The 288,358-nt window shown below is 36.3% G+C and overlaps 3 protein-coding genes and 2 non-coding genes across 6 annotated transcripts; 3 read left to right on the top strand and 2 right to left on the bottom strand.

The window, feature by feature from the left end:
• Positions 1 to 7,637: 7,637 nt before the first annotated feature.
• LOC112047113 (transmembrane 7 superfamily member 3) lies at positions 7,638 to 15,811 on the bottom strand. Of its 2 annotated transcripts, none has more exons than XM_024084038.2 (10): positions 15,698 to 15,811; positions 15,379 to 15,529; positions 13,881 to 14,213; positions 12,987 to 13,246; positions 11,957 to 12,128; positions 11,313 to 11,480; positions 10,546 to 10,698; positions 9,437 to 9,697; positions 8,773 to 8,929; positions 7,638 to 7,893 (listed from the first exon to the last, which is right to left on the bottom strand). In XM_024084038.2, exons 2-10 carry the CDS (start codon positions 15,455 to 15,457, stop codon positions 7,830 to 7,832), a joined length of 1,647 nt encoding a protein of 548 aa, XP_023939806.2. In that variant the 5' UTR covers positions 15,458 to 15,529; positions 15,698 to 15,811; the 3' UTR covers positions 7,638 to 7,829. The 2 variants fall into 2 exon arrangements, with proteins under 2 accessions (XP_023939806.2, XP_023939805.2); XM_024084037.2 differs by having other exon boundaries at positions 15,704 to 15,803.
• Positions 15,812 to 15,922: 111 nt separating this feature from the next.
• On the top strand, positions 15,923 to 181,308 carry LOC112049876 (uncharacterized). Its single transcript, XM_052888572.1, has 19 exons — positions 15,923 to 16,419; positions 38,073 to 38,144; positions 38,577 to 38,730; positions 39,985 to 40,130; positions 49,644 to 49,772; positions 52,114 to 52,340; positions 53,050 to 53,152; positions 54,690 to 55,823; positions 55,983 to 58,638; positions 74,975 to 75,106; positions 77,442 to 77,936; positions 89,171 to 89,330; positions 160,388 to 160,659; positions 164,957 to 165,193; positions 165,467 to 165,850; positions 175,048 to 175,332; positions 176,131 to 176,289; positions 177,845 to 177,982; positions 178,410 to 181,308. The coding sequence occupies exons 1-19, from the start codon at positions 16,310 to 16,312 to the stop codon at positions 178,746 to 178,748; spliced, it is 7,332 nt and encodes a 2,443-aa protein (XP_052744532.1). The 5' UTR covers positions 15,923 to 16,309; the 3' UTR covers positions 178,749 to 181,308.
• Trnas-aga (transfer RNA serine (anticodon AGA)) lies at positions 37,937 to 38,018 on the top strand. The gene has a single exon. It is a non-coding gene; the product is annotated as a tRNA-Ser (tRNA).
• Positions 181,309 to 199,373: 18,065 nt separating the features above from the next.
• Positions 199,374 to 202,312, top strand: LOC112051139 (uncharacterized). The gene is made up of 2 exons (XR_008252020.1): positions 199,374 to 199,828; positions 201,215 to 202,312. It is a non-coding gene; the product is annotated as an uncharacterized LOC112051139 (transcript).
• A 61,096-nt stretch (positions 202,313 to 263,408) lies between these two features.
• On the bottom strand, positions 263,409 to 281,076 carry LOC112049872 (zinc finger protein 394-like). The gene is made up of 14 exons (XM_052888573.1): positions 280,857 to 281,076; positions 279,135 to 279,213; positions 278,407 to 278,586; positions 276,522 to 276,636; positions 272,865 to 272,996; positions 270,752 to 270,915; positions 268,617 to 268,728; positions 268,083 to 268,192; positions 267,546 to 267,649; positions 266,575 to 266,851; positions 265,926 to 266,009; positions 265,105 to 265,258; positions 264,390 to 264,527; positions 263,409 to 263,745 (listed from the first exon to the last, which is right to left on the bottom strand). Exons 1-14 carry the CDS (start codon positions 280,919 to 280,921, stop codon positions 263,627 to 263,629), a joined length of 1,833 nt encoding a protein of 610 aa, XP_052744533.1. The 5' UTR covers positions 280,922 to 281,076; the 3' UTR covers positions 263,409 to 263,626.
• Between the last annotated feature and the right edge of the window lie 7,282 nt (positions 281,077 to 288,358).

The raw sequence follows: 288,358 nt of genomic DNA on the forward strand, positions 1-288,358 counted from the left end.
TCCATCGGCTGAAAATGATGATGATGATGAACTTACATTCAAGAGATTCGGTTTTATAAGCAGTCTTGTGTAATGTTTGCCCGAAGCTTAAAATTTCCCGACAATTGTGTATAGATTATTTGTAAATTGGACAAATAAAATAGTACCGACACTTCGAAACGAATTAATTTATGTTATTTATTGGGATACATTAAGATGTTGCTGTGATTAAAATGTAGGTAGGTAGTTATTTATTTTATATAACAATTCGGAAATAATTGGGAACACGATTCGAAATTTGAATATTGAATTGTATACAAAAATAAGGATACGATTGTTTTTAGTGGTACAGCACAATTTCTGATATATTTAAATACATTGTAAAAATGCTAATAATATTTATATATTTTCATTGAAATGCAATATGGGATGGTGTAGGAGTGTAATGTATTTAGTTTGAACATACATAGGTAAGTGTAAAATAAATTATTATTAGATTATAAGTGCATATAGATTGAGGAGGTTACAGTGAAATTTATTAATAAATATCGCATTAACCATTACAATGTCTTTTAGTACACCTTTATCTACCATTTAATAATAAGAATTTGATATAAACTACCATTTAATAATATGGCCTTGTGGTGACTGGTTTACTCGTAGTTCAAAGTTAGTCTAAAGTTTAGCTAAGTGTTTAGTAAAATGTTTTGCCAAATTCTGTTTACATAAAAGTACCTGTATCAAAATTATTTTTCCGTTACACCAAAAAACTCGTTCTCTTTAATATAATTTTTGTTTTTATATTAAAACAATGTTTAATGACGATTGTTAGCTAAAAATATAAGAGTTGACTCTACCGACGAGTGGCCTGAAATTCCTGAAAATTTCGTTTAATAACCCACCAAAAGATGGCGTTGGTTTTTGTAGACATAACGTATGGGAGCGGAAGAATTTTATAGAAAACGAAAACCATTGGACCTTGGATGTTTTTCTTACTATGAAAGAGGAGTCGATATTACAGTACCTATAATTTCGTTACTCAGCTACAGTTTAATAATTAGGTAGAGTTTTTCGTCTTCCAAGAAACAATCAGCAGGCCAAGGTCGGTCAAAATCTAAGTAGGTAAGTATAATAATATAGATAATACTTAGATATCTTTAATATCTGATAGTGATCCGTTATAAAATCAAATTTGTAAGTCTAGACCCGCCTACCCGCTAGGAGCAATGTGGTGTGTGCAATGATTATTGTAAACTATAGATATATTACATGCCTACAAAACCACCGCAAAAAGTGATCCGAATTTAGCGACTCCTCTGAGAGCACATACATACATACATTATATATTTATGTTTATATAGTTTGTATACTTCCTAAAAACAACTCGACATTGTAGACAATATTTAGGTAGGTACTTGTTATGTGTTTAAATAACTTTTGTTGTTTAATAAGCGACTAAATGAAATTAAGATAATTATGCACATTTTTTCGCCTGAGTTTTGACGCGCTAGTGCCCTCTACTATAAAATATCATTGTCTGTGTGCTCTAAATCTTATTTCATATATTACCTATTAGGTAAGTAGAGATGCATAGCCTTGTAGTAGGTCATTTAAATATGCTGACAATGGTGAACCAGTGAGAGCTACTGCCCAGTTTCTTACCGGTTCTTCTTACAGTTAAACAGTTAAGCCTCAATAGCTCAACGGTAAGAGCGGTCGGACTCATCACCGAGGGGTGGTGGTTCGATCCCCCGCCCCGTTGATCTATTGTCGTACTCACTCCTAGCACAGTCTTTCCCGACTAGTTGGAGAGGAATGTTCATATTATAAAAAAAAAAAGTTAGGTAGGTAAATCAACTAGGTACATGAATAAGGTACAAAATATATCTATACATCATTGAGTGATCATAAAAGATTTTTAATTAATCATTCATCATCATTTGTTATCATTCATCATATTGATCGATATGAATATTTAACATTCAGGGAGATAATTGTGTCAGAAAGAAAAACTCGACACTTCATAACCAGGACAGGAACCCAAGGGCCTCACAATCCAAAGTCACATGCTAACGACTGGACTTACTAAACCAAGCTCAATAATGCGAGTGAAAGAACCATGTGCATGTTAAGCGATGCAAAGAAAATTATGTCGTTAACTATATTTGGGCGGTGCGTATTAATTTTGCGTGTTGGCACTTTCATGGGGTACAAAGCGATGCATTCTCCCCCATAGTGAGGCGAACAATGGGATCGGATTAATGTTGGCGGCTTTATACTGATCTCAGCCTGCGTTATGGGGTAACTTGGTGAGTATTAGTTAGTTGTTGTTTTGTATTCATAGTAGTGATTGTAAACTCATTTGTGATTGTAGATAGTTGTAGAACAATATTTACTAGGTACTAGCTAGGTGCCCACTTAGTACTTATATCTTAAAACGTTCGCCGCGGTACGAGGTCGATTGACCTTGTACGTCTAGCGTGTTCAAGAGTTACGAGGTCGATGGACCTCGTACCACACCAGAGGAAAGTATAGAAAAATCAGTGCCGCAGCGAAAGTGTTAAAACATTTTAAAATATCAACTGCCGAGTACTATATAGGTATAGACTCCGCACTATGCACGGTTGGTCGAACCCCTTCAGGTGGACTGACGACATCAAGCGAGTCACAATGATTTGCTGGATGCAGGCAACTCAAGATGGTGATGTTTGGATGTCCCTACAAAAGGCCTATATCCTGCAGTGGACGTCCATCTGCTGATATGATGATGATGATGAACTGCCGAGCCTTTTCGTCGTCTCTTCTCAGTAAAACCTGCCTTCCAAAACGATGGAACGATGGATCTACAAATTAACTGACATTTATTGTAAACTTAACCTAACTCTTGTTGGAGCAGCGTGACGGGTCTCTAAAACTCATCTTCTAATAGTAAGATGAATAACTTACTCACGAGATTACCGCCATGTGTAATGGTGAGTCAACTGTTGTTGTACCGATAGTTGTTTCAGTCAATGGTCTTATAGCAAAAAGCTTCGACCAACACCTTAAGAAGCTTTCGCTTAACTGTTGGATCAAAAGTCGGATACAAAAGGTAGTGATTCTTGAAACAGCGCGTACTGTGAAGAGGTTCCTGACTCTGGAACCCTAACCACCAACAATTGTTTGGGCACTCAAATGTCCCACAGCGGGAGGGAGTATTTTTTACATAATTTTTTAATAGTGTTTTGTATAAGTATATATTTTGTATGAATAACTAAAACAAAGAAAAAGGGGAAATAAATCAATGAGAGAAAAATAGTATAGAAGTTATTGTTAATGTCTGGGTACCTATGCCTTAACGCATTTTACGCCACGAAGGGCACGAGTATTTTACACCACCTTTGTTAGCCTCAGTTTCGACGCGTTAGTGACATATCTAACGGTATAAAATCTTTGGTTTTCAGTAATTTATGTAAATAAAAGAGCTGTGTCAGCCCAGTGGATATGACCTCTGCCTTCGATTCCGGAGAGTGTGTGCACCTCCAACTTATCAGTTGTGTGCATTTTAATAAATTAAATATCACGTGTCTCAAACGGTGAAGGAAAACAAAAATCTTCATGCCAGAGATTTTTTGGAATATTCTGCGTATGTGAGGTCTGCCAATCCGCATTGGGCTAGCGTGGTGGACTATTCGACGGTAAGTCTCCTCTTATTCTGAGAAGAGGCTCGAGCTCAACAGTGTGCTGAATTGGGGTTGATAACGATGTAAATACGTACTCGTACCTACATTTGTAGTATTCTTTTAACATCTAAACAGACGTACAAAATGACAAGTCCCTTCAAAGTAAACAACAATTGGGGATTATCATCGCTTATAATTGGTTTAGATCGGTCCATGTGACCCCTCCGATGCCATTGATTGTGCGGGATGGCACGGCTGCGACTGATTTGAATGCTCTAATCTCATGTGTTTCAGACATGTGGAATAAACTGGCATTTGGTGAACTTTTTATACCTACTTAATCTAAATTTTATGTTTGTGCTTCATTATCAAGTCATATTCGGCTCGAGTCTTCTCTCAGACTGAGAGGGGTTAGACCAAAACGCTGTCCCAATGCAGACTTCACACACGCAGAGAATTAAGAAAATTCTCTGGTATGCAGGTTTCCTCATGATGTTTTTCCTTCACCGTATGAGACACGTGATATTTAATTTCTTAAAATGCACACAACTGAAAAGTTGGAGGTGCATGCCACGGACCGGATTCGAACACTTTCCGGAATCGGAGGCAGAGGTCATATCCAACTGCACTTGCTATCACGGCTTTTTTTACATCGAATTAGAGAGGACCACAAATCTAAGCTAAGTAGAGGTAGGTATCTAGTTTTAGTGGTTTTTTCCATCGCCTCAAATATCACTGGACGCAGACCTCTGAAACGGCTCGACTTATTTATTATTTTTTCTTTATAGGTATCTATAGTAGGTATCAGAAAAGGTTTTAATATAGTTTTCAAAATCTTTATTAGGTACTTATAGGTCTTTTCTTTATTATAAGACGTAGGTAATTGTTATTATTTGATATTTTAAATGATATTTTGTGTAAAATTATTAGTATTTCGGCGTCCATCATAGAATTTCAAATTAGTAGCCCAGTATCCTAGGGTGGGCGCTTTACACATGGCAGCAACCACGACCACTTTGCCAAGAGTGAACAATTTTATAGAAGAATTTGCCGTTGAATTGAATGGGACTACAGCACCGTATACCGTAGTCGAAAGTCCAGCGGGCAGGATCTCTCTGCATGAGTCCATACCGAGGAGCCTATTTTGATAACTATAAAACATATAATAGGTAGGTAGGTTTCTTGTTTAGGTAGGTTAATATGTAATAACTAAACGGATAGTAACAAAACACATAAATACCTATAGGACAGGTAGGTCTAGGTACCTACACAGCCTGGTGAGTTTTCATAGCAATCTCTCCAATGAGAGAAATTTGTTAGCGACGCAAATTATTATTATATTTATAAAGAAAATCCCGACCTTATTGTATGTATTTAATAAAATAAACGGGCCGAGCAAACAACGGAACGTAAAACGTTCAAGAGCAACTATCAGTTTTGACAGATTTTTGAATAAACCCAGTTCGTTAAGAATTACCCAACTGTCTACATCCCTTGCAACGATATACGTCCCGAAGAGCTCATTTTCGCCGATTATTTCTGTGTTTTGTTTCGTCCGTTACAATATTGATAGAAATAAATAAATCTTTTTTTTTTTTTTTTTTATTGTTTACAAGTTAGCCCTTGACTACAATCTCACCTGATGGTAAGTGATGGTGTAGTCTTAGATGGAAGCGGGCTAACTTGTAACGAGGAGGATGAAAATCCACACCCCTTTCGGTTTCTACACGGCATCGTACCGGAACGCTAAATCGCTAAACGTCTTCTTCAATATCTTTTATTTCAAGCGTTACCATATGTTTTCTGTGGCATTACCTAATAGCCAATATAATAATATAATAACGAATGCCTCGCACCTCCAAATTTTCAGTTGCATTTTAAGAAATTAAATTTCACGTGTCTCAAGCGGTGAAGGAAAAACATCGTGAGAAAACCTGCATATGAGAGAATTTTCTTATTTTACTACGTGTGTGAAGTCTGCCAATCCGCAATGGGCCAGCGTGGTGGACTATTGGCCCAATCCCTCTCATTCTGAGAGGAGACTCGTGCTCAGCAGTGACCCGAATATGGGTTGATAATGATGATGTTAATCATCATTTATTCTATCTTCTACTATATAAAAATAAGTCGGGTTTTCCTTCCTGACGCTATAACTCCAGAACGCACGAACCGATTTCCACGGTTTTGCATTCGTTGGAAAGGTCTCGGGTTCCTTGAGATTTATAGCAAAAAAAATTCAGGAAAAATTTCAACGTAGGGTAGGGGTAGGTTAGGAGTAGGGTAGTGGTAGGGTAGGGGTAAGGTAGAGGTAGTTGAAAGTTTACATCGACTTTCACGCGGACGAAGTCGCGGGCGTCCGCTAGTTCTATCTAATAGAAGAGCGTAAAAATTCTGAATCTATTCTTCTTGAAATAATTTTCATTAAGTACCTAGGTACGTTATTTGTCTAGTATTTCAGAAATAAACTATGTGGTGACTTGTATTGATGGATATTAAGCTAGGTAGGACGCATATAAAAATAAAACAAAAGTAGGTATTACATTAGAACGAACCTTTATTAAATATTAAAAAGCTAAACAGGCTAAAGCTAACACTGGAATTCGTATAATGATCACATAGCAGTCTTTAATGATTAGCGCACTTAAAGGTAGCTTGATATTTTTTTCAATATTAAAAATAAATAAACAGTCATGTTTTACAACGATGATGAGTATTATTCTTTAATTTTTTAGAAGTAAATAAAATATGCTATGATATGTACGAAAATCGCGCAATTTGGATGAAACCTAGAACTTTGGGTTTTAGTCCACTTCGATCCGTTTACCTTAACAAGATATATCTATCATACATTTGAAGTCATACTGTTAAAACTTAATAATATCACAATACAATATAAATAACATGATGTAACTATAATAGATATCTGAGAACATAATCTTGGCTTAAAAATAGAGGTTTTTTAGTAAAAGTAAACTTATTACTTATCTAAGCGTTGACTTTCTATTGATCTAAATTAGAGATGTATGATGCGATTGGGAGAAGCATATTTTTATATTATTATTATTTATTTTCACCTGATGGTAAGTGATGATGCAGTCTAAGATGGAAGCGGGCTAATTTGTTAGGAGAAGGATGAAAATCCACACCTCTTTTTGGTTTCTACAAGACATCGTACCGGAACGGTAAATCGCTAACCGCGGCCGAAGCCTCCCACAAGCCAGACCTGGACCAATTAAGAAAATCTCAATCGGACCAGCCGGGGATCGAACCCAGGACCTCCGTTTTGAAAATCCACCGCGCATACCACTGCGCCACGGAGGCCGTCAAGCATCATAGAGATATGTAAGTATAGAATAACAAGTGGAAGGATTTGGGCATTGCCTACCTCTACGAGAGCATGGCGATGATAAGTACCTACATATGCAGTACTATCATTATATTTGGATGTTAAAAAAAACTGATCTAAATAAACATTAATGGGGACAGAACAGGGATGATGACAGTTTTTTAAATTGTATATAAATTAAGAGTATACTAATAGCAAATCAATTTTGTAAAAGGAACAGGGTATCTGCGATCATTACTTTCGGAGCTACAGGGATTTAAAGGGTCAGATTTGCGACGCTGCCGCGGATCCCTGAAAAACGCTCCATACAAAATAGCACGATTTAGTGACGTCGATAGCTCGCTGATCGTTAGGTTTGTATGGGCGTTCAAACAAAATTACTAATATCTTTGTTATTTGTGCGTTTATGTTTATAGTCCATTTATTGAAAAATGTCACATTTAATGTATGGAAGCTAAAACTGTATGAATTTTCATCTAATTACGATAAAAGATTTTTAATAGATTTTGAAGTTTTATTATCTCATTTATTTTTCAAATATCCAGACAATCGTTGCTTTTTATATATAAATTAGTTAACATTGACCTTATTTACCCGAATGTATCATAAAAATCAATATATTCAAACCTAGTCATCATCCCCATTTACAAATATGTTGTAAAATTAATTGTATGTGTGTTTAAGTATTATCTATATCTTATAGAGCAGTGCAGGCCTTACGATAATATTTATATGAGTATGTATATAATTTAGCTTGCTATTGAGTATAAAATGGCGTTTTTTTATTGAGTATAATATAATTGTAAAGTCTAATGATATTTTAGTTGCTTTTTTGTTTTATCTCATGCCAAAAGTGGCGTCCTTTCGGTTTGTTCCGGTATCCTCGGTCGAATGACGACACCGGTTCTGAAAATAAACAAGTGAACATAAGGTAAGTAGAACTAATAAGTACCTATTTTATTTTGCAAAAGGCATTCAAAGAAGGATAGAAAGATAATTTTAGGGTTTATATGAATGTTTAGCTACATAATCATAATTATCAAAAATTCATTTAAAGAGTTTGAAAAAATCTCTAGGGTGACCAAGCTATATTTTTTTTTCTTCGGATTTTTCAAATTTTCTTAATTGAATCGGTTTTTTCAATGCTGTAGCTGCTGTAATTAAGAATTTAAAGATCTAAATTTTGTAAAACATTACGGAGTAAGTTACCAATAATAATAAATATATCTAATAATTCTTCTACATGGCCTTACAACATACATGTGTACATGTACTTGTACATGTGTGTAAAGGCCCATTAAATTAAATTAAATTATGGTATAAATTGACATTTCAAAAGTACCTGTAAACAAAGCCTACTTGAAATAATGAATTTTAAATTTGAATATTGAAAATACAAAACAAATAAAACATTATTAATAGAAATAGTATCATAGTATATTGGTAATTTAATCCGTAATATTTAAGAAAAAACAGATCCTTAAAATCTTAAGTAGGTACAGCATTGTAAAATCTGATTCAATATAAAAAAAAATTTAAATCCGAATAAAAAGACATAGTTTGGTCACCCTAGGGATTTTTACAAACTCTTTAAATGTGTTTTAGATAATTAGATGGTGTAGCTATAACATTATTATGAAACCTAAAATTATCTTTAATTAAGAATAATTTAATTAAAAATAATCAAGTAAAGTACTTTTAGATTACTTAGGTGGCGTATCTACCATTTGCGTTTTATCCATTAAGTACAGGACACTCTGTATAATAAAAAAATTGAATACATACCGCCTCCTAGGATGTGAAACTCCGTAGTATGAGCCGGGTACCCCGGGTCGCACACTGCGGGGCGGCGGGGGGAAAGGCGGGCGACCACGATTGTGGAAGTGTTGGAACAGGAACCCACTCATGGCCAGCGCGAGCCATAGCAAGGTCATGAGTGCGTCTGGAAGAACGTTATACTCTCACTGTCACGGACAGGTACCTACTTTGGACATTCTATGTGGACACATGAAGGCTGAACCTTTGCAAGCCTATGCTCTTATACGTACGGTAGCCAATAGGGATGATGACAGTTTTTTTTAAATTGTATATAAATTAAGAGTATGCTAATAGTAAAGCAATTTTGTAAAAGGAACAGGGTATCTGCGATCATTACTTTCGGAGCTACAATGATCGTTAGATTTGTATGTGCGTTAAAACAAAATTAGTATATAGACACGTACGCGCCGAGTATCGCGCAGCATAGAATATTGGACAGAAACGTCATGCGCGATTACCTATGTTGTTCATTCATCTCATTCATCCCATGAAGAAAGCTATATTTTCGTCGCTATTGGTCACGAGATACGTCGTTGGCACATCCAAAGCCTACGAACATTATTATCAATTGAAAAATTGAGTACGATTTTGAAAAGGTCAAAAGACCCCTTTTAACTTTAACTTAACTTACCTCTCCACTCAAACGGCGGGGACAACACCGCCTTATTGAAATGCGGCACCGTGGCTCTCCTCACAGTGTTGATCACTATGTACTTCAAATTGGACCCAAAGTAGTAGTCCATAGGGTATATAGTCGCGTACGCGCCGAGTATCGCGCAGCACAGAATATTGGACAGAAACGTCATGGACGCAAACATTAGTGACGTAAGCAGCATCACTGATACGAACAAGGTCCAGAAGTTTAGGTCTGATTGAAGGGCTACTAGACCACCTAGAAGTGTAAACGTATTTTAATTGATAGTGCATGCAACAATGTAAACAAAATAACATAAACGATTAAAAAAAGCTATTTTATTTGTAATTAAAAAATATATTGTAATTAAAAAATTACATACTTGAATAAAAGAAAAACCAAAAATAGACATTAATACTTTTAATAAGTCTGTATAAAGGTCAATTCTGTACATTAAATATATTTTATTTTTAAATTTTTTTCGTTCGAAGCCAAAAAAGCAATCAGCAAATTTTTTCGTATGTCTGTCTTTCCGTCTGTCTGTCTGTCTGTATGTTCGTTATAGAAACAAAAACTACTCGACGGATTTTAACGAAACTTGGTACAATTATTGTTCATACCCCTGGGCAGGTTATAGTATACACACTCAACTCATCTATCATCACTTCACTCTTCTATCAATAGAAGCAGAGCAGTGAAGGGAAATGTGGGAAAATGGAAGAAGTTACTCCATCTTAAGCTTCCGTCGCGTGGTAGGGTGAGGGTAGGATAGGAATAGGGTAGGGTACGGTAGGGTAGGGGTTTAGTAGGGGTAGGGGTTTAGTAGGGGTTTTGTAGGGGTAGGGGTAGGGTAGGGGTAGGTTTGAGTCCCTACTCATCCCCTATAAGGTAGGGTAGCTATAGAGTGGGAGTAGGGTAGAGTAGTAGTAGGGTTTCGCGCGGACGAAGTCGCGGACGTCTGCTAGTTAATAATAAAAAAGTCGATGGGTATAATGTATGTATTGCACGCTATTGCATTAGATAAGTGAAACAAATAATAGTTAAAAAACAGACGGTTTAATTTTTATTTTTTTACGGATTTATAACACAAAAAAAATGACACTTACCTGGTAATCCGAAATAAATAATGGCCGCGAACAAAAACCCGACATTCAACGTGGACAACATGACAGCGAACAGTGGCATCCCGTAAAACCACCAAAACGCCAGCCAAATAGCTCCGAAACACATTCCTGATAACACTGATACACCTAGTAACGCTAAAAATAATAAATAATAAAATAAAAAAGGTAGATAATAAAAACAAAATGTCCGAGACTAGAGCTCCTCGTCAGCTATGTCAGAATAATTAAGTAATTTTGTTTTGTAAAAATCTCGATTTTTTTTTAAATCTCTTTTTATTATTTCTTTTTATGTGTGTCAGTAACATCCTAACATCCTTAAAACAGAAAGAAAGAAGGAAAATACACTTTATTGTACACCACAAAGAAACATAGAATACAATAAATATAAAAAAATACTAAAAATGCACGATGGGCGATCTTATCGCTAACAAGCAACAGATCTGACGTTTCAGAGATTTTTCCTTATTTTTACACTTTTGAGTTACACAAAAAAATTATTTTTTTTATAAAAATAACAGGGATTTGCATCTACGAGTACATACAAAATCATAAAATATCTTTGGCTTTGCCGTAGTCGAGTAAAAAGGGCACTTGCACTTGTCTAAAAATATTTTTAACCGATTTTGATATATTTTATTTAAAGGGGAAGTTTAAAATAAAAATAAAATTCAAAAAGTTTTTATAAGTAATACTAATAACATAATAATTGAATTAAAAGTTTTGGAGAAATACTATAAAAAAAATCTTACCAGGTCGATCGAGATCAGCAATAAGGGCAATTAAAATGTAAGTGACAATCACACCACTTATCAACCCTATGAGGTACATTTCAGTCTTGAAGAACCGGTGCCCAAAATAGCACAAGAAAACACCGAAGAATATCAGCGACGCACAAAGCAGTTGAGAAAGAAAATCATCTGAAACGAAATGCTGTTACTGGATTAAATTACTAATACATAGTTTTAATTAGTTACTGGAATTAATGATTTTTTGTACAATATAAAAAAAAGGGTTTTAATACCACCAAGGGGAAGGGGTATCCATTAATTACGACAGTCGTTTTTAGGAAAAAAATTGTTATTTGAAACTGGGTTGTTGCGAGGTTTGGCTCAACTTTCTCCGTTTAACCCTAAGCACACGTGAATTTCTTCAAAATTAGTATTTCTTATGTAAATCCGATTGATTTTTTTATATGTACTTTACACAATTTTTACAAAAAAATTAAAAAAATAAAATGTAAAAAATCTGAAAAAATTACATTTTTTTCGATATTTTTAATGTTTTTGCAGTAAAATATTACATTTAAATTACCGAAAAAGTGAGATTGGATAAGATTCTAAATACCTATCTATTAAATAAAGTCATGCATATTAATATTCTTATTTCTTCTTACCAAGTAGTTCACAGCCATCATCATCGAGTGGTGCACAGGCGTACGTAGTCGTAGGTGCGTACACAGAATACGCGCTAGTGTTGGACGCACTGTACGCTACGGCTACGTACACGGCGCCAGTACCGGGGTACGCGCTGAGTGTGCGACGTAAGCGATCACCGCTTGGTGGTATCTATGGGCCATAAAACATATAAACATAGCCATCATCATCGAACAGTGCACAAGCGTACGTAGCCGTTGATGCGTACACAGAGTATGCGTTAGTGTTAGAATAGAAGCACTGTATGCGACGGCTACGTACGCAGCGCCCTTGCGGGGTACGCATTTAGCGTGTGATGTAAGCGATCACCGCTTGGTGGAGTCTATGGGCCAGTTGCCGAGGATAAATAATGTAATAATAATAATAATAATAATACTGTATAAATTTCATATTCAGATAGTACCTACCTACACAAAAAAATGTGCACAGATTTGGGGCACATTATAATTATTTTATTTTATTTATTTTTTATTTTATTTAAATTAGGTGTACCTACCTTATTTTAATGTTACATAAAGCATGTAAAGTAGGTATATGCGTATGTAGTCGCCGGTGCGTACACAAAATATGCGTTAGTGGTTGACGCATTCTTAAAGGCTACGGACAGTGACAGGACAGGGTTACGCGCTCATCGCGCGACTAATCCGCTCCCCCCACACATTTTAGGGTTCAGAATGACAAGGTACAAAAACGGAACCCATACAGGATCATATACGTCTGGCGAGTGTGTCACAGTAGGTATATTCGAACTATTTGGTATACATATTATATCAATTCCTGTGACCAAAAATCAAAGGTGAAATGAAATCTGAATAATGACACTTTTGGGGATTGATGGAAATATTTTTTTTTGCAAACAAAAATTTCTTACGGCTTTTGTTTTGAAAATCTGACACAATCTGTTTATATTGAAATCATATTAGCAGCTACATTGCCATTATACTCGCAAAATAAAATTATTTTAGTACAATTGAAATAACCCTAACTTACATATTCCCCAAATTCTGTTATACCATCCATAGTCATCATTTTTCTTAAGCCATCAAAATAATTATCAGCATCATAGTGCCTCTCCGGCAAATACATTTTGTAGAAAAACAAATAAACTGAGTCTACAGTATTACAGTCAACATCTGACATGTCTTTAGCGGCAGGGGCATCAACTAGTACATAGTCTTTGGTGTATTTTGTTCTCATGTATGGGGATGTTGGTATTGGGAATTCCATATTACAACCACCTGGTACTGGATCTACAAATAAAATATAAATTAAAAAAGAAAAAGGTAGTACATATAAATGCTCTATACATTTCTTTTTATATTTTAGACTGTGTTAGGAGTGGGTATGACAATAGACCAACAGGGCGGGGATCGAACCACCACCCCTTTGTGATGAGTTTAGTTTAGGAATTCCATGGTCACCTTCACACTCCATCATTATTTTGGTATCAAAGAACAACCAAGAACAACCTCGTGCACAGCTGCATCTTAGAAAGCAGTTTTAAGTAATTTAGTTTATTTATTTTTTAAATTAATTTTTAAATTATTTTACTGCTGCACCAACCCAAGTTCTTTGAAGGTTAGTTTCACTTCATTAAACAAAGGGATGAATGAAATGAAATTTCTGAAATCAACTAACTAACTAATAGGTCCAATTGCGAATCAAAACTAGAACTATTTATATAGTAGTTTGTAAGATACAAAAAAATGTTCAGAAATATTGGTGCAGCCATTCAAAAGTATCAGCAAATATCTGAGACCTTCAATTTGAACCTTGGTCACAAATCTCGTGCTCTTACCCAGCACCCGCAGTGAATCAATGGCATATTTATTTATTTATAATTTCTTTATTGAAATAATATAATATTATACTTATCTAACATACCTGCAGCTAAATATCCATGTACAGTAATAAACAGTCTCAAATTAACATCCACATTTGGATTATAAACATAGAATGTATCTAACTTTGGTTTAACACTACTGTACATGCCCAAATTACTTCCGGACACAGAAGAGCTTCTGCTAATTGTGTTGTTATATAAAGTAATGTTATACAAGTGACTGTGTACTTGGAATATAATAAATGAAACATTTTTATTAACATTCGAGAAGTCAACTTGTAGGGTTGACGTTGAGTTGAGTTTAAAAAAACCACTGTACAGTTCTTTACTAGCCCATGATGTGGTTTTGTTTAGTGGTAGTATTGCACTGACATCTGAAAAGAAGAGTTATTTAAAATAGACATATCTGGTAATATTGTAATTAACTACAATCATGATGGAAAGTTAGAAAGCAATGATTTTTTTTTTGTTTTTTTTTTCAAGAATATTTGCCATACCTTTTTTTATAAATATGACCAATATTTCCATACCCCACCAATTAGTTGGGAAAGATTGTGTTAGGAGTGGGTACGACAATAGACCAAAGGGGCAGGGATCGAACTATCACCCCTCGGTTCGAGTTCGACCATTCTTACCATTTAGCTATCTAGGCTATGTATTATAGTGTCTAACTTGGAGAGAGCTTGCCTAGAAATTGCCTGTTCGCTCTTCTTTTAAAGTTCTAAATAATAAGTAGGCAGACAACACACTACTAAAAGGTATACAGTTTTATTTGAGCACTGAAATTTTTATCCTAAGGGTCCTACGGGTTCCATTAGTAATGTAAAATTGTAATTGGTACTTGAAAAACATTAACATGCACATAAAGTATGTAAGTTAAAAAATGGGCCTTTTATTTTTTTATCCTTTATATGTTAGCCCTTGACTATTATCTCATCTGATGGTAAGTGATGATGCAATTTAAGATGGAAGCATGCTAACTTCTTAGAAGGAGGATGAAAAATCCACACCACTTAACGGTTTCTACCCATCATTGTATGGGAACACTAAATCTCTTGGTGGTACATCTTTGCAGGTAGGGTGGTAACTAGCTACGGCTGAAGCCTCACACCAGGAAGACCTGGATCAAGAAAAAATCCCAGGAGCTCCATCTTCTAGATACACAGTGCATGCACCACAGACTGAGGCTCTTATAATTAAAACTTAAGGTGAAAGTGTTTGACTCTAACATTTTTGTTAAACGACAATGATCGGGACCGACAGTCCAACACTATTTGAGGTTCACAGAATGATACTGTTTTCAACTCTGGGCTACTACTGAGAATTTGTATAAAAAAAAAACAAATGTAGTAATTTTTAAAGCTTGACTCAGGTCACTATCAATAACTGATAATCTATAAAACTACAAATATTTATTGGCTAAGTTGGTTGATTATATGTAAATTTAGATATCAATGTTTTAAATAGGGTGGTAGGTTAAAATGAATAATATGCAGTGTTCCATATTTGAAATCTAAAATTAAAGCAACTATTACTTACTCTGAGAATTAGCTGTTTCAGCTAATATAAATAGGAGAATAAAATGCAAAATGTTCATTTTCAACATATTAGAGAGCATTGATTGGAGTTTAATCTTATCAATTAGTATGATTGACTTATTAATTCACATTACTGAGTCACGCCTTCATTTCTACGTAAACAAATACAGCAATTATTATCATAAAACACGGTTAAAAACAAATTTTGTTCCATTTGTCAAGAATCAGCTGCTTTGAATCTGACAAGTGTAATAGAAAAACATTAGACGAAAATTAATTAAGAATGATCAAAATAAACAATGAAAACAGAGATCACATACACATACACACAAAGCACAGTGAACCGTATTCTATCATTTTATTAAAACAACAACAAAACAAAGTTTTTTTCTAGCAAAACTTAACCATTCCATTTCTGTTTGACAGTGACATTTTGAACAAAAACATAAGATTACAGAATGAATGACAGAATGATAACGTGACTAACTGAGAGCGAATGGTACGTAAGGGAGACAAATGATGTTAAACTTATCGGCTTACGACACTTTAAATATGAGTAAATGAAACAACTTATATCCATCACTTGCTACTTGAAACTTCAATGCAACCTAAAAAATCGATAAATTAGGCTTTGTTAGCTGTTTCATCATCAAAACAGGACCATTAATGCTAAATTACACATTGTATATAATGAGTTAAAATTAATAACTAAAACAAAACAATATAATTACCGAGAAGTTTGAAATTCGAATGTCATGAACTCGATATCGATTCCTTCACCGGCCGCTAGAGCGCACTCACGTCTATGGTCTACTAAATATGGCGGTGCGATCAATGAAGTTGTAGTTAGTGTGTAGTGAAATCTAGTGTAAAAATTGCAATGATTGAAGTTTGTGTTATATTTGTGAGTGGTAAATACGATTAAATGGGCCATGGGAAAGGGCCAGGATTTGTTGAACGCGGCGCGAGCTGGCGACAAATGGACTGTCGAGAAAATAATAGGAATCTTGACCAAAAGGAGTGGTCCATTTACGAACTTTAGGTAAGTGTAAAATTATTGTTCATGCTACAATAAAATGATTGTTATAACTATTTCCTTCGAACATAAATGAATCTCCCATTAGTCTGGACGTTATCTATAAACGATATTTACAAAGACAGACAAGTTTTGTATGTTTACGTGCATATCGGATCTTATCTCAAGAGTTTGGATATATTTTAAGTACTTGACCATAATGTATGATTATAGGCCTTCTTGCAATTCCTTTAACGAGCTCAACGAATAAAGAGAACTGTGACAATTACCAATTATAGTATTCCTACAGAGCGTCGACTTTGAATAACAAATCCTTCAGATCATCACTATAGGTAGGTAGACATTGTTTAGCTTTAACCTTTTTACCTAAAGAACCCTTTATGACTAATATTGTTTTCCGAGAAGGGTACCTGTTCTTCTCTAAAATTAACGTGATCAAGACACTAGGCATAAAAGCATACTTGAACAAGTTACGAGTACTTGTTAGGCCCGGCCTGATGACCGATGTCATTACGCGGGATGTCTTCCTCTACTATATTATATACCAGTGGCGTGCAAAAGGTTGTCGATCAGGGTATGGACTAGTAATAAAATTAAGCAAACGGGGAAAATCTGTATTTAATAAGCACTATGAAGACAACTCTTAGGATATGCATGTATGAAGTGCACGCCACTGCTATAAAGGTACTATAATATACTCCTGAGGTTTTATTTGGGATCTAATGTATGCTGTTTTATGGTACCTTGTGTTATTTTTTTTAAAGTCCTTGTCTGCAATCTCACCTGATGGTAAGTGATGCAATCTAAGATGGAAGCCGGCTATTTTGTTATGCGTAGAATGAAAATCCACACCCATATCGGTTTCTACACGACATCGTACTGGAACGCTAAATCGCTTGGCGGTACGTTTTTGCCCGTAAGGTGCTGGCCATGGACGAAGCCTCCCAGACCTGGACTAATTAAAAAGAATTAAATCGGCCCAGCCGGGGATCGAACCCAGGACCTCCGTCTTGTAAATCCACCGCGTATACCACGGCGTCACGGAGGCCCTCAAAAGTCGTATTAAGCGACGATGGTGGTTAAAATTATTTGGGAGGGGTTATTTCATCCTGTTACTTGACTCGCTTAGTACCTGTTTCTCAAGGTAGCAATTTCTTGCAGGCTGCAGCTGAAGTCAATATAGTCTATTGAATTTATAAATTGGGAATCCATACCAAAACTTTCCGGTTACACAAATTAATACCTACCTAAATATAGCGTCAAAGAGCTGGTCAAATGATGAGGATAATGGTTCAAATCAATCTGACATTACCTTATTTCAACGTCATCATCGATTTTGTATGTTTATTAACGGCCTACTAGAGGGTAGAAGCCTCTTATGCTAGCCACTCACCATCCGGTAAGCCCACATGCCTGAAGCGCTAACGGCTTGACGCAATATAAAACTGATCGTGTGTTGACCTCGATGTCAAGCATATCGCGACCAACACACGATCAATTTTGTCGGCTGTCAAACCGTTAGCGCTGCAGGCACGTGAGCTTACTTGATCGTCAGTGGCTGACTTTATAGAACCCAGCCGCCACACTTTGCCCCTCGTGCCGTTCCTCGCGATGCCGCGATGTTGCCTTGCCAGGTCACACACTGGTCTACTCGCGCGAATGTTTTCGAGATATTTCCTTTTTTTTTATTCTTTACAAGTTAGCCCTTGACTACAATCTCACCTGATGGTAAGTGATGATGCAGTCTAAGATGGAAGCGGGCTAACTTGTTAGGAGGAGGATGAAAATCCACACCCCTTTCGGTTTCTACACGGCATCGTACCGGAACGCTAAATCGCTAGGCGGTACGTCTTTGCCAGTAGGGTGGTGACTAGCCACGGCCGAAGCCTCCCACCAGCCAGACCTGGACAAATTAAGAAAATTTCAATCTGCCCAGCCGGGGATCGAACCCAGGACCTCCGTTTTGTAAAACCACCGCGCATACCACTGCGCATACACCTTAGAATAGTCGCGGCAGGACGAGTAACGGAGACACGGCTCCGACTTCGACGTCGGCTTAGTTTCTTCGTTACTTCCCGCTTGAATTAGCAGTAGCTTCTACCACGTTGTTACAGTGCGTCTTGTAGCTGAGCTATACCTAACTACGTAGGTACCTTATTCAGTGAGATTTACTAAATACCTAAAATGTGTAACGAAACCTCTTCAGGTACCTAAAGATAGAGCTGGCCTGGTGTCCTGAGAAAGATTTTTTGCATGACTTCATGCTGATTAGATTTTGATGCTACTTAAGCATTTGATGCATTTTGATGCAGCAGCTGTAACTATTCAATTTGGAAAATTAAATAAAATATTAGTAGAATCGATTTTAATAACGACTAGCGGACGCCCGCGACTTCGATCGCCCTTAGACCTCTTTAATCCAGCCCTTACAGTAGTATCGCTGTAAAAATGGAATAACTTCTCCCGTTTTTTCAACAGTTCCCTTCATTGCTCTGGTCCCATTAATCGTAGCGCGATGAAAAGTATACTTTAACCTGCCCAGTAGTATGAAGAATAATTGTACAAAGTTTCGGTAAAATCCGTCGAGTAGTTTTTGTTACTATAACAAACTTACAGACAGACAACCAGAAGATTAATTTTAACTTTACTGATTTTTAATTTTACTGATTGCATTTTTGGCATTAATATCGATAACTAATCACAGTAGTATGAAGAATAATTGTACAAAGTTTCGGTAAAATCCGTCGAGTAGTTTTTGTTACTATAACAAACTTACAGACAGACAACCAGAAGATTAATTTTAACTTTACTGATTTTTAATTTTACTGATTGCATTTTTGGCATTAATATCGATAACTAATCACCCCCTAATAGTTATTTTGGAATTATATGTCATGTACAGAATTGACATTGCAGGTTGACCATAATAATACCTACCTAATACCTACTAACAAGTTGTTATCGTAAATGTTTATAAAATAGAATGAATCACATCAGTTGGTACTATAATGCCTAGGCCACATACATCGCGATAACGCGAATTCAGGTTATCGAAATGTGTAGCCAACGTTCGCGAATAATTCAGGCTATAAAAGTGACCAGACAGGTCTGGCCATATTATGTCTGTCTGCTTGGAATAAAACGTTTTGGACGAAGAACAAACGCCTAGTAGCTTGAGGCACATCGATTCTCTTTTTACAAACGCTAACGCTTCGAAAACTTTGAACGACGGCCTCCGTGGCGCAGTGGTATGCGCGGTGGATTTACAAGACGGAGGTTCTGGGTTCGATCCCCAGCTGGGCCGACTAAGGTTTTCTTAATTGATCCAGGTCTGGCTGGTGGGAGGCTTTGGCCGTGGCTAGTTACCACCCTACCGACAAAGACGTACCGCCAAGCGATTTAGCGTTCCGGTGCGATGTCGTGTAGAAACCGAAAGAGGTGTGGACTTTCGTCCTCCTCCTATCAAGTTGGCCCGCTTCCATCTTAGATTGCATCGTCACTTACCATCAGGTGAGATTGTAATCAAGGGCTAACTTAGTAAAGAATTAAAAAAAAAAAACTAAAAAATACGTATTAGGAATGGCAGATCCGATCGATAACGTGTTAACGGCTGTCATTCTTATACCTTTCTAATATTCGAAGCGTTTGCGATTATAGAAAAAGAATCGACGTATACAGTCCATACTTCGTTTCGCTGTCGCAAACATGAGGTGTGCAACAAATTCGTAACTGAAATGATTGATTAAGTAACTTGAATGACATATACGATTGTTAATATAAACGTGACCTATCTAACGACCTCCTAACGAATATCATTCCCAAATATTTTAGTTTTCCTAGCGTTAGCCTTTGTAGAAAGTAACATGGCTAGAGGCGCTTTGACTTCTATCATCATCATTATCAAACCATATATTCGGCTCACTGTTGAGCTCGAGTCTCCTCTCAGAATGAGAGGGATTGGGCCAATAGTCCACCACGCTGGCCCAATGCGGATTGGCAGACTTCACATACGCAGAGAATTAAGAAAATTCTTTGGTATGCAGGTTTCCTCACGATGTTTTCCTTCACCGTTTGAGACACGTGATATTTAATTTCTTAAAATGCACACAACTGAAAAGTTGGAGGTGCATTCCCCGGATCGGATTCGAACACACACCCTCCGGAATCGGAGGCAGATGTCATATCCACTAGGCTATCACGGCTACGACTTGACTTCTATACTTGAAGTGTCTTTCTTATAGCATGGGTACGGTGACAGTTGCCTTATGACGTTCATAATACGTACTACTATCGTGTATCGCGGCAAACTTTCTAGAGTGAAACCACTTAACATCAGGTGATCCGCATTTATACAAACTTTGATAAAAACATATACGAATATATTATAATATTTTTTTGTAGACGTTTCCCAACAAAAAATACGACAATGGTTGGTAGAGCACAATTTTATAAATAAAGTATTATTTATACATAAATTGTATAAATAAAGTATTAAAACAAAAATAACGTTAATTAGGTACTTTGAAGCAGACATTACTTTGCGGAAGTCCAATAACCTTGTATAATAAATTTATTATGCCATTTTGGGCATAAACAATTTTTTTGGCCTGCCAAAAATATAATATTTATATTATAATGAAATCGTTGTCTATTTCTCTTCACAAGATATGTCGTTGGTCGTATGCGTACTGGGGACTTAACGGTAAACTTGATCGTGTGTGCTGGCATAACTGAACATATTGCAGGGAGAACACGTCCACAGAATGAGCGGCCTTGACCCGGTTAACTTAAGGTATACTTATGTGTGCCTCTCAACTTGAGGACATGTTGTCTTGCCAAAACACTCATACCAATTTTAACCAACCATACTCTTCAGACAGAAGGATGTGATCATCATCATCATCATCGTATCAGCTGATGGACGTCCACTGCAGGACATAGGCCATTTGTAGGAACTTCCAAACATCACGATCCTTAGCCGCCTGCATCCAGCAAATCCATACGACTCGCTTGATGTCGTCAGTCTACCTGGTGGGGGGTCGACAGCCTAGTATACTGCCACGAGCAATGAGCAGCTCAAAGTTATTAACTAGGGTAGGCACTATACATACAAGTTATACAAAAATGGAAAATTCCATTTTCACTATAGGTTTGTAACTATAGGTTTAGGAAAACTCGGAAATCTCCGCGACATCTTTGCGTCTAAAACTCCTCAGTGCCTGAAGACGAATGTCTTCGAGCAGTGCATGTTGCCAGTGATAACCTACGGATCCGAGACCTGGTCGCTATTTATGAACCTTATTAGAAAGCTCATATCACTCAGTGGGCGATGGAGCGAGCTCTGCTTGGAGTTTCCCTGCGTGATCGAATCAAAAATGAGGAGACCGAAGGCATCAAGCGGGTTGCCGGGAGCCGCTGGTTGGTGGCGACTCGAGACCGTTGTGCTTGGAGGTTCATGCAATATGACTATGTCCAGCAGTGGACGTCTAATGATGATAATGATGATGACTACCTATAGGTTTGTACTGAGTCCTCTTGGACCTAGTCCCTTATATTATACATATAGGTGTCATGCCTGAGGTCATGAGGTGCCTATTGACAGATAGGCAGCGCATTTTTGAACATGGAGTGCACGTCACTTGTCACGTTGATTTCCGCGAGTAAATTGCCAAATTTTATTGCTCGCTGCATCTGTTTTACTTGTTCTTAATCACATAATCGTAAATAGTATCGCATCGTTTATATTTTTTAAAATTTTAACCGACTTCTAAAAAAGGAGGAGGTTTTTAATTCGAGTTTTTTTTTTGTATGTATGTTTATTTACTGATTACTCGAAGACGCCTGTACCGATTTGAATAATTCTTTTGGATTAAAACATAATTGTTATTGTTACTATACTTAAAATAAATATGTAATTAGTAGGTTTGACATATTACGTTGATAGATAGATGTGTAGGAAACTGATTTGTCATGCATAAACTATATTAGCAGGATTTTTCCTTATTATGTGCGGTGTACTTGTCCACGTCAGGATAAAGCTTCAGTCACACTGGTGCGGCCCGCATTTACGTTTATGTCCTTCTAACGACATCATCAAACGAGGGCATATGGAGCTTAAACCCAACACGCTCAGTGTGATAATGCTTTTCCTTTTTTTTTAAATGGAATATTTGCCGTATATTTTTTTCCATCCTTTACTTTAACAAGTTTATGTCTGCACCTTTTAATTTTTAATTTTTATCATGTCATTATCATATATAATTAAATAAAAATAAAATAAAATCCAATTAGTCGGGAAAGACTGTATTAAGAGTGGGTACAATAGTCCAGCAGGGCGGGGATCTATTCACCACCCCTCGGTGATGAGTCCAACCGCTTCATCGTTGAGCTATTGAGGGTTAAATATACTGAACTTACGAATAAATATCAGAAAAATTGTAGAATATCATAATAAAAAAACGTCAATATCTTCGGATTGTATTATCGGATTTTCATCACTAAGAACCATCTCCATCAGGTATTTAAAATAAAAATCAAAGAAAATTGACATTTTCTTACTCGAAGGAACTTTCATCTTGTAAATAAAGGATAAAGGAGTAGCTATGATAGCCCAGTGGATATGACCTCTGCTTCCGATTCCGGAGGGTGTGGGTTCGAATTCGGTTCGGGGCATGCACCTCCAACTTTTCAGTTCTGTGCATTTTAAGATATTAAAATATCACGTGCCTTAAACGGTGAAGGAAAAACATCGTGAGGAAACCTGCATTCCAGAAAATTTTCTTAATTCTCTGCGTGTGTGAAGTTTGCTAATTCGCATTGGCCCAGCGTGATGGACTATTGGCCTAGCCTAACTCATATTCGGCATACAACGAGTCTCATCCTTAGAGGAGACTCGAGCTCAGCAGTGAGCCGAATATGAGTTGATAGCGAAATAGTATATTAATAATATGTGTGCAAATAAGCAGTTACAATATTACACTAATTGATGAGTAAATATATCTATTGGCTACGTGATTTGCGTCATTAAACTATGGTCTGGATGAGTTTTTGAAAACAGGAAAACGGAAACACCATTCTTTCGGTACTAAGTGACCTCTATGACGAAAGTATTCGATAAAACACACATCGGTTTCGATATTTTTTAACGGGGATAATATATATATAGCCTTCCTCGATAAATGGGCTATCTAACACTGAAAGAATTTTTCAAATCGGACCAGTAGTTCCTGAGATTAGCGCGTTCAATCAAACAAACTCTTCAGCTTTATAATATTAGTATAGATTATTCGGATCACTTTTTGCGGTGATTTAGTAGGGACGTAACCAATCTATAGTACTTATAAAATTATCATTGTGTTAATGTATACTAGGACATTTGCAAAATGCACATTTACTTACCACAAAATTATTACCAATCGGTCGGCTCGCGACCGGTTCCCATTAAACCGCTGAAGTTGCGTGATTAGAATTTAGAATCGATCGTTATACAAAACAATGGCTATAATAATTATGCGAACCAAACAAAAACAATACATACAAAACTGTAAGGGCTCGTTCATACGACGATGAACCACGACAATAGTCAACGAGAAATGCCTTTAAAGAGTCGCTTCTAAGTTTTTGTTTTCGAGCGTACATATACAAATATGTTATCTCATTCTTTGATATGTTTTACATCCCAAGGGAACACATATCGTCATCATAATAATCATAATCATCATCATCATCATCAACAGCCGATGGACGTCCACTGCTGGACATAGGCATCTTGCATAGACTTCCAAAAACCACGGTTGCAACCCGCTTGATGTTTCGCAGTGGGGTGGTCGAAGGACACTGTGCTTTCCGATACGGGGTCGCCATTCCAGCACCTTGGAAACCCAAAGTCCATCGGCTGATCGAACTATATGCCCTGCCCATTGCCACTTCAGCTTCTCGACTCGCTGACCTATGTCAGTGACTTTGGTTCGTTTACGGATAGGGAAACGCAAGCATAGCTCGCTCCATCGGCCGCTGATTGACTTTGTAGCCTTCTCAAGTTGTAGTTAGCGACCAAGTCTTGAATCGACACATAATTATATAAACTCTAAAAGGGATAGGTCACCGTATTAACTTGATCCGTATATTTTGTATGAAATTCCTTGCACGCACACTAAACAAAATCGTGAAGTAATCGCTTCGCCTCGGGACAATTACTTTACGATTTTGATTAGCGTGTTATGAACCGAGAAGGGATTGCCACTTCAGTTTCGCGACTTGCTGAGCTATACCGGTGACTTTGTTCTTCTGCGGATTTCCTAATTTCTGATGCGATAACGCAGAGATACTTTATTTTCTGACACAGAACATAGCGCAGTGCTATAAAGATCTTATTGCTAACCAGCCGATGCACCGCGATTTCACCTGCGTAGTTCCCGTGCCCGTGAGAATACGGGGATAAAACATAGCCTGTGACACTCATAAATTACGTGGCTTTCTAGTGGTAAAGAATTTTCAAAATATGCTCAGTGGATCCAGAGATTACCCCTATAACACTACAAATATACCTCTTTAAAATACTATAGTATAGATGGAGTAAAGCGTTTTTGTTTTTGGTTTAATATTGCTATTTATTAAATGCGATGTTATATTTACAGCATTAGTAGTGCTATACTCCCTGTTGCTGACAGGAAAATCAGCGAAATAATTATGGCAATTTATGGTCTTTCAACACACGCTACGTATTAAAAAAACGCATATTGAAACTGGTTTAAAACCTGTTTTGTTATCCTTTCAGTCAGCTACAAATTAAAAAAAAAATGTTACCCTTATTTATGAAATTTTAACTTTCTTTAAGTCTTGATAGTTGATTTTGATAGATAATACTTACTTAGTAGCGTGCACAAGGTTTTTAACTAGGGTTTAAGCACCAGCGGCGGAGAGTCCATACAAGCCAATTCCCGCCGGGCTACCATTTTAAAAATCCGTACATATTCATTATTACAATGTATAGTGACAGTATTGCCACGTTGTATAATTTATTTGGTTAGGTTTTTTAATTTAGATAGAGATTCGTAGCTAATATTCTTGACCTCCACGTTGCAGGCAGAAGGTCAGGGAAATGTCGTAATCTTGTTTTTAAACATACGTTTGTATTAAACATCACGTGGAAGCAGGTTTGAAACCTGATTTGTAGATATAGTGATAAAATGTCTGACTTGCGTGAGAGATGATAGAACGGACATACATATTATGCATACAAGTCCGACCAAAATGATTTTTAACGTTTTTTGGCGCTTTTTTTTTCCTAACTTTAGCCTCTGAGTTTGAGTAAATAAAACAAAAAGAAACTAATTAATTGCAGTTTTTAGAGATTAAGGAAAAACAATTACTATAAATTAATTTGAATGTTGATGGAGTTAAATAGGTATTAAAATATCTACCTACATGCATAAAAATTACTAACACTTTTTTAACAATTTGTAAATATACCAATTTCGTTTCATTCAGTAAAAATAAATAGGTTGTAGATTAATCAGTAAACTTCATTTAGAATAACACTTTAAATAATCAATGCACATTGCACACAAGTAGGTACTTACATAATGATACATTTTTATAAAATTTTGTGAGAACAATCTACTTATACATATATTGTATTTTTTTGTCCTAATGAAATAAATAAAATGCAACAAAAATACAAAAAATCGTATCGGATGCATCGCATCGAATGGATATCAGTGTTCTTTGTATATGTAGAAAGTCATACAAGTGCGTCCACTAAACCGCATCGTACAGATCGCATCGAACGGATTCTATCTACTATAAAATTAAATATCCGTTTGAAGCGATGCGTCCGATACGTACGATGCAAATCAGTGGACTCCTACTATAAACCCAAGCGCCCATTCGCACGAGAGTTTTTTTAACGGATGTTAAAAAAGCGTTCAAATACAACAAATGCATTCCCAAGCAGGTATATGCTCTCACGACAGCGCTTGTAATACTCGACGCTTTTTTCAAGCAGTGTTCCATTTTTAATTTTGGGTGTTGGAATTTTAACTTTATACTATACTAGCGGACGCCCGCGACTTCTTCCACGTGGAATTTAGTTTTTCACAAATCCCTCGGGAACCATGGATTTTTCCGGGATAAAAAATAGCCTATGTGTTAATACAGGCTATAATATATCTTAATACCAAATTTCAGCTAATTCCGTACAGTAGTCGAGGCGTGAAAGAGTAATAAACATTCATATCATCAAAATCATCAGTTTTCGCAAATCTCGGGAAACCATGGATTTTTTCGGGATAAATGCCTATGTGTCAATCCAGAGTAAAATCTATTTCCATTCCAAATTTCAGCCAAATCGCTTCAATAGTAGCGGCGTTATAGAGTAACAAACATCCAAACATCCATACAAACTTTCGCGTTTAAAATATTAGTGGGATAGTAGAATTTGAACGCTTTTGTAACGTCCTTTAAAAAAGCTCTCGTGCGAATGAGGGCTAACGAAACAAGAATCGAAAGGAAGAAATGTCTAGATGGCAAGGCGGCGAATAATCGTTATCTATTTAAGGAAGTATACCTTAGGCCATTAAAGTCGAGTGTTTGGCTCGCGGCCAGCCGAGAATCGATGGTAAGAAAGTGCATTGAACCCGATATACTTATTGTATTGATATAATAAAAACAGCTCGGTATGCAAGCGTGCACTTGACTTTAAGCTTTGGAATTAATGAGGCAGCATGCTTCTATGGAAAGGGTGTCCTACTTCGTCATCAACCCATATTCGGCTCACTGCTGAGCTCGAGTCTCCTCTCAGAATGAGAGGGGTTAGGCCAATAGTCCACCACGCTGGCCCATTGCGGATTGGCAGACTTCACACACGCAGAGAATTAAGATAATTCTCTGGTATGCAGGTTTCCTCACGATGTTTTCCTTCACCGATTGAGACACGTGATATTTCATTTCTTAAAATGCACACAACTGAAAAGTTGGAGGTGCATGCCCCGGACCGGATTCGAACCCACACCCTCCGGAATCGGAGGCAGAGGTCATATCCACTGGGCTATCACAGCTCTTTCTTTGAGTCCTACTTAGTAAACAAGTTTTATTTTGACTAAAATGAAATCTTTATGTTGAAAATGAAGAAATTCCTTTCGTAATTATAGGACACACTTTGGTTAATCCAATCTTTAACCAGCGGCGTGCATAAGGTTTTTAACTAGGGTATGCATTATTAGTAAAACTTAGAAAATTTCTAGTCTAACTATGTATCTAAAATAGGTTTGTATTGAGTCCTTAGGGTAGGCAGTGCATTTTAGTATCTAAATAGTGCATGCCACTGCCTTTAACGTACATATCTTCGAAACTTCAATATAATCGTTTTTTTTTATAAACAGTCCGCCATAATGGTTTTTTAGCATTGCCCACGGAAAGTACCTATTTGCAAAATAGCCTTCAATAGGAAAAATCCCCCGTTTTGGTCTTAGTGTGATAATAAATGGGCTATCTAACACTGAAAGAATTTGTCAAATCGGACCAGTAGTTCCTGAGATTAGCGCGTTCAAGCAAACTAACGAACAAACTCTTTAGCGTTATATTATTAGCTAGTAATGCCCAGTGAAGTACACATACTAAAAATCATGAATGAAAGATACATTTATAACAAAATATCATAATTTAAAATAACTATTAACACACTACATTACACATGTAGGTAACCCTGTTTAGTTTTAATGACCTTAACGTTAAATAACTGAACGCATTGTTAACCGCTTTTGAGAAACATGCTTTTTATCTCACTAACTCATAATGAGTTGTGTGACTGTTTCTTGGTCAAATAATTAGCTATCAGCGACGAAGAATTCATGCATGCCGTACTGTATCTATTGTGTGTTTTTTCACTACAGAGACAAAAATGACAAAATCGATATTCAGGAATTAAATAATTGCTTTGTATCGATTTGTCAGTTAAGGACCAAAAAATTTATTATTATTGATGAAAATATTTAACTAATTCACGATTTTATCAATGTATTCAATAAATTGTATTTATAATTCGATTACGATGAAAAGTATTTCTTGCAAACTATTAATTATTGAATAGTTTAAAGTAATTTATAAGCTGTAAAAAACGTATAAGAATTATTATAGGCATGTTTATCATCATCGTCATATCAGCCGATGGACGTCCACTGCAGGACATAGACCTTATGTAGGGACAATTACGATCCTGAGCCGCTTGCATATAATAGCTAATACCTGCGACTCGCTAGATATCGTCAGTCTACCTAGTGGTGGGTCGACCAACACTGCATTTTCTAGATCAGGGTCGCCTATCCAGCACCTTGGGACCGTAACAACCATCGGCTTTTCGAACTATGACCCCACCCTTAGCCACTTCAGCTTTGCGACACGTTAAGCTATGTTGGTGACTTTGGTTATTGATATCATAATTACACATTCTGTACATTTATTTTATTTCTTATGTATCATTGTATTATTTTCATCGATTTCAATCGAATCAGAATCGTTAGGACAACCTTATTCTTTATATGCTGGTCACATTATTTTTATGTTTGACGTTTCTAATTGTCATTTCAGTCTCTGCTTTAAAAAAATAGACTTTAGACTTTTTTTTTCTTTACAAGTTGGCCCTTGACTACAATCTCACCTGATGGTAATTGATGATGCAATCTAAGATGAAATTGTTAGGAGGAGGATGAAAATCCACACCCATTTCGGTTTCTACACAACATCGTACCGTAACGCTAAATGCATTAACTCAAGCCGTTTTTATCATAAAGACTTAGTATTTTCAGACAGTTCTTTCCCGTGGTTCTTTTAAAACGGCTTTAATTAAAACGTAAGTTAACGTTAAGGCTTGGCACCGCCTTCATGTTGATCAAAAGGTAGCTCATACGATGTTATTTTTTGCTTTTTAGTTTAGTGGTAGGTAACATTCATGTGATTTTGAAGTCGGTTGTTTTTTTTATTAAAATTTTCTATTAGCTAATAGGTGTGTGCTGTGGCGTGCACAGGGTTCTCAACTAGGGTAGGCACAAAACGTACAAATAGTACGAAATAGAAAATTTGTCCTCCAATACAGGTTCGTAATAAATTCTCAGGCTATGCAGTGCGTTTATGCATCTATGAAGTGCACGCCACTGTGTGTGTGTGTGACAGCTGTGACTTGCAAATGATAAAGTTCATCATTATTCAATAAAATAATGATGAACTTTATCATTAAAAGACTGAGCACATTGTTAACCGCGTGTGGAGATAAAAAGAGATAATGAAACGCGTAATGCTATCCGTTGTTTGTTTGTTATGAAACAGATGTAAAATGATAATGAAAGCATATGGGTGCTTATGATATAAGAAAACGTTGATTGATTGATGTGATTGGGCTTTGTCATTCATCATTCGTCTCAGGTTGATCTTCATATCACTAGCTGATGCCGCGCGATTTTACCCGCATGGTTCCCGTTTCCGTAAGAATACGGGGATAATATATAGCCCTTCCTTGATAAATGGGCTATCTAACACTGAAAGAATTTTTCAAATCGGACCAGTAGTTCCTGAGATTAGCGCGTTCAATCAAACAAACTCTTCAGCTTTATAATATTAGTATAGGAGTATAGATTAGCAAATTGCTTTAGTAGAGCCAACTAAATTTTTCGCTTTATGGTGGAATCGGAATAGTAGCGATTTCTGATCGCGATGCGATGCGAGCGATGAATTTCGATAATAACCTCCGAGTAATACCTAGGTCGCGAAATTTTTGTAAAAAACTGATTTTTGTGTCCTTTTGATATTTGTAACTTTTTTAGCAGGCACTATTTGGATTTTCACATCTTTATAATAACACCGTAATAAAGGTGTATTAAGAGCCGTGATAGCCCAGTGCATATGACCTCAACCTCCGATTCCGGAGGGTGTGGGTTCGAACCTGGTCCGGGGCATGCACCTTCGCACCACCACCAACTTCGCAGCTGTGTGCATTTTAAGAAATTAAATATCACGTGTCTTAAACGGTGAAGAAAAACATCGTGAGGAAACCTGCATACCAGAGAATTTCCTTAATTCTCTGCGTGTGTGAAGTCTGCCAATCCGCATTGGGCCAGCGTGGTGGACTATTGGCCTAACCCCTCTCATTCTCAGAGGAGACTCGAGCTCAGCAGTGAGCCGAATTATAATGAAAGGTGTATACAATCAGCTCACTAGGAATTTTTCCCCAGATAAAACCTATAACTGAACTACATCTCATTCATTCGACTAAAGTAGTTATGGTATTTGCTTAGTAAGGAAGTAGGTTATAAAAGTTATAAAAGGCCATCACTTTACAAAGCTAAGACATAACAACGCAAGCATCTAATTCACAGTGTAATTAGACCACAAACCCAAACGTCCTAAAACAACAGTTACGAGTGAAAATACCGCAATAAAATTTACCAACTTCCAACCTGTTGCCGTATGAATCACCACATCGTTCGGTCTCCTATCTTAGTCATTTGTAGTTCGCTCTCTGCGACCATTGCCACGACCGGTGCCCAGTTCTGTTCTTGCAAATATACCAAACAAATATTTGTCCAAGAAAACGTGTGTTATCGTGAAGTGACTTTAACGGTTTAGCTAGCGGCTCGATTAGTCACAGCCTAATACTTGCAGTATAGTAAGTGTTAGAATTGTGGTTAAGTACAAGTTTGTTGACATGAAGTTTCGATTCCAGTACGACAGTGAGTTGATTGCCCTTTGGAAACTTAGGCTGTGTTATGGGTTTGTAAATTGTTTATGAAATATTTTCACATGTTATTGACGATTTTTACGAAAATTGTTTTTCTTTTTCATAGAAATTTGTAGGTCTCTCTGCGGCTATTGACACAACCAGTGCCCAGTTACGTTCTAGCAAATGTACCAAACAAATATTTGTCCCTTCGTGTGTTGTTGTCAAGTGATTTTTAACGGTTTAGCTAGCCGCTCGATTAGTCACAGCCTAATACTTGCAGTATAGTAAGTGTTATTATTGTGGTCAAGTAATGGTTTGTTGACATGAAGTTTAGATTACAGTACTACAGTGAGTTAATTGCCCTCTGGAAACTTAGGCTGTGTTATGGTATGTTAAATTTTTTCGTGATTTGATTTCTTTTGAAATACTTGTCAACGTATATTTATGCTGATAAATGTGACTGTTCTATGTTGTTAACGATTTTGTGCAATGATTACTTTTGACGAATAATTATCTATTTTTCGGTAATTTTATCAGCAATTCGTAACTGTGGTGATATTGTTGGAAAGTAGACTTAAAATATCTTTAAATTGTTTAAAAAACTAAAAAACACGCCTTTAGCACGCACTAAAAATTACAAATATTGGATTTAAGTCACGTGACTATTTTTTTCGTATTCCTGACAGCAAACCCTTTTACAATCGGCGTTACAACAGTGTGGTGAGTCTAAGCTCCATATAAAGACGGAGGCCTTGCCCTCAGCGTTTTTAAAGTAACTAAGATCTGACCATTACAGCCTCTAAGTCTATAAATGTAAAAGAGAAAATTATAACATTAAGTAATAGTGAGTTTTTTATAAACCGGCATTGGAGCAGCGTGGTGGGTCTAAGCTCCATATAATGAAGGAGGTCTTGCTATAAGCGTTTATAAAGTGACCAAGATCTGACCATTATATCCTTTTAGTTTATAAATTGTATGGAGAACAAGTAAAAGAATGTATGTAGCCTCAATAGCTCAACGGTAAGTGCGGTTGGAATCGTCACCGAGGGGTGGTGGTTCGATCCCCGCCCCGTTGGTCTATTGTCGTACCCACTCCTAGCACAGTATTTCCCGACTAGTTGGAGGGGAATGGAAATATTGGTCAAATTATAAAAAAAAATGTAACAGTTCGTTTTTTTTACCAATCTGCATTAAAGCCGCGTGCGTGGTGGGTATAAACTCCACATAAAGAGAGAGCTTCTAAAATAGGTTGATGTTAATGATTTTATTATAACGACACAATGAAGGAATGTAGTTCTTGGAGGGTCATTATGGCTATTGTTTCGTTATGTTTGTTTATTCCAATTAGGTTTGTGCGGATTATGTCGGATGTTTAGTGTCGGTTTGTTCTACTTGTTTACTTTGTTTGTGTTTACTGTTTAGTTTACCTGTTGGTGTTTAAATATTTACTTTGTAATGAGTATTTTGTCGGCCTCCGTGTCGCAGTGGTATGCGCGGTGGATTTACAAAACGGAGGTCCTGGGTTCGAGGCTGGGCCGCTTGAGGTTTTCTTAATTGGTCTAGGTCTGGCTGGTGGGAGGCTTCGGCCGTGGCTGGTTACCACCCTACCGACAAAGACTTAGCGCCAAGCGATTTAGCGTTTCGGTACGATGTCGTGTAGAAACCGAAAAGGGGTGTCGATCTTCATCCTCCTCCTAACAAGTTAGCCCGCTTCCACCTTAGATTGCATCATCACTTACCATCAGGTGAGACTGTAGTCAAGGGCTTACTTGTAAAGAATAAAAAAAAACAGAGTACAGTATTCCCGTTGTACGACGGATGTTCAAGATACTGATTTTAAGTTCTATTGTTACTAGCTGAAGCCGCGTGGTTCCCGTTCACGTAACAATAATGGGATAAAGGATAGGATAAACGTATAACCTTCCTCGATAAATGGGCTATCTAACACTGAAAGAATTTTTCAAATCGAACCAGTAGTTTCTGAGATTAGCGCCTTCAAACAAACAATCTCTTAAGCTTTATAATATTATTATAGATAAATATAACGTTACGTGGTAGAGAGAAGAACACCGAGCTGAGTCCTGAACATGTGACTACAGGATGTAGGGTTAAGGAATACCTTGACGATCGATCAACACTCCCCGTTATCTGCTCGCGTTGTTCTCCCTCCTAGCCAAATTTGATAATAATAATATTTAGTTGAAACTTTTACAGTTACGAGGCGCAATAGACAAAGCAATCTATAACCTAGATGGTTAAGATATCTAGGTATTATTATGTGTTTGTTTATTAAAATCACGCAGGTAGGTACATAATAACATTCGCAATAGATATATTTCCTTGAACCACTTGTATTATCTTATCATAAATTATCATTTAGCGTTATGGCCGGACTTCATTAAATGTTCTTTCAGTCTACAATCTACATGTCTTACTACCTGTTTCGTATATTGTATAGGCGTTTTGTTAAACCAGTTCCGATGTTAAAGAGATGGGAATCTCCTGTGACTCATGCTACAGCGCAGTGACTAAAGGACTGTAGTCGTGTGTGTGTGTGTGTTTCAAATATTTTGTGTGGTTTTGTGTTCTCAGTGTACAAATTGTGTTTTTAAATGATAGAACGAATGCAAAGTGTTAAAGTGTGTGTGTTTGTACTGTCCTTTTATTATTCGTTACTTTTCATGCAAGCGCACAATTTATACTAAAGCCATACTCAAAGTGCACTGTTTACCAATAAACAAATTAAAAATGAGGATATAAATAAATGAATAATATGCTTAGAACAATTCCATAATATAAATTTTGAATAACATTTTATAAAAAAAAAAAAAGAATAAGTACATATTTCAAACTAGCAAACGCCTTTTTTAACGTCCGTTAAAAAAAAGTATATTATAAAATTAATGACTTTTTGACCGAAAAACAATAAATCCGCCTCTCTACTTATCTTATCTTATGTTAAGTTAAGTTTTACTTTGTAGTTACAACACTCTTACAGGGTTCCATTTGTAATAATTATGACATTTTATCTATGACATATGTTAAATATTATAATGGAAATGTAACTTAAATGAATAAATAAATAAATAAATACTCGTGCGAATGAGGGCTAAATTCTTCCGAATTGGGAATAGAATCGATGTTTTCCTAAAAAATGCCCGAGGCTTAAAGCCTCGGGCATTTTTTAGGAAAACATCGTCAAAATTTGGTCTTAAAATTTGTATTATTTTCTAGTTTGTGTACTCTAAATAAATAAACATGAGTGAACTAAATAAAAATGTGAACTGTTTTGGCGGTTTTCATGTGTGTAATAGCATGGGCGATGCAAAGTACCACATATATAGGAAGTGTTTGAAAGCGAAAAAGAAAATTAGGGAGAAAATATTTGATTTCGATAGGTAAGTCTTTTTTAAACATTAACTAAGGAGGCAGTCAAAAAAGTACAGTCTAACCATAGACCTAATAAAAAGTCCAGACGCCGTCTTCTGAACTAAAAAGTGACCACAATTCTGCCAGTACGTATACGCTGATACGCACACAGATGTGCATATAGGTTCTGCCATTAATTTCCTATATCTAGGAATACACTCCACACACACACATACCGGTGTCGGATTAAGGAAAATCGATGCCCTAAGCAGTCTTCGCCTATGTATGTGAACTACAAATAATGAATAAAAAAACGCGCGGATTTTGATTTTGTTTTGTTGACTTTCGTGTGCTCGTTTTTTTTTTCTCAGTCGTCGCTGGTGCCCCCCTAAACGGGATACCCTAAGCAATTGCTTAAATAGCTTAAAGGCTAATCCGGGACTGGTAGATACTTGGTGCTATTGTGGTGCTTCAGTCGTTTGACAGCGAGATACCGTCTGCCTATTTTATAAGTCTATGAATCTTAACTTTTTTGATTGGCTCGTTGGTCCAGTCGTTAGCCTGTATGGCTACGGATCATGGGGTTTGATTCCTACTAATTCTGGATTTACCTTAATTCGAAGATATTTGTAGTACCTACTTAGCAGCCCGGAGTTAAGAAGTTGGTGGTATATCGATCCCGGTCTTAAATATTATAAAGTAGTCATTGATAACCCATTTTCGGCCGTTGAGCACGAGTCTCCTCTCAGAATGAGAGGGGTTAGTATAATAGACTATTAGTCAGGCCTTGGGCCAGCGTGGTGGACTATTAGTAATAGTCCACCACGCTGGCCCAATGCGGATCGGCAGACTTCACACACGTAGAGAATTAAGAATATTCTCTGGTATGCAGGTTTCCTTACGATGTTTTTCCTTCACCGTTTGAGACACGTGATATCCTATAACGTAAAGTTAGCCCGTTTCCATCTCATTTTGCATCGTCACTTACCATCAGGTGAAACTGTAGTCAAGGGTTGACTTGCAAAGAATAAAAAAATCTCAGGTTCATCAGTGTAACATTTATTTATTATTTATTTATTTCTTACAAGTTAGCCCTTGACTACAATCTCACCTGATGGTAAGTGATGATGCAATCTAAGATGGAATCGGGCTAACTTGTTAGGAGGAGGATGAAATCCACACCCCTTTCGGTTTCTACACGACGTCGTACCGGAACGCTAAATCGCTTGGCGGTACGTCTTTGTTGGTAGGGTGGTAACTAGCCACGGCCAAAGCCTCCCACCAGCCAAAAAGTGAATTGCAAACTTCGTTGAAGTTAGACAAAATAACATGATTGGCATTAATTAACTTAACGTCGTTAACGTTAACGTAATGCATCGCTTGTCCATATATTATCATTAGATATTTTTTAAATGCTTAGTAAATGTGACCTTTATCCCAAAGCTATAAGTGTTGATTTAGCAAAGCAAGCGGTCAACTGTTGTCGACCTTGAAGATTACTTGGAAAATCATAAGGTATAGCCAATGACACATTCTCAATATCCACTTGGTTCTAAATATAGCATTACCCAGGTAAACCTTTTCTATGATAATATTGGTTTTTATGTCCTTTTAAAAATTCAAAATTCATTTATTTCAAGTAGGCTCAGTTTATAAGCACTTTTGATACGTCAGTTGACTTTTTGTAAAGATTCTACCACCGGTTCTGAAGGCAGATTCTGCTAAGAAAAAACCGACAGGAAACTCAACAATATACAATTGATGACAACATTACAATTTCTTATAGTTTTACTTCCTGTGTAAAGATGGAAGCTGATCCAACGGCCTCCAAACATCTTTATCATTAAGGAACTCATCAATTGTGTAGTTACCTCGACTAAGCAAATGTTTTTTAACACATTGCTTAAAGCTTTGCATTGGCAGGTCCATCACAGTCTTATAGATCTTGTTATGGAAGAGTACACCCAAACCTACAAAAATTTTTTTTACTCTTTGGAGACGTTTACATAGGTCATCATCATTATCAACCTATTTTAACGGCCCACTACAGAAGCAGGCTAATTCACTATCTTTGACGTATTCTAAAGTGTTTTTCAGCATTCAAGATAGCATGGGTACGGTAACAGTCACCTGTATGACGTCCATAATACGTACTATTATCGTGAAGCCAACTTGAAACGAACTGTAGTTGACATGTAGGAAATTGAGATTCTATGTAACAAATGTCATCCGGTGCTTACTGGTGGATATCATATAGTATGTACATGACAGTTTGTCAATTGATTTGATGTTTATTTTAATATTTTGATAATAAAGGCCGAGATGTTAATAGGCCAGCAGGTTGATTCACTAACTTTGACTTATGTTAGTTGACATAAACGAAATTAAGATATACTTAGTGATAAATAATAAGAGACGTCATATTCGTTTCGGCTTATATCTAGGACAGAAGCATAGTATGGTGAGGTGACAGGCAAAAATACGTTACAATAACGTAAAAATAGGTGACATTAAAAAACTATTGTCAAATGAGCAATTGAAAGTGACATTTTATGAATTTACCATGTACATATTTGGTTGTATACTCTCTCTACTGAACTTCCTGTTAAGTAGGTACCAAATAGAAATAATCATAGAGGGGAATTCCCCATACTTTTTGAACAGTGAATAATTTCGCTTGAGGAAAGAAATATTTGTATAGTAACTGCCTAAAATAATTGCTTCCTTAGTAAAGTATCTGTTAGGAAAACCACAAATATGTGATAGCTTATTACGCTCCAAACATGTTATATAGTAAAAACTAGGCCGCTCGCGCCTTAGTTTTGTTCACGTAGTCATTGTATTACAACAAATTTATGACTATATTGAAAATTGGTTTGAAAATAGTCGGGTTTACCGCAATAATAATCCCGTGTGATTTAAGTGTTTTGTATTTCGTTATTATGAATAACACGATAGTATAAAATTCTAAAATAGTAAAAACTGTAGCGTAGGTTTTACTTGTAAGTCGTATTATTTTTGATATTGCAGGAGTATTTGAAGGATTTTAAGATCATTACCACACCTAAACATTGTCATAATTAGTACGCCTTAATACCGTAAGTAAAGCTGGTTAGTCTTACGTGTGCTGTCAAAATGGAAAAAACGGAACTTACGGAATTACAAACCTCATTAGCTGTCGCCAGACATTCTTAAATTCTTTCGTAAAATTACAAGATTTTTTAAAGTTAATTTTAATCTAGCGAAGTGTAGCCAAGGAACTGAGTAAGGGATTGGCTACACGATAAATGATTCCTCATAATATCCTGTAGAAAAAAATCTAAAAATTTAGTTTTATACTTGGTCAAATGTTCTGTGAACGGTAAACTCGTGTATCGGTAGCATTAATGTCTGTTTATTTTTTTTTTTGTAATCCATTCGATGTTTTCATCACTTTCACCGCAAGCAGTCGTGGCCGAGCGGTTAAGGCGTCTGACTAGAAATCAGATTCCCTCTGGGAGCGTAGGTTCGAATCCTACCGACTGCGAAACTTTTTTTTTTACAATTTTTTCATCGTTTTTTTTTATTGTTGCAGTTTAAGAAAAGGCGGTCTCAATGTGCAAGATGACAATGGCTACACTCCCCTCCACCACGCCTGTTTGAACGGTCATACGTAAGTGTTTTCTGAATATATTTCAAATGTTAAATAAATTAAAATTTTCAAAAAAAATTGAACTGACTTCAAACTCCGAAAATAAACTAAAAAGCTCAAAATAACACCGTACGTGCTACCTTCTGATCACTTTGATGGCGGTGCCAAGCCTGTGGCGTATTAATTAAAGCCGTTTGTAAAAGAACTACGGAAAAGAACTGTCTGAAAATCGAAAAACTTAATGATTTAAACGGCTTGAGTTAATGCATCACTGTGTTGGCACCGCCTTCAAAGTGATCAGAAGGTAGCAAGTACGATGTTATTTTTCGCTTTTTAGTTTATTTCCAGAGTTTGAAGTGGGTTTAATTTTTTGTTGATATTTTTTTATATTTATAGGGAACCGCTGGATGCAGATGCATAAAAACCGTAATTTTTTTTATTTCTTTTTAATAGAGAAGTAGTCCGCCTCCTCCTATCGGCGGGTGCTTCGCCGGCCGTCCTCGACAAGACTGGAGCTTCGCCCCTTCACCTGGCCGCGTGGAAGGGAGATTCGGCCATTGTCACCATGTTGTTAGCTCACAACCCACCTGTAAATATAGATTTATTGGTGAGTTATAATATTTGCCATATCTTTTGGCCTCCGTGACGCAGTGGTATGCGCGGTGAATTTATGAGACAGAGGTCCTGGGTTCGATCCCCGGCTGGGCCGATTGAGGTTTTCTTAATTGGTCCAGGTCTGGCTCGTGAGAGAAGCCTCCTAGTTAACACCCTACCGGCAAAGATGTACCGCCAAGCGATTTAGCGTTCTAGTACGATGTCGTGTAGAAAGCGAAAGGGGTGTGGATTTTCATCCTTCTAACAAGTTATCCTGCTTCTATCTTAGATTGCATCATCACTTATGATCAGGTGATTTTGTATTCAAGGGCTAACTTGTAAAAAAAAAACATCTTCTCTACTGAACCGATTTTAAAATTCTTTTTCCAATAGAAAGCTACGTTATTTGTGAGTATCATAATATATATCTTATCCCTATACTCTCACGGGAACGGGAACTACGCAGGTGAAACCGCGGGGCGTCTGCTTTCTTTTTTATATGTGTATTTTTAGAAAGAAAGCCGTGTTAGTTACACTATTTATAATTCAAGAACGGCTGAACCGTATTGGCTTAATAGGTTAGGACCAGAAGACGGACATAGGATACTTAAGGTAGGGTAGGGGTGTGTTGGGGAAAGAAGTCCATATAAGTCAAAGCTTGACAGGGTCTGCCAGTACTGTAGTTTAAATTACTGTAAAATACAAAATTCAAAGTTCATTTATTTCAATTAGGCTTACTTTACAAGCACTTTTGAAATGTCCGGATTATGTCATAATGTAATTTCATCTAATGGTGGTAATAATAGTCGAAAACTTAAAATTAAAGTTACGAGGTTACTGTAATAAAAAATAAACCTTAGTCGAGTTGGCTGTAGGCTCTTCTCTGATCAAGAACCCTCATAACCTCATAACCTTTGGAACCCTCTTATGTTTATTTTTATGTTTTTGACTATATAATTACCACCATTAAATTAAATTCATCATCATCATATCAGCCGATGGACGTCCACTGCAGGACATAGGCCTTTTGTAGGCCAAACATCACGATACAGAGCCACCTGCATTCAGCGAATCCCTGCGGCTCGCGTGATGTCGTCAGTCCACCTGGTGGGGGGTCGGCCAACACTGCGCTTACTAGTGCGGGGTTGCCATTCCAGCACTTTGGGACCTCAACGTCCATCGGCTCTTCGTACTATGTGCCCTGCCCATTGCCAGCTTCGAAATTTTAAATTAAATTAAATTTGATTAATAAAGATTTTTATTACAGACCGCGAACCTCGAAACGCCGCTAATAATGGCGGCGCAGTACGGCTCCGTCAACGTCGTGGCCCAGCTGGTGGACCGAGGGGCTGACGTCAATCTGCGGAACGGGAACAAAGAGTCGGCCCTGGACCTGGCCGCGCAGTTTGGCAGGTAAGATTTCTCGATGTAATAACTTATGGGAGGGTAAACTGCTTCGTAACGTAACGCGTTACGGCGCCTCTCGGTTTGGCTTCTCTTTCTCACGCATACGGCAGTAGTTATGACGGCCTCCGTATGCGTGGTGGATTTACAAATCGGAGGTCCTGGGTTCGATCCCCGGGTCGATTGAGATTTTCTTAATTGGTCCAGGTCTGGCTGGTGGGAGGCGTCGGCCGTGGCTAGTTACCACCCTACCGACAAAGACGTACCGCCAAGCGATTTAGCGTTCCGGTACCTACGATGTCGTGTAGAAACCGAAAGGGGTGTGGATTTTCATCCTCCTCCTAACAAGTCAGTCCGCTTCCATCTTAGATTGCATCATCACTTACCATCAGTTGAGATTGTGGTCAAGGGCTAACTAACTTGTGAAGAATAAAAAAAAAAGTTTTAAGTTACTACTTCTGTAGTGTCCCGAGACGCAAGCGATTTTTACAAGCTCATTTTAATGGCCCACTGCAGGGCAATAGTTACCATATAGGGTAAGGAATTGGAGCTTAAACCCACCATGGTGCTCCAAAGCGAGTTGGCAGGCTTAGGGTGATAATGTTAAATTCATTAACGACCAATAACAGATATTAAAGATGGACTAACGGCCTAACGTGCTCTTCGAGGCACGGGGGTGTGTTACACACTCCACTAATTTCTCTACCCTGGGCTGAGAATTTAAACAAGATATCTTCATGCATTCCCTGAGATAAAGGGTATTGATGGAGACATACAGACAGACAACATTTTAACCGTACGTCGTAAATCTTTCCATTTATTCCTTTTGAGGTACAGAACCCTTAAAAACAAGGCATGATTTAATAACTTAAGCGTAAATTCGATACTAAATATTATAAATGGGGTATTCTGTGGTTTTGCGTATTAAGTTATTAAAACATGTCAAATTAACACAAGTTATGCTACAGACTTGTGTACCAAACTATCTCTTTGAGAGCGAAGTCTTTAGAAATTAGATTTTAGCAACTTTGCGGATACGAGTAATGTTTACGTCGTTGTTGGTAAATAAAGATGATGTTTATTTGGTCACTTTGTGGGAAAGTTATATTCGTTAATAGTATGGTTTGCATAAGTTGCGAAATACTTAAATAAGTGGTACGTTAGTTATGAACAAAAAGGGATTTTGTTCATAACTAACCTACCACTTATTTACTAAAAAGTTTCAGTGTTCCGTACTGGAACACAATAAAAATAAAGTGTCATCTATAACCAACCTTGAGGAAGTTTCAAATGTCATTATTTCTTTTAATTTTTATATGACTAATTGCTGTGGGCACGACCTATAGTAAAGGAATCGTTCCATTTGAACAATATATTCAGTTACCCGCAACCAGTCGAGCGGCTAACAACGCATCCCCGTTAAAATAACCATATCGCGATAAAAGGACATACTATTCCTAATCTTCGTTGTGCTATCAACTTATCTATTGTGAGGTGACATATTGTGAAGAAAACCAACATATCAGCGACCTACTTCTGCCGAGAAGACGACGGACCAGGCCTGGCTCCACGGGACACTCCACTCGATTCAGGTTAGTGTCCGCAGCAAAGTCTTTTACGGAACATAATTTGGTCCAATCGAGTCGAATTTTAATCCTCCAGGTTGTGTTGCCTCCTATGCTTACTCGTACAGTAAAAAATTGAAATTTCTTATACTCGTAAACATTGAAATTTCCACGCGTTCTTTGTTGGTTTAACATTTGTACCGAACACAATATGGCCGACACCGCTGCGTTTGATGTTTACGAAAGAGAAATTATTATGTCAGAATTGCGAAGAACTTTAGATTTGATATCCGATGAAGAACAGTTTCGTGCGCGATTACCAGATTTAACCATTCAACATCGCAAATTTAATAAAATTCAAACAAAAATTGAAAAATCATTCATAAAAGCAAAGTGTTTTGTCAAAGATGAACAATTAAGTATTCGTAATGAATTTAACGATTTATATTTTGAAATATTAAAACATTCAAACAAGTTAAAGAAACAGGATGACGAGCATAGACGTTCGAGTACATACCAACGTCACTCAGTTTGTTTTCAAAACACATCACACATGAATAAATTACCCAGTCTCCCTTTGCCAACGTTCTCAGGTGAAGTTACTGACTGGCAATCATACTATGATCTGTTTTGTTCTTTGATTCATGACAATCTTGCCTACACGGATGTGGAGAAATTTCGTTATTTATTGCTTACTTTAAAAGACGAACCCTATAACTTAATTAAATCGATACCCATTACCGAGGATAACTATAATATCGCCATTGACACTTTAGTATCTCGTTACGATAATAAAAGAATCATTGCTTCGAAACATTTAGATAAAATATTAGATTTAAAACCATGTTCAGAAAAAATATCGGGTCTTCGGGAACTACTCAATATTTATCAAGAGAATATAAAAGCATTAGAGACAATGCAATTTCCCGTACATCATTGGAGTTTCATTCTTCTTAACGTTTTACTACGAAAAATTCCGCTTATCATACGAAAACGTTTTGAACTATCCTTGGAAAATAAGTCGGATATACCGAGCGTTTCCATTCTCATTAGTTTTCTTGAGCGAGAACTCGCTGCTTGCGAAATAACTGGCCAGTCAAAATTCATTGATATTGGAGCGAGTTCGTCAAATAATGAATATCGCACAAAACATTCCCCAGTTGTATCTACCGTCCGCGGCGCGCGATTATACACTAGCAACTGTACGAACGAAAACCAACCTTATGTTAATACAATTAAGGCTTGTGTTTGTTGTGGTGAATCACATCACTTAATTAAATGTACAAAATTTTTAAATCTTTCGCCGAGAGATCGTCACAACTTTGTATTAAGTAAAAAAATTTGTATCAACTGTTTAGGTTTTCACGACTTAAAAAATTGTAAAAGTAATTTTGTGTGTAAACATTGCTTTTCTCGTCATAGCAGCACGTTATGTTTATCTCCCAGACCCATTTCTACCGCCGTAGGTATTGCAAAAAACGATTGCCACGTTCCTGTAGACGATTCTGAAAATAACTCATCCCTTTCGCAGACAACTTACGAAGACTGTACCAGTGAACCGACCACATGTTCCATTGCCTCCGCCAGTCGAGCTAAGACCGTTCTATTATCAACTGCACTCGTCAATGTACGCGTCAATGAAATAGATAGGGGAACCGCTCGTTGTATGATCGACACTGGCAGTCAAGGGACATTCATTAGTGAAGCTTGCGCCCAACGATTATGTTTAGAGCGACGAAAGATAAACGTACCAGTGTTTGGGATCGGTGATGACAAACCTGTCTATCCTAGAGGCATGGTTTCATTTAACATCACCCCCTGTAACCAAAATAATCCGGTAGTAAAAATCGAAGCGATGATATTACCAAAACTCATAGCACATATGCCTAGTATATCTTTACCTTATACAGAATGGACTCACATTCAAAATTTAACTTTAGCAGATCCTAATTTTCATACACCTGGTCAAATAGAAATAATATTCGGGGCTGATGTACTTTCGGAAATTCTATTAAATAATACTATTACGGGTCCTCCCGGCACTCCGATGGCTTTAAATAGCATATTCGGCTATTTATTGTTAGGAAAAATTTCATTTGATACGATTTCCGCACGCGAGTGTATTACTGCAACGGCCAATAATAAGGATATTCATGCATGCTTTAATTCATTTGCTAATGATAGTTTTTTACAGCGTTTTTGGGAACTGGAATCTTTTCCCGAACAACAATCCATGACTCGAGATGAGATGATATGTGAAAATTTCTTTAAGAATACATTCGTGCGTGAACCGACGGGTCAGTACGTCGTCGCCCTACCGTTCAAACCTGATGCACAGCGTCTCGGCGAATCTCGCAGCACTGCTCTAACCCAGTTTCGTAGATTGGAACATCGTTTAGAACGCAATCCTCAATTAAAACTTGCTTATCACGAATGTTTACAGGAATATTTAGATTCCAATCATATGGAACTCGTGACAGATACCAGTTCTACTGCTCCCGGAAGTAGCTATTACCTTCCGCATCATGCTGTAGTGAAAGATTCGACCACCACTCGAACACGAATTGTATTTAATGCAGGACAGAAATCTAGTAATAACCTTTCATTAAACGATGTCCTATTAACAGGACCCAAGCTCCATCCTGATATAATTAACGTTCTCTTAAAATTTCGACTACATAAGGTAGCCTTTACGGCTGACATCAAACAAATGTATCGATATATACTAGTCCGGGAATCAGATCGTAATTTTCAGAGAATCTTGTGGAGATTTAACCTCGAACAACCTATTCAAGATTATCGCTTACGTACAGTTACATTTGGAGTTAGCTCGTCGCCCTATCTCGCATTACGTACTATTAAACAGCTTGCAAACGATGAAGCAATTAATTTTCCTATTGGATCAAAAGTATTAGATAAAGACGTCTTCGTCGACGACATAATCTCGGGAGAAAACACCATCGAGAGCGCTCTTACATTACAGACTGAGCTTATCCAGCTCTGTAAATCGGCTGGTTTTGAATTACGCAAATGGCACAGTAACACACCTGCTATACTTGCCGCCGTTGCGCCCTCCGCTTCTCACGGCGAGCGGCGTGTAAACGTTTCTATTGCCGGAATGGAGAACGACACTACTACCAAGGTGTTAGGACTCGAGTGGGATCCTAACGCGGATATTTTTACGTTTAGTACTAAAGTTTCATCTCAGCTTTGTACTAAAAGAATCATCCTTTCCCAAATAGCGAAAATTTATGATCCCATGGGTTGGCTATCTCCTGTAACTTTATACGCAAAACATTTAATGCAATTACTATGGTTATCAGGTGTAGGATGGGACGATGCTGTACCCGTCGATATTGCTAATTCATGGCAAAATTTTCTTACTCAGTTGTCTTCCTTATCCAAAGTGTCGGTTCCACGACTTGTTCTTACTGTCAAAAACGTTATCCAATTACATGGATTTTCTGATGCCTCGGAGAAGGCGTATTCAGCGTGTGTTTATTTACGTTCCACCGATAATATAGGTAAGGTCCATATTTACCTATTACTTGGCAAAACTCGGGTAGCTTCCCTCAAACCAAAGCTCACTATCCCCCGTCTCGAATTAATGGCAGCCCTGCTTTTATCAAAACTTATCGACAAAATATTTAATTTGTTTAGCGACCGTCTCAACTTCGAAAATATTTATGCATGGTCAGATTCATCCATCGTGTTGGCATGGCTACGTTCTTCGCCCCACGAATGGAAAACTTTTGTTTCAAACCGAACTAGTGAAATATTAACTCGCGTACCGGCGAGTTGTTGGCGTCATGTTCCATCGGCGGACAACCCAGCCGATTGCGCGTCCCGAGGTATGCTCCCCGATGTATTTATACGACATGAGCTATGGTTTCAGGGACCCTCATGGCTATCAGCGGAAGAATCCGTTTGGCCCGTAACTCCAAACATAAAACATACACAAGAAGAAAAGCGCATCGCTTGCGTAATGTTAAATAAAATTTCTATGGATAATACAAAAAACGATTTTGATCTATTTACTCGATTTTCTTCATTAGGAAAATTGGTACGTGTAGTTGCCTTTATATTTAGATTCTACCAAAAATGTAAAAAAACTAAAATTTCGTATCCAAATCTTAATATCACCGTTCCAGAATACAATTTTGCATTGAATCGTTTGATTAAAATGGTACAAATCTCTGCCTTTAGTGATGATATTGTGCAGGTCACTCAAGGTCAGTGTCCTTCTAATGCATTAAAACGGCTAAATCCATTCTTAGATGAAAATAATTGCTTACGTGTAGGTGGAAGATTACATAAATCTCTATTGTCTCCTAACTCCAAGCATCAACTAATTTTGCCTAAAAAACATGCACTAGTTAATTTATTAATCGACAATGCTCACAATCTTCTTTTACATGCAGGTTCACAGTCCGTCCAATATTTTTTATATCAGAATTATTGGATATTATCCAGCCGAGACGCCATTCGAAAACGAATACATCATTGTGTTAAATGTTTTCATGTACGACCCCCTAGAATTCAGCCAGGTATGGGTATATTACCCGATGTACGCGTAAAACCAGAAAGACCATTTCTTAAAACCTCTTTAGACCATGCCGGACCGTTCTATGTTCGTGCCAATAAGGTTCGTAATGCAAAAATCGTCAAGTGTTACGTCGCGGTATTTCTATGTATGTCTGTCAAAGCCATACACCTCGAACTCGTCTCAGAGCTAACCACAGCCGCCGTACTGGCGGCGCTATTTCGAATGACGTCACGCCGTGGAATTTGTACGGACGTGTATACAGATTGCGCCAAAAACTTTTCTGGATGTAGTAATTTACTAAAGGATTTATATACTTTTTTACGCTCGGACCCCGTTCAAAGGGAATTAAACTCAAAAACCCTTGAACAGGGCATAACATGGCACTTCCAACCTCCCTATGCGTCCCACTTTGGAGGTCTTTTCGAAGCAGGAGTTAAAAGTTTTAAACATCACTTACATCGTGTAGTAGGTACGCGAACTCAAACATATGATGAAATGCACACACTTTTATGTCAAATTGAAGCGGTTCTCAATTCACGTCCCCTGTGTTTGTTAAGTGCTGACGCAGCGGATCCGTTACCATTAACACCTGGACATTTCCTCATCGGTGAACCTCTCACGGCGATACCTGATGTCGACCTTACGAATACTCAACCTGATAAACTGACTCGATGGCGGTGGGTCCAACAAACCGTTCAACATTTTTGGAAACGTTGGTCCCGTGAATACTTACACGAAATTCAACAACGTCATAAATGGTTTTGTAATCGTGGCCCTCCCATCAGTGAAGGTGATATTGTAGTGTTATGTGAGGATAATTTACCCCCCTTACAATGGCGTTTAGCTCGCATACATGCTCTTCATCCCGGGTCTGATGGCATCACACGAGTTGTAACATTAAAACGCGACAATAAACTCTTTAAACGTCCAGTAGTCAAAATTTCACCTTTACCTATTCAGTAAAAATTGTAATTATAAGATTTAGGTTACATATATTTTTTAGTTTTTATATTATATATTTATTTTATAATATATTTATTTTCTTTCCTTTCAAATACATATTTTAATTTTGTTAAAAGATCTACGCTCTTTTAAGGCGAGCGGCATGTTCCGTACTGGAACACAATAAAAATAAAGTGTCATCTATAACCAACCTTGAGGAAGTTTCAAATGTCATTATTTCTTTTAATTTTTATATGACTAATTGCTGTGGGCACGACCTATAGTAAAGGAATCGTTCCATTTGAACAATATATTCAGTTACCCGCAACCAGTCGAGCGGCTAACAACGCATCCCCGTTAAAATAACCATATCGCGATAAAAGGACATACTATTCCTAATCTTCGTTGTGCTATCAACTTATCTATTGTGAGGTGACATATTGTGAAGAAAACCAACATATCAGCGACCTACTTCTGCCGAGAAGACGACGGACCAGGCCTGGCTCCACGGGACACTCCACTCGATTCAGGTTAGTGTCCGCAGCAAAGTCTTTTACGGAACATTCAGAAAATCAAATTTACCTGTTTTATATTTCTATAAGTTAAATGCAATTTAAAAAGTGCTGTTCTATCATGTTTTGATATTTCTCTCCTTAACTTTTTTACCGTGTGATTTCCAACACATTTGCAAATAAGTCCTACGTATCACTACATACAATCTGCGTAAATGATTTTCGCGATAACGACCGGACTTCGCATCTAAAGATACCCAACACTGTCATAAAAAAAGTTATTCTGAATTAACCCCACAAACCTTCAAAGATAAACACTGTCTGTTTTCCGAACTTAAAAAGGAATTATGCCATACATGATTTTTGCGTAACTGCCGAATACACTGCGCACGCAACGGAAGTTCTGAATATACATAAATAAATAAATAAATATGTCATATGTATTATACATACATATAATATGTCATATGTATAATAGTTTATATAGATAGCTTTTCCCGTGGTTGTCACATTTATCAGTGACTAGCGGACGCCCGCGACTTCGTCCGCGTAAATTTCGATGTCAACTTTACTACTACCCCTACCCTACCCTACCCCTACCCTATCCTACCCCTACCCTACCACTACCCCAACCCTACCCTACCCAACCCCTACATCTAACCTACCCCTACCCTACCCCTACCCCCACCCTACCCCTACCCTACCCCAAACCTACCCCTACCTTACCTACACCCTACCCCCATCCTACCCCTACACTCCCCGTACCCTATCCCTTTCCTACCCCTATCCCACCCGTACCCCTATCTCACGCATATCCTACCCCTACCCTACCACTTCCCTATCCTACCCGTACCTCTACCCTACCACTACCCTACCACTACCCTAAACCCGGCCCTAGACCTACCCTACCCCTACGCTTCCCTACCCGTACCCTACCCTACCCTGTAACTTCTCTATCTTACTCCTACCCTTAGCAAAATCGGTCCAGTCCTTCGAGAGTGGTGGTATGACCAAGAGAAATAGAGACTTCTATGCTAATAATATAAAGAGGTAAAGTTCGTGTGGTTGTAGGAGGTAATCTCTGGATCTACTGGACCGATTTGGAAAATTGTTTTACCAATAGAAAGCTACGTTATTTGCGAGTGTCATAGGCTATGTTTGATTCCCATATTCACACGGGAACGGGAACTACGTAAATGAAAGCGCCGGGCGTCATATAGCGGAATTTCTGCGTCTTTTAGAAATTTTGTATTATCTCCGAAACTATTTAAGTAATTAACATGCAGTAAAGGGCAAATCTTATCTCCATAATATCCTTGTGATTATTAAATAATTTATTTTGATAAGGATTTAAGTTAAGTAGCATAAATAATGACGCAAACCTAAGTATATAAAATTAATAATTTTTAAAACACAAAAGGTACTATATCTGCTAATATATAGAAGATAGATATATGGTGTCGCGGACTTTTTTGTAGAACTTTTAAAGATACATAAAGTCTCTATACATTAATTTCAATTTTACACAATAGTTAAGGCAGCGCATGCGAATAAGTCTGTTTAAGAGGATTTTCGGTCCGACCTGTATGACAAAAACTGTGATAACTCGGCTAATATATATGATACCAATATAAAATATAGCCTATAGCACTCCCCGATAATGTAGCATTCTACTGGTGAAAGAATTTTTAAAATCGGACCAGTAGTTCCGAAGATTACCCCATTTAAAAAATGTGACAAACTTACAAACTTACAAACTTTACCTCTTTATAATATTAGTATAGATGAGCGAGGCAGTGTTATATGTATAACCTATAGCTTTCAACTATCAAACATAAAAATATTTTGCACTTCAAACCTACTTCCTGAGATTAGCGCGTTCAACCAAACAAACAAACTCTACAGCTTTGTAATATGAATATAGATAAAAAGCTAACCAATACCTTATTGTTGGCAGGTTGCCGACAGTGAAACATTTGTTGGCTACCCATCGAACGCTGGTGCACCAGTACAAATACCCCAACTGGAGGGTGCACAAGTTTGACTACCCCACACCCCTCCACAGAGCCGCCAAAAATGGACACGTGTAAGTTTTCTACTATATGTTCTTTTCATTTTTGTATGTCACCTACATATTTTTACCTTGCATTGTAACACTTAAAATGTCACCTGTACGTATTATCTACACTATTTTTAACTGTCACTTAAAAATAATAATTAATACAACACTTGTATGTACTTTAGTTGAACCTGTTGTCACATACATAACATATTCTTTACATTATTTTTACCTGTCACTTAAATGCTTGAATGTCACCTAGATCATATATATCTAACTTATATATTTTCGATTCCGCTGCTATTGGTTGCCATTTATTTTTCTATCATCTCAAGTCGTGGAGCGAATCTTAGGGCCTTATATTAGTACTCGTTGTGGTACAAATAGACTTAATTTAGCTCTTAGATGCAATATAGTGTATGTAATTACTAATTAATATACTAAAATTGCCCACAATAGCAGTACATAATCCTATTCCAAAGCTTTTCGTACTGTATCCAAGCTGCGCAACTATTTATTGTTGAATATTAATATATGGTAATGTAAAGGCGTGTACACACGCATTGCGTATTCATATTCGTTCGTTCGTTATAACGCTTCAACGTACCTCGTTTGCGAATTTGCCTTAAATTATTGTGTGCGGGGTGTCAGAGATTGTCTGTCATCCACATTTATGATGGTAGTAATTTCGTAAAATTTGTGCTGGAATTCTGTTTAGGTATTCGATGTTTAGTGCATCCTATATATCGATATATTTATAGGTAAGTATAGTGATATCCGAGCCGGATGCATTCGGTGATGTTTAGTGCATCAGATATATCGATATATTTATTGGTATATCCGAGCTGGAGCATGCACCTCCAACTTTTCAGTTGTGTGCATTTTAAGAAATTAAATATCACGTGTCTCAAACGGTAAAGGAAAAACATCGTGAGGAAACCTGGGCGCCAGAGAATTTCTTAATTCTCTGCGTGTGTGAACTCTGCCAATCCGCATTTGGCCAGCGTGGTGGCCTAACCCCTCTCATTCTGAGAGGAGACTCGAGCTCAGCAGTGAGCCGTATATGGGTTGATAACGACGACAGTGATATCCGAGCCGGATGCACCTCCAACTTTTCAGTTATGTGCATTTTAAGAAATTAAATATCACGTGTCTTAAGCGTTGAAGAAAAACCATCTTGAGAAAACCTGCATAGGTACCTATAATGCATAGGCATAGGTCTATTAGCCTAACTCCTCTCATTATGAGAGGAGACTCGTGCTCAACAGTGAGCCGAATATGGGTTGTTAATGATGATGACAGTGACATTACTTTGCGTATGCATTGTACTCTATGAAATATTGAACTTTTCTTCGGAGAAATTTTTAATAAAAAATCTCTAAACCTCTCGTGTTATAAGGAAAAATATTCTCAATTATGCTGAAAAAATATTAATTTCAAATCTTTTTAACGAATAACAAATCACCTTTTAAGTTTACAGTAAAACCTATTCAGAAAAATATAGAATTCAACGCAAAAGTTTATACTTTTTTAGAAATCTGCATTTATACATAGTTTGAATACATAAACGTCTTTTTCGAAGTCGGTTATAAAATAGAAAATTTTACTAGTTTTGTGTTTTCGAAAATCCTTCATATTCAGTGAATACTCCATTAAAAAAATATGAAAACGTATGTAAAATCCATAAACATGACTCGGCTGCCAGATTCGTTACACTCGCGCATGAATATTCAGGGAATTGATTTGTGACATGGAGATATTTGTTGAAACTGATTGATTGGTGCTGAAATAAAAAATATGTGGTTATCTATTGGTACGTAATATTGATGCCCCGTTTGGAACAATATACTCGTAGCTTGGCAAATGCGTTCGTATTAGTAGGCGAGCCCGGGATGCTAAATTTGCAGTTACTACAGCGTCATTAGAATCGATTAGATTTGGTAGATTAGATGATAGAAAGAATAAATGGTTATATAATTTTTTCGCCTTCAGCGATGGGGGACAAAAATACAGACTTTAAAGACAGTTTTGAGCGTAACGAGCGAATGGGAGGGTTCCAAACTTACAAAATAAAATCCTTATATTTCTGTTATCGAGCCACGAGCGCGGTTAATTTTTTATTTATTTTGAATGAAATAATCTCCTGAATAATCGCTCATGTTTTCGGATGATTTCAGTAAGCCAAAGTAATGAAAATTGTCTTTAAAGTCTAAATTTTCGCCACCGCTGAAAGCGAAAAAGTTATTTAACCTTTTGTTCTTTCTATCATCTAATCTACCAAATCTAATCGATTCCAATGACGTTTTAGTAACTGCAAATTTAGTATTATACTATCAGTATAAACTGAAGATATGACGTTCTACGACAGGGAGGTAGTCCAGCTCCTGCTAGCGGAAGGCATAGATCCCAACATTCGTTCGAACTCCGGCACACCCCTGCACGAAGCAGCTTGCTTCGGTAAAGACGCAGTAGTGAGAGTACTGCTAGAAGCAGGCGCTGATCTCAACGCGGCAGACAACAGAGGCAAGACTGTAGAGGAATTGTTAGCAGATTACTCGGAGGAAGCGACGAGAAAAGTCAGACGTGCAATCAGAGGTATGTATAGGTTTTGTAACAATATTAGCGGAAGCCCGCGACTTCGTTCGTGTGAAGTTTAGTTTTTCATAAATCCCTCGGGAACCATTTTTCCGGGATGAAAAATGCCAAATTTCAGCCAAATCGGTTCAATAGTTATGGCGTTAAAGAGTAACAATCATCCATACAATCATTCATACAAACTTTCGCGTTTATAATATTAGTAGGATATTCATCAAACATCTATCAGAAGAAAAGTGGACGCCCGCGACCTTATCTGCGTGAAATTTTTCCCCCTACCCTATCTCTAATCGACCCTACCCCTGCTGTACACTACCCCTGCCTTAAGAATCCTATGTCTGTATCCTGGTTCTAAGCTACCTCTTCACCAATTTTCAGACAAATCAGTTCATCCCTTCTTGATTTATAAATAGTATAGTTAACACGAACATATGTATAGATATACAGGCATGGCAGGGCAGTTTTTCATTTTTTTATTTTTTTATTCTCTATAAGTTAACCCTCCTACAATCTCACCTAGATAACTTGCTAACTAAACTAACATACCTGGAAGCGAGTTAACTTGTGGAGGAGGAGAATGAAAATCCACACCCTTTTCGGTTTCTACACGACATAGTACCAGAACGCTAAATCGCTGGGCGGTACGTCTTTGACGGTAGGGTGGTAACTAGCCACGGCCGAAGCCGATTGACGATGATTAAATTTGCAGACTATAGGAACTCTACAAGGCACAACTACGAAAGTGAAGAGGATCAGCGACCATATTCAATGCAAGACTGCAGTCCCACCAGCTACAAGAACCTACCTGTAATGTGAGTTATATGTGAATTGTTATATAGGTACAAATTGGTTACGTGATAGTCCCTTATATGACCTCTACCTCCGATTCGGAGGGTGTAGGTTCGAATCGGGTCCGGGGTATGCACCTCCAACTTTTCAGTTATGCTAGCTACTCACCATCCAATAATTTCACCTGCCTGAGTCGCTAACGGCAGGACATACGATAGAACTGATCATGCAAATCGCGATCCATACACGATTAGTTTTATCGGATGTCCTGCCGATAGCGTTATGTGAGTGGTGAGTGGCTAGCATTATGTCCATTTAAAAAAAATATAACGTATCTCAAACGGTGAAGGTTAACATTGTGAGGAAACCTGCATACCTGAGAATTTTCTAAATCGAACAAAACATTTGGTATTAAGAGATTTCTACTAGTGAACTTAACTAGAATTCTAATAACAAATATTACAACAAATGTTTCGAGTTTAATTTGAAAAAACCCATAAAAGAAAGTCCAAAAAAATACTTCTGCAACGTCTGCAAATTGGTTCTCGTAACAAAGCAAAATTTTTTAAACTTTATAATTAAAAATTAAATTTTGTGATTCTAAAATATGTGTTCAATTTACTCAATGAAAGCCTTAGATATTGAATTCCATATTATAGTTTTCTTGCATCTATTTGTTTGCTTCTAACCCACTAACACTGCATGCTCTACCCTCAACTTAAACTGTGTATGCCCTTTAATGTTAAACGTATTCAAATAACTAGACGGCTTGCGGTTTCTCTAAAAGTCCGCGTCACGGAGGGGATCGTAAAGGAATGTCTCTCTGTAATTACTCTAAAGATGCTCTTCACGGGAGGATCTAAACATTCACTTTTAATTGGAGAGCGGGCGTCTCAATTATGACACACGAGGCACCAGCTTTGAACTTTTGATTGCTATCTTATAAACGCCCTATTTGGGATTTAAAAAAACATGCCTAACGGTGATCATTGTAAGATTTATGTTATAGACTTCTTTAATCTGGTCCTCTCGTAAAATCACAAAACATCCCAAAAAAGTTTTCGTGTATTAATTTGTTAAATATTGACCTAATTTTCCCGAATGTCTCATAAAATTCAATTCATTTAAAGGTAGTCAAATACCCAATTCATAAAACCAGGTACTAAATATAGAATCATCAAGATCACATAATTAATAAAAGATTTAACACTTCGATATTCGAAAAACAAAGGTCTAAAAGACCGTTAAAAAAGGAACACGAATATTTCTTTTCTATAGATATGCGAAACAAAAACTGTCGATGCGAGCCTCATTAAAATCTTCCGTTCCTTTGATTTTGTCTAGAGACGGTCAGGTACAAGTTTGTATGACACGAGAAAGACTGCCGTCCTTTGAGGACTGTTGTGGGCACAATCAAATGAAAATAAACTTACACAGACTTAAAACGTGTTTTTGCCCTTTCTGTATTATTTTTACACGATTTCAATTATTGTCCTCACGAAAACGTAAACAAATTTTAGTTTTTTAATGTTCCAAAATATTTTTATGTTCCAATTACAGGTGTACTGATAATGAAATGGCGTTTGAGATGCGACTTAGTAATGCTGCAGATGCTTTAACTAACATAAACATAAGTGACAAAATAAGTGTGTCTAATGCTGATATTAAAGCCACCGAAAATTGGAATTTAATACGACAATCCCTACAAACCAATAATCCAAAACATATAACTTATACGAATACACAACAATACGTTGATAATAACGAGTATAACACTAATTATACGAAGTACAGTGACTCGCATAGTTACATTAGTTCATTTCTAAATTTATGGCGATCTAAAGGTTCTCACGTACATACAATTGAACAGAACGATATTTATGAAAATATGCCTTCACTTATAGCAGAGCCTTCATATTCAGTTCATAATACATCAGACTTGTTAGCTTGGCGTAAAAAGAAGCCTAAACCTGCACCAAAGCCCAATTTAAAGAAAAATAAACTAAAATCAGATGATGAAATATACGAAAATATTCCAGACGATGTAAAACTAATGCGTGAAAATATATACGAAGGTGTAGGGGAAAAACCACGATTAACAAATAATAAATACGCTAGGAAATCGTTTTCTGATATATACACATCTATGGATTCAAGAATAAAAATAATAGAACCTAGTAGAATATTGAAATCAGCAAAAACTCGTAAAAGTATGTCATTGTCTAGTGGGTCTCTATACGTTGACATGAAATCAACGTTAAAAAATCCTGAATCTCAAGGTGTTATATCTGGTTGTCATTTTAGAGGGTCTATTGGGTGCGTTCACGAGAATTCTGGTGTTTATTACTCGATTTATGAATTGAAACCTGAGGCGATGCGTAACAATGAATATCCATTCGAGAGAACAAAACAAAAATTTGACCGACTTCCTTGTTTCTGTCATCGTAAACGCAAAGAAATAAATTCGTGTGAGATATTTTATAGTTGTGAAAACTTTATTCAAGCAGGTGTAGGAAATCGTTCAGATGAATCGAGTCTTAAAGAACTTAACGAAAAATCTGATTTGGATGGGATGACGTTTGAGCCATTTGAGCCAGAAACCTCCATGAAATCTAGAAAGTCACAGAGAGTAAAAAATATATTCGTAAAGAAAATTAATCAGTTAGCACAACTTTTAATTGATTGGGACGATTCGAAATAGTAACTTTAAAACATTTAATCTCGATATAAATATTTCTTAGTTAGTTAATTAAATTAATAACATATTTCGGTGGCGGGTAGTGTAACATAAATAATAACATACTCGTTAAAATAAAAAAAATATATATATTTGTTGCTTTATGTGTTTTACAGGAAAACCCCAGAGACCCAGAAAAGCAATAACTTAAATCACAGCCTATTAACACCGTCTTCATCTATTGTAACAAAAAATTCATCCCAAAGTTTCGTCAAAAAGCTTGCTTCCAAATGCTTGGGCCTCAAAGCAAAATTTAACTCTGCTCCTAACATATCTAATCAAGGGTTAGAGTCGAATGTCGATGGCAAGTTGAAACATTTAGATACTAAACAAAGTGCAAACGCATTGCATATAGGTAACAGTAAGTTTTTTAAAATACTGTCGAAAAAAGAGGAATCTGGGGACATACAGTGTAATGACGAATTTGATACCATTTCGTTAGACAGATTAGGCACATTAAACAGAGATTCGACCGTCAATAGAAGCAACAGAAGTTGTCCAGGGTTTAAAACTTCTTTACCAAATATTTCGGAAAATAATGAGCTCACCGAAGAAGCCGTTGCTGAAAGTTTAGCAAATAAAGAGTCCACTTGTGAAGGTAAGAATACAGCGAAGCCAATGTCAGAAGCTATAAATTATGAAATAAAGAATAGCATATTTGAACCAAGAAAGAGTGATAATAGGATTTCTATAACTTCCAATGCTTCTTTAGATTCAGCTAATTTAGTGAATGAATGCTATGAATCCTACGAGTTTACATCGGCGAATTCTCCGGATTTAAAGTCTAAGGTAAAAAACACAGTATTAAATCCAAAGCCAACGCCGCGGTCTAATTTAGGAAGCACATTTAAAAGTGAAAATACAATATATGAAAATATACTGCCAGATAAAAATAGCCTTACTCGACCAACGCCTGCTGCAAGAACTCACATACCAACAAAAGTAGTTGTCAAAGACGATGAGTCAAAAATTTACGAAAATATTTTATTAATCCAACCTAAATCAAAACCTCCTGAGCCACCAAAAAGAAATGTAATGGCTAATGTAGTCTCACATAATTCATCACCTAGCGTCAGTAGGTCATCATCAATGTCTTCGGATTCTATGATTGACGAATCCAACTTGGAAGATATTCTACTTTCTGAAAAATCAAAATCTTTTCGCCATGGTCAAAAATTGCGTAGAAAAGAATCGAGTAAATTTAGCATTCATCGAAGTAATTCCAACGCTTCCGAGTTCTCTGATGCAACGGAAGCTAGTGCCATAGAAAATGTAGATTGTAGTGCAGATCTTGATGGGAAATCTGTGTATGCAACGATGGTAGGGACATTGCCAAATAAAAAATCTGAAAAAGTAAAGAAAAAAGTCCTTTTTAGACACAAAACATTTACGAATATAGAAGTTGATAGAAATTCTTTTAAAAATTTCCCTAAAAGAAATGATTCATTCTTAAAACATACATTGGCGAGTTACCACATTCGAGGTACTGGTCACTGTATATACAAGGCCCCTACTGTAAAAGAGTTCATATATATATTTAATAGGGATACACTTTACAGTGACGTAGAACCTTTTACTAAAGTACCTAATGATAAAAGAGATAGCTACTATGAAACGGCTATATGTTTCTGTCGACCGAGGCCTCCTAAACTTCACAGTAGTGCCGAGGATCTGTTAGATATTCAGAACAAGGAAGAAGTTGAAGAAAAAGTATCAATAGACATGGATGCCTTTGTTAATAAAATAGAGTTAGTATCTTCGTCATTTCGCTGTTTTTGTGACTCTGGTTCCTGTTCATTACACGCTAATAAACGAGAATTCCCATCGGAGTTAGTGGTTAAATTCTCAGCGATTAAGAAAAGTATATCTACCCCCGACATAACATTAGAGATTTCTCCTTCTTCGACAGTATTAAAAAGTGGTTTATCAAAAAACATGTCGGTGCCAGCAAATTTAGAAGAACCTTATGCCGTATCTAATATAAGTGAAATTGAGAAAAGATTTGAGACTAATTCTAAAACAGATATCAAACTCAGTAGTTTAGATAGTCCCACTTATGTTGCAATGTCACCACATTCGTCTCTATCATCGAATGGGCGTCCTTACTCAATTAAAGATATATCTGAAGTAATTTCTTTAGGTTCTAATTCAACATCGACCGGCGCTAACACATCTTGTGCTTCTGATACTTCGCTATTACACAAATCCAACTCGGAACACTCCGGACATTGGTCATTACAATCGTGTAACTCCAACATAACAGTGGTATCCGATGTGTCGTTTAAAACATGTTTAGAAGAATCATCAGACGAATCTGATACAATACATTCCGACGACGACATTTCCGACGCGGAGACAATAAAGTCTGACGTCAGTACGACCAAACGGCCGTGGGTGCACAGCAGTTCGTTTAGATTCGGGAACAGTTCGCGTAAAGACGAAGACGCTAGTATAACTGAAGAGGATTTCGGTTCTGCTAAATTCGAATCGTCGTCTTCTAAATTTGAGAGTGGGATAAGCGTAGATTCGGATAGTTCGTCGTCGGAATGCGCTGGAGATAGTGGTGTTCCGGGGGAGAGTTGTGATGTGTCGCTTGATGCTTCGCTTGAGCGTGGTTCCGGGGTGGTCGGGGGTGTTCGCAGCGGGTCGGGGCGGCGGCGGTGGGACGAACTGGAGGGCGCGAGTGAGGGCGACGCGCTCAGCATATCCAGCGCTGCGTCTAGCTGTGCGCCGCTGCACTTGGCGCATCATCACGAATACAGTAAAGTGTCGGTGAGTTGACTTCCTCAAATTTTGTTCACTTTAGTCAGGAATCCGTAGAACATTTTTTACAACAGATTAATAACAAATAAATTTTTCGTGAGTACAATTTAACAGCCACAACGTGCGTGTACAAATTGCGTGGTACATTATCTCGTTCCAACTATCAGAAGTTTTTATATCCTGGTAACTCAGTGAGGTACCAGAGTCAAGAATTTTCGTAAATGAAAAAGTTGATCGTCTCATCGAGATGAAGCTGCTCACGAAAAATTAACTTGTTAGTAATCAGTTGTAAAAAATGTTCTACGGATCCCTGAATACTTCTTTTTGTTGTAGTGTAAGGGCCTGTGATGGCCAGACTTTCGTCATTGTATAAAGACTGACAGTTTTGATGGTGCATGCCTTACAGAAGTAAGACAACTATAGAATTTGGATCTTAGCGGCTTTGGTATCTGTTAATAAAGGCCCAAACTTTAACCTCCTTTTAACTTTACCTTATCCAACTAATATTTAATAACCTTAACCATAAAAAGCGTTTTTTTTCGCATAAAATGAGATATTGTACGTCAAATACTTTAACTCTACACTAGATACTCTAAAAATTTATATCTCTAAATGTGTCTGAGGATTAGAGGTTGTGGAACATACAATAAAGTTATATATAAGCTATTGCGATCATAATTTCAAGTGTTATCGTGAGGTAACAAAAAAATGCGCTTTTTACAAAGTTTGAACCTCTATTACCTACTTCTCCCAAAGTACGCGTAGCTATGATCACAACTCCATGGTTGCCTATATATTAGTAGGAGCGTAAACTTTTAGCTCTTATAAGATGACGATAGTCTGCGCATTGCAGGTTCTCTTATGTTCTATAATGTTTAGTCTGACTTAATTATACGTGTTATGTTTATATTGTAAGATTCGAGAAAAATCTTCTTTTTCAATATTTAAGTAGAATTTTAGTATTCAATTTATATAATCTAACCCTTCTGTATAGCCAATCTCTTCCGGGAAGTCCGTTATGGCTTTGGAGGTAGGACAACTGACCAAGCAACACCCAAAGAATTGCAACGCTATTCTGTAACGATGTTTTCTTCTATTCTGTGTCTCTTTTTAACACCGTGCTAATGATAGAGAGAGATACAGACGAAGTAATGACGCTCCGTCAGTCTTACAAACACAAACGCTTGTCTGTACTTACTTCTACATCAAAAGCCAAACTGACTTGCGAATAGATTGACTATTATCCTATGCCTATCCATAAAATTTCATTAAGTAAATTAGTTATTAATGTCGCAGTGAAAACTCCGCCAATACACCAATGACTTGTTGCTCCTAACGAACGAAACGTAATAAAGAATTAACCTCAAATTAGTTGCAGTCACGGAATGTTACGTGACTATTTTATAAATGCTGAAGGCGTTTAATTTGTTTGATAAGCTGTATTTTATTTATGGTTTAGGTTAAACGAATAGTACTATATATTCGTCTGTTAAGGATTTAATTTTTTGATGTTTCTTGGCTGATTTATCATCTAGTTCACTAAGGGATTCTTGAATAAGTAAGTGTAATGTTTGCGGACTTTCTAATGATCAGTTGATCACTCAGTTAATTACTTCTTCTGGGTTGAACACTGTATCTACTTAGTTACACGCTCTACTGAAGCACCCAAGTGCAACTGCCTCTCTTCTCCGAGGATTGTATTTTTAGACTATGGGGATGATGACTAGGTTTGAATATATTGATTTTTATGATACATTCGGGTAAATAGGGTCAATGTTAACTAATTTATATATAAAAAGCAAAGATTGTCTGGATATTTGCAAAATAAATGAGATTATAAAATTTCAAAAACTATTAAATTTTTTTTTTCGTAATTAGATGAAAATTTATACAGTTTTAGCTTCCTTACATTAAATGTGACATTTTTTAATATATGAACTATAAAGATAACAAAGATATTAGTAATTTTGTTTGAACGCGCATACAAATCTAACGATCATTACATTGTCTATGACGTCATTTTTTCGAGCTATTTTGTATGGGGCGTTTTTCAGGGATCCGCGGCAGCGCCACAAATCTGACTCTTTAAATCCCTGTAGCTCCGAAAGTAATGATCGCAGATACCCTGTTACTTTTACAAAATTGCTTTACTATTAGTATACTCTTAATTTATATACAATTTAAAAAACTGTCATCATCCCTATTCTATTGACAGCCTAGGCTGTTGACATATTCTACAGTAAGCTCAACAAAATGTTCTTTCGTTGAGCATTCTTTACTATCGTCCACATTTAAACTAAATTAGCAGACGATCTCGCTACGTCCACGTAGAACCCTTTCTAGATATTTTAAAATTAAACAATGGTCACACATGATGTTTCCCTAACTTTAAGAGATAACGCAGCGCACGCATCGAAAGCACTCAAAAGGGATAATTTACCCGTTTTGGCAACATTTTTCATTGATTCTACTTTTGATCGTAGCGTGATGTAATAGTTTTACATCACGCTACGCATGGCTGCTGTACTAGCCTTCCTCGATAACTGTACCTATTCAATTCCAACTAATAGTTCTGAGATTACCGCGTTCAAACAAACAAACAAATAAAATTCCCTGCCAAATTTTATCTTTTTACGTCCTGTGGTTTTCGAGATTTTGTGATGAATGACATTTCGCATTTATATACTAACATATATACCTCATCAGTTATTTATTAGTGACTAGCGGACGCCCGCGACTTCATCTACGTAAAATTCAGATTTTCACACATCCCGCGGGTATCATAGATTTTTTTTAGAATAAAAAGTAACCTTTATCTTTCTCAGTTACCTTCTCTATCTTCCAGTGAAAGTCCAGTTGAAACAAATAAACATCTTCTTCATATCTAATATATTAAAATCTAATGTAACGGTTTTTGTTACTAAAGTCCACCGAAACGATTCGACCTATTTTTATGAAATTTTGTGTGCATATCGGTTAGAGAAGAAGTACACTTAAGTCAAAGCGAAGCTTGACCGGGTCCGCTAGTATTAATTAGTATAGAATTCTAAATGCCTTTAGAGCCTCGATAGCTCAACGGTAAGAGCGGTCGGACTCATCACCGAGGGGTGGTGGTTCGAGCCCCGCCCCGTTGGTCTATTGTCGTACCCACTCCTAATACAGTCTTTCCCGACTAGTTAGAGGGGAATGGGAAAATTGGTCATATTTAAAAGATTTGGCAAATATTCTTTAAAAAAAAATGCATCTAAAGTTTAAAGAAATATGCCGCCTTTGAAAAAGGCCTTGTAGTTTTACGTCAGTAACAACAATGCAATTCATAATCGTCAAATTAAACGTCGTGAGAACTTGCTCCGCCGGACATGTTCCCACATGCGGCATGTGTGCGCTTGCCACTCGACGATGTTGAATGAACGGATGTCAATGCAATGATTTAACTCTATCCAATTAACTGGAGATGAGAGCGGGGTAGTGCACTAAGACAGAGATGGAAACATGCGGGTTGGTAGACTTGTCCTTAATGGTGGTCTAAAATTGTATGAAACTTAGCACTTATGGGGAAAATAAAGTGGAATAATTTAAATCTATTATTGATTATTCATATCTACTAGGTACATAATTCACTTTTATTATTTTTAAATTGATGTTTATTATCGCCAAGATAATATGCAGAATGATACAATAGATAATAATATCCGATTGATGGCCTATTAATCCAGTCAAATAAGACTTTGAAGGATACAATAATTCCCATAGAGCTAAGACTTGGTATGAATGTTCAGAACACATGAATAAATGAATTGTGAAAAGTCCCCAACAATCCACCTTGTGCAAAAAAATTTATTAATGGTAAAAGTTTACAAAAATAGGTTTTTTGCGTTTTTCAGCTAAACCGTGAGTTTTACAGCAAAAATAGTACAAACAAAAATTGTAGATCATTTGATTCTCTACAAAAAATGTATCTACACTTTTTTTCATAAGCATTGACGTTATAAAGCGGTTGAAGGAATTGAAAATAAATTAATGATACGTTTCGATACTAGATGAGGATAATTACGATATCAGTGATGAGACATATGATGTATCACTTTTAGAACATGTCCATTGCAGGACATAGGCCTCTTGCATGGACTTCCAAACACAACGGTTTCGGGCCGCCAGCATCCAGCGTCTCCCTGCAACCCGCTTGATGTCCTCGGTCCACCTATCATCATTATCAGCCGATGGACGTCCATTGCTGGACATAGGCCTCTTCCATGGACTACCAAACACAACGGTCTTGAGCCGCCAGCATCCAGCGGCTCCCTGCAACCCGCTTGATGTCCTCGGTCCACCCATCATCATTATCAGCTAGTGGACGTCCATAGCTGGACATAGGCCTCTCATGGACTTCCAAACCCAACGGTCTTGAGCCGCGAGCATCCAGCGGCTCTCTGTAACCCGGTCCTCGGTCCTGGATTCACCTAGTGGGGGGTGCCAACACTGCGTTTTCCGGTGCGGGGTCGCCATTGCAGAACCTTGGCACCCCAACTTCCATCGGCTCTTCAAACTATGTGGCCTGTCCATTTCCACTTCAGCTTCGCGACTCGCTGAGCTATGTCAGTGACTTTGGTTCGTCTGCGGATCTTCTCATTTCTGATGATTTGATTGATTGGCGGGTTATAATATAAACTGTAGTGACTAATGAACTATCGATCTAATAACTATTTATAGGTATAAGATTTAGTTTTGCGGTTAACATAGATTATATTTAAAAATCCGTGCTGTATACACTCAATACACTCGAAAAAACACAGTCCGCCATAGTAATTCTATGGTTTTTAACTGATTAATAGCACAAGGCGTGATTGAACACGTGTTCTGTAATCAGCCGGCAAGTAATTTATAATATTTTGTACACGCTTAGTCTAAATAAGTGTGATGCTATTCATCGCATCAAAGCATCCTCGCTTTCAACGTTGGCGCATCGTCGAAAAAACGATAGGTACTTCTGAATGCAGTTTCTTCTCCTTATATTTTAAATCGATATTTGCTGCTAGATGTTTTAGTTTATGCGAAATCTGTTTTGTATTTATCATCGTCAAGTTATTGCGGTTTGGCCTCTAATATTTACTACAGTGACAAATCTCGTCTTAAAATCATTAAAATTGTGTTTTTTTTGCAAGACACGAGTATGTGAACCTTTGTAGAAATTACAATTCTTAAATGTCATGATTCGAACTCTATTTAATGCAATTGCTAACGCGTAGTAACAATGTCAATACCATTCTCGTGTTAATATATCGTATACTCTTCAGAGTTAGTCCTTGATAATGTCATAATGATGACTAGATTTCACTATTTAACAGTGATCGCTGTGTCACCTACCTCTACCATACCATCTTGCATCTAATCTTCAAATCTTATACAAAGAAAAGTCTTTAAGCACACCAGTGTAACCTTACAAAATACTGATCCTAATCATCAAAATGTTTCAACGACGAATCCGTCGACGAGCACAGCGTTTCCATAATAACCCTGAGTACATGCCCAATAAATTAACCCGTTGCCTGTAATCATAACACCGTGCCCACATGGGCTCTAGAATTTAAATCGTCACTGGCGAAGGAATTAGGAAGTCAGTCAGTCAGTCTCGCAGCGTGTACCGAGGCGCGCTTTCGCGTCTTAAATTAAACTAGTGTCGTGAGTGTTGTGTCGTGCAAAGTTTTAGTGTTAAAAATAGTCACTAGTGTGAATTCCGAGTGCTTGTTTAGTGTTAGCAATGGGATTGTAACTAGGATCGAATGAATGTAAGTTGTGCATTATAAAAGTCTCAGTGTTAACGAAACATTGGTTACAATACGTTCTATTATAGCTATACATTTCTTGTAATACCTATATGTATATTATGACATATAACTTGCGGAATTTCGTTTGAAGAAGGGCGTAAGCGACACGTTTATGTGTTAGATGAGACGAATATCTTAGCATTCCATGGATTCACCGTGCAGGTGCCGGGTCCATCGCGTGGTAGAGAGAAAAACACCAAGCAAAGTCCAGGACTTGTGACTGCTGGATGTAGGGTTAAGGAATTCCTTGACGATCGATCAACACTCTCCTCTGCTCGTGTTGTTCTCCCTACCTATCCAAATTTAGTAAGATCCTATTAGAGCAGCTTTGGATACTCGTACTAATATAGAACTAGCTGCACTTCTAGAGAGGCCAATTCTTATTACAAATGAAATTCCGTAAAGAAAAGCTTACTATAGTAGTTCTTAATATCAAATACTAGTGTCTATAACACAGAAGTTACACCTAGCTCACTAGCTAGCGCGTCGAAACTGGCGAATAAAAGTGGCAAATTGTCTTAATTTCATTTAGCATTGTAAACAACGAAAGTTATTTAAACAAATAATACCTAAATAATTGTCTACAATGTCGAGTTGTGTGGTCAGGTCAAGTAAAAACTATATATAAGTACATAAATATAGCATAATGTATTTTTTTGTGATTTTGTCGGCACGTACCATATGTAATAGTATAAAATCTTTGGTACAATTTGGGTTGAATATGTATAGAATTCATGGTAAGCACGATACATCGTGGGCTGCATTTACCTACATTGCTATTAAGCTGTAACTTACGTCATAATAAAATTACTTTTACAAGCTGATTTTGCTTTTTACCTGCCCTTGAGGGTGTTAAAAAATGCTACAGTCGTAAAAATCTAAATCGGAACCCATAATACAAACAAACAATAAGATGCAGACGTGTCAAGGACTCAATAACCCAATTTCGTTGTTTCGTAATTTCCCATACGTGTCTGATCAAACAATGCACCAAAGATTAATAAGAAACAGATGGTAAACAATAAACATTGTAGACTTCCTCGAAGATGCCTTTTAATTTTAGACGATACTTAAGATTAAATTAGTAATCTTATATTACTAGCGGACACCCGCGACTACGCTTGCTTGAAACTCTGTTCATACCAAATCCCACGAGAACCGTGATTTTTTCTGGAACAATAAGTTACTACGTGTTAATCCAGAGTAAAATCTTATTTCCATTCCAAATTTGAGCAAAACCAGTTTACAAGCCGGAGGAACAAACATACTTACACGCACAAACTTTCGCCTTTATAATATTAGTGTGATTAGATCGGCAGCATTTTACTAAGGATGAACAAGGGATTTTTAAATTTTATGAATCGGCAAATTCATTGATGCAGAGCATATCTAAATAATAAAGCGAAAAGACACGGCATATAGCAAGGGGCCCAATTTATAGACTTGCCACCTATGAAAGGCCTGCTTACTCGCGAAAATACGGGAAAGCTTTCATCGTACCGGTTGGCAACCGGTGATAGGTCACACACTCAGACAAGTCTACCGTATCATACCAGTCATCGAGAACAGGCATTAGGCATCTTCTAGGCAAGAACGTTCCACCATAGGCTGCATCATCGCTTATCATCAGGCGTGATTGCAGCTAAGCGCTTGCTTTACAAAAAAAAAACTATTTGGGTATCTGTGATGCAGTTCATTTTGTTTAGAATGCGACATTTTGTACAACTTCCACATCTGCATCATATACACTCACCCCCTTCCTCAAAATATACTATAGTCTGGCGAACGATTGCAAAGAACAATTTACGAGTCTTGTGGTCTAATATAAGCATTTATTGTATCTTGCCTTCTTTAAAATATTAAAATTCTGTTAAATTATGAAACTGACTTTAATAAATGAACCACTAATTTACTAAAAGCTCACAAGAAGCTTAGTCTAGTACGACTAAGTTTTTTGTGGAAAAAATGTTGTATTTTCTAAAATGTATAAAGTGTAGGTCAATTTGTCTATTTAGTTTTTGTCATTTTAATCTACCAAATTAACCCTGCGACGTTCGACTATAGCTTGGCAAGTTCTATGATGACACTCCCATGATATGCGGGTGACGGGGGGATGTGCTGTGTAAAAATGCATGCTTGCGCGGAAGTGAGGTGCATCGTGAGTTTTTCGTTCATTGCTACACGCCCCCCGGCCCGCGCGGATCGTCAGGAGTGTTATGAACGAAGTTGCCAAGCTATAGGTAAAGTGCGTTTAATTGATCACTTTCGGTGGTGTACCACTTCTAGATTGTGTATTACATCATCTACAGAAGTGGTGTGAGATATTTCTGACGTATAAATTAATTTGTTTCTTCTGATCAAATGTCCGAATTCTTCTCACTATTACCAACTATTATGCAATAATAATATATGTTGCAAATGTGTAAACTCTTCATACTACTATTATTGAGTGTAGAATGGATGCAAATATAGAAATTCTTCACACTGCTGTTATTATACCTTGCTAGGTCTACTATTTTTTTTTTGACGGCCTCCGTGACGCAATGGTATGCGCGGTGGATTTACAAGACGGAGGTCCTGGGTTCGATCCCCGGCTGGGCAGATTGAGATTTTCTTAATTTGTCCAGGTCTGGCTGGTGGGAGACTTCGGCCGTGGCTAGTTACTAGATTTAGCGTTCCGGTACGATGCCGTGTAGAAACCGAAAGGGGTGTGGATTTTCATCCTCCTCCTAACAAGTTAGCCCGCTTCCATCTTAGACTGCATCATCACTTACCATCAGGTGAGATTGTAGTCAAGAGTTAACTTGTAAAGAAAAAAAAAAAAACCATACTAGCGACATATCCATCACACTATGCTAGTTCCCCGGGATGTAACTGTTCTGGTGTTTGTACTAATGACTGAGACCGACACGACTAACTGTGCTCTTCGAGCCATGTAGGAAGGATACTGGCTAATTTGGTACATCCACAATCAGTTACATCATCCAAGGTCAAAATGTCACCGAATTACTTGCGACGGATGACTTGCAAAACTTAACTTGATGAACTTAACGGCAGATTCAGAGCCGTGGTAGCCCATATGCCCTCTGCCTCCGATTCCGGAGGGGCGTGGGTTTGAATACGGTCCGGGGCATGCACCTCCAACTTTTCAGTTGTGTGCATTTTAAGAAACTAAATATCACGTGTCTCAATCGGTGAAGGAAAAACATCGTGAGGTAATAACCTGCACACCTAACTTTCTTAATTCTCTGAGTGTGTGAAGTCTGCTCATTGGGCCAGCGTGGTGGACTATTGGCCTAACCCCTCTTCATTCATCTCAGAACTCAGCAGTGAGCCGAATATGGGTTGATAATGATGATGCAGATTTAGCCGATTTTCATGTTGTTTTCGGAGTAGGCGGGTAGATGAACGAACCTTGGAGTAGGTTTTTATTGTTTTTCCTTAAGAATTAAAACCGTACTGAAGAAAAAAAGTTATGAAGAACCTTTATTCCGTAATTACAGCAAACAAAGTCCGCTTTTTTATTATTTTTTTTATAAGGTTAAGGTATCTTCGTCAATCATTTTTAGTGGAAAATTATTCTGACGCACTTGACCCATTAAGTTACCGGAAGTCAACAAACGAACGGTGTAATACAGGAAGTGTGTCAAATCTGGATTAGAATAAAATAAACGCAGGTTGAATACTGAACAAACTGCAATGCTCTATGCGTCGGAACACGAAATGAACCGTTTTATGGTTCGCTTTAATCATCAACCTTTTAAGTTGTGTGAGCTAAACGTTTCGTCGCTTTTTATATCGGGAAAAATATTGCTACGGAAAATTGCATAGTGCATTTTTTAACTTTACTTACGTCTAGGTTTGTTATTTGCAGTGTATCTCTGTTGCAGATTCATTTTACTGCATAAAGTTCTTAGGCTTTAAGTTATTGTTGTCATACGTCGTCATCAACCCATATTCGGCTCACTGCTGAGCTCGAGTCTCCTCTCAGAATGAGAGGGGTTAGGCCAATAGTCCACCACGCTGGCCCAATGCGGATTGGCAGACTTCACACACGCAGAGAATTAAGATAATTCTCTGGTATGCAGGTTTCCTCACGATGTTTTCCTTCACCGATTGAGACACGTGATATTTAATTTCTTAAAATGCACACAACTGAAAAGTTGGAGGTGCATGTCCCGGACCGGATTCGAACCTACACCCTCCGGAATCAGAGGCAGAGGTCATATCCACTGGGCTATCACGGCTCATTGTTTATTGTATTGTTGTCATACGCCAGCTTGTAAATAATTAAAAGGATGGTAATATTTGTCATATTATTTAAAACATATGGCAAATATTCTGTTTCTAAAAATACCTTAATTTATGCAAATAATCACACTAATATTATAAAGGCGAAAGTTTGTGTGTAAGTGTGTATGTTTGTTCCTCCTGTGAATTGCGGCTTCTGAAGCGATTTGGCTAAAATTTGGAATGGAGATCTTACTCTGGATTAACGCATAGGCTACTTTTCATCCTGGAAACTTCCATGGTTCCCGCGGGATTTGTGAAAAACTGAATTCCACGTGGACGAAGTTCGGGCGTCCGCTAGTAAAATACTTAGAAGTGAATTAGTTTTCTAGAAATATTTTTATCATTAGACAAAATAATTACAAGTATATTGTTTTTAACTGATAAGATGCAGTTCAAAGTCGAAATAATGATGATCTTGGTATTATAGAGGAGAATCATTGCTAAGCAAACATTTATAGATTAGTAATTGATAGATGATCGTATCATCGTATTTATAAAATCCTAAAAGTGATAATTTACAAAATAACAAATCGCAAATGTGACACTTACGAGTATAACAAAGCTATTGGAACGGTTAACAAAATATTATATCCGCTTTGTAATCTCGCGTTTTATAGTAAGAACAATAGGCATATGGTATCTGTCAGTTCTGATAATTATGTTATTAGTCTATGACGACTAAACGTTTCAAATCTACGGAAATAGGATAACATGTACAGATATTTGGCGTTCAGCCAGCCACGGTATTGAGGTATGTACCTACGTATGGTGCTTATAGCGAAAAGTACGGTCCAGTTGAGATCTGGATTTATGTGTTACATAGTCTACCTAATCTTGAATGTGCTTGTTGTAAAGATTCAAGTGAATTAGGTATTGATACAATAAAGATAAAGATAAATATACTTTATTTGCACACCACAAAGACAAAAAGAAGTGAAATAAAAAACAAATTAGGAAGAGATCAGCATACAAAAGGCGGCCTTATCGCTAAGTAGCGATTTCTTCCAGGCAACCTTCGGTTTAGGAAAACTTAAGGACATCAATTACAATGTAACATGTCGGTCTTTCCAGCTAATCTTCTTTTATATCTTACACTAGCGGTGTACCGCGGTTGCACTCGCGTATAATATAGTATATCTTGTAGCCTTCCTTAACTAATAGGCTGACTATCACTAGAACAATCATCTCCTTTCCCTTATCCACCACTTATGTGGGGCGCGGTCGGCAAAATATGTCAATCTTCTCTATTTGTCTCTATCCACTCTCTTTGAACACAATATGTCCTCTTTCACACACTCCAACCATCTCTTCTTTGGCCTTCCTCTCCTCTTATGTCCTTCCACTTGCCAAAACAATACAATTTTTTTTTCTTGCAATTGTTCTAGAAGTTGGACGACCTTTCGGGTGCAGTTTGTTAGTGCTGTGGTACTCAACACACGAGGTCCTGGTTTCGATTCCCAGCTTGGTCAGTTTAGGATTTTATGTTTCCAAATTAGCTCAAGTCTGGTCTGGTGGTAGGCGTCATGCTTAGTTAGTAAGAAAAGACGTACCGCCAAGCGATTTAGCGTTCCGGTACGATGCCGCGTAGAAACCGTCAGAGGCATGGGTATAATAAACTTGTACTTACTTCTTCGAAGTTCAAGCTCATATTCACTTAACATCAGGTGAAATTACAGTCAAGGGCTAAATTGTCATGAACAAACCGATGACCGCCAAATAACGTTAAACTAAATATAATAACGAATTATAACAACGAATACCTACAGTTTGATTTTAGATATGTAATCCATACTAATATTATAAAGCTGAAGAGTTTGTTTGTTTGAATGCGCTAATCTCAGGAACTACTGGTCCAATTTGGAAAATTCTTTCAGTGTTAGGTACCCCATCTATCGAGGAAAGCTGCTGTATATTATCCACGTATTCCTACGGGAACGGGAACCACGCGCGGGTGAAACCGCGCGGCGTCCGCTAGTACGTATATATGAGTATAACCGTAATGCCGAATCATTCGATGACCTCTGCCTTCGATTCGGAGGGCGTAGGCTCGAATCTGGTTCAGACATGCACCTCTTACTTTCAGCTAAAAATATGTGCATTTTATGAAATGAATATCACATGTGAGCCGTGATAGCCCAGTGGATATGACTTCTGCCTTGATTCGGAGGGCGTAGGCTTAAAACTGGTTCAGGCATGCACCAATTTTCAAGTTATGTGCATTTAAAAAAATGAAATGTCACGTGCCTCAAACGATGAAGGATAAACATTGTGAGGGAACCTGTATATCAGAGAATTTACTTAGTTCTCTACGTGTGTGAAGTCTGCCAATCCGCATTGGGCCAGCGTGATGGACTATTGGCCTAACCCCTCTCATTCTGAGAGGAGACTCGAGTTCAGCAGTAAACCGAATATGGGTTGTCAATTTTTTTGTTCTTTACAAGTGTGCCTTGGTAAGTGATGATGCAATCTGAGATGGAAGCGGGCTAACTTATTATTAGGAGGATGATCATCCACACCCGTTTCGGTTTCTACACGACTTCTTTCTATTTTTTTTTTCTTTCTTTACTTCGTACCGGAACGCCAAAAGCGCTTTGCTGGTACGCCTTTCATAGTTAAATAAATTTCGCTACAGTGACAAATGGTATTTTGCAGTAGGACATAGGCTACTTTTATGTCAGAAAAACACATGATTCCTGAGGGAAACAGAATTTCACACAGTGCGTTCCCCAGTTAAAAATCTTGGGCACGCCACTGCCAAGCAATGTAACATTAATATATGTTGATAATGTAGGCGATTCAACACTTATGAATGTTATTTAAACGGGTACATACCACGATAAAACGACGAGATTTTTATTGTCGATATTGCCTATTACCTATCCCATTATCTCTCATCAGAATGAGTTAAGAGAAGTTCTATGAGCGAGGTAGGTACTGGGTACTGGGTATAATGTCTAACAAGCTATTATGTAGAAAATTGTCCATTCAATGACCGGCTGCTACCAATTTAGCCTTCATCCGCGGCTCGATATCAAATTACTTGGACCGCTTGGGATATCTATTTGGTCCAAGTCTGGAAATTTTGCGTATTTGATACTAAGGTTTTCGGAAACAAAAGAGAACCGTTAATTTTCCGAATTTTCTTTTTCACGTTCACTGGTTCTGTGGGGAAGTCTATGGATGCTAAAAAAAACCCCCAAAAAAACCCCAAAAAAAAAACCCCCGAGACGTTGGACTAAGTAAGAGGGTTTTTTGGGGGGGTATTTTTTTTGGGGTTTTTTTTTTAGAAATGATAGACAAAATACAACAATTTGTCCATAAAAGCTTAGTCTAGTACGACTAAGCTTTTTGTTTGTAGTTATTTTAATATAACAGTAAATTAGTGGTCACAGAGTGAGTTTTTACAAGCCACGTACCGATTCCGGTTAATCCCATTAAAAACAAACGTCACGCGTCTCCTTGACAACCGCATGTACAAACTTTTTTTATAATTTGTATTTCAAAATATAACACTAACAACAATTACTTAAATTAATATAATAATCAATTAAAAATTACTACATCTTTACTTTTAGTGAACAGTTCTAAAAATATTTAAAAACATTAGACGCCATTTTTCTTGAATAATATTGAAAATTACTGATGCGACGGTTCGTGTCGTACTGACTCGAGAATGTATTACTTTTTGAATTTTGTATTTGGAGCGGCTACGACACTGTTATGTTCCGTACGCTCCATCTCTGTTTATTATTGATTGCCTAATCAATTTAATTAATTAGTTTCATAATTTAACAGAATTTTAATATTTTAAAGAAGGCAAGCTACATTAAATGCTTATTTTAGACCACAAGACTCATAAATTGTTCTTCGCAATCGTTCAAATCCACAATTACGCAATTGCGAGCGGTTATCTCGGCTCCGTGGCGACACTGAGGTCTCCTGAAAATAGACTCGACGTTTTCTTCCATTTTCAAACTACCCACTTAAACGGTAAATTGTCTTGTAGGTTATTTCCTTTTTCTAGTTATTACTTACTAACGGATAAAATATTGTTAGTGATAACGTAGTTGTAGAGAATTTATAAATTCGCTTTAACGGCTTAGCCGTGAAAGCACACTCACTATTGCAATTAATAAAATAAGTAGGTATGGGTAATTGGATACCTGATTGAGCTTTTTTACAAAGAAATTATTAGTCTGTTTTGGACAGTTGTTGGTGTTAGTGACTCAGACCCAGACCCAGTGCCTCAGAGAATATGTTAAACTGACGGTCATTGTATACCATTGATTCCCAAAGTGGCTCAGGTGGACACTGGAGAAAAACATCGTGAGGAAATCTGCATACCAGGGAATTTTCTTAATTATCTGCGTGTGTGATCTGCCAATCCACATTGGGCCATCATGGTGGACTATTGTCCTAACCCTACTCATTCTGAGAGGAGACTCAGCGCAGCAGTGAGCCTAATATGGGTTGATAACGATAAGCTCTCTACACAGTATTAAGGCATCCTAAGGATATGTTGACTCTACTACGAATAGGTATGTCATTGTACCTACGTAGTAAAATTAATAACTGAAAATATTTACCATTCGCAACGCGACTTCATCAAATAACAGATGGCCATATTCATAATCTATCTGCTGGCGTACTCTCTAACTTTGAGTAGATATACACGAAAATTACGAACTAGCTATTGTTAGTGATTCTAGCAAGGCAAGCAAGGATTTCGTATTCACTATTAGTCGTTGCTAACTGTTCAAGAAGTACTAGCCAGTGTGTTTGACATTGTGATCTTCGTTACTATTGGTATTTACGTAATACAAAAAGCGGTTGTTATTAATTCATAATTCTTTATTTGCAAATTGTTAAATACAGATCTTGATATAAATGTTGGCATACAATTTGCTACAAAATAGCATGCAAATTTAAAAATAATCTTATAACTAAATTACATTGTCTATAATACACTATAATTATTGAAATTTACATAATGACTATGATGTTAAAATTATTAATTTATTATTATGTCCGTTATACGTTAATTATTATTGTTTGTCAGTTAAATAGTCTTTGATAGTGTAATACCGTTTTTTTAACAATAGTTCTTTGATTTTAATTTAAAATAAAGCAACACTTAAATTTCTATCAGCTAATTTTGCTGGTAATTTGTTGTAAATTAGAGGTGCCATATGAAAAATGCTATTGCCATATAATGAAGTATTATGATGAGTGAAGCAGATTTAATAATTAAAGATTTAATTTGTTGTTAATTATGTTAGGTGGCTAATAGACTAAAGTTAGTGAATAGGCCAGCTGGAAATAATCTCGTTACTATTGCTCAATACAAATGAATATGCAATTACGAAAAGCGCACATGTCGGATTTTCTCTTTATACATCTCACAAATATAAAATATCTAACGATATAAATAATCCTAGTAATTTTTAAAGGCTAATTGTAACACAATAGTTACTTTTAGAAAATATACACTGGTTTGGAAAAAAAATAGTTTTTTTTAATTCCTGGATATTTCTAATTTTCAGACTTGTACCCTTTTCGAAATCGCATATTAAATTATAAGTCAAGATTATTTTAAAGTATTGGACGCAACAATATAACAATATTTGATCAAATAGGTAAAGTCATATGTGTATTGGCGGATTTCCCGTAGGTACCTACTGTTTAATTTCCCTAAATACATTTATTTCCTTATGATACGTGATTACTAAGTTACTCAAAATATAGTTTAGTGTATTTAGAAAGTGTCACACAATTAATATCATCCAAGTATGTTGCTACATAGACAACTTCTATTTTATTATATTTTTCTATTCTATTTTATTTTTTAATTCATGATTCAAAAATTCGCAAGTATTGTGAAAAATTAAATAAAAATATTACGTCGTAAAATAAACAATTTGTACCTCTTATAAGTAAGCCCGCTTCAATCTTAAAGTGGAATTTATAGTCGTTGCAGGGGCTCCCATAGGGGACCATTCACCCGCTGAGTGTCAAATTTACAGTGGACTTCAGTCGTTGTAGTGGCACCCCCAGGGGATCATTCCGCCGCTGAGTGTCGAATTCTCGTGAATTTCGTGAGCCCCTGCAAAGACTATGAATTCCACGACTGCATCGTCACTTAACATCGCAGTCAAGGGCTAACTTATCATAGGAAAAAAATAGTTGTACCATTAAGCGTACCCCTCAAAAGCCTATTTTTTTCACAGCCCACCCCTCCTAAGAAGCCTCCCAGGAGGAATCTGTCAGTGTCCCCCACCCACGTCAATTCTCCGTCATCCGGCTACAGCTATGAGCTGAGAACTCATGCTAGGAGTCAGGATGACCTGGACGAAATACAGGTAGGTTGTAGCTCAGAAATATAGAATACCTATACCTAGTTACCTACATTACGTTGAGTCGTGATAGCCCTTAGTGGATATGACCTCTGCCTTCGCTTCGGAAAGCATAGGTTCGAATCCGGTCCGGGGCATGAACTTTAAATATACCTACATTGAATACAGAAATACTGAGAGGCAGACCAAAATTAAACCATAAATCAGAATTAAAATCACAAACACATAAAACCAATATTAAAATTTAAACAAAAACCCAAAGTTATTACTTACATAATTTTTAACTTTATAATATTGTATTTTATTTTACGTTCGGAATCTGCTGGCCTTTACAAAGAATCTTTGACGTATGCTAGTTGACGTATACGAAAATACGAAATTGAGATTCTATGTTTTTTTTTTTTCTTACACATGTTAGTTATGATGATGCAGTCTAAGATGGAAGCGGGCTAACTTGTTAGGAGGAGGATGAAAATCCACACCCCTTTCGGTTTCTACGCGGCATCGTACCGGAACGCTAAATCGCTTGGCGGTACTTCTTTGCCGGTAGGGTGGTAACTAGCCACGGCCGAAGCCTCCTACCAGCCAGACCTGGACAAATTAAGAAAATCTCAATCTGCCCAGCCGGGGATCGAACCCAGGACCTCCGTCTTGTAAATCCACCGCGCATACCACTGCGCCACGGAGGCCGTCAAAGTGTTATAATGTCATTCAGTGCTTACTGGTGGATATCACACGGTAGGTGAATGACATTTTGTCAATTGATTTGATGTTAATTTTAATAGGTTGATAATAAAGACCAAAATAGTAAATAGGCCAGCAGGTGAATGTGTAGCTAACGTATTCTTAAAGAATATGTTGGCAGGGGATATCTGAGCGACGAAATGACTTTAATAATAAGTTTGTTCTCTGACTTACGGACTGTGTTCCAGAAACCCGCAATTTTATAACGAAGAACAGCGTACAGTTAAGTTAAATAGCTAGTATCTATTTTGTAAAAGTTTACAGGAAAACTGTAAAACCGTAAAATGTGACTACTAATAGGTAATCTGACCACAGAAGTGAACTACTAAATTGCGGGTAGTCAAACGAAGTTAGTTTATTTCTCATTTTCCTTATTGTTATTCTGGTAATAGCAAAAATAAGCACGTTATAATAACGTTTTTACTAAAATGATCTAATTAACCCCCGACGCATTAAGAGGGTTGTTATAAGTTTCACGTGTCTGTCTATCTGTCTGTCTGTGCAACCGCCAGCACCATAGCATTAAGGTGACTTATGTGGGAGTGTTTTTAGACGTGTTTGATAAAAATTGGTTGAGCCGTTTAAAAGTTGTGGTGGGTGAAAGTGGGGAAGAATAACCGAATGTCTGCGAATATACTCGAGTGGGGTCACAAATGAGAGTATTGATGACTTAATCGAGAGGGTTCTTGGCTTTCTTCAATGAGAAAATTGGGACATGGAAATCCGATTGTTCATACTGAAATAAAAATAAACAATTTTCTTTGATCCGGCTCACATAAGATGATAGAAAGAATTTATGGTATAAAAGTATTTATTCTAGATATTTTCATGACCTTTGTGGGTTTTTCGAAATTTCTAATTTTATGTTATTTAGGTTTTATTAATACATAGTACCCATGCACTGTTTACTTTTAAATTAATAAATACCTAAGTGCAATTTCCTTAAATGCATTATGAACTGAAACACGTGTATTGCATCATGGGTTTTGTTGTTTTTGTTAATTGTCGTCAAAATTAAGGATATTGAATTATTATTTATTTAGGTTTATTTTAGCATTCTTACTATCGGCAGATCATGCTTGAGTAATATAGTTGTGTTAGAAAGGTTAGCGATGTTTCTGGATTTATGGAATTTACAAAAAGCTTTATTTATACTCCATCTAATAGCCCAGAATACGTGGAACATTTTTACAATCGATCTATCCTATATATCTATGAGATAAGACGCTCAACGTTTTTATTTACAAGAAATTCTTGATTCTAGGAGATGACTACTAGGTAGGGTTACCAGGTGATGAAAAATTCTAAGCGTCGGAACAAGATAATGTACCACGCAATTTGTAGGACATTGTGGCTGTTAAGTTGTATATAGCTAATAATTAAGCAAGAGTAAAAAAGCATCTCATTGAACAAACTCCCCTCCTCCCAACTTGTATCAATAACGAGGTATAAAAAGTTGTTGCTAACCAGTTGCTAAAAAAAACAGCTGGCAATACAGATGCCACTGGTGAATAAGCTAACAGACACTTAACAGACCGCGGTGAAACTGGTCCTCAGTGTTAAAAATTATTGTTACAACATGACCTATTTGTTACAGGATGCCAAACACTACCTCAAACACGGCAGATCCGTGGACCAATACGTCGACAGCAAACTGTCTTACTCTGAGTACGAAGAGAATCACAACTCGCCCAGAGTGATCCCAGTGCCAAACCCTCGACCGAGCTTAAAGAATCGTACACAACCAGTGGCCATCACGGCTATGTACGAAAATGTCGTCATAAAAGAACAGAATCCACGTAGAAAATTAAGGAGGAATACATTCGGTCCGCAACACGAGAACTTCGAATCAAGAATGGCGGACAAGAGAGTCAGAAAGTACTCGAACCAAGAAAGGTCTTCCATGGAGAGTTTACTCGACGATCAGTCGATGAACAGTCCGAGCGAATGTGAACGGTATTCCTCAGGGTTGAGGGTTGACATTCCATTGTCGCCGACGCATTACGAACAGCCGCCTACGCCGGACCACCCGCCTCCGTCAGCTAAACAAGCGGAGAGAAGCATACACGAAAGGATCAGGCCGTTGAGTCAGGTTAGTCCTGATTGAAGATATTTGTACCAGCACGCTACTTTAAACTTTTTTGTTGTTTTATTTGAAGGTTTACGTACATTTGCGAAACCCCTTCTCTAATACGTCGGTCGTCGGTAAATTTTATTTTAGTTTGCTATTTCACTAGCTAATTAGTGAAGCTGGAAATAGATTTTTAAATATTGCCAAATTTTCGAATAAGTGTTTCGCAGATGTCATGAGAAACCTAATTTTGTCGCAACTATCATACGTGTCAATTAAAATCCATTTCAAATTGTCATAGTCGTTTTAACCCTCATAATTACACAAACATGTAACTAAAACACTCGAATTTGTAGTAATTGGGATTTTTCTTGTTAAATGTTCACAAATAACATACTTTACAGATTGGATTTTTTTAAAACACTGTTAGTTACGTAATAAAAGTTGGTCGCTATTCACTTGCAATTTAAAGCCCTTTAATTCGAATCAAACGTCAAATAGTTTCTATTTTACTTTGGAGTACCTATATTTACTTAGATATTTTTAAACGGTTAAGAATCAAAAAAGGTATTAACCATTACATTGGCACTTAAAAGATTACGTTAGCTAACTAACGTCCTTGATTGGCTTGTAATTAGAAAGCCGACAATCTGCCGATTTTGAATTTTAATCTTTATTTTCAACAATTATTTTACTCGTATTATTTGTCTCACGTAAGCCATCTTGCATGTGCATGCTAGAATTTACGCATTTGAAAATTTTTATTTTACGCCATTTAAATTTTTCATTTCTATATTAATTTCAGCTAATAATGGAGGTTGTAGAAGAGATTAGAATTAGAAAGAAATCGCAGGGCGATATTGTTAATAGTTGATCGTTTAATGATAAGGCGTTTTCCACACAGTTGCTATGTTCAGAGTGCCGGCTAGAATTTTTCCAAGACCACAATGTTAATGAATCTAACACTTAACCTTATCTCATTAGACATGAACTTGAAAAACTGAGAAGCTGACTAAATTGTCCGTGCTGACCATTTTGTTCGTCAGATAACAGTTTATCTGATAAATAAAGTGACAACTTCCTAGTCAGTAAATCCGTTAGAATCATTTGAATGAATTGAATTTAAGTAAAAGTTTTATTTAATTAGGTTTCTTAGGGCCGTTTCACCACCGCATAAGTGTCAAGTAGCTTATTCACAAGTATTGTCTTCGTCATTTGACATAAAATGTCAAAACTTACGGTTAACCTAAGCTAACCGACACTTAACAGAAGATGGTGAAACCGGCTCTTAAAGTAATAATTTAATTAATTTGAAGAATATACTGTTTTAGGGGTTGGCGTAAAAATAATAAAACTTATCATGTAGAAAGAGAAATGTACGTATTGGTTTATTCTTGCCGGAATTACAAAGTACTGCAGCCCTACTCGATTTGTACTTTTTATCAACAAACAAACTAAAAAATGAGGATATAAATTACTAATCATATCACCGTAATTATAATTTACTTGTTTTTGAATAAATGAAAATAATTTTGATTATTATACAGGATGCTCGGGAGTCAAGGTGTTGACGAGTCCACTTATAAGAGCCGAACTGCATAGCTAATACTATTTTTTTAACTAAAAATACATTTTTTTTAAGTTTTCAATCAAAGTAATTTAAATAATTCCGACTATTCATGTAACACACGCCTTTATCTATCCTTGCATTTTAAAATATGTAAAACTTGGCTACGTCATAATTATAAGAATGCGTTTATGGGGTACATTTTAAGATCTATTTAAAAAAGAAATATTATTTACCCCGAAAATATTAATTTTGGAACACATTGTCCTTAAACATTTTTAATTAATTTTCGGTAAAGAATATAACCCCATAGTTATGGCCAAAGAAGAGGACATGTGGGTAAAAGGAGTAGATGATGAGTTGACGAGAAATAGAGACGAATGGAAAAGATTGACATATTTTTCCGACCTCACTTAAGTAGGATAAGGTTAAGGAGATGATGAGTTATGGAAAATACTCCCCAGCACCTTGTATGTAGATAATAGATTTTGAATAAATTTTAAAAGCAGACAATATAATTTAAAATAAATAAGCGACGAAATGACATGCGTTTTCTACCTTCATTTTTAATTTGTCTGTTTATAAACAGTACACATCGAATAGGGCAAGTATTATAGTCTGGAAAATATTAAGACTTAAAGATACCGCTTGAGGTGAATGTGATTTTTCCATTAGTCTTACCGTATGGTGCTATGTTATAGGAACTATTTTACCTACCTTGCTTTTATTTTTTGTGTTTTTGTAAATATATTCTATTTAGTGTTACAAGTTTCTAAAATAAGGTGCTAGATATATTTCGTATTTTTTTTTTTGTAATCTATGTTTTAAAAATATTCCTTCAAGACATTCAATTATTTGCATTAGATTTTACATTTATGTTATTAATTTACTTTTTTTAAGGTTTTTTTTTTTATTAGTTCCGCCTCTTGACCAATGAAATGGCCACAATGGAGTTGAAAGTGAAAACTTTCACTAATAAATAATTTGTACAATTTGCCACATTTTTTTAACCGACTTTCAAAAAGGAGAAGGTTCTAAGTGTTTTATGTGTGTCCAGCTATAAATCCGTACTTTATGGACCGATTTTGAAAATTATTTTTTTGTTTTGAAGGGTTTGATTCCAGGGTGGTCCCATTTTTATATGGTAGTGTTTTGAATGAAAGGGGCAACGTTTAACGTGCCAAATTATTACTGAAAATGAGACACTGTTGTGAAAATATAATTGAAGTTCGAGAGCACTTTTTATATAGTGCAATTGTGCAATTTTATGTTGTGCAAATGTGCAGTTTGTCAATTCATTGGTCAATTCAACAAATATTAACTAATTTTCGAAATTGCTTTGATTTTTATTGGTATCAATATTTATTATGAGATAAAAATGTGGTTTAACCTATAAAATAAATATGCATTGTATTAAAAAAACTTAATTTAAGCTGAAGCAGTTATTGCGTTCTTATTTTTACTTTAAAAATTACTTATATTTTAAGTTTTTTTTTTTTTAAATTTAATTAAGTTTTTTGTCTTTATTTTACGTTTGACATTTGTTAATAATTACCAATTAAAAGCAACTTTGAAAATTAGTTAACGTAACTTTAATTGTTTATATAATAGTTAGTAATAATACAATCGTGGTAAAAAATTAATGGCCATAATGGTCATAAGAATTATGTTAGATATTCCTATATTAATATTACCGACATGACAGTATCCTGGTTAGTATAGTTTTATTTGGAAATGGTTCATCAAAACGGCTACTATAACCACTAGACGAGTATAAGACTGTTTTGTCTTACTTGATAACGACAGTTTTGTCTTGTGTCTGTTTTGCCTCAACCATTTGTATGATTACCAATTGGAGTATTAAATAATAGTTTGTGTCATATTATTTTCAATTATTTACTATTGTTGGAATTTTTTTTTTATTGTAAGGATGAATTATGAATATTATTCTTATTATTTTAGCATTTTTTTTTTTATTTTAAGGCTTTTAATATTGTACTATTTTACATTTTATTAAGATTATTTCAATAAATGTCTTTTAATTTTTGTTCTGTTTTTCTTTTGTTGGTCCTTGTTTTTGCTAGTTTTTTTTTGTTACATTTTGTTCTATTGATACGAAAATCTCTATTTTTTTTTAAATTTACCAGCAACGCATTAGCATTCAATCTAAGGCCACGTCTACACTTACCATCGGTGCTAACATGCGACCAAAGACATCTCGTGAAGAGAAATAAACATTGATGGCCTCCGTGGCACAGTGGTAGGTATGCTCGGTGGATTTACAAGACGGAGGTCCTGGGTTCGATCCCCGGCTGGGCCGATTGAGGTTTTAATAATTGCTCCAGCTGGTCTATTCAGTATTTTGGTCTCTATTAACAACCAATTAAAATAAACATCAAATCAAATGACTAAAAGTCATCTACATACTGATAGATGTTTGACGATATCCACAAGTAAGTACAGGATGACATTTGTTACATAGAATCCCTATTTCGTGTAAATATAGTGAATTAGCCTGCAGGTCTGGCTGGTGAAAGGCTTCGGCCGTGGCTAGTTATCACTCTATCGGCAAAGACGTACCGAAGTAGACTAACTCACGATCTTGGGGGCGTCCGGACTGATTAACTCAGGTCACTGTTACCCACTTCCGCATGACCCTCTAAGCCGAGGTCCGAGTCTCATAGAAGACGCCCTTAGAGAGTCGTTCCGTCCTCTATCTTTCTTTTAGCCTTCGGGTCTCATCAGGCGATGCTTCTTCGCTCGCCTAAACCCCCCCGGTGACGCCGTAGTGGTTCCACATGGAGCCATCGGCACATAATAAATAATAAAATACAAAGCCTTTTATCACAGTAGATATAACAAGCAGTATAATAACTCGACCGTATTTTTGAAATAAATACCTACAGCCGCGCGCTCCGTAAACATGTGATAGGGCTGCCCGCATCCAGCATTTTAATTACATTTGCCAACTTTGTGTTTCCATTTAGTTATGTGATTGTAAATATACTTTTTTTAAATAAACAAATAAAATACTTAGTAAATTGTATTAAAATAGGAAGTGATCAATAAAATGCGTGTTGTTTTTTGATTGGTAGATTTAAATAAGGCTGATACTAATCAATGATCTTGAAAGACCTTCATATATTTATTTTGGTGATGCCATCTAGGTATTACCACCACACCACACACACCAAATAATAAATAATCAGTCAAGTGCGTGTCGGGCCACGCGCAGTGTAGGGTTCCGTAGATTATGTTAGCACTTTAATCCCTTATGTAATGCACAAAAATACCGATACCCCCACACTATAGAATAGACGATAAAAAATTGATCCTGACTTGGCATGTAGGGAAGGAACTACAAAAAACAAATTGAGATTGACCGGGTTCGCTAGTAGTTTAATAAAAAAATCTGGATAGGTATATTAATATCAGCTGGCTCTTTACTCTTTTTATTCAAATACATTAAAGTACGAGCAACACAATAATGTTGTTAAATTCAAACAACTTCTTTACTTAACTTCTTTATTACATTAAAATACAGGTATACAAAACATACATGCCATAAGATTTAAATCTATGTATTACATAATAATCAAAGAAAACAACCTAAATGAAGAAGTTAATAAATAATTATTTAATAATATTATATCACCGTTTACGTCATTTACCTATTTACACAATTTTATCATTGAAGCATTTATTTATATATATATTTTTTAAATTATGCCTTTAGAATACAAAATATTAATCAAACTTTATAAAAATAATAACTTTTTTCCTAGTCGTCATAATTAAAAAATCCAATACACTGCGTTCGTCACCGCGGCACAGTCGCAACGGTCTTCACCCCACGATCACCCCACGTACGAGGTGCGTAGGTATAGCTCGCGTTTCGACCTTTAGTATGAAGTCCACCTATTGGTTATACTGTGCTTTTATTTCGCACAAAATTATACATAGTAATCTTATAGTAGACAATGTACAATTAGGTTAATAAAATTTATAATTTTGTTGCAAAACGAAAATAAACTACAATTTTTAAATTTTTGTAAGTACAAACTCAAGTTACTTTAATACTTATTTATAAAGTTTAAAAAATTTAGTGCGAACCCCTCTATTTGAGGGTGAAGGCCTCCTCCAGAGATGACCAGTACTCTCTATCTGTGGCTTTTTTCCTCCACTGTTTTCCAGCCTTCCTTTCAATGTCGTCTGCCCATCTACTTCTAGGTCTTCCTCTTTTTCTAGCACCTACAGGCCCTGTCCATGTCGTTAGCCGAGAAGTCCATCTATCGTCATTCATTCTTGCTACATGGCCCGCCCATCTCCATTTCAATCTCATATAATAGTTAAGTGTTTCTCTTCGTCGGCACATACTAAACACAAAAAAAAACGAAGTAGACGTAGGCCTGATCGAAACGCAGACGGTAGCGCTGTGTCAGCAGTTCAACTGTTAGCGCGAACGCGGCTGTTATAATCGAAGTAAGATTTACGACCCACAGAATAAAAAAAGGCCCAGAAGTGGGCAATACCAAATAGCAACTAAACGTTATTGATACTTTTTTGTTTGACCAAGATAAATGCTTGTATTAAAAATCCATTTGTCATAAAGCAATTTTTATAAATGGATTTTTTTTTCTAATTTTATTTAAATAGATAAATAGATATATATACTTTATTTGCACACACACTACACTTACTAAAGCAATAGAAATAAAAACATATTATGAATGCTGATCTCAGCACACAAAAGGCGGTCTTAACGCTAAGTTGCGATTTCTTCCAGGCTACCTTTAGTTTAGGGAGACCTTCATAGTATAAACAACCATAGTATAAGTAATACACATACATACAAATAATTTACATCCTAACACTATTTTTTTTTAAAGAGTTTGTTGAGTTTTTTGCCGGTTTCTTAGCAGAACCTGCCTTCCGAACCGGTGGTAGAATCTTTACAAATAGTCAACTGACGTACCACAAGTGCTTGTAAACTGAGCCTACTTCAAAGAAATGAATTTTGATTTTTTTTTTAATTTTGAATAGTTAGATTATTTTGACGAGCAAAATCACAAACACCTAGCAAAAAGTTCATAGCAATTGTTTCTCTTGTCCAAACATAATTATGCAATACTCAATATTCAGGTAAGTTATATAAAATTGTTTTTTACTCCCATTTCGTAATCGCAATATAAAACGTCAAACCATATTACAAAGCTATTTATTCTATATTCATTCCCACAGGTCGTTTGGTATTGTTAATTACCACACGGGTAAGCCGTGCTACAATCAATGATATTAAATACTGTTAGATGTGTTACTAACGCATGAAAAATGAGGCGCTCAAAAGAGGAAATTTATAGTCGAGTCAATGTTAGTTGTGGCAAACAACAAGCATTATTTAACCTTTTTTTTTCTATTGTAAAGTACCAATTTGGTACTTCATAAAATTACTTGCTTATGTGACTAATTAGTAATTTAACTTTATCCTAAGCTTATAATATATTTATATACTCTCATTTATTTATTACTTCTTTTTTTAAAATTTTTAACAATATAAGTATAAAATACAAAACATAATTAAAAATTTATAAAAAAAAATTCACCCTCCCGCTGCGGGACATTTGAGTGCCCAAGCAACCGGTGGTCAGGGCTCCAGAGTGAGGAACCTCCTCACAATACGCGCCGTCTCAAGAATCACTGCCTTTTGTATCCGACTCTTGATCCAACAGTTAAGCGAAAGCTTCTTAAGGTGTTGGTCGAAGCTTTTCGCTATAAGACCATTGACTGAAACAGCTATCGGAACAATAATAGTTGACTCAACATTCCACATGGCGGTAATCTCGTGAGCAAGGTCCAAGTATTTTGATACTTTTTCCTTTTCGGCTTTAACCAGATTATATATTATTATTGTTATACTAAGGTGATGTCCAATAACTCAATCTTAGTCTTTCACTAACTATTACGTCTTTAGGTCACTTTGTTCATGTGATCTTCCATAATTATTTAAAGTAATAATACCTAAATATCGTCTACAATTACACAAGAAATTAAATATCACGTGTCTCAATGAAGGAAAACATCGTGAGGAAACCTGCATAGCAATAATAATAATAATAATAATAATAATAATAATTTATTTACTGAAACTGTGGGTTACAATGGTTCTTACACTATAGATAAAAAAATTCCATTACAATTTACTGATATATCAGCGTGCAAATATTTACAGAATTTTACAATAATTTATTATACCTACAATTATAAAACGTCAATATTTATACATTACAAAATTTCATGTCATTCATGTACTCGTCAACACTATAATAATTCTTATTATTTAAAATGGAGAAGATTATTCGCTTAAACTTTATTAGGGGCATAGTTTTATATGATTCTGGAAGCTTATTGTACAAAGAAACAGCCATACAGAAGCAATTATTTGAGAGAAGAACCAGACGTCTCGGTGGCACACAGATTTTATTTGGTTGCCTGCCCCGCCAGTTTGGGCACATTAGTTTTTTGGTAGGGAACAGAGTTGGATTCTTTTTTACGAACAGCAACGTTTCAAATATATAAAGGCATGGCAGCGGTAAGATTTTATTGTTTTTGAACAGAGGTTTACAGCTATCTAAAGGATTGGCTTGAAACACTGACCTTATACAAGCCTTTTGTTTAATGAAGGCTTTTTTCGCATCTATTGAGTTACCCCATAAAATTAATCCATAGCGCAATATAGATGAAACGTGTCCATGGTAAGCTAACAGAGCCGTTTTTTTTCCACTAATTTGTGCAACCCTTTTCAAGGCGTAAATAAACCTATCTATTCTGTTACATACTATCTCGATATGTGCCTTCCAATTACAATGTTTATCCACTGTTATCCCTAGAAAATTTGCCGTATTTCTTTCTTCTATGTTTTGCGAATTGTGTACAATACTTAAATCTACTGGGTGTGAGTGAAGTGTCTGGTATTGTATATAATGTGTTTTACTCATATTAATACTAAGGTTATTTTGTTTTAACCATTCTAGGACTGATGCAATTGCTTTATTAATTTTTTCCTCGAGATTATGTTTGTCTTTCGATTTAACTATAATCGTTGTATCATCGGCGTATAAGAGTTATAGAGGTAAGGTATTAGAGAGAGAGTTATCTTAATTGTCTGCGTGTGTGAAGTCTGCCAATCAGTATTGGGCTAGCGTGGTGGACTATTGGCCTTACCCCTCTCATTCTGAGAGGAGACTCGAACTCAGCAGTGAGCCGAATATGGGTTGATGACGACGATCGTCTACAATGTCGAGTTGAGTGTTCAGGAAGTGTAAAAGCTATATATTCATAAATATATAATGGAATTGAAGACAAAGTTTTGCATGTGTGCGCTCAGTGTTGTAGCCTATTTAATTATTCGGATCACTTTTTGCAGTTATTTTGTAGGAATGTAACCGATCTATAGTATAAAATTATCGTTGGCTACAATGATCTTTTTTTTTAATCTTAAATGGGTCCATGTCATGGGCTACAAAAATACAGGCTTTCATTTAAAAGCCAAATCTAGGAGCCTGCGCCGATACAAAAATCGTTGAGAAAAACCACAGAATAAAGAATAATACAGAATGAGTCTTTACAAGCAGCGCGGTGAGGCCAGTGAAACCCATAAAAAACACAAAATGTCAGGCGTCTCCTTAACATCTGCTTAAACAAACTTTTTTTCATAATTTGTATATCACGATTTAATACTAACAATAATTACATAAACTGATATCATAATAATAATCAATAATTACCTACCTATAAAAAATACTCGCATCTTGGTTTTTTTAGTTTTTGTGAACAGTTTTTAAAAATTTTTAAAAACTTAAGACGCCATTTTTCTTAAATAATATTGAAAATTACTGAAGCGACGCTTTGTGTCGTACCTACTGAATCGAGAATGTATTAATTTTTGAATTTGTATTTGGAATGGCTGTATCACTGCCGTGTTCCGTTCGCTCTATCTGCTTATTAATCTTTAATCTGTGACAAAAACCATAAAATATAATTTATCTGTGAGTGGCATCGATGTGACATTCCTCCACAAAATAATATAACAATGCATTTCTGTTGCGAATCATGATAGCTATAGAATAACAATACATAGCAGACTTGGCATATGACAGCCTTATTACTTAAAATAGCAATAGTACTTCTAAGCTGGTTTACGATATTTAACTGTGCAGTTTTAACAGCAACTGCAAAGAAAGTAACCGAACTTACCTTTAGGCATGTAATAAATATAAGTAATTATTTCATAGAAGAAAATTAGTAGAAGGCATGAACAAAAATGAAAATTTGTCTTAATAACCCAAGGACCTGTAAAAAAATGTAGACGAAAATCATTCTATTCAATATAATAGGTCCCGACTATTTTCTAATTGCTTTCTACACTTCTGGACTGAGCTTGTTTTTTTTCTTTTCAGTTTTTGTATAATTTATGCAGTCGGGTTTTTTTTATTTGTTTAATTAATTTATTTATATTAAATTTGGCATGAGTCAATTACCCTATTGATCTTTCGAAACAAATTCGAAAATTCAAATTCTTAAGTTACCTAGCAGGGACCACATCTACCACATAATACTTATTTACAACTAGAGGACGCCCGCGACTTCGTCCGCTTGGAATTTAGTTTTTCACAAATCCCTCGGGAACCATGGATTTTTCCGGGATAAATCGCTTCAGTAGTAGCGGCTTTATAGAGTAACATACATCCAAACATCCATACAAACTTTCGCGTTTATAATATTAGTAGGATACTTACAACGGCGTGGCAGGACATACCTCGTAGTAGCAGCCAGCTTCGCTATTTCCTGTTTTAGGAGTTCTATCTCTTGAACAAGAAATGGAGGAGGAGATTGCTCACACTCTTCGTCATCGTTTGCCGTAGTGGAAGATGAGCATTAGTAAGTTATTTTATGGTCATCCACTCAAGGGTAGACAACCTATGCATTACTGCAAGCAATGTATGCAGATGCAAGTAGATCTATGGAGAACTACTATTCAGGGGACCTATTATGTACCTCAGTGTACCATTCAAATAAAGAGTCACTACATGGTTTTTCATCGTATTTTCGTTATTGCAATCATTTAAAATTGTGTATTCAACGAAATTAAATATTTATCGTCATTTTACGTAAAGTGACATTAGTAAAGTAGTGATAGTAGGTAAGTTGTAACTTTATTTTAGCGAAAAACCGCTATTTACCTACGTAATTTTCTTGAAATAACCATGTTAGATGATCGTAAAAACAAAATATTACTGTAACTTCATGTATGATGAAGATAATTTTGAAATAACTAGGTATGTTAGATGATCACATAAAAGAAAATACGATGAAAACCGTGTAGTGACTTATTATTTGAATGGTACACTGAATTACACAATAACCCTGCAGGTAGGTACAACTTTTTTTAAAATATAGTATAATTAATTTAATATACATTTATTTAAAGTGTATAAGCAGCCTATGTATTAATCCAGAGTAAAATCTATTTCCATTCCAAATTTCAGCCAAATCGCTTCAGTAGCCGCAGCGTAAAAGAGGAACAAACATACTTACACACTTTCACACTTACACACAAACTTTCGCCTTTATAATGTTAGTGTAATAATAAAATTAAATAAGCAATATGAACAGACATTTTTATCAACAGGAGTACAAGCGGAGGTCCATGCTGCGCGACAGTCAAACAGAGACTGAGGTGTGTTTGCTGCGCGCGCCGTCCGCGGTGTCCGTCGCCAGTGGCGCCACCGACCGCAGCGGCAACACCGACAACTGCGTGGAGGAGTATGTGTGCGATGTTCCTTTTGCGGGTAAGTGTTAGTAAAGTATGTACCTACTACTATCATAACAAGGCGTAGTATCACAGGAAGACGAAGCTCCACACAACCAGCATGCTTGAACTTCTGAGGGATGGACGAAGCTCTGCAGGGAGGTTACTACTACACCAGAGTTTCGTAGATATCTCATGTACTTACCGATTTAGAAAACCCTGGACGTGACGCCGACAAAACATCGTCCTACCTTCCTATTATCGTAATGTTGCCAGCACTGAATGGTCGCTTTGAGGGTATACCGGATAAACTGAAGTAAATCAGATGCTTAATTCAATACTACCTTCACTTTTTATATCTCGTAATAAGCATTAAAATCTTTCTAAAAACATTTGAAAAGTCAAAAGTTGTTAGGTATGTTATAAATATAAGTAATTTATACATAAATAGCAAAGATTGTCTGGATATTTTCAAAATAAATAAGATTATAAAAAATTCAAATTCTATTAAAAATCTTTTATCGTAATTAGATGAAAATTCATACAGTTTTAGCTTCTTTGCATTAAATATGACTTTTTTGATATTTGAACTATAAACATAAAGATACATATTAGTAATTTTTGTTTGAACGCCCATACAAATCTAACGATCATTATGTACCTACGACATCAATAATTCGTACCATTTTGTATGGGGCGTTTTTCAGGGATCCGCGGCAGTGCCGCAAATATGATTCTTTAAATCCTTGTATCTCCGAAAGTAATGATCGCTGATACCCTGTTACTTTTACAAAATTGCTTTACTATTAGCATACTCTCAATTTATATACAATTAAAAAACTGTCATCATTCCTATTCGTTCTCTTAGTTTTAACTTAGATATGTCTTAACATCGTCACGCAAGGCCAAAAGTCCAGCTGTAGTAGTTCCACTCAACCTATCATCAACAGTAGACTGTATCAAAATGCCATACTAAATGGGAAATCCTGAATTTAATAAAGCGAAATGCAAATCTGAGGCGCGAATTTCCAATTTTCCAGATCCCCTTTTGTTGTCCTTGTAAATACGGCTGCAGCTATCTGTAAACAGAAAACCGGCGGAAAATAGCCGAAAAGCCCGCTTCAGAATAGTATTATCCCTATAGACTGTTACGTATAGTATCACAGTTTGACAATCATATAGATTGGCTTCAATATTGGTTTGGACTTTGCATCACAGCAGATCTTTGGGATGTCCAGGGAGTACTACAACCAAGATACACTGCTTTACTGCGTTCCAATCTTTAGGGTAAGGTTGCCGATGTAATTATAGAGATATGAGGATAAACACTATAAATACGTCAGGTTGACAAGCTCAGACCAGAGTATTTTGCAATGAACACTGTTTAGAAAGTACCTATGCAGGGAACAGAGAGTGTTCTTTGCAAAATGCTGCTCTGTTATTGGCGATAATTTTGTACTCTGTGGCGTGGAACGTGGTTGCCTAGAATGTGCCTATTCACTCTGGACGTGAAGATTTTGTATAGGTACTGTAGAAAAAACAGAAACAGGAGCTAAAGGATTAGGTTAAATTACCGTATTTATATCTGATTTGACAGAAAATTTACTTTCATTTCGTAACCGGGCAACCCTTAGACAGTGGCGTGTACCAGAATTTTAACTCTTCCTTTAAATTCCTTTAAAAATAGAGCCTCAATAGCTCAAAGGTAAGAGTTGTCGGACTCATCACCGAGGGGTGGTGGTTCGATCCCCGAACTGTTGGTCTATTGTCGTACCCACTCCTAATACAGCCTTTCCCGACTAGTTCGAGGGCAATGGGAATATTCATCATGTTTAAAGAAAAAAGATATGGCTAATATTCTTTTAAAAAAGAAAATAAATTGTAGACTATGGAAATCTTCCATAGGTAGCTATTACCTATCTACCTATTTGTAACGTGTGCTCAGTAAGTAAGTAGTCAAAACAAGTAGTCATAATTCATATTATTGATTATGAAACACGGCTAAAACACACGTGATATTAGGTCGGAGTATGCCCGACTAGTTTCGAAGCCATACAGGGCCCTTAGTCATGAGCTGGTTCTTGCATCGCGGCACGATCCAAACTGAACTGAAACTGGGTTTGGATCGTGCCGCGATGCAAGAACCAGCTCATGACTAAGGGTGAAACTAGTCGGGCATACTCCGACCTAATATCACGTGAGTTTTAGCCGTGTTTCATAATCAATTAATATGAATAACACTCACGATAGTTTAAATTCTAAAAAGTCATAATTCAGTTACCACCATACATTTGTTAAAGATTTCAAAAATTTAACCTTAATTTTGTCTTTTCGAAACATACTTCACACGTAAGCAATATAATGTACCTTTGTTAAATACGTTAACACACAAAATAAACATTGAAACTTTTTAAATCGTCCTCCAAACAAAGGTCAACGACCGGCCCTTACATCTTAAACCATCCAAGATTGCCATTTAAGTTCTATCTCGACGCAAGAGCCAATTACCGTTTTTATTGGCAATCAATCTCTTAGCTATCATATTTACCGCTAAGTGTTTGCTATAAAATCTATAGAATAAACGTAATTTCCTTACGACACGATTTATTTAGAAATTATCGAACGCCCGCTACTTCGTACACGTGAAATTCAGTTTTATCAAATCCCACGGGAACCTTAGTTTTTTTCGGGATAAAATATATCCTATACCTTGCTCCTCACTAACTTCCTCTATCTTCCAGTGAAAGTTCTTTCACAATCAGTCCAGCCGTTCAAAAGGCCCGGCAGGCAGACAGATAATATATTTTTTTTAAAAAGCTTGATTGTGTTTTAGTGTTGTGATGTTTTTGAGAAAAAACAAACCAGTTTAAAATGTACATAACATCTACTCGTAAATCGGATCTGGGGCCTTAGCCACGTGATACGTCGATTCTCTACAAACGCTAACGATTCGGAAACTAACAAAATGTATGGGAATGACATACCCGATCGATAACTTAATCGCGTGACCTGTTAATAGTGAATGTCATACATTTATACATTTTATTAGTAGTAGAAGCGTTAGCGTTTGTAGAAAGAGAATCGACGTGCCACATGGATACAGGCCTAGTAGTTTGTCAGGAAGTCAAAACCTAAACCAGTGGCGTGCACTTCATAAACGCAATACAGGTAAGTAATGAATCCCTGAGGATTACGTACCTGTATTGGAGGAGGAATTTCTTATTTTGTACAATTTGTACCTAAAGTGCATACCTTAGTTAAAAACCTTGTGCACGCCACTGACCTAAACATACCAAACAAATATGTTTGTATATTGGGTGAATATGAGACTTCATCTTTTGAAACCAGTTAGTTAACTTAAATTTGAAAGTCTATTAAAAATACGTAAAATCGTAATGGTATTCGCTACTTCCGGAATTTGCGTTTTCTGTGGCAATTGCGGTAGTCTGCCATTAACTTTATAGGAAGCCATGTAAAATGGAATTATTGGTTATGACTATTTTACGTGCGCGGTAACATAACGATTTATTACAAACCGATTGCAGAGAAATCTTTGAGATGTAATGCTTGCCACTCACCATCATCATCGTCTTTATCAACCCATATTCGACTCACAGTTGAGCTCGAGTCTCCTGTTAGAATGAATGGTTAGGCCAACAGTCCATCATGGCCCAATGCGGATTGGCAGACTTTACACACGCAGAAAATTAAGAAAATGATCTGGTATGCAGGTTTCCTCACGATGTTTTTCCTTCACCGTTTGAGATATTTAGTTTCTTAAAATGCATGAAAAGTTGGAGGTGCATGCCCCGGATCAGATTTGAACCCGGAATCGGAGGCAGAGGTCATATCCACTATATCCGTCATAATAGGGATGATGACAGATTTTTTAAATTGTATATAAATTAAGAGTATGCTAGTAGTAAAGCAATTTTTTCAAAGTAACAGGGTATCTGTGATCATTACTTTCGGAACTACAGGGATTTAAAGGGTTAGATTTGCTTCGCTGCCGCGGATTCCTGAAAAACGCTCCATACAAAATGGCACGAGTTAGTGACGTCGTTGGCTCGCTGATCGTTAGATTTGTATGGGCGTTCAAACAAAATTACTAATATCTTTGTTATTTGTGCGTTTATGTTAATAGTTCATTTATTGAAAAATGTCACATTTAATATAAGAAAGCTAAAACTGTATGAATTGTTATCTAATTACGATAAAAGATTTTTTATTAGATTTTGAAATTTTATAATCTAATTTATTTTGCAAATATCCAGACAATCTTTGCTTTTTATATATAAATTAGTTAACATTATTTACCCAAATGTATCATAAATATCAATATATTCAAACCTAGTCATCATCCCCATTATTACCATGCAATAAGTTCACTTGCCTGCAGGATAATGGCCATACATCCGCTAAAAACTGATTATGTGTTGCTGCGATGTGCATGACATCAGGCCGATTGCGACCAACACACGATCAGTTTTAACGGATTTCAATCTGTTAGCGCTACAGGCACGTGAACTTATTGGACGGTGAGTGGCTAGCATAATATTTTAATTTGAATATTATTTATGTAACAGAACAATCTATGGTCATTTGAAACAATGTATTTTTAGAAAGTAACTATTAGGAATTTAGTAGATTTTATTCAGTTTGATTATTTACAAATAGAGTTATGTAACCTTTGGGTTTTTGAAAGCGAGAAGTTTTAGTGCTTTACTATAAAGAGGTAGTGTGTAAGTTTGTGAGATCGTAGGGGGTCTGGGTCTAATGAATTTACCAATAGAGAGATTATTTGTGATCCTAAATTCTCACTAGAACTACGCGGGTGAAACCGCGGGGCGTCTGCTAGTCTTCATATGTTAAGAATTATGCGGTTTTTTAATTTTAACCTTTTTTTAATTGTTTACAAGTTAGCCCTTGACTACAATCTCACCTGATGGTAAGTGATGATGCAATCTAAGATGGAAGCGGGCTAGCTTGTTAAAAGAAGGATGAAAATCCACACGCCTTATGGTTTCTACACGACATCGTACCGGAACGCTAAATCGCTTGGCGGTATGTCTTTGTTGGTAGGTTACTGTAAAAAGTGATAACATCGAATCAAAGAAACAAATATTAAAAAAACATACGCCTCGAATTGAGAACCTCCACCTTGTTTGAAGTCCTTGGCACCTCGTGCGCGGTGGATTTACAAAACGAAGGTTTTGGGTTCGATCCCCGGCTGGGCCGATTGAGGTTTTCTTAATTGGTCCAGGTCTGGCTGGTGGGAGGCTTCCGTGGCTAGTTACCACCCTACCGACAAATACTTACCGCCAAGTGATTTAGGATCATCACTTACCATTACGTGAGATTGTAGTCAACGACTAATTTGTAAAAAATAAAAAAAAATTAAAGATAAATGCATAAGTACTTGGTTTGAAGTAAAAATGGTTACTAACATCCACAAGCTTATAAATTTATGATTACAAGTATCAGCATAATATCTGATAGGAAACTTTGCGGTCGGGCTGCTAATGTGTTTCAACGTGTAAATCGCAACTATGAGGAAGCTGCGGTTGCGGCGTGCGGCGAGGGTATCCTGTACCCAGCTCAAAACATGGCTCAAGTAACAACAACATACTTGATACCTTGAACTTTCAACGTATGATGGAATAGATCATCTTAATCCTAACAGACCTCAAACAGACGTAGAGACCTGGTCTCTGTACCTTTTTACGTGGGGAAATCATAGATACCTTCTCACCACGGAGAGGCAAGAAGGTTATGTCGGACTTAAACGGACTAAAACACCACGGTATTCCGATAAGTCACCTGATGACTGAGCCACGGGAACATTTCATAAAATACCGCAACTCAGCCAGAGGCACTCGTAATCAAGCTCTCATGTTGTGTTATTGAAATCGCTTCCAAAACACTAAAAACGTCAACAACTTGAGGATTTATGTCCAGTGGGAGATAGATTCCCCATATCTGTGGAGGTGGCGAGGATATCTGCGCCAAGCTTAAAACATGGCTCAAGTAACAACAACATACTTGATACCTTGAACTTTCAACGATTGATGGAATAGATCATCTTAATCCTAACAGACGTAGAGACCCTGTACCTTTTTATGTAGGGAAATCCTCATGGATACCTTTTCACCAAGGAGGGAGGCAAGAAGGTTATGTCAGACTTAAACGGACTAAAACAACACGGTGTTCCGACTCGCCGCCTGATGACTTGAGCTGCGGAAACATATCTTAACTACCACAACCCTGGTTTCTGGACATGGCCTAGCTTTATGCAGCCTTCAACGGTTTATGATGTTAACTTCTTTTGGGAGGGTAAACAGTTTCGTAACGTTACGGCGCCACTCTGCCTGGCTTCCCTTTCTCGCATACGGCAACAGATTTAAGTTATCACTTCTGTAGAGCGTCCCGAGACACACACGTTTCTTTTTTTTTATCTTTCTCTCTGTGTTTTTATCGTTCCTGCATTTCTGATGATCAACCTGGCAAGGTCCCAACCTTTATTGGGTCCATGTTTTCTACCAGCTTTTATTGGTGGCCATTTTTGCTAGCGTCTAGAAGTTCATCTTTTTATATCGTCTTTCAGCTGGTCTGCCCATCGTGTTGGTGAGCACCTCGGTTTTTTTCCCGTCAGTTCTTTTTTTTTTATAGCGAGACGAAAAAAAAATTTAATTTTCCAAAAATGGTCTAGGTCTTTACATCATTTGCCGATGTTCGTGAAGAGATGGTGGTTGTAACACAAAATCTTTTATAGATTTTAGCACAACTGTCGTTTCAACATTTTCTGTATACAAAATGTTTTTTGCTCAATAAATCATTTATTATTTATTTATTTTATTTATCATTGTAAAATTGAACATGACGACTTGAGGATACTATAATCCTGCCTGCCTGGAATCAGTTACAATACATATTAATTTAGAACATCGCAGTTAGCGCAGTTGTTATCAACCGTTGGTGCCCATGTGTAACGTGAAACTAAGGCGTGAGACGTAAGGACAATAAAAGGAAAATGGTTGACGCGCCGCCCTGGCGCCCGCCGCGCGCGCATCGCTTTGTCCTTTTTGAACCGTTATAGTGATTGTGACGTCAACGATGTGTATATTTGAATATCGAATAGTGACAACGTCTTATAATTCGATTGAAAAAAGATGACGTCATACGTCATTTCCTCGCTCTAGGGTTGCCAACTTTTTTTACAAGAAATAAAATATATTTTGGTCTATGAAGATTATTAAACAGTATTTTAGAAAAACGAACACAAAGTATTTTATTGGAACGAAAGTTCCTTATCGCGCGTTGCGAAATGGGGCTAGACGAAAAAAATTAAGACCAAAAAGTTGTAACGACACATTTTGCTATACTTAGTACTTAGTTGTAAGCCAGGGTCCTCCTGTTGAAATTCTCCCAGACACGGGTGGTCTGGGAGACTTGACCGCCCAAACCCAAAAAACCCCCCTCACCCCAAAAGACCCCCCAAACCCAAAAGACCCCCTTACCCAAAAAAACCCTCACCGCAAAAAACCCATCCCTCTCATTCTGCGGAGAGTCTCGAGCTCAGCAGTGAGCTGATTAAGGGTTGATAATGATGATGATAATATCTCTAAAAGGTAAGGTTTACTTCATTACAGTAAATCGTAGAATAACCTAACGACCCCGGTTATTCTGAAAGTCGGAATGCATCCATATTTGCTTATCTATATAGGAAACAATGCAATTTAATATGAATTTATACTGTGTCTTGAATTATGTAATTGGGCATTATATAATTGCATATTCAATGAGTTTTGTAATGTCTTAGATCAAAAATCTTTGTATTATTTAGCATTTACGAGTACGTTTGTATGTTTGTCTGTTATTGCCTCGTTTGTCCAATGGTTAGCCTATGTGATTTCGGATCACGAGGTCTTAGGTTCGAATCCGGCTTTTTTAAAGTTTAATATCTTGGATTAATATTTATGGCACAAAAGGTTTCTTTACCCTGAATTGGGAAATTGGTGGTGTTGTACCCCTGTGCCTGAGGGGTTAAGATATTTGTTTCGGTCATTAATGTCTGATAGTGGTAGTTACTAGTTACAGATACAAACATTATCACCCGCCAACCCGTATTGGGTAGCGTGATGGGTTTTAAGCTCCATATCACCAAAATAATGATAGTAGGTACGTTTGGTCTTTTAAGTGCAAAAAGTGATATTTAACAGTCAACATTGCCTAAAAGTCCAAATTAATATTTATTAAAACAGAACCATAAGCATTTCATCATTATCAACCCATATTCGGCTCACTGCTGAGCTCGAGTCTCCTCTCAGAATGAGAGGGGTTATGCCAATAGTCCACCACGCTAGCCCAATTCGGATTGACAGACTTCACACGCGCAGAGAAATAAGAAAATTCTTAGGTATGCAGGTTTCTTCACGATGTTTTTTCTTCACCGTTTGAGACACGTGATATTTAATTTCTTAAAATGCACACAATTGAAAAGGTGGACAACCAAATAAAACCCACACCCTCAGGAATCGGAGGCAGAGGTCATCCACTGGGCTATCACGGCTCACATAAGCAATTACTTTTACAGAATTAACCTTATTAACTGAATGTTTAAGATGCAATCGTACCTACGGAAGTAAATTAAAAATAAGAATTTTTAAAAACACTTAACTTTTATATGAGGGCATTCTTTTCCGACATCCAAATCCGATGAATTCGTAAGTTTTTTAAGTACCAAGTAATTTATACAAATTAATCTTATTCTTTATCACCCAGACGTTCTTTAGTACACAACAATAAGGACAATTTTAAACATAACGGGTTTTTGTTAGGGTGACCATTTCCACCAGTTTTTTAAGGACATAAATATATTATGTGTATATGTTTATACTGCTCAGCTGAACGTCCCAGATTAGATTTACTTTTATCATCGCATCGCCTAATTATTAAAAACTAATAATAAAAATTAAAAATACAAGCTGATGCCCGCCACCTCGTCTTTGTGAAATTTAGATTTGAATACATATCCCGCGGGAGCTATATTTTTTTTAAATAAAATAGGATCTATAATCGAAACTTTAAGCTAGATTTCAGCAGAATCGGTTCAGTATTTGCAGCGTGAAGGAGTAATTTACTGTGACAACTCCATTGGGCGACTTTTGTCTATTTCTCATCACGAGATATGTCGCTGGTCGCATTGTAGGACCATAGGTCTTAGCTTAGAATCATGCTGGGATTGATTGAAGTTAGTTCTGATGTGTGGGTATACCTACTTAATTATTCCTAAAAAAATCAAAATTCAAAAATTATTAACTTAAGATTAGAACTTTTGAGTGACGTTTTGAGAGACTACATAATATACCTACCTAACTAGAATGTCTGAAATTGGGGATATGGGTAGTTTAGATGGAGTTTTGAGGACTAGTTTTATTAAATTAAATTATATGGTGAACCTAGTGTAAGTTTATCGCCTTTGTTTCCTCCGCCGTCGCGCCGTCGCGACTGTTAACTCGGTGTGACTTACACTAGGTCATGGTAGTTGGGTTCATACAATTGAAGTTAGTCCAGTCTTAGGATTTCAGATCGTGAGTCCTACTAAAATGCGACCACGTGCAGAGAAATAGACAAAATAGCGGCGGAGTTATTCCAGCTCCATCTCTACGTATCGTGAGTCCTACTAAAATGCGACCACGTGCAGAGAAATAGACAAAATAGCGGCAAAGTTATTCAGCTCCATCTCTACGTATCGAAAGTCCTACTAAAATGCGACCACGTGCAGAGAAATAGACAAAATAGCGGCAGAGTCGCGCCAGTCTCATATCTTTCGTCCCAATGAGCTCAATAGCTCAACGGTAAGAGCGGTCGGACTCATCTGCGAGGGGTGGTGGTTCGATCCCCGACCCGTTGGTCTATTGTCGTACCCACTCCTAATACAGTCTTTCCCGACTAGTTGGAGGTTGATGGGAATATGGTGGTCATATTTAAAAAAGATATGGCAAATATTCTTAAAAAAATGGTTGAAATATGTCTATTTCTCTTCACGATGATGTTTTTTTATGTTTTCAATGATAAGTTACTTATCCCTTGACTGTAATCTCACTTGATGTTAAGTGACTATGCAGTCTAAGATGGAAGGCTAACTTGTGTGAGTAGGATGAAAATCCACACCCTTTTCGGTTTCTACACGACATAGTACATAAAATGCTAAATCGCTTCGCGGTGCGTCTTTGCCGGTAAGGTGGTAACTAACCACAGCCGAAGCCTCCCACCAGCCGGATCTAGATCAATTAAGAAAACCTTAATCGGCCTAGCCGGCTTTCGTCTTATTAATCTACCGCGCATACTACTGCGTCAAGGGAACTGTCAAAATGTCTTAGTTATTTCTAAGCGGTATCGTACCGTAATGAGCCGTGATAGCCCAGTGGATATGACCTCTGCCTCCGATTCCGGAGGGTGTGGGTTCGAATTCGGTCCGGGGCACTCCCAACTTTTCAGTTGTGTGCATTTTAATTGAAGGCAAATTCGTGAGGAAACCTGCATACCAGAGAATTTTCTTGATTCTCTGTGTGTGTGAAGTCTGCCAATCCACATTGGACCAGCGCGGTGGACTATTGGCCTAACCCCTCTCATCCTGAGAGGAGACTCGAGCTCAGCAGTGAGCCGAATATGGGTTGATAATGATGATGATCGTACCGTAATGCTAAGCTGCTTGCCGGTAAAGTGATAATTAGCCACTGCCGACCACGCAACCAGACCTGATCCAATTTGGGATTCGAACCCATGACCTCGCTATTGAGAACAGCTCTACCCACTGCGCCATAGAGATCTTCAAAAAAAAGTATTTACAGACAAACCGAGACATTTAAAATTTAAATCAATTCACACTTCCACAATCTACTGATTGCTATTTAATTACAGAACATGTTTCTCTGTGATGATACAATCATTAACCGTATTTCCGAAATGATGGACCGAAATACAATTTCCTTTAATATTATTGCATTAAGTTTTTATACTTTGTATTTATGTTTAATATTTTTATTGCTTTTATTAATTAGTGAACTCTCTGTCTATAATACGAGCTGTTAAATTCTTAATTAACATCAAACTCTCTGTCTATAATACAAGCTGTTAATGTTCTTAATTAACATCTCTTACTCGTATTCTCTAATCCGCCAACCCGTTATGGATCAGTGTGATGAGTCGAAGCTCCAAGTCGTATATACCGTAAGGAGTAGGTGTGCTGATAACCTGATTGTAATGATGAATGAATTATTTGTATTTTTTTAATTTGATCTCTTTAGCTAAAAATATTTCGCTTAAAGAGGGATGGTAGGTACTCGTAAGTCTCTATAGAGAAACAGTTCATTTAATTAATTGAAAAAGTAAATTAAAATAGTTAAACCACTTCTGCCTGTAATTTCACCTGTACTCTTAAATTCTCGCAAGATAGGAATGCTGCTTTGGGGCAGAAATAAGTAATCATAATTTTCATCATTATTATCAGCCGATGGACGTCCACTGCTGGACATGGGCCTCTTGCATGGACTTCCAAACATCACGGTCTCGAGCCGCCAGCATCCAGCGGCTCCCTGCAACCCGCTTGATGTCCTCGGTCCATATAGTGGGGCATCGACCAACACTGTGCTTTCCGGTGCGCCTTCTACCTTTCCAGCACCTTAGGACCCCAACGTCCATCGGCTCTTCGAACTATGTGGCCTGCCCATCGTCACTTCAGCTTCGCGATTCGCTGAGCTATTTCAGTGACTTTGATTCGTCTGCGGATCTCTTCATTTCTGATTCGATCACGCAGAGAAACTCAAAGCATAGCTCGCTCCATCGCCCGTAGAGAGACTTTGAGTCTTCTAATAAGACCCATAGTTAGCGACCAAGAAATAAGTAATGGCGTGCACAAATGTATAACTAGGGTACTGGGTAGGCATAATACGTACAAATTGGAAAATTCAGGGTAGGCAGCGCTTTTTTACATCTATGAAATGCATGCCACTGGAAAAAAGTGTGCCGTTAGTAATTCCCCGTAAAAGCTCCTTCACAAAAGCTCTACTACTTCTATAGCTAAAATACTATTTTAAAACTGTATAAACATAAATAAATAAATATACTTAAACAATACACATCACTATCTAGCCCCAAAGTAAGCATACAGAGTAGCTTGTGTTATGGGTGCTAAGATAGTTGATATTATAATATAAATATACAATTAAATAACTACATATAAATACTTATATAATGTATAAATACACACAGACACTGGAAAACAACCATGCTCATCACACAAATATTTTCCAGTTGTGGGAATCGAACCCGAATATAATATTAATAATATAATAATCAACATAATATTACTAATTATAAGGAAATACCGTGATAGCCCAGTGGATATGACCCTTGTCTTTGATTCCGGAGGGTGTGGGTTCGAATCCGGTCCGGGGCATGCATCTCCAACTTTTCAGTTGTGTGCATTTTAAGAAATTAAATATCACGTGTCTCAATCGGTGAAGGAAAACATCGTGAGGAAACCTGCATACCAGAGAATTATCTTAATTCTCTGTGTGTGTGAAGTCTGCCAATCCGCATTGGGCCAGCGTGGTGGACTATTGGCCTTACCCCTCTCATTCTGAGAGGAGACTCGAGCTCAGCAATGAGCCGAATATGGGTTGATGACGACGATAAGGAAATACAACGTAGCAAATCTATTACAAAATCCACATTTAAAAAATGTTTCATGCTCGTTATAAATTTGCACAGCCAAAGTATTAATTTATTTAATTAATTGATCAATAAAAATGTTCTCAATGTTATGAAAGTGAACGGGAAAGTTTCATTTGCCACATAAAATAATTAACCTAATTAATCGGACGGTAATAATTAAAATTTAATGTGAAAAGGTTAAAGTCATTTTTGACAAAAAAAATACAATTGTCACTGTCGTTGCGTTTGTGTTGTAATCTCCTACACTGTGGACTAAAAGTCTGCGATGACCAGACCTATACCATATAGACCAGGTGGAAGACTTCGGCCGTGGCTAGTTACCACCCTACCGGCAAAGAAGCCTCAATAGCTCAACGGCAAGAGCGGTCGGACTCATCACCGAGAGGTGGTGGTTTAATCACCGAACTGTTGGTCTATTGTCGTACCCACTCCTAGCACAGTCTTTCCGACTAGTTGGAGGGGTATGGAAATATTGGTCATATTATTAAAAGATATGGCAAATATTATTAAAAAAAAGATATACCGCCAAGCGATTTAGCGTTCCGGTACGATGTCGTGTAGAAACCCAAAGGGGTGTGGATTTTCATCCTTCTAACAATGCAGCCCGCTTCAATCATAGATTGCATCATCACTTACCAGCAGGTGAGATTGTAGTCTAGAACTAACTTATAAAGAATTTAAAAAATCTCTGTCATATTATAACAGTTTAAAATCGTCAGTCCATATCTACTATCGGTAAAAACGGTAGATAAGTAGTGAAGTATTATTTGCTTATTTCAACCTCCAAGCATTGCCATGGTGCGGTCTGAAGAGCATGGTTACCGTCGATGTATCTAGTTCTATCTACCTACTTAATTATTGACTTAATAAAGTACCCGCAATGTACGTAAGGTTCATCGTCATTAAAACTCATATTCGGCTCAATGTTGAGCACGACTCTCCTCTCAGAATGAGAGGTTTAGGCTAATAATTTATCAATAAAATGTAATGAAAATTCTCTTGTAAGCAGGTTTCCTCACGATGTCTTTCCTTCAACGTTTGAGACACGTGATATTTATTTTCTTAAAATGCACATCATTGAATAGTTAGAGGTTCATGTTCGGACTAGATTCGAATCTACGCCTTCCGAATCAAAGGCAGAGGTCATATCCACTGAGCTATCACGAATTAGTAAAATTAATTAGGTCGACAGTCGACTTGATGTCGAGTCGTTGACGCATCGCGGTCGTCGCGTCACCTCGGCGTCCCTTCGACGACGCCAAATGTCACTAGTCCATTTCCTACTATAAAAGTAAAAGAAAGGGTTAAGCCTGAGTCCTGACTCAGCGAGCTTCATTTTAATACTTGGCAACATTAGCGATGAAACATCTTGGTCGTCCATCCATGTTTGCTAACTGGACGCCCGTGATTTCGTGCGCGATATATTTAGTTTTTTACTAAACTAGCCGGAATAAAAAGAAGCTGATATGTTGCTCAATAGCCTCCTCTATATTCCAGTGTTGATCCCATTAAAATCTGTTTAGCTGTTCCAAAGATTGACCCGGTCAACAGACAGACAGTCAAAAATTTTAAAAAAGCTTGTTTTTGTTTTGGTATCCTAATAAGTACGAGTATTATGCACTTGAGAAAACACATTTATTTTAAAATTACAGACAGACACTTCCATTTGTGCTACTTCTGCACTGACTTCCGACTGCTTCGATCGATTAATCAGGTTGTTCGGTTATGCATGAGTTTCTTAGTTCAAGCATATGTTTTATGTGGTTCAAGTTCAGACAATGAAAACATTGTCTAACCCTGTTGTAGGTTTTCTGACCTAAAGAGTTTATTTTCTTCCACGAAATTTTCTGTCGGTGTCCCAGAGTTATGAAATTGAGGTCTTACACCCCCATACCTAAGTGAGTTGACGGTCTTACACCTCCGTGCCTTGATTGCATCTTGCTGATCGTCGATACCAAAAATATTAGAACAGTGTGGTCTGCTTTAAGCTCTTACTTAATCTGCCAAATCTGCCTTTTAGTATCCCATGACGACGGCATTGATATTTGGCATAATTTGCCGAAAGAAAAGTTGATTCTCCGAAGTTCGTTCGTCCGTCAGCTTTAGCGTTGGCTATGTTCTGTGTACCTGCCAATCAAATTGACAAAATAAGACAATCTAAAATTAAAAGACGGATCTAATTCTTGCATTTTTGCAACAAAAAACACGGTCGCTACGCTTTCTAATTTAAGTCAATCCATTTTTTATCATTATTCATTACACATTGTGGGTGTCTATGGCTAGGAGCTTTCAACAATAGAATAAGACCCTGCAATAGCTAGACTTACCTAATGTTTTGTAGGTAGTTTGTCAGTTCACGCTCCTGCCATAGATATCTACGATCAAAGATTTTATACTATTAGATAATATGTTACTAGCGCGTCGAAACTGAGGCGGTCAAAGGTAGCTAATTGTTTTAATTTCATTTAAACCCAAAATAAGCAACGAAAGTTATTTAAACAAATAATATTTAAATATTGTCTACAATGTCGAGTTGTGTATTCAGTAAGTGTAAAAACTCTTTAATTACGCATAATTATATGTAAGTAAACACAAAATTGTCTTTGTTTTTTAACGGTACTTTTTTCTTATAAGTGTCTGACGACTTATACGAAAAAAGTACCGACATGATTTCTTATATTATTCTGAGGAAAATATTTAAAGCTTAAATTCGCTTTACACTTGGACTATTCAGGGTATTTACCCTAAAAACCACACTATTACAAACTCTATAATTAGCTTAACTTCCTTGACAAAAATTATACTCACTGTTGAGGACGAGTCAAATATAATTTTTTTTTAGTCTTATGAGTACTCCTTAATTGTCCTAATTTATGGCCAATTTTTAGCTCTGTATCATTCGTATAATTTGGACCCGAATTTGTATGGAGGTTTCTCCTTTCAGCCTACAAAATTTTATTTATTTACTTTTTTATTTAATTTATTTTTTGTAAAACTGAGGTATATCTGGCTATCGCAGGCTCAGTCCACAAGTGAAGTGACTAATCATACCAGGTCAATTACTTTGACACTGTGTGCCGATGCCGACTGCCGGCGCGTGCGCAGCTAATATCGCCTTCGTGTTATTGATCCTGGCCAGAAATAGAACTATAATTGATGCTGTATCGAGTGAATTTGAGCTGTAATTGATTCAATAAGTAATTTTGGCTCATGATGTTGTATAGATTCAAGTTTCATCATCATCATCATTATCAACCCATATTAGACTCAATGTTGAGCTCGAGTCTCCTCTCAGAATGAAAGGGGTGAGACCAATAGTCCAACACGCTGGCCAAATGCAGATTTGCAGACTTCACACACTCAGAGAATTAAGAAAATTCTCTGGGATGCAGGTTTCCTCACGATGTTTTTCCATCACCGTTTGAGACACGTGATATTTAATTTCTTAAAATGCGCACAACTGAAAAGTTGGAGGTACATACCCCGGATCGGATTCGATCTCACACCCTCCAGAATCGGAGGCAGAGGTCACATCCACTGGGCTATCACGGCTCACATTATTCAAGTTTAATCTTATTTTAATCACTATGAGATAGAGTTAGCTTAGTCTGAGTATTATTTAAATCAATATTAATGGCATCTTCTGACATTCCAACTAAAAAATACAAGAGAGTGAAAAAAATTGGTAATATTCAACTGATATTGCATTGCATTACATTTAGTAATGGTGATTAAATATATCTTAAATTTTAAAGACATAAAAGTTCAAAATCAAAATCCCCTAAAAACAATAAAAAAGATTTTTCAATATAACCATTTATAGTACTGAAGCCATAATAGATCAATTACTGAAGCTAGTGATTTATTTACTATCTTATTCGTTAAGTTCTATAAATGAGCGTCAGTGTTAATTTGTAGGAGATTTTCTGGTTAGTAATTTAGTTAGTAGTACAGTAATATACATCTAAGTTACCTTTTTTTTATTCTTTACAAGTTAGCCCTTGACTACAATCTCACTTGATGGTAAGTGATGATGCAATCTAAGATGAAAGTGGGCTAACTTGTTAGGTGGAGGATGAAAATCCACACCCCTTCGGTTTCTACACGACATCCTACCGAAACGCTAAATCGCTTGGCGGTACGTCTTTGTCGGTAGGGTGATAACTAGCCACGGCCAAAGCCTCCCACCAGTCAGACCTGGCCTAATTAAGAAAACCTCAACCGGCCCAGCTGGGGATCGAACCCAGGACCTCCGACTCCTTCCTTTGAACATTACTCTGTCAATCTATTCCTAGTCTTATAAATAATAACAATTATACAATCAATTTATTACTATTATCAGGTAACTTGGTAGTATACGGTCTTAGCAGCTATAAATCATTCTTAGTTACATGACTCGGAATGTCTTATAAATTTTAAACGACATAAAAATACGAAATACTTAATTATCATTTTAATTATCACCAATCTACAAATGGTCAGAATGACAGTTGTAACAGATTAATAAAAAATAATAGAAAACAGAATGTTATGCAAAAAACAAGTCGAATAGAGGTCAAATAACAAACTATACTCATAACTTGCGACTACTGTATAATGCACGTGAAATTATTCAGTCAAATGCCATCCAAGGCGAACCACCTGCAGTTAGAATAAAACATTGACCCGCCGTTTGTTGCCATTCGATTTATAATGGAAACCATAATATTATACTTGTATTAATAATATATTGCGGTGTGTACTTTCAAAAATGTCAATCAAAACAATCTAGGAAATAGTAGAGACCTCCATGACAGATCTTGACTTGAGTGCCATGTTATATGTTGGTCTATGAACTTTTTTTCCCTGGGAAAAGTTATTTATTGTAACAATAACAACAATTGTAACAAAATGTAACAGTTGTAGCACGAGTGATTTTTGTGCAATGATGCGAAGCACAATAAACATCACGAATGCTACAATGGCTAATTACGTGCAGTTGCATACAATACTAAAACTAAAGTTTAATGTAAGTCCATAACACCTTGTAGAAATGACCAGAATGGTTATGTATGGAATGAGTACCTATAGGAAAGTGACGCCAGTGACAGAAAAGTTGAGGAGTAATTAGCTTAGTATAGAAAATGGACATGTAATGCGGAAGGATGAAAGTCATATTTCCAGAAGAAATTGGAAGTGGAAGGATACAAGAGGAGAGGACGGCCAAAAAAGAAATGGTTGGAGTGTACGAAAGAGGACATTTCTGTGTAAAGGAGAAGATGATAATTTAACATATTTTGCCGATCCCTCTTAAGTGGGATGACGAAATATTAGAAATCATGTTCCCAAACTTCAGACACTCTTATTAAACATCAAACAGAAGGTTGTCTAGAGCAGAGTTATTACGATGCTAAGAATCTAGCGACAGATGACGGCCTCCGTGGAGCAGTGGTGCGCGGTGGATTTACAAGACGGAGGTCTTGGGTTCGATCCCCGGCTGGACCGATTGTGGTTTTCTTAATTGGTCCAGGTCTGGCTGGTGGGAGCCTTCGGCCGTGACTAGTTAATTGCATCATCATTTATAGGCGAGATTGTAGTCAAGAGCTAACTTATTCAGAGACATAATTAAATATGTCGTCTTTCTTGCCATTTCTTCTGAGAAAAATCCTAACAAATAGACATACCTAGTTGCAAATCAAATATCCTTGTAATTCTACTTAAATTAAACAAATTTCGAAGAATCAATAGCACGATCATATTCTATTAGGCATTTACGTAAGTCGAAAAACCCCGTCGCAAACTCAAACCGCACGGCGACTAAAAATAAATAATACAAAAAGTTCTTCCAGTACACAAGTCGTGTCTCATAATCGAAGCCCTTGGCCCTAGACGACGTTACCTGCCCCTGTATTTAACTAAAAATATACTGGTTACAACTTACACGGTGAATAAACACTAGTTAACCCAACCAAGTAAAAAATTACCACGTCTTAAAGTAATAGTATAGGTGAGAGTATATTTTTTATTTGGTCGGTTTATACAGCGCCGGCGCATGGCATGATGTTTTTCTGTTTTCTCTGTCAGTTGTTCTCGCGCATCGATCGTGTCGCGTCGCGTAGATCATCGATCGTTGAAGAAAATCCCAATTTTTTCATCTGTTATTACTAGTGTTATCAAAAGTTTTGTAACAAGCAGTGAATAATTTGGCGGACATTTTCTTTTATAAACAATTTGTTATCAAACTCGGTAGTCATTTTGTGTATCTGTATGCTGTATAGATAAGAGTGATAGTGACTTGTTTAAACATTCTTAACCTAAAGGTAACCCACAGATTATGTTTATGTGTCAGATTTTTACCATAGAATTATACATTCTTCTAAATATTTAAGTATTTATTCTATTAGATTTGAATTATAGTATGTTGCCTTTTACCTATACGTTTCGGCTATCTTTAGAGCTGAATTTAATTTTAAACACGTTCAAAACAGATTGATAATTCTTACCATGCGTATTTATTTGTTCATTAGATGATAGTCATGCAGAAGATATATAACAATAGATCATTTATCGTTAAGAAAAAAATCAGGCAAGAAGTACCCTACCTACATTTTTTATTGTCAAGCAAAAAGTCCCCCATTGTTAAGAAATAAATGGTTTACAGAAGTGCAACTTGAACCTTTTAAGCACCGATCGACGATTAAGTGCAATAAAAGCTCTTCCAATGTGCATTTGTTCAATAGCTTAAGAATATCTGTAAAAAAAGCAAAGATCTTTCATTTATAAATACTAAAAAAGCTTGGAATTCCTCTTTTAACTATCAACCGAAGCCGCTTTTAAGGAACTTTAGAGTAGGATTACTTCAGCGTATTATTCTCAAATCTTATAAAATCTTTGACAGTTTCAACCGAATTGATATGATACTATGATGTAAATATATCTACTAAAAAGCGAAAAATAACATCGTAATTAAACATAACGTGTCTCAAACGATGAAGGAAAAACATCGTGAGTAAACCTGCATAACTGAGAAATTTTCTTAATTCTCTAGGCGTGTAAAGTCTGCAAATCCGCATTGGGCCAACGTGGTGGACTATTGGCCTAACCCCTCACATTCTGAGAGGAGACTCGTGTTCGAGGAACACGAGAAATCAGGACCTCAGTCGCTAGACACTTAGCATCGTGGCAAATGAAGATTTAAAGGAACTTATACTTGTAATTAGCGGATTAAAGGTTTGAACCTTTGTTTTTTAATCTACCTGTTCTTTTCTTAAAACACCATAATTAAAAATACATAGTTGGCTACCGCACTTACCTTTGATAGATTATCATAACCTGATAAAATTTCAGATTTAGACGATGACAAAGGTTTAACGATCACACGCTATTAGACTATTTAATAATGCAACTCGATTTTCTATTATTTTTTTTTCTATTTTAATATGAGGACGAACCCTCCGAGCATATATCTCTCTTTGATTATCGTAGTAACCCTGATCTTTTTATAGCGTCATAATTAGGAGCTACGTTTAGAAAGTCAATTTTGAATTTACCAAGTCCTAGTTCAAAATCTAACTGCAATATTTCGAAGTACAATAACTATTTTCAATGCTAGTAAAACAGACTAACCCGTAACTCAATACAACATTGTATGGTAAACGGATTCAATTAAGAACTTCCTCCTTCTTTGAAGTCTTCAAAACAGAAGCTTCCTAATTTGTAGTCTATTATCTTTACCATGTAGGTACACTGACTATAATCATCGCAATCACTGAGTCACATACATGAATAGATGACTGTGTGTTTTTTCGACATTGGCAGTCGTTTAACAAGTTCAGATGTTAATATATTTATTATCAACTATCAATAACTTGTTAGTGTTGTAATCATTGGTGATAATAATTTTGGGTGACTAGTGGAGATTATTTGTGTAGATGTTATGTAAGGTATATATTATAATTTTACTTTATAACCTTTTATTTCATTTGTCCATACAAGCTTTTTCAATATACATACAGCCTACTCAAATGTTTTGGGTATTTGTTCAGTTATGCGTTCTTCTTTTTCGAGATTCATAAATACATTTTTTTTACAGTCCAAGTTGGGTGTGGGGTTTAAATGACAAGTTGACATTCTAGATCTTGAAAGCCGGAAGCTATTATATTAGACTTAGCAATGTATCCTCGAGTCATCCGTTAAGTTTAGGTTTTGTACAAACAGTGTCACCTAGTCTTAAATAGACAACCTTCGTCGATGTCAGACAATCATCAAGAATGTTAAAATTGTAAGTAGAAACAAGAGGAGAGGAAGGCCAATGAAGAGATGGTTGTGTTTAAAAGAATATGTGTTAAAAATAGTGACAAGATGACCTATAAAGAGTTGAATGGAAAAGGATGAAATATTGTGTCGACCTTAAGTGGGACAAGAACAGGGAAATGAACATTACCTTTATATGGAGGCAATTATATTTAGGAGACTATCAGATAATGGTATGAACATTAATTTTTTTATTAAAGAATATTTGCCATATATTTTATAATATAACCAATATTCCCATTCCCCTCCAACTAGTCGGGAAAGACTGTGCTAGGAGTGGGTACGACGATAGACCAACAGGGTGAGGATTGAACCACCACCCCTCGGTGATGAGTCCAACCTCTCTTACCGTTGAGCTATTGAGGATCAAAATTATTGGAAGTTTTATTATAGTTCTCAACTCCTACTTTACTTCACCATCATTTTTGTTTCTGGCAAATATTTCTTGGGGATTTAAAAGTACTAAAAAAAAGTAATTTTCCGTTATTGATGCGTTATAATAACATTACTATGATTAATTCATTCAAAATTCATTTAACATATTTACATTAGACATATGAATCAGTATTTATCTTACCCTATATTAGTCTTAGGTTATTGTTCGTACTAATATTTGGATAACCCGCCGCCTGACCGCTTAAGTGAGGTCACTACTCAGAAACTCACAAGTTGAAATTATTTCAATTCAATTTTACAAAAGTGTTGAATTATTCAACATTATCAGCTTATTTTAACGGCCTACTGTAGGGATAGGTCTCCCTCATTATAGAAGAAGGGATATGACGGAAGGGATAGCCTAGACCAGGGTTTCTCAAACTTTCGGCTCCACAAACCCCTGTTTAAATAAGACCCCCCCCCCCCCCCCAAGAAAAAAAAAATTTGATTGTTGAAGAAAATAATGTTTTTATTTGAATAAAAGGTAGCACATAAAATACAAAAGAAATGTCTGCGTAATATTATGGTGTGCATTTTTCTTGTCGCAAATGGATTCAATGTCAGGAGTAATTATGGACAATTTTAACCTTAATTCTGTCTTGGTATCAGTTATCAAGCCACCATTACGTAATTCTTGTCGCGAACACCCTAACGTCGAATGGCGAACCCCTAGGGGTTTGTGTACCCCACTTTGAGAAACCTTGGCCTAGACCTAGACGTTGCCAGGCAGGTTACCTTATAATCTTAATATATAAATGCGCATCATGAAATCTTAAAAACCACTTGACATACAAAGATAAAATTTGGCAGGGAGGTAGTTTACAGTTAATAAACGTCCGCTAAGAATGGATTTTGCAGAAGGATATAAGGAGGGCCAGAATAAGGAGGTCTAAAGGCGGCACCGGTAGTGAGAGTAACTTTGCATTGATTATTACAAAGTAGGTAATCTACTACTGTTTATTCAGCCTAACCTTATCTCGAACTCTAGAAAAACTTGACGAATGACGTGAGGATACGATCCCTAGCTTTATCATAATAGCTTCCGGCTTTCAAGATCAACCGGAAGACAACTATTCATTTGAACCCCTCACCCAACTTTGGCTGTAAGAAAAACGTAATTATGAAACTTAAGAGGCGGTGTAACCATGTCGGTATAAAGATCGCGGAATAGTTTACTACGGTTTTTGTGTATTCTTTTTCATCTTTGAACGTTTGAACTTAACGCGGTCTAACGATGTTTGTGTAGTTACTGTTTTCTGTATTATTAGGTATATGAGCAGTGATAACCCAGTGGATATGACCTCTGCCTCCGTTTTCGAATCCGGTCCGGGGCATGCACCTATAACTTATTAGTTGTGTGCATTTTAAGAATTTTAATATCACGTGTCTCAAACGGTGAAGGAAAACATCGTGAGGAAACCTGCATACCAGCGTGTGTGAAGCCTGCCAATCCCCATTGGGCCAGCGTGGTGGACTATTGGCCTCGAAAACATACTTTTATTAAGCCAATTATTTAACCAGATCATAGACCATACAAGCCGGCGTTGTATGGACCGGTGTGCATTTCCCTTTCATACTTACTCCATATTTGTTGACAACAAAATTAAATCAACAAAAGAACGAATGATGATTCACTCAATATTAAGGATCTCATCGAGTCGTACTCGCGTTTCCTATAAAGCCATGACGTGCCATGACAACTTAATAACCTTGCGTAATTATATTGATTGGGTTATGATCTTTAGCATTTCGATACTTTATAAGGCAGAAGTATTGCGATAAGGTCCAGCCGGATTATTTTGTTATTGAATTACAAAAATAATGGATTTGTGTCGGCTTATTGCGAGGCCTTATTAATTGCAAAATAATGATTTTATTATGCAAAAAATGGAAAGCGTACGAGATTTTATCAATAAGGAATGACAAATTGAAAGTCATCTGCGGTAACATAATCTGAGTTTTATTGAATGAGTTGCGTTTTTAAATGACGGTTCCAAAAATTAGTTTTTGATTCTTTTCGAGGTTTGAATTGGTGCAATTCCTAAAAGGTATCTTCTCCGTCGACATACTACGGAGCTCTAAACATATAGCCAAGATATTTTATTCTCTAAATAATAGAAAAAGAAATAAATAATTAAAAGAAGTTTATTTTAAAATTTTGCCACACAATGCCTAAACAGTTATCAATATTAGACGACGTTTCATAAGTCAAGCCGTCATGCACGCAGCGACCAATACACGATTAGTTTTAGTCTGCAGAAACGTGAGAATAATTGATCGTCAATGGCGTGCATACAGTATCTGATGCATCGATGGGCAATTCAATACCATAACTCGAGCAGTAGAGGCGTCAAATATCACACTATCACGTTCGGCACAACCTTGAAAAGGGTACTATCTCAGCATTGTGCTGCATTAACCAAGCAAAATGCTGAACTTTTAGAGCTTTTAGGTGTTAGCTTGATCTAAGTGATACCACGGATATGTATGTGTCACATATTGCAGTGATCACTATAGTCATCATCTCATATTCACTGTTGAACACGAGTCTCCTCTCAGAATGAGTAGGATTAGGCTAATAGTCCATCATGCTGGCTCAAGGCGGATTGGCAGACTTCACACACGTAGAGAATTAAGAAAATTTTCAGTCACGATGTTTTGCAATCACCGTTTGAGACCGAGAGAGAGAGTGATATTTAATTTCTTAAAATCTGAATAGTTCGAGATGCACGCCCCGAACCAGATTGGAACCCACGTCCTCAGAATCGAAGGCAGAGGTCAAAGGTTCTGATCTACTGGGCTGATCCACTGGGCTTTCACTGAATTCTTACATTATAGTATTAAATCTAAACTGAAAACAATTAATTACCTAAAAGAAACAAAAATGAAAGCCGAAATAGTTAAGAGATGTAGTTATTATTAAAGATTGAAAGTAACTTTCATCACAATCATCTGTTTAAACCATATTACATGACTGCATGTAATTCTAGATAAACATCTCAAACGTTCACTGACTAGTGAATTAACAAAAACTCACTATTTCTATAAAAGGAGGCTTGGATGCGCCGCGTCTGGTTCAAATTAAATCGCTTTAGGGCGATGACTTTGGCTATATTACTGTGTCTTCTAATTTGGTATATCATCGTTGTCTGCCTACACTACAGGGGCAGGCCTCCCTCCTTATAGAAGAAGGGATATGGAGCTTAGACCCACCACGATGCTCCTATGCTGGTGGGTAGGCTTTAGGTAATCATGATCACAATAAGGTAATCATGATCACATTATAAGGTAATCATGATCATATTAAGGTAATCATGATCACAATAAGGTAATCATGATAACATTAACATGATAAAAACGGGTACCGTCACCATAAACTTGGCTTAGAATTTATCGAAAAAAGCAAAGGACTCGAATCCAGGACCTCGTGACTCGAAACCACACTAACCACTAGACCAACGAGACAATCAGTGAAGTATAAAGTGATACAATTAAAACATACTTATACATACAAATGCTAAGACTTGTGAAAGGAAGAGAAATTCGCAATAATACTGATCTTTGTCTCATAAGATCTTCGCGAAAGTCATTTCAAATGGTCTTCTATTTCTAATTGAAAAGCATTAACCCCATTTTCTATACCTTTCTTGTCAAATCAATATTACTAGACATATTTAACTTAGATGTTGTTGAACTAGATAATTATATTTTACAATTGATGCCAGTAGCATTCATACAAAATCTTCCACGACTGTTACAAAAAGCGCTATCTAAAGTTAGTTTCGAAGAGAGTTCAGATAACGACAAACAAGTAAATGTAAACAAAAACACTCGTTTATCGTTGTACTTAACAAGTCCAATGATTATTATGGTTATAACAGGAGAGGCATTTATATGGTTGGTTATTATTGTAGTTACAACAATAACAGGCATTTTCATGTATTATTGTTTGAAAAACACACTTTGGTAAGATAATATAATATTGATCTAGTTGTCTTAGTGTAAGAATCTCGAAATTTGAGATACTCATCTGATTTTTTTTTAAAGTTGTCTTAAAACCTACATAATATGATAAGGTGTTCGCGTCCTAACATGTTTACAAAAATTCAGCTGGGTATCTCAAATTCTGATGACTGGATCAAAAATAACCAAGTACCGGTGAAGGAAAAACATCGTGAAGCAACCGTCATACGAGAGAATTTTCTTAATTCTCTGCGTGTGTTAAGTCTGCCAATCCGCATTGGGCCAGCGTGGTGGACTATTGGCCTAACCCCTCTCATTCTAAGAGGAGACGCCAGCTCAGTAGTGAGCCGAATATGGGTCGATAATGATGATGATGATGAACTAAGTACCAAACGAACTCTTGTCTACTAGATCCCGAGTAGGTAAGGCATTTATCATGACTTATAGAAGTGCAATGACTTAATACAACCCCACGAAGGCGATTGAGAAGAATTGATTTATTACTACAACAACTAGATGAGATTTTAATATAGTTTTGCGTCGTTACATTAATATTATGCGCATTTTAGTTTTCAACGATAATACCTAGGTATTTATACTATCAGTTAGCCCATGGTCACACCCACATAATGAAGATTATTGTGTTTCTGTAAATACCTACCACAGTATTTATTATTATGACTTGTAATCGCTATAAATTGGATGATTCTGTTGTTTTTGTTTAAACCGATTAAGTATTTTAGATATCTTTTATAGCGTGTATTTCATAATCATCATTTAAATATGTCATAGAAAGTTATTAAATCGAGTATGATATTAGTCGATTTTGATATTACTTTTGCAAACTTTATTATGCTGCACAATAGCTTTATCCATATTGACGGCTACGTCAAGAAATACACCATTATCATCATAATCATCATCAAAAAATTCTTTCGCTTTCACTATAAAATCGATTTTAAAAATTCTTACACCAATTAACTACATTATCAACGAGTCACACAGTCTATATTTTGTCCCCGTATTTACATGGAAACGGGAACTACGCTGGTAAAAGAAGCTAGTAGAATGTGCTAGGAGGCACTCAATCTTATTCAGTTCTTGTGTGTTGTGATATTTCTCAGCAGGCGTCTGTTACGCCATACTGACATTATTTCCTCGTGCCAGATTCTACCACCGGTTTGGTAAAGTTGTGCTAAGAAGAGCCGACAAGAAACTCAAGAGTTGCTTTGTTAAAGTCCCTCTGTATTCTTTCAAAGTTGTCACTTTGAATACATACCTCAATCTTTATTATTTCTTGTGTATCGTCATATTTCTGAATAGGCCTCTGTTACGCCATATTTACATTATTTCCTCGTGCCAGTGGAGCAACGTTATCAGGGTTTCGCCAGCGGATGCTAACAACGCATCGCCTCGCCAGGTAGCGCGCAAACATCCGAAGGGCATCTTTTTTTACTAGACGATAACGGTACGATATTTGTTTACGACTCTATCGGTACTATCTGTTCTTAGAAGAGGTCTGTTTACATTTTTTGTATTTAGAATTTGTGGTTGTAGATAATTTTTTTTAACAAATTATCATGTTAGAAAAATGAACGGTATATTTAAATATTATCTAACGTTCTATATTTGCGTTGAAATCTTATGGTACTGGAATGGCTACACCGCACCGGAAAGCGTAGTGTTTGGTCTCAACCGAAACAGATATCGCTGGTAACAAACAGGGAGCCGCTGGATGTTGGTGAATTGAAACCGTAATGTTTCGAAGTACTTACAAGAGGTCTAAGTCCAGCAGTGGACGTCCATCTTCTGATAATGATGATCTTTCTTTTCTAAAATGCCAAAGATTCTTGTTACTTTGTGACTGATTAAGTAAGTTCAACCTACATGTTAATATACTGAATTAGTAGGTATGTTGAGATAAAAAAAGGTCTCTGCGTTTAAAATTTAAATGCACATAACACTTATTTGAGCTAGTACATTTAAATGTTATCTATGCAACTATCGTCACTGCATTTACCTAATCCTACATCATGATTAAAATCGTACGTATCGTTTAATTAGTCGTATTCATCGTGATCGTATCGGTAGTTAGAGTTACTAGTGTGTAAAAGGGTCGCAGTATCTTCTAATATGACATTTCCCCATACAACATTACGACACATTTTGCTATACATCGTGTCTAATTTCATCATGTATTTGCGTAGGTACTTTTTTATTCTATTCTTTACAAATAATGTCATGACGGTCATGAAACTCATGAATCACGTTAATTGTGACGACATAATTTTTTGCGTCTACAAGTTCTTTGAGCGAGATAAGTCATAATTTAAATAAAAACTTTATGAATAAATCAAAGTTGGTACTCACAATTGTTTATGTTTGGTTGTAGTCGATGTTATGTTGTTTTAAAGTTATCAACTATAGGAATTTTTGATTTTTAGTACCTAACATGGCTTTGTAGAGTCATAATCTGGATTCTGCTTCGATTTCGACTTTATAGGATCTGGATGACGTTCCCGCTTAATTTCATCGAGTTTTCGCGAGTTTTCGCAATATTGTCTTAATGATTTTTTGAAGTCCAGTCATTTCTTTACTGTCTTCAGGTATATTACATTTCTCGGCGTAAAAACCTTATGTTTATTTACTTGGATATTTACAACAACAGCGATTAATACCTGTACCTGTATTGACTATTGATATAGCAAATATTTTACTTACTACAACAACACAAGCACGTAGTACTTTGAAGTTAAATCTAGATTCCTAACAATTGGAAGTATGATAGAGGGCACACTGGCCTTGCATACGGTGAAATCATTGTGTTATAGTAGTGAACAGTAAATGAGGACATAATTCTCGCTACATTGTTATTGTATTCAACGAAGTGTGGAAAGCTTGATTGAATATAACATATCGTCGTCATCAACCCATATTCGGCTCACTGCTGAGCTCGAGTCTCCTCTCAGAATGAGAGGGATAAGGCCAATAGTCCACCACGCTGGCCCAATGAATTAAGATAATTCTCTGGTATGCAGGTTTCCTCACGATGTTTTCCTTCACCGATTGAGACACGTGATATTTAACTTCTTAAACCTATTGTACCTAGATATAACATATATCTAGGTACAATTTAAGCACTATAGTTACTACTACTAGAGAATTAAGTATTATTAGTAGTAGTGTTTTTGACAACCTCTCTCGCACATGTAGTAATAATTATATGGTTCTCTGATGGTCTCCAGAAAGGTTATGGTCGATTCCATTCCTTTCGAGTTTTCTAAATTGGCTCAGGTCTGGTATTATGGCACACGGCGCGTCACACCCTGGTGTGTCGTGGGCACCGCAAAGGCACTCACTGGTCTTTTTTCTTCAGGGAGACTTCTCGCTGTCGAGCGTTGTCAACTGTAAGCTCGACAGCGAAAAAGGATGGTCTCACGTTGCCTCCTTTTGTAAGACCGTAATTGGCTTAAAGGAGGCAGCGGAGCATAGAGAGCTGATCTGCTGACGCAGAAGAATGGTGGCAAAAGGCATCGTCACGTGGATTTATACGTTCTCACCCTTGTAGACACCACTCAGTGAAACGATGACATTGGGATGTGAAAGTGCCGGCTCTCGCGTACTTTTTACATCCCAATAGGACGCAGGTGGCCCCTCTGGGTTTTAGAGGGTATTCTTGTCAGTCAGCAAGTCCCGCATACCCGGTCGTATACTACTGCCTCCGGGCGTAAACGCATTTCCCAGCGACAAAAAAAAGATCTGGTATTGTGGTAGGCACTGACTAGTTAACCCTCTACCAGGAAGACTAACAGTGAAATTCATAGACGTTGTAGGGCACCCCCAGGGAATCACTAATCCGCTAAGTGTCAAATTCTTAAATGAATAGAGGTTTAATTCGACCCTTAGCGGCTGAATGATTCCCTGGTGGTGCTTTTTCAACGGCTATGAATTCCACTATAAGTGTAAGGGCCTCACAAACTAGTGAGCCTTATACTAACATCGCAGATAGGTATGTGATATCATCTTTGTCTTGACCTTCATTGACGTCTCACACGGGAGCATTTACAAAACGTGAAATTGTGTTAGTCATGCTTGTTATTTTGTTTGAACTAGATTTGGGATTCTGTTTTATTAATTTAATTCAATCATAAACGAGTATATGTTTGTAACCTGGCTGAGTTTGTTGTGGGCTCATTTCGGACCAAGGCGCGTTTGAAATCCTCGTAACTTTAATTTTAAGTTTTCGACTAATTATTATCACCATTATCTTAAGAATAATATTATTACCTGATGTTTCGAAAGTGCTTGTAAACTAAGCCTATTTAAAATAAATTATTATTGGTTTAACTTGTTTTGTTTATTACGAATTACAGATGCTACTACGAGTAATATTATAAACGCGAAAGTTTGTTGTGGAGGTTTTTTGGATGTTTGTTACTCTTTAATGTCGCAACCACTAAACCGATTTGGCTGAAATTAAAAACGAAGATAGATAATACCCCGGATGGATTAATACACAGGCTTATTTTCATCTTGAACAAATGTAAGGTTCCCGCAGGATTTTTGTAAAACTGAATACCACGCGGAAGAAGTCGCGGGCGTCCGCTAGCCATATATGCATATTATTTTATGCCTTGACATTGAATACTCGTAACCCTGAGGTAATAAGACATGACCCTTATTTTAAAATGGTGATCGCGAAAATTCGTTGATTATGTTATCCTAAAGCTTTTAATAGATATCTATAAGATATTTAAGCACTTAACCTCCGATGTCACTTACCCTATTAAGCAGGCAGTTTTCTCAAAAGCAAAAGTTGTTCATTGTTAGAAGGTCATGCACTTTTAGATGACTATTTACTAATTTCTCTACTACTTCTACTTAATCATTCTACTTACACTGCTGTGTCTATTGTCTTAAGGTCGAATATTCCTTATGCACTTGCAAAGCTAGTAATGATCATTAATATCAGCAATGTAATCCTACTGACAATTGCTTGATTACTACAATTAATGGCAATTGAGAGGAATGCATGGTCTTCTCTATGTACACTTCAAACAACACTGTTATAGTCTTATTACAACGATTCAGTTCTGTTATTGTCTATTTCTGCAAAGAAACTGACAAATCTATTAATAATGACTAGTGTTATATTCATATATATATACTAATATTATAAAGATGTAATAAAGTCTGATTTTGAAAATTGTTCCATCGATAGAATTATTACAAGCTACATCTTTACCTAGTCACATAGGCTATATGAATTTATTTTCGAATTCCCAAGAGACTTGCATTTAGTAACTATATTTTAAAAAGATTCGCTTTACCAACAGTTCACCACTGTCCAAAGAATCGAGAACTGTGGTTAGCTTGCTTTGACCCTGTGAGTTAGCACTAACGATATTTTCTAACTCACGACTGATTCACTCAGGTCATGGTTACCCTCTCCCAAATGGCCCTCTAATCCGAGGTCCGAGTCTCATAGGAGACGCCCTTAGAGAGTCGTTCCGTCCTCTATCTTTATTTCAGCCTTCGGGTCTCATCAGGCGATGCTTCTGCGCTCGCCCAAACCCCCCGGTGTCGCCGTAGTGGTCCTACATGGAGCCATCAACACGAAATAAAAAATACAAAGATATATATATTTTTTTATTATAACCCCTCAAGTATAGTATAGTAATAAAGGAAATGAAAACTGTGAATTTTTATTGTAGTCAGTTTCGTGGTTAAGCCGTAAAAGTGTAACGAACAAACAAACTTTCTTTCTCATTTATAATATTACATACTAGCTAACACCTGGCAGTTTTACCCACGTACTGTTCCCGTGAGAATATAGGGAACAAACCTATGACACGTACAAAAAACGTGGCTTTTGAGTGGTAAGAGAATTTGAAAAATCATTTCAGTGCCTAGATCCACAGAAAACCCCTTACCACAAACTAATAACTTAATACTTACCACAAACTGTACCTCTTTATAATATTAGAAAATTAATTGAAATATTCATATAATATGTAAGTTTTCTAAAGTTAGATCCAAATTTTATGTAGATTGAAGAATGGATGAGCATTTGAGTCATCAGAATAATAGCATACGTCTGTGACGCAATTTCTCGCTGACCGTTGTCGTCTTCGGAACGTGCAGAATGTTGCTACGTGGTGTTGGCTATATTTGTACTGGTTTGGCTTTTATGGGCTTCGAGGCGCTAAAATAAGTTATAAAATGCCTGTTTCACCTTTACGGATATACTTTTGTTTTAGTTATCTATAGATTGCATTTAATATTGTCATTCCGGTAAGTGAGGTCATCTGGAAGTTCGTTTACCTTTGGTTTTACTGTAATATCGCTCTAGACACATTTAAATAAGTATAACTTTAATTATTTTTTTAACTGCCTCCTTGGTCCATTGGTAATCACGAGGTCCTAGGTTTGAGTCCTGATACACTGAGCTTTTCTTTTTATTCTCAGCCCGTAGTTAATCGCGTTACACTACTCGGATCATTTACCATTATCATTAATCTGATATAAATTAAATAATTTAACACTATCACCCTAAGTCTGACAAGGCAAAGGCAAGGCTCCATAAGGAGGGAAGCCTGGCCCTGTAGTAGGCCATTAAAATAGGCCTAATAATGATGAAAGTTCTTTTATACAAAGTAAAATCAGATTGAGTAAGTGGTAATTTAAAGCGTTGTATTGTTTGATTTTCAAACGATTAAGAAATTAAATTTCGTTTACGTAGAGAGTCAAATGCATGATCAAAGTCGTTAGACTATTAAAAACAAATATGGACATACTCTCATCCAAAGCTTTTGGTTCATCTCAAGTCCCATGAGACGTAAGGAAAGCTTGTACGATTATAAATCTTGTGAGCACTGATTGGCGTTGCATTGCGCTTTTACGAGGAATTCCAAGCGCAACCATTGAATTGCTGCGTACTAGAGAAGCTGTTCCATACAAAAAGGTTGAAGTATTTACTGCAGCACTAAAACATTAGTTAAATCTACCCAAACTATTCATCATCATCATCATATCAGCAAATAGACGTCCACTGCAGAACATAGGCTTTTTGATGTCGTCAGCCTTATAAAAAAGCTCTAAAGTCTCACAGCGGGCGATGGAACGAGCTATGCTCGGGGCAGAGTATCTCTGCGTGATCGAATCAGAAATTGCGGTAATCCGCAGAAAAATCTATACTATTAAATAGAGTACGTTGTTTAACGTAAATGACATGAATAACGTGGCGAGGCGTTTGCTTAACATACCTAATAAATAAAATTAAAATTTAATGTGTTTAGATAAGCTACGCGAAATTGTAAAAGTGAATTGTGTTGTTTTAGCATAACCCAGCATAAATAGCCAGTAAAATAAACAAGGGACCCTTACCCATAGTGTCAGTAAAAAACACTATTTAATCTATCTTAGTGCCGAAAGAAATACTAATAATAATTAATTTAAATATAAAGTAAGCTAGCATCATTATAAAGTGCGGCGATATAGCCACAGTTGAACGGGACACAGTATGAGTGGTGTCTTCTCTAGTACGCAGTATAACTCAATGAGGGCAAGATAAATAAGCGTGGCGTCTCGGCGCCTGCGCAGGTCCTCTTTTTGTGTCGTTACACGCGTCTGAAGTACACGTATGTTAAATTGGGGCAACTTTCTTGGTAGCGCTGTGAATAAAATTTACATAGTTTTGGAATTTAGATTTTCGTGATCTGAGTTTGTTCGTGTTGCATTTACGCACGAGTGTTGTAATGTTTCCGTCAGACGGTCACGCTGTATTGTTATGATTAATGACCCGGAATTGAATTTGCTTACTTGACTTGATTTCATATTTTAAAGCTAAAGCAAGTTGTAAAGATTTAAGAGACTGTATTAATAACTCTTCATCTTTTGATGAATTTGATAAATTCACTATCATTCTCTTTGAGGATTCGTTCTCAGTCTGAACATTTCTGAACCTGATTTCAGCGTTATCTTAATTAAGTGTCATCCAAATATTGGAAATCTAATGTATAAAAGTCTCTTGTCACTGTGTTATCTCGTACTCCTTCAAAATGGCTTGGCTTATTTAGATTTAGTATGAGAATAGGTCTTCCACCTATTCTGGCCTGCTCCCCTGCTCCCCATTTAAAAATCGCAATTTTCAGCTCGCTATTATCATTATAATAAATGACTCCTTTGTGTGTACATGTATTTTCTTGAACACGTTTTCTTCTATTGTATAACATTGAAGTATTACTGGTTTTGAAATGATTACAATGAATGCTGGCGACGATAGTAGTAGGCGTATTAGAGCTAGCTGTTGACATGCAAGTGGCGCCTAAATGCAGGGTTGACAATCTTGGATTGTAGAAATAAAGTAATTGAATTGACTTACTGAATTGCAACTGATAAAAGAAACAGATCCAATTAGACGTCAGTAGTGAAACAAGCATAAATAAAACGAAGTTTAATAAACTTAGTTACGAATCGCAAGTATTGGACTTACAATCTACAACAAGATGAGAAGAGAGTAAAGCGACAAATTGATCAAATAAGTGCGAACACATTAATATAAAACTGTCAATTGAAAATAAAGATCAAATTGATCCAATTGATATTAGTGACTCTTCAGTTAAATGAATTTGGCCTAATTGAAAAAAATGTGTGCGAAATGTAAAGACGAATATGAAGTAGATAGCCTGCCAGGCTTTATTTTAGGCCAATTTAGCTTAGCAAAAGCTACGAATTTGTCAAACGGATTTCTTTTGAAGAACTCCGTTATAGATTTCTAAACTTTATGGATCTCTAGCAAAGGTTTGACAAGAAGATTAAAAAAAAACTACGTATTATACTTGGAGTAATAAGGATTGGATTTTTACAACCTCCTAAATCCTAGCCACCATGGTTTTAATTTTATAGGGAAATATCATACTTATTCTCTGATAGGAGCATGGGCAGACTAATTTCAGCTTTTATAAAACGACGAAAGTGGCTCTTAAACCATCGAATAAACGTTATTGTATGAAAAGTAAGCAACATTAAAATATAAAAGGATAAGAGGTTATACAAGGAGATATTTCACACAATATGTAGGTTAGTTGATGCTTGGTTTTAGAGCCCTGGAGCCGAATATCTCGCCCGCCGTCCGGTTTGCGTAACATCCAACATGCTAATAAGAGTCGTGCGCTGGCGCAGGCGTCCCGTTAATAGGTCCTGGCCAATTAAATGTACAGACAGACAGTAAAGATGAACATTAAATAAATATATTAAAGCTTAATAAAACAAATATATTGATTCGATTCCAAGAAAGTCATTGCTTAAACTTTATCAGTTTCAAATTCGAAAATCTCACAAAATTGATGTTTGACTAAAATATTAGGTATATTTTATTAACCCTTTTCAATAGTAGTTAATAAAAATCGAACTTTGTGAGGATCTTGAGACGTCAAACTATATTTTGTGTAGATACTTGAACACAGTTTGTACAAATCAAAGTCAGCAAATAATTTCGTGTCGTAATATCAACGCCATTTTTATTTTAAGACTTCGTACATCATGTTAGTATTCCTAAAAAAAGTATTAAGTAAATTTCTATTCTTATTTTAGCTTTTGGCTGGTGGGAGGCTTCGGTTGTGGCTAGTTACCCTACCGACAAAGACGTACCGCCAAGTGATTTAGCGTTCCGGGACGATGGCATGTAGAAACCGAAAGGGGTGTGGATTTTCATCCTCCTTCTAACAAGTTAGCCCGCTTCCATCCTAGATTGCATCATCACTTACCATTACAGGTGAGATTGTAGTCAAGAGCTAACTGAAACATCCCAATCTACTGGTCTCCGGGCTATTAACTGTGGAAAGAGTTATGCGGTTAAAGCGAGCTGACGTGCTCGACTCTATGCAGACTTGACCAATTGTCTTCTTGTCTGGTAAAGCCAAATTTATTTCACCAAATCTGTATATAATCTGTTGACTGATTGCAGATACATTGAACAAAAAATAATCATATTTACAAAATTGAATAACTTTAGAAAATACTTTGAAGAAAGTATCTATTTTAATACTGTGTTATGTGACATTTTATAATAATACATCACGAAAAATTGCATTTTTTTTTGCTGCCAGTACTTAACGGTGATCTCTTGGCGGTTTTTATTATCCTCGCGTGCGTCTTTTGGTTTTATTTTAGGCCATTTGGCGTGAGGACAGCACAAGGCGTTAATAAAAAGGTTAAATGTTCGTAACAAACTGGTCGGCGGTGTTTCTCCACGATGCTCAAGTTACATGTCACTTATTTTAATCGTGTAATTTCTTTACTGTGAGTTATATATTTTTAAACGCTGTATACCTTGTGTAAATGTTCACTTATTTTATTTATCAGAAGTATCAACCCAGCCGTGATAGCCCAGTAGATATGACCTCTGCCTCTGAACTTTTCAGTTGTGTGCATTTTAAGAAATTTAATATCACGTGTCTCAAACGGTGAAGGAAAACATAGTGAGAAAACCTGCACATCAGAGATTTTTTTTAATACTCTGTGGTGGGCTATTGGCCTAACCCCTCTCATTCTGAGAGGAGACTCGAGCTCGACCCGAATATGGGTTTATAATGAATATTACTAAAGATGAAAATAACAATAATCAAATCGGAAAGAGACAGGAAGCATAATCGACCACCAACGTTAAGAATGTTTTCAGAAAAAGCAAGTCTAACCAAAGTGTCTTTTTAAGTGGTACTTAAGCAGGAATGTTTGGTATACCACCCATTTAGGGCATGATTGTTTTCTTGTAAAACAAGTAGCTAAAACTGTAGCTTAATCATGGTTTATTTTCATCCGATCCGATTATTATAATATTGTAAGTATGAAAGTTTGTATGATTGGATGTTTGTTAATAATTATAATGTTGGTTCTACTCTTTTGAGGTCTTTTTTTTTTTTTATTCTTTACAAGGTAGTTCTTGACTACAATCTCACCTGATGGTAAGTGATGATGCAGTCTACGATAAAAGCGAGCTAACTTGTTAGGAGGAGGTTGAAAATCCACACTCCTTTCGGTTTCTACACGGCATCGTACCGGAACGCTAAATCGTTTGGCGGTACATCTTTGCCGGTAGGGTGGTAACTAGCCACGGCCGAAGCCTCCCACCAGCCAAAAAAAAAGCAAAAAGGTCTACTTTACTACTCTACTCTTTTATACCCTAAAGGTCTTCGGGTTAATTTCTATCCCCTTAGGATAGACTTTTCGTTTAGTTGGAGAAAAATACGTCTATTATTTAAAGTTTGAAAGTTAAAAACTGTTAACTGTCGGATAAATGGTTACCGAATTAAATAACAGATAAATACGCATTTATAACGGTAACCCAACAGTGTAAACATATTTTTTCCCGCCAAAAAAAGGACTGGCCTTCATAGAAGACTGATAAGGATTTAATTTATTGGACACAAAACAGCTGCTGCTATAATTTTGGGCACAAAAAGCGGCCACACGTGGTCGGCTTTGGACATTTAACTGCCTCTGTCTGCGTTTTGTTTACAAATGTCACGGATAACAATATCCTTGTTATGAGAATGGACAAAAAGTTATGTGGGCTTGGGAAACTAAAGAGATAGAGGTCTGTTATGTGGGCCATTTAAATGGACTGATTATGATGAAGCAATGATAATTTTACAATATAGATCGGTTACGTTCCTACAGAATCACCGCAAAAAGTCCTAATAATAGGCTACAACACTGAGCGCGCACATTCACAATTTTGTCTTTAATTCCATATTTTATAGATAGTGTTAATCCTCTACTAAGTTTTCAAGTCAATATAACCACAAAAAGAAAAACAATAAAAATACGTATGCAAAGGCTTCCTTATTGCTGCAAGCTCTTACTGATAATAAATTGGACTTCAAACAGACATTTCGTGACTCGTGAGGGGATTTCGTAAAACTAATTTGTCAGTCTGTCAACAATGTAGATATATTTGGATTTGAAATTCCCTTTAAATTAGATTGCGTTTTCGTCACGTACTTATTAAGGGTGGAACTTTGAAGTGAACTTATTTTATAATTTTCTTTTGTATGACTTAATTTAAAACAATTGAATTCCATAAACTGAAGTTAACACCTATGTGATCACTCCAATGATCATTTGTAGGAGCAGAACCAATCTATAGTATAAACTATAGATTGGTTGTGCCCCTACAAAATCACCGCAAAAAGATCTTTAAATTCCATTATATATTTATGTATATATAGTTATTACACTTCCTGAACACACAACTCTACTTTGTAGACGATATTTAGGTATTATTTGTTTAAATAACGTTCGTTGTTGACCACAACTAACATTGACTTGACTATAAATTTCCTCTTTTGAGCGTCTCATTTTTCATGCGCTAGAAACACATCTAACAGTATTTAATATCATTAGACGACTGAGTATTCTAGACTATTATATAAGATGGTTTTAGACTTTTCAATTTCACTTCTTACTACTTCCGTGGATGACTTACTACATATGCCGTAGACAGAGAAATTAATAGATGGATATAAAACATCCACCAAATTCCCTCTAAATCTAAAAAGATTACGTATGCAGACTTTGATGCGGAAAAAATCGTGGTTCAAACAAGTTTAACAATAGAAATAAAGATACGAGTAGAGAACGATATTATAGTAAATGGTCTGCTAAGTTAAATAATACTAATATTAAACCATCTAGATCTAGTCTATGAATACCTAGTACCTACCTATGCTAGGTCAGAACAATCGTGACAGAAGCGTTTATAACGCATTTAGCAACAATCAGGCCTATTATTTAATTTAAACTCCCACATGGTCCATAATCGTCTCCCAAGGTTGGCGTAGAGCACAAACGAGAACAAATTAAACTAAATGACCATTTCTGGCATTTAAAAACCATTAACAAAACAATTTCCAATTTTATAGTCAAACAAATCGTTATAGATTTCGTGGCTGTATGATGTTAGTCCTTTGCCAGATGTTTGAATATTAAAAAAATAAGGCAATAAGGCATCGTTCACACTAATCGCTTTGTACAAGTACCTTTTTTAGTTGTTAGCTTTTTCTATGTACATTGTACATGGTACATGGTACATTTTCTATTTATTATCATTACTTAATTAGGCAAAGCATTAACTGAGTTTCAGTACGATTTTTCTCAGTATAGGTCCTGTCTTTTAAACCTGTAAATTGTAGAGTAACTACAAACAGATGAACTTGACGTTTCAAATTGCTCATAAACTGTTTCCACTTGAAATCAGCGAATTCGATTTGATTTAATCGATTTGGTACATGAAGTTTGTCTATTATAAGGCTACGTGACGAGAAAAACGTAGTGCAATTTTGAGCTTAGTCATATTTATCTATAGAAACTACACAATTTATTGGTAGTTTTAGTGAATTAAACTAATTTTAATGATGATGAAAGTTAAAACTGTTATAACTGCCAACTGTTTTATTTTACCAAGTTATTTATCATCTGAAGGTCACTCGACAGATGTTATCCTATCAAGAGTATTGATTTGAAAATATGCAAAGAAAGTTATCAACACAGCGTTCCATAAAAAATGTATGAAAATTATTTTCGTCGTAATTTTTTTCTTGTGTATTATTTCAATCAAATTCGAAGCTAAGTCAAAGATACTTCGAGTATTTGGCGATCCAGCCAATCTTTAGCTATAAAAAAATAACTAAATAGACCACCTTTTATAGTGTGTGTAAATAAAAAAGTCACATTTTTGGCAGTACCGTTTCGTTTGGTGTGAACTATGCCTAAATTAAAAAAAAAAATATTACTTGGTTCTTATTTTGAATGTGCCCGTTGACGGAGTCCCGACCTTGAACGTGACAAAACGACAGGGATTCGAAATTTAAAAATAAGTTTTAATTTAGCCCGCCAGTTCTCGCGGCGCATCGCTAACGGCCGGTTTAAATTTAGAACGGGTTCTATTCTCGAACGCTGAACTCGAGAGTGGCGGGCGATGGCTTGGTTTATTGTTATTATGGAGTGCATAAAGCTTAAACTGCGTCTTTGGTGCATTGAAAGAAGAAATAATAAACATTTATTTAAAAAAATTGTGCCATACACCACAATTCCTAAGTAAGCACTATTGTAGTATTTGATGCTTCAACTACCTGAACAATTGAAAATCAAAACTAAAGTAGTTGAAGCATCAAAAACCACTTCGTCATGTTTGGCACAACCTTGAAAAAAGGTAACAGCTCAGCATTGTGCCGCATAAATTTTTGCATTAACTAGTTTACAAAACTACTGTAGTGTATACCTAAATAACGAAATTTATGAAGATTACTAGGAAATCTCATTCACCAAAGAAGTGAAATTGGTTAACGGGTTTTTCAAAGTTTCGGCTTCGCGAATTCCTGTTAATATTTCCAAGTTACAGCGCACCCCTTACTAAGTAATGGAACCCAAAAGAAAAAAATAAATTTGAATATTAAAGAAAATAAGGTCGCAAATGGATTCAACGTTAGGAGTAATTTTGGACAATTGTAACCTTCATTCTGACTTGGTATCAGATACGTAAATCTTGTCGAGAACCCTCTGCCATCGAATGGCAAACCCCTAGGGGTTCACGTACCCCACTTTGAGAAACCTTGATAACCTATGCAACTTCAGATTAAGAAGACGATCCTGGGTTCGAGACCTGAGTTGGGTTATGAAACATTGAGATTTTCTCTCTTCCGAGAAATTCCGGAGAATTTCTCCGAAGTTGGGAAGTTGGCGTTGTTAACCCCACGTGCGTTGGAGAACGCATTAGGCCGTAGTTCTTGGTCATGGGTCGTGAGTTCAAATTCTCTCTTCACCGCTTCTTCTGCTTCCAATCATAAATCGGATTAATTATAATTTACACATCATTAACAACCCATTTTCGGCTCACTGTTGAGCACGAGTCCTCTCAGAATGAGTACGCTGGCTCACTCAAGTTAGCAGACTTAACACACTTACAAAATTAAGAAATTTCTTAGGTATGCAGTTTTCCTCACGGAGTTTTTCCTTCACTGTTTAACAAACGTGATAAATTAAAATGTACCTACTTAACTGAAAATGTTGGGGGTGCATGCCATAGACCGGATTCGAACCTACACCCTTCGAATCGAAGGCAGAGGTCATATACACTGGGCTATCACGACTCATACTTACCTAGAGTAAAAGCCAAACTTCAAGTACGATCTGAACACGAGGCGTATAGCTGCGCAGTGTACAAAAACATATCCCAGCGAAGTTATAACATCTGCCCAGTTCGGTGTATTGCAACTTCAGAGCGAACAAGAAGTTTGATGCATACCGAAAATGTTATTATTGGTTTTTTTATTTTATTAGGTAGTCTTTGTGTTTTATGAAATCGGTTGAATTTTATTAAAATAATTCGTTGGAGTTTAGGTTTTAGGTATACTTTAAGTTTTGATTTTGTTTAAACAATACACTTTAATTACTTAATTATATGCTTTTTTAACAGTTTTATTTACGAAAATGAGTGCAAGTGTAAGACTGTGATACTATACCTACTGTAATACTTATAAATGTTGTGATTAGAACAATTAGTGCGTTTTGTGAAACCTAGTGAAAGTATAGTGTTGTCTTCAAAATCCTTCAAAATTCCGGATTACGCAGCATCGGAGGGGCAAATGGGTAAGAGGATTAACTTATTAATTACTAACACCAGCTTACACAGTCAGTGGCGTGCAAAAGGTATTAACCAGGGTAAGCACAATGCTTTTATAAACTTAAATTTAAAGCTTAAAAAAATACAACATATAGACATAATTTATAGATTATTATTGACTAGTAGTTCCAGTTCCCGTGAGAATATCGAGATAAAGTATAGGCTAAGACACTTACAAATAACATGGCGTTCCACCTATAGATCCGTGGCGAGCACTATAACTCTGAAGGCTATAAAAAAAAACTTTCGCTCATAAAACTGTAATTCTATATGCGAAATAACCTAGTAATAATAAATGTATTTTTATTCTCAGACCAATTATTGTATAGGACCTGCCTCGCTAAACGTTACTTTTCTGTCAAAGTATATGATCAACGATCTAATGCGATTATAAAAACTGTCTCTATAGAATCGATGTTAAATAGTTGTAATCGTGTTCGTCGGTTAAAGAGATCCGTAAAAATACCTTTTTGTGTAATTGAATTGTGTAAAAAACGGGCAAAAACTTCTAGTTTAGTAGAAGATATGTACCAAATCTAAGCTCGTTTTCTTCAGAAAATGACAGACAATTTTGTTCGTGACTATGAGTGCGAAGGTCCTTCTATACTTGGTCTGAGATTTTTATTATTTGTTTTTACTTTTTTTTTTTTGATTTTTTTTTTTTTTTTTTTTTTTTTTATTGAGAAAGAATACAATAAGGAACTTAAGCTAACTTATCCTAATAACTATACAAATCATGCCCACGTGGAATGGTGGCAAGAATACTGGCTGCATTTCCGCGCTGGACAGCCAGGCTAATCCTTTGCGCAAAAAATGAGCCAGCCCTTCTGTCACCAGTCGAGGCAACAAGCCGCGGTGAAATAGTACGGAAAAATTTTTTGGCACTGCGACTCCATGGCCCAAGGGTCTCCACAGCAAAAGGTACAAATATGTAACTCTCTGTCAGAGAGGCATACTTGAGCCACTTACCGGTTTCAGCTTTTTCTGCTGCGGCTCCCGGTCTTGATTCTGTCTCCCTGATATGACACGGTGCTAATGTGTCGACGCATGTAGCGTCCCACATTAGGGCCCGCCCCATTTCCCAGGGAACCAGCGTCAATCCATCAGGTCTCTTGCCATCATCCCGACTGATTCCTAACGGCTCGATTAGCGCAGGAATATTTATGGTGGCAAGAGCCCTTTTTATTATGTCATTAAGAGAGCCATGCCGAAATAGCCTACCGCCACTCCTTTGGCATGAAAGCCCGTGGATTCCAAATTTACTCACCTCTTTCCCACATGGACATTTGTGCTCTAAACACAATGGTGTACCCAATCTGAGTCCTAGAGCCACACGAAAACTTTCGTTGTCTAATAAAGTGCCAAGATTTTTCGATGGCAAGGCATGGAGCCAATACCCAGATTCCTTTTCGGATAATGCTAGAAGCCTGGCTCTATCTACAGCACTTGTAAGATTTTGAACTAAATTTTCATGTGTCAGCTGAACCAATGGAGCATCCCAAAGTTTTTGTGTAGTACGTTCCTTTGGGATGTCAACGTTGGGACATCTGACCTTCCAACTCTCTAGAGCCTCTGTGGCATAGGTTATGCAAACTGAATTGGAATTAAGAATACGAGAACTGAGCTCTTTTATACTATGCACAGAGGAAAGAAAAGCCGGAAGAGCAACACTAGAAATTTTTCGCACGCCGATGCCACCGTATTTGACCGGTAAAGTAGCTTGGTTCCAAGACTGATCATCAAAATGCAAATTTAGAATTTTTCCAAGTGTGATTCGTAAGGTGGCATCCATATTTTCGAGTTGACCAGGAAATTTCCAAATTGGGCTAGAACGTAGAACGTACATTAATTTAGGTACAAAAAGGCAATGTTTTAGAATCGAAAAAGCTATGTGAGAATTTAGAGAGCCCAATTTGTCTGTATTAGCCGAAAATGTTTTAAGTTTTTGATCCAAATTGGGTTGAATGGCTTCGTCATAAAGAGGAGCACCAAGTAGGCAAAGTGATTGCTTGTTAACTATTTTAATATTGGGAGCAATTCTATTAAATAATTCAAAAGCCAGTAATTGTCGTTCTTGCGACAGTCTTTCCGTGAAAAATAATTCACATTTCGAGTAATTTAATTCTAAACCAATTTGACTAAATTTTTGCTTAACTTCGTTAAGATCTTTTAAGACATCAATCACGTTGCCTCCAATAGTTCCATCATCAAGATACCATATGTTAAATTTAGATGTTAAATTTGAGATATGGCTATGTATCCCTAAGCTGAAAAGGGCTGGACCTAAAGGATCCCCCTGCTGAACGCCTACACTAGATTTAATACCGTTATTTCCAAAAAACAATTTGGTATCTGAGCTGTAACATTGCCAAACATATGGGTAAATTTCAGGAAGATGCGTTGAAACTTCGTTCAGCAAAGTTGCCCTATCCAAAGAATTGAAAGCATTTTTCACGTCTACTTTCAGCAGTACTTCAACCTCACCATTCTTTAAGAATGTACGAGCCGAATGTACTGCTGCCTCACAACCACCTTTACTACCAAACCCTACTTGAATTGGTTGAAACTTTTCCTTTAGGGTAGTGACAATGTGTCTACACGCTAATTTTGCCGCCAAACGGCGAAAAGTACAACCAACAGCGATGGGGCGGATCCCACCGTCCTTTTTATTAAAAGCACAAAGCCTTGCACCGTAAAGGAATGGTAAAAAGGATGAATCTACCTCGCCAGATAACATGAGATTACAAAGTCTGGTAATGTCACTCAATAGCGCTCTGCCGGCGTCCCCAGCAGTAACTGCCACAAGATCCTTTAGATGTTGTGGAGTTATGCCGTCCATGCCACCAGCAGAGCCACTAGAAAATGACATTATCGCAGCGTAAGTCTCCTCATCCTTTATCTGCAAAAACGAACGCTTAAGTGGTGGGTCTGGAAGCAAAGTGTTGGTATTTGGTGAAGGATGCTTTTCGTTTAAGGCTTCCAGAGTTACCTCATTGAAAGGAGTTAAAGTATCATTAGAGAACAATATGCGGGCGGCGTTTTTAAGATCCCCATCCATAACCTTGTTTTCCACAATTTTCTTCAAATTGTAATTTTGTGTCCGAAATGAATAATCAGGAATTGAAAAAACGCGATCATCCAAACTATTTTTTTTTAATTTTGCACATAACGACCCGCTTTCTGTTTTATTGACATAGAAATGTTTATAGGAAAAAAGAAAGAGATTTTGCCAAGCCGAAAGTGAATTTGATAATACATTTTGGATGGTCTGTGATAAGGATCTAGCTAATGATATCCTAGCTCCTCGCGGAATGCGTTTTACTAATGGAATATTTTGACTGTACTTACATAATAAGATTTCGAATGGAACCTGATTATCGCTGCTTGTTTGATCGCTTGTAAAATTTGGGCAAGTCAAAGATTGCGTTGGTGGTCCGTGACAGCGTGCGATATGAATATTCAGGCCTCTGCGGCCTTTAAACAGCCTGCCATCGTTACAGTGTGGGCATTCTAGGCAATCAACTTGAGAAGCACTGGGATTCATACTTCACAACACGTATTTAACAAAATGAAAAAATATTAAAACTATGCACAATAAAGTCTTTATGCGAGCGAAGCCCCGGCAGCGGCAGCGGCAGCGAGGAGGCCTGCAGAGCAGGCGGCCCGGCGACCGCACCGCCGCGCAGCGTAGCCCCGCTCTGAAACAAAAACAACTGTTAATATCACATTTCGAGATGAAAATAATACCACGGGGTATTTCGCGATAAAGAATCACTTTGATGCCAATTTTAATCCAAAAAACCGAGCCAAATATCATAAAAATGAAAATTTTGTTTTTACTTAACATATTTCTCCTGGAAATCTCATACATTTTAATATTGTTTCTGAGATTTATCCTCTTAAATACAATACACGCCTTATATAGGACAATAAAATTAAAAACCCGTCCGAATTGAAAAGACGTCTAAAATATGAGACACATTTGTGTCACAATAAACTTCATAAATGTGTTAAATTGTAGGGGCATTGTGTTTTAACACCACTGAATAAATAATGGAACTACCCAGTCTTGGATTGAAAAAATCCTTTGTTATCTGTAAACATAGTAAAGTGAATCTTAAAGAAGAGCAGAGCTTCCATGTTTTCCTTCACCGTTTGAGACACGTGATATTTAATTTCTTAATATGCACGTAACTGAAAAGTTCGAGGTGCTCTGTCTTTTGCTTTCCTTCTCCAGGTGCCTCCTGCTGTCTGTCTGAGGTCATCCTCCCATATTTGGCAGGGGCGACCTCTTTTCCTTTTTCCTTTCCTAGTATACCACTCTGTCCTTCCCTTCGAGTGTCATATAGGCATACAGACACACAGTCTCGAGCCCTATAGTACAGTGGGTATTTAGAATATACTGATAATGATCAGTCTCATAGATCCTAAATTGTCATCCATGAAGTTTCAATGATACTTATCAAAAACTATAAATCTAATCAAAACCAATAAACCACGAAGAAGGTAGATACAACAAACTTCCTGCCGTTCCAGATTTGAATGCACGAACCGGAAGCTGGCTACCTGATACATCCGGTGTTCTATTGATGAATACAACACGCACATTTTATGGCGTGCATCTACTATGAGTACCATAAAAACCATTATATACAATTGAATAGACTTGCGTTGTGAAACTAAAATTGATAATTATCGAGTTTTATGAATGGTTCAATTTGCGTGAACATGCGACTAGTTTCAAACACATCTGGTGTCCTTAATGATGAACTTGTTCGTGTAACTTAACGTGAATCAAACTCTTATTCGTCACGTTATATTAGTGTGATAGATAATGGAAAGGAGATAATTATGGTATTTAGACCCTCTGCTCTGCCGAATGCGCTTTGGCGGGTTATCTCTCTGTAAAGGTCGCCATTGACGGTCAATTATTCTCACGTTTCTGAAAAGCAAATGGCAGTACCCACGCGGCATACTATACAAGTCATGTACGTAGTAACCAACACACGATTTTACGACACGAACAATTATAGTCCTGGGTGCTACAAAAACGTGAGAATAATTGACCGTTTGTGGCTAGCATAAAAGAGTAAAATTAAATAATTTTGTATTACAATACTAAATACACAAGGTATCGTAGATTTGATTCAAATTTACATGTCAAACGATGGCACGTAATAAAAACATTTATTATTTTGAGTATATCGGTCATTGGCCTATTTTCAGAGCCAAATGTTTTCAATGCGAAATATTTAGGTGTAGATATCAAGAGATTTGGATAAGATTTACTAAGATAGCGTTAGTAGCTATAGATTAAATTGATTGATTTTCATATTGATAATACTCGTAATAGACAATTTTTACTACACAAGTAGGTATACCTACAGTTAGGTAGATTTAGTTTTTTTTTATATAAACTTCAAATTTCATAGATTCAGGACTCAAACCTAGAACCTCATGATAGCAACGAGGTAGGCTAGGTAGAGTTTACGACCGCTTTTTTTGAATATTACCCATTTTGTCAATATTTCGAATTTTATATATTCTAAGGAAGAGCCTTTACAATTTGTAGAGATAAAAAGTAAAGAAGTGGGTACGAAAATCGAACCTACGACTTATCGATGTTGAGTCTGTCCGTCTAGCTAGTGAAGCTCAACGCCATTTTATAATAAAGACATGTTACCTGCCAACAAAATCACCGCAAAAAGTGATCCGAATTTAGCTACACCACTAAGCGCACACATGCAAAATTATGCATTTAACTTCATATATCTACGAGTATGTATGTATAAATACCGTTTTTACACTTCCAAAAACACAACTCGACATTGTATAAAAATTTTAAGCATTATTTAATTAAATAACGTTCATTGTTTAACGATTTATTGAAATTAAGACAATTAGCCACTTTTGTTCGTCTCAGTTTTGTCGCGCTAGAAACATATCTTAATTATAAAATCTTTGGTGAGGCTTGTATTAAAAATCACTTTCGTACGGCCCTTCGAGTCTGAATGGTGCTAGAGTTTAGAAGGTCGCGTTTAGAAATTTTCGGTTACCTACTTTACACGGCATTCGTGAAAAGGCGTGGTTACTCGTACATGATTGATGAGCCGGTAGGTATTTTGTAACTGTTCGAACTATTAATGTCGAAACCACAAACCTTTATGGTAATTACGCTTTTTTAGGTTATATTTAATACGACATTGAGCTGCAGGGATTCGCTGGATGCAGGTTCAGGATCGTAATGTTTAGGAGTTCATACAAAAGGCCTAGGTCCTGCAGTGGACAGCTGATATGATGATAGTGGTAGCTGTGAATTAGGTTAAAGCCTCAAACTGCGAACAAATTTTTAAAAAAGAACTTCTGTGCTTTGGGGTCGTGTAAATAACTGGAATGGCTAAACCGATTTAACCGATTTTAAATGGTAGATAGAGGAGGTTATTGTGCAACATATAGGCTTCTTTTTATCCTGGAAAAATTCATGGTACCCGCGGGGTTTATGAAAAACTGAAATTCACGTTAACGAAATTAAGGGCGTTCGGTAGTTGTAATATAGGTATCATCATCATTATCAACCCATATTCGGCTCACTGCTGAGCTCGAGTCTCCTTTTAAAGTGAGAGGAGTTAGGCCAATAATCCACCACACTGGTCCAATGCGGATTGGCATATGTATTGATTGAATTGTAGATATTTTTCTTCACTAATTGATGTAATCGTAAACGTGACTAAACGTAATTAAGAAATTACAAGTGTAATGAAAAACGTGCTTATAAAATTATCACCGGTTATTACTTATTAAGTAAATTATATAGTTACAGTCACAAAGTGCCTGTGATCTACGCAATTATTTGTGATTGTATCAAATATGACATGTTAGATTGTGAGACTTCTGCGAAATAAACTAAAGAAACGAAGCGGTTACGTAGTAAAACGTGGGAAATACGTGTTTGTCGGCGCATACAAAACTATAAAGATTCTTGTAAAGTCTGCTTTCCTGTTACTAAGAACCAGAGCCTATGATAACCAAACATAATCAGAAATTATCAAAGCTGCTCATTCTCTATGGTTGGACCCACAGAACAGACATCGCTAAAAGCTAACGCTTTCTTATATCTGTGGTTGGACCCGTGGGTTACCATAGAGAATTTACCTATTTAATATGGCTACTGCGAATCTACATTTTAAATAGCTAATACTTAGTCCGTTAAAAGCCGTGATAGCCCAGTGGATATGACCTCTGCCTCCGATTCCGGAAGGTGAGGGAATCCGGGGCATGCACCTCCAACACTTCAGTTGTGTACATTTTAAGAAATTAAATATCACGTGTCTCAAACGGTGAAGGAAAAACAGCGTGAGGCAACCTGCATACCAGATAGTTTTCTTAATTCTCTGCGTGTGTGAAGTATGCCAATCCACATTGGGCCAGCGCGGTGGTCTATTGGCCTAAACTCTCTCATTATGAGAGGTGACTCGAGCTCAGCAGTGAGCCGAAAACACAAACATTAAGTAATCAAATATTAAGATTTATACAACCATTTAAATTTCTAAGCAATCTTATAAATGTAGGTAACTAAGTGCAAGACCAATTCGGCTAATTTTCACGAAAACATAAAACCAATTTTAAAACTTATTTTCGCATAAAATAACCACTCATGTTAGAGTAATTGTGATTTATAAAGTGAGGTACAATAGATAAAAAGAAATCTTATAAAGATTTTTAAGTAGTAAGGTAAAAACATAAAGTAACCAAAGCAAGAACATTAGAACGCCTTTCACAATACCTCAAGACGCCTCTTTGTGGAGAGCTGGGCAAACTAAATATGCAACAATAAGAACTTTTATAGAGGTCTCGAGATTTCCATTGTTTTCTGAGCGAAAGCTACACAATAGCACTAAAAACAGTTAGGTTGCCAAGAGAAGCAATTCTTTACAATAAAATACAGACTCTTACAGACCTTCTAGGGATTTATGTACGTTCGTACCTATAGTAAATTCTTAATACTACTTTGTTTGTCTAGTAGTATGGCTGTAGTGGTGTAACTACGGTTTATGAAACGGAAATGTAGCGGGTTCGAGTCCGGGGCGGGGCTGTGAAATATTTGGGAAGCCTCCCACCAGTCAACTATCCAACTAAAGATCTGATAACGACTATACATGAACAGAGTTCCCTTAGCTATAAACATATTCAAAAGAAAGACGTTATCTTGCAGTGTGCAATATTCAGTAAGTAAAACAAAACAAACAATCACAACAAACACAACAAAACAATGTTCTTATTCTACAAATTGTTTTTCACCATCATGTTGAGTAATGAAACCAATGTTCTAAATAACGGATTAATCCGTTTCCATCGCTTTAGCTCAACATAGCACGGTTCTAAATACATATTACTTTTTCTTCATCAGCATCATTGTGATGTTGATGAAAAAAACCATGTTCTGATACAAAAAAATATTTATTCTCCATTCATAAGAATGAATAATCCAAGGTTTCTAAAGTTCTCCATCACGAGTCGGTAAATAAAACAATGTTCTAAATCACAAATAGTTCTTTCTTCAGCATGTAGTGTAAACAAAGCTAGACGCCCATGCGCTAACTGCAGACGAGTTATGGCATCGCAAGGTTAGCAGGTGGCTCCACAGGGTCGGTGCAACGACTTGATTGTGCGGGCCCATTGTCTCACGACTTTTATCTCTCATTTATTTGTCCCTTTTTTTAATTTTAACGATGTTATTACAAATTATTATGCAAAACACTATTAAAAATCACGTCTTTATTATTACATCTTAACGTAAACATTTTTTTAATGATGAAAATAATCAACAAAAAATATAAACGTACAAGTACAGAAGGTGTACTTCGGAAAGTCGTTTAAATAAATAGCGACTCTCGCTACAACTCAATAAAGTGCAATACAGTTCGGACAGGGCTAATTGCCTACGCTGCGTTTAAATTAAATTGTAAAATTTTACAAAAATTTACTAGTAATAAATTATTTATTTTAGCCTCGTACATTTAAATTAATATTAAAAAGAGGCACGCTTTGATATTATTTGTTTGTTACGATTTAAGTAAAAAACTAATCGACCGATTTAAAATAAAAATACAATTAGAAAGTCTCACCGAGTAATATAGGCTATATTAATTTATTCCTGTATTCCCGCGGTATTTACACTAAGTGGGTGAAAAAACGGGGTATTTACTACTTTTATTATTCAACTTATAATTTTTTCAGTAATCTCCAAACAGCACACAGGAACGGTGGCGGATTTTTACCTCGTAAATATTATTATTGCTCTGAAAAGAGCCTTGTAAAAGCCTATTTGGCCGTTCTTTAGCCCAGTTGTATACAGAATTTAAATTACGTACTTCACCAGAATAAATTATAGCCCGTATTATTAGGAGAAAATTGCGAAAGGCCGCTTTACATAATCAGAATGTTATGGCGGGTATACATTATAATAATTGAGTTTTGGAATATATAATGGTTTAGGGCACGTAAACCATCATCCATCGGATTTTTACCGTGTCATTGTACTATATCTTAGTCTAATGGGAAATAGTACAGGACAGTACGTCTTCAAATGTTATGGGAAACCATCACTAATTAATTAAATATTTAAAAACTGTGCTCTATTAAGAAATATTTTAAAACCTCCTAACAGTTTTTATTATCTGCTTAGATCTCATTATTATCAGTATCAATAGAAGTTAGGAACATAAATACTCAATACATAATATAAGTAAAATTTAACTGTCTGTTTGTGATTTCAAAATACCTGTTTTATCCAGTAAATTATTTACACGTTAACAAACTTTATTTTTATTTTTTGTCTGTCTGTCTGCCTGATTTTAATATGACTTCCACTGGATGAAGCAACATATAGGCTACTTTATGTCGCGGTAAAATCCATGATTCCCGCGGGATTTGTGAAAACCGAATATCACGTGTACGAAATCACTAGACATCAAACCTTGTAGAGTGTATAAATCAACCTTCTTTAATGTCTGTAATCCTGGTACTTTGATATTATGTGTACACTGCTACTTTACATTTCTGCCGTTCTTGGTCGCTAACTATGGTCTTCATAAGATGGCTCAGAATCACATAGCGCAATGGGCGCAGTGCAGAGCATAGCTTTATTGCCCATCTGCATGATCGGAGCAGAAATAACGAGATCCCTAAAGCTACCGACATAGCCCAACGACTTGTAAAGCTGTAGTGGCAATGGTCGGGGCACATAGTTCGAAGAGCCGATAGAGGATGGGGTCCCAAGGTGTAGACATCAAGCGACATTCGCGATTCGCTGGATACAGGTGGTTCATGATCCAGATGACTACAAAAGGTCTATGTAATGCAGTGGACGTCTATCGGCTGATATGATGATGATGATGATGATGATGACGTTTCTGTCAGTTCACTTTACTGTAAGCACAGAACATAAAGCACTTAAGTTATGTTGCAAGATGTATTTAAAAGAATTTCGGTTCAAAAATTACATAGATGGAACAACTAACAACTACTAGGTACAATTAACTGAAAACTACTCCTACAACTAACTGAAAACTACTCCTACAACTAACTGAAAATCAGTGCTGTATACTTCTTTTAGTATAGGAAGTTGGGGCCTTTTTCTAGGTTAAGCCACATATTGCAGGGCGTGTACTTCTTAACCGACTTCCAAAAAGGAGGAGGTTCTACGTTCAGCTGTATGTATGTTTTTTTATGTATGTCCAGCGATAATTCCGTCATTTATGGACCGATTTTGAAAAATATTTTTTTTATTGCTCTATTGTTTGCGTATGGACAGTTAGCTATAAGATAATTTATAAGTAATATGTGGCATTACTTAAAAATAAAGGTATTTCATTCTAGATCACTCGTATGTTTAATGTTTAGACCGCGAGTATCGTATTCAGTAAATGGAGCCGAATTGCCGTGAAGTCATCGAACCTCCTTTGTCCCGTATATGGCGAACGCAATTTTACTGCTAGCGTCTCATATTTGCCGCACAAACAAAACGCAATCAAAAGATTTATTATTGCCTTTAATGTTTATTTTATTCGCGCTTTTATTTCACCTGATATAATCTGTTCATGTCACATGAACCTTGACCAAATCTTTTGTTATTTAACTACGCACTGAGGTTTTAAAAATGGAACGAGGTAACGGTCATGTGAGTCTGTTTAGTACACCAGGATGTCGTACATATTAGTAATTAGGTACCGATTTCTGCAAAGAAGTTCGTTAGATTTTAGATTTAGGGACAAACTTCATCATTGTCATCACTGCTGAGTTCGAGTCTCCTCCAGAATGTGAGGGGTTAGGCCAAAAGTCCACCACGCTGGCCCAATACGGATTGGCAGACTTTACACACTCAGAGAATTAAGAAAATTCTCTGGTATGCAGGTTTCCTCACGATGTTTTTCCTTCACCGACACACGTGATATTCAATTTCTTAAAATGCACCCAGCTGAAAAGTTGGAGGTGCATGCCCCGGACCGGATTCGAACCCACACCCTCCGGAATTGGAGGCAGAGGTCATATCCACTGGGCTATCACGTCTCTCAATAAATTTTGGCGTTATCCCAATGTGTATGGTATTTAAATAAAGAAAAAAACAATCCAAACAGAGGTCGAAATCGAATAAAATGTCGCACAATAAAAACAATCTAAATGTTATATCTAATACACGTCTATCAATACATATTGCTATGATTATATTACGTAGTATATTGTGTTATGAATATGATAATGTTAACGCAATGATTATGTCTATCGTACAAAACGCAAGGCCATTTTGCTGTGAAATGCGACATTATCAAATATTAGCCGACGCCACAGTTTCACCCGTATATTTCCGATTCCCGTAAAAATACGGGGATATAATATAGCCTATACACTCTCAAAAAAAGTGGCTTTCTATTGATAAAAGAATTTTTAAAATAGTTTTAGTAGGTCCAGAGATTAAGACCTCACAAACTTAACCTCACTTTATAGTATTTATATACGTCAATCTGTCAGCAGCGAGGAGTCTTAACAACCCGATTCCTAGCGGCTTATCTTTTAAAAAACAATAGGCCCTTTAACTTTAAAAAACCCGTACATATTCATAATTATAATTTGTTTTAAATAAAGTATATTATATTACCACAGCATTCTACAATCTTTACAATAAACTCACGATAAGGTTACCTATTACAAAATTTCAGCTTCGCTACTGCTATGATTTCATATTGTTATGATTTTAATACTTGTAGGTATGTATATTGTGTTGATAATGTTAACGCAACGATTATAGCGTCTATCGTACAAAACGCAAGGTCATTTTGCAATGAAATGTGGCATTATCAAATATTTTGCGTTTTACCGCGAGTGACTAACGTATGAGTCATTCGTTCGGAGATCCACTGACTCAACGTCATTGGGTACCATGATTCTGCCATGCGTTATCGAGATCAAAATCAAGGACAAATAAAGTAAAATATATATATGAAGAGCCGTGATGGCCCAGCGTATATGACCTCTGCCTTTGACTCGGAGGGCGTAGGTTCGAATCCAGCCCGGGCTATGCAACTCCAACTTTTCAGTTATGTCATTCTAAGAAATTAAAAATCATGTGTCTCAAACGGTGAAGGACAAACATCGTGAGTAGTGTGAAGAGCGTGGGGGACAGCCTTTTTTTACGTGGGGAAATCCTCATGGATATCTATTCACCACGAGGAGGTAAGACGGCTATCTTTGAATTCAACCGTCTAAAACCCTACGGTGTTTCAACTCGTCACCTGATGACTTTGCCACGGGAATGTTTTTTTAAGCGACCGCAAACCAGAGCGTGGGGGATACCCTACAATCCATCTCTCATACAACTTTTTTCTACTTTACCTTTTGTGTTACTATCCTGTAATCTTCTTTTACTGTTAATCTTTTTATTACCAGTTTATCTTAATTTTCGACTAAACAACAATCGTCATATGACAGTCTCCGTTGCGCAGTGGTATGCGCGGTGGATTTACAAAACGGAGGTCCTGGGCTCGATCCCCGGTTGGGCAGATTGAGATTTTCTTAATTGGTCCAGGTCTGGCTGGTGGGAGGCCGTGGCTAATTACCCTACAGGCAAAGATATACCGCCAAGCGATTTACCGTTCCGGTATGATGCCGTGTAGAAACCGAAAGAGGTGTGGATTTTCATCCTCCTGCCAACAAGTTAGCTCGCTTCCATGTTAGACTGCATCATCACTTACCATCAGGTGAGATTGTAGTCAAGGGCTAACTTGTAACGAATAAAAAAAATATATACCTACAAGTCGAATGTACACATGACCGTTTGCTAAAGCGTCAATTTTAGCGATTTCTATATCTTCTGTTGCGCATTGTCCCTTCTGATTCTATCAAATACAACTACGTACTAATAGTATGAATGCTTTCATCCACACCTATAATCATCATTCATCGAGTTTTCCTTATCTAACAGTCATCGGCTCCAACGTCTATGCCAAGCTCTCTTATCGAAAATATCGTAATACATCTTCATAAATACGTATTTCCCCGTCAAAATACACGATTCCTTTTATTTTATGACTGACTATAAGGAAAATTATTATTAATGCAATTTTGCAGTACCTACAAAATTTTTTATCAACTCATATTCGGCTCACTGCTGAGCTTGAGTCTCCTCTCAGAATGAGAGGGGTTAAGCAAATAGTCCACAACGCTGACCCAATACGGATTGGCAGACTTCACACACACAGAGAATTAAAAAAAATGTATGGTATGCAGGTTTCTCCACGATGTTTTTCCTTCACCGTTTGAGACATGTGATGTTTAATTTCTTAAAATGCACACAACTGAAAAATTGGAGGTGCATGCCCTGGACCGGATTCGAACCCACACCCGGAATCGGAGGCAGAGGTTATATCCACTAGGCTATCACGGGTCACCTACAAAAGTATCTACCTGAAATAAAAAATATCTATACTAATGCTATAAAGTTGATTTGTTTGTTTGCCTGAACGAGCTAATTTCAGGAACTACTGGTCCGATTTGAAAAATTATTTTAGTGTTAGATAGCCCATTTATCTAGGAAGACCATAGGCTATATATTATCCCCGTATTGCTACGAGAACGGGAACCACGCGGGTGAAACTACACGGCGTCTGGCGTCAGCTAATGTAATAATATGTCCGAGTATGTAACACTAGGGTATTAGAATGATCTGCTATTTTTATCCGACCAAAAATTTTGTACGTCTATGATTTCTTCAAAAATTATATAAAACAAACAAAGGTCTCGAAAAGAAGTCTTGGGTCAGTCTTAACTTGGCAGTCTTTGTCCTTGAGGTCACTCAGGCGTAAAACCACGTTATCCGCTTTCCAAACAAGGGCTCACCACCATACTTATGTGTAGACATAAAAAAAAAAAACAGAAATCTCAAACCACGCGGCGACTTATTGGGTTTCACCTTCCGATATCTTATTTTTTTCTCGATCTTTCAATAAACATCACCCTTATGTATTTTCGAGTACGATGCAATGTTCTGGATATATTATGGAAGTTAAAAATATTTCATGCTACTACAACATTTGTTTTTTTATGAAGATTGTACTCTCTGTCACTCATAAGTGTTAAGTTACTGCGGTTGTCGTAAAGGATGGGATAGAAAGTGTGTTTTTCTTATATACCTAAGGCCTATGGCGTCATGTTTATGGCCTGTTTAATGGATTTTATGCCTTACTAACTTACTGACTCATTAGACGTTTATTACTTAGTCTCTGCGAAGACATCTCGCATCTCTGAGATACAGCCTGATGACAGGCTAAAGGAGAACGAAATCTTAGCATTAGGATCCCTTTTACTCTTTGGTCATGGATCCCTAAACATTGTAGATGAGTTATAACATTTAATAACGGGGTCTTGACGGTTGGAATACCTCAGTGCCTCGGAGAGCACGTAAAGCCGTCGGTCCTGCGCCTGATCTTTCACCGGTCGTGTGGGTCTGCCGTCCCATCGGATCGTGAAATATAGAATGCACCTGTGTTTTCGTATACACTTGTGCACTAAAACAGCTCGTGCAGATGAACTTGACACCTGGCCCGAATGATGTAGGTACCTACTGTGTTTGGTAGCCAGGTGTCATGTCATGCGCATGAGTTATAATCACTCCTGTACATGGTTAATCTCAACATGAGATTGTCTACTGTGGTCGAAATCGTTTGGGAGGTTATTTGAATCCAGTGTATGTAAAATCTAATTATCATTTTATTTCATATTTGTTTGTATAGTATCTAAATAGGCAGTTAAAATATTATATTATTATTTTGATAACTTGAGAGATTTTTTATTTTATCTATTTCTATGATAACATTAGATACTAGCCTAGCTAACCTTATCACTAGGCAAATGGCATTGACATTGAGTATTTGAACGTCCAAAGATTATGATAACTTGGTTAGGTGTACATAGAGAGTGTAGCGATGAATGAAAAACCCAAGACTGAAGCACCGCATTTCCCCGCACGCACGGTTTTACACCCGTGCAGTCTTTCCCCCCGTCGCCCGCATATCGGTGGAGTGACAACTAACTTGCCGAGCTATAGTTCAAAAACATAACCAAAAATAACTAATTCTCGAGTTTTTTTCATCAGATAGAGCGTCAAAGCTGCATCCGTTTTGTGTGGATAAGATCTTTATCTGAAACATATGCTATTCTTAATAACTTTCTGAGAAGACTGGTAAAAAGTAAACTTAATACTAAGTAAGTATAGTAAAGCTTTAGTATGTTAAAATTAAAGCTCAATTTGATACACATTTTTGTGAGTTCAATTCAATTTAAATTAAGTTTGAACCGTGATTGGCCAGTGGATATGACCGATACCGTCCGATTCGGAGGATGTGGGTTCGAATCCGGACCAGGGCATGCATCTCCAACTTTTCAGTTGTGTGCATATTAACAAATTAAATATGACGTGTCTCAAACGGTGAAGGAAAAACATCATGAGGAAACTTGCATACCAGAGAATTTTCTTAATTCTCTGCGTAAGGTCTGCCAATCAGCATTGGGCCAGCGTGGTGGACTATTGGCCTAACCCCTCTCATTCTGAGAGGAGACTCGAGCTAAGCAGTGAACCGTATGTGCATTCTATCTTAGATAGAGGCATGGTTCCTGCTACATTTGTAAAAGAGTAAATTTTTGTACGTATTCGCAGGCGTCCACAAGTTGTTTAAAAAATATGCCAATTATTCTTTTAAAAGAAAGAAAATCTTTCGTGTAACTAAGGTATACCTCACTTTGCTCAGTCTATAAACTACAGTAATTTAACTACTAAGTATAAGATTTATAAAACGGAGATCCTGGGTTCAATCCCCGGCTGGGCAGATTGAGATTTTCTTAATTGGTCCAGGTCTGGCTGGTGGGAGGCTTCGGCCGCTAGTTACCACCCTACCAGCAAAGACGTACCGCCAAGCTATTTAGCGTTCCGGTACGATGTCGTGTAGAAACCGGAGTGTGGATTTTCATCCTCCTCCTAAGTTAACCCGCTTGCATCTTAGACTGCATCATCACTGAACATCAGGTGAGATTGTAGTCAAGGGCTAACTTGTAAATTATAAAAAAAAAAATAATAATAAATAAAATACTTTCCCACCACACATTTAATTAGGTACTAAATGCTTGCCACTAATTTATACTTCACTTTCTTCTCGTAACATAATAACTTGTTATGTTATCGGATCCAAGAACTGATCTAAAAAATGTAAAGTCGTTATTAATAGCTATTATAATTAGTTTATCCGTTTACTGACACTGCCAAGTCAGAAGATAACCCGGGGCAACTGATTTATGGTATAATAACGTTATCATACCGGTTATTTTGTTTTTTTTTTATTTATTACATACATATGTATTAAAGTCATCGTCAACAGGGCCTGTTATTTTATAATAGGGCCATAATACAATTAGGTAATTAATTAAATATTAAAATAACATATCTATCATCATCATCATCATCATATCAGCCGATGGAGGTCCACTGCAGGCTCAGACCAATTATTGTATAGGACCTGCCTCGCTAGACGTTACTTTTCTGTCAAAGTATATGATCAACGATCTAATGCGATTATAAAAACTGTCTCTATAGAATCGATGTTAAATAGTTGTAATCGTGTTCGTCGGTTAAAGAGCTCCGTAAAAATGCCTTTTTGTGTAATTGAATTGTGTAAAAAACGGGCAAAAACTTCTAGTTTAGTATAAGATATATACCAAATCTAAGCTCGTTTTCCTCAGAAAATGACAGACAATTTTGTTCGTGACTATGAGTGCGATACAGGTCCTTCTATAATTGGTCTGAGACTGCAGGACATAGACCTTTTGTAGGGACTTCCAAACATCACGATACTGAACCTGCATCCAGCGAATCCCTGCGACTCGCTTGATGTCGTCAGACCACCTGGTGGGGGGGTCGCCCAACACTGCGCTTACTAGTGCGTGGTCGCCATTCCAGCACTTTGGGACCCCAATGTCCATCGGCTCTTCGAACTATGTGCCCCGCCCATTGTCACTTCAGCTTCGCAACTCGTTGAGCTATTCTGATTCGATCACGCTGCGATACTCCTAACATAGCCCGTTCCATCGCCCGCTGTGTGACTCTGAGCCTTATGAGGCCCATAGTTAGCGACCTCTCACCGGATTCGAACCTACGCCCTGCGAATCGAAGGCAGAGGTCATATCCACTGAGCTATCAAGTTATACTGACATATACAATATTAAAAGCTAAAAAACAAACAGAAAGAGTAAAAAAAACAATAATTACCGGGTAGTAAAATAAACATCATAACTGTGTGAGTGTACCGCTGCTGCGACGTTATACAGGGTGTCCCAAAAAGTATTCCTTCAATTCCTGCCTATTGATTCATGGGTCTCAGAGAAGGTGTACTCATAAAATAATAGGGATGATAAAAGTTTTTTAAATTGTATGTAATTTAAGAGTATGCTAATAGTAAAGCAATTTTGTAAAAGGAACAGGGTAACTGCGATCATTACTTTCGGAGCTACAGGAATTTAAAGGGTCAGATTTGCGACGCTGCCGCATCCCTGAAAAACGCTCCATACAAAATTGCACGAACTAATGACGTCGTAGGTAATGTGATGATCGTTAGATTTGTATGTGCGTTCAAACAAAATTACTAATATCTTTATTATTTGTGCGTTTATGTTAATAGTTCATCTATTAAAAAATGTCACATTTAATGTAAGGAAGCCAAAACTGTATGAATTTTCATCTAATTACGATAAAAGATTTTTAATAGATTTTGAAGTTTTATAATCTCATTTATTTTGCAAATATCCAGACAATCTTTGCTTTTTATGTATAAATTAGTTAACATTGACCCTATTTACCCGAATGTATCATAAAAATCAATATATTCAAACCTAGTCATCATCCCCATTCCCATGTATAATCGATTACCTTGACTAAATAAAATCAGTAACGCTACGTACTACCTTACGAAACCTTTTCCAACGAAGCCTCCATGTCGAACAGCCCATCGTACCGTGAAGACCGAATTGAGTCCGAACGTGACAATTGGTTTTTAAGTAGCACTTGTATTTGAAATAGACGATGCTATATACATAATGAATGAAATGTATGTAACATATTTATACATACAATGGGGTTTTAATAAAAAAAAAAAAAATATGTTTATTTCAGGCCTTGACCCATAGTTGTTAGTGTACAAATAAAAAAAAGACAATAGCTTAAATTATATGTTAGTAAAGTAAATACAGACCAAAAAAAAAAAAAAAATTGATTTTGATTTCTCAAGGTCATTAACTGATTGACGTTGAGGTATTATCAGGAAATACATTAGTTCTGTAGATACAAAAATTGGTTAAACAATGCAATCTTTACTTTTTTACTAATATCATAAAGCTGAAGAGTTTGTTTGATTGAACGCGCTAATCTCAGGAACCCCCGATTTGAAAAAATCTTCCTGTCTTAGATAGCAAATTTATCGAGGAAGGCTATAGGGTATATATTATCCCCGTATTCCGACGGGAACGGGAACCACGCAGGTGTAACCGCGCGGTGTCAGCTAGTATTAACTATACAAATCATGCCCATGTGGAATGGTGACAAGAATACTGACTGCATTTTCCCGTTCTACAGTCAGGCTGGTAATTTGCAGGCTTTCCTTTGTCAACAGTTTGACAAACTTTGCTAGTCAAACTTGACTTTTTAACCCTCGACGATAAAAGAGGGGTGTTATAAGTTTGATGTCGATGTCGTCTATGGCATCATAGCTCTTAAACGGATGGACCGATTTCGATGTGGTTACTTTCATTTAAACGCTAGTTTCCTTGCTGTGGATCTTAGCTATGTTATCATAACACAAATCGGTAAATATCGGTTTAGCAGTGTAAGAGTATCAGCTCTTTTCCAAAATGATGTAAGTTTTTTTTGATATTGTAATAAATAAGTAAATAATTTTCTTTGATCTAGCTCACATATTGCAAAATCGTTTTAATTTTTCTGTTATTATGAAAATAATTTCTAGCATAAAAGTCGTTATTTCATGACATTAGGGGAATAATTTTTTTTTTAATTTCAGTTTTTCCTCTAATTACTGACACTATTATGTTGAAATTGACATTTCCGTAAACTAAACCTACTTGATATAAATGAATGTTGATTTTGATTTTCTCCTTCAAGCCCATTGGGTCAATTTGCAATCCCGTGTCAGTACATCAACCGATAGTGTCTCACAATTGTCTCCACGAATAAATTGATTCAGATTAATAAAGTGACTCGATAAATGACGTTCATACGGGTTTCTTATCAATGTTGTTTCGCTTGCAATTCGCCGACAGTGCCTTCGCGGACGTCTTATCGAGCGTACATATCTTTTTAACTTCAAATGTGTCATCATTTGTATCAAAATAATATTTGTAATAAAACAATCGATTTAAATATACATTGTGTCAGTGACGAGTGAAAAACCGATTGATGAATACCAATTATTAATATTGTTTAAATTATAATTAAAAGTTTGTGTTAGTTTAAAATTAAAATGGAATTTGTGTGAGTGATATAATCGGTGTTTCTCAAAATAAATCTGACTAATGCAGAGATGACGGCTGTTAAGTGCATCGGAATATTAAATGATTTGTGTACTAATGGGAAATTGTGAGTACACTTCTTGCCCTGTAATATAAATATATATTTCCCATATTATATTTCATCATCATCATCATTATCAGCCGATGGACGTCCACTGCTGGACATAGGCCTCTTGCATGGACTTTCAAGCACAAATGTCTTGAGCCGTCAGCATCCAGCCGCTCCTGCAACCAGCTTGATGTGCTCGATATAGTGGGGGATATTTAAAATAAAAAAGCTGGTCATAACTAAGATCGAATCATTAAGGATGACGTAATATAAAATATCATGATTGAAGAAATACCTGAGAAAAATAGCAGTATATTGTGTTTAGCAGTAGCGAAGACTGAAATTTTCTCGTAGGTAATATTTCGTCGTTCTTGTGGGTTTTTAGTCTGCAGCAGCTAAGCGCTTCCTTATACAAAAAAAAAAAAAAAAACACCAAAAGACTTATTAATAAACGTATTACCTACCGCTACCAACCATCCAACAAACGGGTAAGTATTTGCAAAACGCTTTTTTTTCATGAAGTAAATAGTTTCTTTTGATTTTCTAATCTTCTTAAGATATTTAAACAATCTTTTGGAAGTTGATTGGACTGAAAAAGTCATTATTTAAGACTGAAGATTATAGGTATTAGGTATGTATGAATCTTGCTACTCCTAGCGTAGTAGAAACTTATATACTTATTCATTTTAGTATTACAAATCCTTTCCGAAGCTTAACGCACTCACTTGTGCAAACATGTGCAATCGTGTGCATTTCAAACGGAACAGAACTTAAACCATGTGGCGCGTTCTCTTTCTACCAACGCTAACGCTTCGAAAACTAATAAAATGTATGGGAATGACAGATCCGATCGACAACGTGATCACGTGGCTGTCGATAGCAAATGTCATTCTTATACATTATTGAATTTTCGAAGCGTTTGCGATGCCACTTGGCGACAGGTCCTGGAACTGTCTAGCCATGTGGCGCGTTGATTCTATTTCTACGAACGCTAACGCTTCGAAAATTAAAAATCTATGGAAATGGCATTAATTATCGACAGGTCACGTGATCAAGTTGTCAATCGTATCTGTTATATTTATTTAATTATTTATATATATATAATTACATATAATTTACCTGTTGCACCTTCCCGCTCTTTCTTCGCAAGTTCTTTCGTCAGGGGTTGCCTGGTAGAGATTACTTATAGTAATAAGGCCGCCTTTGCATGCTAAGTTTAAATTATCTTTTTAATGTTTTAATTTATAATTGTATTTTTGTGTGCAATAAAGTATTTCTTCTTCTTCTTCTGTTATTCCCATACGTTTTGCTAGTTTCCGAAGCGTTAGCGTTTGTCGAAAGAGAATCGACGTGCCACATGGCTAGAGACCCTGAACTCATTTATACCACATGTGCGGAATTTAAATAAATGTACTTACTATACTAAAATTTTAGACACGTGGTAAATGACGACATTCCGTAGATCTTGACCGGGGCAATAATACCATTATAAAATGTATTTCCTCGATATCAAACAGATGAGACTTTGTTATCTTACTGGTTTCTGTAGAATTTATTTATACGTCAAAATAATTTATTACTTAAGCTTCGTACACTCATCACTAAAACGGGCGTCAAAGATTTTTTCAGTTTCCCGCGTTGTGCGAACAATTAAATTAAATATTTAAGATGTATTTGAAACTATTTTTATTATAACAAATTCGCGTGAATCAAGTCGTAGATTTCATTAATAATTTCGCAACATCGTTTGCTTGAAATTATGCCTTTCACAAATCCCGCAGGAACCATGCATTTTCCGGGAACCTATTTTTTAATCCACGGTCTAATATATTAACATTAGTAAATATGTATCATGCTCATAGTATCATATATTCGCTAAACACCTGTTTAAAATTAGTAGAATTATGGTCAAGGGCTTAGTATAAAGGGAAAACGTTACGAAATGTTATCCGATAACGTCTAGTTAGCTTATTCACTGATTACCATCGCGACACGGTTCATCGTAAGCACCACAATGGGCTATTGTTCAACCTGACGGTCGTTTCTGTTGTTACTCGAACATACACTTTTACTCTTATGGACTAGGGGCCTGTTGTGGACAGACCTACTTCGTTTCTTAAAAGCTGAAACTCTGTCAGTTTATGCTTCTACTATAGCTACACTAATATTACAAAGGAGAAGGATTTGTATTTTTACAATTTTTTTTACATTGTCCGCGTGAAACTCGATGTAAACTTTCCTACCTCCTTTTCCTCGAAGTAACCCCTACCCTACCCCTACCCTATTTCTACCTACCCTACCCCTTTAAGTTACTATTCTAGTTGATTTTTTACACCTTGTCCAAATATCCTACGGAACCCTATTTTTTTCCTAAATAAAATTTTGCCTATGTTACTTGTGAATAATATAGCTTTCGAATTTGTAAAATCGGTCCAGTAGTTTTTGAGCCTGTTCATTACAAACAAACAAACATACAAACAAAGTTTTCCTCTTTATAATATTAGTATAGATGAGTAAACTCTACCACTGTAACGATTTGAAAAAGAAAGCTACATTATCTGAGAGTAACATTTTATCCCCGTATTTTCACATCAAAGGAAACTAAGCAGGTTAAATCGCGAGGTCCTGCTAGTGATATTATACAGAGATAAGATTATTTTATTTCTTATATCATTAAAAAGTTACTACTTTACTAAGTAACATGGCTATATTTTATCTCCATAATCCCCTGGAACTGGAACTACGCAGCGTATTCGTTGCTGGTACCTACCTCATATATACGGAATTTGAACCTTGGTGGCTCTGGGAGGTACAAAGGCCCAAACCCTCAACCGTTACTTTATCTAGTCTAAGGCTATCCAGATCCTAATATATACCCTAATATAGACCCTAATACAGCTTTAAATGTTACGCTTTGTTACATCGGCTTTTTGAGCATGAAGATTGATATAAACGTATTTTTTTCTTCTTCATACTTTTATTAAACCAATTATTTAACCAGATCCATAATCCTGGGTTCCTGATGCCGACGTTGTATTTTTTTATATATTTATTAAAAGGACTTTTATACAGTCGTTATATTTGCAGGGCTTTATTCTTTTCAGCTTTTGTAAAATAACGAAAGTCTGGCTATGACAGGCTATATTTGCTTTACTAACGAGAAACTTGCTGTACTCTAATGTGAAAGTGAGTTTGTTTTGGTTAAGATTTAAGGTGTAGGCCATACGTGCCCATGCATTTTGTGGAGTTATTATAACTTGAGGGCTCTTGGCTAGTCACTTGAAAAATTTGGAACGAAGTTGCATTACAGTTAGAGTAAGGTTCATATTATTTACACTAAAAAGGTAGGAAGAAAGATTAACACGGGCTTTACATTACAATGAAATGACCTTAAAAAAATTAAAAAAAAAATTAAGAGCACGCAAATATAGCAAAGTATTCAGGTCTTCCAGCGATGCATGCAGGTGGCTCAGTATCGTGATGTTTGGAAGTCCCTACAAAAGGCCTATGTCCTGCAGTGGACGTCCATCGACTGATATGATGATGATGATGATGGTTCAAGGCAAATTTTTAGCTGGTAGGTACCTTTTTTATTAACCGACTTCCAAAAAGGAGGAGGTTCTACGTTCGGCTGTATGTGTTTTTTTTAATGTTGATAAAATCTAAGACGGAAGAGGGCTAACTTGTTAAGAGTATCTTTAATGAAAATCCACACCTTTTTTGGATTGAAGCCTCCCTGACCTGGATCAATTAAGAAAACCTCAATCGGCCCAGCCGGGGTTGATCCAGGATCCAAGACTTCCGTCTTGTAAATCCACTGCGCATGCCACTGCGCCACGAATGCCGTCAAATTTTGGACCATGTCATCATTCATTATCAACCCATATTCGGCTCACTGAGTTCGAGTCTCCCCTCAGAAAGAGAGGGGTTAGGCCAATAGACCACCACGCTGGGTCGCTCCACCAATGCGGATTGGCAGACTTCACGCACGCAGAGAATTAAGATAATTCTCTGGTATGCAGGTTTCCTCACGATGTTTTCCTTCACCGATTGAGACACGGGATATTTAATTTCTTAAAATGGACCATGTAACTCCAGGGAAATGCGCAAATATCTAATGGAATGCATATAAACGTATACAAAATCTAAACATTACGTAACACACAAGTATGTGGTATACATTACCTAGATATCCGAGTTATTAACAGTGCATACTGATCTAAATTGGCCTAAATTGTTTGGCATCTGCGAATGCAAGTGGCCATCTTAACTCGCGCTTTATTATTAGAGCTTACGTGTTTCTGCACTAACAGGTAAATTATCTTGTTGGAATTCATAATTTAGGGTACCGTATTTAATTTTGAAATATTTAACAAAAATATAACATATTTTAACGGCCCATAAAATGTCCAGCCGGCCTATTCACTATTTTGGTATTTAATATCAACCTATTATCAAATCAATAGACAAAATATCTTTTACCTACTGTATGATATCCACCAGTAAGCACCGGATGACATTTGTTACATAGAATATCAATTTCGTATATGTCAACTAGCATACGTCAAAGATAGCGAATTAGCTAAATTAGCTAAATTCAGGCCTTTCTCCTTATATCTGATGGCCACCACGCTGCTTCAATGCAGCTTGGTTACTTTTAATTGTCAACAAGATGAGAGTGTAATTTTGAGCTTAAACTAGAAAGAAAGAAGAAAGAAAGAAAGAAAGAAAATATATTTATTACTATATTTATAACTACGACTAGCTTACAGCTTTTTTTCTAATAAAAGCATCAAAAATCTATTACTAATTGTTAAACTTGTTTGACCCATACTTGTGCCTCAAAATACCAAATAAAGTCTCGTTTCTCTACCTTTGTTCTCTTCATGATGCTATACGATGTTTGCAATATATACGTCTATTTACTTCTCTGTCTACTTTCACGACCATACTTTTAAAATTGGTAGGTAACATAAACGACTTTTTCAATATAAATTTATACATACAAAAGCTTTTTGATTATAAATTAATTTTTTATTTATTATTCTACAAAACACATAAGCCCTACTATTAATAATTAATGAGCCCTTATTCCGCAATGTTGCCCAATTATAATTAATTATATTAATAGAAATTCCAATGTATCTATTGCTTTCAATTTATCGAAACTAAAATTAGTATCAGAACGCGTTCACCATGAGAGCTCGTCGATTTGTAAATTAGATCAACATGAAGGAATGCTTTGTTCGACGCTCGAGGCGGAAACAGATACAATTTGTACCAATTTAGGCTCAATAAAGCGTGTGAGACCGACGTCAATGCCTCGTACAAATTATTTCAATATTATCTCGGTCTTTGTATTAATTTGCTCATCACTTGTATTTCGTAGACACTTATATGTAATGTAGACTAGCTGACGCCGCGCGGTTTCACTCGCGTGGTTCCCGTTTCCGTTGAAATACGGAAATAATATATAGCTTATAGCCTTCCTCGATAAATTGGCTGTCTAACACTAAAATAATTTTTAAAATCGGACCAGTAGTTCCTGAGATTAGCGCGTTCAAACAAACAAACTCTTCAGCTTTATAATATTAACTAGCTGACGCCGCGTGGTTTCACCCGTGTGGTTCGCGTTTCCGTGGGAATACGGAGATAAAATATAGCCTATAGCCTTCTTCGATAAATGGGCTATCTAACACTGAAAGAATTTTTCAAATCGGTCTAGTAGTTCCTGAGATTAGCGCGTTCAAACAAACAAACTCTTCAGCTTTATAATATTAACTAGCTGACGCCGCGTGGTTTCACCGTGTGGTTCGCGTTTCCGTGGAAATACGGAGATAAAATATAGCCTATAGCCTTCTTCGATAAATGGGCTATCTAACACTGAAAGAATTTTTCAAATCGGTCTAGTAGTTCCTGAGATTAGCGCGTTCAAACAAACAAACTCTTCAGCTTTATAATATTAACTAGCTGACGCCGCGTGGTTTCACCGTGTGGTTCGCGTTTCCGTGGAAATACGGAGATAAAATATAGCCTATAGCCTTCTTCGATAAATGGGCTATCTAACACTGAAAGAATTTTTCAAATCGGTCTAGTAGTTCCTGAGATTAGCGCGTTCAAACAAACAAACTCTTCAGCTTTATAATATTAATATAGATTCCTGCAGCCCAGATGCAAGATATTTTCCTTATGTTTACTTTATCCAAAGGATATTATGCAGATAATATATGCTTTGAACTTTCATGTACTATAATATAATATAATATATATAATATAATATCTTACATAATATAATGTCTGTTTTTTTCGCAAATTATCAGTAACATGCTGTGTTTATTGTATTTAATACGTAGAAGATTTTATCTGCAGTTAAAGTTAGTATTTTTTTATGTTTTTATCTTTTTGTTGTAGAAATATTTTGTACATCGCAAGTGCATTTGATTATTTATACACCGTTCTTTAACTTCAATCATTACCTGAATAAGTATCTATTAAAATTTAAATAAAGTTTGTTATTTATCGAGTACTTTTCAATGAGAATTATCTTCATATGATTTTTGTAACCCTCTAATGAGTAGATTGAACTTTTGTTCTAAAGGAGGAAAAGGAGCTTGAATGCATCACGTGTTAATACAGGTTGAGATCCCACCAAGCTGCATTTTACTTACAATGATCAATCATTTGTCTATTTTTTTTTCTGTCTACGAGTATCCAAAATGGTAATATATTTGAATTGACATTAAAATCACATTTGTAAGTTTATTACCACGCTTGCAAAAATATCATGTTTAAAAATACTTCCATAGATACATACCTTATATTTTATTTGTAAGACATTTAAAGTCAATATTTCATCATAGCTTTAGCAATACAAGTGGCTTATAAAATAACTAATTATATAATTAATAATTTTGACGGCCTCCGTGGCGCAGTGGTATGCGCGGTGGATTTACAAGACGGAGGTAATGGGTTCGATCCCCGGCTGGGCAGATTGAGATTTTCTTAATTTGTCCAGGTCTGGCTGGTGGGAGGCTTCGGCCGTGGCTAGTTACCACCCTACCGGCAAAGACGTACCGCCAAGCGATTTAGCGTTCCGGTACGATGCTGTGTAGAAACCGAAAGGGGTGTGGATTTTCATCCTCCTCCTAACAAGTTAGTACGTTTCCATCTTAGACTGCATCATCACTTACCATCAGGTGAGATTGTAGTCAAGGGCTAACTTGTAAAGAATAAAAAAAAAAAAAAAAAACATAGTTTTTGCCTATTAACGTAGATTATTACAAGTTTATGATTGACGAATTGCGTTCTCTCAAATTACTAATAATTATCGTCCATGACATCGTTGTTCGGTAGACTATAGGAATTCACTTCTTTTAGTAATCGATCAATATCTGTTAATGACCCTTCTGGTGAAAAATAATAATGTTGATCCTGGTCTTTACCAGTTAGATCTGGTAGTTAACGTGTTAGTTATATGCCTGCCAACCCGCGTTAAAGCAGCGTCGTGGGTCCAAGCTCCATATAAGTCTCAAACATGACACATGTCTTAGGCTGTAAGCTATTATAATAATCTGTTAATAATGATGATGATATGATGTATTTAATATACAGCGCGGTTCTATAAAGCCTTAAGGTTCGCTTATATCTACAGACACAGTGCGTTACAGACAAGTAGCGTGGCAGACACCCACAGACACCGTCTATTCACACTGCCCAGCAGGTAGCTAGAGACACCTGAAGTCCTTATCATGAAAGAAGTCCCCCGGACGCGGCGCTAATGTCTTAATGGTGCTCATTTTCATTTGGTAATAGCGATCTTATTGTAATTTGTGTAAGGTGCTGCCAATTTTAGTTCAGGTTTCTTGAAAAGGATTCTACAGACATGAACCGCACAGACAAAATGTTCTTTCAGCGAATACTGGCCGAGCGCGGTTCGTGTCTGTCAACGTCTGCGCGGCCGCGTTACGATAGATATAAATACGTTAATAAAAACCGTATAGAAGAATACTATTTTGTCTGCCAGATACGGACCTTAAGATGTTTCAAGGACGTATTTCGTTCAGTGAAAAATCTTTTGTCACAATTAACGTCTTTTTAATTGATGATGATTGATGTTAGGCTTATATCTGTTAGATATAGATATCTTCAGTGACTCAATTAGCAGTATTAAGACTAGGTTTTCTTAAATGGATTTCTTCTTCGCATCTATTTTTTGTTGTTTGTCTTTTTTTTTTCTTTGTCGTTTTTCTTTTTGATTACAGTAAGTAAATAATTTGCGTTGTACCCTATGTAAGCATGTTGAAGCTATTTTTTAATATATGTTAGATTAAGTATTTGTGCCAGTTTAGCAAACCAAAATTTTAGCAAACCAAAGTTTAGCAAAAAAAAAATAAAAAAAAAAAAAAAAAATATCTGCAAGATTTAATCTTCATCATAACATCATTTGTCATATAATGATTGTTATTTACGACTGCTCCATATTGACATCACTGATAAAGTTAACGATTGTTGTACAGTTTGACATCGGAGTTATAGTGTTTGTCCTATTTCTTGTGGATGCATCTACTCAGAGGGGGACACTATACTTACAAATTGGAAAACGGAATATAACGACTTCTCTCAAACTGATCCGTAAAAGTACTATATCTACCGCATAGATTATTTTTTTGGTTTTAGAAACCATACTATGTTCCAGTCTAAAGCATAGTAGCAAGTAAAATTATAGGCTTAACATCTAGGCCTGTGATAATGAGCATATGGCAGCGAATAGTACATACTCGTATGGGATAGGACGTATGTCTTTCTAATTAGTGATGCTTTGCTGTTATTTCACTAAATCAGGCGGACTACTTACTTCTGGATTTAGGTAGAGACTTCCAAACATCAAGATCCTGAGCAGCTTGCAATCGACTCGCTTAATATCGTCAGTCCACCTGCTGGGGGATCGACCGACACTGCGCTTTGCGCTGCCGAGGTGGGCATTCCAGCACCTTGGGATCCTAAAGTCTATCGGCTCTTTGAACCATGTGCCTTACCCATTGCCACTTCAACTTCGCGACTCTTTGAGTTACGGCATGATAATAATATTCCAGATATTCCAGATAAGATTCCAAAGACGTTCCAGAAGTACATACTAAATTCTTTCCATGATGTTCGCATTGCAAGTTTAGCTTTTCTTTAAAGTTAAGATCAAATACAGCTTTGATAAGGTAACAACCATAACGAATTATGATTCTGTTAGTTTGTTGAGTCAACGATGAAACAATCAGTAAATAATTAGTTGCTTAATTTCAGTAGATTCACGTGTCTATAACAAAATATCATCATCATCATCATATCAGCCGATGGATGTCCACTGCAGGACATAGGTCTTTTGTAGGGACTTCTAAACATCACGATATTGAGCCACCTGCATCCAGCGAATCCCTGCGACTCGCTTGATGTCGTCAGTCTACCTGGAGAGGGGTCGACCAACACTGCGCTTACTAGTGCGGGGTCGCCATTCCAGCACTTTGGTACCCCAACGTCCATCGGCTCTTTGAACCATGTGCCTTACCCATTGCCACTTCAACTTCGCGACTCGTTGAGCTATGTCGGTGACTTTGGTTCTTCTGCGGATATCCTCATTTCTGATTCGATCACGCAGAGATACTCCTAGCATAGCTCGTTCCATCGCCCGCATCAATTATTACTATGAAAGAAAGTGTCAGCTCCGACACACAAATGGAGTTTTTAAATGGAGTTTTAGGGGCTATATATGAAAAAAACTCCAACAATGTAAACAAATTAAATAATAATATATTTGTTCTATTGTCCACAGGCCTCTTCAAAGGCTCCACCACAACACTCGACGGTATCGGTCTCCGGCCAATGCCAGCCGAGAGGCCGAAGACGTTACGAAAACTTAAATCAGTCTACGACGCGTCTCCAACAGAGCCGGCGAAAGTGAACAGTAGTAACCTAAGCAGCAATGGAACGAATACGGAGAGAACGAACGGTGTCGAGGATGAAGTTAGGAGAAGAAGTAATACGACCAGCTCGACGCAAAGTGGAGACAAGTCGCTGTCAATACTCAGTCCTTTTGATGAACAGGTAATTTTAATAAACTTCATTTTTTCTTTTTCATTTTTTTTAAACATACAAAATAAGTTACGGCATGATAATAATAATATGCAAAGATTGCTCACGAGATTACCGCCATGTGGAATTTTGAGTCAACTATTGTTCCGGTAGTTGTTTCAGTCAGTGGCTTATAGCGAAAAGCTTCGACCAACACCTTAAGAAGCTTTCGCTTAACTGTTGGATCAAGAGTCGGATACAAAAGGCAGTGATTCTTGAGACGGCGCGTATTGTGAGGAGGTTCCTCACTCTGGAGCCCTGACCACCGGTTGCTTGGGCACTCAAATGTCCCGCAGCGGGAGGGTTGATTTTTTTTTATAAATTTTTAATAGTGTAGTATTATTTTATATTTATATTGACATTGTTAAAAAAATTAAAAAAAAAACTAATAAATAAATGGGAGAAAAAATAAAATGCAAAGATGTGCCAGAAATAGATACTACTAATTGTCTTCACGAATTGGATGTTTTGCATTGCAAGTTCATCTTTTTGTTGGATAGTGTAAAATCTTACAACAGCTTTGGTAAAGTAATAATCATGATGAACTATGATCCTGTTAGCTTAGTCGACGATGAAACAATCTATAAATTAGTTGCTCAATTTCAATAAATTCACGTGTCTAAAACAAAATATGAAACAGTAATATTTAATTTTATGATTGTAGAGCTATAAAAATTATATAATCTCGAGTTTTCGATTTCACTTATTATCTTACCAGCAGACGCCACGCGGTTTCAAAATTCAAAAAATTCAAAATTTATAATAATACATTATAGGCTTATTAGTTTACAAGCACTTTTGAAAAGTCAAGTTATGTCATATTTTAATTTAATCTAATGGTGGTAATAATAGTCGAAAACTTAAAATTAAAGTTACGAGGGTTCCAAATGCGCCTTGGTCCGAGAAGAGACCACAAAAATCTCAGCAAGGTTTATTTTTTTTTGTTTACCACCATTTTACAAAGTTATTTAATACTAAGCACACCGTCGTATAATTCAGTTTAACACCAAGCTTTTTTATCATGTATATAGTCATTAACACTGTAATAAGACTTTCCTAAAAGCTTGCGTTTAATAAACCCGCCGTTTCACCCGCGTAGTTCCCGTTCCCGTAGGAATACGGGGATAAAATATAGCCTATAGCACTCGGTGATAGTGTATTTTCAATTTTAGCCTTATTCAAACAAACAAACAATGAAACCTGTCCTCTTTATAATATTAGTATAATTGTTACTGGATGTTAGAGGATTTTATTATCCTCCCAATATCCATTAAGTATTTCAAATTCGTTTGAATGCTTCGCATAGCTTAATGGAGGAAGCTATTTGTATTGGTCGCTTGGCTTAGTATTAGTACACCTGCAATACATTTGAGATTTCCTTTTATGTTCCAATGAATGGTTGGTGTAGAATAGAAATCAGTAGGTTCAGTACCTGTCCAAATTATCATTACATATGGACTGATAATGTGTTTCTGATTAAAACTTATTTATAAATTAACTAGCGAGATCCGAGACTTGGACCTTAATCATAAGCAACCCAATTTCGACTCGCTGTTGAGCACGAGTCTCCTTGTAAAATGAGAGGGGCAGACTTCACACGCAGAGAATTAAGAAAATTCTCTGGTATGCAGGTTACCTCACGATGTTTTCCTTCACCGTTTGAGACACGAGATATTTAATTTCTTAAAATGCACACAACTGGAAAGTTAGAGGTGTATGCCCCGGGCCGAATTTGAACCTACGCCCCCTGAATCGAAGGCGTTCCCGTAGGAATGTGGGAATAATATATAGCTTATAGCCTTCCTCGATAAATGGGCTATCTAACACTGAAATCATTTTTCAAATCGGACCAATAGTTCCTGAGATTAGCGCGTTCAATCAAACAAAGAAACTCTTCAGCTTTATAATATTAGTATAGATTAGATATGTTCTATTGTATCTCGTTCATAATTTAGATCCATAGTTTATGGGAACTAAATTGCATTTTAATAATCCGTGACGTATACTAATAATAGTAGGTACCAGTAGCGAAGACTAGTATTCTAGTAGGTAACCCATTAATATGTTTTTTAGTCTGAATGTGTTTTGGCTGAGTCACAGAATGAATACAAGTATATGAATACATAAAATTAATAAAATCCGTAAAACTCGTTGATTTTTAAAAAGTAACCCTATAGGAATCGGGTTGTTAGGTACCATCGCCCCTGGTAGATACTTAAGCATGTATGGTTAATAAAGATAATCCATGACATAATGTAGTATAAGTACATTTACATGTATGGTTAATAAAGACCGTTCATAACAAGTCAATGACGATGACTGATGTATCAGCCCTGACACACAAACCACTGAAAACTTGACATTTCTGCCGATAACAATAGAATAATGTATTGCTGTCCTCAGTTTGTAGGTAAAAAAGTTGTTATTACAAAAAAACTATCAACACTCAATAAAATGGAACTGACATAGGTAATTAGATAATCCCACTAAAACATTTTCATGTTAACCAGTTATTCATCATTATCATTGTCATCATCATCATCATGGGCCTTTTGTAGGCACTTCCAAACACCACGATCCTGAGCTGCCTGCATCCAGCGAATCTAATCTGCATACCTAAGAAATTTCTTAATTATTTGCGTGTGTGAAGTCTGCCAATCCGCATTGGGCCAGCGTGGTAGACTATTGGCCTACGAGTCCCTTCTCATTCTGAGAGTTGACTCGTGCTGAGCAGTGAACCGAATATGGGATGATAATGATAAACAGTATAATTATGTATATTGAAAATTTCATTTATTTATTCCCCTTGTAAATTTGCAAGTAATAAAGTCTGCAGGTGCATTCGATATGAACACACCTGCCGATGCAAATAATTTCGCGAACAGCTGGCGACCCGCATTTTCATTCGCAGAGTCATTTTTACTACATTACTTATATAGCTACGTAATGTAAGCACTTAATTAGATAATTTTATCTTGTTTCTTATAAAAAACACAACAACACTTTTAAGAAAGAAATTAAAAAATACAATATCGTGAGTTTATTCATTGTATTGAAATGCCGATGGACATTGGAGCCCTAAGGTTGGTCTCTCTACCAGGTGGACTGACGACATCAAGCGAGCGAGTAGGGATTCGCTGGATGCAGGCAGCTCAGTATCGTGATGTTTAAAAGTCCTTAGAAACGGTCTATGTCCTGCAGCAAACGTCTATCGACTGATATGATGATGATGATGATTGAATTAAGTTCAAAACACTCACACTTGCATGTCGTTATACCGATTCGCTATCTTGGTCGCTTTCAGAAAATAAAAGCGACCGAACTCATGTGACGCATCTTACGTTTTGAAAGTCTATACTATTCTCCTTTAAGGATCTCGTCCGGACTGTTTAAAAATGCTTCCATGACAGTATTTAAGTAAAAATATTAAACAATCATGTACTAGATCTGCATTGGATCAAAAACTTTTGCGGTTTTCCTGGTCGAAGGTATAGATAATGCACCGGAAACGAACAACGGGTTACCTTTAACGAATTGTGAGTCAACGACGCGTGGAAACGTAACGATGTATTCTTCAAGGCGTCCAACACTCGGGGACTGTTGGTCTGACGGACACCACCATTGTTAAGAGTTTATTGTTCACATTTTAAATTCAAATGGATTAAATTCAAGTATTTGGTACTCTATCAACGCGGCGTCTTAAGTGTGAGTTATGGAATATTCAAATTTTAATGGGTTATGTAAATACTGGCATTTGTAGTCATCAGCTTATATTTCCATTGTTGTAAGTAGGCTTACTTTAACTGAAACTGTTACAGCTAATTCATTGTTATGCAATGTCTCTTCACTTTTACTTGTTCAGACTGCATTACCGTTCTTTGTTTCTATTGTTTGAACAAGAAGTGCATATATCAATGTCATATTATTCTACTCGTGTGATATTTTGTCAAAAATAACAATGAATATGTCTGACGTGTCCTCTATCTTACCCCAGATTAACGTTTAATCTTTCCTTAGAATTTTATGTTTTATATTAAAACATACATAACGCTTCATCTACATTTTAGGCACTAGCAGAACCCACGTAGTTCCCTTTCCTGTGGGAATACGGGTAAAGACTATAGCCTCTGTCACTTCCTGATAATGCAACTTTATATTGCAGAAAGATTTTTTTAAATCCATCCAGTAGTTTTTGAGTTTATTTAGTACATATAGAAATGAAAATGTTTTACTATATATGTCATTGAATGTATTTTTTCTTTGTCAACAGGAGGAGTGGGCCAAAATCTCCGAGATAATGGCTTCATTTGGCAGCAAACTAGTCCGAGAATCAGTGTTTGTGTCGGAGTTGGAACAGGAGTTCACCTCGAGGCTTGGCCTTAGCTGTTCTGAATCCAGCTTAAGTCCTTCGGTAGCTTCAAGTTTAGGACTCTGGCTATCGGGACTTGGGATGCACGATTATGAAACTCTGTTCGTGGAAAGCGGTTATGACGACATCGATTTTATTGTACGTTCTTTTTTCTCTTCTTAGATTAATGTTTTAGTTTTTTTTTTACATACAATCCATTTAGATATAGATGATAATTGTTTTTCTATTTATTGATACTTTTTGAATAAAACTATTAAGTTGTTATCTGAGATTGGTTAAAAGAGGTTTCAAGAACATATTTATTGGAGGAATTACAATGAATCTTTCTTTGTATTGTAATATTTCAGAAAATAAGATTATACATATTAAAAACATTAAATGCATAGACACTCAGATTAATATTCTTTACAGAATGGCATCCTAAACGAGACTGATCTACGAGAAATGGGTATAGAAGAGAACGATAGACAAAAGATACTAGAGTCGGCGAAACATTTACCTCTTAAAATAGCAGAAATAAGCAATAACCATAACAATAATAATATAAGTAAAAACCAAAACGAGTCAGTAGATGATTGGTTAAGAACAATAAACTTAGAACAATATAGTGATACGTTTAGAAAACATTTATATGTAGATATGGATAGAGTAAGAAGAATATGGGAAGTGGAGTTGACTGCAGTTTTAGAAATTAATAAATCTGGTCATAGAAAAAGGATATTGTGTTCAGTTTCCGGTGAACAGAATGGTCCATCGAATAACATTGAAGACATTAATGCTGATCTCAATAATCTGGTAAGTGATAGAAGTTATTTGATAATCAATCTAATTTCTATTCTATACTAATATCGTAATGCGAAAGTATGTCTATCTGTTAACTTTTGACGACTAAACGGCTGAACCGATCAAGATAAATTTTGGTATAATGGTAAATAAGACATTGGAGCAAAACATAGGGTACTTTTTGACCCCAAAATAAAAACAGAAGGGGGTGAAATAGGGGTTGAAAGTCTGCATGGAAAGTCCTTCATTTTTAGAGTTACAGTTTTAAATTTCTTTTTATAAATCTATAAATAAAATAAATTAAAGTAAAGCAAACGATTGAAACGATTTTAAAGAGTAAATACGTGTACATTGAAGATGACCAACATAGAAATACGAATGGTAATGATATGAAATACCTTTTTGAAACAGTTTAATTATTGTGCATCTTGTTGTTTTGACAGACTTTGTACTAGTCGAAAAGAAATTATCTTGCGTAATCGCGTTTAAACAGTAGATTAGTTGTCCATACGGCTTCCGACTCACTTGTGATAAGAAGCTTAAAGTTTTTACGAAGTCCTTTACAATTAATACGCTGGCCCAATGCGGATTGGCAGACTTCACACACGCAGAGAATTAAGAAATTCTCTGGTGTGCAGGTTTCCTCACGATGTGTTCCTTCACCGTTTGATACACGTGATATTTAATTTCTTAAAATCCACACAACTGAAAAGTTGAAGGTGCATGCCCCGGACCGGATTCGAACCCACACCCTCCGGAATCGGAGGCAGAGGTCATATCCACTGGGCTATCACGTAATTTATGTAAGGGACATTTACACAGTAATTGTCCTTCAACTGGTCGCCAATACTGACCGAATGCGACCACAGACATTCCAGACATGTAGTGGGTTCTACACCTTTATCGTATGGTCCGATACTTGCATGCTAATGGGCATGTTGTTTCCCAGACAGACACTACGTATTCCGTATATATTGAGTAACGATCGTTACAGTTTATATTTCTTTGTTAACCGACTTCCAAAAAGGAGGAGGTTCTACGTTCGGCTGTATGTATGTTTTTTTTTTTTTTTTTTTTTTTTTTTTTTTTTTTTTTTTTTTTTATGTATGTCCAGCGATAATTCCGTCAATTATGGACCGATTTTGAAAATTCTTTTTTTGTTTTGTAGGGTTTACTTCCAGGGTGGTCCCATTTTTTTCATGTCAGGATCTGATGATGGCATCCTGGAGAAATTGAGGGGAACTTTCAAAAGTTGTAGAGACGGTTACTACGTTTGTTAGTGTTTCCATAAGGTATTTTAAACCACTACAACTTTATGAAGGTTTGGAGTTGGTCTGATGATGGAGCCGAAACACAGACGATGGAACACGTCAAGGATTTACAGCAGTCACCTTTTGTTTGGGCTTGATTAATTTGTATTGATGAGTACTTTCCACCTATATGGGTTGTGACTGTATTAAGGGTCTGGTGATGAAGACGAGGGACAGTGAAGAGAACTCCTCGACGGTTCACAGTAGCTACCTTGTGTTTGGACTTGATAAATTTGTATTGATGAGAACTTTCCACCTAGAAGGATTGTAACTGTATTAAAGGTCTGATGATGAAGACGAGGGACAGTGAAGAGAACTCCTCGACGGTTCACAGTAGCTACCTTGTGTTTGGACTTGATAAATTTGTATTGATGAGAACTTTCCACCTAGATGGATTGCGACTGTATTAAGGGTCTGGTGATGAAGACGAAGCACAGTGAAGAGAACTCCTTGACGGCTCACAGTAGCTACCTTGTGTTTGGACTTGATAATTTTGTATTGATAAGAACATTCCACTTAGATAGGTTGTGACTGTACACACGCAGTGGGTATGCTAACACTAAAAATAAAAAAATAAAAATTTTAATAAAAAAAATTCAACCGACTTCCAACTCAAAAAATAACTTTAACTAAAAAGCAAAAAATAACATCCTACCTATGTGCTACCTTCTGATCAGTTTGAAGGCGGTGCCAAGCCAGTGTCGTGTTTTAATTAAAGCTGTTTCTGGAATAACCACAGAAATTTTGTAGTTTAAACGTATTTAATGAAAACATCACTGGCTTGGCACCGCCTTCAAACTGATCAGAAGGTAGCACATAGGTAGGATGTTATTTTTTGCTTTTTAGTTAAAGTTATTTTTTGAGTTGGAAGTCGGTTGAATTTTTTTTATTAAAATTTTTTAATTTTTAGGGTTCCCCTCACAAACGTCTTAGTATTAGTAACAGGGTAGTAGGTATTACTAAGAGTCCGCTGTGTCCGTCTCTCTGTATCTCATAAACTGCGATTTTTTTTTATTCTTTACAAGTTAGCCCTTGACTACAATCTCACCTGATGGTAAGTGATGATGCAGTCTAAGATGGAAGCGGGCTAACTTGTTAGGAGGAGGATGAAATCCACACCCCTTTTTGTTTCTGCACGGCATCGTACCGGAACGCTAAATCTCTTAGCGGTACGTTTTTAGGGTGGTAACTAACCACGGCTGAAGCCTCCCAACAGCCAGAGCTGGAACAATTAAGAAAATCTCAATCTGCCCAGCCGGGGATCGAACCCAGGATCTCCGTTTTGTAAATATACCGCGCTTACCACTGCGCCACGGAGGCCGTCAAAAATTCGATTCGGTTATCCACAGTTTTTTTTATTCTCTACAAGTTAGCCCTTGACTACAATCTCATCTGATGGTATGTGATGATGCAAAATGGAAACGACTAACTTATTAGTTCCAGATATTGGGTCGGACACACAGAAAGTCAGTCATGAATTGTTATTTGGTTCCAGTTATTGGGCTGGACACACAGAAAGTCAGTCATGAATGTTTCTATGCCCGGCCTAAGGACCGACGGACAGACCAAGGCTTGATTATATTTTAGTTACGTGTAAACAGCTAAAGCACTGGGAAAAACACAGTTATTAAATTGTATTAATATGTATTGTTGATAGTAATCGACTCTATACTAATATTATAAAGCTGAAGAGTTTGTTTGTTTGATTGAACGCGCTAATCTCAGGAACTACTGGTCTATTTATCGAGGAAGGCTATAGGCTATATATTATCCCCGTATTCCTACGGGAACGGGAACCACGCGGGTGAAACCGCGCGGCGTCTGCTAGTTTATGAATATGTATTGATGATATTAATTGACAATAACCATTTGATACAAAGCGGACGCCATTACTCGGTATAACATGGCGAAGGGACGTCCTGTCCTAAATGAATTCAATGGGCAATCGTGTTCACAGGCACGTCCAATGCGTATTAAATGCACTTTATCGTGGCTCGAATTATGTGGAATAACGCATAATGACGCGTTTAAGGTTGTTCTTGTCACTTTGATGTACTTTTTATTGATATATCGTGTTTTAAGGTTAATATTGTTTATGAATAGCGTCTTTGAAATGAAAGACGTGACGTCGTTATGAAGGGCGTCATAATGGGGGGGGGGGGGGGAGCCTCCTTGCCTTTATCATTATCGGGCGATGGACGTCCACTGCTGGACATAGGCGTAATGTCCTGTTGTCCTGCAGATAATTGGGCCAAATTTTGCAGGGATATCTTGCAATTTTGCGAGAGGATGTAATTTTGTAATTTTTCATTTTATAATTATTGTAATTGTTATTTTAGTTAAGATAGTCAATAAGCTATTGCTGTACATGTCATTCGTTTTTTGTTTAATTTTCCTTTTTTTTGTCTATTTTTGCTGTGGTGTTTGGGTCTTTTAAATATTTATGTACATTTTTAAATAGTGTAATTGGATTTGTCCGTACTAATTAATAATAAATAAATAAATAATAGGAATCTTGCATGGACCTCGAAGCACAACGGTCTCGAGCCGCCATCCAGCGGCTCTCTGCAACCTGTTTGATATCCTCGGTCCACCTAGGTACGAGGTCAATTGACCTCGTACCGGACCGGACCGGATAAAGTTTGAAGTGAGGACGAAGGGCCAGGGCCAGTATTTCAAATATACATTTCTTATTCTTATTATCCTGCCTTGTAAAGTTGGTTAAAAGCAATACAGAACTGCGTTGTTTTAGTAAAGCATATATTACAATCTGTTAAGCCGGCATCATACTACGGTATGAGGTCAATTGACCTTGTACCGCAGTTCAATCTGTTAAGGGCCAGTATTTCAAATATGTATACATTTCTTATTCTTATTATCCTCCCTTGTAAAGTCGGTTAAAAGCGATACAGAATTGCGACTAGTAAAGCATATATTACAATCTGTTAAGCCGGCACCATACGTGGGGTGTTGCCAGGTTACGTGCCATAATTAACACGAGACGAGCAATTTGAAAGGATCGTAAGCTGATGGCCTCTTAATTAAGTTGCGAGATAATTTGCTAATTAGATTTAAAGTAGGTACGTACTTTAAATAAGTATTCGCAGATAAAATACGTAGGTATTTAAAACGAAAGTAAAAAGTAATTTATTTTATTTTATCCTCAAACGTAAAATTATTTGTGCACCAGTAACGTTGAACAACATACTTGGGAACAAGTTTGAGAAAATGATTGAATAACATCTTTTTAAAGAAAAATTAGACTATGTTTTCATCCCATAAATGTCTATGTCCTCCGAATCCAATTGAAAATTTCATTTTCAATTTAATTCGGATGGTGCTATTCGTTATTTAAGTTTTGAACATTTCACTTTTTTAATTTAAGGCAGCTTTCCCTTAAAAATAATATTTAAACAATTTTATTTTCTTTATCTATTTGTGTAAAATCTTAATTAACCACCTTATTTGAGAAAAACATACCTTCACAACCTATTAATTTAGTAATGGTTCGCTCCTTTCCTTTACGGAACCCTAAAAATACAATCCTTATTGTAATAAATGCGAAATCAAGTCTTTCACCTTTACACGGTTAAACCACTAACCGATTTGGATGAAAATTAATATATAGAGATTACCTTGGGGCAGGACATAGGCTACTTTTTAAACTGCGAAGTTTATAACAAACAGAAGTTCACGCGATCGTAGTAGCGAGCATCCGCTGGTTATATAAAAAATTCTTAATAAATAAAAAAAATCAAAGTTTCTCCACTATATCGTGGGTTCCATACATCTGTGCCAATCTTCCACCACACGTTAGGGAGTTGCCTGGATACACCTTGATTGGCGCGAAATGAGCAATTTAGGGGATCACTTTAACACGGGGATTTTGCGCCGATGGACTTTTAATAAACTTTAAGTGACGGCAAGATTAAAGACACGTGCGTTTTAAAATGAGTAGGGTCCGTGAGGTATGACGTAATTTCGATAATCTTTAAATTAAAGCCAATTGATATTCGTCACTTGAACTTTTTGAAAACGGGTTGACAGATTTGAATGCATTATTTTCTCTAAATAACAATAATTATTAATAAAGTAATAATAAATTCTCCAATAATAATTTAGTCAATGGTCTTAGAGTGGAAAACTTTGACCAACACCTTACGTACGAAGCTTTCACTTAACTGCTGGATCAAGGGTCGGATACAGAAGGCAGTAATTCTTAAGACGGCGCGTATTGTGAGAAGGTTCCTCACTCTGGAACCCTGACCACCGATTGCTTGGGCACTCAAATGTCTCGCAGTTGTTGTGAAATGCATGTTTTACTTGCTGATATTGATGAACTATCGGGACTTTTTTTAAATATCTTTTTAAATTCAGAGTGGCTTAGACGTGAAAGCGTAACAAACAAACAAACTGACATTCATCATCATCATCATCATATCAGCCGATGGACGTCCACTGCAGGACATAGGCCTTTTGTAGGGACTTCCAAACATCACGATACTGAGCCGCCTGCATCCAGCGAATCCCTGCGACTCGCTTGATGTCGTCAGTCCACCTGGTGGGGGGTCGCTATTCCAGCACTTTGGGACCCCAACGTCCATCGGCTCTTCGAACTATGTGCCCCGCCCATTGCCACTTCAGCTTCGCAACTCGTTGAGCTATGTCGGTGACTTTGGTTCTTCTGCGGATCTCCTCATTTCTGATTTGATCACGCAGAGATACTCCTAACATAGCTCGTTCCATCGCCCGCTGTGTGACTCTAAGCCTTCTTATGAGGCCCATAGTTAGCGACCAAGTCTCGGAACCATAGGTCATCACTGGCAACACGCACTGTTCGAAGACTTTTGTCTTCAGGCACTGAGGAATTTCGGACGAAAAGATGTCGCGAAGCTTCCCGAATGCAGCCCAGCCGAGTTGGATTCGACGGTTCACCTCACACATTCACTGACTGACATTCGCATTTTAAATATTACTTTAGTTTATATTACTTTTATATTATATTACTTAGGATTTAACTAATATTGTTAAATTTTCCCGTGTGTAATGATCTATGTAGACGGCTTTATTTAATCCAGTTTGTTTTTAATTCAGTTGAGTTTAATTAAGACTTCAAATAATCATTCAAATGTTAAATACTTTACTTTAACACCCACAGAGTCCTTGTAATTATTATTTTTTTTTCTTTTAAAAATCAGTATAAACAAATCACTATCATGAAAAAGCAATTCACTGTACTCATACCAACTACTTTATATTCACAAACCGTAAACAACAACCTATCAAATCGCAAATGAAAAAAAAAAACAACACAGTCACAAAAGAGCAACACAAAAAGAGCGCTAATTAAATCAAAAAGAGCCCAGCAGCGCCTGAAAAGAAAACAACGCGAACCGATCCAAAGTTCACACTTCAGACGTGTAAAACAAAAAGGTTGAAATAAAAACGTGTAGCACAAGCGTGAAATTTTAATTAAGCCTCTACACCGTCACAAAAGGAATATAATTGACAGTGTCAACTAATGCTTGCTCTTCACGTTCCAACACTTTGGCAAACATGTTCGTCAATACACTGGCCAATATGTTGGTTATCATGTTGTGCGGGGTTTCTTAAATAAATAAATAAGTTTTTATTTCGGTTAACACCATAGACTTGAAAATTAATCTAGAGTTAGTAAGATTAGTAACAATTTTTATCTTAAAAATTATGTTAGTATTGTTAGTGAACCTAAACATATAGAGTTATATTACTCTACCTACAAAATATGGCCTGTGGCTATTTTGTACTTACAAAATATGGCCTGTGGCTATTTTGTAAGTACCACAACGTGCCACTATTGGGCAGCTCAGCCTCTCCTGTATTGACCCTAGGATGTGGCTATCGCGAAGACGCTGCAGGAGTGAAGCTGCCTTCTTACGCATAGCATGCGAAAGATAGCATGATAGCACGGAAACCATCAGTCCGCGCCTCGAAGAACATGCCACTTGCACTACAGTACCTCGGCAACCCCAACAACATCCTAAAGCCATTATTATATTTGGATAAGAATATTTAGAGACTTCAGTGAATATGTCACCCAAGCAAAATAAGCTCACGTTTATGGTCAAACGATCTCACTTACATGTAGATAAAGACTAACATGGGAGTGGGACACACTTGCCTAGAAGATGCCTTTGCTCTTAATACACAAGTTATAAGAATCATGAAACGCACAATTGTGAAGGGTATTCCGAATTCTAGTAATGCGTATGAGAAAAGAAGACGCAAAACGTTTTGTAAGAGTTCTATGGACATAACATAGGGATGAAAACCTACCCGATGTCTTGCAGACAGGTAGAAAGGGTAAGGTGGTATGACGTTTAATAGTTCTCCGAAATATATGCTACACCAAAAAACTGGCAACTTCGGGAGTTTCGAAGCAACCACAATATTTAATACAATGATTGCCAACGTAATGAGCGTTGCACGCGCAGCACGCAGCGAATACCAATACATTGGCCAACAATCTGGCCAATATATTGGCCAACATGTAGAGCGGGCATAATTTAACGAGTGTCATTTGACGGTGATAAAAAATGGTAGCGAAGTTAGGGAAGTTGGTAGTTGGGCACTCGTCATGTATGGGATGTGATTTCAATAGAATGATCTTCCGTTGCGATGAACTCGAATGGGGAACGGATTTTGGGTTCGCTTAGACGCTACTATTTGCTCGGTGCTTCGCAATCGAGTTTGTTTTTATATCGAATGCGAGATGGTGATAATAAAAAATAATAACTGTATCAACAAGGAATTATTGAGTTACAGAAAAGTTGAGTAATAACAGATTTTCGGCCATGGCTTACGATTTTACAGACGAAGAAACTACCTCTAAAATACTGAAAAAAGTCATCCGAATAAAATTTAATTATCCAGTTTTAAATAAGTATTCATATTTTAATACCGGCCAAAATATTTCTACTCCTATTTATTTTAAAATACTTAGCTTACTTATTTAACTAAATTCCTATTAAACATTTCATATAGATGCTTTCATGAAATCCTATGTACCGCCACATAAATGTACTTCGTGCCAGTGGTTAGGGCATGCTAGGTAGAGTGGCTCACTCGGTATGAATAGCGCTCTGAATAGACGAATTGAGCACTAATTACCCATACAGGGTTGGCGACGTGTGAAATTAAAAAAAGGTCTCGGCTATACCTTTGAAAGGCATACATAAACCTACCTATTCGTATACGTACGCTGCTTGTATATGTAGTACCATACGCTATTTATTAAGTTTATTTTTCATACCACTACTAAGGTGTTTTATATTTTCAACGTTTAAATAAGAAATTCGTGTTTGTTTCTTTGTGTGTTTCGGATCAGATTTCGATGGTTTTAGTTCTTCAATCGACTTCATAGAAAGGAGGAGGTACTCAATTTGACGCGAATGTTTTTTTTGTTTGTTAGCTCATAACATTTATTAAGCAATTTTGAAAACTCTTTTTTGTTTGAAAGAGTATACTTCCATTGTCATAAAAATCGGTTTTGTAATTTTGTGTTAAAATTAAAATAACTAAAATACGTCCTTGAAGTCGGTCCCATTATTATGTTAAAAATGTTATATACATACATTACATGCATACTTATCAGTGAAGATACACAATTATAATTGAAAAAAAAGGCTTTTTTTGGCCAGTAAAATGTTAGCCCTTGAGAGCAATATCACCTGATATACTACTAAATTGATAGCGGGGATTCTTAGTTACACCTCTGATGTTTTCTTGCAGCATTATATCTTTTCTAAAAGGAGGGAGACCTGGCCCTAAATAAACTGATACTGATACCATATTAGAACTTATTTAATTAGGTATATGTTCTCAAAAACAAATAATAAAAAAAACCATTATTTGTTATAGAAAAACAACATACAGCAATTAAAAGAAGAAATCAAAGAAAAGTTACCACCATCGGAAAATCTGAAACCCGTTCCACCACCAGTTGTTCCTTCATTGGCACCTCCTGGAGGGGAAACCCTTAAACGTAGTAAGAAGAACAGGCCTGCACCTCAACCCCCTCGACCTTCGGATCTGGAGATCAGGGCTCCGTCGGAACTGCTGGTGGGAGTCCCTGGGGCTTTGAAGACGCAGTGGAAACATCAGCCCTTTGTTCTGGTTACCGGTGCTGTTACCTATGTAGCTAATGTGAGTAATGCTAAGATTTTTGCTTTTTATTCTTTTCAGGTTATTACCGGAAACAACGTTTTTCTACTTCAGACTACGACGTCCAAGTCTTAGTTATGATTTTATATTTCTTTTTTTTTTATTTTTATTACAGGTTTTGATAGGTAATTTACTAAAGTAATTATAAATATATCCGTTTTAATCTTTACTATTAAAAAACAAAAAATTGATCCGCAAATAGATTTGAAGTTGAATTTTTGGGCCATCATTAATTTGATTGATGTATAAACATTTACTTGACTTAAATACATATTAATTAAAAATAAATTAAATCACAACTGTTTCAGTTGTGGATATGACGTAGGTCGTAGGTATATAATTATTATTTATATTACATATTTTATTTTCGATGTGTTATTTAATATTTTAAATTTAAACTATAGCATTAAATTAAATATTAAAGTAGGTATTCCAAAAAGGCAACTTTCGGTTGATTTAAATGAGAACAAGCCGTATACATTGCAATTAAATTGTGGAATAATACAATTTAAGTTTTAAATAACAAAGAATCCTGGTTGTGATTGTAAACATATATTTTTACATTGGTTTACATTATGTTCTACAACCAATTGGTACAGTCTTTAGTACTAGTGACCCTGTTTACTGCATCTAAGGCCATAAATTCGATTCTCTCAATTTATCGAGGTTGAGATTTTTTGTGTGATGAACATGGTCATTTCCGGTTTCTGTGTGTTTATCGACATAATGACTATTTTAGCATATCATTGATTGAATTAATTAATTTATTTTATCGATCAGTATCTAGGATCAACGGTTGTGAAAGAGCTCCGGGGTACAGAGTCGACGAAGAAGTCGATCCAGAAGCTGAAGAAGTCTGCCAAAGAGCCGCGCGACTCGCCTGACATCATTCTCTCTATCAGTTACCGAGGTGTCAAGTTCCTAAACACGATTACTAGGGTAAGTTATTGTACTAAATCTATACTTATAATAATACTGTAACAGGTAAAATTATGTTGGAGGGCATATAATCGAAACTCACGCCAAAAATATATATTTTTTAACTTTCGAAATTGACGCCAAATTTTTTTTTTTTAATTTTTTGTCTGTCCGTGATTTTGTTGACTGGGCATCACGCTGGAACTACTGAATGAATTCAAATGAAACTTTGCACGATTTGAGATCATAATACGGAGAATGTGTGAGATCATGTGGGGGTGAAATTCCTTCATTTGTATTTTTTTGATGTGACCTTTTTCAAATCACATTTATAAAAAAATGGCATGTATAGAATCGAAAAATTACTTAAAATAGTTTTGTCAATTAGTCGAAATGACTGTTTTCGGAGTAAAAAGAAAAAAATCACACTAATATTATAAAGGCAAAACTTTGTGTTTGGATTAACACTTAGGCTATCTAGACGCGAGATTTGTGAAAAACTGATATTAACGTATACCTAATATAAAAGACCAACTAATATCATAGAAATTCTTGTCTTCATGACAACTAGCTCTTGAGAAATATTAGTTTCAGATAATGTCAAATTATGAATAAGCAATATTTTGACAATATTATTATAATTATTATATTGTTGTTGTAATAGTTCTACGTTTGTTTCGTAATCTATTATTTTAAGCTATTTAAAAGTTAACAATCAAACATGTATATTTAATATTACAGGTATTTCTTTTCATTTTTTACACTTCGAAAATTCCTTTATAGAAAGAAAGGTTATTCTTTGAAAAGTAACCAAGCGTAAAAGGGGTAAATCCCCACGGTGACTCCCTTGACTTTGCGATGCCCCTGACTTTGCCTATTTGATTTTTAATTACGGAGCATCGTTCACACTCCATCGGACCATTCGCCCATCCTTTGTGTTTCTTACAGAGGAAGGATTGTTTTTTTTATTATTTTTTCGTTGAATTTCATGTCAGAGCCCTTTACGGTTAGTTAGGCCGGATAATTACCAGATCGCTACCGGGAAACAAAAATTGGAAAATTTCGTTATGAATTTTCGACGCGAAAATTTTTTTCGACTATTTTTGTAGCTGAAAATATTTTAATTTAGACAAAAATATTTTTCTTTAAAGAATTGTTTTAGTAAATTGCTCGGTAAAAGTTATTGTTTGTGACGATTTTTTCTTTAAACGTCGACTTTGTGATTGATGTTTTTGGGGCGAAAAATTTGACTGACAATATTTTTGACAAAAAATATTTTTAATTTGACAAAACGTTGTTTATTTTTTTTTCTGTGAATTGCTCTGTTTTGTATGAATTTGTATATATTTATATCTAGATCTAATTTGAAAGAGATTTTTAGAAGTTTTCGAAGTTAGCACACATAGAATATTTAGGGTAGGGGTAGAATAGGTGAAGGGTGGAAGTAGGGTCGAGTAGGGGTAGGAAAGAGTCAAAGCAAAGCTCCGAAACCACATAGGCTGACCACTGGACCAACGAGGCAGTCCATCATTCTGTCCAAGTAGTATAATATTAATAGTAGTTTTATTTTGTTTAGGAGTTAGTGTGTGAACACGAAATTCGGAACATCCACTGCGCATGTCAAGATGCGGATGACCTCACACACTTTGCGTACATCACAAAGGATCACACAACGAGAAGCCATTACTGCCATGTCTTCAGAGTTGCTACTATGGTGAGTGATAGAATATTTGTATAGAAGATATAATGGAGAATGTGAAAGTAAACAATAAACCTTAGATTCTTGTTTTAGTAGTTTTACTAGTAAAGTCACTCGTCATCATCATAAGTATATCATCACCTGGATAAAAATAAATATTGGCTATGAATAATATTCACTATTACAATAATTATAATTTTAACTAAATGTTAGGTAAAAGCTTGAAAAGCTCTTTATAGAATAAATCAATATAATTCTCTAAACATTATTAACTTTAAACGATATACTTACGGTTTCCTACACAGATCTAAAAGTTGACTCTAATCTTAAGATTAGGTATCTGTGTTGTGCTTAATTGTTTTGGCATTGTGTAATCAAAGAAGCAAATGTAATAATTCCAAATTTACTTTCAAGAGTTATAAACAACTACGCTTCTTTCCAGGACCAAGCGACGGAAGTTATTCTAACACTGGGTGAAGCTTTCGAAGTTGCTTACCAAATGGCGTTACGAGAGCAAGCCAATAGGGTCCGTGTACCCTTAACTGTAGCAAAGACACCAACACACGATCCCACCACCACAAGCAACAAAGAGAAGCCGAACGTCCACGGTAGATCACATTCCATAACGGAGATCAAGTTAAATGGTCACCAGTTGAAAATCACCCCTATCCCTGCTTCGTTGTCTAATGAAGATTTCCAGTCTTCCAAGAACTCCGACGGATCCAAAAGTCCCAGGACACCTCTGCTCAAAGCCCCGATCGCTTCTACAGAAGAATTGTGAAAGCAAAGGTAACGTTCGCTAGATTCTTTTGGACTGTTATTGTAAAACATTTTATATGAAAATGGATATTAAAGAATTGTTCCGTATTATATTAATAACTGCAAGATAAAAGAAATAGTAGAAACTAGAACGATTCTCGAAATTTTTTCACTTTGTAGAAACATATTGATATTATTAACAAATAAATTGTTAGATGTTAAACCAATATTGCAGCTAAAAAATTGTGCTTCATGGTGTGTAACGAAATGTTTCAACAACTCTTATACGTGTACCAAAAAATATAAAAAAAAATATTATATAACAACGCTTTAGAATGTTTTTAATTGGAAATGTTGACTAATATTTGAAGATTATCACAATATTTTCTAGAAATCGTAAATATCTTATCTAAACGCAATAAACAGTTAGTGTGTTCAATATGAGTAAATAATAATAAAAGATCATTTCTGAAGAGTTAATCAAATTATGAAAAAATTGAAATAAGAAAAATTAAAAGCTTTCTGTTATGTATTAAATTCAATATGTGTAGCTGTTGTTGTAATTAATACTAATAATAAATGTCAAGGCCTAATGAAATTGACTAAAGAATATTGGTCTTCCCAAACTAAATCACTGTTTACATACGTGATTACGTTTTATTATACGTTTTGTCCATGCTTATGTGCTTATTGAAAGGTAATCTCGAATTAAAAATAATATTAGGTGAGGCAATAAATATTTAAAATAAATAAAATTTCAATGTTGTAATGTTTCTATTAAAAAATTATAGACGCCTAGTTTTACACAAAATTTTAACTTTAGTAAATGGACAGTGGTATATGAGTATTTGCGATAAAAATGTTTTAAAAATATTTTCAATTTTGACACTGCTTTTATGAACCGTAACCTTATTTATGATGTTTTTTGAATGTTGTACTATAGTTAGGTAAATGGGGATTTTACTATTGAATAGTGAAATTCTAGCGGCTGTTATATTTATAGTAGTTTTATTGTATATTTTTGTTTTATAACAATTTACGCTTTAATATTTTTCTAGACAAGGAATTGGTTCATTTAGTGCAGCTATATTTTATAAACTTTTATTCTCAACACCTATTGAATATTTGGTTAATGTTTTTAATGTCGTGTAAAATCTCGACATTGTACGTGAGAGAGATCTACGAGTAATTTTTGATTCCATATCTTATCACTGAAAAAATCATGGGCATGCACTAGTATTTTAATGGTGGTATTATTAGAAAATATTATAACTATATTTATATTAAGGTGTTATTATATAAACTCAGTTACTTTTGGCTTTGTTGTAAATTTTTGGTTATGAATAGGCCTAATATTATAGGTATAAGAAATCGTATTATACGTTACCAATATCAAATCAATGTAGTGTTGTTGTATATAGGTATACTAAAGTGTGCATATTGTAATACACAGTGAGTAAATAATTGTGACCACATCTTATGACCATAAATTGTTTGTTTAACGTATAGTACATAAAACATATCATACCATTGTTATATGAATATTCAGTAATAATAAAGACCACGATAAGAAGGCTCCGTTTTATCTGGGGATTCTATATAACGAGATATAAAAAATAGAATTAACACTATTTGCTAATATTTTATGTTGTTTCAAAATCTCTATTTCATAGTACGGTACGGAAAGTAACTTTTAAAGGCTTTTTAATTATAATTATTCAAGAAAAAAAACAACTCTTACTGGAAAACCTAGTTAATGAATCGGTAAGTTATATTAACCGTACCTGCAATTGTTTAAGAAGTGCTTTTCATAAAATGATTTTTTATCTTTTGTACTTCTATAAGATGTACTGATGTTAATTTTATACCTATATTAGAAAGTTGAAATTCGTTGCGTACAATAAATGTCTAATCGATGACAAAAAAACATGTTTTGTGCTAAAAATCAGTAAGTATCTGATTTATTGAAAATTGTGTTTATAAATAAGAAATAATGTAACAGGTTTTCATTAATACCTAATGAAAATAAGAAGTTCTAGATGAATATAATTTATGTAATTTCTATACGGCACATCAGCCAAAGTAAGTAGTTTTTTGATTGATGATGATGATACGCATGAACTAAATTGTAATTAATTTAGTTCTTGTGTACAATTTCTATTATAAATAAAACATAAACAGTTTTATAGTATTCCTCTGGTAGACAAGAACAATGGAATTATAATAAAAAAAAAAAATTGGATAAAATGGGATGGTGATAAAATAAGAAAAGATATGTTTTTTTTAATTATTTTTAGAATTGTTTCATTGTTCTTAAAGATGTTTGTCGAAGTTTAATTGTGATCGAACAAACCGTCGCTTCACCCTTTTGTGTAAGATTCAATTGTCAATTTTTAAATGCGTCAAACTTGAACTCCAGTTGCTCAAAAAATTTCATTGTTTTCGAAATTGTAGTTTCAGTTGTTTAAATTGTTATCTAGAAATGTAATATTGCTTTGTATATTTATAATTCTGTGAATAAAGTCTGATTTTAGTTGGAATTTATGTAATACATGTGATAAGTAAAACAATATTCGAATGAATTCGTTCTTTCATTAAAGTGTTTGTCCTTCTGCTTATATTATATTTAAATTATATGTAGCTCAGCTTTTTATATGTAATAGTAATAATAATGTTAAAGTGGTATAATATGAGGTTTTCAATAATATAAAATTTATAAATTGTATCTATTGATGTTGAATAATATGACGTAGAATATTATATTTATAATATAATAATATTATCATTATTATATAATAATATCGAAGAAAAATACGAATTGTGCCAAATTGCAATAATACAGGTAAGATGAGCCAAGTTTAATCAACATACCAGCTTTTATTTTTTCTATAAAAAAAACAAAAACAGATTCTTTTCATGTTTAATGAAAAATATAAGTATTTAGAAATATTGCAGAATTAATTTCATTACAATACAGTGTAGTGTGAAAAAAATCAGGCATCACTTATTTCGTGTCATTAACATTTATTTCACAGAAAATATTCTTTTAGAATCCGACCAATATAAATGCTATAACTATAAATTAAAAAAAACGAATACTTATATATTAGAATTTTTGTCAATAAATCAACTGAAATCAATGATTTTAATTTACGCTTTTGTCGAAACGGTAAAAAATTACGTAGGTTTATATTTGTCGTAGTACATACTCATTTAATAAGGTAGTAATGATATGTAGAAGATATTTTATAAAAAAAAATATTAAAAATGTATACCAAAGAGTTTTAGGATACATTACATATTATTATTATATTATAGTAATATTAATTAGTATATAAATCGCAGTATAATGATCTGGTTTGTTATATAAGTAATGTAATTTGCGGAGACGAAAAGAATTCACTGCCGTCATAACGAAGTTCTCGATGTAGTTTACGTGTACTTTTTATATATTTATATTGTGTAAATATTATTTCGAAATCATCAAAATAATTGTGGATCGAGTTTCAACTGTGCTACCATGTTCAAACGATATCCTACTGTTAATCAAGTTTAAACCATAACCAATTCAAACAGAGTTGTAAATAGCTACTGACATTAATCCTATACAATCTTAGTTAAAAACGAAAAAGGCTGATTTTCGATCGTATTTCACAAATCAGCTTACTCGTAGATAACTTTTTTTTACTTGGATATTTTTTCTTGACGGGGAGATATAAAGGTTGTAACGGATTCCCACTGACTATCCTATGTTTTCAACCTCGTCTGGCGACTGGGGCACGGGGACTTTTTACAAACCTTCTCAACCCAGCCACTAGTACCTACAAAGAAATATTCTTTATGGTTCATCTTTCGCTAAATCGGCCTTTCATACCCTTTCCTTATATCCTCGGGCTATTTGCCATCTTTGCCAGATTTTATCACGCCTAAACCACGGGCATTGGCATTGGCGTATCTAGGGTTATTCCCTAGGCCTGGCCCCTGACATCAAGTCTATTATTAGTGTCATAATAGATTTCCCTAACGGTAGTCTATATTATCGGTAGCATTAGTTTATTGCTATCTTGTAATATGTCATACTCTATTTGAAATGGTCAAAGGATATTTAGATTTCAGCGGGAACGGTGCTCATGCTCGCGTAGTTTGATGCTCGATCTGCTTCATACGCGATCATATTAATATTATTTCCCATGGGCGTAACTGAAAATAATGTTGTATATTTAAAATTTTCAGATGCTATTTCCCTATTTTCTTCAAAATTTCTTGCATTACAATAAAAGAAACGAAAAAAATAATTAACAGCATTTTGTATTTTTTGTCTGAAATAGTTAGACGCACAATCTATCAATAAATACGTTTAATCTAAAGATTAAGATTTATTTGTAAAATGAATTTTAGTTATGCGTAAAAGTTCATTTTCCTCCCTCTAGTTACGTCCATGTATAAACTAATCAGCTCATATCTGCAATCTACATATATTTTTCTCCGATAAATCTATCTTCTGAAAGTCGCATGCTTTTTAACATTTCAACTATTTATATCTTTGAAACTCGCTTCTAAGTACCTAATTATTATATATCTATACATAGAACAAAAAAAAATATATTGGTTGTGTACCTTAACTATCTTTTATTTATATTAGTAAAACAGCTATTCTATACTATAGTAGTGGATATCCAAACGAGTGTAAATACCTATGATCATAATAAATAATTAAATATATAAAAATAACTATTGTCTATTATTATTATGCCTGTATGACACCGCTTGCGCTTTTTAGCTTTCTCTATATAGCCACGCATCTATACAAATTATTTAAACTACCTAAATTACTTGCCCCGTTGGTCCAGTAGTTAGCTTATGTGGCTTCGGATCCCGAGGTTCTAGGTTCGAGTCCTGGGCCGAGTTTTTTCTGTAGGTCGCAAAGAATAAATAGACAGGCATATGCCATAATGGCACTCCTTCAACACAGAGAGCTTAAGTGGTTATTAGCAAGTTACTTATTGTAAGGGTAATTAAAATGAAGGAAAAATAAAAATAAACCTAATAGGGATCCCTGAGTAACCCCTATTTTTCATCATTAAAAAACCTAATTCGGCTCACTGTTGAAAACGAGTCTCCTCTCAGAATGAGAGGGGATAGGCTACCACGCTGACCCAATGCGAACACAGTTCATAAGTCCGCGAACCAGCATTGGTGAAGAGTGGTGGCTCAAACTGCACATGCCCGCTATTGTAAGACGGTATTCCTGGCCCTATAAATATAATACCTAATATTAACACGAATTAATAAATAATAACGAAAATAATGTGTAATGCTCATGTATCGCTCCACCCAGTTATAGTTGAGAACGCTGCACTCGAAATTGTAGACGATTACATATACCTAGGACATATGATCCATTTAGGTAGGTCCAATTTCGGGAAAGAAGTAAACAGCAGGATCCAACTCGGCTGGGCTGCATTCGGGAAACTTCGCGACATCTTTTCGTCCGAAATTCCTCAGTTCCTGAACACAAAAATCTTCGAACAATTCGTGTTGCCAGCGATGATCTAAGGTTTCGAGACGAACTATGGGCCTCATAAGAAGGCTCAAAGTCACACAGCGGGCGATGGAACGAGCTATGTTAGGAGTATCTCTGCGTGATCGAATTAAAAATGAGATTTGCAGAACCAAAGTCATCGACATAGCTCAACGAGTTGCGAAGCTGAAGTGGCAATGAGCGGGGCACATAGTTCGAAGAGCCGATGGACGTTGGGGTCCCAAAGTGCTGGAATGGCGACCCCGCACTAGTAAGCGCAGTGTTGGTCGACCCCCCACCAGGTGAACTGACGACATCAAGCGAGTCGCTGGGATTCACTGGATGCAGGTAGCCCAGTATCATGATGTTTGGAAGTTCCTACAAAAGGCCTATGTCCTGCAGTGGACGTCTATCGGCTGATATGATGATGAATGCAAAGAATTTCCATTTATGTATAATATGCATACAGTTGAAAGTTTTATATAACACTAGCCGACACGCCGCGGTTTTACCCTCGTAGTTCCCGTTCCCGTGATAATACAGGGATAAAATATAGCCACAAATAACGTGGCTTTCTAGTAGTAAAAAAAAAATATCTTAGAGGAAAACTGATGATTTTGATAATATGAATGTTTGTTACTCTTTCACGCCTCGACTACTGAACCAAATTAGCCGAAATTTGGTATTGAGACAATTTGGTATTGAGCCTGGATTAACACATAGGCTACTTTTTATCCCGGAAAAATCCATGGTTTCCGAGATATTTGTGAAAAACTAAATTCCACGCGGACGAAGTCGCGTATTCTTATGACAGTGGGAACTACACGGGTGAAACTGCGTGGATAACAGATATATTAAACGTGGTTCGTAGTAAATAACCAATTGTGCTACATTGTGCTTATTTTCGTGTAATTTATTCAAAAGCCAACCAAAAAACTCCGACAATAAATCCCGGGCCACATTTAGCCGCTATAAAAGCTGCTATTTACTCGTGGGCCATTAGCTCAGCCGAAAAAAGGTTGAGTTTTAAGCATCATTTGTTAATCCCGCCCGCGTTCCGGTCCATTAGACTTACACGATAGATGGCGCTGAACCGCTAGCCTGGCTTCGTGTAATTCGCTGGGTAATTAATTTATCCGGTTTTAAAAGAGTTTATTTCATTGGAGACTAAAAGCAGCACCTAAGCACTAGGTAATTGCTTAGGTACTGCTATAAAGCTTAGGTACTGCTATAAAGAAAATCATACATACGGTAAGGGAATCAGGCTCATCATCTAAAGGTGGTCGTTTGATGCCAACTCGATTGTCGTACCCTTATTCAGTTTCTTCCGAATGATTGAAGGGCAACGGGGATACTGATCATATTTAGGATCATAACCTATGCAGTGCCAGATTAATTTAAATTGATATTCTAAGCGAACTTCCCCTGCGGGACTGCGGCCCCTTCTCTCCTTAAGTTTTTTTTTTATATTTTACAAATTAGTCCTTCACTAATAATAACTAAGAATAAGCTAACTTGTTAGGAGTAGGATAAAATCCACAACCATTTCGGTTTCTACACGACATCTTACCGGAATGCTAAATCACTTTGCGATACGTGTTTGCCGGTAGGGTAGTATCTAGACGGCCGAAGGCCCGAAGGAAGGAATTTTCTCGGTTGTATCTGGTGCCTCCCTAATGCTTAAGCAATTGCTTTAATAGATGACGTAAAAGTGAACCTATGGCAAATAAGTAGTCTTTTAAAAAAACAACTACGATAACTTTCCTATTTCATGCAAATTGGGTTTCAACGAAAGAATCCGTTAAATTCCCTCAAATGAGAATAACTTATAATTATAAAAAATAATTTAATAACAAGAAAATATTAAAAGAAGCAAAGATCCATTAACCTCTACTTTTACTGCTCGGTATTACGCATTTGGCTTATTATTTCTTCAAAATTCTTCACAAAAATTCTTGTAAACAAGAATGAATAAGAAAGAATAAATCAAGAACCAATTACATGATAGTACGATAATATAGCAAGCGTTATTAAAAGTTTTTCTCATGTATTAAATTAACATTATCTCGTGATTGTACATATTGGGGTAATTAATATAAAGGAAAAATAAAAATGGACCTAATAATAATCCCTGAGGAACCCCTATTTTTACTGCCCGTTAGAATACATGATCAATGCAAATTGATACGTAATTATTTTAATAAAGAACCAACCATGGTGGCGTTCAGATTAGATACAGAACCAATCATAGTATAGTTTAGTATGAATTTTAAACATACCGCAGCGTCAGGAACTTATTTCGTAGGCAATATTTCCGAGTGGTCGCGCGGCAAATTTCTCATCAGGCGCAATCTGACGAACGCGATCGCTGGCTCGTGTGATGATCGCCTGCACTTGGTAATTGCAGCGAGCGCTGAGAATTTATCGGGAATAGCTATTAAATAAGGGTATCGGGTAAGGACGTACATGCAACGACATTTGGTTTCGTAACTTAGCTGTAGCTATTCGGAGATATTTCGTCTGGTAGCTAAATATTGTATTTTCCAAATCAGACAATCGATGATCAGAATTTAATTCGGGTGATTGTTTATCGCTTGCACTTGGTAATTGCAGCGAGCGCTTAAAATTTTTCGGGAATAGCTATCAAATAAGTGTATCGGGTAGGGACGTACATATAACACCGTTTGGTTTGGTAGCTTAGCTCTGTCTATATCCGGAGATATTTTGTCTGGTAGCTAGTTAGCTACATATATTTTTCAAATAATTATCACAATTAAATTCGCGTGATTATTTACCGCTTGCACTTGGTAATTGCAGCGGGCGCTAAGAATTCGGGAATAGCTTTTAAATAAGGGTTTTGTGTAAGGGCGAACAGTAGTACATACGCTATTTGGTTTGGTAGCTGCAGCTTTATGCAGAGATATTTAGTCTGATAATACCATTACATTACATTAGTACATTACATTCGTGTGATTGTTTACCGCTTTCACTTGGTGATTGCAGCGATTGAGCACTGATAATTTATCGGGAGTAGAAGGTGCAAACAGCTATTTGGAACGTCTATTATATCATCGGTTTTAAATTGACTATCACTAAGACTAACTCGAAAATACATAGCGACATTTCTCATGTCATGCAATACACAAACAGACAAAGCTATACAAACAAATCACTTTGACAGCTTAATCATATTATTATACTATTCCCCTGTCTTTATTATTCATTGTTGTGATGATTTTATAAATTAAAGACTGTCTATGCAATAACTAAACGTAATAACATTAAATTCGTTTACACGAATTACACGTAATTGGAACACATAGCACGCAGTGTGACGTCACTAGGAGGCTTTACTCACGCTCGCGTACACGCAGTAATTAGCTAGCAATTACCTGACGTAAATACACACGGTGGAGGAATTTTGAAGAATATCAAGTTTGTTTAACGACTATTAGTAGTTTAGGTATAAGCCGTAGAAGTAGGACCGAGAAGATTACCAACAAAACCTTACTTAGCCTAACTAGAACCTATATTCTATATTTGAATGGGTATCTAAAGCCTCTAGAAGGATCTCACCAAATAAAAGGCTTCTAAACAACTCATGATGAATGAATTTTTCAGGTCATCAGGTTGGAAAACACAGGCTGAACAACACGATCAGAGAAGGGTATTGTTGACATGTTAGGTATATTGTTAATTCACCTTCACCTGGCTTTCAAGACCCTGATCCAGAATCTATGGAATATTGTCGGTCGTAATGCCAGAAAGGAGGTTTTTTTGGAAAATATTCAGTATTTTATTTCCCGCCCTAGGACTAAGTTTAGAGTCCTAGGGCGGGAAATAAAATACTGAATATTTATATTAATATAGGCAAAATGTAGGTAATGTGTATAAATGTTAACAGACAGGTGAATTTAATTCATTACATACACGAGCGTGGCCTTCTAAGTAACCCAAAATTCCATTAATTGCTGAAACTATATTGCTAAAGTCAAAGATTCCCTGAAAACGCCATATTCAAAGGCGGTGCGTCGTCAAAGGATTGTCGGCGACGCAATAAACTTAATTACTGTTATACGTCTAATCACGATGTGACTACGTAATAGTAAGTCGATAAGGCTGTCTTTTCATGAGATATGTGTTACGTTTGGAAGTTGTATGTCAAAGTAAGCCTTGAAAAGCTTGAAAATTTTTGAAAAAATCTAAGCTCAACGGTAAAGCAGGCGGACTCATTACCGAGGGGTAGTGGTTTGATCCCCGCCCCGCTGGACTAGATATAGTCTGTCCCGACTAGTTGGAGGGGAATTATATTATATGGAGTTATAATATTAGTCATGCCTAAAATATACGGAAAATATATATATATATTTTTTTATTTAGACATCCCGTATAATTTTTTGCAAAAACGTTTTTTGTCATGTTTCTGTGAGGACTTTGTTTCCGTATAAACATAATAAAACAATTATTATATTAATTCTAACGTACATAAAATCTTTATAAGAATTTAATAATAATACAGACTGATAAGAATTCAGTCTGCAATCAGGGTGTGATCACGATTTTCAAGCACAAATGGATCAAAATATTATCTGCTATTGTGCGTTGACAATACGCCAAGTCACATTCTGTTAAAGCCGTGATTAAACTACGCAAATACTCGTGTGCAAGTCGCGAGAATAGTTTCAAGATTATTTTTGCCCCGCCATTTGGACTATTGTCCCAATCCTTCCACATTATTTGATTAGTTCGAGGAGAAAATTTGTCATGTTCAAGATAATATGTTTGTAAAAAACAGATCTGTTATAGATGCAATTTTTATGACGTCTCCGAAATGAGCAGCAATAGTCGCTACGTAAAGTAAAGACGCGTGGGGAGATGCCCTGCAGCCGCTCCCCTACGTTACCGCGAACACTTTAAATCATGTATTGCGCGGATTATAATTAATAGTATAAGCCGGGTCAGCGGCAATAAAAACACAACTGCCTTTTTCACCAGAATTATCGAATATAATCTTTAATATCATATAATCATATATTTTATTTTAATCATATATTATATCATATATAATCATAAATTTATAATATATAACAATAATCAATGATTTTTTTTGGGTATTTTTGCACTTTTGCATATAATTATTGACTTTTTCCACACACCAAACTCCAACTCGTCGACCGACTACGTCACTCTCTCTGCTCTGATTGGTCAATGTTTCTCTGCGTCGACGCTATTGGCTGATGACAGTAAACTTACGTCTAAAAATCTAACAAATAATTAATCAAATTTAAATAGTTAAAAGAGAATAGCTTAATTTATTTATCTACTTCCAAATTTACAGAGTATCGACTGTGGGATTTGTGGCCATCTTTAACAGAACCTAACAATAGTAAGTTTTATTACCTCACCTTGATTTACTTTAGCTTAATTAGTTTGTGCATACCAATGCGTATTATGTTCACAAGTATCTAAATACCTCTAAAAATACTTCTTTATTTAAAAAATATGCTCAATCGTTTTCATCTGCGCTATTCAAGCTGAATGCAACTTGCATGTGAGATACTTGCACAGTGTACACGCGGCTTATGAGTCGAATATGTGCTGGAATATATATGAAGTCGGCGAGCAAAGACCGTGACAACGTCACGTGCTGTTTTACATGCATATAAGAAAATTATTGGATGAGGCGTATTTGTAGGTTAAATAAGAGTTTATCCAATTAAAGATCCAATGTTTATTTGTAACTAATTGTTTTATTATATATTTTAGTAGAACTAGTCGACTAAAAATATTGTGTTTTAGATACATAAATTTAGATTTAGATCGCATTTTTAAAAATACTGTCTTGATAAATACCCAGATGTTACTATAGAATATATGAAATTCCATAAAACTGAATTCCTCCCTCGAAGCCTAGATGACAGCGTTTTACCACGCAGGTAAATTTTTCTTAGAGAAAATGATAATTGCCTGGAATAAATCGCTACGTAGCGATAAGGCCTACTTCTGTGCAATGCCTTTTTTTCTTATTATTTGTTTTTTTGTTAAGTTTTGGTGTACAAATAAAGTATAAATAAATGAATAATTAATATTTTACACGTGTTGTTTAAACTTTGCAAATCTATTTTTAGAGATAAATAGAGAGAACTTTTGGTGAGAGAGCTCATTTGCGGAAGATAAAATCGAGACTAGTGAAGAAATTATTATTAAATATTTGACAATATTCGTAAAATGGATTTTTTTTATAAAATAATAAAACGCCGTGTCCATTTATTTCGCTTCGTGGGTAAATCCTGGTGGAGGTCTGGCGAGTTCACGGAATACAAACCACGGTTATCTAAAATCCTATTGCGCTTCTTACAATTGGAATATGTCGTCTACATTTTTTCACCCTTTTCCTCTTTGTGGATTTTTTTTCTGTTTTCCGAAGACATTTTATTTTTAGATATTTTTTTTTTTTTTTTATTCTTTACAGTCATCCCTTGACTACATCTCACCTGATGGTAATTGATGATGCAATGCAACTTGTTAGGAGGATGAAAATCCACACTTCTTTCGGTTTCTACACGACATCATGCCGGAACGCTAAATCGCTTGGTACGTCTTTGTCGGTAGGATGGTAACTAGCCACGGTCGAAGCCTCCCCATTAGCCAGACCTGGACCGATTAAGAAAACCTTAATCAGCCCAGCCGGGTATCGAACCCAGGACCTCCGTCTTGTAAATCCACTGCGCATACCACTGCCACGGAGGCTGTCAAAGTATTTACTTTACTTTTAAATTAAATTTTCTTATTACAGTAGGACTTATTTAAACCTTGCAACAGCAAAGCTATTTGGTACGTTAAAAAATATATTGTGAATAGATTGCCTTAAAATTAATGATAATGTTTTTTTTCTGAAAACGTATTTATAATGACAACTTTTTTTTTTATTGAGAAAGAATACAATAAGGAACTTAAGCTATCACTTATTACGATAGTTAATAATAGTTTGGTCAGAAAATTTTGAGGCAACCTGACACCACCCGTGCTGTAGGAACTCGTGACAGTACGTACCTATCCGTGTACACTACATTTTCCCGTAAATCGATATAAAACCGCCGAGTCCCGATCGTTCACGCAGGCTGGCCCCCAATGCGACTATTGTGTTCGGATTAAATTATATTTCTAAGCGAATATACCGAGATCCGCTGCCAAGGAAATTGTTTAGGAGACTACGAACACCGCGAACGATAGATAAGTCTATGAAGGCTTTAAATATCGTCCTAATCAACCCATATTCGGCTCACTGCTGAGCTCGAGTCTCCTCTCAGAATGATAGGGGTTAGGCCAATAGTCCACCACGCTGGTCCAATGCGGATTCACACACGCAGAGAATTGAGAAAATTCTCAAGTTGCAGTCAGTATGCAGGTTTCCTCGCGATGTTTTTCTTCACCGTTTGAGACGCGTGATTTTAATTTCTTAAAATGCACACAATTGAAATGTTCGACGAGCATACCCCGGATTCGAACAAAAAAAATCGGATTTCTTGAAATATGTGGCTATACATTTGCTTGGCGTTTTCAGCTGAGAATCAGTGCCGTTTGCCAGCATTTGCTTGGTTCATGCAGCACAATGCTGAGATGATATTTTTATTATTATGACTTCGCATGAACATACTATAGCCAATCATCAAGTATAGTAATCATTTTTAACAAATTATTTGCCCTATTAGTGCGAATATGGTCAAATATAGACCATCTTCCGACGTTGTCCATCAGTCGGTATACTAAGTCAAATCATGTCATACTTTGTCATCACTTTGTCATGTCAATTCAACCTTACCCAAACCGTGGATAGAGTCCTGCGAGAAAATCTAACTAATCACTAAAAACCCTCTTACTTAACCTCCACTTCACTTGTGCACTCTTACAGAACAATACCTGAATGAAATGCATTCTACTAACGCTAATAGAAAACGCTAACGCATTGTGATTCTACTTCATGCCATAAAACTCTAAAACACAGCAAATAAAAAAAGAATTTTTAAAATCGGTCCATAATTGACGGAATTATCGCTGGACATACATAAAAAAAAACACCCAGCCGAACGTAGAACCTCCTCCTTTTTGGAAGTCGGTTAATGAGAATGCAACAAGAGCTACATATAATTCCTACGATTTTCCCGCCAAAACTCTTTGAGAAACCCTAGTCAACGTTTTTGTTATTGTTATATAAGCGCTATACTGCAATAAGGTTTGATGATGATGAAGACTGCAACAAGAAAGCAGCCTATATGGTGAAACGCGCTTCCCTAGAAAATGCCGATTGACTCTTTACTTGAAGACCCCATATTGTATTGTTAAGGAAAACAAATGACTACACCTTTTAAAAACCATTGTACCTAGAAAAATAAAACAACAATATAGAAATGATTATCATGTCTTATTTAATTACTGTAAATTAATGCCAATCGACGTAAAAATAAAATATTCCATAATAACAGAGCAGTATCTTCAAATAAAACCTAAACTGAAGGAAATTACATACAATAAACAACTAAGAAGTTCAAAAAAATGTAAATTGTATGTACCGAACTTCATAAATGGGTATGGTAAGAGAAGGCTGGAATATATTGTTCCGACAATCTTTAACGATTTTCCGGATGCGGTAAAGAATCTTCTAAAAGATACCAATATACTCACGAACGTACATAAGCGGAAACTAAAGAATTATTTTTTGGGGCAGCCTGTGTAGCGTCGCAGCACCGGTTCACTCACACTTTTATTTAACAACCCTATAATGATTATTCTTGTAGTACTAGTATTTATCCTCTTCTGTTTGTTAATCTGTTTATTTATCCTCTTCTGTTTGTTAATAATGTTCTGTTTGTTCCTAAATATTGTATTATGCAATAATAACCAGTGCACAGTAAAACCAACTGTGGCTTGTGTTGCACTATGGTTAGGCTTAATTTAAATGTGTTGTTTGTTGAATAATAAATAAATAAAATGCTGGCATTACAGACCTCATAAGAGCATAAGAGGAATGACGAACCAATACATACCTACTGCTTCGATTTTGGGTCTCGACATGGCCAATGAAAATGCGTCATTTCAATAGTGCGTCTTGCACCACCTTAGGTTCTACAAACTCTATTCTACTTCTACAAACTATGTCAAATATAGGTATTTATAGATTTATCATCCATTAAACAATTTTCACGTATCATTAATGAATTTTCACATTCGTATACGACCATCGAGTCTCCTCTCAGAATGAGAGGGATAAGGCCAATAGTCCACCACGCTGGCCCAATGCGGATTGGCAGACTTCACACACGCAGAGAATTAAGATAATTCTCTGGTATGCAGGTTTCCTCACGATGTTTTCCTTCACCGATTGAGACACGTGATATTTAATTTCTTAAAATGCACACAACTGAAAAGTTGGAGGTGCATGCCCCGGACCGGATTCGAACCCACACCCTCCGCAATCGGAGGCAGAGGTCATATCCACTGGGCTATCACGGCTCTATCATTAATTAATTTTCACATTCGTATACGGCCATCGACTTATGTGTAATATGTGTAATAACTTGTGTGACTTATGTGTAATAACTTGTGGGCACAGTTAATTTTTTTTTTTGGAAAATTAAATGAAAAGTTCAAACAATAAAATTCTCAAGTTCCCACTCTTAGTGGCCGCTCCGCCATTGCTGTTTAAGAAGAAATGAGGTTCCGATTTTCGTGTGGATGGTTGATTTGCCTCCAATTGTCATCACGGTGGGATAACTCCTACTTTTTGTGCCCGGCTCGAGAGGGGCGCCACCGTCGGACTTATTGTATGAGATTCTATTATATAACGAGTATTTGAGAGATCTATTCGCGAACTATCGGATATGATATTATGTGAGAGTAGATTAGGAAATAGAGTCTAGATTTTATGATACTTTTTGCTGAAGGCTTCAAAAGTGGATTAAAAAAAATAAGGAAACCAATGTCGAACAAAGGTTACGATTCAGAATATTTTTTATAATAATATTAATTAAATTTTGCACTTCTGTTTAGTTACAAAATTGTAATTTTGGATGGATCGATGGATAAGATAAGATAGGTAAAAGCCTCCATCCATCAGGAAATATGTTGACAATATAAATGCGAATATGAGTTATATTATTATAAATGAACAAAAAATTGACTGAAAATTAAATAGTAAAAATCTTTTTGCGTTTTTTAAACTTTAAACTAAGAATTACAAAATAATCTATTGAGATTTGAGCCATTTAGTTAAATCTCCTTATCAACTCTATTATGGTATTAACTATTAATGTTAGTTTTAATTGAAATAGTAATATGAGTTATATTATTATAAATGCGAATATGAGTCTATATGTTAGTTTTACACATCTAACCACTAAACCCGTTTTTTTTTAATTCTTCCATCAACGAAAAGCTATATTATCAGCGTGTAACTTAGCCCATATTATATCGCCGTAATTGTACAGGAACGGGAACTAAGCTGGTGATACCGCAGGGCTAAGGGTTTGTAATATTACTAGCAGTGCTCTACGGTTTCACCCGTGTAGTAATCGTTCCTTTGAGAATACGTTTAAAAAAATATAGCCCGTGTTACTCGCTGATAATATAGAATTCCATTGGTGAAAGAATTTATAAAATCGGTTCAGTGGTTTAGACGGGAAAGCGTAATTAACAAACTGACAGTTAGGTATATTGTTAGTTACGATTGGTAACCTGAAGACTTGACTATAATATAGAAGCATGTGATGTAAGTAGGTATAAAGTAAATGAAATGGCAAACGTGTGGTTCCCTCAGAGGGCGGAAGTCGTCACGTCGCGCCCTCTCGCGTCGCTGCGCCGCGATTTGATTTCAGATGTATCTGTATGGAGCTGTTATTACAATTACTAAATTGTTTGTTATCGCCGCGTTACAACGACGCCACCGCTTCTAAATTTACATGTTTTAATAAATAGTGTAGGAAATAGTAGTCTGAGACGGATGTGACGTCGCTCGATCTCGTGGTGGCTTCAGTGTGCTCGTGGCGTTCAAGCCATCCACATCTCTTGTTATATAATTCTTTATGGGTTACTTGGGATAGGCGGGGAGAGTGACTTGAGTGGAAAAGGGGAGTGTTAGATCTGTCAAAGGTGCCTTTAACCCTACACACAACGTTCACAAGTGCGTGACTTCACTCAAGGTCATCCTCTGCCATTCTAGGGTCTCATTTTGGTTACAGTTTGATTTGTTAATTAAGTTGTCCAGACAAATTTTTGAATCATAACCTTTGTTCGACATTAGTTTTCTTATTTTTGTAATCACGTCTGAGTCTGCTAAGAGTTTTGTATTCCAGAGAAGTACTACCAAACCATGTTTATCAAAGCCGGAAGCTACATTGCTGAATACGATCTAAGAAAAGTAATAAGTCGACTTTGCATCCATCCAACAAGTTGGGGTACGCAAGGCAATGGAATGTAGGAAGTTTCCTTGGGTAATTGTTAGGTACTCTGTAATAAGCGGGGACTACATACATCTTTTTATTACTTATAATTTTTCTTGCAAACCCCTTCATTTTGATTATGGTGGTGCATTAAAATAACTATGGGAGTCTGCCTTATTTTCGTTACTAAACTAAACATACATTGTCATTTTAAAATTAAATTTTAACTAAACAAACTAAGCGTGTAAGTATAATTTCATCTAAATCCAAATGGACGATAGCGATTATTAGCCACGGCATAATTATACAGAACCGGACCAATAATAGGCACATATGTGTGGACATATGTATAAAACTTACTATTCTGAAAGGGTAAAGAAGAGATGTTTGGAGTGTGTGAGTTCACACACTCCAACCATCTCTTCACAAAGCCACACACCTAGTAAACTAAAACACTAGTTATGAACTGCTCCATGAATTACTTAATAACATATTCGGCATACGTGCAAAGTTCCAAGTGCGTGTCAGTCTGCATCAGTTCTTAACTCCGCCGCGCCTGCACATGCGGTGAGTAACACCGACGCTGAATAGTTTATTAGGCTTTCGTTTGACTTTGTCGATACAAAAATATAAAATACTAGCTGATGCTCACGGTTTCACCCGCATGGTTCCCGTTCCCGTAAGAATATAGGGATAATATATAGCCTTCCTCGATAAATGGGCTATCTAGCACTGAAACAATTTTTCAAATCGGACCCGTAGTTCCTGAGATTAGCGCGTTCAATCAAACAAAGAAACAAACTCTTCAGCTTTATAATATTAGTATAGATAGCCTTATAGCACACAAGAATAGTGAAAGAATTATTTTAAATTAGTTCAGTAGTTTCAGACTATTCAATGCATCTTTCCTATTTATAATATTAGTATAGATTATATTAATATGCAGAATATACTTAACTTCAATTTTGAATGCACAAAAAGCGAATTTTCACATTCAAACTAATAAGATTATTATCTGTGCCCTGAACCAAAAGTTGGCTACGTAGCTCCCTGCTACGAAATATTCTACGGTAATCTTGTGAGCCTTTCGTGACTTGTCTTTGGATGAAAATATTTTTATTTATACAACACAACAAGTTAAGAACAATAAAAAAAGAAAGAAAGAAAGAAAGTTTAAAGAAATAGGCATTTTAACAGTAGCCTGTCAGTATATATATAACAGTATAGTTTATGTGAGACAAAATATTCATTTGTACAAACGAAAAGGAGATCTAAACCCACGTCTTACTAGACACGGGCATAAGTTAGTTATTTCTGCATATCGTCTCCAAAGAGTTAAAAAATCTTTTGTGGGTTTGGGTGTACTCTTCTATAACAAGATCCCCAAGACTGTGATGGACTTGCCAATGCACAACTTTAAGCAATGTGTTAAAAAACATTTACTTAGTCGAGGTTACTACACTATTGATGAGTTCCTTAACGACAAAGGTGCTTGGAGGCCATTGGATCAGCTTCCACCTTCACACAGGAAATAAAACTATAAGAAATTGTAATTTAATTGTTATCAAATGTAAATTGTAATACTGTATGACTTTTTCAAAAGAGCAACTGTTGAGTTTCTTGCCGGTATCTTCTCAGCAGAACCTGCCTTCCGAACCGGTGGTAGAATCTTTACAAATAGTCAACTGACGTGTCAAAAGTGCTTGTAAACTGAGCCTACTTGAAATAAATGATTTTTTTGATTTTGATTTTTGATAAACAAGAAATTGACTGAAACAAGCAAACAAAACTTTTGCTTTTAAATATAAACTTAAAAAGGAACTTTTTTTTACACACACATTAATCTTATGTGATTTGGCCGTTTATTTTGTATCTTATTAGCTCTCTTAGTTATAATTTTTGATGTATACTAATAGGATTATTATGGGTCCACAAAGAAAAGAAATGTGGAGAGACCACAGAAGTGATGGGTGGACTACATTATTTCGATACCGGAAAAAGTTGGATGATAATAGCACAGTGAAGAGAGGATTAGATGAAATTGAAGGAGGCCTATACCCTACCATGGGTTTCCTAAAATACAAATAAAAACAAACTAAGATGAACATTATTCAGTATTACTAACATTTTCTTGACAAATTTGACAATTAAATTTATTCCAGTATATTATTTGCTTTTTAAAGCATTTCTTCATATCAGAAGAAATATACTCGTATATTTTAAAATCAATTCTACACTGACACGGAACAATAGATGAAGATAATAAAGTACAAATTCATACCTTTTCCTTCGTTTTCAGTGTCGGTCAAAACTGTACTGTCAAATAACATATTCACGAAACGAAACTACGCCATTTCTCTGGACCTGCTTCCGTATTCGACTTGTCGTCTTCGCACGCACCAGAGCGCGCGCGCACTGTATAGATCGCATTAAGAGATTTGGTGAAGTATTCCGACTGGCCCGGGGGAAAAGTTGATTATATTATACATTCACCTTGTAAACGTTTTATTTAATCACTTCCGCCTTCATAATAAAAGGCTTAAAGCTGACTTTCCACTGGATATGTGTAAAAGTATATTAGGATGGGTGTTTTATGAATTTTTAGACTTCGATTACGTAACATGCTACTAGGGAACATGCAGTAGATATTAGATGTCTTTGATTACTAGTTCTATGGCAGTAGAGCATAATCTTTGGGAGCTTTAAAACTAAGTACCACTGCTACACAAAATTATTATGATCGAAATTCTACTATTTTCTATCAAACTTTTGTATATGAACTCACCAAGTTTCATTTTTGCTAAATTAAAGAAAGTTTGTATATTCTCTACTCATCATCATCATCATTAATAACAGCCCATGAACTGAACTGCCCACTGCTGGACATAGGCCTCTTGCATGGACCAAACAAAACGGTCTCGGGCCGCGAGCATCCAGTTCCCGCAAGAGCTCCCTGCAACCCGCTTGATGTCCTCGGTACACCTAGTGGGGGGTCGACCAACACTGCGCTTTCCGGTACGGGGTCATCATTCCAGCACCTTGGGACCCCAACGTCTATCTCTTCGAAATATGTGGCCTGCCACTTCAGCTTCGCGACTCGGTGAGCTATATCAGTGACTTTGTTTCTTCTGCGGATCTCCTCATTTCTGATTCGATCACGCAGAGAAACCCCTCTTGATAGTCTCTACTACTTCATCCATACATTCCACAAAAACGGAAATTATTAGGTTTTACATAATATGTAAAAGTTTGCTAATATACAAGTATGCTGTTTAAAACAATGTACAACTTAGATTCCTAAAGCCACGGCCAAATTTCCCGCATTTTCTCCATCAGTCGTTCCAGATTTTCGAATCTGAAAATCGGAATAAATTACATTTCTCGCTATAGAGGATTCCTAATTATTAATAGCGAAATATGCAAAGGTTGTTTGTCTCTTATTTTGTTGATTTTGCGCGGAACCAGTTTTAATTCGAACGCCGGGGTAATTAGAATTTTAGATTGAATTTTATGTTCGTTCTGTCCCGTGCTCCCGTGGTTTCCCCGGTGATGTTAATTTTCTTAAAGAGGTGACTTTGGATTGAATGATTAATGTGGTTTGTGGTGGGAAATTGGATTAATTAACGGTAATCTGATGACTTGATATTATATATTTCATAGGAATTTTAGGGGACGCTTTTAATGTACATAATTATATAGGCTGGTTTTACAGTCACGCCGCTAGACGCGCCGTTGGACAGCGCGCTGTTGGACAGCGCGCGTTTGAACAGCGGTGCACCAACTAGTACGGCGCTCCTCAATTAGTACGGCGCGTTTCGCTGCTGTGAGACAGTCGTGTACAAACAGATACAAAATGAACGGCAATGCGGTTAGAGTACTGGCTATTTACTTTTTATGGAAAAAAAGGCAACAAAAACGTCGAAGAACAGTAGGTGTTGATCCTTATAACGCTACAAGGTTACTGAGAGGCGAACACGTAACATCTTTCTCTGATTTACGAGAAAATAGTTATAAATTTTATAAATATTTTCGCCTATCAACCAGCAGTTTCGACGAATTACTGTGCAAGTTAGAGTTTTCTTTACGAAGATCCAGCATACGTCGCATCCCCATAGCTCCAGTGGAAAAATTGGCGATTACTCTAAGGTAAGTGAAATAAAAGAGTAGGGTTTGTAATAAATGATAATATTTGTTTGGCTTATTTTAATCACAGTCGTATTTTAATTACAACCTAACACACTTATTCATAAATGCTGATTAAACCTATTTTAGTTAAAATGGTCTTAAAATCGGAATCTTCTCTTTCATTTTGCAAATGTAGAAAAGAAACAAAACACTTGTAAAACCTATATTAATCTCACTCGTTTTTAATGAATAAGGGCATTATTTTAAATCACAGTGTTATTATAATCATTGACTTATTTTAAATCACAGTCTTATTTTAATCATAATCTTATTTTAAATCACAGTCTTATTTTAATCACAGTCTCATTTGAATCATAGTCTCATTTTAATCAATCTTACTTTGTAGCTAAAAATTGACAAGTACTTGTGAGGTTAAATACATAAATAAATAAATACATACTTTGCCCTTTCGGAGCGGCATTGCCTCCCAGGCAGTAGCATTTTGATTTTTGCGAAGTAGTAATAAACTTTTTAAAATAAATCTGTAAAAACTAACTAATATCCTTATTGATTCTCATTATCAGGATAATTTGAGTTATTATCGCCAGTCGGCGATACGACATTTGATAATTCTACTGCAGATTCATTTGATAATTCTACTGCAGATTCATAAAGCTGCTGTTGAGGTGTAGAGGTGGTAGCATAGGCATAGGTATAATTATGAAGTGGCAATGTTTGAGTTGTGTAATTATAAGTAGAATTTGCGTTCACACTAGAATTAACATTATTTGCTGGTGATGAAAAGCTAGGTGTCGTAGTCGTTGGAGCTGAAATCCCAATAAGTAATTCTAGAACCTTTGCGCGAAACTGCAGCTTTTGATAAGCACTTAAATTACTTAGAATCGGACCAAGAGACTCAAAAAATGACAAATCATCAGGATTGAGGTTGGAAGGGGAAGTATTTTGGTTAAGCAACGTTATTAATTCGTTTTCAAAATTTGATTGTTCTGATTTACGTTTATTCATTCCACTACGTTTATTCCATTTGTTTTGACTATTTTCTGTGTTTTCCTGTGGTCTATGGAGCTGAGATGGAGTACTCAAGTTATTCGCTGATGTGGCTGTTTCAGTCAAATCTTCAGATACGATAGACTGATTATCGCTTAATGATTCTGTAACTACATTTTCTGAAATACGATCAAGGAATGTCATTTGGTCGAAAAATAGATACTTCTTGTGTTTTGCAGCGCTTCCAGATGGCGTATTTCGCATATTCCCTTTTGTTCTGAAATAATTATCTCTGGCTGATTTCCATCGATGGCGTATTTGTTTATCTGCAATAAAAACGTATTTTTTTAGGTACTTACCTATATACTAAAATCAAATGAAAATACTTTTTGTTTTCAGGTTTTTGGCAACGGGCAGTACTTTCTCCGATTTATCTATCACATACAGAATGGGAATCACTACTGTAGCTAAGATAGTAGATGAAGTTTGTTCGACTATATGGGAAAAACTGCGTCATGAATGTCTACCTGAACCAACTACAGAAATGTGGCAGCGCATAAGTGAAGAATTTCAGTTATATGCAAATTTTCCAAATTGTTGCGGGGCGATAGATGGTAAACACATACGTATAGTAAATCCTGCAGGTGGAGGCTCAATGTTTTATAATTATAAACATTTCTATTCTATCGTCCTTTTGGCAATGTGCGATGCGAACTATTGTTTCACATATATTAACATAGGTTCTTGCGGGAAAAAACTCAGACTCTACAATATTTCAAGAGAGTTCACTATTTCAAAAGTTACAGAACAATAGTTTGAGGTTGCCAGGTGTAAAGCATCTGCCGGGCACTAATATAACAGTACCACACATAATAGTTGGTGATGGTGCATTTGGTATATCCAACCATGTGATGAGACCTTATGTGCGATCCAACATGACTCATAAAAAGAAAATATTTAATTACCGCTTAAGTCGTGCTAGACGGTACATAGAGTCGACGTTTGGAATAATGTCCAACAAATTCAGAGTATTCCATACTCCTATGAGTGTCAGTTTTCCTATTGCAAAAAAGATAGTTCAAGCCTGTTGCATATTGCATAATTTTATTAGAGTACGGGATGGCTACAACGTTAATCATACATTAACTATAACGGGATTGACTGATCTAATTAACGACCCAGATCATAGATCAGGAAACACATTACGCGATATATTCGCTAATTACTTCGTATCACCCACTGGTAGCGTGTCATGGCAAGATAGATCTGTGTTCTGATTTTATAGTTGACACCTACCGCGAAATTCAAAAATGGAACGAAACGAAACGCAGTAATATCGTCGTGGCTTATTTGATTTACCTACCCAATTAATATTTTTCACTAGGTGACCCGGCAGACGTTTATGTTTTAATGGAGGATGGAGGATTTCGTTTGTGCAACTAGCGGTAAACATGTATGTAAAAAAAAAGATTTTATTAATAAATGTTTCTTACCTAAGTCTGTATTGAAATTTTCACAACACAATTCCTTTCCAATTTCTTCCCAGGCTTTATTTTTTGCGTCCTTATTCTTATAAAAATCATCGGCCGGGTCCCATAAACATCTTCTAATTCGCACTTCGTCAATTACTCGACCCGTATCGATGTGATTCATTTTGTACACAACAGTACCTAACGGCACGTCTCAACGGCGTGAGACTAAAACGCACAATGGCCGTAGAAGCGCACGAGCGGCGCGCGCTTCGACCGCGTCGCGCGAATAGGACGCGTTCAACGAACGGCGCTGCTCAAGCGCGCGAATTTGAAACGCTACTAATACCCCAATACATATCCGAGCGCGCGCGCTCCGACGGCGCTGCCGAAACGCGTGACTGTAAAGCCAGCCATAATGTTGCAAATTACAACTTCAGGGATGTCTTTGATTGGGAACCTCATATTAAAAATATGCTACTTTATTATGATTTACTTTATGTTATGATGTGTATCGTTTATCTATGTAATTAGATGACCATATGAGGTAAATAAGCGGTAAATTATTTTGAATGTAAAATAGCTGTAATTTATGTAGCTATATTTATTCCTGTTAAGTTTTTTAATAAAGTAGTTTGATAATTTCTAACTAAAGATAAAAATGATATAACATTAAAATTTACTTCGTTTATTAGATTCGCTGATATTACGAATATTTTATCTTTTCCATCCATGTATCCATAAGCCATCTTACAAAACTAGTGTAACTAAATTACGAACAAAAACATACAACCAAACATAAAACCTCCTCCATTTTAACGAATGGTTAAAAAGTTAAAAAATGCTGAAACCTATAATTTTAGATATGACAACACCCTCTTCCTACTAATATTATAAACGCGAAAGTTTGCATGGATGTTTGGATGTTTGTTACTCTATAACGCCTCTACTAATGAAGCGATTTAGCTAAAATTTGGAATGGAAATGGATTTTACTCTGGATACACACACATAGGCTACTTTTATCCCGAAAAAATTCATGGTTTCCCGAGATTTGCGAAAACTGATGATTTTAATGATATGAATGTTTGATACTCTTTCTCGCCTCGACTACTTTTTTACGAATTAGCTGAAATTTGGTATTGAGATATATTATAGCATGGGCTACTTTTTATCCCGGGAAAATCCATGGTTTCTGTGGGATTTGTGAAAAACTAAATTTCACGCGGACGAAGTCGCGGGCGTCCGCTAGTTAATAATAAAAGTCCCAATCAGAATAAGCCATATGAATCCAAAAAAAAAATCAATCAATAAACACATAATTAATGCCCACAAGACAATGGGCCCGACCCTCTTCAATCACGTGATATTCCATTTTTCCTCCGACGTCTGCTCCTGATCGACGTTGATTAATGTCTGTCTGTCTGTCTAGATGGATTAAAAAAACTTTGTTTTTTCTGTGATACGGTCAGAGGACAGCGATGGAGTGGTTTCGTAGGTTGTCTAGAGTTATTAATATCGTAGGCACAAAACGTATCAATATAATATTAAATCTGGCTGGTGGGAGGCTTCGGCCTTGGCTAGTTACCCTACCGGCAAAGACGTGCCTCCGCCGTTCCGGTACGATGTCGTGTAGAAACCGAGAGGGGTGTGGATTTTCATCATCCTCCTAACAAGTTGCCCGCTTCCATTTTAGATTGCATCATTACTTACCATCAGGTGATATTGCAGTCTAGCTAACTTGTAAAGAATAAATGAAAAAAAATAGACACTATATTATGCATTTATGTTTGTTTGTACTTCCGCAATGATTCCATTTGAATAATTTTTTTCTTATTTAAATACATGTTTTTCAACTGAAGGTTTTATATAACCTGAAGGCGGTGCTTCTTAACTTTTAAAAAAATACTAACAAGCGACTTATGAAAACGAAACTAATAAATGTTAAGTTTGTAATTAAACAATACTTAATATTAAAAATATATAATTACTAAGTACATACTAGATAAAAAATAGAGACGAATATCTTAGCATTCCATGGATTCACCGTGCGGGTGCCGGGTCCATCGCGTGGTAGAGAGAAGACTCCGAGCAGAGTCCTGAACTTGTGACTACTGGATGTAGGGTTAAGGAATTCCTTGACGATCGATCAACACTCCCCGTTCTCTGCTCGTATTGTTCTCCCTGCCTATCCAAATTTGGTAAGATCCTATTAGAGCAGCTTTGGATACTCGTTCTAATATAGAACTAGCTGTACTTCTAGAGAGGCCAAGGTCTAAAATAAGAAATAAATCGTAAAGTGAATGAATTTTTTATAATATCATTTAATGTAAATTATAAAAAAGCAAACCAAAAGGACACTCCACGCCTCTTCTGTGCCACTGACGTTTGATTTTGGTGACATCTGGCGGAAGTAATGGATTTTTTTCAGTTAGCTGAAGGTGAAAATTTAATCAGTGACGATAGTACCAACCGCGGGAGCATTACGCGGCTGGTTCTCGCGAAATTTGATATAACGACACCCGTAACATCGTTTTATGTATTTTTATTACTAAAGGAACCAAAGATATTTAATACCATAGATATGTTACGATAGATATGCCTATAAAATCATCGCAAAAAGTGATCCGAATTTAGCTACACTACTGAACGCACACATGCACAATTTTGTGTCTAATTAAAATACATATTTATATGTATTTTAATTAGACACAAAGTGTATATAATATATACACTTCCTAAACACACAACTCGACATTGTCGACAATATTTAGCTCTAGTCTCCTCTCAGAATGAAAAGGGTTGATAGTCCACCACGCTGGCATAATGCGGATTGGCAGTCTACACACACGCAGACAATTAAGAAAATTATCTAGTATGCAGGTTTCCTCAAGATGTTTTCCTTCACCGTTTGAGACACGTGATATTTAATTTCCTAAAATCCACACAACTCAAAAGTTGGAGGTGCATGCCTCGGATCGGATTCGAACCCACACCCTCCGGACCGGTGGCAGATTACAATTAATCATTATTAGCTATAATACACCATCATCATAAATCTAATGTTCTGTTAGGTCCTCTACGATAGCTTAGATTTTATTGAGCAACAAAATTTTAATTTCGCCAATTTCTATTTATGTCACGTCAAAAAGTCATTGGTTTTATCTAAATTGATTATGTATTCCTCAATTGAAATATTTGCCTTATCACACTATTCACACTAATATTATAAAGGCGAAAGTTTGTGTGTAAGTGTGAAAGTGTGTATGTATGTTTGTTCCTCTTTTAAGCTGTGGCTACTGAAGCGATTTGGCTGAAATTTTCACACTAATATTATAAAGGCGAAGGTTTGTGTGTAAGTATGTATGTTTCTCTTTTACGCTGCGGCTACTGCAGCGATTTGGCTGAAATTTGGAATGGAAATAGATTCTACTTTGGATTAACACATAAGTTACTTTTCATCCCGTAAAAATTCATGATTCCCCCGGGATTTGTGAAAAACTGCATTCCACGAATTTCGACGAAGTCGCGGGCGTCCGCTAGTCTTATATATTATGCTAAAATATGTCGCGAATTGAAACCCCCGACAGTTTCCCCCAAGTTTCTGCGGGTTACGTCAAATAAAGTCGATATAAAGCCAAAACAGACCGAAAACTTTCCGACCAAGTCGTCGCCGAGTCTTTCAAATGCCTCGCGCACTTCATTGTAATATGGTTGTCTGCCAAGAATGTTTGTAAGAGGGTTGCTACTTAGGTTACAATATCTGGCGTATTAAAAACAAAGATGTACGAGTAAGTGGTACCACCAGAATATAGAAAAAGCTAAAGATGGCGTAGTAGAACATTAAGTAATCCATATTGAGGGACTATAGGTACTCCATTATCAACCAATTTTGGCTCACTGCTGAGCTCGAGTCTCCTCTCAGAATGAGAGGGATAGAAAATTCTCTGGCACGCAGGTTTCCTCACGATGTTTTCCTTCACCGTTTGAGACACGTGATATTTAATTTCTTAAAATGCACACTACTGAAAACTTGTAGGTGCGTGCCCCGGACCGGATTCGAACCCACACCCTCCGGAATCGGAGGCAGAGGTCATATTCACTGGGCTATCACTGCTCTTTGATGGCACTAGTAGTACCACAGAAATGGCACTAGTAGTACCATAGAATATAAAAAAGGCTAAAGCTGGCGTAGTAGCAGTAGTAATCCAAATTGAGGGACTATAGGTACTTACAACCCATATTCGGCTCACTGCTGAGCTTAAGTCGCCTCTCAGAATGAGAGGGGTTAGGCCAATAGTCCACCACGCTGGCTCAGTGCGGATTGGCAGACACACGCAGATAATTAATTATGAAAATTCTGCAGGTTTCCTCACGATGTTTTCCTGCACCGTTTGATACACGTGATATTTAATTTCTTAAAATGCACACAACTGAAAAGTTGGAGGTGCATGTCCCGGACCGGATTCGAACCCACACCCTCCGGAATCGGAGGCAGAGGTCATATCCACTGGGCTATCACTTTGATGGCACTAGTAGTACCACAGAAATGGCACTAGTAGTACCATAGAATATAAAAAAGGCTAAAGATGGCGTAGTAGAACATTAAGCAATCCATATTGAGGGACTATAGGTACTTAAAACCCATATTCGGCTCACTGCTGAGCTTAAGTCGCCTCTCAGAATGAGAGGGGTTAGGCCAATAGTCCACCACGCTGGCTCAGTGCGGATTGGCAGACACACGCAGATAATTAATTATGAAAATTCTGCAGGTTTCCTCACGATGTTTTCCTTCACCGTTTGCGACACGTGATATTTAATTTCTTAAAATGCACACAAAAGTTGGAGGTGCATGCCCCGGACCGGATTCGAACCCACACCCTTCGGAATCGGAGGCAGAGGTCATATTTACTGGGCAGATCACGATAGGCACAGACGCAGGTAAAGACATTTTTTATTTATTTGTTCTTTTATTTTTTATTTGTTTTAAAGAAAAAACGACTGTATAAAATAATAATTATAATTGCATATAGTTGATGAAAAATGTTATGCTTTACCGCGGCAGTCACTGAGTGTCACACGTATTTTTTTTTATTATTTTACGAAGGCAGTAGAATAGGGATACTATAATACGAAGCTTAAAGGTTGGTGGGCTAAAAATTGTTTTAGTACCTAACCAACCTACCTCATATGAATAATAAAGATCTCCGTAAAAATAAAAGTTCGTAAAAGTACTTTGTTTTAAATTCATACTCTCTCTTATATTCATTCCTATTATATGATATAGTAGAACTATCGCATCGAGTTATACCGAAGCTCCGAAGTCAGGGCAAAGTTCTAAAGACGCTCCTTACGCCTGTTTCACCATCGACCCGAGCTGCTTGCCACGAAACACAAGACATCAGACTAATATAACCTTTATTACCACTGTATTTAAGGTGACAATCGTGTGGAGGGTCGTAATCATGTTGCGTACTAATAGGAGCTAACTGCTCAAGTATTTGCAAACTAGTGTCTGATGAATCTCCAAGGCTTGCACGGGCTACTTAACTTGTACGTAATTCGACTTATTACGTTAGGTTGACGAGTAACAGGTCTTTGTCTAATCTCCTGTGAAATCAATCATGTAAATTAAATTGAACCGTCTATCTGTGATTTTAAAATAACTGTGTTATTTCAAGTCATCATCATCATTATGCTGAGTTCTAGTTTCCTCTCAGAATGAAAAGGCTTAGGCCTATAGTCAACCACGCTGGCCCAATGCCAGAGAATTAACAAAATTCTCTGGTATGCAAGTTTCCTCACGATGTTTTTCCTTCACCGTTTGAGACACGTGATATTTAATTTCTTAAAATGCACACAACTGAAAAGTTGGGGGTGCATGCCCTGGGTCGGATTCAAACCCACACCCTCCGGAATCGTAGGCAGAGGTCATATCCAGTGGGCTATCACGGCTCTTATCTCAAGTACTTATAGGTAATTACAGGTTACAAAAATACAATCAAGCTTTTTTAAACACAAAGAAGCTGTTAAAAGCTATGCAGGGCCGTGGCGTAAACAAATTCTTACAATAAATCTATGTCAAGTCGTTGATGACCTGATGTGATGATAATGATGATGAATGGTGTTATTACGGTATTCTGACTCCATCATCAGACCAGCTCCATGGTGTAAGGTGTAGCATTGAGTGTGATGTCACAAAAAAACAAGCAAGAAGAAATCTTTTTTTTATTTTGTAAGAATTCTGTTAATCTTGAATCGTCATGATATTATTGTTGGTTGTGCCGAACATGACATAGTGGTTCTGATTAAATACTATCCCAAGTTGCCTAGTGGTCCACGTATCAGGTAGGTACTATTTTAGGGTTAAGGTGTTATGTATGGCACAATCTTACTAATATGATAAACGCGAAAGTTTGTATGTTTGGATGTTTGTTACTCTTTAACGCCGCAACTACTGAACCGATTGGACAGAAATTTTGGCGAGATTTGCAAAAATGTTGATGGTAATGTTTGTTACTCTTTCACGCCGGGACTACTAACCCGAATCACCTAAAATTTGAAGTAGAGATAGATTATAGTCTGTATTAACACATAGGCTTTTTATCCCGGAAAATCCATGGTTCCCGAGGGATTTGTAAAAAACTAAAATCCACGCGGGTGTCCGCTAGTTTTAAAATAAACGATTTTTCCTTTTTTTTTCTCTGTCATTATTTTCAATATTTTATTTATTCCACCTATCACACACACAACACGTAATACACATTTGACGGCCTCCGTGGCGCAGTGGTACGCGCAGTGGACTCACAAGACGGAGGTCCTGGGTTCGATCCCCGGCTTGGCTGATTGAGGTTTTCTTAATTGGTCCAGGTCTGGCTGGTGGGAGGCTTCGGTCGTGGCTAGTTACCACCCTACCGACAAAGACGTACCGCCAAGCAATTTAGCGTTCCAGTACGATGTCGTGTAGAAACCGAAAGGGGTGTGGATTGTCATCCTACTCCTAACAAGTTAGCCCGCTTCCATCTTAGATTGCATCATCACTTACCATCAGGTGAGATTGTAGTCAAGGGCTAACTTGTACAGAATAAAAAAAAACACATTATACAAGCACATAAGTGTGCATACATACTACAGTGTCGGCTAAAATTACTTAGATATCCGTGAACCTTAGGAATGATAAAATGCGTTCACCGGAGGGCACAGGGGCGTAACCAGTGATGCAAAATTTCGGCTTGGCTGAAACTTTCAGCCTCACCGAGACACCGGCATATATAAGCAATGTTTGAACATCTTCACCATCAGTCCTCTGTTGATGTTTGCTGGTTAAACTTGTTTAAAGTGATAGCAAATTACTCGAAAAGTTATAGTAAGTGATTTTGTGAACATAGTGATGAAAAGTTTCGGTTTGGCGGAAATTTTTCATTTTTGTAATGAGGCGGAAGGTTGCATTTTTCGGACATCTGCAAAGGGGTCTACGAGTTTCCTAGGTTGATCCTAAAAGGCAAGATAGTCGGAAAAAAGCGACGCAAATGGGTGGACGATATTAAGGAGTGGACCAAGAGAGCCAGCTGAAAAATATTTCAAGTGATCGGAAAAGCTTTCTCTTCTCCATTTGACCGCCAAACTTTAGTTTCAAGAGGGCACCTGGTGATGATAATGATGATGGAAATCTTTTGGCCGAGAAGAGCCTAGAAATCTGCCTCTTTCCAACCATTACGGTCCTCAACCTACGCCTAAGTAGGTACTTAGGCGTAGGTTGAAAACTCTCAGCCTTCTTAGATGTGGTCCGAGTATCGTGGGTTTAGGTTAAACAACGGCTTTTAAAAGATATGAAGGTATGAGCATCAGTCCTGTGTTGACATTTGTTGAATTAACTTGCTTAAAGTACATGTGAATATATTGAATTATGGTAAGCATTTGATTTATTTAAAGAATATTTGCCATCTTTTTATTTATAACGTATATTCCTATAACCCCTTTAATTGTTAAAAAAAAATCTTTTAAGGAGTGAGTACGACACTAGGTTAGTGAGTAGATCTAATCCATGACCTCTCAGTGTCTAGAGCTAGGATCTTAAGGTTCCGTCGGAAACTGAGGAACTGAAACTTTCTTTTTTAAAGACGACGTTTGGTCTTTAGCATAAACGCAGCACCCTGTAAATATCTATGATAGAATCGGTATAGTGATTTTTATCATTGTACAATTATTTACACCAACTAAAATAATAATATTTACCTAACTAGATTAACTACCTAAACCTTTTATAAAGATAAAATAAAAGGAAATTTATTATTTGTATCGAAATTAATCCTAAGCTATATTTGAAATGCAAAAACATATCTAATAAATATGAAACGTACATAGTGAAAAGTTCTAATAAATTCAAAAAGCATACAGTAAAATATCAAACTCCATTCAAAATACCGAATGGTCTTCAATATCACGTACGAAAACCAGGTCTGCATAAAACACCCATTCAATTCAAAAAGTCCATAAAATATTAAATATCGTATGTGGGCCAGCTATTCAATTTACATGGCTTACGTAAAAATCCTACATAAAAAGGTACCTACATAGAAAGGTATTCTACATATAAAGGTATACGCGTAGAAGGCAGGCTATTCATTTCGCTAAAGTCACGTAGGGTAATGTATATTCTAATATATTTGCTGGGAGTGACTTTTCGTGCTTATCGGCCCGTGCGGTCTGCGGCCGGTAGTAGAGACGGGCTGATCTATCGATAAAATATATATTTTTTTAATAATATTTATCATAACCTTTTTTTATTATCGATTAAAATAGTTACCACGCTACGGATTTAAGATGTACCGCCAAGCGATTTATAGCGTTCCGACACCACGCCCGTTTCCATCGTCCATTGATCCGCATCGCAACAAGCGGAATGTTGTAAATGTATGGCGAATAAAATATAAAATCCGTTCGATGCGATCCGTACGATGCGGATCAGTAGACGCACTTGTATGCCTTTCTATACAAAAAAAAAACTAAAATCCGTTTGATGCGATGCATCCGATGTGTACAATGCGGATCTGTGGACGCCTCGCCATCGTCACTTACACGTAGCATTAGATGAAATCGCAGTCAAGGGCAAACTTGAATAAGACACAAAATTAAAAAAAATCCTCTCCGCCTTCCTCCACCCGATTAGTCGGAAAGACTGCCAGGTCAGTCCAACGGGCGAAAATCGATTTCATGACTTCTCGAAGTTGCGTCCAGCCATGTAACCGTGGAGGTATTAAAGCTTCTTTTAATAGATTGTTTTTACTTACTAGAGGACGCTCGCGACTCAGTCAGCGTCAAAATTTTCCGGGCTGTTTTTGCTTTACATTAAATCCATAAAACAATATCATGTTGAACGTAATCTGTTAGCTATTTTGAAGATTAGTTTGAATTGACAGACAGAAAAAAAAATCGTCCAAATTTTATATTAGGTTGCATGTTATAGTATAATTACAGTATAATTATATACTTGCCTCCAATACACATCACACTTCATGTACAATTTTAACCAAGAAAGGTAGATTAAGACTAACATCTCATCATTGAATTTTTCAAAATCAATATTTTAGTTTACGTTTTATTATATTACCAAGGATGATTACAAAAAAGGATGATTACACAACATCAAGTTTTCCCATTTTCTGTTATACCCACAACTATATAAAAAAGATCTACTTATCGACATTCTACGTTTGGTACATCACTAGCTGACCCCGTATTTACTCTGCACCTCGCCAGTTCATCTTCATTTTTTATCTCGTTCACCGGAAAAAGGCAAAAAAACGGGAAGCCGCTATAGTAATGAGTGAAAAAAATAACTATAAAGCGAAAGATCTCATTTAAAAATGCTCTCGTATTTTCTATGCCCTACAAACTGTACTTTAATATTAAATTTTTTTAATATTGCAAATATTTTTTTATAACTATACTGTAGAGACTCACTACAAGTTTTACAGGGAAAATAAGTTTTTAAATGTTTGAATTGTATATCATTTTACGATATTAAAAAATATATAGGTAAAAACTATTCTTGGTTCATTTTATTTCACGGCCGTTGGAGAGTAATTTACTTGGGATATATGTTATTTTCATTGTAATATAAATTGAAGGACCAAAAAATAAAATAAAAATTATTGAGAGATAAAAAATTGATGGACCAACCAGATGACTCATCTGGTGGTAACAGGAAATCCTAACCCTATAACAAGACTTTGCAGGTCACCCTTAGGCTTAGTTTACAAGCACTTTTGAAACCTTTGAAAGAGCCGTGATAGCCCAGTGGATAAGACCTCTGCCTCCGATTCCGGTGGGTGTGGGTTCGAATCCGGTCCGGGGCATGCACCTCCAACTTTTCAGTTGTGTGCATTTAAAGAAATTATATATCACGTGTCTCAAACGGTGAAGAAAAAACATAGTGAGGAAACCTGCATACCTGAGAATTTCCTTAATTCTCTGCGTGCGTGAAGTCTGCCAATCCGCATTGGGCCAGCGTGGTGGACTATTGGCCTAACCCCTCCCATTCTGACAGGGAGACTTAAAATGCACACAACTGAAAAGTTGAACCTACGCTCTCCGAATCGAAGGCAGAGGTCCACTGGACTATCACGTCTCTGTCGCATTATGCAATATAATAATTCACAGTTATTATTTTTGATTTTTCTAAAACAATGAGACAACGTATGTCTTTTATTTGATAAAATGTATTGCCATAGTCCATACAAGATTAAATTAAGGGCCAAGTTGAGCCCTCTCGAGCCCTTACAATTTGTGAAGGGAACTTCAATTTGTGCTAAGGATTGTCTCACATGCCTTGATGAATGAAATCAATTATGGATGAAACAGTATTACCTACATTATTTTACTGTAAGAAGATTATTTTTAATTATCATCATACGAGTATAAGTTGATTATTGGTTGTCAAACAATTAATTTAATTTTAATTTAACTAATTTTGTTGCAATTAAATATTTGCATACCTATTCGACATTGTTCCTTATCTTTGTATCTAAAGAACATATTTGTATCAAAAATGTAATGTTTCTTGCAAATAAAATATTTTGATTCCGATTCGGTGTGTATTAGTGTATAAATAAATAAAAAATACACGGATCTTACTATATTCAAAGTTTAAACCGTCGTTCCTTTATTAAAAAATCTTCAAAGGTATACCAAATACAAGGGTATACCAAATATACCAAAATACCCAGGTATACAGTATACCTGGGTATTTTGGTATATTTATAGTATTAGTTTCAACTCGACACCTCTGACAAATAGGTTCCCGAGACAGAATCTTGACAGACAGATTTTTTTTTATTCTTTACAAGTTAGCCCTTCACTACAATCTGACCTGATGGTAAGTGATGATGCAGTCTAACATGGAAGCGGGCTAACTTGTTAGGAGGCGGATGAAAATCCGCACCCTTTTCGGTTTCTACACGGCATCGTACCGGAACGCTAAATCGCTTGCCGGTAGGGTGGTAACTAGCTACGGCCGGAGCCTTCCACCAGCCAAAGGTACAGAACCCTAATAATATATTTAAACTTACATTTAGGCGAAATTCAAGCAACATATCAAACTACATAAGTAACAATAAACGTAGTCGGCAACTCATAAGTCACGTAACATCTCAAATTACGGTTTCGGCATCCCCAAATAATTTAATATGTTACGCCGTGTGACGTCACGCGTGCCGGCATGTCTGTCTGTTCCACACCAGCCCGTAAATTCATACGCCCTGTTGGTCCGTTTAATTAATTCTCGTATACAATTTCGACGATATAGCTACAGTAAATATTTCACCTTCGCATCGATTATTGTGTAATTATTTTTCATTACGTAGTTACGTATGTAATTGGTATTGTGACCCACTTTTACGACTAGAATATGATATTTTATTTTTCAAGATAAAGATTTGGTTGAATATAAAGCATAAAGCTTTTTCGTAATATCCTTTACCATACCCCACTTAAGTGGGTTCGGCAAAATGTGCATTTGAATAAAAGCAAGCTTTAAGAAAAGTCGCTATACTAAAATTATAAAGCTGAAGAGTTACTTTGTTTGGTTGAACGCGCTTATCTCAGGAACTACTGGTCCGATTTGAAAAATTCTTTTAGTGTTAGATAGCCCATTTATCGGGGAAGGCTATAAGCTATTTTATCTACGTATTTTTACGGGAACGGGAACCACGCGGGTAATGTTTGGAATCCTCGTAACTTTATTTTTTTATTATCACCATTATCTAATAATATTGTTACCTGACGTTTCGAAGCTTAGTTGAAATTAATGAATTTTGATTTGATAGTCAATCTCTTCCATTCGCTTCTAGCGCTCGTCAAGTAATATTACATCTACAGACACTACAACCATACGCCCTACCTAACATAGCTCAATCCTTTTTCACTTGAAATAATGTTTTTTTTTAGTTTTGGCAAATTTTTACAATCGGCCGCCTTGGGATTTCTTAGCTGTGGATATTTCGAATCGCCACCTTTTCGGTTCTTACGGTTTTTGGGTACGCACTGATGGGGCCTTTTCGTGATGTAGGTAACAATATCACGAAAAGTAACGAATATTAGCAATATCAGTGTATCAGCTGAAAATTATGTTGATCATTATATTGAGTGTGGTTGCTACAATGGAATGTCTAAAAACCTAATTATTGTGTTGCAAATACAAGCCGGTTTGAATCCGGGCATCAGGATGAAACCTGCATACCAGAAAATTTTCTTAATTCTCTGCGTGTGTAAAGTCTGCCAATCCGCATTGGGCCAGCGGTGGTAACTATAGGCCTAACCCCTCTCATTCTGAGAGAAGACTGGAGCTCAGCAGTGAGCTGAACATGGGTTGATAATTAAATACAAGGCATCCCTAACTACCGCCATTACTAGCATTTATTGTTAATCAATAGTTCAGTTAAACGCTTGTAAGTAGCACTATTATAAATTTATCCGAGGCAGTGGGCGGGGCAGGCAAATCTGCAGCCAACGACAGGACATTTGCCCGCCATGATTTATAGTTCTCTGTTATCGACACGCTACCCTTCTCCCAATACTGTGCTGAAAGGAATGGAGACGCTTTGATTGTAAAATTTTCTTTACAGCCGTAAAATATTTGGTAATACGTCATCGTATTTGTAAACTCAATAGTAAAGGGACCGGACATTTACGCAGAGTTGCATGGGTTCGATTATTGACCGCTAGACTATTTTTTTACCCACTCCTACAGTCTTTTCTGACTAATTTTTATTTGGAAGATAACAGAAATATAGATAATGAGAAAAGATACGGCAAATGCGGTCTTTAAAAAAAGCTAGGTGGTAAGGTAAGGGATTCCCTATTTATTAATATTTGTAAGTATATAATAATGCTTACCTTGTTTAAAACTTTATTCACATCACTGGCTTCCACTGGAGGTCAGAGGTGCGCTATAAAACAGGTTTTTATTTCTTTCAAGAAATTGTTAGAAGTTGTTAAGTTGATTGTGTTACACCTTTCAGAGAACAAGTACTTTAGAATGACGCTTTTGTTATGATTGGTTTTGTTTCCCGTCGGCTAAAATCGTTGTATAAAGTATTTTTCTAAAAAAATAATTAATTAAATTTAATTAAAAAATAAATAATTCAACAACTCGGTTTCTAACAAACACTATCACCAAATTATTTTAGGTAAATTTTTTAAGAGTGTGCAATATGTAATTTGAGGGTTACAAATGGTTCTGGATCTCAGATTCTGGAAAAGTTAGGTTAGAAGCCTGATATTTGGGTAATACACAATTAGTAAAACTTTTCTCGATAGTTTATTTTTTTTTAAAATACATGTTTTCCTCACATTTTGCTTTCAATCTCAGGAAAAGCAAACTTATTTTCTTAAATTTTTGTTTTGTATAGAAAATTAGGTATATATATTGAACATGGCCATTTTGTTTTTCGTTATGTTGTTTAATTTAGTTTGCAATTAGGTAAAAATGGTTTTGTCGCTTACGTCATAAAATTTGCGTCGCGCGTCAATCGCTCCGTGCTTTTCACTCACGTGAAAGTCATAATTCGGCGTCTCGCTTGCGCTTCGAATTTTATCCATATCGTACCGATGTGCTGCGCGCTCTTAATACAGCTCCATAGCACCCATGTTCTGCGCCTAAATCGCAAGTCCAGTAGTGCGTAAGTTCGTTCCCCGCTCGCCCTCCGTTTTTTGTAAGATTTTCCGCGCGGATGCGCGCGCGCGTCCTGCGTCTGATTAATCGAATATTGATTGATATGGACGGACGGGGATCGAAACGGTTGGCAATTTTATATTTTAAAATATTCCCAAAGTTGTAAAATCTGAAAGAGTATTTACTCGTAGTAATATGACACCTAATTTACGATTAATCCGGTCAATTTAAACATTCGAAGTTACATAAATTCCCACCAAGCTGAATATCTTAGAACAGAATCTACACATAGAATGTTCGATTATTTGATCGATTTTTTGCTGTTCCGTCAAAAGAATCGATTCTTTTAAGAAATTGTTTTTATTATAAATTTGATAAAATTATGGTAGAAATACTCACACATGTAACTTTACTCCATCTTTTACTAAACTACAAGTTTTTGGCCGTTTTTTATGTCATTCAACTACATAAACCGGCATTTTAAGGAGCTCTTTACACGACGAAAACGAATTACATCAATGAAACATCGATTCTATAGCAACAGTTTTTATAAACGCGTTAGATAATAAAATAAATTTATCTATTTAATATACAGTGTGTTTTAAAAATAGATTATTTAAAATATCATTAAAAATAAAAAATGAAAGTTCCCCATCTTTCCCCTGCAAGGAAAATAAAATTATTCAAGGTCAAAGGTCAAAAAACTGAGTTTTTGCGATTTTCAGCAAAATGGTAAGTTTTATCATAAAAATACTTCAGACAAAAATTGTAGATCATAAAATTATCTACAAAAATTTATTAAATTTTTTTTTCTACGAGCTACCGTTTTTGAGATATAACGATTCAAAAAGTTGTAAAACTTGTAATCGTAGATTACGTATATGTTATCGTTAAATTGTAAAATATGTTAGCTTAAAATCTCACTCGTGATATTATAATCTACCGTCAAATTGTGAACTGAAAATACTGATTACAATTTAACATGTTATTTTTCAGTATATTATATTATAATTGAAAAATCACTTCGTGCATGAGGGCTTAACTTATGAAACGTCATCGCTGCCGTTTGCACTGTAGAAAGGTGAGAATAATTGACCGTCAATGGCTGACTTTACACAAAACATCGTTACAGAATAGCCATATTGACCACTGAACTAGCGACCCAGGTTGGTCAAATATACAAAGTCGTAATAAAAGAATAAAAAAAATATCACGTGTCTCAAACGGTGAAGGAAAACATCGTGAGGAGAATTTTCTTTATTCTCTAGATGTGTAAAGTCTGCCAATCCGCATTGGGCCAGCGTGGTTTAGTTAGGCACAACCCCTCTAATTCTGTGAGGAGACTCGTGCTCAACAGTGAGCCAAATATCGGTTTTTAATGATGAATAAATAAATACAAAAATTATCTTGTTAGACAAAATAAATGCACACTAACGTTCCCAAACTTGTCCCAAACCCAAGCTACCGAAGCGTGAACGTGCGCAGTCAGCGATTCTGTCAAAAACATGCCGCTAACTATAGTGATTGTTCAAGCCAAAAATTAACAGAATGTTATTAGGCATACTATTATTATTTTACAGTATAGATAGTCCCTACAAAATCACCGCAGGTGTACCGAATTTAGAGACTCCAATGAGCGCACACATGCATAATTTTGTGTTTCGTTATCCACCCATATTCGGCTCACTGCTGAGCTCGAGTCTCCTCTCTGAATGAGAGGGGTAAGGCCAATAGTCCACCACGCTGGCCCAATGCGTATTGGCAGACTTCACATACACAGAGAATTAAGAAAATTCTCTGGCATGCAGGTTTCCTCACGATGTTTTCCTTCACCGTTTGAAACACGTGATATTTAATTTCTTAAAATGCACACAACTGAAAAGTTGGAGGTGCATGCCCCGGACCGGATTCGAACCCACACCCTCTGGAATCGGAGGCAGAGGTCATATCCACTGGGGTATCACGGCAGGGCTGGATTAAAGAGGTCTAAAGTCACGAGCGTCCGCTAGTTATAAATAAATAAATAAAAGTTAAATAAATTAATATCAGCTGTTACTGAGTATGGTATCGTCAGGACTTACTAAATAGTTTCTCAGTAAACATCGACACGGGGAGCAAATTACCACGTCTTTGATCACACTTGCAAGTCAAATTGGCGGTTGTGGTACAGAGGTATTCCTGATATCTGTGCCCCGGTGTTAATATTGTGAGTTTACATAGAAACATTATTACTACAAACCATTCTACCTATAGATAAGTATGCGTGTTGGGGTTCTTTGTGAGTCGGGTATTGAACTCGGGACTTCAAACCCAAATTTGGGTACGACTGGCACGACTGCTAGGCTATTCTGTAATGATATTATTATAACTCACTTGCGAGTTTCGAATTCTCCTGTATCTCTCTTTGTTTAACACAATACTATAAAATGAGAAAGATAGCGTTAAATTCTAAACTCGCGCTTGCGAGTTATAAAAAACATCGTTAGCAAATAGCTGTGCTGATTTGGATATATATTTGTAGCTATTTATGATAAGCGTTTGTAAGAAATAGTCAAAAGTACCTATAAAAAATATCAAGAACACGTCTCTTTTCAAATAAATAAAATTGGTAATAATTTATGCCTCCAGACAATACAAAATTCTTACACATATATAGTGTACTCTTAAAAAACTAAAACTTCAGGTATTTTGCAGTCTACAAACAAAAAAAAACTGAAGTTTTAAAATGTTCCGTTCCGGTACGATGTCATGTAGAAACCGAAAGCAAGTTAGCCTGCTTCCATCTTAGATTGCATCACTTACCATCAGATGAGGTTGTAGTCAAGGGCTAACTTGTAGAGAATAAAAAAAAAATCTCCTCCTTTTTGAAGTCGGTTAAAAATACCAATGTATTTCACCATTTCGAAAAGGTGCTAATTTCCTTCACAACTTATTGCTTAAACTTCGCGTATATTATGTACCTACAAAGTACCTACGATAAAAATGCAAATGATATATTGTTATGACCGCGTCACCCCGCTCTCCCTTATTTTAGAACTCAGAGCTAACCCAACCCTCTAAAAGGGTCATATTTTCTGTTATAAATAGGCTGAAGAAATATGGCGATAAAGTAGCATAATTTAAAAATACAAAATAAAATAAAGCTTTCCTGACATTTTACTCAAAGTATTCTTAGTAGATATATTCACCACCTGTTTGTTGAATGAAAAGTGTTTTATTAAGTAGTATATTTAGTGATATAGCTGAAATTTTAAACGAAGATAGATAATACCCTAGGTTAACACATAGGCTACTTTTTATCCCAGAAAAATCCATGGTTACCGCTGGATTTGTGAAAAACTGAATTCCACGCGGACGACGTCGAATCAATCATATCAACCCATATTCGGCTTACTGCTGAGCTCGAGTCTCCTCTCAGAATGAGAGGGGTGCGATGGATGCCATAGGATGCGCTGTAGACAGATGGTTGTGAGACGTGTGTTAATTTGAAGCTGTGAAAGAGTTGATACATTTTGCAGTATACGTAACATTCGCCTCTCGAACGCATCAATTATTTGTCTTTCTCTGGCGTAAATAGTCCACGTCTCTACATTAACGGAAACATTAACTGTTTCTAAAGTTGGTTAAAAAAGACATTGTAAAAGATCTCCCATTGTCGAATGTTTCTTAGTTTTTACGACACAAGTGATATACTATTATGGCCCGCGTTGCCCAACTCTCCCCGTCTTACGGATGTATGGAAATGCCACCCCCTTGCGGATTGTTATATTTTCCTGTAAAACGGGGGTAAATAGCAATTTTGTTTTTGAAATTCCCTTCAAATTCAACGGATGGTTTTCTAGAAGGCGCGTTTGAAATTCTTGTAATTTTAAGTTTTCAACTAAATAATATTAGTTATCACCATTATCTTAATCTAACATTACCTGAAATTTCTAAAGTGTTTGTAAATTAAGCCAAATTAAAATAAAGGAATTTTGACATTTTGAAATTCTTAATTTGAAATAACAATAAATTAATCTACCTCTGACTTGTTTCACTGAACACTAAATAGCTATTTTTTTATTATTTTAATATTTAGTATTTATTATGGAACCCAAACAGCTGTACAATTTACTTGATAATAAACTTATTTTATTAACATTAAACTATTAAAGTAGTTGGTAGATCTTTGACTTTGACGTTTGTTAGTTGACATGGTATACGAAATTAAGATTCTATGACATACAATTTCAATTTCGTATAATATGTCCTACATTGTAACAAAAGTCACCCGGTGCTTACTGACAACTCTTCGTGTATATCACAAAAGTTGGTAGATTTTTTTTTTTTTTATTCTTTACAAGTTAGCCCTTGACTATAATCGCACCTGATGGTAAGTGATGATGCTATCGAAGATGGAAGCGGGCTAACTTGTTAGGAGAAGGATGAAAAATCCACACCCCTTCCGGTTTCTACACGACATCGTACCGGAACGCTAAATCGCTTGGCGGTACGTCTTTGTCGGTAGGGTGGTAACTAGCCACGGCAGAAGCCCCCCACCAGCCAGACCTGGACCAATTAAGAAAACCTCAATCGGCAAAGCCAGGGATGGAACCCAGGACCTCCGTCTAGTAAATCGGAGGCCGTCAAAAGACAGTAGATGATATTTTTCAGTTGATTTTTTGTTGTTGTTTGTTTTAATGTTGTTGTAATAATGTTTATTTTAATAAATTGATAATAAAGACCAAATTAGTGAATAGTGAATAGAAATTAGTGAATAGTGAATAGTGAATAGAATTAGTAATTAGTGAATAGAAATTAGTGACCAGCAAAACTAAGACAATTCACAAAACTTATAAAAAATAAATCAGATAGTATCACAGGACATCTCAGTTATAAAGAATAGCATTCTCAACTGCACCAAAGGGTTATTAAACTAAATGTATTCAATATTATTGTATTTACTGAAGCACAAACAACTCAGTCTTGTACGAACGTATGTACGTGGCATATAGCAATGCTCTTCGCTGTACATAATGCAGATGTATGGATAACCGCACTAAATCTGACGGCGCGCTGGATCAGCCATTACTGCTAATGACTTCGCCACGGTACCTGCCTCCATACTTGTAGGGTTGCCATACAAATAATGAAAATATGAAATATGAGTGTGGTTCCCGTTCCCGTAAGAATACCTGGATAATATATAGCCTATAGCCTTCCTCGATAAATGGGCTATCTAACACTGAAAGAATTTTTCAAATCGGACCAGTAGTACCTGAGATTAGCGCGTTCAATCAAACAAACAAACAAACAAACTCTTCAGCTTTATAATATATATTAGTATAGATTATAATATTAGTATAGATGGCAATAATAACGCCGAAGTGGCGCAGTGCATTCACCTCCAACATTTCAGTTGTGTGCACTGTACGAAATTAAATATCACGTGTCTCAAACGGTGAAGGAAAAATATCGTGAGAAAACCTGCTTGACTTGAGAATATTCTCAATTCTCTACGTGTGTAAAGTCTGCCAATCCGCATTGGGCCAGCGTGGTTGACTGGCCTACCCCTCATTCTGAGAGGAGACTCATGCTCAACAGTAAGCTGAATATAGGTTGGAAGGCTTATAGGGAGTTTTTACTCTGGATTCATCAATATCAAATGTTATTTCATGCAAGCACAATCCTTTGGCAGATATGTCTTCGACGCCCGTAGAACATTTTTTACAACTGGTAACTATCAAGTTAATTTTTCGTAAGTAGCTTTATCTCAATGAAACGATTAACGTTTTTATTTACGAAAACTCTTGATTTTGGTAGCTAACTAATTTACCAGGTAATAAAAATTTCTGAGCGTTAGGACGAGATAATGTACCTACAACGCAATTTGACATTGTGGCTGTTAAGTTGTATAACTATTAATTAAGCATTTTAATTAACAGTACAAAACAGCTGGTTAGTAACAGCTTTTAATAACCTAGTTATTGATACAAGTTGGGAGGAGGGTTAGTTTATCAAAAGTTACTAATTTAACATTGCCAGCTTTTTTTATATCGGTTTTGACGGCCTCCGTGGCGCAGTGGTATGCGCGGTGGATTTACAAACGGAGGTCCTGGGTTCGATCCCCGGCTGGGCAGATTAAGATTTTCTTAATTGGTCCTGGTCTGGCTGGTGGGAGGCTTCGGCCGTGGCTAGTTGCTCTAAAGACAAAGACGTACCTCCAAGCGATTTAGCGTTCCGGTACGATGTGTAGAAACCAAAAGGGGTGTGGATTTTCATCCTCCTCCTTACAAGTTAGCCCGCTTCCATCTAAGACTACATTATCACTTACCATCAGGTGAGATTGTAGTCAAGGGCTAACTTGTAAACAATAAAAAAAAGAACAAGTTGGGAGGAGGGTAGTATATCAAAAGTTTTTACTAACCAGATTTTTTTAATTTCGGTCTTTTTTATCTCCATAACCCGTTTACAAATTTAAATACCATTTACATAAATTTTCCGTAGACGGGTGGCAACCCTACCGCACACGATGCTGCATCAATGCATCGGGCATATTGCAGCAACACACAAACACGTACTCGCAGCATCGCTACGGGTCTCTCTGGCCCGCTGCCGTTGATTGGATTTATGCGCGCTGACGGGTTGATGACGTCATCGCCTGCCTACTTCTATAATTGAGTTCGGCGCAAGCATCCTGTGTTATATTATGTTATTATAATAACACCGGGACGTTTGTACCCTGTAAGGATTACACATATTTGTGCGATTTAACATATCAGCGTGGTAAGTTTAAGCTTTAAATAGTTTTATATAAATTAAAGGAGAGGTATGCCCTGGAGTGGGCCTGTAATATGACTGATGATAATAATGACCATAAAAGTGAAGGAATTGGTTATTTAAGAGTGATAAGAAACGCCAAGAACGAGAAATATCTCTTCAACCAACATTGCGGCAGCGTGATGGGTCTAAGCTAGAGCTTACGAAGGAAAGTAGGGCCTCCCTCCTCATAGGACAGGAGACATGACATCCCCTCTCCTAAGAGAAGGGAGACATAGTGAAACATCTTCATGTCAAACTTTGCAGTTTTGTATTCTTATCATTCTCCAAACCTTATCACGTCCTACTGTCAACAATACCCTATGAGATGTTATAAAAATAACAAGCCATTTTTAAAAATAAGTCAACTTTGAGCCAAAGAGGCAATCATAGTCCTACATAAGATGTTCGTCATCATAATCTTTCAGTGTTTATTCTACTTATATTTCACAGGTTAAAGTGTATCACGTCCTACTGTCAACATTACCCTATGAGATGTTTATTTTTTATAACGACCCGTTTTTAAAAATAAGTCAATTTTGAGCCAATGCCCTGACAAAGGGGCTATCGGAGGCCTAATGTGCGTAAAGTGTAAAACGTCGAGCGAGTGATCACATGTGCCTAGTTGGCGTATCATGTGAGAGGGGCGCGGGGGGGAGGGGACAGGTAGCTTTAAATTGACTTCATTATGCAGGCTACGTTAGCTGCAAGTTGTTTTCCGGTTGGAAAATAGTCGGAGTTAACAGCGGCCTTTGCTACGCGGAAACTGGATTTGCTACGCCGTAGGCATGTTGTAGAATGCGGCTACGATGTTTACCGGACATTGTAGTTTTCTTTATTTGTTGCTGTTTAGTTGTGAGCAAATGAGCTATGGTTTTTCTCTTAACATCAGCTTGGCTACAGTTTTGTCAACTATCTAAAATCAGCCACGTTCGGCTCACTGTTGAGCACGAATCTGGCCTGATTAATGCTATCCCATAAAGAATTGCCAGCGTCTACCACACTAGCCGAATGGTAGACTTCATATACCTAGAGAATTAAGAAAAGTCACAGGTATGCAGGTTTACTTAAGATGTTTTTCTTTCACGCGTGATATTTAAACTGTAAATAACTAACATAAGCGCCACGCTCTGGATCGGTATTTTACCCTCCGATTCAAAGGCAAAGGTCATATTCACTGGGCTATCACGGCTCTCAAATATCTTATGATATAAGATAATAATATATTACAAAACAAGTTCCTCCGGGTGTGTTCTGAGATGATCTTTCTCCCTGTATGGATAAACTCATTACTTCTGAATAGATTTTCATGCATTTTTTACCAATAGATAGAGTAATTATTGAAGAAGGCTAAGATATAATATAATTTGTTAAGGTTTAACATTATTTGAAAAATGACGATAATTGTTGGACGTGTCGAATAAGTCAAGCTACCTGAGACCTTACATATAAAACGCACACATTTTAAATAAATAAGATATTTCAAATTAATGTATTAAGCTAGAGAGAAAAAGACGAATATTCCACATATTCGTCTTTGATAGAACTACAAAAAAGTTTACGATAGCATATACCTTTCTTTTAACCGACTCCAAAAAAGGAAGAGGTTTAGTGTTACCTCATAACTTCGTCATTTATTAACCTACTTTTTTTTTGATGACAATTGTTTTCTTTTGTTTTATGAAAATTGGTTAAGTAATTTAGAGTCAGAATAAAAATAACTGAAATACGTCTTTGAAATCGATTCAATTTTTATGTTAAAAAGATAACTGAATATATCCATTCTATGTTATAATAATAGCCACGAGCAATATGAAAGTTAACACCGATTTTCTTGCGGATAAAGAGGCGGGCGTTTGCTTGTTATTACCTACTTTTATAAAAAACACTCAGAAACGAAGTCGCGGGCGTCCGCTAGTTATATAATAAAGATTAGACAACTCCCATTCGTATATTCAGAACATTATTTGATGACTGCAGTCAGTTTACGGCACTGTACGCTTTTATTAATAAAGGCAACCAACTCCAATCTTTGTCATAGCTTCTAACCACCGGTGCGTCATGACTTGCCAGTTGGGTGCATACACAAAACATACAAGAAAACATATGACGTAAGAACCAAATACAAACAATGTATTTAAAACTTTATTTTTTCAATAATACGGTTTATTTTAGATTGTATTAAATAGGTACATGTATTGTGTTGGTGTAATGATGGAGTGCCTCTGTGCTTGACAATATTGCATGGCTGAGCTAATGTTTGCTTTGTATCAAGCAACACTAGTTATGTTGCCCGCGGTCCGCTTCGGGCGTGAATATGTAATTTCGAATGAACAGAGTAGCCAATTAAAGGGGTTCATGCATTTTGTATTGAGATATGTTTCTATGTTTATTACAATAATATTTATGTTTGAGATCATAATTATTGTAATTTTACATAGTCACAATATATTTATAATTATACACAACTCAATAGGCTACTCGCCTGCTGTACAAAACTTAGAAGATTTTTTGCATATAGGCAGTTTAGATAACTAGAAACCTTAACCACATTTTTATTTGTGAAAATAATCTCGTAATTGTAATTAATGGTTTTGTAAAAAATTGTATTTTTATCACGTCATCGCAAACGCCAATCATAAACTGTGACGTCATTCGCTACAAGGCATAGGTTTGTGATTGGCGCTTGCGGTGACGTGATATACACATCACTGCAAATGCCAATCACGCTGTTATCTCTATGAACGACGTCACAAAATTTTACGTAGATATTTTTTCGTTTATCTTAAATTTTTTACTGGTAATTATTGACGGGACAAAATAAAATATAGGTTTTAATATTTCCACAATTCAGATTAAACACTGTTTACAAAAGAGGGAAGTAGCCTATTGAGTTAGTAGTAAGAACAATAATTTGTTTTTTGTTTTAGTTAGCTTATGGTTCGATCCCCGAAGTTACAATGTTATTCACTTATAGTAGTTACAGCTTACTTGCTTGAAATTTAAAGGGACATTATATAGTTTACTAATGTCCAGGATAAAAAAATTACATATAATTTTTGTGACATAATTCGTCCAGCATTACTTTGTATTACTTTTCCTTGCATACCTTACAAAATGTTACTATGTTTATAGCTGAAGGTTTTTCACTTACCATCTGGTAGCCTATACGCTTGCTTCAATCACAACTATATGAAAAAACACCTCACGATTCGTAACCAGACAGTATAGTCACTGGACTATCGAGGCAGTACATTAGCATAGGCTTTCCCATTTCCCATAGAGGAGGCAGTCTGGAGCGACACACAATGGCCCTTGTACGTCCACAACACCATAAAATACGTGTCCTGCGGTCAACAGATTGATTGTTGCCTTTAGAATGCGTAGACATGGCGTTAAATTTAAAATTGTTAACATTTAAATTAAGAAAACGTTACCTTTATACTATTTTCGTGTTCGTGGTCTTTGAGCTATTATATAAGCATTGTGATTTCAGCTGCGTAGTTCCTGTTCCTGTGAGAATATAGAGGTAAAAAAAGCCTTTGATACTCACAAATAACATGGCGTTCTAGTGTTAGAAGAATTTTCAAAATCGATTCAGTAAATTCAGAGATTACCCCTGACAATACCATAAACTTTACCTCTTTAAAATATTAGTATAGATTAGTTATCAATAAACAATCAGGTGTCGCAAACGGTATTCAAATAATTTCAGAAACAGCTTATATTTCAAAAATTACATCGCTAAATTAAATCGTAAGTAGTAGTCAAAACCTTTTAATATTAAGTTTAGTAAACTTAAATTTAAAAAAAAAACGACACATAAGCATAAAATTAAAATCAGAGTCTAATTTCTGAAACGTCTTAATAGCCAGATTAGGACCATGTAAAAGTGTAAGGTCAGGTCTAGTAAAGTAGCAGGTGTCGCAAACCGTCGGTTCATTCGCCAAGCGGCGCACGTCGGGCCACAAGTACAGGCGTCTGCTGGCTCGCTCGACACATGCACGGAATTGAAATACGGACCTAATTTCGGAAACTACTTATTAAGTAGCTACATCTGTTTTCTAGGGGTATTAAAAACATTAGCACAAAGTTAAAATTAAGAGGTAGATTTAAGAAATTGCATACAGGTTACTAAGAAAAAATATTTTAGAAATATTTCTCAATAGCAATAGTGAGACCGAATAGCAATACCAAGAGCATCAGGCAGATCTTTAAGATGAGATAATTAGTGACATCTCTTAAAGAATTTATCACAAAATCATACTAATATTATAAACGTGAAAGTTTGTATTTGGCTGAAATTTGAAATAGAAATAGATTATACTCTGAATTAACCCATATGCTACTTTTGATCCCGGAAAATCTATGGTTCCCGAGGGATTTGTGAAAAACTATATTTCACGCGGACGAAGTCGCGGGCGTCCTAGTAAATTATAAAGTAGATATGAAATACTAATATAATCTATGATACACGTGTTTATTGTAGAAAAGTGCATCGTAAATTGATTTTTTTCTGAAAAATGTTTACTACCAATGTGACTCGAAGGACAAAGAGATATGCCATACTTAGTGGAAATTCCTCTATGAATGTTAATTCATAGAGGAATTTCACTTACCATTGTTTACTTTGATATTGTTATATATGATTATACTCAAAACATGAAAATAAACCTTTACTTTAGTATTTTTTTTATTAATTACCACACATAGGTTTCATCATTATCAACCCATATTCGGCTTACTGCTGAGCTCGAATCTCCTCTCAGAATGAGATGCGGATTGGCAGACTTTACACACGCAGAGAATCAAGAAAATTCTCTGGTATGCAGGTTACCTCACGATGTCTTCCTTCACCGTTACAGACACGTGATATTTAATTTCTTAAAATGCACACAACTGAAAAGTTGGAGGTGCATGCCCCAGATCGGATTCGAACTCACACCCTCCGGAACCGGAGGCAGAGATCATATCCACTGGGCTATCACGGCTCTACCGTGCCACATAGGTTTACAAAGGTTTAAATATATAAAATAATTTCCAAGTAATCGCGTAAGCCCACATAAAAATCCTAGTTTGCTACATTTATACAAATTAACTTCGAACGAAAAAAATTAAAAAGGCAATGCTTTTAAATATCCAATTTTTAATTGCACTTTTCGCTGGCCTGTACCATAAGCCGCACTATTTTCTCCCTCCGAAACATGTAAATGTGGGAACAAACATACATACATACAAATGTATACGGCTGTAACAGACCGGGCAGGCATGATTTTTCCGGTTCTCTGATTGCAGCACTATGGGGTCGACTTTTATACGAAAGATTTTTTTTCCCGGACGCGGGTACGTGAATATTTTTAAAAGCAATAGGGAGGAACGTGAATAGGTACCTATAATATATTTTTTTTAACATTCTCGAATTATGGATACTACGTAATCATAGTTTTGAGGGCTTAAGTAGTTTTAAATGTTTCATTTTTATTATTTTCATCTCCAACTGAATTATTATTTTTAATTATTTCTACCAGAAGCTTTTCACAGACTACTTAAATGTTTATTATTATTTTTAACTGAGCCGCAAATAACCAGCCGCTGTAGCAAACGCTTCGACAACTAGAAAAACTAGCAGCTAACTTCTTCTTTAAGCCTCTCTGACAGAGAGTTACATATTTGTACCTTTTGCCGTGGAGACCCTTGGGCCATGGAGTCGCAGTGCCAAAAAATTTTTCCGTACTATTTCACCGCGGCTTGTTGCCTCGACTGGTGACAGAAGGGCTGGCTCATTTTTTGCGCAAAGGATCAGCCTGGCTGTCCAGCGCGGAAATGCAGCCAGTATTCTTGCCACCATTCCACGTGGGCATGATTTGTATAGTTATTAGGATAAGTTAGCTTAAGTTCCTTATTGTATTCTTTCTCAATAAAAAACTAGAAAAATATATAGCAATGACATTAATTTGCTATCGACAAGTCACTTGATCAAGATCTGTCATTCCCATACATTATTCTAGTTTTCGAAGCGTTTGCGATTGTAGAAAGATAATCGACGTGCCACTTGGCTACAGGGGCAGAAATAAAGATGCTAGTGATGCATTATTTTAATTTTTTATGGTTTATTCTGAGAAATAAATATTTAAAACTCTTTAGAATACACAGACACGATAAAGTATACGATTATTGAAATGTACACAAAATAACGACGATCTATGATAGCCCAGTGGATATGACCTCTGCCTCCGATTCTGGAGGGTGTGGGTTCGAATCCGGTCCGGGGCATGTATCTCCAACTTTTCAGTTGTGTGCATTTTAAGAAATTAAATATTACGTGTCACAAACGGTGAAGGAAAAACATCGTGAGGAAACCTGCATACCAGAGAATTTTCTTAATTCTTTGCGTGCGTGAAGTCTGCCAATCCGCATTGGGCCAGCGTGGTGGACTATTGGTCTAAATGAGAGAAGACTCGAGCTAAGCAGTGAGCCGAATATGGGTTGATGATGATGATGATCATGATTATCGTGAATCGCGGCCAACTCTCAAGAGTGAAACAAACTGTCACCCGCACCATGCTACAGCGCACGAGCTGTAAGTGGAATCTTGTGCTCAGTTCAGCCAATTATAGTTTAATGTGAACAGACACCTTCGACAAACTGAGCTTATAACATGTGATGCGTAAACCAATGCGCTTGTAACTGTTGTCAAACGCACAACGTTGCGTTGACGCTTTGCCAAACGCACGGCACGCGACGACGCTGCGTCCGACGCACATTAGATTGAATGTTACTAACATTAGTTAATTGAATGAATGCTGAATTTAGGGAGACTTTCGCGTCATTGGTTCAGTGCTTAGCCAGTGTAGCGTCGAATTACGAGGTCTTAGGTTCGATACCTGGGTGGAACTGTAGAATAGATACAATGCGTTTTATGACTTTTTAACTTTGACATTATAATATAAATTTATTCTTTTGATAATATGATTTAAATTGTTTTTTTTATTCATTATTTTTTTTTCAATTAATTAAAATTGTTCTTCTATTAATTTTTTAACACTTTAATATTGTTTTAAAAGTAGTTTCTGGAATTATTTAAATGTAGGTAACTAATATAATATTTTGCATGCCGATCGGGCGTGATACAGAACAGATTATATTTATTTGTTAAGACCTTGTAAACTGTATCAGCAAATAAGGATTTGATATTTGATATTTGGCTTTTCACTTTTGAGTTTATATTCTCAGCCTGAAGTGAAACAGTTGCAGGAACCGACGAGGGCTTATGACGACCTCCGTGGTGCAGTGGTATGCGCGGTGGATTTCCAAGATAGAGGTCCTGGGTACGATCCCCGGCTGGGCCGATTGAAGTTTTCGTAATAAATTTAGGTCCGGCTGGTGGGAGGTTTGACCTTTTGGCGTTTGTCACCACTTTACCGACAAAGATGTACCGCCAAGTGATTTAATTTTGGTTTTGATTTCGATTTCGTAATATTTTTATACCCTATTGCATATTAGTGTTACTTATGGAAAAAATGCTCATAATATAACTTTTTTAGGGCCGTGATGCCTCTGTGGATATGACCTCTGCCTCCGGAGGGTGTGGGTTTGAATCCGGCCGGGGCGTGCACCTCCAACTTTTCAGTTTTGTGTATTTTAAGAAATTAAATATCACTTGTCTCAAACGGTGAAGAAAACATCGTGAGGAAACCTGCATACGAGAGAAGTTTCATAATTCATTGCGTGTGTGAAGTCTGCCAATCCGCATTGGGCCAGCATGGTGGACTATTGGCCTAACCCATGTCATTCTGAGAGGAGACTCGAGCTCAGCAGTGAGCCGAATATGGGTTGATAACGACGACGACATATTAGTTACTTATGGAAAAAATGCTCATAATATAACATTTTTTCTGTAAAAAATTGGTTTAATAGGTAGTTCGAGTTTTATTATTAGTCTCAGGATACACCCGCCCCAACTTTTCACATATTTCAGTCTTGACACCAATTTGCGTGAGACTCCAACAAGCCAATCGTAAATAACCTCCTCATTTACATACCAACACATTGTCGTACTTTCTTATATACCCACAATGTCCTCCTATATCTGGCAACTATCTTTAAGAAAATCTGCGTTCATTTCCCTCTAATTTAATATACTATCTCTGTCTGGCGTACGGGAAAATCGCCCAAGCGAGCCGATGGGCGGAGCGTTAAACCTAACCGGTGTAAGTTGAACCATGAAAATACGAGTCAGATTTCCTTTTACATCTATTTTGTATGAAAATCGCGGGGGTTGGGAGGCCTAGTTCGGGTGGGTGCACTATATATCGCCTGAGTGCACATTGGCTGATTCGTGCCCCGCCTACTTAGAATGCATTTTCAAGATTGCTATGCAGATGGTATTCCGTAAGACGTGGATTCTGAGTTAGCAAGGATTCGGATGAAAGATTGTCTTTGGGTTTTAGGTTAATGGCAGACTGGTTGTGGTTGCTAAATGAAATGTTCGTCGATTCTGGAATTGCTTCTTCTGGTAATACTGAAATGCGGTGAAATATAGTGTTCAACGCTCTTCTCTACGTCTCTTCTTACCTAATCTGATATATAAGAAATTGTCGGCCTCCGTGGCGCGGTGGTATGCGCAGTGGACTTACAAGACGGAGGTCCTGGGTTCGATCCCCGGCTGGACCGATTGAGTTTTCTTGATTGGTCCAGGTCTGGCTGGTGGGAGGCGTTGGCCGTGGCTAGTTACCACCCTACCGACAAAGACGTACCGTCAAGCGATTTAGCGTTCCGGTACGACGTCGTGTAGAAAGCGAAAGGGATGTGAATTTCATCCTCCTCCTAACCAGTTTGCCCGATTCCATTTTAGATTGAGAGGTGAGATTGTAATCAAGGGCTAACTTGTAAAGCATTAAAAAAAATTGTCTTTACATTTCCTATAACATATAATTATAATATATACTAATATTATAAATGCGAAAGTAGGTCTGTCTGTCTTTTTGTCTGTTACCTTTTTACGGCTAAACGGCTGAACGTCAAGATACTTTTTCAAGAATTTTGATACGGTAAAGGAGACCTTGGAGCAAAACATAGGGTACTTTTTGAAGAAGGGGGTGAAATACGGGTTGAAAGTTTGTATGGAAAGTCCATAATTTTTAGAGTTTTAAAAATTTGTTCACAAATCTTAAAACATACGAAATATTTATATATAAATTCAAATTTTTTTTAATTCAACCCCTAAAGAAGTGAAATAGGAGTTGAAAGTTTACATTGATTTCCACGCGGACAAAGTCGCGGGCGTCCGCTAGTACTCATATAAATACGACGCATAGGAAATCTATAAATAATTATTTACCTAGTGTAGTTGTAGTAGTGTACGTAGTAGTTTGTGTGTGTGTGTGTGTGTATGGGAAGACAGTGTGTGCTAACATCTTTAATGTATTGAGCAACTTCGGAGCACGCCTTCAACTTACTTGCCGGGGACTATACTAACTTAGAGAGTCGTTCCACCCATTTACTCTACTTCTACTTCTATTGCCTTCGGGTCCCACCAGGCGATGCTTCTGCGCTGCGGTGACGCCGGTGAAGTCCCATAAAGGAGCCTACGGGACTTACACAATCGGAAAAAAGAGGAATATACCGAATACTGTAATAGGCTAGTTGACACTTTTTTTAATGGTCTTAAATAGTTCATTATCGTTCTACTAGCAAGAGAAAAAATATTTTCATATATTTTATGAGATTACATGAACATTTTAATTTTTTAAATATGTTTCCGATCAAGCAACATTGTGACGTCACAAAATAGAAAACAGCGTTTTTGACATTTGGAAAATTTAAAAATACACCTAATTTTTAAATTAAGTTTTTATGAAATGTTTTTAACTTTTATTAATTAATAGCGATATATTTCGGACCCATATTCCATGTACTCGTCGTTATCAACCCATATTCGGCTCACTGCTGAGTTCGAGTCTTCACTCAGAATGAGAGGCCAATAGTCCACCACGCTGGCCCAATGCGGGTTGGCATTCCACGCGAAATTAATATTTTTTAAATTAAACTTGATCTGAGTCAACTTGTTATTTCACCATTTCAGCTGGTAATTCACAAAACTCGCTTATGAGAATTAGTCATTTTATGATTGCGTTTACTTCGCGTCACCCACACCATGCTACAACGCACATAGTGTAGCCTATTGTTGTCATTTCACTATTCCCACTGGCACTCTACAAAGCTCGCAGAATTATGAGAATTAGTTCTTTTATGATTGCGTTTACTTCGCGCCGTTTTTTTTCCCATTTTCTGTACAACTCGCACACGTTAGCAATAGCAACACTAATTAGGTGCTTCAGATTTAATGAACGCTCTTTGCAAGGCGAGAAATATTAACCACTTCAAAGCTAGATTTTTCATTTTTCAAAACTGACTATGCAAATACAAAAAATATCCACGGCAACAAAATTTGCATAGTTTATACTTAGGATTAGGCAAATTAGCTCTCAGACTAATTAGATAAAGACCTGCCTCGCAAGACATTATTTTTCTGTCAAAGTATATGATCAACGATATGCGAATATAAACACTGTCTCTATAGAATCTATGTTTCATAGTTTACAATCGTGTCCGTCGGTTAAAAACCTCCGTAAAAATACCTTTTTGTGTAGTTAAATGGTGTAAAAAACGAACAAAAACTGCTAGTTTAGTATAAAATATGTATGAAATCTAAGCTCGTTTTCCGAATTTGGGTGCGATACTAGTCCTTATGTATTTAGTCTGAGAATTAGCTTCATAATTGCATTACATTTTTATTTTCATGTTTCAACTTTGTTTTTAAATGATCTCTCAGTTGTCATTCTGTGATTGGTTGACGGGTGACGTAAAATGGCGGGAACCAATCAGATTTATTTTATCCAAGCTTGAAAGCTGCAACTTGACAAGAGACATTATTATTTTCATGTTTGCGGTCGATTATTCTCTGTTGAGCGAAGCACGAATTAAGTCGAGTAGAATTTAAACAGTTTTATAACCAACATTTTTTGAAACTGCACTGAGTTACTGCAGAGTTTCTTATCGATTCTTCTCTGCAATGTCTGCAATTCCGAATCGAGAGTAGTTTCATCACCAACAGAAAGATCATAAAAGTAATTGAAATAAAAGAAGGTATTCAAATAATCAAGAAGTTATTATTGCCTGAATCCTGAGAACGCTTACAAAACATAGTATAAATTCGAAGAGCCGATGGATCACCGGAAAGCTCAGTGTTGGTCAACCCCCCACAGGGTAGGCCGAGGACTTCAAACGGGTTGCAGGGAGCCGCTGGATGCTGGCGTCTCGAGACCGTTTTGCTTGAAAATCCCTAGAAAAGGTCTATGTCCTACGTTCATCGGCTGATTTCATGATGATGATGACGATGATGGATCGTTTTTAGTTAACTTTGTTGGTACTGTGGTCTGGTTTCCCTAAGCTTGCAGAATCGCATTGCAGCAGTGTTGTGGGTCTAATCCAATGATTTTTAACTATTAGATATGGCACTAGCGCATTGAAACTGAGGCGATCAAACACCTAACGAAAATAACGAAAGTTATTTAATAAACCATAGCAATATTGTCTACCATGTCGAGTTGTGTGTTCAGAAAGTGTCAAAAGTATATACACATGTATATACAATGTAAGTAAACACAAACTTCTGCATGTGTGCGCTCATAGAAGTAGCTGAGTTTGAAATACTTTTTACGATGGTTTTGTGGGCACGTATGCTATCTAATAGTATAAAATCTTTGGTCTAATCCTCATATTGTCTGCTACAAACAGGAAGGCTAGCTCTTTAGTGGATCATTAAAAATCGAAATAGGCTCTTAACAATGATGATTCACGATTATACAGAGGTTAAAACTTCATAAGTAGTCAATCCGTATCAATCAATAGTATCCGTCAATCGATTATACAGAGGTTAAAAGTTCTTAAGTAGATCATCCGTCAAAACTCCGTTAAACACTGCAAAAATGTAATGTCAAATATTAATTTCCACATCTCAAACACCCCCATTTTCCATCATTGCTTAATAATCCAGCCATTTTAATAACAATAGCTGCCGTAATACTAGGAATAATACAATGGTCGTGCGGCGGCGCGCGCTCCACTGCCTTTCAATCGTATTGTACGTTTGCCACTCTGTCGGGGCATTATTGTACGAAATGAAAAGATTCTTGTCCATTTTTTTTTATATCCAGCCCGCGGATTAGTCTGGAGCCCGTTGTTTCTCGTAGCGCACTTTGCAAGTGTATCTGTGTGTATTTACAAGACTGTGTCGCCATTTTGACGACGTCTCATTCAGTGGTGTAATCTATACGTTAAACTTACTAATGTTATAGATAGGTAAAGTATGTGAGGTTGTACTGAAATTCTTTACCGATATAAAGCTACATCGTCTCCATAATACTAGGTAGGTACCTATTATGGCCGCTATAATCTATGTTACGTTTGCCATTCTGTCGGGGCATTATTGTACGAAATGAAAAGATTCTTATCCATTTTTTTTTTATATCCAGCCCGCGGATTAGTCTGGAGCCCGTTGTTTCTCGTAGCGCACTTTGCAAGTGTGTCTGTGTTTATTTACAAGACTGTGACGCCATTTTGACGACGTCTCATTCAATGGTGTAATCTACACGCTTTACTTACTAATTGTTAAAGAGAGGTGGGGTTTGTGAGGTTGTACTGAAACTTTACCGATAAAAAGCTACATCGTCACAAAGTAACATAGCCTATAGTGGCCATAATACTAAGTAATAAGGCCGCTAAGCCTATCGCGCGGCGTTCAGCGCTCCACTGTCTTTCAATCGTATTGTACGTTTGCCATTCTGTCGGGGCATTATTGTACGAAATGAAAAGATTCTTGTCCATTTTTTTTATATCCAGCCCGCGGATTAGTCTGGAGCCCGTTATTTCTCGTAGCGCACTTTGCAAGTGTATCTGTGTGTATTTACAAGACTGTGACGCCATTTTGACGACGTCTCATTCAATGGTGTAATCTATACGCTATACTTACTAATATTATAGATAGGTAAAGTTTGTGAGGTTGTACTGAAATTCTTTACCGATATAAAGCTACATCGTCTCCGAGTTACATAGCCTATAGCGGCCCTAATACTAGATAGGTACATATTATGGCTGCTATAATCTGTGTTACGTTTGCCAGTTCGTCGGGGTATTATTGTACGAAATGATGCTTGTCCATTTGTTTTATATCCAGCCCGCGTATTAGTCTGGAGCCCGTTGTTTCTCGTAGCGCACTTTGCAAGTGTATCTGTGTTTATTTACAAGACTGTGACGCCATTTTGACGACGTCTCATTCAGTGGTGTAATCTGTATACTTACTAATAATATAGAGACGTAAGGTTTTGAGGGTTGTACTGAAATGATTTTGAAAATTTTTTTTACCGATAGAAAACTACATCGTCACCGAGTATTATAACCTATTAGGTAATATGGTCGCTGTAGCCTATTCTGTATTTATTTACAAGAAGGAGACGCTATTTTGATGAGGTCTCGTTCAGTGGTGTAATCTATAGGTACTTTATACTTACTAAAATATAAAGAGGTAAAGTTTGTGAGATTGTACTGAAATTCTTTTACCGATAGAAAGCTACATTGCCACTTAGTAACAAAGCCTATAGCGGCCATAATACTAGGTAATAGATAATAGGTAGTGCCTATATTTACAAGACTGTGACGCCGTTTTAATGACGTTTCACTCAGTGGTGTAATCTATACTCTAAGTATACTTACTAAAAATATAGAGAGGTAAAGTTTTGTGATCGACTCAGAAATGAGAAGATCCGTAGATGAACCAAAGACACTGAAATAGCTCAGCGAGTCGCGAAGCTTAAGTGGCAAAAAAGCCGATAGGGTTCCAAGGTGCTGGAATGGTGACCCCACACCGGAAAGCGCAGTGTTGTTCCAAACACTCGTACCTATAGAAGTTTTAAATACATACATACATCTAAGTGAATGAAACGGCTAAACTAGCTGTTTCGATGACCTGTACCTACCTATATAATAGAATCCTCCTCCTCCTTGCGTCGTATTCCTTATTACTGATGGTCGTGACCCCTATCACAAGCTTGCATCTTCACGATGTTGCGCCATGTGGCTCGACTTTTTGCGATTTGCAGAGCCTCATGTACTTTGGTGTCGGAAGTGGCGCGGATTTGGTCGGACCAACGCATCGGTCTACGTATATAATAGAATAAAAAGCTTTAAATCATTTTAAAGCGTTTGTTTTTTTGTATATCAAAAATATTTGGTTCACAAAGAATAGAATTTTACATGAGGGAAGATTTAAATGATTATTTTGCCCCCTTTAACTACAGTAATATATTTTAAAGTCGGCACGCGACGCGTCGGAAACGGACCAGTAATGGATGGACGTCTCTTACACGCTTGTATCGCATTTTAAACACACGACTGCAATTATTGGGGAGTTAGTAATGAGATACGTTTAAATGGCCATTAACCGCTCAGAAAGATTGAATCTTTCATAATAAAGTTATCCTTCAAACTAAATCTAAAAATCGTAGCGTGATTTATGTGTTGATTGATTGATTTGTGTTTAGGTTGGCTACACGACGTCGTACCGAACGCTAAATCGCTTGGCGGTACGTCTTTGACGGTAGAGTGGTAACTAGCCACGGCCAAAGCCTCCCACCAGCCAGACCTGGACCAATTAAGAAAACCTCAATTGGTCCAGCCGGGGATCGAACCCAGGACCTCCGTCTTGTAAGTCTACTGCGTATACCACTGCGCCACGGAGGCCGTCAAAAAAAATGCAAACATTAAATTAAGTCAAAGGTTAATTTGAAATATAAAATCAAAATTCAGAATACTGACTATACAAAATATAGTGAACTAATGAGTTAAATAAGTCTAATGAGTTTTTTTAACAAATATTGTTACGAGGGCCTACGAGTTCCATCTAACAAACTATAAATATACTAAACTATCTATATGTTATTATAAACATTGTCTGTTGTTTGCTGATAATAATTCTTCAATGTCATGATTACAGTTTTTCGTTTATAAGATACTGATTTGACTAAACCTAAAGATTCTATCTTTAGCTTTATTATTTAAACTCAGATTAAAGTAAACTATTTACATTTTATAATTAATTTAAATATTATAATGATATTAATTTTGTACGAAAGTAATGTTAGACTAAGCTGTAAAACTGTATAATTAAAAAGTAGTTGTAAGATACAGAAACCATTTTGAATTGTAAAACTGTTTGAGTCATAGTCGGTAATTATTTTGTCGTCTGGTAGTCAGTCGAGCGCGATCTTTGTTGGTGATAATACACTTTGTTGGAACTATACGAAGATTTTCATTGCTGAATACACATTCCTGACGTCACGCTGCCCGTCTCAGTAATATTATCTTGAAATAAACAAACAGTGCTACGTTACAATTTCACTGTAGTATATCTAAGTAGGTAAACCATTCCCAGACCCTTACTCTTGTACGGCATTGTCATTCAAATAGCCCAGACATTACAGAGAGAAGAATTTAAATAATGACCCTCCAAAATTTATGTGAAAGTGGTAATTTTGCATATTTATTGGACCTCGCATCTTACGACTGTAAAATTACTTCTCTTATCCAATACTACTCCATATTTAAAAAAAAAACAAAAATATGATGTATTAAAAACAATGTTGTTATGTAATAAAGAAGTTAGCAATACTTTAGTACTGTATATTCAGTGAAGTAGTAAGTATTAAATATACCTGTAACTACCTAATTACAAGTTTTTTTTTAACTAGGTGGCTAGCTACGTTCGAAGCATCCCACCAGCCAGACCTGGACTAATTAAAAAAATCTCAATCGGCCCAACTGGGGATCGAACCCAGGACCTCCGTCTTGTAAATCCACCGCGCATACCACTGCACCACGGAGGCCGTCAAAATTGAAGTTTGCACTATCATTATATAATATCCGACAGAAAGATATATTAATTAATTTTTAAGTAATAATTATTTTGCTGTGATTTAGTGTTCCGGTACGATTCCGTGTAGAAACCGAAAGGGGTGTGGATTTTCATCCTCCTCCTAACAAGTTAGCCCGCTTCCATCTTAGACTGCGTCATCACTTACCATCAGGTGAGATTGCAGTCAAGGGCTAACTTGTAAAGAATAAAAAAAAAAAAAGATTTGATAAATTCATTCGATTATTATTAAGTGTTTTAGAACAACATGTTTTATAACAGTATATTTCATGACACCTTTACCACAGAACATTTACTTTAGCTATAAAAATCACTGATTTAGGGAAAGCTAAACCAACAAATTTTATAGCAAAGTAAATTATATATGTAGCCAAAGTAAATGCGTAAGGCAAAACACTAACCATTACCATAATAAATAAAATAAATTCTTAAACTATCAAAATGAATATTAACATTGTTAAATGAAAAAAACACTAAATGCACCCCTACAGTATTTATTACTCTTAAAACGCTATCACAAAATGATGCAATTGAAAAATATGTATTTATATTCACTATGAATGATATGACACTTTGAAGGCGTTACGAATTATAGAATGGGACAAACGTAATTTTGCGTTCACTGAAAAACTTTGTAGACCGTGTGTTTAAATGGATACGATTCAAAATTGATAGTGAATTTGGTTTTTGAGTGACGTAATGGAAGGTTTTGGAATCTTATTGTGTTTTTAACACTTGGCCCTTGTGTGTGGGGTAAGGGGTGTTTTGCACCCTCGCTGATTAGCGTTCTTAATCTAGTAGGGTTGTTGGATGACGCTATGCTATAGACACAACAGACTGGCAATAGTTATTGTACATTTATATCGTATGAGTATTTATCCAAGAATATTAAATGGAATATTAGGTCTGAAACTATTTATCATCATCGTCATCATCATATCAGCCGATAGACGACCTAAGTAGGAGTGCCTTCCAAACGTCACGATCCTGAACCGCCTGAATTCAGTGAATTCCTGCTTGATGTCGTCAGTCTACCTGGTGGGGGGTCGACCAACACTCCGCTTTCTAGGGCGGGTTCGCCATTCCAGCACCTTGGGAGCCCAACGTCCATCGGCTCTCCGAACTATATGCCCCACCCATTGCCACTTCAGCTTCGCGAAACGTTGAGCTATGGAGTTATTGTACTAACATGAATATTAATCGTTTCATAAGTAGTAATAACTGAATTTTTTATTCTCTTTGGGTCGCCATTATACCTGCAATTATTCATCAATCAATAAGAATTTACAATGTACTTAATAACACTCACACACCAATATACCTTAGTATGATTGGAGTTTGTTTGAAGATGTGAGTATTTTGGTTTCAACATCGAAAGGAATACTTGAGGTCAGATGCTTGTTAATTCAGAATAACTACTAAACAACAATTCTTTGAGCTATCCAGGAAATAACGTCAACTTTTATTGCAAATTTAGGAAAAAGTATAAAAACCGAAAACTTTAAAAATATATTTACCACACTTGGTGCAATGATGCATAAAGCCGTCCAGTTATACAATAATATTTCAATGTTTATTTAACTACTGCTTAATGAACTACGGCAGGCCTAAGCCCGTTTGCTGACATGTTCATCCCATTACATAAAATACCTATTGTCACAAATTGTACGCGTAAACAAGTGTAAGTCTTTGTGTAAATACACTTTGTTAGTAAACGCGGCAGATACATTTGAAATTAAATCTATACTGTATTTTATAGTTATTTACAGTACAAATTATACACGTCCGTTCCATCCATCCATTTATATTTTTAAGCGATTATTATGTGTTTTATGCATTAGAATTTATATTACAATTTATATTAGAATTGTATTTTAAACTTCTTATTAGGTTAGAAGCTCAAAAGTGGACAATAGTAGATTGTTAACCTAGGGTGGAAAGAATTGATTCTTTTACCCGTGTTAAACACTCTACTTTTCATTTCGAATATGAGGAAATTTCATTTCGATTACGAGGAAATTATAATTATTGTCTATTTATTTGGCCCGCTCTTGGAACGTCGGTAAAGCAGTCGTCAAACTGGACGACTGCTTTACCGACGTTGTGACTACTCCCCGCTAGGCGGCTCTCCCTAAGGAGAATGACTTACGTAAAAATCTAGTTACATCCTACTCGAAGAACCACTAATGTTATAGAATTCACTTTTCCTTTGGTGGAATACCTATATTGCTTATTGGAATAAAAAATACTGGTTCACATTTGTATGGTTTTTAAAATAAACCTTTAGATGGCACTATGCACCTTAAAAACGTCTTGTTTAATCCACCATCTTGGGGAGAGAGAAAGAGAGAATGAGAAAGCGCGAGAAGAAATGAGACGGCAAATAGTCGTTCGGAAATAACTTTAAACAAAATTCAGTTTAGATTTTTTTTTTAATTTAAATACTATATATATAATATATAACATTTAAAATTAATTGTCAATATATTTTTTAATCATTATCTATTTTTTTTAAACTCCGTCACTGTTATGTAACAAATTAGTATCCCGCCAATTTATGTCGACTTTTCAAATTTTATTTAGGGAACTCAACACGTTATTGTTGCGGCTTATTCCGATTAAGAAGTTTGCGCTAAATTTACACTGGCTGTTTAGAAACTCACATGGCCGTAGCATTTTTTTTTATAATTACTTTACTTTTTACATAAAAGTTTTCCTCTAGAACTTCATTGACGTCTGAACAGGCTGTATGGTCAACGATCTTTGCCTGTCCCCGAATTTAGTTGGGGACAAATAAAAAAAAAAACATAAAACTCTTCACAGCTAATGACACCAGTTCTATTTTTAAAGTTCATTCCGGCCCTTAGGTGGGAAGTAATTTGTATGAGTTATTCCATCCCTGTGTAGGGAAGCAGCATTTTCCACCCAATACTCAGATCAAAACAACACTACTTTCCGAGTATGAGAAATGAAAAAGCCTTTGTTGCTCTGAACTAGTGTTAAAAAGTAGTTTTTGTTCATTATTCGAAAACAACTGTTACGAAAATATATAGAATTGAGATTAGACCAAATCCCATGTTGGATTGGATGGATTGACTGTCTTGAACGAGTCCTGTCACATACTTCAAAGTGAATGTCAATATTCATTTATTTTAATTAGGTTAGATTACAATTACTTTTGAAATGTCAAGATTGTAAATAATGGCGATAATTGGTCGAAATTTTAAATCCCTACTATAAGACCCGTTATTTTTACCTTTACCACTGAAGCAAGTAGGGTTTTAATAGATATAACCAACAATATTTTATACTAAAGGCGGACAAATGTGCATAATTGTCAACGAAAGTTATACGAAAGTTATTTAAACAAATACCTAATACTTACTTGTTCATTGTCTACAATGTCGAGTTGTGTGTTCAGGAAGTGTAAAAACTAGATTTACTCAAACATATAGCATGAATAAATACAAAATTGTACATATTTACGCTCAGTACAGTAGCTATTAGATTTTGTAGGCACGTAACATGTCTATAGTATAAATTATCTTTGGATACAACAGTGCTATTAAACATACTTAACCAAAAACCCATTAAGCGTGTCCATTAACCGCAATATTTTCCAAATAGCTAGTAAATCGCGTTCGGATATGTCCGCCACATTGGACGGCGGATGTGGTGCGCGCGCGCCGGAAGGACGTGCCATCCATTGTGACGTCACGTCCGCGTTAGCGTAATGGCGCGGACGGCGCTGCGGGAGCTTCGCGCCTGGCTTCCAAATTTGAATATTAAGTTTATATACCAGGTGGAGTTTCTACTCAGACTATTATGTATCTACTAGATATTGTCGAGTAGCCGATTTTTTTCTAGAAATTTCTTAGGGAAAAAATTATGCTACACATCCTCGGGAATAGCTAACAATGGTAAATTATTGTAATGTTCTATGTTTTTTTTTAAAAGAGCAACTTTTGAGCTTCTTGCCGGCATTTCTCAACAGAACCTGCTTTCTGAAGCGGGGGTAGAGGCTTTACAATTATTACATAAAGTCAAACTTGACGTTTCAAAAGTGCTTGTAAACTAAGCCTTATCATCATCATTATCAACTCATATTCGGCTCACTGCTGCGCTCGACTCTCCTCTCAGAATTAGAGGAGTTAGGCCAATAGTCCACCACGCTATCCCACGCAGATAATTAAAAAAAATCTCTGGTATGCAGGTTTCTTCACGATGTTTTTCCTTCACCGTTTGAGACACGTGATATTTAATTTCTTAAAATGCACATAACTACATAGTTGGAGGTGCAAGCCCCGAATCGAATTCGAACCCACACCCTCCGGAATCGGAGGCAGAAGTTCTATCCACTGGGCTCTTACTATCTTATCTACATTCAAAATAATACGTCATTATGAAGTCTACCAAATTATATACGGCTACTTCATATTTTTAATAGCTACCTATTCAGTAAACAACTACAAAAGATCTCGTCAATTCGCTACGGGACCAATTCGATTCGTACCTCATTCAAATTCTAAAAACCGCACATTAGTGACGCACCGACCGCGTCTACCCACGCTACAAGTGCACAAGTGCACAAGTGTAACAATGACGTCATTTAGCAGATAAATACCTCCATTATTAACAAAACACATTAAAATTATAAACTTTAACACAACGCAATACGGGACAGTATCGTTTGGAGGTAGGGCAAAGAAAAAAATGAAATGTTCCAAACCGAAAACACGCGGTGTATGAATTTAAAAATAATAATACGTCATTGCTCAGTCCCTCTGTCTTTTTGATTCAGTGTACCGTAATGCATGTTACGGTCGTATGTTGAATTTGATGAGTATGTACTGTGCGTTGACATTGTACACCGAGAAACTACCAAAACAGAAAGACGTAGACAAAATCAATGCTCTTGTGAAGTTAATCTATACTTCTATACTCTATACTAATATATAAAGCTGAAGAGTTTGTTTGATTGAACGCGCTAATCTCAGGAACTACTGGTCCGATTTGAAAAATTCTTTCAGCGTTATATAGCCCAATTATCGAGGAAGGCTATAGACTATATATTATCTCTGTACTCTTACGGGAACGAGAACTACGCGGGTGAAACCGCGAGTAGAACCGTAGAACCTCTGCCTCTAGACGTTAAGACAGTTGAGTGTTTGAGAATTAGGACGCCCCGTATATGCTGAAGGGGGGACAGGCTATAGGCCAGGTCAAAGTCAAAGTCAAAAATCATTTATTTCAATTTGGCTTTATTTGAAAGCACTTTTAAAATGTTAGTTAATGGGTGGTAATGGTAATAATTAAGTGAAATAAAAAAACACTGCGATTTTTTACTTAAAAGAATAGAAATAGATACGTAACATCTACCTATGGGTTACCTACGGGTAATTATAATACTCTATCTTATACTAGTCGATGTAATTCGCCTACAAGTACCAAGTTGTATTAGAATTTGAACTTAATTTCTATTAGATACCAAAGAAAGGCACTAACAACGACGTTGCCATGGAAATGAGCGATGTCACATCGCTGTAACTTTATAGAATGCGGGGGCTGGTGGTTTGAGTATAAACACTTTTTAGTTAACACTGGAACTTTAATAGATTTTGTTGATTCACTTGTAAAACTGACTTATGGTTCTTTCGAGATTTTTAAAACAGGACAACCAGCTGGCCTATTCACTAATCTGGTCTTATTGTAAACCTATTATTAAATAAACATCAAAACTATTGAAAAATGTCATCTAACTCTGTATCATATCTACTAGTGGACACCGGATTAAATTTGTTAATAGAATCTCAACTTCGTATATGTCAACTAGCATACGTCAAAGATTTAAACCTACGTTACTAGACACGGGCATAAGTTAGTTATTTCTGCTTATCGTCTCCAAAGAGTAAAAAAATCTTTTGTAGGCTTGGGTGTACTCTTTTATAACAAGATCCCCAAGACTGTGATGGACCTGCCAATGCATAGCTTTAAGCAATGTGTTAAAAAACATTTGCTTAGTCGAGGTTACTACACCATCGATGAGTTCCTTAATGATAAAGTTGCTTGGAGGCCGTTGGATCAGCTTCCACCTTCACACAGGAAGTAAAACTATAAAAAATTGTAATGTTGTCATCAATTGTAATTATAAAATTATTGTATGATTTTTTTTTAAAGAGCAACTGTTGAGTTTCTTGCCGGTTTCTTCTCAGCAGAATCTGCCTTCCAAACCGGTGGTAGAATCTTTACAAATAGTCAACAGACGTATCAAAAGTGCTTGTATACTGAGCCTACTTAACATAAATGAATTTTTGATTTTTTGATTTAGATAGTGAATTATCCTGCAGGTATGGATTTTTAGGCTCGAAAAGACGTGATACAATGGAAACGAGCGACAAAATCCAATGGCCACATTCGCGCGTGAATTTAAATCTCGCCTCGGGTGTTAGGAAGCGGTGATTTGTGGTTATTTACCGCGGTTGTTAAGTTTCCATTTTCGGCGGCCACTCGTGCGGAAGTCGCGACGATTTCGATGCGAATTTCGTTTTTAATTTCGGGAATAGGGCCGCGTGGGGCCTCATTGTGCCCACGTAACGATCACGTAACGACTATTGTTCGGACAATTTCGAAATTTAATGAATTGCGGAAATAATATTCGCATTGCTGATTTGTTGCTGCGTCGCGATTGTTGCACTTTGCATGTTGATGTTTTTCATTTCTGTTGATGACCCGATGAGGAGCCCCTTTTTTTTAGAATTTCCTAATCAGGAAAATTAATCATTTACAAAGTCAATAGTCATTATTCGTTTATTACAATTAGGTTTAGTTTAGAAGCACTTTCGAAAGGTTACGAAACAGGAAATAATATTATGAGATTATAATTAGTCGAAAACTTAAAATTAAAGTTACGAGGGTTCCAAGCTCGCCTTGGTCCTAGAATGGTCCACAACAAACTCAGTCAGGTTTTTTAATTTATTAGTTTATCACTATTTAACAATAGGTATTTAAGTAGCCAGTCTTGTACTCGTAATACATTTCATTTCCAAGCTATTTTTAACCGACTTCCAAAAAGGAGGAGGTTCTACGTTCGGCTGTATGTATGTTGTATATAAAGCCAGTGATGTTTTAATTTAAGCCGTTTAAATTACAAAATTTCTGTGGTTCTTTCAGAAACGGCTTTAATTAAAACATGACACTGGATTGGCACCGCCTTCAAACTGATCCGAAGGTAGCATATAGGTAAGATGTTATTTTTTGCTTTTTAGTTTAGGTTAATTTTCGAGTAGGAAGTCGGTTGAATTTTTTTTAATAAAATTTTTTGTCGTTTATAATCAGTACTATAATACGACTATAAAGTAATAGGTACTATAATACGACTTTTCTATAAGCAATACGACTTTTCTTTAAGAAAGTATATTAAAGCGTCGGTGTTGTCGATCATAATACAATTGAAAAAAACAGTTCATCAGAAATAGAAAAAGAGAAAGATCTTACTTGTTTTGGTTTCAAATTACCTATTACGTGTAAGTATTAAGACTTATTTATCTTAAAAACGTATTTTACAATTTTTAGTAGTAGTAATTAGTAAATTTAATTAATTTTAGTAGTAGTAGTATGTTACAATTTTTAGTAGTAGTAATTATTACTACTACTTGTTTATTTGTAAATTGTAAAATACGTTTTTATAACTATTTTATAACTATAATTATTATAGTAGGAAATTGGAATCACAACTGAATTAAAAGATAATATCAAAAGTATGTTAAAATATATTGCGAGAAGGTTTCTTAAAAAAGCCTTGACCAAAACAACTATTATTATAATTCAACTAATTTTCAAATAACATTTTGTAACCAAAGTTCCAACGAAATTGTCTTTCATATTATTTCAGAACAAAATTAAGTGCGTAACAAAAATATCCTCTCAATAAATATACCAAAAATTTGTAATCGAAGTGATCTAAATGGAAATCGAATAATCCAATAAGCGTGTCAACGGGTGAGACAGGTTTGGCTCAATTTTCCCCAAAAAACCCTTTTGTTCAAACAAGGTGCCACGCGCAAGAGACGTAACCCTTCCGTGACTTTGTTGGAAATTCAGTTTCAAGCGCCTACTGCGAACTTTACGCACTGGAAACGAAAAGCCGCGTCCGTGTATAAATATTAAATAATGAATATTGTTTTAATATATATAATAGGAGGGTTCACCAGAAAGAGGTTCCAAATGGAAAAAAAGGAAAAATAATGCTAGATGGTGTAGAACTCGTATATGTAGAGCAATACACGTACTTAGGAAAACAAGTATCGTTTTCCAAATCAAATAATGAAGACGAAGTTCACAGAAGAGTCACATGTAGCTGGAACAAATATTGGGCCCACAAGGAAATCCTCAAGGGAAACTACGACTTAAATATGAAAAAGACTATCATGGACACATGTATTTTGCCCTGCTTGATCTATGGCTCTCAAACGTGGACTTTTACAAACAAGATAAGCAACAAAATACGAACTTGCCAGAGGGCTATGGAGAGAAGCATGCTACACTTAAGGAAAATTCAAAAGACAAGAAGCCAAGAAATAAGAAAGAAGACAAAACTGACAGATGCTTTACATCAAGCTCTGAAATTAAAATGGAGCTGGGCCGGCCATGTAGCGAGGTGCTCAGACCAACGCTGGACTATTAAGACCACAAAATGGATTGGTCCACAAGGAAAAAGAAACGTGGGCAGACCACAGAAGCGGTGGGCGGACGATATAATTGCGACAGCCGGGAAAAGCTGGATGACAATAGCGCGGGAAAGAGAGAAATGGAAGAAATTGGAGGAGGCCTATACCCTACCAAGGGATTCCTATAATTAATACAGTTGTAAAAATGTAACAAATTAACTAAATATTACTAACATAGAATTAAGAAAATATATAATATTTTGTAATTAGGTTAAGTTTTATAGGAAATAAAAGGCTTTATTATTATTATTATTATTATTATATATAATAGTATTTCATAATTCGTCAAAACTTAATAAAATAATTATTATATTTAAAGGGTTTGTGTTTTAATAGCTTTACGGATATGGCGCCGAATCCTTGGGTTGATCCCCGCGCACTGTCGTACTAACTAAAGGAAAGGAGGAGAATATTGTTCAATTAAAAAAATAATGAGTAGAAGAAGAGTAGTAAGTAGAGAGCAAGAACAACGTACCTACTTATTCCAGATAATCAGATGGATCATGTGGCAGAGGTAGTTCGAAATTGTTTTTATCGGCTAAAAATCTCGACTTCTGTGTAGAACCAAGCGTTTAATACAACGAGTACAAAATGCTTGTGCTCGTTTCTGTTTTAATGTCCCGCCAAGAACTCATATTACTCCATTTTTGAACCATCAAAGTTTGTTAAAGATGAGAACTAGAAGAAAGTTACATTCGGCGTGTTTACTGTTTGGAGTTATTAAGGAGGGTAAACCACTGTATCTTCTTGATAAACTCACTTGGGCGGCTGATGATGAAACCGTGCGTCGCAGCTGCCGACATCAATTTCGGGTTCCCCCTCACCGTACTGCCGCGTTTAGAGGGTCATTTACATACTCCGCTACTAAATGCTGGAATAATATTCCCCCCCCCCCCCCCCCCAATAAAAAAATTCAAATTTAAATTTAAATATTAAATTTAAATTTAAAAAAATATTGAACCGATTTCTCCTCGACAAACAGATGGAATTCCAGCATCATGTGGCGGAGTTTTCTTTCTTATAGCAAATATTTATATATTATACTATGTGTAACTTATATGTGTAATCAATATTATATTTAATAATGTACAAATTTAGTAATTATTCATTCATATTACATTTTTTATATAAATATTCTTTTTCTTTTTTTTTATTTATTATGTAGTTATAGTAAGTAAATATAATAATAATAGTATAGTAGGTAAATTTTAACTTGGGAATTTTGATTGTTGATTTTAATACTGTAGGTACTTTAATGTTATATAATTTTTCTTCTTGTTCTTTTTTATATTTTTTAAACTAGTTATAAGTTTTAATTTGGTTTTGCTTTAAATATAGGTTTATGTTGCCTGTTTTTGTGGTGGCACTGAGAACTGGGTCCTAGCTGAAAATCAGCGCTGTATGTTCTTTGTTTATGGGGAGCATATAGCAATATGTAAATAATATATATCTTAAAAAATATTAAAACTAAGGAACAGAATGGATAAAGCAATTCAAAATCAACAGTAAAGTATTTTATTTAAGGGTATAGCAATCATGATAATTTTGTACAAAGTCAAAAGATGATATTTACCAGAAATCAGTAAAAACGAACAGTCATTTGCGTTTATAACAAACGATAGTATTGTTTTTACCAATAAGTTTTTACCAATTAATGTGTATAGCACAAAGCCATATTATACTATTACTAACGATAAATATTATTCTATTACTGAACAGATTTTCATAAGTCTTCAGTATTCAGAGAGAATTTTGAAATACCATGTTGATTATTGAATAAGATTTTATTTCACTTCACTTTCAATATTTCACTGTTAAATTGTTTTTTGTTTAATCTGTGATTAACGGTTGATGATCTAGTTTTTAAGTTATAGGTATTTTGTTACTGATTTTAAACCCAAATAAATAAAAAAAAATGTTAAGATACATCTAGATTGCTGACTTGGTTCTATAAGTACTGACGCTGACTATGTAATATATGTTAGTAATTAAAAAAAAATATATATATATATATATTTCATTTTATTTTATAAAATAAAATGAAATAAATAAACAAAACTCGTCTTAAGTATTTTATGTTATAATTAAGGTTGCCACCATGTGAAAGAAGTAGTATGTCATCTCAATATATACTTAAACTATTGTAAATGTGAAAAAAGCATATTTGGTCCTAAATAATAATTATAATAATAATAATAATAATAAAACACTTTATTACACCAAAAACAAAATAACAAAATTTTACAAAAACAAACCAAGTAAAATACAAACAATGGTGTAACGGCGGCCTTATCTCTAAAGTGATATCTTCCAGGCAACCGTTATTATAAGGAGTTCACGTTTACAAAGAGAAGTGGTTGGTGCGCAAATATCGACTTAAAATACTGTACAATAAAAAATAAATGAAATATACTTACATAAACTAAGAAAATTAAAATACATAAATACCAATATTAACATTAATAATATATATGTATATATATATACAATAAAATAAACTTACTTAAATTGATATTACATACCTAAATATATTACTGTGATAAAAAGTAGTCTTTAAGACGACGTTTAAATATATGAATCGACTGAGAATGACGAATATCCCGCGGCACGGCATTCCATAGTTTTACGGCCTTAACAGTGAACGACTCACTATAGCGGTGAGTCCGACTAAATGGCATAGATAACTTATTATCATTGCTGTATCGATGATTGAGAAGGTGGTTAGAACCGCGAAAGTGAAACCTTTCTTTTAAGTACGGAGGAGAATGATAGTGATTAAGTATAGAATAAAGCAAGGAAAGTATGTGAAAATTACGACGCTGAGCTATAGTCAACCATTTTAATTGAGCACGAAATTCAGAAATGTGGTCAAATTTTTTTAACCCAAATATGAATCTAATGACTAAATTTTGAAGGCGCTCAAGCTTGTTAAGGAATTATATACCTATTTTATTTTATTATCTGAGTGTAAACATAATTTTCTTTATTTAGGTAATAATTCTTGCACGCCGTCTCTCATTTGATACATATTTTTTAATGTTACTGAATTTTGTCCCAACAATAAAGTCAATTTATACGAATCAACTTATAATATTATCTACGTATGGATGGCAAACCTACATAGAAAAGAATGAATAAAATGTATCAGCTGGAGGAGGCCTATACCCAGTGAGGGATTCTTAACATAAATATTAAGTACTATACTAACATACGTAACAATTATAACCTTCTAACACTTATTTAAGAACAAACAATTGTAAAAAAAAATGTATACGCAATTTTGTTAAATATTAATAAACTAACACACTAACACAAATAGTATAGGATAAATAAACTTAAAATAACTATGTAATTTATTGTTAAGAAGTAATAAAGGCTTTGATTGATTAATTGATTGATTGAATTAAATAGTTATTTGAGAACAAAATGTATTTTAAAAGCAAATCATGTTATGTACTTGCAAAATAACCGCTTAATTAAAACCGCAGCAGTTGTGGAGACAGTGCGTATAAAATAAATATGCATAGAGCTCCCCAAGAAAGCGGTGGATTTAAAATTTAGTAAATTTGCTAAACCTGAGCTTGAACGGATTTGCGTTCGCTCCAGACGTTCGAAGTCTCGTAGAATAATTTTATTGAAACGTCTGACGAAATAAGACTTACGAAAACATAATAATTTAATTAACAAGAAATTATAAAAAATCTGAAGTGGTGGTATTTTATTCATTCGTACCTACATGTAACAAACGACCTCTTTAGCGCATTCGGTAATGGCTTGGTTTCTACCATAAAGGAGTCCTGAATTTGATCGTTAGACAAACTTTAACTTGATGAACAAATTTACTAAACCTACAAGTGTAATTCGGTACCGATTGAAATTAAATTTAGCCACGATATACCTACTACCTGCCTTAAAAAATAATTGATCTAGTAATCAATCATTCTTTTATAAAAAAGAAAACTAGTTTCACTCTCAAACTGTACACCTTACTTAATCAAAATCAAACTGTCTTCCTAAAATAGATGATCTATTTAATGAAAGTAGCATGGCTTAATTGACGTGACTATATTATAATTTCGAACCCACTCAGAGTTCTTATTTCCTGAGCATGTGCATAATTAGATATGAAGACAAAAGAATCGCAACAAAAACAATATCACATACAAGAGCACTTTTGGATCCAGATTAGTCTTTACATAATTATGTTCCCATTGCTACAACTTTTTGAAACATAAAATATACGCCCGCACTTTAATAGACTTTATTTGTTTGTAATATAAAGGTTATTATTGTTTGACACACAAAAGAGGGAAACACAAAAATGTCATCAAAGAATACTTTGTTAGTTTGCAAAACAAAGGTATTTTCGACGACGCGCGCGTCGCTACATTTTTAAGTTTTGCTGTTTGAAGGTGCATTTCGTAATTAGTATGCTACAAAGTCTTTTAATTACAATATAAAGTACAGAACGAAACAGAAGTGTTGTTTCATCTAAAGATATGTTTGTGTTTGACTGTCATTGTATGAGAAATGATGAATCACTTACAATTTTTTGGATTAGTGTACAAATAAAAAAGTTAGGAAAAAAATAAAATGCACATATTATTTCAGGATACGGATTTAATAAAGGCAATTTTGGCCTCAATAGCTCAACGGTAAGAGCCGTTGGACTCATCACCGAGGGGTGGTGGTTCGAGCCCCGCCCCGTTGGTCTTGTCGTACCCACTCTTAGCACAGACTTTCCCGACTAGTTGGAGGGGAATGGGAATATTGGTCATATTAAAAAAATATGGCAAATATTTTTTTATAAAAAAAATAAAAAAAAAAAAATCACGATGTTACTGATAATGACAAAAACATCAGCCTCAAGCCATCAGAGAATCAAAAAGCCTAAGCCAGTTAAGACTGTGATGATATGGCTGCTTGCCTTGAAAATGTTTATCCACTTTTATCTTGAAGGTGTTCAAAATCCAAATTCAAAATTAATTTATTTCAAGTAGACTTGATTTTAGAAGCAAAAACAACGTCTGGGTATGTTGTTAAGGTGATAAGTAATTTTAAGAAAAGACCTTAAGAAAAGACAGTCAAGTCGAAACTCCCACAGACTCCCATAAAATTGTCCACAAAACAAAACATAAACCCAAACGAACAGGCCCGCGGGGACAATCAGGGGACCTCGCATAAACGAGATCAAAATAAAAATCAAATTAGCCAGTTATTGCATAAAGACCTCGCCGACCCTTATTGGGTTAGCAGCGTTGAGAGGGAGACTATTCATTATAATTACATAGCTACTAGCTTTATTATGTTATCCACTTACGTTTCTTACCAAAATCAATAGGTATTTTCAACCAACTTAAACCATACAACCTCAAATCGACTGTTTTTTTTAAGTTTGTTACCTCATAACTTCATTTATAAACCAAAACAATTTTGAAAATAATTTTATTGTTTGTAAAGAGTATACTTCTAGATTAATCCCATTTAATTTTTATGATTATAAGTTTAGTAGTATTGTGTTAAAGTCAAAATAACCGAAATACGTCTTTGAAGTCGGTTCTATTTTTATGTTAATATCTATATGGACTATATGGTTAGAAAACTCGGGTTTTTTTAAAAGAAAAGCAGATGGCAAGCATTCGAAATGTCGGATTATAAGATCATCTGGAAAAGTTTTGCACCAAGAACCAGCGGTTCTATAACCTATTCTAAAATAGAGGACTTATGTACAGTATCATACAGAGAGCTGAGCTATTTTGGGCATCAGCAGAAAGGTGCTTAGTTTTCGTTTAAAATATTAATCTTGGAAGGAATGTTACTGAGCAAGAGAACGTCCAGACATCAAGTACAGAAATGGTTAGATGACAAAAGAGAGTGGACACAATTATCCAAAAGCGAGCCGTGTAAAATAGAAATGCTTTTTGTTTCTTAGCCTACGCTTCCAGCGAAGTTAAGTACGGTATTGGAAGATACAAGGTTTCTAGGTTCCAGACCTGTAATTGTTGTGTCTAAGTCCATACAGCGCAAAATGTTAATTCTCCACAATATGATAAGTATTGTTACTACTCTTCTTGCAATATTTTTACAAAGAAGGGATCAACCCGAGTGAAACCATAAGACACAACTAGTAATAAACTGCCTCATCTGTCTCGTGCTTAACTGGTTTGGCTACGGATTACCTCCCGAGTCAGACCAACAAAAATAAAAATAAGTTAATGACAGTTGTCTTTATAGAACAATCTTGAAAACAGCCTGGAATTCTTTTTTATTGTTTACAAGACTACAATCTCACCGGATGGTAAGATGATGCAATCTAAGATGAAAGCGGGCTAACTTGTTAGAAGGAGAATGAAAATCCACACCCCTTTCGGTTTCTACACGCTAAATCTTTGCCGGTAGGGTGGTAGCTAGCCACGGCCGAAGCCTCCCACCAGCAATACCTGGACCAATTAAGAAAACCTCAATCAGCCCAGCAGGGGTTCGAACCCAGGACCCCCTTCTTGCAAATCCACCGCGCATACCACTGCTTCAAAAAAATGAACTTAATCAATGGCGTCTTCTTGATTCGGAGACATATTTTGCCATCTTCGCAATATTACTGTTTTTAGAAGATTAATTTCATAACGGACTTATGATTTTTTTTATAATAATAATCTAGTATTATAAAAAAAAAATCAAAAGTCATTTCAGTGAAGGCAAATTGGATTCTATCCCCGACCGCGGTGAAATCGAATTACCTAAATCGCTGCCCCATTGTGGTCGCCATAATGAATTTATAAACGAATCTATCAATTTACTACTGGAGATTACTACGGGATATTACTAGAATAGCCAGCTGAGTTTATTGTAGCGATACAAATGTTAATAACAAAGACAATATAATATTGTGGGGTTGAGTATACGATATTATAATCAAATTCTAAAGGTAAGTTCTAGACTTGCCTACATAAAAATTTAAATATATAGTATGTCACAAACGTTAATTACATTAAGGATATTATTATACTAGCTGACGCCACGCGGTTTCACTCGCGTGGTTCCCGTTCCCGTAGGAACAAGGATAATATATAGCCTATAGCCTTCCTCGATAAATGGGCTATCTAACACTGAAAGAATTTTTCAAATCGGACCAGTAGTTCCTGAGATTAGCGCGTTCAATCAAACAAACAATAAAACAAACAAACAAACTCTTCAGCTTTATAATATTATTATAATTATTATATTACTATTATTAATTATTATATTAATGACTTTCTAAGATCCGTAGGACCTATTGACTCATGACAGAATAATATAGATCTCTGAATAATTGTTAATTATAAAAATAAAGAGCAATTGCTTATTTTTTTGTTGGCAGAATATGAACCGGTAGTAAAGTAACTTTTCACTGACAAAGTTAGGATATTATTATATTTAATATTTGATTACGATAATATTAAAATAATTAGTAACGAATAACAATCACTATAAGATAATAAAGATGAGTGGCTTAACGTGCTCTAAGCATGGTGACACCGCACCATCTTCCCAATTAAGGGTTGAGAATTTACAATACAATATAATAATTTATTTGTACCAATATTAGTAACACACAAAAGTAAAAAGAAAAACAGTGGACAAGGAAACACTTATCTCTATAAGAGATCTCTGCCAGTGACCCTTGGCAGTGGGAGAGATTTTAAACAAAAGAAATGGATAGGTACAACAGAAAAAAAGTGAGGAAACATATTATACTTAATACATAAATAATAAAAGTAAATAATATTAAATACATTAAAAATAACACTAATAAATAAATTGAAATAAATATATAAATTATAACAGTACATATCAATACTATATATAAATAATAACTAAATAAATACATATATACATACATACATATAATATAGCGATCTATGATAATAAAGAAAGATAGTGTTTACGAAGTCGATGTTTGAAGGTATCAACTGATGGGTTTTTTTTGAAAATGGTATCTGGTAGTGAGTTCCACAGACAGAATTTACTGGAGGAAAGAAATATCAATATTTCATAGCCAGACTCGAATTCAGAACCTTGTAATACAAGACCACAGAGGGTAACCACGGGATAAACAAGGCACTTAACAAACGACAATTTTATATTGAAAAATTAAAAGCCCGACTGCGTGAAAGGTAAAAGGATATGCAGAAAATAATATACCCCATGTCACTTCTAACTGACACGAATCTAATGATACTTATTATATTGAAATCCGTCAAATTTACGGCTGTATAGAGTACCAAAGAAAGATGCATACACCTATACGATTATGTTCGAAAAATTTAACCCAAACTTCGACATAACAAAAATAAAACACCATTAAATCAAAAAGTCATACAAATCTACCATATCTAGTAAGTCCAAACTCGGTTTCAGTGCACCGTGGGGTTTCAAGGAGGGGAGAGGGGGGTAAAGACAATGTGGAACTAGCAGTTGTAATCAGGTTAGCGAGCAATTTGCCTCTCCGGCCATGCGTGGTATATGGCTGTACAATCTGCCCCCGTCTCCTCAACAATTGATTTTTTAAGTCCGCCCCTGGTATCTCGTTATGGTAAAATAGTTTGTGTATTTTCGTACACGGTGTACTTTTATGACGTGTATATGTAAATTATAGAAATTCCATCTTTTTAGCGTAACAGTAGGTACAAAATTGCTTATTTAGCTCTAGACCAAATATTATTTTAAATAAACAGTACTAATTCCTTTATCTTAAAGGTTCTCTGGTAGATATTGCTATAAGCAATAAGACCTTTGCACATACTTGTTTTCTTTGTTTTCTTTTGTTTTCTTTGTTATTGTTTTTGTTTTGTGCAATAAAGTATAAATAAATAAATAAAAAAAAATACTAAAGAAGATGGTAAATACTAAAACTTTACTTTACCCTTGTAGTTTAAATATTAAGTTTACGATTTTAATTATTACCATTGTAAGCATATATTTGTTGGCAAAGAATTTTCAGAATTTTATTTATTATAAAATGAGTTGAATTTTGAAGTTGATTTTTGAAAATTATTCAATTACAACTGCTCAGAAATCAGAAAATTATTGGAAGAAAGAAAAACCAATATTTTATTCGGACTCGAATCCCAGGCCTTAGTGATTTGTAGCAGCCTGGTCACCATTGGTAACAAGGCTGTTAAAAACATACATCTTGCTACAAAGGCAATGTCACACCAGATTATTATTATAATCGTGAAATCCTCGTCAATGAAGACATCCGATGTGTCAAATTGGTATAATCCGCGGCGTGTGGCGAGCGCGTGCCATTCAGTTCGACTACTCTGAACCTCGGTAATTATTGCTTATATACAATGGAGAGAATAGAGAACATTGCTTATTGGAAACTTGGACAGTTACACTGATAAAAAAGCTACTTACATGAGCTACTTACGTAAGGAGCGTTCCATTGGCTACTTAAAGATGCAGAAAAATATTTAACAGTAATAAAGAATAGAAAACACTGCTTAGGAACCTCGGATTGAAAAAAAAAAGCTACTTAAATGAGTGCGTACGAAGCTTTTGTTTTGCTAGTACTATTTACCACTGGGCCTGCAAAATTACTTTAAAAGCGTTAGTTTTTAGCGCTGATCTGATCTGTGGTTTATAATATGGAAAGAATAAAGAACACTGCTGAAACTTGGGACTATCATACTGAGAAATAAAAACTACTTACCTAAATGAGCTACTTACGTAAATTAAGTAGTCGTCACAAAAATACGTATGTAAGTAAGTAGACAACAAAACGCGTACTTGACCAGATTACACAATTACGAACCTACTTACTTTACAAATACGTCTCTTACGTTTTTATGCTTCTTGACACGTATCCCGTTTCCCGACTTATTTATATTCTGAAGACAGGGTACGTTACATAACACATCATATTTCTATTGTTATAATATTTTTAAATAATATTGTTAAGTACTTACTCGTACTTCACGAATTAGTAAAACATCTGAACTGAATCTCTGAAAGCAAGATAGATACCTAAATCTTTGGAAAAGCCAAAAAAGTACATTAGTGACAAGTTAATTGCAAATAAAAAACATTCAATATCAATAAAAAAAAATCTATTATGCAATATTATACGTGTGAACTGCAATATAATGTCGGCACGCGGCTCGTAATGGTTTAATGCGAGTATTAATGTATAAAGGGACACAGAGCAGTGGGCGACATTGATATCATAATCAAAATATGATTTTTTGCAGCACCCTCGAGAGGGATTATCCTTTCTATGGGACTGTTTGCTTTTTTTAATGATATTTAGTGAAATTAATAGTTTATTTTGTTGTATTGTTCCGTTTTTTTCGAGCGCAGAGTTCTCAGCAATAACTAGGTTTTTTTTTTATTATTCTCTACAAGCTAGCCCTTGACTATAATCTCACCTGATGGTAAGTGATGATGCAATCTAATATGGCAGCGGGCTAACTTGTTAGGTGGAGGATGAAAATCCGCACCCTTTTCGGTTTCCACACGACATCGTACCGGAACGCTAAATCGATTGGCGGTATGTATTTGTCTGTAGGGTGGTAATTAGCCACGGCCAAAGCCTCCCACCAGCCAGACCAGCCGGGGATCGAACCCAGGACCTCTGTCAAGTAAATCCACCGCGGATACCACTGCGCCACGGAGGCTGTCAAAAAGGGAGGGTGGAGCGGTACATGATATTCCTCAGTGCTTGAAGACGAAAATCTTCGATCAGTGCGTGTTGCCAGTGATGATATACGGATCCGAGACTTGGTTGCTGACTATGGGCCTTATTAGAAGGCTCAAAGTCACTCAGCAGGCGCTGGAGCGAGCTATGCTTGGAGTTTCTCTGCGTGATCGAATCAGGAATGAGGAGATCCGCAGACGAACCAAAGTCACTGACATAGCTCAGCGAGTCGCGAAGCTGAAGTTGCAATGGGCAGACCACATAGTTCGAAGAGCCGATTGACGTTGGGGTCCCAAGGTGCTGGAATGGCGACCGGAAAGCGCAGTGTTGGGCGACCCCCCACTGGGTGGTCCGAGGATATCAAGCGGGTTGCAGGGAGCCGATGGATACTGGCGGCTCGAGATCGTTGTGATTGGAGGTCCATGCAAGAGGCCTATGTCCAGCAGTGGACGTCTATCGGCTGATAAGGTATTGTTCCGTTGTCATTTATAACATTTATTGATTACTAGCGGACTAGCATAATCCGTTTTTTGCGGACATCTATTATCTAATTTTATTTATATTATTTATATTATTATGATATTACAGAAATTAATTAAGTATCACGTGTCTAAAGGTGTGAGGAAACCTGCAAACCTGAGAACGTGTGTGAAGTCTGCCAATCCGCAATTGGCCAGTGTGGTGGACTTAGGCCTAACCTCTCTCATTTTTAGAGGAGACTCGTGCTTAACAGTGAGCCGAATATAGGATGTTAATGATGATGAGTAAACTACCTCCCTGCCAAATTTCATCATTGTACGCGATTTTTGAGATATCGTGATGAATGATCTTTCGTATTTATATATTAAGATGTAGCTCTTTATGTAGGATTTCCTAATTTTCCACATCCTAAAACTTCAAAAAATAGGCAATTTTGCGAGCATTTCTATAGCAAACATGAGAATGCCTATATCGGGGATCTCTTAAGTCGCTCCCACAATGGCTATTCACCATTGTGAGTCGAAGTCTGCACCAGACGCCACTTCGGCATTCGCACGAAAATAAAAATTCGATAAAAAACGTCACAACACGTGCCGGAGCATTATTCGATAACCGTCGGGGGCGGTATTTAGATCATTGACGACAACCCTAATTTTTCAATCCCCACACACATTCTAAAATCAACTTTAGAGTATAAAAAATAGAACACAAATTCAAATGACAGCATACGATTATAGACAAAAAATAACAATCAAGCTAAATTAAATTTTAAACAATGGTGATAGAGTTGAAATTACAATGAAATAGTTTTGATGGTTTAACTCAATAGGGCTGTCAGAAGATTTCTCTATTTATTGGTGGGAAAGGCCGCGTGTCAGATCTAACACCAGTTTTAATATTTTCTCGCACGCGACCAACACGCGTTGCTCTTTGGTAAAAAACTGGACGCGCGTAATTCGTATTTTATTGTCGCATTCTAGCTGTAATGTCCTTTCACGAGACTTTTCTATATTTTTTTGCGGTTAATAGTTATTGCTTGTATGTAATTAGCTGTAAATTGGATGGTTCTGAATGGTACTAACGTTCTGGGATGTAGAGTTTAGAGTAATTTTGAATGTAGGCTCGTTTGAAGTCTTTGTTATAAAATTGTTACTGAGGGTAGTTGACAATGTTTGCTAATGATTTATAAGCGGATGAATGGACTAACTATGGTCATTTCTCATCAGCCTAATGACAGCAGGACACCTCTATGATTACTGTCTTTAAAATTTAAAATGGGGATTTCAATTAGGTTTGAAGACTCGGAAAATACAACATAAAATTGATCAGTAGGTACTTACATTTTATTCTGTTTTTGTAGATGAAATTTCACCATACAATTGATTTGACGAACAGAGGAAATATTTGATTGTTTGTTTTCATTGAATATGCTCTAAAATGGAACGTTTTAAGCAATTATTTCAGTATTAGAAAGAGTTTTTGCCAAGTAACATATACTTCGATTACATTTTATTCTGGTTTTTCGTGATAAACGGAAACTAGATGGGCAAAATTGCCAGTAATTACGTACTAGCAGTTTTACCTAAAAATGTAATATACCTACTTACAGATATTAACAAGCAGAACCTCGAATACGAGGTTAAAGAATTGCCTTAATGTTACTCCCTGATAATGTAACTTAGGTACTGTTGGTGAAAACATTTTTCGAATAGGTGCAGTAGTTTTTGAGTTACATGCAAAATACAAATCTCTCCTCTGTCTAGTAAGAGATAATAAATCATGCCTTACTTAAACCTACTTAACTATAACTATGTGGGCACTTAAAATAAAAAATAACTTTAGAATATAAAAAATTAAAAATGGTTAGGTACAGGCTAATGGTTAGGTACTAAAACTTTAATAAGAAAATTTAACCCATCCTCTTTGTAACTTAGCTCAATGCCTATGCCTAGCTCTATTAATATATCAATCACTAAGATCTTTCTGGATCCGTAGTCTGTACTGTAATGTCTAAGTTTACGAAGATTTAGTTTTTAGCAAAAGTAAAAGTTGAAACTGAAAAAATGTGTAACCTAGCGCCATCTATTACAGATTCAACGAACTATTTTTATAGGAACTATTTAAAATCAACTGCCAATAGCCTACGAAATCATTAATATTTAAATTAACATTCAAATAATTTAGGCAATATTTTGATTCTTTCTAGCGTATAAAGTTTTTCAAACAAAGTTTTATTTCGTAACTACTAACGCCATCTGTTAACATTTTCTGAAAGTACACGCCCCAACAGTCCAAAGGGCCTCTCTCTCAAAGGGCTTATTTCCGTCCACGTGGCCATTACAATAAGACACGAAAGCGATATTAAAGCAATATAATAGGCACGTCATCAATACATCATAATAATATAGTTTTATTTACACTGAGGACAGGAAATTGCCTTTTTGCAGGAGGAGTTACAACTTATAGCTATATCTACATATAAATTAATATAAAAAAAAGAAGACCGCCGCGTCTGTATTTTAGTCTGTTGGGGATAAATTTGAAAACTACTGAATAGATTTTTATTCGGTTTTCACCAATAAGTCGGGTTGTTCCGCTTTTTTAAACTAAAATATTCTCTGAACTATAGTATATTTTTAGCAGACTCAGAAGTGAGATAGTATTCGATCGAATGCTGTTCCACTTCTGAGTCTGCTAAAATCAGAATTGGTATAAAGAACCCTAAAGAAAACGATCACAAGTTTGTAGTTCCACTCAGGATTATTCACTCACTTACTCAAGATTATTTTGGTTACAGTATGATTTGTTAAATAAGTTATCCTGACAAATATTGTGAATTACAACCTTTTTTTTTAAAAAATAATAATATTTGTCATATTTTTTTTTAAATATGACCAATATTGTATTTTTGAGTGTTTTGTAATCCACTTCTGAGTCTGCTAAAAATTTATAATAGGTACTATTTATTGCTGAAAACTGCATTAAAATCTATTCTCTACTAATGCGAAAGCCGTCTTAGTTTCGTAAATAAAAAGTCATTTTACTTGAACGAAAAACATTTTACTGTAAGATAAAACAAAATCTTCGCTTAGAACTAACAAACAATATGAATTTATCATAATATATTATACACTAATCACTGAACTTCATTAAATTGTATAATGTCCCTTTATACCTACCTACTTTAAAAATATTTGTCATGCATCTGCAAACATACATAACTTCTTTTTATTCGGAATCCGACAACGGGATGCTTTCCTGGAATATAAAAAAAAAACATTTTTGAAATTTTAAACATTTTGAAAAAAAACAGACTAAAATTTAATTTATTGATTTGACATGTGATTGAATATGTTATGTGATTGAATATATTATGTAATTGAATTTCAACATTATTTTAATCATATTATAATTTTGTTATGGTTAACGTTTTCTTTTTTTTTATTATTATTTACAAGTTAGCCCTTAACTACAATCTCACCTGACGGTAAGTGATGATGCAGTCTAAGATGGAAGCGGGCTAACTTGTCAAGGAGGAGGATGGAAATCCACACCCCTTTCGGTTTCTACACGGCATCGTACCGGAACGCTAAATCGCTTGGCGGTACGTCTTTGCCGGTAGGGTGGTAACTAGCCACGGCCGAAGCCTCCCACCAGCCAGACCTGGACAAATTAAGAAAATCCGAACCCAGGATCTCCGTCTTGTAAATCCACCGCGCATACCACTGCGCCACGGAGGCCGTCAAACGTGACATTGGTTTAGCTATAGACATACGTAACTGCCTCGTGGTTAGTCTTCGTGGGTTCGAACCATGAGGTCCTGGGTTCGAGTCGTGGGTCTGACCATACATTATTGAGATTTTATTTTATTCTCAAAAAAAAACATCAGTCCAGAGTTGGGAAGTTGGTGTTGTTACGCAGTTGTTAGGCAGTTATAATTATAATGTTACGTATGAATTCTACTTGTAAGTTAGGTCTTTTAGATAGCTAGTGACTAATTACCTCAAATTTCCCATTAAATATATCAGAGTCATCAGACGCAAGAGATTGATCTATGCTGTCCACAGTCGTTATCTGAGGACCTGGTCAAATAAATTGAATAGTAAAGATCCATGTAGAGAAAGGAAAATTCTTCTAGTCTAATAGTTTGGCTCTTTTATTGTGACATATTCAGGCTTAATGTTATTTTTTTTTTTTGAGCCGTGATAGCTCAGTGGATATAACCTCTGCCTCCGATTCCGGAGGTTCGAATCCGGTCCGGGGCATGCACCCCCAACTTTTCAGTTGTGTGCATTTTAAGAAATTAAATATCACGTGTCTCTAACGGTGAAGGAAAACATCGTGAGGAAACCTGCATACCAGAGAATTATCTTAATTCTCTGCGTGTGTGAAGTCTGCCAATCCGCATTGGGCCAGCGTGATGGACTATTGGCCTAACCCCTCTCATTCTGAGAGGAGACTCGAGCTCAGCAGTGAGCCGAATATGGGTTGATAGCAATGTTATTTTATTGTCAAGTCAATCTCACCCAAGGGGATGCATCCCATAGGATCGAACAGGTCCAGGGAGATGAAGTCCAGAGGCGGCGGCGACGGCGCCGGCGGGGGCGAGCTGCATATACCTGAACACAACAACATTTAATGGTAGTAGCTCCTTGACTATTGTATACTGTGTCCTTGATCTCTGCGCGACGCTTCGGCGCCGCTGCTTACGTCACGGTGATTTGCACGTGAGCACCGCGCGGTGCCTAAGCGCCTACTCCCCAATCGACTTAAAACTTATTTTTAATGTAATAGAGACTACTTTATTTAACAAGTTTATTGAGTTACAAACCTTTGTTAAGTTTCCAGAGGATTTGAATGAAGAACACGGTCAATCTTGTTCATTTTAATTCATTATGTTCAAATTATGAAATTGCGTGTTTTTAAAATTTGTTTTAATGATTTTTTCAAATTTGGCGAGCGCATCGCCATAATAAGGGAAATTATTTGATTCGGCAAAAAAAACCATAAGTCAAAGTCAAAGTCAAAGTCAAAATTCATTTATTTCAAATAGGCTTAGTTTACAAGCTCTTTCGAAACGTCAGGTAATAATATTAAACTCAAGATAATGGTGATAATAATCATTCAAAAACTTAAAATTAAAGTTACGAGGGTTCCAAACGCGCCTTGGTCCGAGAAGAGCCCACAACAAACTAAGCCAAGGTTTATATAAATAAACTAAGCTATAGAGCTAACTAGTCATCTAATCTTACTCTTATCTTACCAGGTCTTAAGACTTGTTCGTCGGGTGGGGCATCGAACCCACTGACTTTAATACGTGGTGAGCATTCCGGCAGCTGAGCCACAGCAGTAGATGGTGTGCAGGAACTGCTGGAGCATGGACCAGCTTTTACTTCATCACCTGGAAATACATATTTGATCATTCATCATCATCATTATGAGCCGATTATTTTTATTCTTTACAAGTTAGCGCTGGACTGCAATCTCACCTGATGGTAAATGATGATGCAATCTATGATGGAAGCGGGCTAACTTGATAGGAGGAGGATAAAAATCCACACCCCTTTCGGTTTCCACACGACATCGTACCGGATCGCTAAATCGCTTGGCGGTACGTCTTTGTCGGTAGGGTGGTAACTAGACACGGCCAAAGCCTCCCACCAGCCAGACCAATTAAGAAAACCTTAATTGGCCCAGCTGGGGATCGAACCCAGGACCTCCGTCTTGTAAATCCACCGCGCATACCACTGCGCCACGCCAGGCCGTCAAAAAATGTAACCTACATTGAACAACAAGTAGAGTTTGACTAATGACAGAGTCTGAAGTCACCCGGCAAATTTAAAAAAAAAACTGCAGAGCATTCCCAAAATTATAGTGCAAACATTGGAATAACAAAATTTATTAGATTTTTTTTTTATTTTCCGGCCCATTACAGTCTACTTTCAGTAGACAAACTCTTTGGCTATTATTTTACTGACCATTAGAAGCAGTCGTGAGGTACTCATAGTGCGGCTCCTCGACAGACAGAAGCAGTCCTCCACCAGGTCTGATCTTCGGCACCACGGTCGCTACCACGGGGACTCGAATCTGAACCGCACCGCTGGCGTCAGGAATTGACTCCACGTCTATTTCCTGTGAAAGACAAGGGGAAACAATAACAAATTCCAAATGCTAAGTTGTGCTAAACTTTGGTTGATTGCCGACGTTTGAATATTGGCCACGATCGAATAGAGCTTCTTCAATGCAAGAGTAAATAGGAAATAGCCATCTCATGTGAAAAACGGGCCCTAACTTACGAAATAGTGTTATCATCAAGCGAGTATGTAAAGGGCCAGACCTCTTGTAGTAAAAGATTAAATTTAAAGCTTAGACTCATCTAGGTTTGGATGATCACGATTTAATGACCTACGGTTCTTCATCATTAACATCCGTATGCTCCCCGAGATAAGAAGTAATAAGACCACTAACTGTAGGCTGCTACTAAAAATTTCTTGGTTGAAAATCTCAATTTTCGTAGCCCGTTTTACCACTGGACGAATGAGACACAGACGGAAAACTGATCAATTACAAATTAGCTAATGTTACATAAATGTTTTTTACTTTACTTTAGTATTTGTGCTTTTCCAAATCAACAGGGCATCTTCTTTGAAAAACCTATCTTTGACATTATTAGTATCCAGAAAAAAGTTGTTGATGCGTTTTCAATTTGTAATTAATGACTTTCTAAAACTTTGAAGATTAGGTATATATAGATATAGGATATAGTAATTATTGAAGAAAGTTTGTAGAACCAAAATACCTGAGCCTTGTTGAGATTTTCTTCGCTGCCCAAAATTATTTTCCCTCCAACTCTCAGATCTTCCGCTGTTGCTGGCACTAGCATCTAAAAACATTCTAGAATTACAAAATAGGCTGAAAATGTTTCTAGAATTTGTTAAAATCATAGATTTGGCGATCACCATAATGCACAATTATAAGTTTTACATCATCATACTGTAAGGGGTTCAACTTTCAGTTCAGCTTCATTGCGGGTAGACGAGTTTTGGGTAGTAATCTAGGTACAGGGAATTGTAATGAAAGCACCACGGTCAAACAGAAACAACATACCGAATGCTTGACTAATACTGACAACTTCTTAGAAGAAAGAAATGCTCAATATTTTCATCCGCAAAGTAGGCGAACTACTGGACCAACAAAAGCTTCCTACATACCAACTTTAACAATTACTTTCTAGAAGAACTATTATCTAGAATCTAACCTGGAGCTCAGGTACTACATCGCAAGCTATTTAATAGGCCAACGAGAAAGTTTTAAATACCAACATTAATAAAAGGTAATTTCAAGATAGAGAACATACACAAGTTTCCTTAATATAAAACATATAAAGTTTCTAAAATTACCTAAAGCGTCAATAGAGTTAACAAACTTTGTTTCAAAGTGGAACTAACCTGTTTGCCGCCCGGAAGCTTCGCATCAATGACTTTCACGAGAACTGGTGCACCGTTATCAGACTTCAGCAAAGCGAATGGAGTCTGTCTGGTCGCTAGCGCCACTCCCATATGGTAAGTATTTATAGCATCTACGACCACACCATTGCTTCTCCATGGACCGTCGCCCCACAAATCTCCTTGCTCGGTTTTAATCTCCCATCGGGATTGGTTGTACGATGTAGATTCTATTGGTGGTCCCATTGATGATGTCACTTCACATTGTTCGGATTGTGTTCTGGAATCGAAAATTTGTAAGAAATCATTTTTTTTCATATATAAATACAATACTCTACACATGCTATTATACAGAATGTCCCGTGAATATTACGACATACTCTTCAGGGTGATAGCTGTCTACTTAAATAACGCAGTACATGTTAGCCGAAATTTTATGGTTTTTAAGTTATATTTTTTTAGTACAAAATACAAAAATCCCTACCTTCAATGCAGTCATAAAATTTCAGCTAACATATATTGCGTTATTTTAGTAAGCCTTGATGTCACTTATCACCTTGTAAAGTATGTCGTAATATTTTCGGGACACTCTGTATAACAAAGTCCTTTGTCGTTTATGATCGACACATTTGACTCCACGACCTACATTGCTCTCCGGGTGGCCGGGTATAGTCTGGCAAGTTCGTTGGTGACACTCCCATGATATGCGGGCGACGGGGGGAAAGACTGCGCGGGTGTGATCGTGCGTGCGGAGAAGTGAAGTGCATCAGTCGTGGATTTCTCATTCATCGCTACACGCCCCCCGGCCAGCTCTCGCATCGGAAGTGTTACGGACGAAGTTGCCAAGCTATAGAATGGCATGACACAATGGCATGACACAATAAAACTGAAAGTCAAGTGTGGAACGACCCTCATAGGTATGTGAGGAACACGACTAAAATTGGTTAGACGTTTAAATAGTCCACAATGAATACCTCGAAGAACTTTCCGGTTTCTTCACCAGGGTTGGTGGTGGAGCGATACGGGGTGTTGTTCTATTCTTTCCTACCGTGGCGGTGCTGTTTTCATCTGGATGTGCCTGAAATGGAACATGCAAACTACAACAGGCACCAAAGTATAAAAACAGACCATACATCTTATATCGTCATCATATAAGCCGATGGACGTCCACTGCAGAAAATAAGTCTTTTGTAGGGACGTCCAAACATCACGATACTGAGCCACCTGCGTCCAGCGAATCACTGCGACTCTCTTGATGTCGTTAGTCTACCTGGTGGGGGGGTCAACCAACACTGCGTTTTCTAGTGCGAGGCCGTCATTCCAGCACCTTGATACCCCAACATCCATCGGCTCTTTGAACTACGTGCCCGCTCATTGCCAGTTCAGCTTCGCGAATCTTTGAGCAAAATCGGTCATAATATTAATAATGAAAATAATGTGTTCGTAGCTTTGAAAGTTAAAAGATCTCAAGGGTCCAGACTATCACAGTCTCAGCTGAATATGAAGCATACCTTTTGTTTGTGGCAAACTAGATTCGACTGCTGGTTGAAGCCCTTCATACAAATGTTGCACCGATACGGACGAGCGTTGGTGTGAGTGAAAAGATGGTTTCGGAGGTTGCCTGGGAATTAACAACAAAAACGGATAATATGAGAATAGAAGAAACACAGTGCATACCTCTAGTCTATTAATTTAATTGATTTTGATAAAAAATATATAATTACAAATACAATTTCATCATCAGCATTTTAACAGCCGATGGACGTCCACAGCTGGACATAGGCCTTTTGCATGGACTGACAAGCATAACGGTCTCGAGCCGCCAGCATCCATCGGCTTGATGTCGTCGGTCCAACTAGTGGTCGACCAACACTGCGCTTTCCGGTGCCATTCCAGTACCTTGGGACCCCAACGTCCATCGGCTCTTCAGATTAAGGAACTTCAAAGTATTGGCATATTGCAAAACTTATCAAGACTAATTTGGCTGGATCAGGTTAGAAGGTCAAGGAAGGGAATGTATACCTATAGGATATGAAAAGAAAAACCTTTCTGATGGAATCCTTTGGGACAAATGTGGCACTTGTAGGGTTTGTCGTCGGAGTGGGTCTTGCGATGGGATATGAGGGTGGAGACACGGTTAAACGTTTTTTCGCAAACCTGCATAAAATGAGAAACATTCACTACATACCAACTTGGAATAAGAAAAACAAAATTTTTATAGTCTGACCATGGTCTGATCTCTTGAAGCCAATTTCGATGTGCAAAGTTATATAGGGGTGTCCCAAAAATCAACGTCAAGCCGGAAACGGGCAAAAGGACAAGTCATGGCAGCTATTAGAAAAATATGAAAAAAAATCTGAGTCGTGTAGGTACTTCTGAAGTTATAAAGATTCAAAAATAAATCTTGAAAATTGACAGCCTGTGATGATCTTTCAAGTCCTGTAAAAGTACACGACTCGGATTTTTTTCATATTTTCTAATAGCTTTTCTTTCTTTAACTAGTCTTATTGACCGTTTCCGGCTTGACGTTGATATTTGGGACACTCTGTATATGACGCCATAAATTGCTAGTAATTTTACACCTAATTATAATTTTAATTAACTTGTTCTTAAATTAATTAAAAACCGAAGCTTAAAACAATCTTTTGAATAACATTTAAAAAAAAACCTTTACATAATCTATACTAATATGTCTATACTAATCTATACTAATATTATAAAGAGGTAAAGTTTGTAAGTTGATACAATGATTGAGTAACCCGGCCCGAAACCTACCCTACCCCTACACTACCCCTACGCTTACCTACCCGTACCCTACCCTACCCTGTAACTTCTCTATCTTACTCCTACCCTTAGCAAAATCGGTCCAGTCCTTCGAGAGTGACCAAGAGAAATAGAGACTTCTATGCTAATAATATAAAGAGGTAAAGTTCGTGTGGTTGTAGGAGGTAATCTCTGGATCTACTGGACCGATTTGGAAAATTGTTTTACCAATAGAAAGCTACGTTATTTGCGAGTGTCATATGCTATGTTTGATCTCCATATTCACACGGGAACGGGAACTACGTAAATGAAAGCGCCGGGCGTCATATAGCGGAATTTCTGCGTCTTTTAGAAATTTTGTATTATCTCTGAAACTATTTAAGTAATTAACATACTGTAAAGGGCAAATCTTATCTCCATAATATCCTTGTGATTATTAAATAATTTATTTTAATAAGGATTAAAGTTTAGTTGTATAAATAATGCCGTAAACCTAAGTATATGAAATTAATAATTTTTAAAACACAAAAGGTACTATATCTGCTAATATATAGAAGATAGATATATGGTGTCGCGGACTTTTTAGTAGAACTTTTAAAGATACATAAAGTCTCCATACATTAATTTCAATTTTACACAATAGTTAAGGCAGCGCATGCGAATAAGTCTGTTTAAGAGGATTTTTAGTCCGACCTGTATGACAAAAACTGTGATAACTCGGCTAATATATATGATACTAATATAAAATATAGCCTATAGCACTCCTCGATAATGTAGCATTCTACTGGTGCAAGAAATTTTAAAATCGGACCAGTAGTTCCGAAGATTACCCCATTTAAAAAATGTGACAAACTTACAAACTTACAAACTTTACCTCTTTATAATATTAGTATAGAGTATAGATTTGTTTGTTGATAAATTGGCACACCAAGTTTGGGTCTAATATAAAACTCAAATGATTTGAATCTCTCGTGATCTAAAACCGCATAGGAGGCTAACCGGCTTATGTCATAATTGTCAAATACAATCTTAAAGTTTTTTTTTTGGGACCGAATTCATACTGACATGGAACGAAGGGACATAGGAACGATGTTATTTTTCACTTTTAAGAGTACTGAAGTTGGTTAAATTTTTTTGATAAACAGATTTTATTTTTCTGTTTTTAATGTAACCGTAAACGCCACAGTATGAGATAAGCAATTTTGTTTATTTTTTTTCAGGTATTTTCATTTTACTCGTAACACAAAACTACTGAACCGACTTGGTGAAAATTAAATGGAAGTATACTCTTTCAAAAAAAAAATTTGAAAATTGATTAATAAATAACGAAGTTATGAGGTAACAAACATTAAAAAAAAACATACGCATCGAATTGATAACCTACTCCTTTTTTGAAGTCGGTTAAAAAGGTACATACCTCGCAAGAGTACGGCCTCTCAGCGGAGTGTATGGCGCGGTGCTGACTCAACGTGGACAGTTGCCGGAAACTCTTGGAGCACGCGTCGCAGTGGAAGTTCCTCTCGTCCGTGTGCGTCGGCAGGTGGCGCAGCAGCGTATACTGGTGCTGGAACTCTCTTCCACCTAAAGATAGTGTCTATATAGAAAGAGAGAGAGAGAGAGAGAGAGAGAGAGAGAGAGAGAGAGAGAGATATAGATAGATAGATAGATAGATAGATAGATAGATAGATAGACATATAGATTTTTTATTAATCCAAATAGGCTCGCGTTCGACCATGATCTAACCTGATGGTGTAGATATAGTCTAAGATGGGTTAAGTTTGCCTAGACGGTGCATATTCACTCTCGTTTTGAAGATACCCAAGTTATAAAATTCAGGAAACACAGACTTGGGAAGGGTATTCCAAACCCTAACCGTGCGTATGATAAAAAGGAAAATGCGAAGCGTTTTGTACGGGCCCTAGGGACATCTACAACATAGGGATGAAAACCCACTCGATGTCTTGCGGTGAGATGGTAAAAAGGCGAAGGTAGTATGGCGTCGAAAATCTCCTGAGTACACTCTCCAAAATATATCCTATAAAACACTGATAAGCTGGCAATTTTCCGCCAGACAGACAGACAGACAGACAGACAGACAGACAGACAGACAGACAGACAGACAGACAGACAGACAGACAGCAGAGACATATATACAGAGAGATAGACAGGCAGATAGATAGACAGATAGGTAGATAAATAGATAGATAGATAGATAGATAGATATATAGATAGATGGATGGATAGATAGATGAGAGAGGGAGTTTAATTCGAAACTAGCACTGTCGAGATGTACAGTAAGTACTTGTCAAACTGCAGGACAGCAGGAGGGCTATTCTGTAGGGTAGTTTTTAAAATGATAGTATACACTTCAGTCCCATACATTTTTTTTACAGGACAATTTTTTTAAATTTCATGTTTATGAAAGAAAAATAATTATTGTAAATATATTATTATAAAAATTCAAAGCTTCTTCTACAAAACAAATAAAACATTATTTATAAAAATAGTATTAATGTGCGTTGGTAATTTATTTTGTAACATTTAACAAAAATCAGATCTTAAAAAACAAACATAATTACAGCAGCTACAGTATTGAAAAAACTGATTCTAGATAGAAAAGTTTGAAATACGAAAAAAAATATAACTTGGTCACCCTAGGGATTTTCGGAAAACTATTCAAATTAGTTTTAGATAATTAGATGATGTATGTACCATTTTACGTATTATCCATTAATTACGGGACATCCTGTATAATGAGAAAGATAGCGATGAATTCGAAACTCGCCCTTGCGAGTTACACAAAACATCGTTAGAGAATAGCCGTGCTGAACAGTACTTCCGGACTGTTTCGATTTTTTTGATGTTATAATAGACCAGTTGACACTTTTTTTAAATGTTCTTAAATAGTTAGTTATTATCGTTCTACTAGACTAAAAAAAAAACATAATTTTTTGAGACGAAAATATTTAAAAATATTAGTTTTTATTTTTAAATATGTTTTTGACAATACGAGCTAGCCAGTTTATATTCCAACTGTTTCATGACGTCACTACAATAAATCCCATACAAATGGAGCGTTTCACAAAAACATTAACAATTAGTTCGACGTTTAGTACATCATGTTAGTGACGTCACAAAATGGAAGACAGCGTTTTTGACGTTTGGAAATTTTGAAAAAATACGTGATATTTAAATTAGGTTTTTAAAAGAACTTAACTTTTATTAATTGCCTATTGATATATTTCGGACCCATATTCCATGTACTACACGAAATTAATATTGTTTATATTCAACTAGCTGACGCCGCGCGGTTTCACCCGCGCGATTCCCGTTTCCGTAGGGCTATGGGGATAATATATAGCCTATAGCCTTCCTCGATAAATGGGCTATCTAACACTGAAATAATTTTTCAGATCGGACCAGTAGTTCCTGAGATTAGCGCGTTCAATCAAACAAACAACAAACTTTTCAGCTTTATAATATTAGTATAGATTTGATACGAGTCAACTACCTATTGGAATCACACTTACACATCCCACATTCCCACAATTTGACCGTTCTTCCATGGCGTTTGATGTACTTAACGTAGTGGTACCTCGAACGTGGATCTGTTTTGTCCACCTTACAAATGACGCGACTTTTGGGTTGATTGGAAGACATACCTGTAAGCAATGATGATTTTATAAAATAGATCGGTTACGTCCCTACAAAATAACCGCAAAAAGTGATCCGAATAATAGGCTACAAAACTGAGTGCACACATAAATTAATGATTTTAAACTAATTTCGTGGTTGTTTGAACACGCTAATCTCAGAAACTACTGGTCCGATTTGAAAAATTTTTTCAGTGTTAGATAGCCCATTTATCGAGAAAGGCTATAGGCTATATTTTATGTCTAAAGCCTAGCTATATGCGTATTTCTACTGGAACGGGAACCACTCGGGTGAAACCGCGCGGTGTCAGCTAGTTATGAATATTATTTAAACGGGTACATACCACAATAAAACGACCACGTGACCACGATCCATGCAACTGGGTCGAAATATCGACATTAAAAATCTCGTCGTTTTATCGTGGTATGTACCCGTTTAAATAATATTCATGAGTGCACACATGAACAATTTTGTCTTTTATTCCATTATTTATGTAAATATATATAGTTTTTACACTTCCTGAACACACAATACGAAATTGTAGCCAATATTTAGATATTATTTGTTAAAATGACGTTCTTTGTTGACCACAACTAACATTAAGATGTGGAAATTTCCTCTTTTGAGCGCCTCATTTTTCATGACCTAGTAACACATCTAAGAGTATTTAACATCATTGTCTGTAAGTATGTAAATAATAATGCAGGTTTAAAGGCCTGTAACGGTATAAGTACAACTACAGGCAAATATATATATATATATATATATATATATCTATATATATATATATATATATATAATCATCATAATAAGATCATTAATGACCTGTTTGGTTGGTTGATGTCAGAAATAACAAAATCTTTTTAACAAAAAAAAAATTGAACCGACTTCAAAATCACAAAAATAAACTAAAAAGCGAAAAATAGCATCGTATGTACTACCTTCTGATCACTTTGAAAGCGGTGCCAACATAGTGATGCATTAACTAAAGCCGATTAAATCATAAACTTTTAGGATAACCCAGATAAACCTAGCGACCCATACATGGGTTCGTAAGAATAAAAAAATCTACCCTCATTATTTGATTTATTTAAACCAAGTTACACATTTTTTTAGAACCTTTAGTAGATACCTGTTAATTGTAGTGACAAGTAACGCAGTGAATTAATTATTTTCTTGGTGTTTCACGTGATTGAATATATTTTTATTGGATATTGTAAAACATGTCCTCAAAAAGGTAAGTTTATAATATACTAATTGTTATAATTTTAAAAATATAGAAGTAAAAATAGAAACTATGTAACATTTCAGTATTTATGTTAAAAATAAAATAATAAAAACCTAACTTTTTGTCGCTTTTATATGGCCGCAAATTTTATGAACCCATGTATGGGTCTGTCGGCACAACCATAATACATTAAAAGTTTTGACTGAATATTTTGTTTTTTTCTGTTTTAGATCAAAACCTTTATCAGTACACGAAATTTTGAACGAGTTAGAGAATGATGATAGCCCGGTCCCAGAATGCATAAACATTTGAACCACCAGATAACGCTAATACTGCGGTTACTGATGAAGATTCAGGAGAAGAGGATAATATTGTTATACATAACCTGCCTGATTCAATTTTACGTGCACCTGCTGAAGCTATTTATGCCAATCAGATTGATTCTGAATCGGAGAGTGAAGATGAGATTTCTTTGGCTAGTTTACAAAAAAGATCTCGCATTGAACAGCCGCTTCAATAGCCAAGGCCATTTACATCTGCCGAACTAGAAGATACAGTAATTCGTCCTCCATCAGTGCAAAACAAAACATACGAATGGAGGAATCGACATGGACCAAATGATTTTCCTAGTTTCCAGCCCTTAGAAGGCCCCAGAAATATGTTACGTTCTCCGATAAACTATTATGACCAATTATATAATGTCGAAGTTATAAATATACTTGTGGAATATACCAATTTGTATGCTTCTCAAAAAAACAAACCAGGCAATGTTACTACCAGTGAAATGAAATCTTTTATTGGAATATTACTTTATAATAGATACGTATGCTTGCCAAGAAAACTCTTCCGATTGTGAATTTTCTCTTGTGAACCAATCTCTATCTCGTGACAGATTTACATACATCAAACCATTTGCACTGTAGTGACAACTCATTGATTCTGACCGAAAGTGATAAATATGCTAAAATGCGGCCTTTATTTAGCTTGCTAAATGCTGTTTTTCAAGAAAACGCACCCGTTGAAGAGATGCATTGACGAGGTTATGATTCCTTACTACGGCGGTCATAGTTGTAAACAGTTCATCAGGGGTAAGCCAATTAGATGGGGATACAAATATTGGATTGGGGCTACTCGTTTAGGGTATGTAATTTGGTTTGATCCTTACCAAAGGCAGTCCACACAACTACCAGCTGTTTACAAGAAATTTGAACTTGGTGGCAATACTCTTCAAAACATGTACCCTAACAATACTTTTCATCTTTTCTTTGATAATTATTTCACATCTATCCCTCTTTTACACGAACTGAAAAATAGAAACATGAAAGCGACCGGTTATTTTGTCATAGTGTTGATATGGCGCTGCATAATTCTTGGTAAATGTTTTGTGTTGATGGTGGAGAAATCAGGTGATCAACCTGGGTTTTCGCAGATCTGTTACAAGAGCCTTATTGGAAACATACAGAAGGTGTGAAAAACGTGGACCTTTTCCTGCACCTAAAGGTCACCTTGAAAATGTACGACATGACAACATCGGTCACCTAATAAGCTATGATAGCAAGATTCTGAAATGCAAAGTATGTAAAAGAAACTGCAATTATATTTGCGTGAAGTGTAATATATGTTTGCATCCTAAAGAGTGTTTTCTTAGTTACCATTCAGTATAAAATTGTCGCAAAAACTTAAATCTTACTAAAACAATAATAAATAATACTTTTATGCAATAAAAAGTATTTTATTTATGCCTACATACGTTGTTCAATACTTAATAGTAAATAGTATATGTTTTGCCGACCGACCCATATATGGGATGTCATTTTCCAGCTTTTCCGAGGGACAATAATTTTTTTTATTATTTTTCCTGAAATACTGAGGTAATAATTAAGAATATATAAAAAAATCACAACTTTCTAAGACAAAAATAGTTTCAGGCTTATCTGGGTTAAAAAAAAAGAAAAATTAAAATTTTTACTAATTTGCTAGGACACATTAAAAATAGTAAAATCAATTGTACGAAAATTAAATAGGACCAATCTGAAAGTGTACTACCTACTATTTCAAACAAAAAAAAAATTAAAATTGATTAATATCTTAACCAACATTCCAAAAAAAAAACATACGCATCGAATTGAGAACCTCCTTCTTTTTTTGAAGTCGGTTAAAAATAAAGGTAACGAAAAAAATTTCATATTTTTCAAGGGTAATTGCATACGTCTTTATAATAAACAGCCACATGAAACCACAGGCATGTCTCTCAATAAGTTCAAAGTTTTTATTAAACTCAAGCTTAAATAAAAAAAAACCATACCCGGTGTTGCCCCATCGCCAGAAGTGGATGATGTCACGTGACTTGACTCCGTACACACTTTCGTTTCAAAAATCAATCCATTTTTGGTTTCCATTATGGAAAACTTGTCGGCTTCCTGAAAATTATTATCAAATTACAGTTCCATCGATCCATCTGTCCAATAGATGGGTGACGGGTTATCCCCAGTATAAAAAAAAAATTGTGTAGAAAACTTCAGTAATAGAGCCAGGATTGTATCTATGGGGGGGAGGGAGGGAGTTTGTCTATACTTAAATTGAGACAGCTTCAGCCACAGTTTCGGTTTCGGCTTTAGTTTCGGCTGCTTTTCAGCCGAAACCGATACTAAGCCGAAACCCGTTATTTCGCCGAACCTTGGCCGGAACCGAAACTAAATCCGTCGGTGGGACTATATACTGACAATCTCGAAGCACTGACATTGAAAAATAAAAAATAGTGCGCATCGTATTTACATTGCGATTACGGCGCCAGTAGCTTCCCTTCTCAACTCACATCCCGCATATTATAGCTATGGGGCTCAAGCTCAGACCAATTATTGTATAGGACCTGCCTCGCTAGATGTTACTTTTCTGTCAAAGTATATGATCAACGATCTAATGTGATTATAAAAACTGTATCTGTATAATCGGTGTTAAATAGTTGTAATCGTGTTCATCGGATAAAGAGCTCCGTAAAATACTTTTTTGTGTAATTGAATTGTGTAAAAAACGGGCAAAAACTTCTACTTCTTCTTAGTTTAGTATAAGATATATACCAAATCTAAGCTCGTTTTCCTCAGAAAATGACAGACAATTTTGTTCGTGACTATGAGTGCGATACAGGTCCTTCTATAATTGGTCTGAGACATCTACCGACCACCTGTATAAATAATGCATGTATCTGCAAAGAAATAAATTGATTGATTGATTGATTGATTGATTGAAAAAAAATAAAAAATAGTGCGTATCGTATTTGCATTGCGATTACGGCGCCAGTAGCTTCCCTTCTCAACTCACATCCCGCATAGCTATGAGGCTCAAGTAACCGACGGCTCTAGAGTGGTGGTTTTACTGAAAGTGAATTTGAAAAGTTTTCAGAAGAGAAGAGAAGTATACAGGATGCTCGCGAGTATTTCCCTTAACTCTAGTGTTATATTCTTTAAAGAAAATTAATTAAAAATATCTAAGGAACATGTTTTCTAAAATAAATATTTTCGGAGTAAAAAATATTTCTTTTGTAAATGCGTGACGCAGTGCCTTCTGCATCCAGGGCCCTGTATTCGATTCCCACAACTGGAAAATATTTGTGTGATGAGCATGAGTATTTTTCCAGTGGCTGTATGTATTTTTACATTATATAAGTATTTATATGTATTATAAAAATGTATATGAATATTATAATATCAACTATCTTAGTACCCATAACACAAGCTACTCTGTATGCTTACTTTGAGGCTAGATAGCCGATATAGATGTGTATTGTATATGTATATTTTTTATTTATTAAAAATATATCCCTGTCCCTTAAATCGCATCCTTATATTAAAACCTAGCCAAACTTTTTCATTGATAAATATCATGAAATAGCTTACTGGTGAGTGGTGAAGTACGGAGTACCAGTTGCAATATCTCGTCGACATCGACAGCCTTAGATAAAGGTGTGTGTTACATGGTTAGTCGAAATTATTTGAATTACTTTGTATGAGAATCATTAAAAGTTCCTTTTAAGTTAAAAAATAAAATAGTTATGCATTTCGACTCCTATAAGTAAAATAGTTATGCATTTCGACTCCTATAAGTAAAATAGTTATGCATTTCGACTCCTATAAGTGGACTTGTCAACACCTTGAAGTTATGGAAAATACTCCGCAACATCCTATATATCGCACCTTGATTTCCTTACTAAACGCAGCATCCAGATCTTTGCCAAAGCTCGTTTGCCCCGTGGTGCCGAATCCTGGCTCAGACACGAGCGACGCGATATTACCATCCTCTTCTGTCCATGCAAACCGCGCCTGCTCAGAGCCCTCAGGGTAGAAACCGTCTCGGAATAAACGAGGTACCTCCAACTGAAAAGCAAATGCAACTCTCAACGCGTTCGCTGCGGCACTGATTTTTCTGTACTTTCCTCTGAGGCGTTACGAGGTCTTTTGACCTCGTACTAAACGTTGTGTGATACGAGGTCAATCGACCTCGTAACTCTTGTAGACGCTATATTTACGAGGTCAATTGACCTCGTACTGCAACGAATGTGTTAACAGTCGACAGACGTCCACTGCTTAACATAGGCATCCTGTATGGACTCCAAACACAATGGTCTCGAGCCGCCAGTATCCAGCGGCTCTCTGCAATCCGCTTTATATCCTCAGTCCAGCTAGTGGGGGGGTCGACAAACACTGCGCTTTCCGGTGCGGGGTCGCCATTCCAGCACCTTGGGACCCCAACGTCTATTGGCTCTTCGAACTATGTGGCCTGCTCATTACCACATCAGCTTCGCGACTCGCTGAGCTATGTCAGTGAGTTTGGTTCGTCTTCCTAATTCGATCACGATCGTAAGGGTTTTATAATATTGTAATTACTATGCTATTTGAGAGAAATTCAACCAAAAAATACGTACATCACTTTTTCCATTACTCGAGAGAAGGGGCTCCAATTGTTTTTTGTCAAACTTGTCTATTAGGCATACTTCGTGGATGCTAAAATAAAAAGTTATATTTTTTATTAGACATAAGTGCAGGCGTTCTGTGTTCTGTGTCATGCGTTTTGCGCAACGCATGTAACTTTATGCCAACCCTGCTGACCGGCAGTCAGGCCGCTGCGTGCTCTCTGCGTGGTGCTAAGACATTATCGAGAAAGCGGAGCGCGAAACACAGAACGCAGAACGACTGAATTTTTGTCTGCGCGGGGCCCCGACATACAAATTTGTAGCTTTAACAGTCGAAATTCGGCTTTAAGTAAATTGGGGCACCGTATTATGAGGTGGGTAAGTAGCGTGCACTTCATAGATACACAAATGCACTGCCTACCCTGAGGACTCAATACAAACTATGACCTACATAGTTACATAGTATACATAGTTGGACAAGGAATTTTCCAATGTTTACTTATAGTGCATAACCTAATTAAAAACCTTATGCACGTCATTGAGGGTTTGAATCCTGGGTCATGCTATGAAATATCGATATGTCGTCAAGTACCGTCCATCCCGTTAATTTTCATTGACATAATAATAGTGAGCGTCAAATATCACCCTAAACCCACCAACTCGCAATGACGCAGCGTGGTGAGTCTAAGCTCCGAAAATCCCCCTAAAAGGAAAGGCCTGTTCTGATGTAAATTATGTTACACTCATCATCATCATTAACAACATATATATTCGGCTCACTGTTGAGCACGAGTCTGCTTTCATAGAATGAGAAGGGTTAGGTTATATAGTAGGTAGGTAGGTAGGTACACCGTACTAGCCCAATGCGGATTGGCAGACTTCACACACGTAGATAATTAAGAAAATTCTTGCAGGTTGGTTATATAGGTATGCAGGTTTCCTCACGAGGTTTGTTCTTCACCGTTTGAGACACGAGATATTTAAATTGTAAAAAGCACAAATGCAAAGTTGGTGGTGCATGCCAATGATTGGATTCGACCCTACGCCCTATGAATCGAGGGCTGAGGTCCTATCCACTGGGCTATCACGGCATTTTAACATTACACATAACATATTCATAAAGTATACGTATAGTGTCTATGAAGCTAAGGGCGTGCCGTCACACTAGAAATGACATCCATCGGATTGACATACATTGTCTATGCTCATACTTAAACAATTTAAAGGTCGACATCTTGCATGATTTATGACATACTTTTAAATAGTTAAAGAAGTCGGAAGTTTTATTTTATTTCGCTATTCTCCGCAAAAATACCGACGAACCCAGGCGACAACGACATCCAAATCAAAAAAAAATATTTTACGTAAATCGTAAGTATTTTTACATCGAAACTAAAGCATTATCAGGCCATGTTAAGTTGCAAAATCTCAAGAGAGAATAACTAAGAGATAAACAAATCAACGTCATTTTAAAAATAATTGCAAAATGAGAATTCTAAGATTAAAAATTCCAAAAGATAAGCCTGAAAATTTAAAATAAACGTTCGTGGATCCAATTAAATTTAAAAAATACGGATTAGAGCAAAATCAACATAATAATTTCTAAGAGCAACGAGAACAACTGGTATAACAAATTTACAAACAATATAATTATACCGTTTCGAAAACATAAAATAAAAAATCAGGTAGGCACTTCTCGGGTGCAATTTCTCAAAAAATAAACGAACATCGGACCTTATTATCTCATCTCCAGGCCGCATCAGACTGCTCTCTTTTATTTCCTCGTCGGAAAACATCATAGATTTTGTTAGGTGTTTCAATTATTTTCTCAACAAAAAACACACGCACGTCAAACTTTCGTTTTTTCGGGACGCCGTCTATTATTTTTCACGACCTTTCATTATTTTCGTTTCCATGACCACATTCGAAATATTATTTGATTTTGGTTTTCTTTTTTTTTATCGCGCAATAAAACTTCATCGGCGAACTGCAAAATGTTACTGGCTGTTAATAATAATATGTAACCTCTTTTGAACTTTAAAAGGTCAATACCCCGAAAGCGCTGCGTTCAGAAATTATTGTTTTACATAAAAAATATATTCAAAAAACTTAAAAATTATTATTTCATATTTTTTATAATTAATGAAAATATTGTGATAATGTGGTTTATTTTTTATATGTTTTCTGTGGCAAGGCATAATTATTATTGTAATAATTATAGATTTTTTGTTAGTAAGGCATTATAAATGATTGTAATATTTATTTCTTAGATACATAGATAATTTACTGACTTTATTATTAGATTTGCAACCTCAACCTCCATACTTACTAATTCTCGGTCAAGGGATGGCGCATTCGGAACCCTCGTAACTTTTATTTTAAGTTTATTTATAACTTTTTTTAAATAATGTAAAAAAAATAGTGAATGTGTCATGACGTACCATGACGATGTTATTTGAACAAAAGTTTTAAATGAATAAAGCAATTTTCATTCGTTTTGAGTTAATACGATTTTGACCACCTCATCTAGTCTACGCAGCTTCGGATTAAGCGGTCTTAGGTTCGAATCCTGATATGACCATTGATCTAAAAATTCAATCTAAATAATATACATTTTGACGAATTATTGTCAATAGCTATGTCGGTGACTTTGATTTTTCTGCGGATCTCCTCATTTCTGATTCGATCACGCAGAGATACTCATAACATAGCTCGTTCCATCGCCCGCTGTGTGACGCTGAGCCTTCTTATGAGGCCCATAGTTAGCGACCAAGTTTCGGAACCATAGGTCATCACTGGCAACACGCACTGTTCGAAGACAGGGGCTTCAGGCACTGAGGAATATCGGACGAAAAGATGTCGCAAAGTTTCCCGAATGCAGCCCAGCCGAGTTGGATTCGCCAGATCATCTCTTTCTCGAAATTGGACCTACCTAACTGGATCATATGTTCTAGTTCTTTGTAGATGGATCAACAAATATGATAATATAAAATATAATATTTACGATGGACTTAATTAGACGACATTTCAATGTGATACAAAAAAGGCCTATACACAAGGAGGCAAGCAAGCTCGAATATCTTTGCTTGAATATTTTCCAAAGTGGTTTGTTATAACGTCTAAGTGGTTTGCTCATTTCGCCGACCACTCGATGTGGAGGGCGCTCAGACTTGCTCAGTGTTTTGAATGAAATATCTCTTGTTAATAAAAATGTTTTTGAGATTATTTTACTTTACTCGTGTTGAATTATTTTGTATTTCTCTCATTTATTTATTAGTTCTTATTTTAACAATGTCAATATAAATATAAAATACAAAACACTATTAAAAAATTATAAAAAAAATAACCCTCCCGCTGCGGGACATTTGAGTGCCCATGCAATTGGTCAGGGCTCCAGAGTGAGGAACCTCCTCACAATACGCGCCGTCTCAAGAATCACTGCCTTCTGTATCCGACTCTTGATCCAACAGTTAAGCGAAAGCTTCTAAGGTGTTGGTCGAAGCTTTTCGCTATAAGACCATTGACTGGAACAATAATAGTTGACTCAACATTTCATTTTTTACTTTTATAATGTTCCTTGGTTTTTATGATTACAGCTTTATACCTACAGATTAAAGAATCATAGGCAGATAGAGGGTACCGAACATGACTGTGTCGTAGCCGCTCCAAATATAAAATTCAAAAACGAATACATTCTAGTCAGTACGACACGCAGCATTTTCAATATTATTCAAGAAAAATGGCGTCTTAAGTTTTTAAATATTTTAAGAACGGTTCACAAAGATTCCGGAGGGTGTGGGTTCGAATCCGGTCCGGGGCATGCACCTCCAACTTTTCAGTTGTGTGCATTTTATGAAATTAATTATCAAGTGTCTCAAACGGTGAAGGAAACCTGCATACCTACCTGAGATATTTTTTAATTCTCTACGTGTGTGGATTATTATTCGTTTAACTCTTCTCATTCTGACAGGAGACTCGTGCTCAACAGCGAGCGGAACGTGGGTTGTCAATAAAAATTTTGTTGTCAATGATGAATACCTACAGGTTAATGATTCTTAACCGGTGGTCCCTGGAACTATTCCAAGTGGTGGTTCGCGTAGCTATCCTGATTTTTCTAAAGGAAATCAATTTTAAAATGAACTGTGCATTTATACATGACTTTCCATAAACAACAGGAAGGAAACTGAAAGGAAGAACATAAGGGTTATTAATAAGTTGATAATAAGGTAGGGTAATGATCTGTTTTTAGCGACATCTGTGAACACTACTCAATATTAAGTGAAGGGTTTGCTTAGTCTATTTACACATTTATGTGTGAACTATTTCGCCTGGCGTGTGTGTCGCTCAGTGATTCAGTCTCTTGTACAAGGTTGTTCTATAATGTGCCGCTAGATGGCAGTAACATATTATTTTAACATTTAATATTCCGGCACGCTGCTAGATGGCGTTAAAATTTAGCCACAATAATACTCAATTTTTTTTTTTTTTTGGTTTTTTTTTTTATTTAAAGAATACAATAGGGAACTTAAGCTAACTTATCCTAATAACTATACAAATCATGCCCACGTGGAAATTCTCAATTGAAATTTATTTCACTTAGACGAGATGGCAGTGACATATTACGCCCATTATTTTCAAATATCACACTAAAAAAATATATATTTAACTAACATTCTGACAGGACTATTTAATTTTCTTACAATAAAGTATTTTTCTGTACAAAATGAAACATTAAAGTATTAAAAAAAAATAGCGACATCTGTGAACGCTACTTTATTATTTAAGGGGTTTGTCTAGTTCGCCATCTATACTATTATGTGTAAACTATCTCGCACGTCATGGGTCTGTATTCTAAATGTGTCGTTCAGTGGTTCAGTCTCTTGTACAACGTTGTTCTATAGTGTGCCGCTAGATGGCAGTAACATATTGTTTTAACATTTAATATTCCGGGACGCTGCTAGATGGCGCTAAAATTTAGTCACAAAAATATTAAATTGAATTTTATTTTCACTATCTTATCAGTTATTATAAAATTATTACAATTTAATAAATAATTAGTTAATTATTAATCAACTGCTATTCTATATTTCAGTCACACTACAGAAATGCTAGATATTATATTTTTTCATTTTATTAATACTTCCTGGTCGGTAGGTATGTACAATATTTTATAATTGAATTTTTGATTTGAAATTGAATTTGAATGAAAAAATTGAAATTGAATTAAAAAATGATATTTAAAAATTAAATCATCGATGTATTATGGAAAATTGTATATAAAAACTTAGGTACCTACCTAGTCATTTTTCTTGATTAATATTGAAAATTAATGATACGACGCTTCGTGTCGAACTGACTCGAGAAAGACGTACCTATTTGTTTTTGGAATGTAAATAGGTTGTTTTCTTATTTTAGGTAAGTAGGTACCAGCGTGGTGACCTACTTAAGTTCTAGCCCCTCTTATTCTGAAAGGAGACTCTAACTGTAGGTAATTATTGATTATTGGTATAATATTAATTTACGTAATTGTTGTTTGTGTTACTTAAATATTGAAATACAAATTATGAATTTTGTATATGCGGAATGTTAAGGTTACGCGTGACTTTTGTTTTTTTATGGGTTTCACCGGCTTCACCGCGTGACGTCCTGAACTTGTGACTACTGGATGTAGGGTTAAGGAATTCCTTGACGATCGATCAACACTCCCCGTTCTCTGCTCGTGTTGTTCTCCCTGCCTAGCCAAATTTGGTAAATCCTATTAGAGCATTCTTGGATACTCCTTCTAATATAGAGCTAGATGCATTTCTAGAGAAGCCAAGGTCTTTAAGCAAGTTATAGAGTGATTTTGCTGGTAATCCTCTCGCACCTACTTCTACGGCGTACAGACTAACTACATAGCCATTTTTAGTTAGTTCATCTGTTAGGTGATAATATTTATTCACTTTTATACTGTGGTCCTTCGGAATGTTAGTCTCCAACGGCACAGTAAGCTCTACAAGTACTATTCGCTTAGTTTGTAATAAGTATCTTTAAATAAACGAATTTTGAAAATGGAATGCGTAACACTTAGCGTAGTTGTGATTAATCATAATCCCATCCTTACCCGTCATTCGCGACAACAATGTAAATATGTATTACTTGGTAAGGTGATCAATTACGTACACTACCCGGCAAAGGGAACACGGGCATGAATATTCACTATCTGGGCATCGGGAACTGGTCCTTATCTGGAGGCATCCCGTCACAAGGAGTAAGATCGAGTGACTATCCACTGCGCTGTTTGTGTTCTTTTGAAGTAAACAAGCGACGCATTAGTGTAACGCCGGGTTTATATTTGTCTGACGTGTCGTGAAAAAAGAAAGGGTTATTATGTAACTATATCGTTTTTCATCATATTTTCGTTTTTGCAATCATCTAACATTGTGTTTTCAAAGAAATTAGGTACACAATAATTGTTATTTCACGTAAAGTAACCTTAGTCTAGTAGTGGCAGTAGCAGGTAAATTTATTTTAACGAAAAACTGATATTTATGTTATTTTGTTGAAATATTTATGTTAGACGATTGACTCTTGGGTTCGATCCCCGGCTGGGTCGATTGAGGTTTTCTTAATTGGTCTTCGTGGGAGGCTTTCGGCCATGGCTAGTTACCACACAACCGGCAAAGATGTACCTCCAAGCAATATAGCGTTCCGGTATGTCGTGTAGAAACCGAAAGGGGTGTGGATTTTTATCCTCCTCCTAACAAGTTAGCCCGCTACCGTCTTAGACTGCATCATCACTTACCATCAAGTGAGATTGTAGTCAAGGGCTAACTTGTAAAAATGAAAGTAAAATTTATCTGTCCCATTAGGACCGTGGTAAGCTACCACTAGTAGCTTTTTTGGTAACAAAAACAATAAGGAAGAGTCCATTGTAATAATCGAAATCTAATCTTAGGAACCGGTCCGATTTGAAAAATTCTTTCAATGTTCTATAGTTCATTTATCGAGGAAGGCTATAAGCTATATCTTATCCCAGTATTCCTACGGGAACGAGAACCACGCGAGTGAAAACACGCGGCGTCAGCTAGTCAATCATAAAGATGAAACGCTAGGAACGAAATTCTAGTCTCAAAAGCCTATCTTCACCCTAAGTAGTAATTTCCCACACCTCGCGTCCGATATCAGCACGCATTCCTCCGCGTACCGGCACGCAGTCCCGCCTGATGACAAATGCTCTGTCCACCAGCATGATGACGTCACGCACGTGTGATGCGACCTGACGAGCGTACACATCCTGTCAAATAAATGATACACATTCAATTTTTCATGATATTTTCCGCATATGTCAAGCTTGTTAAAAAAGACAATTGTTGTGTATAAAATGATTTTATTGAAATTTGATAGCCTCCTTGGTGCAGTGGTATGCGCGGTGGATTTACAAGACGGAGGTCCTGAATTCAATCCCCGGCTGGGCCGATTGAGGTTTTCTAATTGGTCCAGGTCTGGCTGGTGGAAGGCTTCGGCCGTGGCTAGTTACCACCCTACCGACAAAAACGTACCGCCAAGCGATTTAGTACTTGTAACTATGTCTGTAAGAAAATCTTGGAATCTTAAGTTGTCCCACTTCCCAGTTTTCGATTAGGATGAAATTTAGTACGCGCTCTGAGTTCTGATGACAATACATGACGAGCTAAGAAATGTCATTACAAATCCAATATGGCGGCCTCCCCAACCTTGTTACTATGTATAAAAGAAAATCTTGGAATCTTAATTTGACCCACTTCCCAGTTTTCGATTAGAGTGAAATTTTGCACACGCTCTGAATTCTGATGATAATAAATGTCATTACAAATCCAATATGGCGGCCTCCCCAATCACTATAACTATGTTGGAAAGACAAGTCTTGGAATCTTAATTTGAATCACTTCCCGGTATTCGTGTAGGATGAAATTTTGCACACACTCTGAATTCTGTATTGTCAATACATGACTAGCTAAGAAACGTCATTACAAATCCAATATGGCGGCATCCACAAGATGGCGGACTGGCTGTTTGAAATCTACCCCCTTGATATGGATATCAAATGAAAGAGTTTGCTGTCAGGAATACGGAAAAATAGTCATGTGACTTAAATACAATATTTGTAATTTTTAGTTATTATTATCTGTCTACATACTTGTCTGTCTACGCGTGGATGACTGTTTTCAAACTTGATGATGGGTGAAGTTTACAAAGGCTTTCGTTATAGAAAGTAGAAATCATGAATATTTACGAACACTGCTAATAACTGAAATTTACTATCATCGCAAAACGTTTCTTGAAAATACACTTAAGCACTAATGATTCTTTATTGTCTGTGAACCGGCCGGACACAGACAACAAATAACAATTTCAATGAGCATAAAACACAATACATTACTGTGTATAGTTATTTTGCAAGTGAGTGTACGGTGATATCTTAGAGAAAATGGTCGCATACTCCATTATGCGCCGCTAACAATAATTCTGTCTCGTATTTTACAATTTTCTGAATAAGTGTCTTGTTATGAGGAGGTTGTTATGTGCAGGTGGGATGGCTTTATGCAGCAGATATTAATTACATAACCATGTAATAACTTTTATGGATGAGATGTTAGTAGAACGAGTGTAATTATAAAGTCTTAGTTCCTCCTTGACGCAGTGGTATGCGCGGTGGATTCACAAGACGGAGGTCCTGGGTTCGATCCCCGGCTGGGCCGATTGAGGTTTTCTTAATTGGTCCTGGTCTGGCTGGTGGGAGGCTTAGGCCGTGGCTAGTTACCACCCTACCGACAAAGATTTGCCGCCAAGCGATTTAGCGTTGCGGTACGATGTCGTGTAGAAACCGAAAGGAATGTGGATTTTCATTCTCCTCCTACCAAGTTAGCCCGCCCCGCTTCCATCTTAGACTGCATCTTCACTTACCATCAGGTGAGACTTTAGTCAAGGGGTAACTTTAAAAAAAAAGTTCTTAATGTGAATGTCTTAGACAAATAACCTAATAGACCCGTAACACCTAACAATTTTTCACTCCAAAAGCCACATCTGTGACTACGATTAAGAATAAAATATTTATTACAGTTCTTTCAACCGCTGTATCACGGAAATGACAATACTTATGAAAAAAGTGTGATTTTCAGGGATTACAGCATTCCATCTCATAAACAGAACATCTACTCGTATGTTATAGTCATTTTATTTTATACTAGCTGACTCGTCGCGGTTTCACGCGCGTG

Source organism: Bicyclus anynana, chromosome 23, assembly GCF_947172395.1.
Source record: "Bicyclus anynana chromosome 23, ilBicAnyn1.1, whole genome shotgun sequence".
NCBI classification, from domain to species: domain Eukaryota; kingdom Metazoa; phylum Arthropoda; class Insecta; order Lepidoptera; family Nymphalidae; genus Bicyclus; species Bicyclus anynana.

Excerpts from the sequence above, each read along its gene's own strand:
- LOC112049872 (XM_052888573.1), bottom strand. The coding sequence starts at position 280,921 with ATGATGTTTTCCGACGAGGAAATAAAAGAGAGCAGTCTGATGCGGCCT. Across the intron at positions 268,729-270,751 it reads AGAGGCCGTACTCTTGCGAG|GTTTGCGAAAAAACGTTTAA; the intron begins GTATGTACCTTT and ends CATTTTATGCAG. Across the intron at positions 263,746-264,389 it reads CGAACAAGTCTTAAGACCTG|GTATATGCAGCTCGCCCCCG; the intron begins GTAAGATAAGAG and ends TGTTGTGTTCAG.
- LOC112049876 (XM_052888572.1), top strand. The coding sequence starts at position 16,310 with ATGGGAAAGGGCCAGGATTTGTTGAACGCGGCGCGAGCTGGCGACAAA. Across the intron at positions 16,420-38,072 it reads GGTCCATTTACGAACTTTAG|AAAAGGCGGTCTCAATGTGC; the intron begins GTAAGTGTAAAA and ends TTGCAGTTTAAG. Across the intron at positions 160,660-164,956 it reads TCAGTCCTTTTGATGAACAG|GAGGAGTGGGCCAAAATCTC; the intron begins GTAATTTTAATA and ends CTTTGTCAACAG.
- LOC112047113 (XM_024084038.2), bottom strand. The coding sequence starts at position 15,457 with ATGCTCTCTAATATGTTGAAAATGAACATTTTGCATTTTATTCTCCTA. Across the intron at positions 12,129-12,986 it reads TAACAGAATTTGGGGAATAT|ATACCACCAAGCGGTGATCG; the intron begins GTAAGTTAGGGT and ends TATGGCCCATAG. Across the intron at positions 10,699-11,312 it reads TGCTGATCTCGATCGACCTG|CGTTACTAGGTGTATCAGTG; the intron begins GTAAGATTTTTT and ends TATTATTTTTAG.